This window comes from Dysidea avara, chromosome 10, assembly GCF_963678975.1.
Source record: "Dysidea avara chromosome 10, odDysAvar1.4, whole genome shotgun sequence".
NCBI classification, from domain to species: domain Eukaryota; kingdom Metazoa; phylum Porifera; class Demospongiae; order Dictyoceratida; family Dysideidae; genus Dysidea; species Dysidea avara.
In genome coordinates, this window is record NC_089281.1 from 6,190,592 (window position 1) to 6,478,949 (window position 288,358).

At 37.3% G+C, this 288,358-nt stretch overlaps 12 protein-coding genes and 1 long non-coding RNA gene across 31 annotated transcripts; 5 read left to right on the plus strand and 8 right to left on the minus strand.

The window, feature by feature from the left end:
* Positions 1-3,174: 3,174 nt before the first annotated feature.
* LOC136269110 (uncharacterized) lies at positions 3,175-64,123 on the minus strand. Of its 4 annotated transcripts, XM_066064585.1 has the most exons (17): positions 63,472-63,593; positions 62,463-62,671; positions 62,282-62,410; positions 54,612-55,316; positions 53,321-53,590; positions 50,460-50,539; positions 35,837-36,568; positions 34,754-34,846; positions 34,408-34,539; positions 28,223-28,642; positions 27,892-27,996; positions 9,155-9,184; positions 7,944-8,012; positions 7,722-7,877; positions 5,788-6,013; positions 5,408-5,502; positions 3,175-3,481 (listed from the first exon to the last, which is right to left on the minus strand). In XM_066064585.1, exons 3-17 carry the CDS (start codon positions 62,340-62,342, stop codon positions 3,350-3,352), a joined length of 3,306 nt encoding a protein of 1,101 aa, XP_065920657.1. In that variant the 5' UTR covers positions 62,343-62,410; positions 62,463-62,671; positions 63,472-63,593; the 3' UTR covers positions 3,175-3,349. The 4 variants fall into 4 exon arrangements, with proteins under 4 accessions (XP_065920657.1, XP_065920656.1, XP_065920655.1 ...); XM_066064584.1 differs by lacking the exons at positions 62,282-62,410; positions 62,463-62,671 and adding an exon at positions 63,975-64,123 and having other exon boundaries at positions 28,223-28,639; positions 63,472-63,915; XM_066064583.1 differs by lacking the exons at positions 62,282-62,410; positions 62,463-62,671 and adding an exon at positions 63,975-64,123 and having other exon boundaries at positions 63,472-63,915.
* Positions 64,124-65,730: 1,607 nt separating this feature from the next.
* Positions 65,731-75,676, minus strand: LOC136268938 (CST complex subunit STN1-like). Its single transcript, XM_066064413.1, has 9 exons — positions 75,004-75,676; positions 74,804-74,899; positions 74,482-74,628; positions 71,958-72,066; positions 71,878-71,905; positions 69,987-70,112; positions 69,796-69,936; positions 68,683-68,749; positions 65,731-65,942 (listed from the first exon to the last, which is right to left on the minus strand). The coding sequence occupies exons 1-9, from the start codon at positions 75,110-75,112 to the stop codon at positions 65,782-65,784; spliced, it is 984 nt and encodes a 327-aa protein (XP_065920485.1). The 5' UTR covers positions 75,113-75,676; the 3' UTR covers positions 65,731-65,781.
* Positions 75,677-80,708: 5,032 nt separating this feature from the next.
* Positions 80,709-112,953, plus strand: LOC136237293 (uncharacterized). 3 transcript variants are annotated; one of them, XM_066027640.1, is made up of 22 exons: positions 80,872-80,890; positions 81,399-81,524; positions 84,174-84,440; positions 87,964-88,102; positions 88,155-88,290; positions 88,694-88,768; positions 88,822-88,929; positions 88,985-89,075; positions 91,960-92,087; positions 93,405-93,440; positions 94,397-94,467; positions 97,168-97,232; positions 97,293-97,391; positions 97,440-97,589; positions 101,095-101,216; positions 101,268-101,390; positions 101,438-101,545; positions 101,793-101,906; positions 108,586-108,681; positions 108,735-108,804; positions 110,731-110,819; positions 112,679-112,953. In XM_066027640.1, exons 2-22 carry the CDS (start codon positions 81,452-81,454, stop codon positions 112,802-112,804), a joined length of 2,286 nt encoding a protein of 761 aa, XP_065883712.1. In that variant the 5' UTR covers positions 80,872-80,890; positions 81,399-81,451; the 3' UTR covers positions 112,805-112,953. The 3 variants fall into 3 exon arrangements, with proteins under 3 accessions (XP_065883714.1, XP_065883713.1, XP_065883712.1); XM_066027642.1 differs by having other exon boundaries at positions 80,709-81,524; positions 97,443-97,589; XM_066027641.1 differs by having other exon boundaries at positions 80,709-81,524; positions 91,963-92,087.
* A 6,898-nt stretch (positions 112,954-119,851) lies between these two features.
* On the plus strand, positions 119,852-150,798 carry LOC136237294 (uncharacterized). Of its 3 annotated transcripts, none has more exons than XM_066027643.1 (22): positions 119,852-119,958; positions 122,514-122,637; positions 124,277-124,543; positions 129,618-129,756; positions 129,809-129,944; positions 130,546-130,620; positions 130,674-130,781; positions 130,835-130,925; positions 133,260-133,387; positions 134,984-135,019; positions 135,935-136,005; positions 138,236-138,300; positions 138,365-138,463; positions 138,512-138,661; positions 142,822-142,943; positions 142,994-143,125; positions 143,177-143,284; positions 143,515-143,628; positions 147,380-147,475; positions 147,529-147,598; positions 149,488-149,573; positions 150,524-150,798. In XM_066027643.1, the coding sequence occupies exons 2-22, from the start codon at positions 122,583-122,585 to the stop codon at positions 150,647-150,649; spliced, it is 2,274 nt and encodes a 757-aa protein (XP_065883715.1). In that variant the 5' UTR covers positions 119,852-119,958; positions 122,514-122,582; the 3' UTR covers positions 150,650-150,798. The 3 variants fall into 3 exon arrangements, with proteins under 3 accessions (XP_065883715.1, XP_065883717.1, XP_065883716.1); XM_066027645.1 differs by having other exon boundaries at positions 133,263-133,387; XM_066027644.1 differs by having other exon boundaries at positions 119,868-119,958; positions 122,519-122,637.
* Positions 150,799-164,425: 13,627 nt separating this feature from the next.
* Positions 164,426-174,657, plus strand: LOC136237296 (holothin acyltransferase-like). The gene is made up of 2 exons (XM_066027647.1): positions 164,426-166,095; positions 174,532-174,657. Exon 1 carries the CDS (start codon positions 164,432-164,434, stop codon positions 165,449-165,451), a length of 1,020 nt encoding a protein of 339 aa, XP_065883719.1. The 5' UTR covers positions 164,426-164,431; the 3' UTR covers positions 165,452-166,095; positions 174,532-174,657.
* LOC136237297 (uncharacterized) lies at positions 167,902-169,043 on the minus strand. The gene is made up of 3 exons (XR_010692373.1): positions 168,912-169,043; positions 168,676-168,842; positions 167,902-168,044 (listed from the first exon to the last, which is right to left on the minus strand). It is a non-coding gene; the product is annotated as an uncharacterized lncRNA (long non-coding RNA).
* On the minus strand, positions 173,649-176,578 carry LOC136237295 (uncharacterized). Its single transcript, XM_066027646.1, has 11 exons — positions 176,560-176,578; positions 176,373-176,447; positions 175,935-176,093; positions 175,770-175,882; positions 175,588-175,716; positions 175,430-175,537; positions 175,254-175,367; positions 174,659-174,754; positions 174,511-174,580; positions 173,939-174,027; positions 173,649-173,890 (listed from the first exon to the last, which is right to left on the minus strand). The coding sequence occupies exons 2-11, from the start codon at positions 176,440-176,442 to the stop codon at positions 173,771-173,773; spliced, it is 1,068 nt and encodes a 355-aa protein (XP_065883718.1). The 5' UTR covers positions 176,443-176,447; positions 176,560-176,578; the 3' UTR covers positions 173,649-173,770.
* Positions 176,579-206,973: 30,395 nt separating this feature from the next.
* On the minus strand, positions 206,974-207,909 carry LOC136268821 (holothin acyltransferase-like). The gene has a single exon (XM_066064283.1). The coding sequence runs from the start codon at positions 207,907-207,909 to the stop codon at positions 206,974-206,976; it is 936 nt and encodes a 311-aa protein (XP_065920355.1).
* A 1,871-nt stretch (positions 207,910-209,780) lies between these two features.
* LOC136269243 (uncharacterized) lies at positions 209,781-212,273 on the minus strand. 12 transcript variants are annotated; one of them, XM_066064757.1, is made up of 9 exons: positions 211,769-212,265; positions 211,508-211,714; positions 211,367-211,459; positions 211,076-211,180; positions 210,733-210,797; positions 210,641-210,669; positions 210,458-210,550; positions 209,993-210,057; positions 209,781-209,933 (listed from the first exon to the last, which is right to left on the minus strand). In XM_066064757.1, the coding sequence occupies exons 4-9, from the start codon at positions 211,084-211,086 to the stop codon at positions 209,858-209,860; spliced, it is 339 nt and encodes a 112-aa protein (XP_065920829.1). In that variant the 5' UTR covers positions 211,087-211,180; positions 211,367-211,459; positions 211,508-211,714; positions 211,769-212,265; the 3' UTR covers positions 209,781-209,857. The 12 variants fall into 12 exon arrangements, 11 of the variants coding, with proteins under 11 accessions (XP_065920829.1, XP_065920828.1, XP_065920836.1 ...); XM_066064756.1 differs by having other exon boundaries at positions 211,303-211,459; XM_066064764.1 differs by having other exon boundaries at positions 210,458-210,590; positions 210,733-211,025; positions 211,769-212,263.
* A 10,134-nt stretch (positions 212,274-222,407) lies between these two features.
* Positions 222,408-223,346, plus strand: LOC136268823 (holothin acyltransferase-like). The gene has a single exon (XM_066064286.1). The coding sequence runs from the start codon at positions 222,408-222,410 to the stop codon at positions 223,344-223,346; it is 939 nt and encodes a 312-aa protein (XP_065920358.1).
* A 7,260-nt stretch (positions 223,347-230,606) lies between these two features.
* LOC136268417 (holothin acyltransferase-like) lies at positions 230,607-231,805 on the plus strand. The gene has a single exon (XM_066063754.1). The coding sequence runs from the start codon at positions 230,763-230,765 to the stop codon at positions 231,702-231,704; it is 942 nt and encodes a 313-aa protein (XP_065919826.1). The 5' UTR covers positions 230,607-230,762; the 3' UTR covers positions 231,705-231,805.
* A 12,877-nt stretch (positions 231,806-244,682) lies between these two features.
* LOC136236215 (uncharacterized) lies at positions 244,683-252,049 on the minus strand. The gene is made up of 17 exons (XM_066026338.1): positions 251,968-252,049; positions 251,378-251,830; positions 250,894-251,325; positions 250,410-250,841; positions 249,944-250,357; positions 249,457-249,891; positions 249,220-249,404; positions 248,995-249,164; positions 248,775-248,931; positions 248,631-248,722; positions 248,471-248,577; positions 248,326-248,419; positions 248,105-248,223; positions 247,792-247,900; positions 247,678-247,733; positions 245,127-245,245; positions 244,683-245,068 (listed from the first exon to the last, which is right to left on the minus strand). The coding sequence occupies exons 1-17, from the start codon at positions 252,011-252,013 to the stop codon at positions 244,808-244,810; spliced, it is 3,681 nt and encodes a 1,226-aa protein (XP_065882410.1). The 5' UTR covers positions 252,014-252,049; the 3' UTR covers positions 244,683-244,807.
* An 11,512-nt stretch (positions 252,050-263,561) lies between these two features.
* On the minus strand, positions 263,562-286,403 carry LOC136269239 (uncharacterized). Its single transcript, XM_066064740.1, has 20 exons — positions 286,216-286,403; positions 285,455-285,609; positions 283,851-283,986; positions 278,355-278,429; positions 278,121-278,228; positions 277,973-278,060; positions 277,795-277,922; positions 271,107-271,142; positions 270,983-271,056; positions 270,803-270,867; positions 270,649-270,747; positions 270,453-270,602; positions 270,278-270,399; positions 270,104-270,232; positions 269,948-270,049; positions 269,279-269,392; positions 268,355-268,450; positions 268,227-268,296; positions 263,850-263,932; positions 263,562-263,796 (listed from the first exon to the last, which is right to left on the minus strand). Exons 1-20 carry the CDS (start codon positions 286,291-286,293, stop codon positions 263,671-263,673), a joined length of 2,034 nt encoding a protein of 677 aa, XP_065920812.1. The 5' UTR covers positions 286,294-286,403; the 3' UTR covers positions 263,562-263,670.
* Between the last annotated feature and the right edge of the window lie 1,955 nt (positions 286,404-288,358).

A 288,358-nucleotide genomic window follows, 5' to 3' on the forward strand; every position in this document is an offset into this window, starting at 1 on the left:
AGCAAAATCAGCCTACAGCTATCATGCTACTTTTCAAGATTTTACATTTCCTATTATTCCGCAGCTTTTAAGCTAAAGCACATCACCCAAATACAATTGTTATGTAAAATGCTTATTTTAAGCAATTGTACAAGTACTAAATAAATGAATACACCACCATTCAATAATTCAAACCCGTAATTGAAACTTTAGCAATCATAATAATTGTACATGTTGCACTGTAATTCTTGCCACTCCTTCTTGTTCAGTGATCCAAATTGCAATGTACTGGATATATATGATGACTATATAATGATGACTATAATTTCTGCTTATATATCATGCCAGCATTATAATGCTTTCACCCTCCTATTATATCAGAAATCATAAATCCTCAAGCCTAACTGAGGTTTCAATGTTGAACATATTTTGAGATCATGTGACCAAGCCTCCTTGAAGAGTTTTGTAATCTAGCTGTACAAAGGGCAGATCCAAGGGGTTTATTGAGGTTTCCAGAAACTGGTCAACTACTAATATATTCGAGCAATCAACATTGATTTTGCATCAATTTGTAAGGGTATTAGAGGTTCGAATACTCTAAAAGAGCAGTAAACTTCCCAAATAGAAAAGTCATGTTTTGTAGTTTTTAAAAGTTAGTTAACACACACTAAAATCATGTCTTGGAGTGTTTAGAACCTGAAAATCCCCCCCAGAATGTCAGTTGTATGCTTCAAACTTCACATAGCTCCACTGTTTTACTCTAGGCCTTCTCCTACAGCAGAAAGCAAGTGACTAGCTATACCAATAAATTCCATTACCTTATTAATATTAAGGTATTGAATTTATAATTATACCTCATTTAATGAAGCTTTTTATGACACATTATAATTATTTGTAATGACATCAGCCTGATTCAGGCAGGTCATTTACTTCATATTAGTTTAGCTCTTTAAAAGTTTAGAACAAACTTTATTAATTATTAATTTTACTATGGCATAAACTTTTTATTCTTTACAATATCTGCTATTTCATATGACCCTGGCTGATGTATTATTTTCTTGAAACTCTTTTTGAAGTGAGCATATAGAATAATAGCAGCAGATAACCAAACACAAAACTTTGTTGTTTTAATCAGTGAAATCTGCCATATTTTTCTGTTTAAGTGTCAGGACTTTAAGAGTTGAAATTCCTTTCAAAGCTTGTAAAATTAAAACTGCAGAAAACTGGGATTTCTAATAAAATCGATTAAGTCTAGATCTCTTACAGCTTGGCTTGACATACAAAGAATAGCATTAATTAACAGTTTTAAGCCTAGTATAAGCACAGGTGAAAATGGCCATTTACCAAACACAGGCTTTCCAAATGAGTACTTCTACTAATTACATTTGCTAACTCATCTACTACTCTTTCAGACATATACAGTCCTGAGTTATCTTTACTTCACTTATCTGGATTCTCAGTTAACCAAACTACAGAAATGACTGCTCTATTAGAGCAGTGACTGTTCTATTAAGGTAGTTGATAATCACTAAAACTTTTTAAAAATTCATGTTCTTTATGCTATTTTAAGGTTATTTATACAGTTTCAGAAATACGTATACAGACTTATGGACTACCCCTGGTCCCAAGGGGTTCGGATAACTGAGGTTCCACTGTAGTTAATTGTTGCTCAAGTGTAGAGATTCAAGATTTTTAAGTTCTTGTAAGAGAAGTATCAAACTATCACTATACAGATGTATAAAATTACTCCTTATACATATAGCTCAGAATTAAGGAAAGAATACAGTGGACTGGACTACTAATTAGTTTAGACTATTGAACTATATAGTTTTTGCTTCCTTTACATTTTAATATGTGATTCTTGTCATCCTATTTTACTTTTATGCTACTAGCCATATTAAAACTGTATTAATTGATGAACAATTTACCTTCAGAATATTAATTTCCCAATATTATGGTACCTTCACCACCAACATATTGCTGGGACACATTTGCATTATAATTTCTAAGCATTCAAAAATGCTATCAGCAAACTAGTCCAGTAATCCATTCCACTCCATGCAGTGGCTTAGTCAACATAGTAGAGCTCCTTAAGTCGCAGTTTTCCTAGCCTTCTTAATTCCTACACTAGCACCTTTTTCATTGAATAACACAGAAAATCAGTTTCAGAATATATCTTTAATTTGGCTTGTATTCTTGTATTTTTTGCCAACTTGTGCATGATAATTTTCTCACTATAAAAAGAAACTTCACCTCCTAGGTGTGCATAGATGCACAGGTATCCCTACTCCCTGGATGCAGACACAGTTCTGTCAAACATTTTTGTGGGCTTGATGAATTGGCTTGATCTACCACCCCCAGCACAAACAATTTGTCTGCTGGCAAGTTAATTACCCTAACAATCAAACACTAGCATCATCTTCAATGCTGTACTGGAGAATCCATGCAGTTATGATCACAAATACATGTGGGTGACTATGTGTATATATAAGCACTGCTGCAAGTTCTATACATCAAATATACAACTATAGCACAAAAAGAGTGGGTGAGAGGCAAATATACCATGAGGCAAAGCTGAGTGCTTTATTTCATCTCAAGACCACTCTTTGAGTGCCATAGCACGATAATAAAGAGTGGACAAGGGACAAAGATAGCATGAGGCAAAGCCAAGTGCTAGTATTTCATTTTGAGACCACTATAATTCAGTGGTCTAGTGGTAGTACTTTAACTGTTATAGAGAACCAACAACTTGAGAGTATTCACAAGATACACAAAACAATTAGAAACTCACAGAGTTAATGGCTATCTAAAAGTTTTCCATTGTGGTGATTAATAAGCATATTTCTGTGATACATTCCTAGGACTCGTCCATTTACATATGTGAATCTAATGTAATAAGATTGTTCACTGCTTCTAACCACAAGCAAACATCAATTTTCAAGTATGTCTATGAATTGAATCCACTGGTTCTAGTCTTACTGGTTGGGTTATCAGCCACTGGTTATTAGCCTAGACTGGCTTGGCTGATTGGTTGTACTGACCAGAATAGGTGATTGTTCACTCAAAGCAGGCTATTAGCCTGCAGATAGGCCTTGGCACACACTAGTGTGTCATGTGCAGTTCTATAGCTACCTGATTGTAGAACTGTTGTCTATAAAAGTGTTCTATAACTGCCCAATATAGAACAGTTGTGTACAACATGCATGTATGATACTTTATCAAGTCTCATTACACACTTCACATCACAATTTGTTACATCATAAATAAGGACTGCCTTTCATTTCTGACATAAACATGATTTATTTCCTTGGCTTGGAAACACTAAGGAATAAAAATGCAGCTATTATTATGTACGTATGTTAACAATCTTTCATGACATGCTCCAGCGTAGCTTGAGGATGCAAATCAGACGGTGCAGTTTCAGAGCATCTCCCACTCTCATTTTAAGATTATTTACCATGTATCCAAGCTCCATCAGCAGTAGTGCTTGGCCATCTATCTCCTAATAATTTGGGGGAAGATATATATATATAAATATAAATGCATATACACAATAGTGATCCAGGATCCAGTCCCAAATGCCCCTCTTTCCGGAGGAGCCTGTTTATTTTGAATGAAATACTAAACCTTATATCAGGCCAAAACCAATTCATAACTCATAAAAATATGCATAATTAAGTAATTAGTAGTAAGTAAGTATTGTGAACTATTATCGTAAATAGTGGCTTCAGCATTGTAAAATGGCAGTATAGCTCAGCCCTAATGGAGGTTTGGGTTTTTTGCCCAAAAATACCAGCCTCACTTTTCATAGCTTCGCAGGCATATACAAGCCAAAAATGTCTCCAGACTGACCCCAAACCCTCCCAACAAGTTTCTATTAAACTTGAATTTTATGTTGATTAACTAACTGATGCCTCCACAGCTAAGCATACGTAACTTGACAGTGGATAAGGCTACAGGCTTGATGTCTTCCATTTGTACATGCATGCATCATGAACTTATCTTTGTCCTCTGTTTCTTTTGTAAGGTATCAATTTGCAGTAGAGTTATACAGCTTCTCTCTGGCTGTGTGACTTGGTATGGTGGTTATTGTACATATTTTCTGTTGCGAAACCGCAATTGATTGCAGAGATGCTTCTTGTACTGCTCTTTGTGTGTAATGGGTGGAGCATAGCTGATAATGGCCAATTTACTTTTTGGTAATTGAATGTTGGAGAGTACGTTAAAGTGCAAAATTAATCTTAAGACATGCCTGGAACCATTCTTTTGTTTAATGCAGTATATGTGGGTTCATTATATTTTATGAAAGATAAAGTAAACAAACAAGTAAAAGTAAAACTTAGAATTTAAATTTAATTAGTGTAAAAAGGGAATAGTTAAAAAGAATTGAAAAAAAGATAGGTTGCAGATATACTTAATGGACATTAAGTCCATAATCCAGACATGGTTATAGACTGAAGTAGGGATTAAATGTCCATTAGTATGTCTGCAGGTATAGACAACCTCAACTATTTAGCTATTCCTTCGTTTCATTACTTTTTTTATTCCTAATCCAACTTAAAATTCCTAATTTTTCTTTCATTTGTACATATAAAACAATGCTGAAATGAATACCATTTTCTGTACAAAATCACCAAATATTTGTTTATTCTTTACAATACAATTGTATGAATCATGAATGGAAAAACTATGATCGTGGTTAAGAAACAAGGGCCTTCTCTAGATAAGGAATCAACTACAGTGGAACCTCGATTATCTGAACACCGATAAACTGAATTCTCGATTATCTGAATACCAAATTGACTGCTCAGTTGTGATAATTTGTCAACAAGTGTATGCTTTATTAGAGCAGATGAGCAAAGCTCTGTATATAAATGTATGGATATGTTCGACTTTACATACCATCCAATTATATGAACATCAATTAGTTTGGATAATTGAGGTTTCACTGTACTTACAAATATATATCTTTGGGGTATGTCCATGCAGTACTAACTAATATCGTTGATGAGCAGTCGATGTGCAACTTTCTGGTAGTTATTTGTACAGCCAACATAGTACTATCCATTAGATACTAATTTGTGAATCAAAAATTTGGCAGTGAGAGGTACCGGTTATGTTCTAGACAAAAAAATCATCTTAGCCATAAGGTAGTGTATACCGTATAGCCTAAATATTCAAGGGGCAAATATTTCGAGGTTGAGCAATGTTGCTAAAAGTAAAATTTTAGCGGATTTGCACAAACACTCCCAAAATGTATTAGACTATGGAGGTCTAAATATTTCAAGGCTAAAATTTTCGCTGATAACCCCCAAAACTACAAAATCAGCAAAAATTTCTCCCTCCAAATATTTAGGCTATACAGTACTTCTCCCCAAAAAGTACTGCCTGTTACATTTGTTAGTCTTCTAAAATGCACAAAACAAACCTGTTCTTGAAATTGAGTGATGTACTGTTGATATTTGACATCAATAAGAAACTTCTCCACATCATTGATAGACCACTGCTTCACATCACTGCCACCTGAACATGTATGGGTTGTACATAAATGAAGACACCATGTTACGCACATGCACACACACACGCGCGCACACACGCAGAGGCACACACACACGCACACACACACATGCGCACACACACATGCACACACACAGAGGCACACACACACACACACACACACACACACACACGCACACGCACACGCACGCACACACGCACGCGCACACGCACGCGCACACGCACGCACATACACACAAACACACGCACACAACATGTACATATATCCAACCAGTATGTGCAGGTACATACCAGCCAGGCAAGGCACTGTAATAACAGCAGTGACATTATCATTAATGTTATGTGGGAACAGCTCAGACATTTTAATCACAGGTACATTGGTTGAAGACTGTACGATAGTACTAGTTTCAATGGTATGTGCAGAGGTGGGTTCTTTTTGCTTGGTAGTCAAAGACAGTGTGCTTTTATTTGCAGTTGCAGTTGGAGTAGTAGATACAGTTGGAGGCTTCTGAATTCTCTACAGAACAACATATAATTATAGCTAAGTACACACACTCTAGAAGATACAAATAGCTAGAATACAGCATTATCTACATGCAGGTTTCAGATTTGTACAAGGTGCATTAACCAAACGACAGTGTGTTATTGCCTTATTATTTCTTGCAACACAGCACTTTAGAATACTAAATTCACTTTTGACCACAATTTCTCCCAAGTCACAACAGCTGTGGCCCATTACACAGTGCAACAAAATAATGAAGAAATGCTTCTGCAATTAACTTGTGATTGTTAGCAACACAAACCACTACACACAACCCACAAATAACACCTACACAGTAGTGGATACAGAAATGGGACACAAAGAAGAACGAAGGTAGGTCCATGATGTTTCCAATGCAGCTGCTGCAGCTGGCAAAAAGGATGTTTTGGGCCTAAGCAGCAATGAATTTTGAAGAAGTCAAGCTCATAGCATCAAACAGTACAGTCATACTGTTTAGACTCCCCCCCCCCCCCCCTCCTAAAGTGACACACGCTGCTAAAAAAGTTGCATTTAAAAGCCATCATGAAAATATCATACGTGGCGAAAATCACCTTTACAGAATAATCTTACTCTATTCAGCATCAATTACAGCATTAAAACAAGAAGACACTTTCAGGTGTCCAGATATTGAATTTTAAAACCTGCTGCCTGCCTGCCTGCCTACCTGCCTGCCTGCCTGCCTGCCTGCCTGCCTGCCTGCCTGCCTGCCTGCCTGCCTGCCTGCCTGCCTGCCTGCCTGCCTGCCTGCCTGCCTGCCTGCCTGCCTGCCTGCCTGCCTGCCTGCCTGCCTGCCTGACCACAGTCACAATGCTAGAAGCCAAACGAAAAAGCGCACGGCCACCATTTTACACCACAGCGAAAAACTCACTATAGATGTGCCTTTTGGAGCCCCAATGAATGTCTGCCTTCTGCGCTTTGCCATTCCTTTTATCTTCAATTAACTGGTTGTCTTCTTCATGCCAGGTAACCATGCCAAGGCATTAATTTTCCACACCGACACCTTCCTTGAAGGAGCATATTTAGATGCCATGAAACTATTTGAGGCACTTAATGGACTGTAATATCGGGTAGCAGCTAAGCTGCTCTTTAAAACATTGCCATGCTCCCTTAAATGATCAGAATGTGCCACAACAATCTAGCTCCGTACAAAAACAAGGCATTATGCTGTGCCTACTAACTTAATTTACCGTGTAACAGAGTAGTGAGATATTCTAATACAGCAGTCACAGCCACACATGTATTTAATAGCTCTGCTCTAACAAAATTAACAAACTAGCAGCCAAAGTAGGGATTTCCCATTTGCTACAATGCCAAGTAACTAGGAATTTTCCCTCATAGTTACCGTAATCTCTTGTTGCACTACTTTTTATCGCTGGAACCCTACTTCATTTTTAAATTGATATTTTTTTGCAGTAGTTATACATAGTTGAGTTATGCTTGGTGCAGACATTAGTCAGATAGTTGAAAATTCTCCATATAAACTTGTTAGTGTTTGGGGTCATCCTGAAGGCATTTTTGGGTTTAACCAATACTGCCAAGCTGTCATGAAAGAAATTGAGGTTAGTTTTTGGGCAAATTGTTTTGGGTAAAGAACTCCAAATCTTAATCTCCCTTACTATACAGTATCACTGTATACTGTATGATTATGCATGTAATAATACACATACAAATTCATATGTTTTACCTTATTAGGACCTTGATGGCTAGATGCTCTCATAGAATATTCTTTCTTCTCGGAGTTTGTTATGGTCAGCTTTGAATTACTAGAGGACACCACACTTTTACTAGCTGAAAATTTGTTTACTCCAGTAGATCTTTGTTCTAGAGTTGTTTCCTTGGACTATATGCACATACATATGGTACAGTAAATCATGTCTATTTAAAGGTTTAACTTAAATATGACTACCTTAGAAGACAACGTTTTGGCTACTTTAGCTGGCCTGTTCTCTGGAGTAGATTCACCAACACTAGAAGACTGAACAAGTATATACATATAAATCCATTTGAAATCATTTTGTGAACTGGTTACATGTAGTGACTTGGGGTTGGTTATTTTCCTAATAAAAGCCAGACAGGTTAGCTGCAGTACATCATTTTCTATCACATTTTATATAGGGCTAGACAGCTAGCTACACAGGGAGATAGTTTGTGAGCACTGACTGCTGGAAATTGACTGTCTCAATCTATATGGGTAGGTAAAAGCAGTGGACACAGGGACCAAGGACCTGGGACCAGGGGATCCAGGCACAAGTGGGGATCCAACTCTCCTTAGAATTTTATATGCTTCACAATATTCTATACTTGTACTAGGTACCTCTGCAAGTAGTCTTGCATGGCCAATCCACTTTTTCCTCATCAAGGTGTCTCAATCAATGTTTAAACCAAATAGAAATTATAAGCACCTCTGAAAAAGTGTCTGAAGTTTGCTGCATTTATATATACCCCCAGTACACTCACCTGCTGCGCAATGAGCATACTAGTCTATTATGTTGCCTAGCTACAGTACTAAAGTTTAGAACCATTGGAGCAAATGCATCATGATGTACAAAGTCAGTTGTCAAGACTGAAACTTGCTTAGCCAGTGATTGCTACTTCCCCAAAATATTTGTTTGCATAATGTCTACTAAACTTCAGTAGTTAGGTGACCTAATAGCAAGTGGACTGGAGGTATAAATGCAGTCAGCTTCTGATACTTTTTCAGAGGCACTTATAATTTCTAATTGGTTTAAACATCGTGTGAGACACCATTATGGGAAGAAAGTAGATATTGGCCATGCAACACTATACTTGCAGAGGTACCTAGTACAAGTATAGAATATTGTGAAGTGCATAAAATTCCAAGAAGACCCCATGGGTCCCTGGCCTTCTGTTTTTACTTGCCCAATCTGTGCAACATACAATATAATATACAAGTTAAGGCCCCACACTACCTTTCTGGACTCAGTCTTGTCTCTTGTAGCCACCACTATTCTAAACCTGAGCACACCACTGTATTAGTTGTGTAACATGGGGACTTGTGATATATGCATGTGCCTAACAGCCCTCATGCATGTACATAAATACGTCAATAAGCAGATACTCCGTCTATGTGTAATACATAATTATAAAATATATTACCTGGTTAAGCTGACTAAGGCTCCTTTTTCGCTGCAAAATTAAAAACACAATTGAAAAATGCATACACATGTACGTATAAACAATTATGACAAAAATTTAAGGATAATTGCAACATAACAAAGAATTTTATTATGAGTAAATATATGTAACTATAGTCGGTACGCGTTCACCTGAGCCCCTGCCAAATATAATAATATCAAAGAGGTGAACATGTGTTCACTCCCAATGGTTTTGTACTGGAACAAACATGTTTTCATGTTGTAAACATGTTTGCGTTCCTGAATCGTCCATACTAAATGTATGGGATATTCTTAAAGCCTCATAACTCACTTGTTCTTGCCCATATCAAAGCAATTTTTTGATATAACAGTTCTGGTATTTGAAGGGCTTCATAGCGCTACTAAATGTTTGAGCAGCTGGCCCTTGTAACAAGAATTATTAACAAGAATCGAGGGCTCAGGTGAACACGAACAGACTATAGTACAATTGATTTTAAAATGAAGTAGGGTTCTAGCGACAAAAAGTAGTGAAAAATAGATGATGGTAAGGTAACTATAAGGGAAAATCCCTATTTGGCATCATAACAATGTGTCTAAATTTGCATGTTTTTGCCATGTTTTCATTGCAAAAGTAGGAATTTTTCACATTGCTACAATGCCGAGTAGGGAACTACCATCATCTCTTGTTTCAATACTTTTTATCGCTGGCTTCATTTTTAAATTAATAAATTTAATTTTTTTGTTAGAACATATGTAGCTACAAAATGCATGTGTGGCTGTGACTACTGTATCAAGACACACAATAATGTGTCATGCGGCCATGCACAGCCACTGCAGGCACACGACAGACAAGTGTGTATTTTACAGGAACCAAGAAAATGGTGTCTTCGTGCAACTATAGCTCGACAGTGCCTGAACAGAAATCTTGCTGTGGAAACTTCCTCGGGGTGGGGCACTTTCTGCTTCAAATTTGAACTGAACCCACCCATCCATCACTAAGGTATGCGCCTTCAAAGTTTGACTTAGTTTCTTCGTATTTGGAGAAAACATCCTGACCACCTGGTAGACTCCTGTAAGCGTTCGAGCATAAATCGGATGGCTGCAGGTTCGAGGCTACCTAGGTCCAGTCATGGATTTTTTCTCCTTTCTCCAACTTTTCAAAACACACCTTATGTAGCTAAAGTCTTTGAGCAGGCTGTAGGACCAGGTGTCCTACAGACCTTCAGCACTTGTGCTGTAAAGTATTAATAAAAAAATAAAAAATATAAAAATAAATAAAAATTTTTTCATCATCATCCTTTTCTTTTAGAAAAATTGCTATAACTCACATGTACTTTTAGTCAATTTATTTCAAATTTGGAGGGCAGTAAGAGCATAGTGCAACACATTTACAGTCAAAGTTTCGTACACATATAGGATAAAGAACAAGGGAGTTGTGCGCGATCTTAAAAAATGTAAAAGTAATTTTGTCTTGGCCCACTTGAAGGAATGACATCACAATTGGTCTGTACATGGAGTAACCATCGTAGTGCACAACCTTTTGTGTTTAAGTTGATACTCGTTACAAACTCATAGCTTACTCCATTTCAAAGTTATGGCCATTTATATGAGTCACAAACATATATTTGACCACCCATGCAATTAATTTAATTTAATTTGTTACCTACACTCTTTGGTTTGTAATTCAAGATTTAGCTAACCAGTTAGGTATTGCAGGGAACAAATGCAACCAGAGAGTGAAAGAAATCTAGGGGTAAGGCCTATAGGGAGTACATATCCTCCTCTGTTGAGGTAATTCAAAAAGGTCATTATTGTTCTGTCATCAGTTTGAACTCAAAATCCTGGGTGGTTTACAGTTATAAATTTGTTTCTATAATAGCACTGTTTGTAAAATCTCTGCTATTGTGAAGACTACATGCTACTTTTAATCGAAATTGCTGTAAAGCTCTGGAAAATACTTGTTTGAGGTTGTAAGGTTAATAGCAAAATGAAATACATTTGCTATATACAGACTGTACACAATTGAAAAAACATAAAATTGTCCAATTGGCTATGATTTCACGCTCTCCCATATTCTTGCACCCCCTTGGATGCTCTCCAGTGCCAATGTCTTTTTGTTAAATCTTAAATCCGATAGCAAGGGGGTACAAGATGTAGGAGTTTGGGATCATGCATGCTCTAATTGTGCACAACAGTTCAGACACCAAACTCATTGTTGCTGCCAAAACCTTTTCCATGCCTTAGGTTTTACAGCAAACTTGACTGAATGTAGCATGTGGCCTGTACTCTCCATACATCAGATATTATGATTGAAGCAAATATAGCTATACAGACTGACAATAATGACCTTTGAGTTCAAACTGACAATAATGACCTTTGTTGAAATACCTAAATGGTCAGCTAAATAAATATAAAATTGAATTACAAACCAAAGAATGTAGATAATGAATTTAATCTAACTGATTGCGTGGGAAGCTAAACTTACCGTATAGCCTAAATATTTCGAGGGACAAATATTTCGAGGTTGAGCAATGTTGCTAAAAATAAAATTTTCGTGGATTTACAAACACTCCCAAAATGTATTAGACTATATGGAGGTCTAAATGTTTCAAGGCTAAAATTTTCGCTGATAACCCCCAAAACCGCGAAATCAGCAAAAATTTCCCCCCACGAAATATTTAGGCTATACGGTATAAGATTTTTCATATAAACATAGATATACTAAACTATACAATGGGATTGGAAATGGAAGTCGCACACTATAACACCCGTGTTTTGGCTACGTCACAAAGTTGTTTCTAAGGGTGAGACTTAACTATAGCTACCATGGCTAGCAGATTTGTTCGAAGTTTCATTAGCGAGTATTGTTACAAAACAGAAGGTGGTGCTGGGGGTGGTGGCAAGGGGTGCTGGTCACCCCGGGAAAACAATACAAAATATATATATATATAAATTGTTACAAAACAGAAGGCAGTTCATTTAACAGGCTACAAAGCAGAAGAGAATTTACAACACGATGAAACATCATTAGAAGCATTTGACACTTGTAGTGAAGAGCTTGTGCTTGCACTTAGAAACATTTTCACTACTTTGAAAGATTACAAATTAGTCACCACCAAACAAGAAAAGTTATGGAGAGAATTTTATCACACGAGAAGTCATACCCTCCCTAAAACATTTTGCCAACGCATTGGGTTGAATTATGACCGACAACCAACTAGTAGCTCAAACAGTCAACCTAAAGATATTTGAGAACTTTATGAAGACCCATTTTTCTACAACAGAGCCAAGCAGTACAGTGACAAGCCACCCAAGATGACTTACAGTGATGATGAACTCAATGCACTAAGATATGTATCTGGATGTGTGCCACATGTGCTGCTGAAGAAGTATGAAAAGAAAATGGAAGAGAGAGTTGCACCATATTTGGCTTGCTTAGGTAGCATGGCAGTGGCTGGAGATGAGAGTAGCATCCATAACTACACAAGTAAGTGGATTGAGAAAGTCAATCGAGGAGGCTTATTTTCTGTAAATGATGGTTTATTTTGTTTTTTCCGGCTCTTGAGTCCACAGTTCGCCAGTTGCTTCGTACCACATATAACACCAGCAATTCACAAGAAGACACTATCAAAAGAAATATGATAGAACTATGTTTGAAGAACAAGCAAGTACTACTTAAATGGAGTATCATATCAAAAGACATTGATGACCATGTGACATCCAATGGTTTGTTAAAAGAGATCGATAACAATTAAAGGATATTCTCTAGCAGCTTCATGGTTGTAATCACATAAGAAGAGCAAAAAAAGAGACACAAAAAAGAGCAACAGCTTGAGGAAAACACTAACTTTAAAAATCTATGTAATTTTGATATTAACATATTATACATAGTCACTCTTGTATATCAAGAGCATGATACAAGAATAGTATACTGCAAAAGTATTACTCATTTGCAGTGTGTAGCATGTCCTGGCCTTTTAGGCAGTGGTATGTTCAAAGCCACGTCTACTGCATCCACTGGATCATTGTAAAGACGTCTTTTCTGTGAACAATTACCTCTCATAGGATCTAGTGGTTGGGAATTTTGGAGCTGGAGTGCTCCATCATTCACTAAGCACTGCTTATTTGTAGGATTATCATTCCTTCCACTCCTGGCTCCCTGCTTTCCAAAGCAATTCTCTACTGTGTCTTGCGATACTCGTTCACTTAAAAGAAAAAGCTCATATCTCTTGAACTTCTTGAGCAGGTATCTGGTCATATCCACAAATCATTTTGCTACATGTTATATAACAAAATACACATTGAACACATATGTTTGCCATCACTTACCCATAATACTCAGTCCTTCCAGAGTTTCCCTGCTAATTTGCATTCACTCTTTGTCTGTTGGTGCAATCTTTGGAAATATCTGTGTAATGCTGTCTTCCCAGTCTCTCCAGTATTGCAAAAATCCTCTTCTAACTACTATTCATGAAAACATATATAGCTAAAGTTTGATTTCATACAGTATGCATCCATTACCTTTAATCTTTTATCATCTGGACCAATGTACAGTTTCAAGTCATTTTTTTTCTTTTTTCTTCCAAGCATCCAGACAGCGCACATTCAAGCAGTCAAAGAAATGATCCATAACATGACAAAACTTCTCTGTAGCTTTTGTGTCTGGGTCACCATAATATTATAGTCCATCAGCTACAGATTTGCTTAACTCCTAGAGTTGAAATATTATGTATTTACAGTTCTGTATACATGTGTCACTTTACCTGTGCAGCCAACCCAACTCTCATCCTGGAAAATGATGTCAACTCAACATGCTCCCTCTTTAGGTCTGGCAAAAATGTAACACTACTAGACTGAGCAGCCATGGTGGACATCTTATTATACAGATTGACGATAAGTTGCCAGGATAAATCATGACCATTGTGCTAAAAGCAGTTGTCAATAACTATATAACATGCAATTTCAAGTAGTAGATCCTTGGTTATCCAAACCCCAATATGTCTCAGGTAATGGGTAAGTTGTTCAGATAAGTAAATTGTTTGGATAAATGAAGCTCATACGTTTACAGTGGAACCTCTATTAACAGACACTCCGAATAGCGGACACCTCTGTGTTACGGACAGTAAACTATGGTCCCAGCCGTTTGCTAATTGTTTTCAATGTATTAATAACCTCCGCACAACGGACACCTCCTTGTAATGGACAACGGACAGTCAACAAGTACCCTCTGGTACCATACGCGTATGTTCTTACCTCTAAAGTAACGGACGCCACTGAAGCGCTTTAGGTGCTCGAGAGGAATCACTATAGTATAATGATAGTTACATATTCTACACAATTTACAATAGCTTTTTTTCTTTCAAAGGTGCAATTAATTCCTTCAGTTTGTTAATGTAAGGTGCAGGTCCATACAAGCGGTATTTGCAGGGTAACTCGACGCCATAGCCAGCTCCTCGGTTAACTCTCTCACCGGTTACTTCCACGAAGCCTACGTTCACATCTCTTTGAAGAAATTGTGATATTAATCTAGTTAAATTAAATGGGACATGTCCAACTATTTCTTCGTCTTTCATGATAGCGACAGAGTTAACATCGACTTCGTTGTCAGGCTCCCTTCTTAACGGTAAAACTTCGCCAACTTCATATTCCCACCTATCCATGTATGCATGGTACCCTCGAATATATGAATCAATCTCGTAGACAACAACACGCTCAGGATGAGCAACAATGTGAGCCATGATGACGCTTTTCTACACTTTCTACACGCAATAAACACGTGTTATAACTAATTGTACTTGTCAGTAACTAATTGGCGACAATGACTGCACCTGTCTATAACTAATTAGTATAATCAGTGACAATGGCGGATTCTTGTTCAACACGCCGAAAGCACCTGACGCTCAAGCAGAAGATAGAAGTTATACAAGAGGCAAAGAAAAATCCTAAGCTAGGGGTCAGAGGTCTATGTCAATGTTTTAACTGTGGGAAGACTCAGATTGCAACTGTTTTAAAAGAGAAAGAGCAGCTATTGGCTTTGTATGAAAGTAATGCCTCTGATAAATCTTGCAAAGCAAGCCTCCGCACGCAGAAGTCTGACTTCAGTGAAGTAAATGAAGTATTGTATAAGTGGTACCTGTTGGCTTGTTCTAAAAACATTTACCCAGCAGGCCCACAGCTTGTAGTGAAGGCAAAAGAAATTGCAGAGCGTCTAGGGAGAGGTGAATTCAAAGGCTCCAATGGATGGCTGGAGAAATGGAAAAGAAAATACAATATTAAACAACTGACAGTAAGTGGAGAAAGCGGTGATGTTTCTGGTGCAACTGTGGACTCGTGGAAAGAGCGACTCCCTGAGGTTTTACAAGGCTATGCAAAAAGGGACATATGGAACCTAGATGAAACTGGTGTGTTTTGGAAAGTATTACCTGAACGTGGTTTTGTTCAAAAAGGTCGGTCTTGCAAAGGTGGAAAGAAAAGCAAACAAAGGTTTACCATAGCATTCATCGCAAATGCAGATGGCGGTAAAGAAAAGCCTGTTGTTATCTGGAAGTATGAGAACCCGAGATGTTTTAAAAATCTTAATAAGAGTCTTCTTCCTGTCTCTTATTTCAGCCAGTCCAAGGCATGGATGACTGGGGATATCTTGGATAGGATTCTTAAAAAGATAAATCAAAGTTTGAGGGCTCAGTCTCGGTTTGTTACTTTACTGATGGATAATGCTGGATGCCATCCCCCCTGAAATAAAAGATAAGTACAGCAATGTTAAGGTTGTATTCCTTCCAGCAAATACCACTTCTCGATTGCAGCCGCTAGATCTAGGGATAATTAAGAATTTCAAATTTCACTATCGCCAGTTGTTTTTGCAATATGTTCTTACCAAAATTGAAGAATGTGATACAGCATCACAGGTAGCAGAGTCGCTGAATGTTTTGAAGGCCATCCACTTTGTCAGTGAAGCTTGGGAAAAGGTGAAACCAGAGACTATATGCAAATGTTTTCGGTAAGCTGGTGTTCTTGACAAAGATCTCAATGTCACTACTTGTAATGTGGGTCAAGATGATGCTGATCCATTCCTAGCAGTAGATAGTGAATTTCACCTCCACAATTTGATCCCTCAAGTTGTAAGTGATGGCGCCTGTTCTGTTGATGAGTACCTTGATGGTGATGGATCTTTACCAGTGTGCCGCGAGCTATCTGAGGAGCACTGGGAAGAAGAGTTCCTTACTGCAGCCTGCTCCTCTGAGCCAGATCCAATAGATGATGAGGAGGAGGATTGTGTGACAGGTGACGTAAAAATGGAAGTGGTTGAAGCTGTACCAAAGATTGACACATTCAAAGATGCAATGAAAAATCTAGAAGATGTCCAACTATTTCTACAAAACAAAGGTTTTACAGAAGAAGCTTCGAAAGTTGGTTCAATGGTTACTACTGTAGCTCGCCTGTATTGTTCATCTCTTGTATTTAGTAAGCAAACAACTTTAGATAGTTATTTTTCAAAGCAGAGTGAAGAACAGCTTAGTGATGGACTATGTGCATAGGTGTGAACTGTTGTTATAGTGTAATCAATCTTCAAACATCATATTATGCATAAAATATTTCAATCTCCTTACAAAGGACACCTCCATATAAAGGACACTTAAGCTTGGTCCGTGGGTGTCCGCTATATAGAGGTTCCACTGTATATGCAGAGCCCTGTTTAAATTCTCTAATAGAACATACACCTTACTCAAAATGCCCTAATAGAACAGCCACTTTCAATTTCGGATAAAAGAGGGTCAGATAACTGAGGGTCTACTGAACATGCATATATTATAATGGTATAGATGTATACACGCATGTATCACATAGCTATATAGCGAGAAGGCATTTGAAAACTCACAACAACATTATGATAATCTTAGCAGGAAATTTTACAGATTTAGGCCTGTGGTAGACTAAATAGATTTAATATTTGCTAAATCTGCCTACAGTCAAACAGCATGCATGCTTATAGGTAGTAAATTACCCCAAAGTTTCCTGGTATATCCATTCCCGTATGAATGGCTTAAGCAATTGCGGGAAGTCTCATGATCAACTACATTGTCTTTCTGTAAAATAATCTTGAATAGCATTATTGATATCACTGAGGTTAGTAAATCCAATCATTTCACCAGTATTCTAGTCAAATACAATGTCTCCCTTGATCTTCATTTCATCCAGAGCTAGTATTACATACCGTTTTGCTTCAGGAAGGTTGTCAATATCTGATTCTTTCTGAAGCATTTCCAACACTTGTGGTTGAAACCCAAGCTTTTCTTTGTTGTAATTAGTATAATCTCTTAAGGTGCGTTCTGATGGTAGTGTGACAAAACCAGATTACCTCATTGCATGGTATGCATGGTATGATATCATCATTGCTGGATGCCACCTTATTTGTTTTAAATCTCCCACCTTTGCAACCTGCAGTTGTTGGTCCCAAAAACTCTCTGAAAAGTTCCCTCAGGAAACTGTTGATGAATGTTGGTATGATTGTTTCTCATAATATTCAGTAGATCTCTTTGTGATGTCTCATCTAGATCAACCCCTTGAACTACTGTGATCTCCTCTATTCTCTTTTTCAGCCTATCGAGTATCGACTTCTTTTCTTGTAGCATGTATTTCATCTTTAAGGTGACTGATTTTCTTCTTTATCTCCTCTTTTTTCTGAGGCCCGCTCATGCATCTATGCACAGCATAGCTACAGATAACCATTGGAATTGGAAAATATATACCGCTATAGTGTATCACAAGTACAGAGGCTATAGTGTATCACTATATTTATATGCTAAAAACATTAACGTTGGATTCACCAATTACAGTCTGAGTTAGAATATATACTCACAACTTATTAACATACCTGTCATTAGTATGACTACTAAAAGTTGCACTTGATCTTAATGATGAACGATTGCATAATGTGTGAAGAGTGGCTCGATACTCCATACAATGCTTGCACTTTGTTACACTTGTAAGAATCTCACAGTTAGAAGTCCGCACACCAATTACAGTCTGAGTTAGAATATATACTCACAACTTATTAACATACCTGTCATTAGTATGGCTACTAAAAGTTGCACTTGATCTTAATGATGAACGATTGCATAATGTGTGAAGAGTGGCTCGATACTCCATACAATGCTTGCACTTTGTTACACTTGTAAGAATCTCACAGTTAGAAGTCCGCACAGTTGCAGAATAACATGGTGGTATGGTAGCACTTGTACTGGAGGGCAGTGGTGGTATGGTAGCACTTGGCAGTGGTGGTATGGTGGCACTTGTACTGGATGGCAGGCATGGTGGAGTACTTGGTGGCATCACTAGTAAGTTGGGTGGCTTCTGTTTTGGTGGACGACCTACAGCTTTTTTTGAGTGCGTCCTCTCATAATTCTTATGAATTCTCCCAATTCTTTTCATATCCTGTGCGGCATTAATTTAGCACAGTTATAATGTGCTCATTACACCAAGCAGTTACACCACTAGCTGGTTATATGGTTTTTACAACTACAACACTAATTAGATTTCAATGAAAACTCTACAAGTGAAAACTGCAAATTAGTGAATTTGTGAAGCATGGCAATAGGTACAATAAATATAAGTAGCTAGTTACACAGTATGCTGGGTATAATAGTTAAAATACAATACGCTAAACTACTTCCTAACACAGAAAATTTGCGAAAACTCTACAAACACAAGAAGGTGTGGGTCATTCCATACCAAATCAACAAAAAAATCCGGACCCCTTTCGATTTTCATGAAATTTGGCACAAACGCTGACCCTATCAAGAAATTTTCTCACACCAAAATTTGGTTCATTTCATTGGTCTCCCTTTAAGTTATGACCACTCAAAGTTTCTGCTCAAAATTTTATTTTGCTCACACATCTTCAATAATATGGCCATAACTTTGCTTGTAATTCACGTAGAAACTTTTGGGTTAGATTTTTGAAATCCTTATTAAATTCTCTTTCAGGTGATATATAATGTTTTATAATTGTTCAAAGGGTAAGGTCAAACCACAAAAATGTAGCTTTTTCCTTTGATCTTAATTTTCAAAAATATATATTCTTTAATTAAATTTATTTTTGGTTTACATGTTGCTCTAATACCTATCATTCATCACTGTGAGTTCAAAGTTGGAATCAGTAGTAGATCATGAGTTATAAGTGTTAATGTGTAGCTTTGTAATTACTGCTGTTTGTATGGTGTAATTTCCAATACCAATTGCAAGTAACCTTACTATTAGTATGTCACAAATCATTTTATGCATTAAAACAGTTAGGGTTTGTATTGACAAGGGCTCACTACAGTGAAACCATACTAACAGAGCCACTTTTAAAGCTAAGAAAGTTGGAGCAACAATAAGGCTGCCTATTAAAGGAATCACTGCTTATGTTTTTGCTGTAAGTTCAGTGTCCTATAAAATAGAGGTGGCCACTATAACAAGGTGGTCTTATTATAGAGGTAGCTATATTTATAAGGGGTTTACTGTACAACTAATGATATTCCAATCTATTCTTTCAATTTTACTTACTGTATAATAATAATAATATTCGGCCACAGATTATGATGATAGTTTCCAATCTTATACATGTGTATAATGGATGCAAACGACACAGTTATTCATACATATGTACATGTAAAGTGGAATCGAAATGCCATGTCTTAGTGATGTCCAAAGCTTCTTGGTCTTAATACCTAGATAGCTGCTTCATATAGTTGCATTAGAGTAGAAATATCCTATTTTAAGTTGGCCCTTATAAAAAAGTGGCGTTTAAGGTAGCCGCTAAGATATGTTACACTGTATATCACTTTTGAATCATACTTTGAAAGGGCATGCCTACTACTGACCACTTAAAGGCCACCTTTATATGTTTGTACCTATAAACAATGCCTTTGCTGGAAAAGTGTACACTTCTAAAACCACTATGCATTGTCTTACTCGTCAAAAATTTGATGGAATAGAGTGGGAAGTGGCCACCTGTATAGAAAGGCCACCATGCACTCCATAAGGGCCAATTTTAAATTGTTGCTATACACTTATGCAAATGTATTAAGCAGCTATCTGCACATTAAGGCCCAGAAATTTTGGCCCTAGATAACTGGCTTAAACTCCATACATCAACTGTATCATCATAAAACTACTTAGATATAGCAAGGTAGCTCATAATTTGATTCTATAATTGAGAATCGTAGAATCATAGAAATGTTCCATAGAAATTACATTGTACAATGGTTCACTACAGCAATTGCACACTGATACATATTTATAGCTTTAAGTGAAATCAAGAGTTCATAATATATATATATTTAGACTCTATTTAGGCTGTTTTGGGTGGGTAATAAATCTCATATACTCCACCTTGTTTTCTAATATACTCCACGCCTTCAGGCACAATATAACATATAATCAAAATCTACATTTGTCCAATTGCTATGCGTTGTTCACGTGCAGTAATTTAACGAGTGCGATTATGCACAGCCAGTTGCCATGGCGCTAGTATTATCGCAAGAAAAACCAGCCACTATTGCCGAGCCTACAGCAGAAACAGCCGTGGATGAGGTAAGCAATCTGAGTGTAATGTGAAATAGAGTCTAAAGCAGTTATACGGGCACAATGTGGAGTCTATGAAATTTATAAACCTGAAGGCCCGGGCTGTAGCGCACGAGCGAAGTGAGGACACTACTAAGGGCATGAGGGTTTATAAATTTCATAGACTTCACATTGTGCCCGTATAACTATTATATATATATATATATATATATTATGAACTCTTGGTGAAATACATCAATAATCAATTTAAAAAAGGGTCAAGGCGATTAACTTCAAAGTTAAATCAGTGTTATAGTAAAAGTTGAGACTGAAAGTGGTGCATATTGCATGTCAGTCTCTAAAATCATTATGCTAACTTTGACATGCAATGAAATCTGATGCATTGATATCAGTACACAATTGAATTTTGAAGGTGTAAGTTGAAAAGACTGTTAATACTGCATCAGTCAATCATTACTACTTGTTAGAAAAGCTCTAGTAGATTACAACATTGAAACATTCATGCCTGTGTTAAGAACAAAGAATGTAGCTACATAACATTATGTTTTATTTGTAAGTGTTTCAAATTACAGTGGAACTTGTCTTAGTGGCCATCTGTTGCAAAAGACCACCTTTCTATTAAGGGCCAACTTTAAATTGTTCTAGTAAGACATGTATACACATCAAACTATATAAATAGCCACCTGCATATTAAGGCCAAAAAATTGGCCCTGACTGGCTTAGACAGTTTCCACTATAGCTACATTAATTGTGTGTATCAAAATACATATTTGCATATCAACAATCAGCATTAAATGCTAACAGTAGCAGTAGCAGTTACTGTAGCTAGTCAAAATGTCATCAGGTTCAATATTTCACTACTGTATAATAGATTTGGCGTCATAATCAGAAACAATATATACAAGCTTGATAAGGGGTAAATTACTTGAGTATACGTATGTATTTAAGTATAAGCTTTTAGCATAAGTGACCGATTATCAAACAAAGTTTATACTTTACTTCATAAATATCTCCGGGAAAGTAGTATCAACCTCGACTTTTAACCAGGAGGTAGCGCCTTTCTTGTAGAATACCTCACGTAAGTTTGAGTGATAGTATCCGATTAGTGTCCGTGTTATGAGTGGATTTCTGCATTCCGTAAAATATGAATTATCGAACACCGATACCTATTATCGAACGCCCATTAATTTGCGTTAATCAATTATCGAACGTTTTCCACCTTTTCTACTGTGGTAACTTCAGTGCACCCTACACACTCTTAACTATTGTATCAACGTGTTATCTGAAGTACCATGATACTGTAACTGAAGTATAGTTTTGATACAAGCATGCACTTGTGAGTTACAACAGCGAATCGTTTAGTGTAAAATGCGTACAGTGAAAAATCAGCACATTACGACCAATAACACAGTCTTATTATTCTTGTTTACAACAACCCCTTCTGTACAGTCTTCGTGGATACATCTTTTACTCAGGTAAATGACAAACAGTAAGCCCAATTCCGCCGCCAAAGTCACGCTCGAGTTGTACTTCTTTCACGGCGATTCCTGTGTTCTTTTTCTTCATTTCTTCGTCAGTGGTGATGAGTATCAAGACTGCTGTGATGTCCACACATAAACTCTAAAGGACGGAAAGCTCATTAAGAATAGGCTACACTATTGGAATTCTCCATATAAACACCTTACGAGTATGCGGAATAAAATTGTAAACTTCCGAATACGTTACGTGATTTTTATGTTCGATAATAGGTACCGTTCGATAATAGGTCACTTACGCTACCGGGTTTTCTTACAAAACATGAACAAATTAACTTTACTTACAAACTAACAATGTATAAAATTATTGTGACATAGTATTATATAAAGTTACTTGCGATTGGTATTGCATCTTTGCATACTTGAACCATACAAACAACAGTAATTACAAGGCTACACATACACATTAACACTTATAACTCATGATCTACTATTGGTTCCAACTTTGAACTCACAATGATGAATAAGTATTAGAGCAACATGTAAACCGAAAATAAATTTAATTAAAGAATATATTTTTGAAAATTAAGATCAAAGGAAAAGGCTACATTTTTGTGGTTTGACCTTTTCCTTTGAGCAACTATAAAACATTATATATCACCTGAAAGAGAATTTAATAAGGATTTCAAAAGTCTAACCCAAAAGTTTCTACATGAATTGCAAGCAACGTTATGGCCATTTTATTGAAGATGTGTAAGCAAAATAAAATTTTGAGTAGAAACTTTGAGTGGTCATAACTTAAAGGGAGACCAATGAAATGAGCCAAATTTTGGTGTGAAAAAAGTTTCTTGAAAGGGTCCATGTTTGTGCCAAATTTCATGAAAATCAAAAGGGGTCTGGATTTTTTTTTGTTGATTTGGTATGGAATGACCCGTGTGACCATATTGTAATTTACTTACCTCAAGCCATACTAGCTGCTTGTTAATTAACAACAGCAGTGCTGCCCCTGTAGTACATGGTTTCATGTCACCATGTACGATACTAATTAACTAATTTGTCACATTACAAGCTGACAAATTATGAACAGCTGACAAAGAAAGCCATTAAAAATGAGCTCGCGCTCATAACTACGCATGTATCTATACGCATGTATCTATAGCGACTATCACTCGCGCAAGCAAAACACGGATGGTTTTTCAAACTTGTTACGTCACATTGGGAGTTTGTACAGAGATATCACGTGAGTTGCTTCCATTTCCAATCCCGTTGTAAAATTTAGTATATATATATATGATATAAATGGCCATAACTTTGGAATGTATGAACTTGCAACAAGTATCAGCTTGCTTCTTGGATAAAGATCTTAACTTGACACACAGTTTGAAAAAATTGAGTGTTGCATGAGTGATATATAGACAACGCTCACTATTTTTGGACATAAAACAAGCTGTAAAGGACACCAAAGGTCAAATTAGCAATGGCTCCACCTTTCAAATTTCATGTCATCAGGTGTACTAACTATGTGGAAAGTTTCATGCCTTTATCACAAAGTGCACTAAGTACGCTGCTCTACTAATAATGCAGTCACTCTATTAGAATATTCAGCTATGCAATAAGACACTTTATTAGCATTCAAGTCACCATGTAGAGAGTTCAGCAATGAACAAAACACCCTGTAGATAGTTCAGCTATGTAACAAGTGAGTTCAGCTACATTAAAAGTCACCCTGTAGAGATATAATAAAGTCCTGCTACAAACAAGTCACCTTATAGAGAGCTCAGCTATGTTATGAGTCAACCTGAAGAGAGATCAGTTGTAATTAAGTCACCATGTAGAGAGTTCAACTACATAACAGGTCACCCTTGAAAGTTCAGCCTATAACAAGTCGCCTAGTAAAGAGTTCAGCCACAAACAAGTCACCTTGTAGAGAGTTCAGCTACAAAATGTCATCCTCTAGAGTTCAACTATGATAGAAGTCATGCTGTAGAGAGATCAGCGACAATCAAGTCACCATGTAGTGAGTTCAGCTACAAACAAGTCACTATATAGAGAGTTTGGCTCTAAACAAGCCATCGTGTAGAGTGATCAGCAATGTTAGAAGTCGCCCTGAGAGAGATCAGTTACAATCAAGTCACCATATAATGAGTTCAGCTACAAACAAGTCACCCTGTAGAGAGTTCAGTCACAAACAAGCCACCCTGTAAAAAATTCAGCTACGAACAAGTCACCTTGTAGGGAGGTCAGCTGCAATCAAGTCACCCTGGAGAGAGTGCAGCTACAAACAAGTCACCTTGTAAAGAGATGCAAGTTATGATCAAGTCACCATGTAGAGAAGAGAGTTCAACCACAAAAAAAACCTTGTAGAAATTTCAGCTATGAAGAAGTCACCTTGTAGAGAGATTGGCTACAATCAAATCACCACATAGAGAGTTCAGCTCCAAACAAGTCACCCTATTGAGTGATCAGCAATGTTACAAGTAACCCTGGAGAGTTAAGCCACAAACAAATCATCCTGTAGAGAGTTCAGCTACAAAAAGTCATCTTGTAGAGTTCAGCTATGTTACAAGTCACCCTGTAGAGAGATCAGCGTAGTGACCACGAAGAGAGTTCAGCTCCAGCAAACAAGTCACCCAATAGAGAGTTCAGCTACAATCAAGTCATCCTGTAGAGAGTTTAGCTACAATCAGGTCATCCTGTACAGAGTTCCAGCGAGAGAAAAGTCATACTGTAGCATTCAGTTATGTTAGAAATCACCCCGTAGAAAGATCAACTACAATCTAGTCTCCATGCATGTAGTGAGAAACAAGTTACCTCATTGTTATGCTGCTTGTGAAGTCAAATGCTTCAAAGTGTGAGAAAAAAAAAGGCTTGTCATAACATGTAGAAAGATATCAAATCATTATTAATACTTCAGTTTCAACCTTTTCATGTTGGCACCAAGTGTTTTTAAAAGGGCATCTGGATTCCATGTAATCCCTATATTGCCCTTCCCTTTACTGTCAATGAACATGCTATTATCTGTCAGTCAATCAAAACAAATTTTTAAAAATTGGTAATCCCATAGACCCTTTACACCCCCTGGCTATGGCCCTGAAGAGATATGAATGATTGTAGCTATTACAACAAAGCCCTGTGAAAAAATTCCTACATCAGCATGTTAACAATTAACATTGACGTGCTATAACAATCCACACAAGCTGTGAAAAAATGGTGTGGCCTTAAAAAGCCTGGGTGAAAAAAGTTGTGAAATCAAAGGTGGCAGCCAAGAAATGGCTGCAATGATTTTAATGCTAATAAATGTTAACAATGCACACAGCCATTATTAAATTTTTTTAGCATTAACATCATTGCAGCCATTTCTTGGCTGCCACCTTTGATTTCACAACTTTTTTCACCCAGGCTTTTTAAGGCCACACCATTTTTTCACAGCTTGGCTGTTTTTGTGTGGATTTCACTTCTTTTTGTACTTTATAAGGCCCCAAAACCAGCCTATGGCTGACTTTGAGGTTTGTTTTTACTCACATTTTTTCTTTTCTATGTAGATACAATGATGATTATTGAAGACAGACTTATAAATGTATTTCGTTGCATGATTTAATTCAATATTAATAATATTATTGCAATACTCTAATAGACTGCACATTTTTTTGAGGACTTCTAATAGAACATACATAGAACAATCTAGTACTTCTATTGGTAGATCTATGAAATTACAAATGTTTGATTATAAGCAGATTTCAACTAGAAATTTCATTTATAAAGCAGAAATTAAATGAGGTGATCAGCCAAGGTAGCAGTGGTTCAGTGGTTAAGGATGCAGGTGTTAGGTATGGAGGTTTCTGGTTCGAACTCTGGTAAGTTGTTTTTTTTGTTGACATTTTTGCACACTTTTTTTACCCCGTGGTGACTGCTCTATTAGAGTATCTTGATCCCGCAATTTTACACTTGCTTAGTTTTTGCTTTATAACTTGTCGCTGTACCTCTATTGCCATTCAAACTATCAAAAGGCACTGCTACGATGATCAGCCTATCGACACACCAATTTTCAAGGTATTTCTATACTTGGTTTACCCTGTAGCCGTTAGATCTTTTTTTACATGAATAAACGCTCATAACTCCTTGAATATTACTCAGATTCACAACAAACTTGGTACATGAATCCACTGTTACACACTCTTCATTTGTGCCAAAGATCGAGGCAATCGAGTTACACATTTGCACTTTATAGCAATTTTTGCAAAGTCTGTGAAAATAAATCGAAGCCCCCGTATGGCATAAGAAGAAAAAATTTGAATGCCCATATCTCGCAAATGGCTATTGCGAATTTAATCAAATTTGCTGTGTGGTGTACCCTACTTGGGGGACAGCTATAATGCAAAAATGGTGAGCTTTGGAGAAGGGGCCATGGAGCTATACATGCACGAAAAAGCTCTCCCTGTAAATATACTCACGGTGTGGTCGCTGGCTTTCTTGGCCGCATGACACACTACCGTGTGTCTTGATTATTTTGTTCAATGCCAAAATAGGGATTTTTCCACCAAACTATGCTGTAATATTGTCATTCATCTTTTGTTTCATTGCTTAGATCCCTACTTTATTTTTAAATTAAATATACTGGCTTGTTTAGTTGTTGTTGTTGTTTTTTTTTGTTATAGCATACAGCTTTAGTTACATTGTGGGACTGTTCTATTTGGGTGACTGCTCTATTAGAGTATCTAGAATCAGTATCCTACTTACCAAGGGGTGTGGTCACTATTCCCTACATTTGTTATCATTAAAATGGGATGAGGTCATTGTGCTCTAGTAAGTAGAGGTATGGTCTTCATGCTCTATAAACCTAGACCATTAATGGGCGTGGTCTCAAAAGTTACAGGTATCTACCAGGTGTCCAGTACCTTTTACAGTAGCGTAGGTGCTTTAAATAATTTTTTGGCATCTATATTATGTTACTCAAGGAAGTTTTGATATGGAAATTAACACCTCAATATGGTTTCATTTTATTACATGAAGAGGACAATGAACAGCTTGATCGAAGACAATAGGAAAGACAAGGTACAGAGGGTACACACTTGTCAAAACCCCAAAAGGCACATGTCACTGGTGAGTTTGCTATTGTGACGTAAAAAGATGCTTCATTTGGCCTCCAGACTTGTGAATGTGGCAGGCAGACTGGCAGACAAAAATTTGAGTTCTGGCAATAAAAATTCTATATCCAGCCACCTGTATGTGTTTTCTTGTTTTTATTGCCATATTTGATGTTAGATGGACTAATATTATTCTGTAAAGGTGATTCTTGTTATGTAAGATGTCTCTAAAATGATTTTTAAAGCCAGAATTTTAGGCAGCACACATAATTTTAGTGGTGATCCCTACTTAAACAGTACTACTGTACTGTTTGATACAATAAATCTAGTGGTTGCACTCGTATTGGAACTGCATGGTTTGGGCGATTGATCACCTGGTGCAAATATTAGCCTGCGAAATGTGGCAAATGAAACACAGGACACCCAGGTTTTGCTTGATATGTATGCCCTCAGCCCTCAGGCTAGCCCAGCTCAGCATTTTATCACTGTATTTAATAATTTTCATGAAGTAGCTCAAAACTCTTACTGTAGCGGTACCATTAACTTTATTTTCTTTCTCCCATACATTTCCATTGAAGTTTTGAAACATGTTTTAAGAAAGTTATATAACTCACTGTAGCGTACGACAGTTGTAACTTGTCTAATGTAATCTGACTGCCAGGGATACTCCTTTCTGTTGACCTGCGTCGCATTGTCAATTTTGCATAATTACTCAGTGGCTACATTAAAAGAGATACATCAAAGTTAATATCACATTCAAGTTAATTAAGTTTGTTTGTTCTCTACATGATAATGTATTATTGGAAAAGTTGCTCAATTACATGTTTTGGCACACTTTTAGCCTTAAATTATCTTTCTATATTATAGGTGACCACACATCATAAATGTGTACAGTATATCTAATAAACTTAAAGGAATGCAAGTCCAGTAATGATTTCTTCTAACCTTATTGAGGCAAATTCGTTCAACACAGCGTTGTTTTCTTACATTATTCCCGCCAAATTTTGGCTTATCTTTACAAGACAAACATTTCCCACAATCTGATTTGCTGCAGTTTACACACTTTCCACAGTTGGGATATCTTGATCGTCGCCAATCAGCTTGTCTCCATTTTGATGAAGTCACCATCACCTTTTTGGTTCCATTGCCTTGTTTGTTGTTGCAATTAACACTTAGAGTTTCCTTATCAAGTACAGCTTGCACTTTGCTACTACTGTTATTGCTTGGAGAATTACTGTGATAATTTTTTGGTCTTCCTTTATTTTTCTTTGATTGTTCATCAGTATCATCACTGTCCTTACAGGAGGAAGGTTCCGAGGTGTTGAAGTAACTATGGTCAGACTTAAGAGTCCTGGGTTGTTGCTGCTAAAAATTTATGAATACATACTTAAACCATAATTATATAATTTTCATTTTTCTAACTACAGACCAATTGTAATTAAATAATAGAACCACAATCAGCCATTTGTCTCAAGTTGATACTGCTATAAACTTCATTCATTAGTTTAAGGCATGCATCACAGAGTTACAAGTGCCTGTGTCTTTCTTTGTGTCCAAGTTCTTTTTGCTGACAACGGAAGGTGTCAATTTGTGACAGTGTGATACAGCTTCCCTGTGGCTGTGTTGACTAGCTATCATGATAAATGCCCATATTTTCTGAACTGATTGCAGAGACACTTTCATATTGTTCTTCATATAAAATGCTGTGTAATGGGCAGAACATAGCTATAGTACGTGCACTTTGAGCTGGACCTGAACAGCTGTACAAGAAACCACACAAGATCAAAGGATTTGAACTTTATGTTCATGACACATTTATTTGTAACCTCATGTTATGGACAGTATCCAGCATCAGCAAGTGCGGAGCGAAACCCTTTTGGAAAGAGGTTAAACAGCCAAACAAAGTTTCTACTTATGAAACTATGGGACTGCTTTCGAGCAAGAAGCAAAGAAATCTAGAGTTTCCATCAACATCAAGGAGAGACTCTCGAAGGCCACTGGTAATATCTTCTTTGCTGGGTTTTGGTAATCACTATACCATGCAATCTATTGTAAGAGTTAGAATGAAGAAAGACAATTTTCCTATGCCAAGAATTGGTATAAAAGCAGTTTGAAGGAGCCAACTTTGTTGTAATCGTCAGGTCAAACGTTCATCCAGACAGTGAAGATGTACGTAAGATACACATGTTGTACGTAAAGAAGAAAAATCTATCACTCTCAAAGATTTTGGTGGGTTGATTTTGAACGCTGAAACCTTTGTCATGTACACTGTCTTATGTCAAAACTTCAGAATGATGGTGTTTTCTCAGAGGGAGAACATTGCTTTGAGTGATATGGGATTTAAGTACAAGATGATTAATGACAAGAGGTTAGCATTGCACCAGTTTGTTGTTTTAATACCACTACACATACATGCAGAGTATACTATGAGCATCTCTGCATAGCCCATCAGCGTCATAAATATTTAAGACAATTGAGGCATAACAGAACTGAAGGAAGACCAGTGGTGTACTTGGATGAGACTTGGGCCAGTGCGCATGATGGAAAGTCCAGAGCTGCTGATATACTTGGGGGACTAAGGTTAGTCAAATAATTTCAAAATTCTGCTGTTTAACTTATAAGCCATCAGGTAAAGGAGAGGAGCACCTATTTATCCTGCATGCTGTTGGCAAAGATAGATGGGTTCCAATTAATTTTCTTTGGTGAATGTAGAAAGATGGTTTTGAAAAAAGTTACTTCCAGTATTACCAGCCAATGTAATAGACAATGCCAGTTACCATAGGTACATAGGTGTAACATTTGTCAACTGTAAACATTACTATCCTAACTGCAGTTGCCACCTGGAAGAGCAACCAAAGCAGAAGTGGTAAAAGCACAGCTCAAAGATTGGTACTGTAAGGCATTTTGTGCATACATGTTACTGTTTCAGTATGTGACTGTATGATGATTCACAGGTATAGCATATCCAGACAAATCACTGAAGAGAGATCTGTGGGAGATCATTAAACAAGCAAAGACTCCAAGCAAAAGTTAAAGATCATTACTGGGAACAGGATGGACTTCATGATGAACTTCTACAGCGATTCCTCATCTGCACAGCAGTGATAGCAGTAGTGATGGTGGCGATGGTGGTATTAATGACTCTTCCACTATCACCATCAGCAGCGAGTCCACGTCTTCTTCTGAGCCTACTTCATCTAATGTAAAGGTTGTTTACTATTTACAGCACTAGTGTTACAACTTGTATGTTGTTCCCCAGGAGTCAATGTGTGGCTACAATCAGTGGCAGAGGAAGTAGTTGATGTGAAGGGGGGCTGACCAGAGTATAGAATCTCTGGCGGCAGGGGATCTGGGTAGCCATTTTAGGTTTTAATTTATAGGTTCAATTTGAAGCATATCAACTAAATAACCAACCTTTTAGTATTTTTAAATAAGGATATTTGCAATTTATAAAAGCTCTTTGGCAAAGTTGATTACAGGGTTAATAAACATGCAGCATTTATAAGCAGTACAAAATACTCTTTAGACATCTGGAAATGCTTGGTACAGCATTTTTTTTCGTTTATAGACCGTTTTTAGGAACATGTTAATAAAGCATTTTGACTGCTCTATCAGGGTATTAGAGTGTTCTAATAGAGAGTACATCAATCTTTTTAATGATTTTCAGCCCCACTCCCAGGAGGAAAAATTTGGTGAGATATCATTCCGAGGAGGGGCTAAGCCACCTCCCCCCCATCTTCCACTGCCTATGGTTATGATTAAACTCTATGAAATACATGAAAATACAGATGAAGTATAAGTGTGTGCATTTAATTATTGCTATTATGCTAGCAGAAGGTAAACAACGAGCAATACAGGATCCAGCTCAACATGTACATACTATAAAAATAAAGCATACTTTTCAGTAATTGATTGTTGGGGTACATGTTCAGACACAAAATTAATTTTATGGCATGCCTGGTGCCATTTTTTTTGGTGCGGTACGTATATGTGGGATCATTAATCATAATTGTGTTATAAAAAAGGTAACAAACAAGTAGAAGGAAAATTAGGAATTTTAAATTGGAATAGGGATCAAAGAAAAAAAAGTAGTGAAACTCTATATACCTGTAGATATACTAACAGACATTTAATCCCTAATTCAGTCATGGTTATAGACTGAAGTATAGGGTTAATATTAATGTTGAACACTAAATCTGCAGGTATAGATAACTCCTCTCTTGTTTCACTATGATAAGTTAATCACAAAAATTTTAATAATAATAATTCAAGTGAATTTGTGTTGCCTTCTCCTAGGATTTGGCACCAAAATTCACCTGAATGTCATTATTAAAACTTTTGTTAAACTGCCATCTTAGTCATTTTTGGCCACCACCTTGGATTTCTCATTTGTTTCCCCCTGGCTTCTTGGTGGCAACTAGGTTGTTTTAGTTTAGAAATCACTTCTTTTTGTATATATACCACTTTAGCGTGGGCGTTCAAAGGCACCGCTCGGTGTTTAACTCGCATATTGCCTGGGCAATATCAAGATATTGCCTGGGCAATATCATGGGAAAGTGGTTTGTCAATGACTTTGATACCCAGCCAGCTCAAAGAATCGATGCGCTTTGACTCATTATATTGAGCAACATAGAGCTTTGTATTGTGGGACTCGTTCTTGTAGTAGTTGCTAAGCTTAGCACATTTGTTAAGATAGGGTAGTTGGTTGTTACTAAAGGTTAATGAAGGCATAAAATAATCGTTTGGGCGATTGTGGATGCGTATTTCTACCCACCGTGTATCAGCCTTTGAACAGACCACAGAACAGCAAAGCTACTACTGCTACGTTGAAATAGGTTAGTAACTTACAGTCCTAAGTACTTAACTTAATATAATTACTTACTATCCCAATAGCAAAGTTAGTTGGCTTAACTTAGTACAAAAATGATAACAATATAAACTCCATCCCACAATCGCAAGTTTTCTAACATTGTGTGTTGAAGCATAGTAACGTATTAATGGCGTTTTAACATATGGACAACGTTTTAATGGCTATTAGCCCACGTTATTAAAACCACGATCGATTTTCAGATGCTACTGTATAAAACAAGCGGGATGAGTTCTCGTTAGTTCTTTCACCTATTAGGTGAGTGCGCCCCAAGTATTATATATCACTTGTACCATGGCTGCTTGGGATTTTGCTGACATATACACCCGCAGCCCTCGGGCCTGCGGCCCTCGTGCTTTGGGTGTATATATCAGCAAAATCCCTCGCAGCCATGGTATAACTATTACTTGTATACTCCAAGCTGCTTTTACTTGTCTTTTTCTTTACTGCAGAAAGGAGGGAGAGATCAAGAACAGATATTATGTTTGTGGATAATAGTTTTATACATTTATATTTTTCAATATAAAATTATCATGTAAACTCTATGGTTGACTTGTTTGTAGCTAAACACTCTATAGGGTAAATTCAAATGTAACTGATCCATCTATGGGTGACTTGTAGTAGTTGAACTCTCTTCAGGGTGAATTGATCTCTCTACTAGGACTTGCTGTAGCTGAACTCTCTACAGGTGAATTGTTTGTAGCTGAGCTCTCTACAGGGTGACTTTTAACTTAGCTGAACTGTGGTGACTGTAAGGTAGCTGAACTCTCCACTGGAGACTTGTGATATATCTGAACTCCCTACAGGGTAACTTTTTTGTAGCTGAACTTTCTACAGGGCAACTTGTAACCTAACTGAACTTTCTACAGGGCAACTTGTAACCTAACTGAACTTTCTACAGGGTAACTTGTAACCTAACTGAACTTTCTGCAGGGGATTTGCAAGGTATATAGCTGAACTCTCTACAAGATGACTTGTTTGTTGCTTAGATTCCAACTTGTTATACATGAGCATACATGATTTCTGACTTGTAACATAGCTGAATTCTGGTGACTAGTTTGTAGCTGAACTCTGTATGGGTGACTTGAAGCCTCTACAGGATAATTTCTTTGTGGCTTATAACATAGCTGAATTCTCTACAGGGAGACATATTTGTAGCTGAACTCCCTACAGGGTGACTTGTTACCTAGCTTATCTCTGTACACGGTGGCTTTTAGCATATCTGACCCCTTTAATTGAGTGACTTACTGCATAGGTGATTGCTCTAATAGGGTGACTGCACTATTAGAGTATCTCGTTTGTGCACTTGCTACAGGTATTTAATTTTTGTATTATTACTCAATTAGTTTTTCTAAACCACTGAGAGGTCTTTCTATCATGAGTAATTCACCTATATACCGGTTTTTGGCTCATTACTTTAAGCATTTCGCCTGGTAATTGTGGCAAGTGTTTTGCAACAATCATTCATAGCCATTTGTGCCAGAGCTCTGCTCACAACAATTAAAAATGTATTATTGCATACTTTTGTTATATTATTTTGTTATATGTATTACTTTTGTTGTTTTGTATGCTTCAGTACTTTGTATGTACGTAGTTGTATGTTCTCATACTACTGTATGGGGAAGATCAGTTATGCCAAATATAGGAATCTAATTTAAAACATCAAAATAAAGTGTAACAGTTGTTTTTATTAACAAACTTGATTGCATAATTGCACTGTTGGTTTCGCGCTGTATATTCATGGTCTTTAGTTTGATTTCTTCCAAAATGTTTAAGGATCAATAGTTAACCTATATCCATGTAGCAAGCTTCTTCCCATAAGCAGTTTCCCTGTAGGCGTGACAACATATTGGAGTTATTTTTTGTGAATAATCATTTATAACTCTGTAACTGATCATTGTATTCCAATTAATTTGGTACCAAGATTTGCCTTCATACACCCCTTATGTTAGCGAAGTAATCAGATAACACATTTGCATCTTTTGTAAGTGTGCAAAAGAAGCAGGAAAAAAAATGAAGAAATTAAAGCCAATTTTCGAACGCTCGTATATCTGAGCAATTAAGCTGTATGTGGACTACTGATAAAAAAGGTGGAGGGCATTTCCATGGCAAAATTCATCTTGTTTTATAAAGGCACCACGGAGCTACATGAATGAAAATAGCATTTTTTTGTTCTTTCTGTCAATATACAAACTGACGTATGCTCTGATAACAAATTATGTACCATACATATTTGAGCTAAAACACTGTGAACAAATTGAACCTTAAGATTTTGGTACATGGATGTTAATCTTTTCATATCACTTCTTAGGTTGTGTAATTCCTTCTTGATTGTATCACAATTAGAGCTCTCTTCAGTTAACTTGATTCTTAGCATACTATTCTCCTGTAATAGCTAAAACAAAACATCTCCATGTAATTCATTAGCTATAAAAGAAAGTAGTTAAACAATTATTGCTGTACTTAGTGCAAACAAAGTTTACTTAGCAAACAATGGCACGGGTTGTGACAATTATATACATGATTGACTAATTTAGCAAGGAATTGCTTGCTATTTTATTGAATACCTGGTTTTTAATAGAACAACATCAGATCAACAATAATCTTACCTTCTGTTGCAAGTTAGTACTATGCTGCAAAACAGCAGTGTAATCAACTTGTGCCAGCCCTGTATGTGTAATTGAATCATCCTGTTTGTCTTCCTGTAATGATATGTACTATAAATGTCAATCATGTAAGCACACATATATACTCACTATAAAAGCTATAACTGCTTGCATAAAATATTTAAATTCCAGTGTGTGGGAGTGCCAAAATGCCATGCTGGGTAATAACTACCACACATCTAGACAGATGAGCTCTTATATTGTGTGTTAAACCAGTTATCGCCTACTAATAACAAACTTATCACCTTGTAGCAGAGCCACTTAAAACCATGAATGGTATTGTTACCAATGGAGCAAATAGCCAAAATTAATACAGAAATGTTATTAGCACTTGCTCTTGCGTGGCATGCATAAGCACTTGCTAAATCTTACAATAAACCTTTACACAGTGACACTGTACTAGTTTAAATAAATATCAAGAAAACAATCTGTGTTGATTTTTGGTATGGCCATCAGTGTATGGAGTAGAGCTGACTTCTTCCAATGACTTCTGACTCCATTGTTATAATCCTCACCACTTGCCAGTTTTTAAGCTCTTGTATGCGACACACTGCCACTCCACTAAAGTCCATGTCATAGGCAATAAAACCAATTTTCCCAGAACCAGTCACAATTAAGCTTGCAGCTTTAGAGTTGTGTACATTTGGATGAATGCATTAAGAAAGCAAGTAGGTTAGTGAGTTAGTTAGCTAGTCAGTCAAGATATTTAAAAGTGTTTTGGGAGTACATTTCAGCTTGACTGTATTCAACCAAGATGCTGTGTGAGGCTGGTTGCATGGTTGTCAATACTTTTTTAGTGAGAAAACTCAAGCCTTGTTGATTCGTATCACATTATGTACTACCACACTTATAAACCAAAAATTGGTTATTAAACAAGAGTACTGTCAAGCATTAATCTTTTTCCATACACCCTGTAAATAGCTATTGTTAACTTTTATGGTTACTAATTTGAAATACCTGAATAATTATTCTGCAACATCCACTGTTTATTGCTATATAGACATACACATTGATGAGTAAATTCACCTGAACATTTAAGAACCAGAATGGGCTTGATTTTGTTATGTTGGTGACATCATAATCTGACATGCTTTTTGGGAAAACTACAGTCATGATAATTCCATTCCGCAATAATTCATGTTGACTAAGTGTAATGTTCTTTTCAACATGTGATACTACACATCTTGGAATCATCCAATACAACCAGCCATGTTCTATATATACTGCAGCAAGTTGAATAGCATATTCTGTCAATTCCAATTTCTCTGTTAACAAATCTCTAATATTTATTAATCTCCGTAATTCCATTTCTTCAAGAGAACGATCACATTTTGTAACCACTAAGGTATAATCGCTGTCATCAAGTGGAATCATCAGCTGAGATGGAGCTGGAATAGGATATGATTTGATTGGTTGATTGTAGTCAATCAGTGATTTAAACTTCTTGAGCTTTTCTGCAGCAAACTTATTATTACTGGCTAATATTAAATATCTTAGAATAGAGTGGTCCAGCCAAGTCAGATATGGCAACAAAAGTACTTTAAGCAAAAAATAAGAGTCACAGTTAACCACCTTACTTAAGAAACATTCTTGAAACAATGGAATTTGATGGATTTCACTAGCCATTATATCCTGACATTTACTAGCTATGTCAAACTTTATCACATCTGAAGTTGACAAAAGGAGAAGAAATGTGTCAATCAGATCAAAGAACATTAGATGAATATTTGGGACATCCAGATTTGCAGCCCACTTAATCTGCAAGGAAAGTTCACCAAACATTATAGATAAATTGCACTGGAGTACATAACGTATAAGAAGTATGTATGTAAAGCATTTTAAAAACAATAAAAGTGGATGGGTGGATAAGTGCTGTGTATAAGTAGGGCTGCACCAATTCTCAGTGTTGGGCAAGTTACTTGGTAAAAGTAACTAGTTACATATTACTTGCAACTGAACTATTTAGTTACAGTTACATATTACCCATAAAATAAAGTAACTATAATAATATTACATATTATATTACTTTGTGTCCACAGCCTTAAGCTGTCATGTGTGAAACTACCACTTTATCACGTGACATGATTGCGTTGTTTGACAATGTGCAAATCTTGGTTATAAGTAAGAAGCTGGTGAATAAGCTTCATTCAGTAGGCTTCATTACTTCGTTGTGGCTGGGAATTACTCAGTGTGTCACTAACAAGAGTAGTAACTTCATTACTTGTAGTAATAATATTACGTAGTATTAGATTCGTTACAGTAACTATATTATTTAGGTAACGCGTTTAAGTAAAGTAACTTGAGTTATATTACCTGTTTTAATAGCGTATTGTTACATTACTTAGTTACCACAAAAGTAATAATATTACGTAACGTGTTACTCCCAATACTGCCAATTCTAGTATCTGTATCAGTATTGAGCCGATACTGCTGTTTTCATACAGTATCGGAATCAGCCATTGCTGCAGATACCAATTCTTATCACGTGCAAGAATTAAACAAAATTCGTTTGTACCTGCCTATTATTACTGGCACAATGAAAGCATTAAGCATAACGTTAATAACTACTGCTAAATTATCAATCTATGGTAAAACTTCCCTGTGAAAACCCACATCCGAGAAAAAGACAGAACGGTCAATATCTCTAATAGAGCATCAAGGAGTAGTTCATCATAACTATTGTTTTATTAGAATATTTCTATTGTCAAATGCATAATGCTGTTTTGTGAGTACCATTATCTACACTTCTTCTCAAGCCAAAGCGGTATATAGTCTAGTCAAAATAGGGTTAGACCTATCACAAATTGCAACAGAATTTTTTTCATGATAAATAGCTTCTAAAAGGTGTCTTGAACATCATATTAAAAATTCACCAAAATACACCTAGGGGAAATACCAAAAAAATTGATTCTAAATAATTCAGCTGCTGCTACAGAATCTGGAATATCAGTTTTAATTGATTGTGTACAGAGGTTAAAATAAAGGTAAATTATGTTCTACTTTGTAACATATTTAGTTGTTTTACCTCTTTCCATCTGAATCTGCCTCTGGAAGGGGTTTAGTTATGAATGGCATTATTTAGAATTTCTATTAAATACAATGATTGTGTGCATATTTTTATTCCAAACAAGGCAATAAATGCATTTATTAGTTTCCTTTTATTTTAGTTGACCTTTGAAACCAGCTGCAGCTAGTTTTCATAATGAATGGCATTATATTATTTAGACTACAATGAATCTCTGTGTATTTTGTGAGTGTTCACTGGATGATGGTCAAGAAGTTGTTACACTAAGAGTAAAGGGATGCCAAGGAATTGCACAGGCTAGTGAAGCACTAGGAAGCAACATCACTACTTTGCCAGGTCAAAGAGTGCATTCGAAATGCCGTCTTAGACACTGTGATAAAAGAAGAATACAGCAGCAGATTGTGAAAAGATCACGGGATGATATGGCATCTGGGACATCGGTATCACTCCGATCAGGTGAGAAATCATTTAGCTTCAAGGAAAATTGTTTGTTTTGTGGGCACATTGATACATTCGACAGTAAACATCAAAAAGGACATCAATTGATACCTGTTCGAACATTAGAATTCCAAGAATCTATTGTGGAACATTGTAAGAATATGAATAACAGATGGTCTGAGAAAGTGATGGCTAGGATTAGCAGTGTGCATGATCTACCTGCTGCTGATGCAGTGTATCATCAGATATGTAGCAGTAACTTTCGGACTGGTAGATCTATTCCAACTATATTCAGTTCAGATGAAGATGAGCAACCAGTAAGTAAGCGTGGAAGATCAAAGGACCCATTTCAGGAGGAGGCTTTCCTGCGTGTTATGACAGATTTGCAACAAAATGATGAAGAGCAAATGACTGTGTATGAATTGATAGATAAAATGACAATATATCTAGGTGACTCTGGTAGTATGCCATTTGGGTTTACGTACATGAAAAAGAGGATTAAAGATCATTACGGTGATAACATAACAATAGCAGAGATTAATGGGAAAAGTAATGTGGTTACCTTTACTACTACAGCGTCTAAAATTCTCCATGATTTTCATGAGCAATCTGAAAAAAATGATAGCACCAGAGAGAAGATGAGAGTGATAGAAACAGCAGCAAAGCTTATCAAAAGGGACATTAAATCGATCAGTCAGTGCAAAGAGTATTACGCAACATCAGAAGAAATGAGTGCTGAAAAAGCCATGGCCTTTTTACCAGAGTCGCTATGCACACTTTTGCAGATTTTATTTCCTCTCAGCTCCAGTACAAAAGTTGCTTCACTGGGTCAGGCCATTATCCAAGCAGTGCGCCCAAGGGCTCTTTTATGTCCTTTACAGCTTGGACTTGGTGTGCAACTTCACCACCATTTTTCATCAAGATTTTTGATTGATTCTTTACATACGCATGGTTTTTGCTGTTCCTATTCAGAGGTTCAACACTTTGAACGAAGTGCTTCATTATGTCAAGGTAGCGACATTCCTAACCCTACACCAAACCAGTTTATTCAGTATGCTGCCGACAATGTTGACCACAATAAAATTACAATCGATGGCCGAAACACATTCCATGGCATGGGAATGATTGCAACAATCACACCTGCAGCCAAGGGCAGTTTTCGCGTTCCTCGAACTTCAGTACCAACAGAGGATATATGTTCAATCGGGCATGTCCCAATAAAGTATTTCATCTCTAATGCTGTTAAAATCAAATCGTTGTCCTATCAAGCTCTATCTGTACCTACTGTGGAAGATGCTACTTCAGCAATAGATGCTTTATGGAAGGCTTCACTTTTACTTCGTCCTAAAAGACCAGGATGGTCTGGTTTGATGCAGATGGTACAAAAGGGTGAACACCCAGGGCAATGTTCTGTCTTATATCTTCCTATGATTGATATGGATCCAAATGATCTCAGCTGTGTTTATTCAACCTTATGCTATGTTTCATACCATGCCCAGAAGCACAGTGTCACACCCATTGTGACCTTTGATCAACCACTGTGATGGAAAGCACTTCAAATACGAGAAAGTTTACCTGGAGATAGTGACCTCCACTCCATTATATTATGTCTTGGAGGCTTTCACACTGTTATGAGCTTCCTTGGCTGCATTGGTCACACAATGTCGGGGTGTGGCCTTCAAGATGTTCTTGAGCAAATTTATGCCACTAATGCGGTCACCTATATTATGTCAGGTAAGGCTGTTGAAAGAGCTACTCGAGGACACTTCTTGATTGATGCTGCACTGAATGCAATGCTAATGTCCAAAGCTTTCAACATAGATCTGTCTGTGTCTGATTGCTGGGAAGAATTGCCACAAAATGAGGGTAGATTACAAGCGGAAAGCAGTCAGGAGCAACAACAACAAGAACTTACCTTGGATGAGAGGGAATCAAATGAAAACAATGATCTGGAGGAACAACCAATTGAAACACGACAACTCCTAAAAAGACTTACTGAGATTTATGACAATGTCGCAGAAGGCAGCATATCAGCTACTCAATTACAAGCATCACTTGATGTGCAAAAATTCTATGATATTTTGCTGGCTCAAAAATCATCATTGATGACTTCCAAGAACTCAAAATTATGGCTTCAGTATATGGATATGCTCGACATACTCAGAAAGTTTTTAAAGGCAGAAAGAACAGGTAATTGGAAACTTCATTTACAAGCCTTGCATTACATGCTGCCATATATGGCAGCAAGTGGTCATAATCTATACACTAAGTCAGTGTACTTGTACCTTCAAGACATGACAACACTTCAGGAATCACATCCAGAAGTATATGCTCACTTTTTGCAAGGGCATCATGTGATTCGTCGAAGTGATCGTTTCTGGGCTGGGTTGTCTCTTGATCTAGCCATTGAGCAAATCTTGATGCGAGCAGTTAAGACCACAGGCGGATTGACACGAGGAAGGGGTATGTCAGAAGTTCAACGCCTTGTATGGCTCTTTTCACGTCCTACTTGCTTGGAGATCAACAACACCATGCAGAAATTCTGTGCAGTTTCGTATAGCACAAGTGATCAACACAAGGAAGCAACACAAGCACGAGTAGAGAGGGACCTGAAAGACACCAAGATACTTTTGTCTTTTTTAGCTGAAAGAGATCCTTTTAATGATGATCCTGCTTTACGTAACATTGCTACAGGTGTAACTGCTGAGAACATAATTAATGCCGAAGAGGCTAAATCAATTGGAACTACCATAATAAATGCAATGGTAGGTAAATGTGTGATTGAGCATTCCTTTAAGAAAAAGAACCAGATAGTAACAATGGCCTCGAATAACGCCATCAAGATTAGCCATGAAAATGTAAATATTGATCCTCAAGTACTCTTCCAGAGGCTTGTTACCACTGGCATGGGCAATGAACAATTGCCAGAAATATTTCAGCATGAGTTATCCAGCTACCCTCCTGCGTTATTTGATGCAAAACATGTTATGAAAGCCGCAAATAAGCCAGCATTAGCAGATGCCATATGGGCACTAATGCCAGAAGACATTCAAGGTCCTTTAGATAGTGATATCGTGTATGTTGTTGATGGTGGTTCACTACTTCACCGAATACCATGGCAGAAAGGTAGTACTTATGATAGCATTTGTATAAAGTATGCTGATTATGTGATGCAACACTACGGAAGACCTTTTGTTGTCTTTGATGGATATGAATGTGGGCCATCAACGAAGGACAATGCTCACTTAAGGAGAAACAGAGAGCAAATGACTGAAGTACATTTCACAGGATCAACTGTAATGAACGTAAAAAAAGAAATTTTTCTTTCAAACAAGAAGAACAAACAATCCTTTATTATTTTGTTGAGTGCAAGACTAGAGCAAATGGGTTGTCAAGTAAGCCATGCCAGGGGTGATGCTGATATGCTTATAGTACAAACAGCAATTCAAAGTGCATCCACTTCCAGCACAGTGCTTGTCGGTGATGATACGGACTTACTAATTTTGCTTTGCTTCCATGCTCCTCTTGACACCTCCCATGAACTATATTTAAAACCTGAAGTAAAAACAGGGACACACAAGTTGCCACGTTGCTGGAACATTAAACAAACAAAAAGAGTTCTAGGTGTGCGTGTCTGTGAGAACATACTCTTTGGCCATGCCTTGTTAGGATGTGACACGACATCAAGAGTCTTTGGAATTGGTAAAGGTGTTGCTTTAAAACAACTAAGAAACAGTGAAGATTTCAATATCCAGGCTGAAGTATTTAACAGAAGATCAGCTACAGATGAGGAAATTACTATTGCTGGTGAAAGGGCTTTGGTGAGTCTTTATACTGGAAGTAAGAAAGGAGACACCTTGGACCAGTTAAGATTGCAAAAATTCAGTCAAAAAGTAGGTTCAAGTGCTTCCTGTATACAGCCACAGCAATTGCCTCCAACATCTGCAGCAGCACGTTACTTCAGCTATAGAATATACCACCAAGTACAGGCATGGAGAGGATTTGACCTGCCAGCAACTGAATGGGGTTGGAAACTAACTGGATCAACCTTAATTCCTGTAATGACGGACAAAGATGTAGCACCACAAGCTTTACTGGAAGTCATAAGATGCTCTTGTAAAACAGGTTGCTCTACAATGAGATGTTCGTGTCGCAAGGCAGGTCTTGATTGTTCTATTGCTTGTGGAGAATGCCGAGGAGTTTGTACAAATGTGACAGTTTCATCTGATGAAACAATTGAAGATCAGACCTTTGAACAATGAAGAATTTGTCTATTGTGTTGTTTGATTTATTTTGCTTTTACACCAAGTATGCTACGATTTATGTGAAATACTGTATTATGGTCTCCTTTTTTCTGTTTAACCACTAATATGTATCTCTTTGTGCATGGTTAACACTTAATTTTGCTTCAGCATTTAGCTAGTGCCCTTGAAAGTCCAAAATAATACATACATGTGTACCTTTATCAGAAATCACTGCCAAAGGTATGCAAACAGAAATGCTACTACGTTGGCTTCACTAATTAATGGTCACATGCATATTTAACAAGTCAAATTAGGCATATTTCCCCAAGGTGAATTTTGGTGAATTTTTAGTATGTTAGTCTAAGCACTTTCTAGAAGTGAACTGTGAAGAAAAATATTCTGTTGCAATTTGTGATGGGTTAACCCTTAAAATCCTGCAGATTGACTAGACTAATAGTAGAGCACATAAGAACACTAGACTAGCTGCTGAACTAGTTCCCATTTCAGTGATTTCTCAGTTTCTTTGTACACAGGTGAATCTTGAGTGGCTTGAGCTTGTATTAAGCTACATTATTGATGTAAAACTTTGTACAAAAATACCATGAAATACACAAACAATATATATTTATGGTGTGACTAATAAATGTGTGCAGCTATGAAGTAGCTACTTCAAGGTACTTGGTATCTTGTACTTGCAGATACTTCCCAGGTGAGTGTGTGGTACTTGAAGTATCAGTAAAATATGGAATTGGGTACAGCCCTATGCATAAGGGCAGATTCAGAATTGGTTAGGAGGTACACCAGGAAGGTAGTATGTACATGGAACAAGAAATCTGACCCTCCCCCTCTCCCCCAGAAGCTGAAAAATTAATTTTTGGTAAAGTAAGAGTAGTTTTCATCTAAGGTGACAAATTTATGATTCTAAGTGATCACTACATGAGTTGTATTGCATGGTCAGTTCCAGAAGTGATTTCCATGAGTGGTTTGTGATCCGAATTGTAGCTACAACTTTAAACAGGCTGTAGGACCAGGTGTCCTACAGACCTTCAGCACTTGTGTAGTAAAGCCTTAAGAAATAAAAATAAATAAATATAATTGCAAAGAAAGGTCACAAGATATGAGCATACCTTGCTATATAGAATATTTATAAACGGAAGGATTTCACAATATTACATGCTGGTGATTGTTCTATTAGAGTATTTGATCTTTCAATTGTGGATAAAAGTCTGCAGTTTGAGGAAGGGAAGGGACAGTGTGTCCCTTCTGGTTCACCACTGATGTATTAGATATCATAACCCAATTTGAAATCTGTTAAAATGGGTCGGCATATAAATGAGTTACTATCACTGTAAGTTTGTAATCACTTAACACACATTTGATGGTCTTGCATTGGCTAAAAGAACTATTTTTCAAACCTGAGATGGGGGAGGGGGGAGGGTGGCTACATAGCTAAACCAAAAAAATGCATTTGTGTTTAAAGTACGTATTTTGTAGTTATGATTGTCCAAACAGTTAAAGTGAAGATTGAAGAGACTCAGACTTGTGTAGCAATGTGCCAGTGAAGGGGAAGATACTTGGACTTGGGGCATACTCATTCAAGAAATTTTGAAAAATAGTTGCAATGAGATTTTGGAAGCAATTTGAGAGAAATTATTGAGATCTGGAAGTAATTTTAAGGAAATAGTGAACTGAAGGGAATGAAATTTAACAGTTACAAGGTTTGACGGTATTCTTTTTTGTTGGATTTTAAACTATAATAGTGGAATGGTAAATTTTAAAAAGTTAAGTTGGATTGTAAGGCAATATTAATTCAAATTGTGGAAAAATTAATTATCTCAAAATTGGATCTTCATGTACTTTTAGCCAAATCCCTGTGAAAGAGATTAAAAACATATACATATACATAACTTTAGACTGTGCAGCTTGCTGTTTTGGTCTGGGTTTTACTAAACTTATCACAATTTACAACTATGTAGCCAAAAGTCACCTACAACTAGCCTTTTGGCCACAAGTAGACCCGTTCTAGCCCCTGTAGTCTTGTTTCCATCTGGCAATTAATCTCACATGGCCACTTTCCCCTGTAGTTTGTGTGGTGGTAAAGGTACACAGTCTCATCTGGCAGGCCACTGTATGAAGCAGGTGTAGTTTCCAGTTGGTAAGTTTGTGTGATGATGTGGCTTTTAATTATCATGATGGTGCAAGAGAACAGTCACTCTACTATAGCCAGAGCCTCCTTTCTTGGGAGTGAGACTCTTCACCATGGAGATGCAGTCCTTCAATCACAAGCATGCAATTCAGCAAAAGAAACCAGCATTTCAGGATTTCATGATGATAAAATAGCATGGGCATCCTTATGCCATATACTGAAAGTGTTTGCACATACAGTTACATGACTGACTAGTTGTGTATTAGCTACTATACCAGCTGCAACTGTACAATATTAATTGCAAGGTGTGTGCGTACTAGCTATGTTATGATTGTGGTGACTCCATATGATTACCATGACAACTATGACAGGCTCATGTGATCAGTTGTTCCAAAAAAAACTTTATACCATTTTGTATTTAGTAGGGGCTGACTACTGTGAGGGTAAATTTAAAATCAATCTATCTATCTATCTACAAAATGTCTTGCCTTTTACCTGGGTACTGCATATAATAACCACACAGGTTGTATCTGGCAAAAACAGAATAATTGTTTACCATTATTATTTTATTCATTAATTAGCATTAAGGGTGAAACGCTTACAAGCTTTACAATTTACAACCTAGAGTACAAGTTCCCTTTCAAAGTTCCATTACCACTTCAAACATTGTTCGTTGTCTATATACAACCCTTTTCTGTCACTGTCTAAAAGGAATATCAGAGTTCTGACTGCCATCTAAAATTTGAATGACCACTCAAATATTGAGCACTCTCTGGTATAGTTGTTAGTCCTGTGTAATGCATCAGGAAGCTTTGAGTGAAGCATAGTCAGTGAAAGAAAATCTTGGGAATGAGGAAAAAATTGTAGGTGTGAGATTACAAAATAAATGTTGGATGTAAGAGCAGAGCCTTTATATACTCCCTTAGAATTCATACCAAATGTAATTGCATACTACATGTTCGTACGTCCCATCTATTCTACATAATTCTATTTTGTATAATGCTATGTATCCAGACCTTGGCATCACAAAAAGTCTGGATTGAAGACCAGTCACTAAAATTTCCATGTACCGTACTATATTATAGCTTGCTGATGATAAGTCACAATTAACAGAAATATACAACATATAGTTAACAAGAAGCAGCTACTGGTAACAGCAACACTTGCATGCTCATGCTTAAAATAAATTATGCCAGCAGTAGTTACAGATTCCCATCAGCTGGCAACTGCACATGGCAACTGCACATGCAAAAAGTATCTAAAGATTGAAAAGACAGCTGATTCCAGCAAGAACAAATTCAAGTACCATCAGCAGAAGCAACAGCAGCAGAATAGGTTGACCAGTTTGAAATGGGTCAAAGCAATCGATAATCCAGTCAATCCATTTGACCCATTATAAAACAAGTCAAATTTGAAATCAGGTCATAACTATACACATAATATGTGTGAATGTAATTATCAAGACACACTGTAGTGTGTTAGAAGCTGACATGCCACACCATGAGTATATTGACAGGAAGAAAGAGAACGCAATTGTTATGTATTTGTGTATTTGTAGCTCCATGTTGCCTTTACAATTGTACAAGATGATTTTTGCTATGGAAATGCCCTCCATGCATCATCAGTAGTCCACATACCAAATTTCAGCAAAATAGTACCAAGATAATTATAAGACTTCAAAAATTGGCTTAATTTTTTCTATTATTTTCTTCGTCTTTTCACACACTTACAAAAGCTGCCATAAAGCATGAATGGGTTATTCAATTGCCTTAATTGAAATTTGGTACACCAAAGGAGGATTTAAAGACACATCTTGGTACCAAGTTTGACAATAAACAGTCAAGGAGTTATTGGCAATTATTCACAAAAATAACACCAATACGTTGTCACGTCTACAGGGTAAACTGCATATGGGAAGAAGCTGAAAATCAGTATGTGGATAGGTTAACTTATGAATTTCAAACCTTTTGTAGTTTGAAAGAAATCAAACTAAAGACCATGAAGATACAGTGCAAAAACCAATAATGTGTAACAATAGTGCAATCAAGATTTACTAGTAAAAATGATTACTTACCATGCCTACCAGACAAACCGCTAAGGTGAATAAATTGAAAATCGGTCTGTTGATGGATTAATCATCGTAGAAAGGTCCTTCAATGGTTTAGAAGAATCAGATTTAAAGCCACTGAGTTATAACATGAAAACCAACTCCGTGTAGCAAGTGTGAGATTAAGATGCACTTAATAGTGCAGCCCCCCTAATAGAACAGTCAGCTAAGAAATAATTGAAGTGTCCAGTTATTTAAAATCTGTTATAAGTCTACCTGTATAGAGCTCAGCTACAAAAACATCACCCTATAGAGAGTTGAGCTACAATCCAGTCACCATGTAGAGAGTTCAGCTACAGCAAGTCACCTTGTAGAGAGTTCAATTAAAGACAATTCACCCTGTAGAGAGTTCAGCTACATCAAGTCATCCTGTAGAGAGTTCAGCTACAAACAATTTACCCCATAGAGAGTTCGGCTTTGATCATGCCAACCTGTAGAAAAGAGTTCATGTAATGTTTCTATACAGTATTACTTTTTTTAAATGCACAATGTGGATATAACAATTCAGCTCTTGATCTCTTCCTCCTTTCTGCAGCAAAGAAAAAAGACAAGTAAAAGAAGCTCCAAAGCTGGCCATTTGGAGTATACAAATGCAAAATTAAGTGATATCTAAACAAAAACAGCTAAGCTGTGAAAAAGGGTGTGGCCCTTCCAAAAATACCAGGGTGAAATAGATGTGAAATCCAAGGTGGCGGCCAAGAAAATGTCTGTGATGGTAGAAGGTTTATGGCAAAAAGTTTCAATAATGACAATTCAGGTAAATTTGGTGTCTTGGCACCAAATTCACCTGAATTGTTGTTATTAAATTTTGCCATTAACCTACCATTACAGACATTTTCTTGGCTGCTACCTTGGATTTCACATCATTTTTCATCCTTGTGTTTATTTGGAAGGGTCACACCCTTTTTCAGAGCTTGGCTGTTTTTGTTTAGATATACTGCATGCATCTAATAAACATTATATGTTTATAGAACTTTGCGTGGACAAGATCAAAGGAAAAGTGTATTTTAAATTTCATAAAGTACATTCTCAGCCGGCCAACAGTGCTTCATGATCACAAAGAGTGCTTTATTGCACCGCAAAGAGTCCTTTATTCGTTCAATAAAGCACTTTTTGTGGTGCAATAAAGCGGCAATAAAGAACAGTTGCCCACGTGCCTTAGTGCGGGCTAATAGCATGCGGGGCTCACGCCAGTATGACTAATCACCCACACCGGTGAAGGCTGATACCCTCACTGCGCTGAGTGATCAATCACCCCAGTCAATACGAGTTCTACCATTGGATTGCTTTTATAGACATACCTAAATGCTTTGATGAAGGGTGGGAGAAGGTAACATTGCTGTTGTGTTTGTTAATGTAAATGGACAAGTCCTGGAGATATCATGGAAATATTTCGTCATGTGACTCACAATAGAATCGATTGTGGGTTGCGAGTAAAACCTGCCAAAATATGCGATGAACGTCTTCCATGCCAAACTATGGTGAAATGCACGTGAGTTACTTTGTTAAACTAGTTTGTGTGCATTCAGGCTGCTAATAGTTCGTGCAACGCGTGTTAATTACGAGTCCTAGTGTATGGTGAAGCTACATGACTAGAAAGTTCCATAAATCATTTAAAACATAGCTTTGCTCGTGCTATATGAAAAATAAAGTACTCGGCGCTTGGCCTTGATGCTAATAAAGCACGAGGCTTTGCCTCGTGCTTTATTAGCATCTCGGCTGCACGCCTCGTGTTTTATTTTTCATATAGCACTTATGGCTATGCTTTAACATATACATATAGAAGTCTACAAAAGCTTTATACACTACAAAGCTGTTACTTTTGCTGCCTTACAAAGTGCACACACACACACACACACACACACACACCTAAACAGTAGAAAAGACCAAGAAATTCAGAAATATACCACCAAAAATGATTATACAGTGTGGTAGTACTGTATAGTAAGGATGACAAAGGTTTGTGCTTTCCTTCCAAAATAATCACCTGAAAATCAGCCTCACATTTCTTTCACAGTGTAAGTGTTAGTCAATAGAAAGTTGTGCTAACAACATATATGACTCCAGGTCACTCTTGAAGGCATGGCTATATATGCCTAGCCAATACTGCTAAGCTGTTACTTATTGATGCCTTCAGACAAGAATACCTCAATAATGCCCTTACCTTTGTCTTTCTCCACTACTGCATAGTGGTCAATTAATTTGTGAATGGCTTCTTGTGCTGACTATTACATTTTGTCTGTAAGTAACTGGATTTATTACAGAGGTACTCCTGAATCTAAGCAATACATGGTATTATATGTTGGGGCATGAAAACAGTACGTAGCATGGACAAATTGCACATCATGCTTTCATGGCAGTGACAATTTTTATGGTTATTTCATGATTAATAGGAGTTGGTGCACAGATATGAAAATTTATTTAACAAATGGCTGCTGACTCTGACACTGACAATTTGTTAAAGTTGGCTACTTCTGAACATTTTTTTAAGCAACATAAAGTGAGCCTACATATAGATTGTGCCAAAACAGCCAGGTTGTGTAAAAAAAAAGCAAAAAAAAAACAAAAAAAAAACAGGGGGGCCTTCAAGGGTTCAAGATTAAAGGTAATGGCACCAAGTTGTACGTACATGTAGCAGAGAAAAAGACTTGAGAAAGAAATGGTGAAAATGTCACTGACGCTAACTGACTATTTTGTTAAGGTACTTTTTGCAGGTTTTTAGAGGCAGAATTTGGTGACTAAACAGTACCACTACACTGTTTGATAACTGTAGTTTTCAGTTTGGGGTGTACTGATATAAAAATATTGGTGTTGATACATCACGATTGTTGACTCTCAGCATTGACACACTTTAGTTATCTCATGGATCCATATAGTGGGATAGTATTATTATGATGATTATATTGTTGACATGGCAACCAATATTCTAATGATAAACATAGGTTATGTATGGTTTGAAGCACAAAGCTCATACCTAAAGTGTCATACACATGATGATATTGAAATGTTGCTAAAACCCAATTTTTGGTTTTCCTGCCTGCTGCATGTGCCTTTTGCAGTTGGTAGACAGTCGGTAGACACTGTACACGGCTGTACCTGCATGAAAACACCTTTTACAATCTAGCTGGACCAATAACAATTGAGGGACACACCCCTTAATGACTTAGTTGTACTTATAGAAATATACACTTCTTATTGGCAAAAAGATGGCTACAACCACGTCCCTTAAACTTCACGCCAGATTGACTGAGGCTCACTTGAGATACTCTAATAAAGCAGTCTCCCTTATTTACAACAGCCATGTTTAATATTCTAATAAAACAGTCACTTATGTATATTATACGTAGCTGTAGCTATTACAAAACAAAACAAACTAATTTTTTTTTAAATGAATAAATGAAGTAGGGATCTAAGAAAACTAGTGAAACAAGATTAAATGAATGATGGTACTACAACATAGCTGTGTGAGAAAATCCCTACTTTGGCATTGTACAAAAGTTATTATGAAATGCCAATGTAGGGATTTCCGACAGGTCTATGTTGCAACACCATCATTCATATCTGATCATGATCTCACTCAGTTAAAACATCCTTACTTCATTTTTTATATTAATATTTCTTAAAATATACTAATATGCCCTTTATATAGTATATCTTTACATGAAAAACAAATCAGCATGGAGTCTAACCTCAAAATTATATAATGTATCCTGACATACTGCACTGCCTCGATCACAAGATGTGTTATGCAATGATAAATCATCACTTACTACATATAGAAATAGGAACAGAATATGCATTGAATGATACTGTACATTTTTGCCATTACATCAAAACACATAACTAGTGTATCATTAATACAGGGAAAGGTGGTGTGAACACACAACAGACAAGAGCGCATTATGCAGGAAGCAGTATAATGTTGTGGCTTGGAATAAATTCAAACTGTTCTTGAAGGCGAACTTCCTATTGGGTGGAGCATCCTCCATACTTGACGTAAGTCAAATCAATTCAGATATCTCAGAGATGTGATCCTCCGAATTCTCATACTGACTGGATAAAGTACTTGTACACTATGCAAACAGGACTTATTGCTAGACAACCTACTGATAAAAACTGACTTTTCTGCATACCTCAGGATTCTTTAAAATGGAATTAAGGTTGCCTGTCTGTCTAAATTTTCCTTTGCCACACCAAATCTTACATGTATGTATCTACTCTTCATCTGGCAAGAGTAATGTGATTGTTGTAACTGTACATTTGTTCATTCCTTACAGTACACTGTAGACACTGGTATAAGAAAAAATTAGATTTGTAGGAATCATAGAAAAAGACATGAAACAAGGGACATCTGCAGCTATACTAGTGGATATTTAATTCTTACTTCATTCATATACAGCCTGTTGTCCACTAGTATAGCTGCAGGTATATAGGAAACCTCTCTTTTCATGGTTTTTATTTCCTATAGGTAGGCACCAGCCTATTATGCTTTTAATTTTGCCTATTATGCTATACTGCAGTGCTAAAAATTTTTGCCTATTATGCTCATAATTATGCTTAAAAATTTTACCACAGTTCCAATGTTTTGTTACTTTCTATGGATAATGATAAACTTTGGCTTATGGACAACTGGTTAAATGTAAAAAGTACTCATGTGCATTAAGAATTTGGCTGCATTGTAAACTATAATAACAATCTTGTCTGATAACTACTTAATGCCATATCGATGGTATCGACTTTTCTATTATTGTAAGTCAACCTTTTCTGTACATGTAGCATACATTTTTGCTTACAATATGACAATTATTCTGCCTATTATGCTAGCATTATGCTTGATGCTTTCAGGCACCTACTAAGCTCAAAATTATTCCAGCATAATAGGCTGGTGCCTACCTATAGGGTCAATTTTGATGAAAAAATTTCATGAATTTTGCATTATTTTTTCAAAACTGAAAATTTCCCCGTGAATGCTATTGCTAGCTACCTGCGATGAGTATCTATCCCGCTTATAAAATATTTGGATTGGCTGATGTGTTAATTTGCTTGACAATGTGGAAAGTCCTAGTGAGCCACACGCATTTCTCATGATTGTGTGCCACTGTCTGGAATGTGCCTTGTTTACACAAACAGCTAAATTTGTAGTTTAAGTGTGTACCACCATACTTTCCTCTACCATGAAAATCTAACCGCGAATATGTTTGCCTGCCCTCCACTACAAAAGCTTTGTCCATCAAAACTTTTCCCCTATATGACACTTGTTTGTTTCTTTTTTAATAGCATAACTTGTGACTGGTTAGCCAGCACAGATTGCAATTAGCTAGGGAAAGAATGACATCAGAGTTAATGGAAAACTGATGAAGTGCTTGGCTATCAATTAATTTAACTATTTCACTTCGTTTTCCACTATGTTCTGTCCATTAGCTATACAGTGTTACAAGCACACACACAAAAAAAAATATATATATATATCATAAGTGTCTCTGCAAATGATCAACTCAGTACAAACAACTCTCATGATAACTAGCACAGACACGTGGCAGAATTTTTGTACATTAGCGATGGGTAGGGGGTGCAGGGGTTAGGAACTGCATGAAGCCCCATTCAAGGAAAAATATTTGCTGAAATTATCATACAGCATGGTGGATCTCAGAGATTTGTATTTTCCTGTCATAAACTATAGAACCAGCCTCACTTTTCCTTCACAACAACTCGGCAGCATTGGTTACAAGCCCAAACATGCCTTCAAATGCCCTTGACAAGTTTCTACAGAATATTTTATATAGCCAAATCTCTACTGACTAACTGATGCATTCAGCCAAGTGTATAACTTGACTAAGGGGAATGCTACAGGGCTGATTTCTTCACTGTTTGACAATGCTTAGGTCCGGGATGTACCTTTTCACCTACCACTCTGGCTACAATACATTAAACATGGACTTACATTTGTCCTACTCCATGTCCTGTTTCTTTCTCCACTATTGATTCATGGATAGCATGGTAATGGCTTACAGTAGCTAACCTTTAAATTGGTATGGCACTTATATTAATTTATAGAAAGTGGTTATGTCCTGTGATGTACTACTGTGTGTAATTCACTCAGAATGGGTAAGTTATTGAGCCAGTAATGTAATAATCATAATCACCTATAGTAAACACTGAATATCATCTATTTATTTATCTATTTATTAAGGCTTTACAGCACAAGTGTTGAAGGTCTGTAGGACAGCTGGTGGTCCTACAGTTCAAAGTTGTTACATAAAGTGTGTTTGAAAAGGTGGAGAACATACTAAGCAGATTAACTGACAGGCTAGTTTGGATCCTGTATCTCCATCATTCTTATATGGTACCACTCAAACACAACGTCGTCTCGCAAGAGTACAAGCTATTAAAGAAAGTTTACTGAAGTGACACCCATTTTGCTCGTGAGTATCCATCCCGTTTTGTTTGGGATGGATACTCGCAAGCAAAACGGGTGCCACACACATACACATCTTTAGAATTCAAGGGACATACCCAGCCTAGGTACACAATCACAAATGTAAATACTTACCAATCTTCTTCAATTTCTCTCCTATATGTCTCTGAGTATCTATACTTTTTAGAATAGTGCAAAATTTAAGGAATTTTGTAGCATCCATGGTTCTAACATATTGTAGAATATTGGAATTTATCTTAATATCACTAGGAGCAGTAGTTATCATTCCATAATCATCACTGGTTATAAGACCTTCACACAACATCATGTGGCTTATTGAGTCTGCATCCATTTTACTTTCCAGGTAAGTATAAAAGTGACTAATGACTTGTGATACTGCCACTACTAGAAATCAAAGGTATGTCATATGTGCCACTAGGCATCGCATGGATGATCATGTAAATATGTATAATATACAGCAGTACATATGAAAAAGAATGATATATGATGTGCAAGTACAAAGTCATAGCATAAACCAAAATTTGACACCTTTGGAACATATAGCGAAGATGGCATATTAGAACAGCCACAATTATAGTGAGATGGTGCAAAGAGCAGGTGAATTATAATATATGATGTGAGCATGAGCAAGCAAGCAGCTACCCACAGCTATGCATATCTGGTAGCTTACCAAACTGTTTTAACAAGGATAAGACCCAGGATTTAGCAAAAGGAAGTGAAAAGTGGGGTAATAGGTACATAGAGCAGGGAGTCTGGGGGGCACAGTCCACACATTTTTTTAAAATTATTTTGCAACCAATGTTTCATTGTGTAGAAAAGTTTTAGTAAAAACATTTGTATTGTAGTAAAAATTATGCTTTACAAGTGGCACGAATTACAAATGTAGATTGTGGAGATCACTGCCAGTGTTAATGTCTAGATATAACTATATGTTAGTGGTTATTGCCCAACTTGCATTTGAAGGCAGCACTATACCATGATCACACTCACTAAGCTAGTTTTACAAATTGAATGTATTTCAAAGATTTTTTATAGCTTTGCAATTATCTGACTGCTCTAATAGAGCATCTCCATCATGTTTTTGAGTATACATAATAATTAGGTGCTTTTACCACACAGTAAACGATTAACTCAATTAAATGGCCTGTGGCAACCTACCTCGTAGGCAGCTATACTACAAAAATGTACAATTTGGAGAAGGAACCATGGAGCTAAGTAAGCATAAAGATCATGCTTTCTTTGGTGTGGTGTGCCAGTTTTCTTGGCCACAAAAAGTCATCCTGTGGATTCAGCAGGTACGCATTCAGTTACTTACCAATGGTACACACATGGCACACTATTACATTTTTCATGCAGTACATGTACATATGTGTATGACAAGCTTTTAATAATACAAACATGTTACCTTTAGTATTAGTTTGGGATGGACTTAAGTATCCAGCAGAATATGCCATTGCAAATACTTTGCGTATTTCAATTTGAATATATTGAAAATGAAATTGACGTAATTTAAGAAAATTCAGTTTAGCCATTTCAAGTGCATAAAGAGAATATTGCATTGGAATAACACAGCTCATCTTTAAACAACCCTTCTCACAGCTAGTTGCTGTAACAGATCCAGCACTAATGTTTGTGGCTTTTTCTAGCATCTTGCAATATTCACGTACTTGTCCCACAGTCATGTCACTGTGTGTATTGATTTTAGCACACACTTCAGATATGTGGCACTCCTTCGCTAGCTTTTTTTGAAGTTCTTCAAAGCATGACTTCACATCTTCCACTTTCTTTGGACAAAGCCATTGATCATAAGCTTCAATTACAATGGCTGCTTCTGGGATCTCTGTGTTCTTTACTATGGTTTTTAGGAGACGTATATTAAACCAGTTACAGTAAAGAGGATTATCTAAAATGTCAAAAATGTCATCTACTGTTATAGCACTTTGAACCTTTTCTTTGTATCCCAGTGGAAGGTTAACTGCACCTCTAAGCTTACAAGTCTTTTTAAAATCATCAAAATTTATTTCATCACATAAACCTTCAAGTTTCCGGAATACATATGTAAAGGCACTAATAGCATCATCATATCCTTCAAATTTCTCAATATACATATCTATGATTCGAACAAAACAGAAATTATGTAAGTTCACAGTACACAAAATGATAATATCACATATACAGTAGGTTGCAGAAAAAAGTTTACGTTTTGTAATTGTAATTACGGTGTGATTACTAAGTAATTACCATGTTTGTACTGTAGTTACATTTTGACCGTAATCCGTAATTATGCAAAAAAGTAGTTTTTCACCAGCCATATATACAATATATTCCTAGTTACCAATAGAGCATAATTCGTAATTACGCTTTGTAATTACGCTACTACAGCGTAGTTAAAATTACGAAACGTAAACTTTTTTTTGCAGCCTACTGTATGTACGTACGTAGGTACATGCAAAAGCTAAATAACCTAAACATATATTATATATATGTTGCACTGCTGCACTAATATAAATCATATCTCCTTTCATTGCAGTAGACTATAGAATTTAGGTACACACCCTGAAGGCTGACTGTAAGTGCCCATGCACTTGGTGAAATTGGTTTGGGGAAACTGTGTCCCTGTGTGTATGTGTGTCTGTCCACATGCCTATATTATACATAAACATACAAGTTTCAAGCCACAGAATAAACCTTTGTGCATCTCTATAAGTTTAAGGACTGTATTGAAATACATTCAATTTTAATATTTTGCATGCATCAAAAGGTAATTAGCTAAAATAACAAATAGTACGGTGCAAGCTATTTTTAAATTTTATACATAGTACCAAGAGTACATAATATTTATATGTACTCTTGTACTATCCCTATTTAGGTACACAAAATTGACTTGTTAAAAGTTCAGTACATGTAGTTTTGTATGTACCATTAATAACATAGAGAACTAGCAGCATAACAATGATATCTATGTGGGAAATATTTTAATAAACTGTTTTATTCAAAACTTGATTATATTTTATTGTCAAAATCAATACAGAGTTACGTGGAATTCTTTTACTGGCTGCTTTATCCAGGTCCAGTGGTGAGCCAAACTTCTGCAAAAGACTTAATTTCTTTAGAAAAAGACATGCATTGTAAATTTCCTCACAGTAAATATAGCCAGTGTTGAGCTCTTAACTGTCTAAAAGTTGGCCAGTCCATCTCGATGCATTCTTCTTCCATTTTGACGTCAATCTTTTGTCTCCATCCCTACTGCAGCTCACCTAGCTAGCTAATATGTTTAATGTCATGTAAAACTAAAATGGCATTAAACTTGACTATAGGCTACTTGTACAGTGGATGTTCTGAGAGGTTAAAAATTAATGTAAACACCTACCCTCTACTCCTCGCCTGATATGGATATGTTCATATAAATATAAATGGAGTGAAATTTGACTGCTGACTACTTGTACAGTGGATGCTCTAGTACTATTGCAAAATATGTAAAAATTTGGTACACATACCTTCAAGCATTGGTGAGCTATAACATGCAGTGCACTTGAAAGTAGCAACCATTGGCAAGCTTCATATGTATGTATAACATTCTAAAATTTCACAAAACTGGAGTTTGCAGGGCATTGATGACCTCACATATGTGACTGTCTCTGGAGCAACCAATCTTAATGCCTATAGCTATTTGCAAGTTTTGAGATAAATGGTCCCAAAGTTATCAACATTTACATATTTCAAAAATATTTCATTATTTTGATAAATATTTCTTAATTTTTTTACCAAGATGTTTTCACTTCTACTACACTGTATAGTTGATTTAATAAAATAATTATCTGTGTATGTACATCTTCTGTATCAAGTTTCAGGAGCGTGTTTATGGGGGTTTCCTGGGATTTGGAAACTCCCTTAGAAATTTACTTATGGGCTGCAGCCAAAACACCAGCTTATCTTAGTTTGGAAGCACAAATATACACAGTGAATCTAAAATGGGGGGGCAGTATAGTTACAATGTAATAGCAAACTATCAGATTTCTCAAAAGGGACAACAAGGGTAGCTATGTACTGAAAAATCTATAAAGATCAAGATACTCTAATAGAACAGTCAGATGTAGTCTAATAGAGTAGTCAAAACTACTCTATTACAACATTCACAATGGCTTTAATAGTAGAATGTAACACTATTAAAGAATGATTTAGCAGCTAAACCTTAAAATCAAACAGTACGGTAGTACTGTTTAAGTAGGGTTTGCATCAAAAGTGACGCGCACCGCCAAAAATAACACCCTTAAAAAACCAGCTTAGAAACTTCTTACACGACGAAAATCACCTTTACGGAATAATATTAGTCCATCTAACATCAAATGTAGCGTTAAAAACTTACTGGCGGCCGGATATAGAATTTTTTTTAAATCATCAAAACTCGAGATTTCGTCTCACGCACTCACTCACTCACTGACCACAGTCGCAAGCCTAGAGCCCAAACGAAGCAACGCACGGTCACCATTTTACGCCACAACAGCAAACTCAAGGGTGGGATGTGCCTTTTGGGGTTCCGACGAGTGTGCGCCCTGTGCGCCTTGTCTTTTCTTTTATCTTCAATCAGGCTCCTTGTCTTCTTCATCCAACGAAACCATACCGAGGCATTAATTTTCCATATCAACACTTTCTTTAAGCAGCATAATAGATGCCACAAAATTATTTAAGGCGCTTAGACTACGCTACTGTACGGCCCCCGACTGTACGGAGGTACCAGTACTCCACGATAAGTAACAAGGTCACGCCCATTCTTTATTCTACGTATTATCGATCTATCGATCGAGACCACGATGACCACGCCCCTTTTACACTAGCTGTATTTGTGACTACACACCCTCAACTTGGTAGGCTGATTTGAGATACTCTAGTCTAATAATCGATCGAAACCATGATGACCATACCCCTTTTTGGGGCAAGCACTTCTTCGCAGGCCGACTAGATATACTCTAATACAGCAGTCACCCTAATAAAACAGTCACATGTTTATAGCTAGCTGTATGCTTTAATAAAAAAACTAAACAAACTAGTATATTAAAAATTATAAATTTAAAAATGAAGTAGGGTTTCAAGCTATAAAAAGTAGTGAAACAAGAGATGAACAATGGTAGCTATTACAGCATAGCTCAGTGGGAAATCCCTACTTTGGCATTGAACACAAAATAATTGTTATACCATGCCAAAGAAGGGATTTAACACTGAGCTGTGCTGTAATAGCTACCATTGTTCATCTCTTGTTTCACTACTTTTTATAGCTTGAAACCCTACTTCATTTTTAAATTTATAATTTTTAATATACTAGTAATTTATTAAGACCACATAAAATTAATTATTAGTTTCTCATCCCCACCCCCATCACCATTTTGCTTCCCTAATCAAAGATTTTTTACACCACTGGTGGCTAAGGGAGTCACCTTTTATAGTTGATATTTCAAAAAACCTTTTTGAAGGATAGAAGAACCAGCCCTAATGGCGCACCCATCCACTATACTGTATTACCCTAAGCTAAGATGTTCTATTTAAAAGCGTTTTGCCTATACCCACACCTATAGACCTACATCTTATAACTCACTACCACTGAAATCTGGAAACTATCCGGAAATCTTAGAAATGCCCCTGAGTTTTACACAGTAATGGATAAATAATAATAACAGGACAGTAGAAGACAGGGGACCACAGGAGTCTCAACAGGAGTACAAGTGTCCTTAGCACAGAAACATCTGGCAGTCAATTACTCCAAAGTAGTTGTAATAGCTACCCCAGTCATCATCAAAGCCATCTTCATTGTAATTGTAGTTGCCGTAAAAGGCTGATAAATATTGTAAATCTCCACTTGCACCCGTAATGAGCAGACAGTAATGAAAATATCTGATTTTGTAAGTAATTCCAGGAATCCTAAATATTTAATGAAATTCTACTTGGATATATACCTCAGATAGATTACAAGAGTCCAAGACTGTTGGCAACCCCTTGATCTCATATGTGGGACAGCTTCTGTGGCATTCTAGCTGTGCAACATGCACATTGTTCCTAAATGTCATTGTTATCCGGGGGCGGATCTAGGATTTCAGAAGGGAGGTGTTAACATAATGGTTGGTTGGCTAAGAAAAATGACAACTGGTTAATGCAACTAGGTATAGTGTGCAAAGCACACTCAACATGCATAGCATGCTCTATTTAGAGGAGTCTGGGGGCATGTTCCCCACAGAAAAATTTTGCAAATTTTAGCCTATTCAGTATTAAAATTTGACAATATTTTTGACTGAAAAACGATGTCACTTCGTTTAAGTGATTCACAATGCTTCTAAAGCATTGTGAGTCACCTAAGTGTAATAATGATGAAATGATACCATTATTCCAGAACAGTTGTAATACTAGCTGTCATATAAGGGCACAGCCAGCGACAGTAACTAAAAATATATTCTTTACATAAAGAACGGGAAGGAGAAGGATGCAGCTATACATGATCAATGCTTGCCATTAATTTTGTGTTTGAAATATCTTAATTTAGTGGTACATTAAATTTAGCAATTTTAGAGTTTGGTTTTTTGCTAACTGATTACATCAATTCACGAATTCATAAAATTTATATGGTAAATTCATCAATATACAAGATCGCTAAATTTACTGTATTGCTTGGCTTAAGGTATAGCTAGTGTGTTTTACAGTCTCATGGCTCAAACTGTATAATGTCCAAACAGTAACAATGAAGAGAGGGTTTGAGAGGGCAAGTATACACTCACCATGCAGTGTGTAGAGTACGCATACGTAGAATTTTCCAGCTAGGGGGGTCTGGGGTGATGCTTCCTCTGGAAATGTTTGCAATATAGCTATCACAAGATTGAATCCGGAAGTTATTTTTAACCAAATACTCTATTGTACTGAAAGATTGTGGTGGTACAAGATGGACGAGTTCAGTTGTAAGCAATATTAGAAAACAGAACTACACCTTTAAATGCTATTGGGTTATAAGGCAATACATAATACACGGGACTGGATCTTAAGGTCACTGTGGAGACTTAAAATATACACAAAAATAAATTTAACTTTGTAGTGTATATATATATATATAGCCACAGACTGCTCTGTTACTATTTCAATCTGACTTTTTAAACTATATGGCCCTATAACCATATAAAATTTTACAACCAGAGTCAAATGTCACTTACATATACAACTAGTTTTGGCCACAACTAACCCCTTATAACATGACAGCATAAATGCTGTGGTATCATTTGAGCTTATAAAGTTGAGCTTCAAGGGGTTTGGGAGTGCACATTAAATTTTGTTAGCTTCAATTGATGCTAGATTCAGATAATTACAACATGGAACTTTGGTACTGATTAAGAAAAAACTAATGGTTCTCAGATACTACAGCCTTGTTAACTGTATACATGCACTGTTTTACTGAAGCATGGTAACCCAAGCATCAATGTAGCAACAACTGAAAATACCCACTATTATTTGACAGAAGTTGTTCTCAGAAAGTCATTAGTATATGGCAGGATGTTTGGAGCAATGGTAAGATAGCAGTGCACAGGTCAAGAAAACACACTGGCAACTGCAACTTTTCAAACACACCTTAAGTAGCTAATGTCTTAGTGTCTAATGTCTTTGAGCAGGCTGTAGGACCAGGTGTCCTACAGACCTTCAGCACTTGTGCTGTAAAGCTTTAATAAAAATAAAAATAAAAAACTGTTCGAAAAAAAATTATGATGGATGTTCTATTAGAGTGGTTGACTGTTCTATTAGAGTATTTCGATTTTTAGCACTTTTACTCACACCAAAAGTATAATTTGAACCCCTCTTAGTAATTCTAAGTAAAGATTAGCCATTCTTCCTTCTGTTTCTATCTTTTCATTTCCCATGCATATGTATAAGATGCAATTGCATCTATGCTGCAACTTTAGAAGCTTCCTAGCTCACACATGGTTAAAATTTGGAGGGGGGGGGGGGGGGGTGAACTTCAGCACCCCAAGCACCCCTCCTAAATCCACCCTTGCTATCTTCCTGCTCCACCCCTAGTCTGGTGCTGCCCTCCCCCTTCCTAGAGTAAGGGTCTGGTGAAATACAAATCATATATGATTTCTAGTGTCGAAATTCTGTGCTCACCAATTTATGCATGCCAATGATGTTAACATGCAAACCGCCTTGGTAACACAATGCTTATATGCTTGAACAAAAAATGACCAATATACATAAATTAGTGACTATCATGAATCCTATACAAAAGTATAGGTAGCAAATGCGGATTGGAGTATAATTTGCCACCTGGACTACAGATGGGCTCCTCCTTCCAGCTATTCTGCTGGAATCTATCACCTGGTCTACTTTCTGCACCTTGCGCTTTCTATGCTGCAATACCATTGTTCACTATGAAAACATCACGTTTTCATTAGAATGTTTTCAGTCATAATGTATGCACGTATCCTCTGACATAACCACCAGTTACATATGCTGTCTATTTGAAATGCTCGTTGAAATGATATCGGATCTGTATTTCACCAGACCTTTCAGTTAGTGCTGTGCGATAATTGTGAATAATTGATTACTGTGAAAAGTCATTGTCGTTATCGCGAATATTTTTATTATTGCATCATCGTGATAATAGGAAATTTCAGGATACTTCTGTAAACTATATGTGGGCAACCTGAAATGAGAAAATTCCGGGTATAGTATCTTAAAACTAAATTGTTAATTAAATGTTTTGCAATAAAAAGTAGTGAAACAAGAAATGAATGGTACTGCAGCATAGCTTGATGGGAAAGTCCCTACTTTGGAATTGAGCAGAATTATAGCTGATGTGCCAAAGTAGGGACTTTCCCATTGAGCTATGTTGTAATACCATCATTCAATTCTTGTTTCACTACTTTTTATTCCCTATATCATTTTTAAATTAACATTTTTTTAAATACTAGTTTGTTTAGTTTTTTGTTGCAGCACAGCTAGTTACAGTGTAACTTGTGAGCTAGCTATTAAGTTCCTGTACAGCTTATTAAAGTATGTACTGTGCTAAAATTGGAAGCACATAGGCCCAAAGTAGCGTACATAGCTTACCTTTGATTTTAGTAGCAGTGGCGCTCAGATCTATGACCTGTCTCAGTATGATGCTCCACATTCTATTCACCAGGGCTGGAACTTGTTCAAACGAACAGGCCCTTTCAGTTGTCTGGAGATTAGTCTCGACTAACAAGATAAAGTAATACAATTTCCACTCGAGTACTGTCCAATCACTCACCGATCTCGCCGTCCAGCTGAGTCAGGAACAAGCTGTCGAGTATCAGTCCGTCTATCAAGTAAGAAATCTCTTCGTCGATTGTAGTCCAGGCATTGGCAAAAGTCGAAGTGACAACTCAACAGCCTTAATGCTTCACATGCAACAGTTGAAATTATAAGCGCCCCACTCTTTCAGCAGCATAAGCTCTTTCTGAAATAATTTTGTGGTGTCTACAGAAAAGTGTTGATATGGAAATTTAATGCCTCAGTATGGTTTTGATGCTTGAAGTGTAAGACAACCAACCCGATTGAAGATAAACGGAAAGACAAGGCACACAGGGTGTACACTCGTCGGAACCCCAAAAGGCACATCCCACCAGTGAGTTTGTTGTTGTGGTATAAAATGGTGACTATGCACTGCTTCATTTGGGCTCTAGGCTTGTGACTGTGGTCAGTGAGTGAGTGAGTGAGTGAGTGAGTGAGTGAGTGAGTGAGTGAGTGAGTGAGTGAGTGGGTGGGACAAAATTTCAAGTTTCGGAGTTTTTTAAAACTCTATCTCCAGTCACCGGTAAGTGCTTTCTTGTTTTTAATGCTGTAGTTTCATGTTAGATGGACTAATGTTATTCTGTAAAGGTGATTTTCATGCGTAAGACTCTTGGATGATTTTTAAAGGTGGCATTTTAGGCGGCACATGTCATTTTCGGGAGTATCCCTACATAAACAGTACTACCGTACTTTGATAATTCTAACAAACACTTTTATTGTTTTTGTCATGATACTGGTTTCCAGATATACAGGTAGCTATAAAGCAAGCACAACTGTGTAGTAAGTTACAAAGTGAAATTTATTTATGAGACATCAAGTTTGCAGTATCTAATTAGTATTTACATGTGTAGTCAAGTATTGTAATAATCGTGATAATGAGGTACATTATCACAATAATAAAATTTTCCTTATTGCATACCCCTACTTTCTGAGTACTTTTTGCAAAGAGGCAGACTACTCTCCTATTTAATTTGGCATATACTTACTTTTCCTTAAACTCCATTGTGAGTCTGAGTACATCACTGGCTGCTGGACAATCATTGGTTGATGTGGGCCACCGTATCCAGTAAGATGCAGAGTAATTTGTTGCTCAGTAGGCTGTATGTGTTGCTGCACAGATAGTGCCAGATGGCTGGTAGTTTGTTTATCACAATCAGCTGGCAGAAGTAGTCGTTTGATTTCATCAGCCAGTGTATTGAGCTTGACTTGCACAAGCGCGTCTATCAATTTCTGCCAACTTGCAGTGGGCTTTCTAGCGAGCCAAATTTTGAACATTTCCTCGCAACATGCAGACACATCATTCATTCCTGCAGTTTTTGTTTCTAACTCATCATCTTCTCCTAACAACTCAGCTGCTACTTCTCTCCATTTAGAACCGATCTTATATTTGACGTGTCTGTTGAAATGTTTTTCTCTGGGACGATCATCAGCTACAGTGCGACAGTGCGTGAATAAACTTCGAGATGAAACTATACCAACTTTAACTTACAGTATTGGGGAATATCGTGGGACAGGTTCTTATCTTTCGCCGTCTTCATACTGATCTGTAAAGGTATTATAATAAATAAATAAATACTAGGTTAAAGAGGGCGTGAGGAGGTTGAACGCGTACGCGTGAGCTGTGGTTTAATTGCATTCTTTGATTTGGTATTTCACGTGATCGTGGGGATGTTAGAGATATTCAGATCGTCCTTCGTGTAAGCTGAGCTCAAGGCAATGTACTTTGTTTTGTAATCAGTGTTTGAATTCCGGGTGAAATTAATAAGTTGCGGTTTTGTGTTAAAATCTACGGTTAAGGCCACTCCAAATAAATTCTCTGTTTACCGTCCTGGACTCTGGCATATTTGCATGCGGGCGGGCGGTCCATTTCCATTATTTCATTATACGATTGGCTAGCTTTTCAAACCATTATTTGCCTGGCACTGCCAAAAAGGCTGCATAAAAGCATGCTTAAGCTTGTTCCTTCCTTTGTAAGTTGCAAAAATAACACAAACGTGAAGTTTGTGCTGACTTGATTGCACTGCTGACACGTGTCGAGTCTGAGCTGACACGTGTCGAGTCTGAGCTGACACTGTTTCAATATAACTTTTACTGAGCATATCAGTATGCAAGAATAACCGGAAAATAATAGAAGAATACGGAATAATGGAATATTTAGGGCTGGCAGTAACCAGATGCGGGCGGTGGACGGGAAACAGAGAATTTATTTGGAGTGGCCTAATACAACATGAAAGCCTGGAGGGCTCAGGCTACAAGCGTGAGTCACTGCAGCTAGACCCACAGAATCACTTTGTCAATTATGAATCAATCCCCTCCACATAGCTTAAAATTGTAGCTGCATCATTTGCATTGGTCTACAGAGTCCATCAAAGTGCCCAATATTCGTTTGTACACATATGGAAACAATTTTGCGACATCAGTGAATGTTCTATCACAGTCTTCATGGATTCGATTGATATACATAACACATTCAGAATGTTTGTGTGTATAGACACTTAGTAAAGTGCTACATACATCATATGGACCAATGAATTTGCTTTAATAATGAATAACGTTTAAGAAACCAAATATGTCATACCTGTCTCATTGAGTGGTATGAATATACTTAACAGTTGTAAGGATTTCATTACCTGAATAAGTAAGTAGCTGACCACTAAAGAAGGCAATACAGAGCAACTGACTTTAAGTACAATTGTTTCTGATATACGATAACAATTATTTTGAAGATCTCGTCGGCCAGGGTTGGATTTAATTTGTTTACAGTAAACAGTGATCACTTGAAGAAAAATTGAAGGGTTTGCAATTATTATGTGCACTGTATGAGCTAATGAATTCCCTTCAATAATGAATCATGTTAAAGAAAATTAATGCGACATAGAAAAGGCTTACTGTCTCATATTGCCATATGAATATAATTTGCACTTGTAGGGATTTCATTGGTTAGATAGGCAACTGATCAGCAACTAAAGATTTTTGTATACATCAATCATCTCTCAGTATGGCTATCTCTGTTATATGTCATAAAGATTTTCAAACACTCTAATAAAGCAGTCTGTCATTTTTTTTGTATTGAATTCTTCCATATGCACACAAGTAAGAAGTCATGAAGAAATTTTTACATCCGTCACATCATAAATAATTACAAACACGTAACATGCATGCAAAAATATTCAAACTCTCCATGAGCAGGGAATAGATGTGAGACCCACTCTTTATAGCATTCAAAATTTCAGTTATTTAAAGGCTATTCTCTAAAACCCACTTTATTAAAAAAAAAGTCACATATAAATTACACTTCAGCCAACAATTTTATAACAATTAGAAGCAGTTTCGTAAATGTCACTACTATCTTCTAATGAACGGACAGTACTCTTCATCACATCACGTGGTATATAACTTAAGTGTTGCTGTAATCTGAGAGTCTGTACAATATGATCAGCATGAACTCCACTGGGACCTGCAATAGACATCAATTGTACAGGGTGTGTAGCTGTATACATCCATACATAATTTGTGTGTAAATAGAAAGCAAAAAAGAAAAGAAAAGAAAAAAAGGTACTCTTGTTCTGATAATTTATGTAGCTCAACATAAAACAATGAGCCTTATCTGCAATTATGACATAAATGCAAAAATTGCAAAAAGAATGGAGGTACATTGTACAGAAAGCCATTGGAAGGATAACATTTCGAGATATTCCCCATGAAGAAAGCAGAGACTTACTAATAATCACCCCTCATGGGGGCATGCATTTTAGAAATTCTTAGGTTTTCAAAAGCAGACAACTTGGACTTTTCGAGAAGTACAAAAATGCATGCCCCTACATAGGGAAGTTTTCTTCTGCTTTCTTGACAGGAAATGTTATCCCTTCCAAAGGCTCTCTCTGTACAACCCCCCTCTTTTTGTCATTTTGGGTTATGATGTAATTGTGGATAAGTCTCATTCTGTAGTCTACAAACTGCGAGCATGGAATGTATTCTTCTATTCCATTGAAGCCTTACATCAAAGGAAACAACTGCATGGGATTATAATATATGGTATTAACCCAGGAATGGAAGTTAAACCTATAGGTAAACAGAAACTCTAAATATAAAAGAATTATTTCCTTTGATGTCTGGAAGCGCTTAATGACTACTATCAAAGATAGAAACTTGTGGTGGGGTTACTAGTAATCTTGCCTATGGCTGCACTGATCAAACCAGAATCAGCATGTATTTTTCATAGTGGTACTTCGATTGCAGAGGTACTTTTCGAACAGTTCTTGATTTGTAATGCTGTGTAACGGGCTGAACATAACTGAAAACGAAGTGTAATGGATACTTCACTTTTCAGATGATAATTGATATCTGGGGTACGCAGAGCCATTTCTTTCTTTTGATGCGGAATGCATGGGTTCACCAGTCATAACAATTTTTTTTTTTTTACAAAAAGAAGTTAACAAACTGGTACGCAAAAAAATTCAACTGACCATAGCTAATCGATAAAAGTACTGAAACAAGCTGGAGTAGTCCACGATATTAAAACAATAAGAAGTGCTATATCCCTCAATGGAAATGCACGGTAGGAATATAACACTTCTTATTGTTTTATTGTGGTTTAATATCGTGCACTACTCCATCTTGTTTCAGTGCTTTTATCAATGTGCTATGGTCACCACTCTAGTTGAAAATTTCAATTTTTTTGTGTACTGGTAAAGAAGTAGAAATTCAGTGAGGTGATCAGCCGTGATAGCAGCGGCTCAGTGGTTAAGGATTTGGGTGTCAGTATGGAGGTCCATGGTTTGAACACTAACTGGTAAGTTTTTCCAGACATTTTTCATGCACCTTTTTTACCCCGCAGTGACTGTTCTATTAGAGTATTTCAACCCCGTGGTTTACAGTTGTTTGATTTTGGGCTTGTAACTCAATAGCTGTCACTGCGATTTCATTTAAACCACAAAAGGTTTGAGATGTAATGGTTGATCTATATGCATGCCAATCTTAAAATTATTTCCATAAGCGGTTTACCCTGTAGGCGTGACAACAAGTTGGTGTTTTTAATGCAAATAATCGTCCATAGCTCCATGACTACTATACAGACTTGCACCAAACTTGGTAAATGATTGTGCCACAATACGTTCTTAATTGTACCAAAGCTCAAGAAAATCATGTTATGCATTTGCACTTTGTAATGGTCTTTGTAAAGTCTGCAAAAAGAATAACCTAAGCCCCCCCAAATGAAGGGGGGGGGGGGGGGGGAACACCAATTTTTGTATTTCACGATCGTGTTACACAATCTTGCTCAAATTTGGTAATGTGGGGTGCTGACGGTGGAGGGTGTTTGCAGTAAAAAAATGATTCCAATTCGAGAAGACAGCACAGAGCTACGTATGCATGAAAATCAAGTTTTGTTTCTTCCTATAAATATACACACGGTGTGGCATGACGGTTCTCTTGTTGGCCGTGTGTCTTGATTCATCATTCAAATATCTTGTTTCACTACTACTTATCACCTAGATCCCTACTTCATTTTAATATACACACAAAAAATTGAAATTTTCACCTTGAGTAGGGACCATAGCACATTGATAAAAAGTAGTGAAAGTAGTGCACAATATTAAATCACAGTAAAACAATAAGAAGTGTTATATCCCTACTATGCTCAAGATACCATAATGGATATGCACAGTAGGGACATAACACTTCTTATAGTTTTACTTTTTGCTGTCAGCAAAGATGAATGGGACACAAAGGAGGACACTGGTAAGTCCATGAAGAATGTATTGTACGTACTGCGGTATGCCAAAAGTATGCTCTTGGGGTCAAACAGTGAAAAAACCAAGCCCGTAGCCTTAGCCAATATTGAGTTACACTTTTCTGAGGGCATCAGTCAGTCGGTCAGTCAGTTACTTAGAAAGTCAGTCACTAGAAAAAATCTGTTTTAAAAATCCGTAGCTACTTGTTGAAAGCATTTTGGGTCGATCTGAAAGCTTGTTTGGGCTTAGTTTTGACTGCCTTATCCTTGTCTGGGAAAAGTGAGGCTGGTTTTTGGGTGATATTTTTCATGAGCCATGCCTACTCCTTTGTGGCCCCTACTATACAGTACTATTGTACTGTAAGATACACTAGTTATTCAACAGCTGTGCTTAGACTATTATAGAACAAAGCATAACCACCCATTCAAGGTCTGCAGTGTTAGCTAATTACATTAATGCACTTACATGATGGTGACTGATCATGTATGATAAGGAGAATTGCTGGTTTAAGATGACGATTGGGAGAAAACAGCTGTGACAAAAGTATAAAATATATGTACATACTTTAAATAATACACTATAGAAGCAGCAGTTTGTATTTAAGGACTATTTGAATCATGGAGGTTATAAGTGATAACCTGCACAATATGGAAAAGCAGTGCAGTGTAATTGTAAGAAGACATTGTGCTGCACAGCAGACTAACCAGACAATAGAACACTTGCATGTGAAATGTATTATGACACAACATGACAAAATTCCGATACTATTGCTTGTCAGATATTTGTGGGATCAGTGGGTGAAAGCTACGACTATTCTCAACGGTTCAGGATCCAGGGAATTTGCTAGGTTAGCTGCTTGTACACACTGAGATCAATAGCCCACAAATGGTTAAAATCCATAACTAATCTATACAAAATCAATATACATATGTAATGTAGCATTTGTCTGCCTTAAACCTAAAATTCAGTTAGTTTCTAACCTTATCCTATAGCTAGCTTTAGACACAAACACATACAATGGGTAACTTGAGGTGACCGAACAAGGGTGTTTCAAGCAAGGGTGTTTGCCCCATTCTGTACCACTGAAAATAGACATCACAAACTGGCAATGATTTTAAAAGATTTTAGGAAGGCACAAACTCTCTATGGCATTGGCTCATAGAGTGCTGATGTGTTGTAATAAGCATACTAGTTAAATTATTATACTGTACATGTATGTATATTGTAATCCAGCAGCAACATTGCTAATAAACAAAAAGCAATAACCACTTAGCCACAACGCAACCTTACTCAATGCTACCTTGAGACAAACAAGTCATTTACAGTGATGCAAGCACTAGTGGGACATGTGGGACTTAAGGAGGCAGTTATCATCTTCAAAGAGTAGTACTTATAGGAGGCAAGCAAATAAAAAAATATTGAAAGGTGGTTAGAAGATAAGAACCCTTAAAATTCTAATGCTACGCCTCACTGATACACCACCCTTCAAAAACTAGCCCTAGAGACTCAGAAAATTAAAAAATTAAAACTGGATAAACTATTCTAATAGAGCAAACACCATATCACAAGTGACAATACCTCATAAGTTGTCAGTTGGTCGCTGCTAGAAACATGATGATTAGCAATCATTTGACCTTGTTCTACCAGATGTGCTACTGATAGTCGTACTAGTTGATCAAATGGAATAACACCTCGTTCATAGCTATCACCCAACTTGTCCTGGAGTAAAAATCAATACACATCAGTAGTTAAAAACTTCACAATTGTACCTTTAGTGTGTCACTCAACACTTGAAGTAATTTTTCATCTGTCAAAACTTCTGGCAGAGTAAAAGACACAACTGACTGTTTGAAATGATCAAGCAGAACATCACAAGTGACTTCTGTTGGGTTGGCCTGTTATGAAGCATGTATGACAGATTATACTAATACTAGTACATTAAAAATTATGAATTTAAAAATGAAGTAGGGATCCAAGCGATAAAAAGCAGTGAAACAAGAGATGAACAATGGTAGCTATTACAGCATAGCTCGGTGGGAAATCCCTACTTTAGCATGGTATAGCAATTATTTTGTGTTCAATGCCAAAGTAAGGATTTCCCACTGAGCTATGCTGTAATAGCTACCATTGTTCATCTCTTGTTTCACTGCCTTTTTTAAATTCATAATTTTTAATGTACTAGTTCGTTTAGTTTCTTTTTGTTAAGACATACAGCTAGCTATAAACATGTGACCGTTCTATTAGGGTGACTACTTTATTAGAGTATCTCGAGTCAGCCTGCAAAGATGTGCACTTGCCCAAAAGGGGTGTGGTCATTGTGGTTTCGATCGATTATTAGAGTATCTCGAGTCAGCCTTCCAACTTGAAGGTGTGTGGTCACTGAAATACAGCTAGCATTAAAGGGGTGTATCTCAATCGATAGATCGATAATGCGTAGAATAAAGAATGGGCGTGATCTTGTGACCTATCGTGAAAGCTATCTAGTACCGGTACCTCCGTACAGTAGCACATAGTCTAAGCGCCTTAAATAATCTTGTGGCTTAGAGAAAGTGTTGATACGGAAAATTAATGCCTCGATATGGTTTCGTTGGATGAAGAAGAAGACAAGCAGCCTGATTGAAGATAAAAGAAAAGACAAGGCGCAGAGGACACACACTCGTCGGAACCCCAAAAGGCACATCTCACTAGAGTTGCACCGATATGCATTTTTTCACATTTGCCGATACCGATTATTTGCCTATTCCTTTAACCGATATGCCGATATTTACCGATATTCTTCATTTCTTCAGAACAGAGGAGGAGGAGCAGAAAATCACCTAAAGTTTATGCGTATAAACTGCATTTGTAATGATAATGTAATCAATGTAATTAATTACGTGGGCGGCCGACTTTTACAATGTTTTACAGTTTTGCTACTATCTCCTTTCATGGAAAAGGAAGCCAAGTAGTTATAAAACAGCTAATCAAACAGTGTTTTAGTGGGACTACAGACCCTTTGTGAAGAGTGATCAACTAATTGCGTGGGCGGCCGATAAATATACACAGCCTACTATAGCCTTGCAACCACACTTGTGCAAACAAACAAACTCAAATAGTTACAAAACAAACAACTTACTGCTACATTCACCACCTTCTTTACTTTCACCTGTTCATTGTCATCAACTTAACGATTGATTGTGGGTTTCGGTTAACCGGCAAGTTATTTCCGCTTCGTTGCCGATACCGATACTTGTAAAATTAGCTAATATCGGTTGTTACCGATAATTCAACCGATTATCGGTGCAACTCTACATCTCACTGGTGAGTTTGTTATTGTGGCGTAAAATGGTGGCCATGCACTGCTTTGTTTGGCCTCTAGGCTTGTGACTGTGGTCAGTCAGGCAGTCAGACAGTCAGTCTAAAATTCAAGTTTTGGCAATTTTTAAAAATTCTATATCCGGCCACCTGTAAGCGTTTTGTTGTATTTAATGCTGTTTTATGCACTATATGGACTAGTACTGTTCTGTAAAGGTGATTTTCGTCTCGTAAGATATCTCTAGGATGCTTTTTAAAGGCAGAATTTTTGGGCAGCGTGCGAAAATTTCACCAGGATCCCTACTTAAACGGTACGACCGCACCGTTTGATGATAGTACTCATTCACATGCACATCTGGCACTAACCTTAGTAGAAGGCTGTTCCCCACTTGACCTATAATACAAAAAGTTAGCTAGTTAGTTATTCAGATAAAATAAATGCTTACGATGGTAATAGATTGAATGGGATCACAAATGGTTGGGCGTAAAGTGTGTTCTTCAGTTGCCTCACTTCCAACCAATGAAGAACTTCTGAATTAGGATCTGACTGTTGGACTGTGTACACAATCACAAACCATGTATAAAACTGTGATTGTACAGTACAGAAGACACTGAGATTTAATTAAAACCAAAGACTGTTCTATTAGAGTATAGTTAGATGTCAAAAACCAGGGTTCTATAACTTTCTAAACACCGTAGAACCCATTAGTTCTTGAGGACTAACTTATTCTATAATTCATTATTGTACCTGTAGTTGACAGTTGCTTGTAAATGAGAAATGTCTTGTTAATTAGTAGAAACAAGCCATCAACACCTCCCTCTAAATCAGCGGGGCTTTTACTAGCTTTTACTAACCATTTAAATGCCCATGCATTGCTAATGTTACAGGCGCATATTTTCTGTGCTTCGTATTGCCTAAGAGCATGGTCTCTATTGGACATGAGCGTGGTACTACAGGATATAGAGACCACGTTTTCAACCAATCAAATTTTAGTATCAACCTTGTTGTAGTCTAAAAACCAAACACCTCCTGTACTAGTCATCCCTAACAACAATGCCAATATCACTATCCAGCCCATGATACAATGTATGTTATTGTCTCTGGTCTTATTATAAGTATTGAGGAATGAAATTGAGAGTGTTGTATCTTGGAAGTTAAGCATATCAAATTTGTACACATTTAAACATTTTGTGCATCAGCAGTATAATACATTTACTCCATAAGTAGCAAACAGTCAAATAAAATTATTTGTGTTATTTTAGGTACATAATTTTAACTTCCTCCATACGAGTTAAGACATACCAAGTCTGGGTGGAGGTGCCAGCACAAGCATAAGCAAAGGACTTTAAAGGAAAGTATAGGGATGCATCATATACCAAGCTATAGACTACCTGAGGTTAAAACAATTGAAGTTTACATGACAGATTTTTAAGAATTATTCAACCACAACCAATCAACCTCAGACCTATATCAAGGATTTAGACTGTTCATAGTGTTTGTCACATGTGTATAGGTCCTCTTTTCCAGACATTATAAGTCTTTAGTAAAAGTGAAGTTCAACAGGTACTAATTAAGTAGCTAAATATCTATGGTGAAGTTTCATTTCACAGTACGTTGGTCACATACTTAGTGAACAACATTTCAAGATAGTTGTCAGACTCATATTTCAAACCAGCTCATTTAGTTTGCAGTAACTGTATGCATGTCTTAATGCAATGCCTATCAGCCATACAAGGTTACTTTTAACGGAAAACTTACTTCCATAGGCAGACAGCTACAAAACACATGTAACTTTCCTAAGTGTATACAACATATTGCAGGCTCAAATAAATGCTGGGTCCTAAATGAATGGCAGGGAGTGCTATGGCACTGCTCAAATACAACATCGTCTTGCAAGAGTGTATACTCGCGAGTGAAACAGGTGCCACACCCTTTAATTAGCGAGTTTTTTAATTGCTTGCACTCTCATGAGAGAGAGAGAGAGAGAGGATGTGTTTGAGAGGTAAATAAACTTTAAAAGGGGAATAGGGATTGTTGAAAAAACATATGAAACAATTGAATGGGGTGGCAAATTGGGGTCATTACTCCAAAAATGCAAATCATAATGCAATGCAATGTAATACTGTTCATTACAAGCAAGTCTGCCCTTCTAAATACAGGCTCCCAGCCTACAACTACAAGACACAAGTTTAGTTTAGCCTCAAAAACATACTTTGCTATAGTACATACTTAAAGGGACAATGCGCTGTTTACATGCTGTATTATGTTTTGATGTATAGAAGCCACTCAATGCTTGTCCAAGATCAGCTGATTGCATTGTGTATCTTGTCAAGTTCATGTTGCAGGTGGTAAAGTACAAGCATCACATGATTTTGTTGGGCCCCAAAATAGTCAGATGTTGTAAACAGCGCATTGTCCCTTTAACCCTCAAGGGCACTCACATACACTATCACTCTTTGTTCTTGCCTGTAAGGCTGTAAGGTCGTCTTCAGCACTGTCATGACCCAAAATGCAACCAATCATATGCTGGATATGATGCGTATTTAAAAGGTATGACTTCATATTACTCATTACTGCAAAAGTAATATTTATTTCATAACGTGTTACGCATTACCCCCAACTCTATGGGGTGGTAATGTAAACCACAAATACCTATCTTGACTCAACTCTAAATAAGGAATGAAGCATGTAACTAAACAGAGTCAAAATAGGGATTTGTGGTTTACAGAGATCCCTTCTCGCTTCATGGCTTTGTTAGCGATCCCTATTCCCTTTTGAAATATTTATCCATCTACCTGTAGTACAAATAAATACAATATGCACACACCCTGCAATGCAAATATAAAGTATTGTTGCATTGGGAACAAATGCTATGCAAGTTTAATGACTAAAACGTTTTTCGATCAGCTACAAATATCATACCACAAGTGTAGTTACTACACAAAATGCAATGGTTAGATGGACCTTACTCATTGTGTCCACTTGTATTTGCCTCTCATCCCGGAATACAGTGATCCTACCGATCACCATCACCAGCTGACCCAGACTGAACTCCAAACTATGTTGCTCCTCATCACACCACTGGTAACACTGAATCACCCCACTACTGTCATCCACTAGAACATGTGTAGTTAGATTACGTGAATTATAGAACAGAAATACTCTTAAAATAAAAGCATGATGTTTAATGATATATCCATCTTTTATATTAGTTCAATGAAGAACAAATAAATCAATAGACTATGACATTATGCACATTTTCTATACATAAAAATACAGAATGGTAGTCACCTCCATATCCGATGAAGTTGTGTCTACGATCAATCAGCACCACATCTCCCATCACACACACTTTACTGATAGGATGGTTGTGAATGCAATAAGTACCTGAACACATACGCAGATATTACCACAATGTCTTCAAACAGAACTGTTACTACAAGAATATACTCCTATAGGGTATTTGAATACAGCCCCTGTACACATATTACCTTTGGATAGTGGGTGTTCCCTCAAATTCAGTACATCAGCAATGGTGAGCTTAACACAGGCAAAGTAAACAGGATCAAGCCCCCAATATTTTGGAGGGTAAAATTCCATACTACAGCATCAGTAGGTGAACAACCGACAACATATGATCTCCGCTTGAGTGCTCAAGCTCTCTGAACTGTATTCACAATACCACGATGATAACAGACAGTACTAAAGCCAGTCTTGCTCACTCAACCCTACAACATGTATGAGCACTACACTGGATCCATTACCACCACATTATTATTCCTGGTCCCTTCGTTCCTTAATTTCCTCAATAGCACGCTTCTTTTTTAGTCTGAAGAGTTCGTGAGTGCTCGTTATTAAGATAATAATGGGCATTATTTGGAATATTGGTGTGTCAGCAGGCCAGGGCGATGTATTAAGCTTAAAAGTAAGTTGCTCTAAAGGGTTAGCAGGGTTCTTTAGCAGGAACGAACCCGGCCAGGTGAAGGGCAAAGGTTGATGGTCCGAATGCCATTTGAACGAGGCCATGAAGACTCTGTACTTAGTACTCTGTCAGTAGGTCCCAATGATTCATCTTTTGGTACTGCATTTCGGGAGCTTAAGTTCAGAAACAAGGCGATGGAGATTTCCTGAAGTGATTTCAAAGTTGGTAGGTCAGAACCAGCTGTGTTGACTGCCCAGTAATCATAAATAGATAAATAAAACGTTGTCTAAACTCATTATGTAGTAATTGTGGATTAGTTGGGCAGTGCCCGGCTTCCTCATGCATATAATATTATATGATCGAATTTAGACACGGAAAACATCTTGGTTGTTGTTGTTTTTTTTAATCTGCTTTACCAGTTAGGCACTGGAGGCAAATTAAAGCCTGTACGAGGTGCAATTTATGTCTGTGCATAATCTGTATCCAATAATATAGCTAAGCTAGAACAATTTGGCCTGGAAAATCAGATGCCTTCCACTGCCAGACTGGAAATCCATGCTACAAGATTTGAGGCATAGAGAAGAAATAACAGGCAAGCATACAAACAACTAGTGCTTCCACTACTTGAATATTATGCTCCTATTTGGGACCCTCACCATCAAGCAGACATCAACAAACTAGACAATTGGCAACCTAGAGTCTGCAATGTAGAGCAGCGGAAAGATTTGTTCTCAACAAACAATGGAATAATAATAATATGGAGTATATGGACAGTGTAACTGTGATGCTAAATGATTTGAAATGGCCAACACTCCAAAGTCATTGCAAATACCTTAGATTGATCTTACTTGTTCATTTAATACCTGCACAATATTTACCCTTACCCGCAAGACTGACATCAACTAGATCAAATCATCCTTGTAAATTTTTACCACGTTCAAACCTTTTATGAATTGTGATACTTACAAATTCTCCTTTATACAGCAGCACAGGAAGTGGTTTTGGAAAAAATGTGCCCAGATGTGATGTGGGCGGAGGATGAGAAACTACAGTCTCATTTGGAGTGGCCTAAAGTGCTTTGGGACATAGGAGACACTGTCAGGGAAGGCAAGAAGTTTTAAGGGTAAATGGTATATCCACTAAGAGGAGAAGAGTGGAACTCTAGTACCGTACACAAGTTATATTCATTTGTATAGCTTTGTTTGGTATAGGAAAGACATACACTCTCTAAGACTGAGAAAATTTTTAAAATTAGACTACCTAGGTTTGAATTTGGAAGCATTTTTGAAAGCAATTAATTAGCAAAGTGTATGCATTGCGAAGCATATAAAATTATAGTTAGCCTATATCTGATGTGGTAAAGTGTACAAAATCAAAATAAAGTAGTATTGCTATAATTTGAAAAATTGATGACATTAGAATTGCGACTGTTCTATCTGAGTAGTGACTGCTCTTTCAGGGTATCTCGATCTTGGAACTTAAATTATTTGCCTCACTTTCTTCTTCACAGTGTACAGTTTATAACTGCATTAAACTGTATTTATAACTGTTGTCTTTTATTTGTCCATTGGCTTTCTGTACTTCTCGATACAGTGTGGATGCCATGATTCCATTTCTGGTATCAGTATAGTCCTGTAGGTCCAAGGAGAACAAGAGAAAGGCCAGGAATGGGGGAGGAAAGCCTCCTTTGCTCCCGCCTCAGATCCACCTGTGCTTTGAGACAACAATCCATGGACATGATGATGGTAGACCTCAACAATAAAAAACAAAGCTTGCTCTAACCATGTCATCAACTATACAAATGCATATCCTAACAACTTGTAAAGAGTGGTAGCAGCTAATGGACCCATGAGCTGCAAACACCAGAGGATAAACACATTCTCCATCTCACAAACTGTCTCGTCATAAGCATACCTCTTGAAAATTGCAAAGAACTTGCAAAGGATTAAATGCCCCATTGTTTGAAAATGCATTTTCAGACCCCAGGCTACCACATCAAGTCATACACCATTCTTCCAATGATCAGCGGTGACATATTATATTGAAGTGATACACTATCCACAAATAATGGGCTTGTGTAACAAAGTGCCAGTAAAGAGGGATTTTGACCAACACCTGGAACTAATTTAAGAAAATAGCAAGCTGAAAGGAAAAAAAATTGAAAAAAAATTAATAACAATTACGTAGCTATTTAATTGTGTACATGGAAGTCTTGTTCTATTGGATTATGTATTAAAGAAAAGAATAGTAAAATAAAAAAGAAATTAGTAGAATATGAAATAAGTAAGTGCAGCATTTATACTTTTTCTGGCTGCTAATTTTGTCGAAGTTTTACAATTAGCCCAATATTTACAACTAGGTTTTTGGCCACAACTAGCCCCTTTTTAGTCCCTGCTTACTTTAAACAACTAATGTGCAATAGAGTTGCCAACTCCATCCACGCATGAACTATATAATGTGACTAGAGATGATGAAAGATGCAATTGCAACAATTGTCTACATTATTTAATAATACATATGATGCATATCCATACCTAAGTAGTTTTCTGTGTTAAAGTTCCGAACCTATCTGCAGATCATTAACAATTTGCAAGCTTACAGAACTGAGAGTGAGAATGTCTTTTCTGAAAAAAGACAAACTAATACAATAGTTGAGCTAGACAAGCACAAATGGAGTGTAGTTGAACACTGGTCATTAATTTTATTATGTACTGTATATCTTTGTGACAATGCTGGCTTCACAATTTCCTTATAAAACCGATCAAGAACAGCAGCTGCACACACAAAAATTTACTGTTTTATGTTAGATAATCTCCACACTTTAATTTGCAATTTGTAATGCAAAATCAAGAATATTATGATATAAAGAGAACGCAGATTCTACAGTGGCTTTTCAGATCATTTTATTATCATTATATAGCAAGCAGCAATAAATTTAGTCTTTAATGTTAATGGCATAAGCAATTCACATATTATTATTATTTACATCCATGCATGCAGTGCTGTGGAGCAACTGAGTTGACTTTATCTCAATTGGCAGCTCCAGAACTTTTGGTGACAGGTTTCTGTTGCATGCACAGAGGGTCTGGGGGCATGCTCTCCTAGGACATACAACAGACATGGATGCTATTCTGGGGGCATGCAAAGTTTTCATACTCTAAGATATGATTCTAGACTATTTGTACTGTGTTGATACAGGTTAACTAAATAACAAAATTACAAAATGTGACTGTTTTATTAAGGTAGTTGACTGCTCTATAAGAGTATTTTGATTTGAATCTTTGATACCTTAGCAAATCAATGCATAATTGCCTAAATACTCTATTTACCAGTTTCTGGAAACCTCAGAAGCCCCCTTGATCCGCCCCTACATCTATCCTCAAAGTTCTCCTCAAACACTTCGTCATTGTTTCACGAACTTCTCCATAGAATAACCTTACAACATAAGCAATATTTGGAGTAATCACCAATTCCATGACATCTTGATAAGCTTGAGAGCCAATCAGAAATCTTCTTGGAAGATACAAGAGTGAAAAGATAAAGTTTGAAAAGCATTGCACACGAAACAACAATGAATAGGGTAATTAGCTTTTTCATGTTGCCTATAATGCTCTGTTTCTTCTTCAAGTCTCTAATCCTCTTGGACTGGCTGTAAATGATACCTGCATGCTAATCTTATTTTCTTGTCCATTTGCTTGTGAGCACTGATTCAAAGCCTACAAGGTTCACAAGCAAACTGACAAGGACCTTTGATGGCTAAGTAACATTGAGATGGTAAGAATTTGCGCCAAAAAAATGGGTGTTATGTAAATGATTATATACACCTTCAATGAAAGCAGTTCCATCTATAGTGTGATCTACCAAGCAGGTACCATATTCTGTAACTTTAATATAAGTAACCATTAATATGATGGTCTGAGCTGTGAGTATGAGAGCTAACAGCCATGCATGCACCAATAACAATTACAACATGCATATGGTTTCATCAGTCGAGTCCTTCTTAATTTTTGGGGAAACTTGATAGTAAACATCTTGTCACAACTTTATTGTATAATAGGTACATTCCCTTAATGCAATTAAGATACACAGAATTACTGGGAATTTCAAAAGAAGCTTTACAAGAAGCATGTAGATCTACTAGTGAGTATGAAATAAAATAGAAGTAAAAACTGAAATACATATGTATGTCCATCTTGCAGGTCTGATCTGAATCTGTGTCATGCCACTTAAATCCATCTTCATGTTCATGACCAATAATTTTAACATTCATTCTGAGGCAAATTTGGTATTTGAGAGGAGCCATTGTAAGCAACAAGAAAAAGTCATAAAGTTTTCTCCCTCTGTCTGCATGTAATCTATTCAAATTTTTCTTCATTTCATGTGAAACTGTATAAGTATTAGCTATAGCACTGCACGCTGAATTTCTACAGCACTGAATGTTTTTTTAAGTCGCAATATTATATATTCCACACACAAATATTAATGTGCCATACAGTGGTTAGTATATATTGCAACATTTTGACACACTTCACTTTTTACAGTGTATAGTTCCAGGATGGCTTTACTTGCCAACTTGTTTGACTCTTGTTTTTGCAGGAATTGATCTTTATATCTCTACTATTTATTTCTTTACAAAAGCTAACTATACTGATAATTATTATAACCTTACTATATATACCAGCTAGTACACGAAAAAATTTGGAATTTTCAACTAGAGTAGGGACCATAGCACACCGATAAAAAGTACTGAAACAAGTTGGAGTAGTCCATGATATTCAATCACTGTAAAACAATAAGAAGTGTTATATCCCTATGGTGCTCAGGATACCATAACGGAAATGCACAGTAGGGATATAACACTTCTTATTGTTTTACAGTGATTGAATATCATGGACTACTCCAACTTGTTTCAGTACTTTTTATCGGTGTGCTATGGTCCCTACTCTAGTTGAAAATTCCAAATTTTTTCGTGTACTTGTTTGTTAACTTTTTTTGTAAATAATTTTATTATGACTGGTAAACCCATGCATACCGCATCTAATGATCTAAAGAGGCGCCGCGCGCCCCAGCTATATCAATTATCGTCTGAAAAGTGAAGTATCCGTTACGCTTCTTTGTCAGCTATGTTCAACCCGTTACACAGCATTTCGAATCAAGAACTATTCGAAAAGCACCTCTACAATCCACGCATTCCAAAAGAAATCGTGCCGCGCGCCCCAATCATATTAATTATAGTCTGAGAAGTAAAGTATCCATTACGCTTCACTGTAGGCTTTGTTCAACCCGTTACACAGCAGTACGAATCAAGAACTGTTTGAAAAGCACCTCTGCAATCGAAATAGCCACGATGAAAAATACGGACGATTTCCGTTTCGAAGGGAAGCCATCACGTGCTCGCGCCAAATCGACACCTTTCCCTGTCAGCAAAGATAAATGGGACACAAAGGAGGACACTGGTAAGTCCATGAAGAATTCATTGCATGTACTGCGGTATGCCAAAAGGCACCTGTCGGGCCGAAGCGACGTCGAACAGTGAAAAAATCAAGCTCGTAGCCTTAGCCGTTATCGAGTTACGCTTGTCTGAAGGCATCAGTCAGTCAGTTACTCAGTCAGTAGAAAATTCCGTTGAATAATTTTTTTTTAAAATTCCGTAGCAACTTGTTGAAAGCGTTTCGGGTCGATCTGAAAGCTTGTTTGGGCTTAGTTTTACCTCACCAATACTACCTCATCGTCGTAAGGGAAAATCGAAGCTGGTTTTGGGTGATATTATTTCGTGGGCCACGCCTACTCCTTTGTGGTCCCTACTATACAGTTACTATCGTACTGTATGATAGTAGCCATAATGCTCAGTAGAGATAATATAAGGCCAATGTTAATCAATCTGGGCCGGGTAACACCCAGGATATAGTCAAGTCATTTGGTGGTGGGGAAAGGTTTTTCCCAAAATGTTTTCTCATGGCTCAGAACAGAATAAAACCAGTTGACTACCTAGCTGCAGGCTAGTATGCTTATAGGCAATGAATGATGATTTATCTATGATGGAGGCTTCAACTCCAGAGAATGGATTCAGTGAAAAACTGATTACTCAGAGTAAGGAAATCTTCTTTAGTGATTATCATAGCTGTGTGTTAATTAACTATGCTACGTGTACTGTTTCCTCTCACATCATCATGTGTTTCATTGTGCATGGACCAGGGGGGAGCCTGAGTAGTTAGATAGTAGCTAGCTAGACAGTTCAAAAAATTCGACATTTTAGTTATGTATTATAGCTTTAAAGGTTAAGCATGCAGGCAAAGTTTATGATTTAATGTGTTTCACAATACTTAATGAGTTATTATGCTGTACACCTACACAAACCTCACCTAGCTCTATATAACAGTAATTACAACACTGAAATATTTTACAGGCCATACTAAACTGACACAAGGACAAGGGGAGTCAGTTGTATCCAGCCAGACATTGTAAGCTGGAAAGAACAATAGGTGCTAAAATATAATTTACCCCAGTATAACCACTATATGTAGTAGTTGTAACATGGGCACGAGTGGTTTTCCTGAAATATACACACAAGCACGAGGGCGCAGCCCGAGTGCGAGTGTTTATTTCAGGCAAATCACAAGTGCCCATGTTACAACTAATATATTCCACTTGGGTGAATCACCTGCAAGTGTACATGGAAACTGCTGGAATGCTTTGCGAGTGTATTTATATGGGACCATGTGACTTTCGATTGTGGGTAACGTCGTAAGAGCAACGACAAGGCACTGCTGAGAGGCCGAACGTAAGTGTATCGTCACGAGCATGCAGATCGCTTCGATTGTGGGTACCCAATTAAACACAAGAAGCCCAAATACGAGCTGAACAGCTCATAATGAAGCTTAAGTGCACTACAAAGTACTTACTATACTAGCCATGAATAAACTAAAGCAGTGAACATGTTTACAGTGCTATAATGGCCTAGCCAATTAAGCGCCACACCCAGTCACTACGCGTGTGTGACATCGCACCAGGTGTCAAAACGGCAATGTAAAGACGATTCAACTATACACTAAAGTACTTACTTTACTAGCCATGAATAAACTAAAGTAGTGAATACTATTAACACTAATGGCCAAATCAATTAAGCGCTACACCCAGTGTCTGTGGGACATCCCCACGTGACTATTTAATGTAACATGTTTAATATAAACTAACCTGTGACCTTCTTCATTCAGTAAAACAATGAACTATCTTCTTCCCCAAGTCCATGACCTATGCCTTGGCTCACTTTACAAAAACTAAAACCCACTATCGATCCTGTGAAGTGTCGCTATATTAAAGGAGAGGAGATCACACAGTTTCATCAAAGAAATCAAATGATTTCTGAGAATGCTTGGAATGCGTTAATGAGAATAGGAGATAGTATATACAAGTTATATCACTCCTAGGAGGGATATAACTTGTATATACTACCTCCTATTCTCGTTACTGCATTCCTGAGCAGTGCTATTATACCACTTATACACCTTCTCTTCCCTTTGAAGTGAGGTGTGAAAGTGGTATATATATATATATATGCCATACCCTACACACAGGAAGAAACCATATGAGACCCTAGCTGTACCCACTACTGATACAACTATGATGATGCACTAGTATATTACTTCTACAGATATCCCACTAAGGATGTGTAAAAAGGCCACAGTACATAGGTAGCTATACTGGGTGTATATACTTGCTGCATGCATAAAAGAATTGAATAAATTAGTAGCTATCTCTTGTCTTAGCTACTTACTTATCTCTTGAGATATTGGTGCATGCCAACAGTGAATGATGCAAGTTGCTAAATACCATCTATTACATAATTACTCACATTGCTAATGCATGTTTTCTCTTGCTTCCTGTCCATGACTGCTTAGAGTGTATCTTAATTGTTTAGAAGTGGTAAAAGAATTTAACAATCCAGAGTAAAATTAAAGTCATAGTATAAAAGTGATTTGCTAGACTTGTAGATTCAAGAGATGATATGGTAAATACATGAAATACCATGTGGGGCAATGACAACGATAAATTAATTGTGAGCAATTAAGCCCCCAAACCATTGATGTGGTACGCAAAAAGGTGGTGCTGCCCATAGTGATGAGAAATTCTTAAATTTATGTGACATTAGCTGTAGCAGCTATGTAACCAGCCGTCTGGTCTGGTAGTTGCGTACATATGATTGTGGTTTTTAATTAGCTATGCAATGCAGAAGTCAGATTCGTTTTGCAGAAGAGAGAAATGTGTAATTATACCTAGCTCCTCAAGCTTGTAATGAGAATAATTATAGTCAGTCTGGTAACCAAATAGATAGATAGTCAAAATCTGCCCCTGTAAAATTATTTTCAGCGAGCATTCTAGTTAGCAGTATTCTAGCTAGCTTTTGTTATTATAGTACTTGTGGAAGCAGCCATGCATATTTGTAGATCAAAACTAACCAAAATGAATAAATAATTGCATGAATTTTGCTAGTTTAGAAATTTATCTAAAAACTTTTTCCACAGCCATAAAATTTAGTACCCCATATAAACATACCTTGCACATGTAGTACAGCTTTTGTTCTGCTGCTTCATTATCTTATTTGATTGTTTTAGCAGATTCATTTTCTTGAATTCTGGTAGCAAATATTCACAGTCCCAAGAAGAAATACTAATGCATATATCCCCACCTTTTTGTTGTACAAGTTCATGGTTGGTGTTATTGTAATTACTATTGCTCTAGAAAATGCTACTCCTAATGAACGTGACATTAATCGAGATGTTGTTCCACACTGTGCTGCAAAATGGAGGGAGTTAGGAACAGCATTAGGATTGACATCATCACAACTTGACATAATCAATGTTGATCACCCTATCAGTTGTGAGGAGAGATGTAGAGCAATGTTAAGGAAATGGCTAGACCTGTATCACTCAGCCACTTGGGGTCAACTGGTTGATGCAATGGGGACCGTCCATTCCTTAACTGACATTGTGTCCACCACTACAGAAGGTTTGTATGTAGCTGCAAATGTTAATAGCATATGAAATGTTAATATATTTGTATGTATAATAGTTATATTATCTGTGTGTGTGCATGTACGTGCATGCATGTGTGTGTGTGTGTCTTTGGTTTAATTTTCCATTTGCAGGATATGTGATCCTTATTTGTAAAGTGGTGTATCAATTGAGAAGACATAATATACATGAAAATTATGTCTCTAATCTGAAATGTTGTCATTCCAAGTTATGGCCAGTATGCCGTATCAAGATGTATGTGTGGTGCTGAATTTCACTAAGGTTGTAAAAAGCACACCTTGAAATGAAACCTGCTTCTATTGCAGTCACCTTAGGGTAGTAATTTCATTTTTACAATGGCAAATTTAGTGACCTTATTATACAGTGGCCTGATTCACTGTACTGAATTTTCACTCACTTTACTTGTTGATAACCTATCACACCTTAACATTACAATAAGATTTGGGGGAAGTGTTTTACTCTACCTAATATTGTTGATACAGCAATCACATGGTATTAGTTAGGGCAGGAAGATCAGGGAGATTTCAAAGCTCTCACAAAACCCCCTTTAAAATAATATAATTGTAGCCAGATGGCTGCTCAATAACAAGTTGTGAAACCATACTGAAGAGGTGAATTAGCTAATTGTGTTAGACACATATCCCTTCATGTAGAAAATTTAATTTCAGTTGGTGGTTGTGCATCCTGCTTTGGAGGTCACTACAACTATATAGTATTATCTGGTAGCAGTAAGATTTTATACTTCAAATAAACTTTAGTAACAATTTGCACAAGTGCTAGTGCAAATGTATTTCGCTGTATAATATGTACATTTAGCTATAATTTTATTGACATGGTTTCTAGATACAATCATATGGTATTTTCAAAAACATTACAGGGGATGCTCTCAGACTTGATCCCTACACATGAATGCTACACATGCTGAGTATGATTTGCTTGCTGCTATATACTGTTATTATCCTCTTAAAATTTCTTTCAGTCTAGTACCAAAAAATACATGGCATTTCTATTGTGTTCAAGTTGCTAATCACAGTATATGTAATGCATTTATGATTTCCTCTCAGTTATGGGAATTAAATGTTGCATGGTGGCAATTCAATTTCTAATACCAAGCTACATGTTCATTAATATTGCTCACAGCATCCAAAGATAACATGCTATGCAATAGGGGATGGATAATATACGAATTTTACACTAGAAAACTAAGCCACAAAAATGATGTACTTTTGAAGATACATAACAAATTTGGAATTTCAACTAGAGTAAGGATCATAGCACATCGATAAAAGTACTGAAACAAGCTGTAGTAATGCATGATATTAAATCTCTGTAAAACAATAAAAAGTGTTATACCCCTGCTGTGCATTTCCATTACGGTATCTTGCCAGAGCACAGTCAGGATGTAACACTTCTGTTTTAGTGTGATTTAATATTGTGCACTACAGCTTGTTTCAGCACTTTTTATTGATATGCTATGGTCCCTATTTTAGTTGAAAATGTCAATTTTTTTTGTAAATTTGTTAACTTTTTTTTGTAAAATAAAATTATTGCTACTGGAGAACCACACATACTTCAAAAGAATGGCACCACATGCCCCAGCTATCAAGTATCGTCTGAAAAGTGAAGTATCCATTTTGCTTTTTTGTCAGCCATGTTCAACCCATTATACAGCATTATGAATCAAGAACTGTTCGAAAAGCACCTCTGGAATCAAAGTAGCTACTATGAAAATTACAAATGATTTTCATAAACCATCACGTGCTACTGCCAAATTGACACCTGTTGTTGTCAGCAAAGACGAATGGAACACAAAGGAGGACACTGGTAAGTCCATGAAGAATGCATTGTACGTACTGTGGTATGCCAAAAGGCACATGCATGTCCGGCTGAAGCGATGTCAAACAGTGAAAAATCAAGCCCGTAGCCTTAGCCATTTTTAAGTTGTTGGGGTGAGCCTGAGCGAGCCCACAAATGGCAGTAGTCACTCATACGTCTGACCATTCCCGAGAGTTTACGTAATGAACACAGACAGCCCCACACTGGTAGTGCTCAACTGTGTGTACGGCTGTATGTCTGACCATTCCCAAAAGTTTACGTAATGAACACGGACAGCCCCACACTGATAGTGCTCAACTGTACGTACAACTGTACGTCTGACCATTCCCGAGAGTTTACGTAACGAACACGGAAGAAAGCCCCACATGGCTTAGAATTTGTCACTTGTCTCACAACTTATTCTTATATACATTGACATGGACAAAGAAGACCGTCTTGGAAGAAGCTGGGAGAAAACGAGACAGGGCGAGGAGGGAACACTGGCTGGTGAATGCCCAGGTGAATGGTACTTGCATCACGTTCACGAAAACTTCTTGTATGAGGAAGGCTGTATTTGTGCCACTTGGCTTAGAATTTGTCATGTGGGTTACAACTTCTTATCTACATAGACATGGACAAAGAAGACCGTCTTAGAAGAAGGCAGGGAGAGAATGAGACAGGGAAAGGATGGCAGCAGAAATGCCACATGAAGCACAAGCAAGTAGACACCTGATAGATGCCATGCACACACGCAGAAGAGAGCATGCAGTTGGCCAATGAAACTGCAGAAGACAGGGAGATAAGTCTTAGCTGACTATGCTTCCACGCAGTTATGTAACTATATTGTGAAGTATAGCGGTAGATTGCTCGTAGAACACAGGAGTGCTGAAAGAAGCTACAACACGTGTTCTCACTATAGTTTGTCTTAAAGTATTAGAAACACATATGCGCATATGATTTACAGCAATAAGTGATGAAATATTAAATTAACAAATGTCTGTCAATCAATACTTGACAATATACTGGCAGGCCACTGAGCCTCCCAACTTGAACTTTTTTCACCTTCCTCCAGCTACTTCTAGAGTAGCCTGAGCATTTCTGTATGTATAGCAACAAACACACACACACATTAAACGCTATTCATGGAAATACAGTTGATGCCACATCACTTTTTACACAACTCAGGCTCACCCCATCATGCTTTTAGCACCTGTCTAGTGTTGTCTGAAGGCATCAGTCAGTCAATCAGTCAGTCGGTCAATCAGTCAGTCAGTCAGTCAGTCAGTCAGTCAGTCAGTCAGTCAGTCAGTCAGTCAGTTGATCAGTCAGTCACTAGAAAATTTTGTTTAATAATTGTTTCATAGCAACTTGTTGAAAACATTTTGGATCAATCTGAAGGCTTGTTTGAGCTTAGTTTTACCTAACCAATACTACTTCATTGTCATCAGGGAAAAGCGAAGTTGATTTTTTGGGTGAGGTTTTTTCATGAGCCACACCCATACCTTTGTGGTCCCTACTATACAGTACTATTGTAATGTATGATGAACATAAGATGTTCATGAAATTTGCTCTAACAAGCATGTTTCATTTTACAGCAACACATTTAATTTAATTTTGGTGCTTTAATTATGAGTGACTACATGTATAGCTAGATCATCTACCTCATGTGTGAATTTTAATAGGCTACATTTTCATGAATATGGCTGAACCAGTCCTAACTTGTGTTCAGTGCCAGGAGGAATATCTGGAGTCACAAAATGCTGAAGATCAATGCAAGTATCATCTTTCTGTCCCTGGGTATTTAAACAGGCCTGGCCGTATGTAGGTGCTTTCCCAATACTAATTTTGCTCATTATAGAGTTACATTATGTAGATTTTTGTGCTGTGATCAGAAAGCAAAAGACACCGACTCCCTTAAACTTGTGCCTGGTTGTAAGAAGAGCAAACATTGCAGTGAACATCATGAGAATTATGTTTATTCTACATATACTACTTTCATTGAAAATGAAGTAAGTATTATACTTGCAATGAGTTTGAATTATGCACATGCATGCACTCATGGTGGTTAATGAAATATAATATGTACATGAATTGCTTCATCAACACATGATAGTGTCCCAAAAGCACAATATAATTATCACATATTATAATCATACAGTATGGTAGTACTGTATAGAAAGATTTGCTGTTTCCTGCTATAAAATGATCACCCCAAAACCATCCCGATTTTTCCTTCATGACAACTTGGCAGTATTTGGCCATACATAACCCAGCACAAGCAAGCATTCAGGGTTACTTATTTTTATTACCATGACTACAATAAAATTTAAATGTGATGAACTTGATGATCTCTATTACTACACATTTATGGCATTGTGTTCACTTCTTAAGTAAATTTGTTGTATCAAAAAGATGAAGAAGGCTCAGCAGGTCTGGTTGGAAATTGATGTAATGGATTATATTAACAAAGAATGTAAATGGGCTGAGGTAGGGATAAAGGAACACTTACATACAATGTATACCTATCGGAGTGTGTCTAGGTGGGATTATTTGAAGATAACAAGGTGTACATTGCCTGTGGTCCAGATGCACATATTTACAATGGAATCAGATTTTTGAGCTTGGAGCAACTGAAAGAGTACACAAAGGTACAGGCTAATTATGCTATTGCATAGCTACTATGTGTCTGATTGTATGCAATAGGAGGGTAGCCGCAGTGGTATCTTGGAAAAAACCAGTGACACTGGATGGTATATTACTGCCAGTATTGTTGTAACTGATGGACCAGTAAGAGGTAAGTATCAAATACTAAGCTGTATATGTAAATAGCTATACTGCATTCACTTGGCTGCAACTTGATACCAGTCTTTGTTCTTACCAGTTGTTTAACAGATTGATCATGGTAATATTCCAATCTACTTGGCCGCAACTTGATATCAGTCCTTGTTCTTACCAGTCATGTTGAATAAGCTTGTTTGATTAATCCTACTTTGCTTGGCAGCGCCCTTTTTTTTTACAGCTCAAGGTTGTTTTTGTTTGAGGATATCACACATTTTTGTCACTGAGCAAGAGAAAAAATTAATACATAAAGCTAATAGCTAGTTTCATACAAGCCACCTTTGGATATCACAACAGCTTCAACAGTTATTGTGTGTATTACATCATAGCTTTGGACATGAAGTGACAAAACCAAAGAATATAGTTTGGTACATGTAGGCAGGTACTTGTCGGTGGGTATGGCTTCTAGGCACCATAAAACCATCAGTGAACAGATTGGCTACTTCAGACCCATTATTACTGACATAACAACTGAATAACAAACACTTATATATAATTACAAGAATAGCACGTGCGATAGCAAGTCCATTGAGTTCACTACACTGATCATGTTCACCTAGCATTGATGCTTACAGCCAAATTTGCACCAAGTTCACCGACTGTAAATAAACACTGTAGTTAGAGGTGCTTTAAATTTAAGATAGGGTTCTAAAAGACTGCAAAATAAATCAGCAATTAATGTAGGCAACATTATTATCACTTATGGAAATTAACTTACCACTTCCTAGAAAAATGGCAGGTCATAGTCAAGTGGAACTACTCCATATGTTTAATTACATATCAAAGATTATGCCATGAAATGGAAGAGTGAATGAATCAAACTTTGAGAAAATCACTTATGGTAGCTCTTGCAAGAGAGGTGGAGTGATTCTAAGATTTGTACTGAAGAAACTTAACTAGCCAAAGAACTTATGATAGCAAATCCAAGGCTACACAGTGATAGATATAAGAGTAAAAAAGAGGGTGGCTTGTGCTAATGAGTATGCAAAGGAGAAGAAGGAGAAGGAGCCAGGAGAATGCAACATTTTCAGCAAAATTTCATGTTGTGTTACTAAAATATTTAAGTAGTCAGTATTAATTGTATGTATTTATGGCTGTTGGTTGCTACCAACAGACCTTTGGTGCTTTTTTTACACCATAAAACCTAAAAAAAGACAGGGATTACTTACTTAGTAATATGCTTATATAATATACCAAAGATTTTGTTGTATCGCGAGGTTTTTTTTACTAAAGGTAGGTTTTAGGTGTGTGTTCTATTAGAGTTAGTTGTCCGTCTAAATAACTCACTGTAGTCGCGTGCCCTACTTTCCTTGGCTGTGCGACTCACTACCATGAGTCTTGATTCCATGACAACAGGCAACTGAGCACACATTCAACTATTGTATGGTTTGCATGTTTTGCAAAGGAACTTTGATGACTTTGACAAAATGAGAATTTTCTGAATGCCTCCTATCTCATCCATCCAATACAAACCTTAATACCATACCTGTTTCACTGCCCATACAAAAGTCTCAATAGTAGCAGTGAAATTTATCCCGTATTTCACTGGTAGCAGTGAAAAAGTTGTAATTGCAATTTCATTGGCTAGAATTTATGTTAAAAACTTAGCACCAATTAGTGTTGACGCGTGTTTAGTACATAGTGACAAATTGCATACATGGCAATGCTAATGCACAGCATGCGTATAGCGAGTATGGTATTAACTGGGAATAGCATGGGTATAGCAGTGAAATTTGGGATAAATACCACTCTTGTTGTATTGGAAATGGTAAATTTCCAATACAACACTTGTGGTATTTATCCCAAATTTCACTGCTACCCATGCTATTACTAGTACATATAGATAGATCATACTCCAAAATTCACCCACTACTGTATATAAAGCTTCTTTAACTCTAATACCTGCCATGCAGGATTTAGCCAATATATCGATCATTCAAATCATGCAGTCAGTCAGCCAATTATAAGCATTTTTATAGTGATGCAAAGGAAGGTAGCTAAATACAACACTGCATGCAGATGTAAAAACCTTAAGGAAAAAGTCCTTTAAAATGGTAGTGTTTAATGTAGCAGCATTCATCTGGCAAGGAAGCAACAAGTTTTATAGTTTTACAACACAAAAATACAAGGATAACAATTATAATACTTCGTATTATTGACTGCAGATAATGGCTGAAACCAAAGTGAAATAGCCACTTATTTGTTTGCCAGCAATCCAACAATTAATATTATTGGGGTGCATGTTAAGTTGTGCTGTTTGTATATAGCCTGATATATCTTCCTGTAGGTAGTTCTGATATTGAAGGGAGTATTCAGTTGCTTTAGATCTCAGATGCATGGACCTGGGGTACAGCACCCAGAGGCTTTCAAAATAATTTTTACAAAAACTGAGATTTAATGTTAAAAATAATATCGTAAGCTACATGGAATGGATACTTGACAGCTACACTCCATGAACTGACAGCGTGCTTTTACACAAGAGCCTTGTATTGTAGCCTTTTGCTGAAAATGTACTAAAGCTAATGAACAGTTTATCACTGAAGACAATACAATTATAAGCTACTGTATAATGTATTCTACAAGATTCTCTATTTAATGAATATAGCTAAGCTAATAATAGTAAGGGTAGTTATACTGTAGACTCCAGTTATTAGTAATTGCTTGTTAAACATACATGGCATACTTGTACCAGACATCTGTTTGTTAAGCTGTCAAGAGACCATTCTGGCTGGCTCACAATATTGGGTTTGCAATACCAAACATTTTATTGCTGTGAGTTACCCATAGGATTTTAAATTATAAAGCCTGTAGTGTTATGTGTGTATACATAATAATGACAGCAGTTGAAGTATCCATCAAGCCAGCCAGCTCATCACAAGTTACTACAAAGAGAGCTACACTCAACTTGACTGGAACTGTTCCAGCATTGGACAGAATTGAGGACTTGTCAATTTGCAGTAAGAAAAAGGTAAAAAAAAAACACTGTGATAATTTCTTCCACATAGTACAGTATGGTAGTACTGTTTAGTAAGGATCTCATGGAGGTTTGCACTTCCTACGAATAAATTTTGACCAGAAACCAGCCTCATAATACCTTCACTGCATTTAACAGCATTATTATAATGAAGCACAAAAGTGCCTTCAGCACAACTCATAACACTTCTAATAAGTTGCTATGAAGTTTTAAAAGTTTCTATTTTGTGGAATTTTTTAGTAACTGATGCCTTAGACAAGCAAAATTAATATCAGGCTTGACTGTTTTACTCTTTAGACATCGCTTCAGCCAACAGGTGTACATACTGCAGTTTGTACAATGCATGCATCATGGACTTACCTGGTCCTCCTTTGTGATGGGACAAATCAAGTGCTGTTTAGGGACCCACCGATTATCCTTTTAATTTTACGTATTATGCTATGCTGCAGTACTCAAAATTTTGCCTATTATACTCAAATTATGCTCCCAGTGTTTATGACTCAGTCTCCATGTTTTGCTAATAAATCATTTTATGAGTAAAATAAGCATCTGAAGCACAGACTATAAATCCTTGCTTCTCAAATTGAATGTCATAGAAATATTGATATACTCTAATAAAACTGATTGTCCTATTAGAGTTACTGAGTAATATTGACTATTCTATTATTAGAGTATATCAATATTTTTCTGTGATATTTATTTGACAAGCAAGAATTTATAGTATTGCACACTATTATGCTCAAGGACTTGTTATATTCGTAATTATATGCCAGCCTAATCAGTGGATCCCTACACCCTAGTTGTGTTGATTTTAGGGTGGTACATCAATAGGTTCATATTGCTTATTGCATGTGAATCAAAAGCTGTCCATAATTTTTGGCACCATGCCTCCAACAGTTAGATTGGTTATAAGCTATTGTCACATACTATGTGCATATACTATATAGGGCTGTGTAACATACTTAGTCAAAAACTACACAAACACCTACACTACTTATTATAGTGACACACATTTCATTGTACAATAATATCCTCATATGTGGGCTAAAGTAAGAATTGAAGTTTCACTTCAGACAATGATCCCTGATTCAACCAAGTTTGTACAGTAACTTCACTAAAAATCTCAAAGTCGCATACATATAGATACACACAGACACAGACAGACAGACAGACAGACACATATAGTATTATACACACATGCATACACACAAATACACACACACATATCTACTTATATATTTATACATACGTGCACACATGTGCTGGCATTGAAGCAGAATTATAATAATAAATAAATTCTTTTTTTTGTAGATGACTGATTATACATTACCTGAGGATATCACAGATGTACGTAAATATAGTTCATTTTTTAACTACCATGTTTAAAATTCAGTGTAAATAATAGTTAGACAACAAACGTGAGAGAATATACATAATAAAGGTCCTGTATATGTTTTGTGAGCAAAGCAGAGACACCACTATATGGTCTGAAAGGTGCACTATAGTTAATGTATGAAGCATTTCACAAAGTCACTTAATTTTTTTACCTTTATTAATATTTTCATATCAAACAACATGTTTGATTGAGAACACTGTTACATTAATTAGCAAGCATGAAATGAATCAACTAATCAGCAAATAAAGAGCCTATAATTAGTCATGGAAACTTGATACTGTATAGTGGGTAATTTTCAGATATTTCGAAGAGGCTTTTCTCTTCAATAATAAATTCCCAAAAGCCTGCTGTTTTTTGAAAAAATTCCCAGCACAATTGCCTTCACATGTTTATACATATTGGCATAGACACATCGTCACTTGTGTTTTAGCTCAGTGTTAGTGATTGCATTGCATGATTACTGCATCAATAGCCAGTAAATAGCTGATCCGGATCTGTCATTGTTGGTTTTTGGTACAATACCGTCTGTTGCAATTGTAGCATAAGCATTATTGAGCCAGCAGCTGATTAGAATTTGTTCCACTCGAGACCCCCAGTCTTCTCTCCAGTGCATAGGGATGGGGAGTATTTTATCAGTAAGTCAGTTATTGTCAAGCATGCATGTGCATCTTTCATAAATTGACACAATATTTTATTTATTTGAAATCCCTCTGAATTTTGAAATATGACATTCTTTAAAATTTGAAACCTTCTAAATTCAGATTTTGCCGCTTGTGCAAAATTTTCTACTCTGAAAATAACCTGCTATATGGTACCAGCATAAAATTTCTGAATATATAGGGAATATCGTCACACTTGAGTAATTGAAAATTCAAGTTTCAGTGTTCTAAGGAATGTTTAACTGTAGGGACCAGTAATCGATTGTCAGGATTATTCTGAAGAAACAAGAAATGATTATAAAGTGGAAGCTGATGATGGGTATGTGATGTAAATATTACTGACAACCATAATTGCTCTCATGCAACCATCTGCAAACACATAATAATCTTTTCTAATGTTGAGTCTTATACCATCCTGTAAGTGTGCTGACATGATTTGAGCATACAGATACTCCCACAAAGTTGCATGCATGCTGTGGGGCACGAATAGTGCTGATGTTTAATGCTTGCATAGTTTCCATTATGAGTTAATCTGGAAATGGTCCTACTTTTATGGAACAGGTATCAATGTTAGTATACATGTTTAGTTCAAGATACACGATAGTGTGTTGTGCGGCCAAGAAAGCTGGCGTGCCATACTGTGAGTATATTTACAGGAAGGAATCAACGCAATTTTCATGCATACATAGCTCTATGTTCCGTTCTTGACTTGAAATTATTTTTAAACTGCAAATACCCCCACTTTCAGCACCCCACATACCAAATTTGAGTGAGATTGCCTAGAAATACAAACCTTCTGAAAATTTGGCTTTTTTCTAATAGACATGGGGAGATTATTCTTTTCACACACTTCACAAAAACCATCATAAAATGCAAATGCGTATCTAGATTTTCTTTAGCTTTGGTACACTTTACAAGTGTATTATGGCACAATCGCATACCAAGTTTGGTGCAAAGTGAAGTCATAGGGCTAACACTATAGACAATTATTTACATTAAAAAGGCTGACTTGTCAGAGTAATCTGCTTATGGGAATAATTTTAAAATCGGTATGTGCATAGGTTAACTATAATGGTGTGGTTTAAAGAAATCACATTGATAACTATAGAGTTACAAGACAAAAGCAAACAACTGTAATTTCTTGCTATTCTTGTGTAGTGACGTTCATTTCTTTTATAGTGACCGACACTACATGGCAGTGATGGTCACTACAAAATTAGTAGTGAACGTCACTATACAAAAATAGTGAGTATTGTGGCAGACATCAGTAGTAACCTTCACTACATTTAGTAGTGACCTTCACTAGTTTGTTTATTTTTACTACATATAGTAAGTAGAATGACATGAAAAATGTCATGGAAAAAAACGTACTAGTGTTTACACCCCAGGGACCTCCATACCGAATGCTGAAATTCTTAACCACAGAATCATTTTTATCATAGCTGTTCATCTCACTTAATTTCTACTTTATAGCTAAATCAAAATTCTATTTTATATGATAATAGCTCATAATTTCATAGATCTACCAATGGAAAAAACCTAGATTGTTCTAGACCATTCTATATGTGTTCTATTAGAAATCCTCAAAAAAATGTGTGTGCTATTAGAGTATTACAAATTTGTAATGCAATACCATTGTAACTTCTCTAGTATTCCATCCAGTCAAAGCCAATATGATAGCAATTTTGGTACAGATCGGTAGGGTAGTACATTACTATTCAGACCTATTTACACCAATCATCATTATCATATTAGTGCTATGCTTGTGACAACAGGCTAGAAATCATATTCTAGCATAAAAAGCACAAGATTTGCTTTGTTGAAAATTGAACAACTGCACCTTTATCACATTTTGCATGATACTCTAATAGAACAGTCACTGCAAAATCCTATTAGACAAATTGTACAGTTGTGTATGCTAACTAGGAAGGAATTTACTTTGTTATAAAACACTAAATATGGGCACTATAATACAACTTTATATAGCCATGAACAAGCAAGCACAAAATTATAGAGCAAATATCAGTATTAACATAGATCCTTTGGCTTTAGTATCAGATTGGTGGGTACTTATATCATCATCATTGCATCTGTAGATAAAAACAATGATTTGTGTAAAAACAAACCTCAAAGCCAGTTTATGGTTGTCTTTGGGATATATACTTAAAATACAAAAAGAAGTGAAATCCATGCAAAAGCATCCAAGCTATATAGAAAGGTGTGGCCTTCAAAATTCCTGGGTGAAAAAAGTTGTGAAATTAAAGGTGGCGATCATGAAGTGGCTGTAATGATGTGGATAATAAATTTTAATAATGACTTTGTGCATTATTAAAATTTATTATCATTAGCATCATTGCAGCAATTTCATGGCCGCCACCTTTGATTTCACAACTTGACTTTTTGAAGGCCACACCCTTTTTATACAGCTTAGCTGTTTTTGCATGGATACATGTGACCACATTTTACAAAACTGATCCAAATTGCACTTCAGGCAAAATCAAACTAACACCACCAGTGGATAGCTACACTATTGTACTACTAGTTCTGATCCTCAGTACTACTCAAACTACTTGAGACTGGTTTCAACAGACGTCTTTTCTGGGTGGTATGGACAGCTCAAATGGCGTTTTCTGGCTTAGTGAAGGGCCTGGCTTGGCAAGAATCAGTGGTTTATTGGTGGATGGCTTGATAATGCTGGCCAAATGTTATTTCTGTTGATTTTGTTGCATGTCAGCCACTACAAAGCCAGTAATCTCAGGTCTGGACTTCAGTTGTGGCCTGCCTCTATTTTGAAGTCTATCTCTATCTCTTACCACCATCCACAAGCAGCTACAAGTATTAAAGTTGTCTGAAAGTAGTAGATTTGATGCACCTCTGGTGTAAATTTCATATGAGTGCTTGCTACAGTTATGCTGACTTTAATTCTTAAGAACCGTTTTTCTCCAACCTTCTAATGTGCGATTTGGATCATTCTTCCAAACTCCAGTCACATATATAACAACTTCATTTACTATCTTAGCTGCTCACTGCTGATAAAACAATATGGTGATACTGATGCTAATTCTACCCAGCCAAGACAAAATGGTATTAGTGTTTTATTATTTTAAATAAGCTTTCAGTTTGTTATATGCTGCATTCTTACAGGGAAATGGAGCAACTTATTTACTGCTTTGTTGATGATTACTAATTGTGGTGACAGCAATCTGGCTATTGTTGATATAGAAGGATACTTTTGTAAAACAAGTAGGTTTAAGTGTTATAAGTAGATATAATTTTAAAGGCACATAATAGAAGATGGATCAGGTGATTGGGTGAAATGTGATGGTGTGAAGATTGGAGTTAAGGCTGGAGATCAGTATCACTTTGATGACACTCCAAATTTCAGCCTTGAGTCAGCAAGGACCATAACAAAGGTCATGCAACTAAGCATTAAAATTTCAGGTATCAAAATAGTGTTGAAATGTGTATTTCTCAACAGTAGCTACAATAGGAGTTAGCTGTATACACGGCAGCTGTTTCTCAATTTGAACGTAACCAACGTATTGAACGTATTGTCAAATGCATGCACCACTGTTGGATAGGAACTTTCAATGTAGTGCAATATTGTGATATTGTACTCAAGAAAAACTATAAATTGTACTAATAGACTTACAATCAGCAAAAATTATATGAAATTTTACATTTGAGCAGGGATCATAGAAGTAAAAAGCAATGAAACAAGGGAGGTCATCTACACCTAGTGGATCCACTTCAGTCTTCATTTGTGACATTGTATAACAGGTAGAACATAGCTGAAAACAAAGTGGAACGCTGAATGGCCACAGTATTTGACAGATGGAGTCACAATTTTCATGGTGACTGGATCGATTACAGAGGTGCTTCTCATACTGTTCTTTGTTTGTATAATGGGTGAACCAAAGCTGAAAACAAAATGGATGCTTTTTCAGTACCTGATAGATGGTTCACTTCCTCAATTGATTTCACTTGTGCCATTCTTTCAGTTTGTGACAGTTCACCAGCAGTAAATTATGGTACAAGAAAGTAAACCGACAAGTGTAATGAAAAATTAGAAAGTTTTCTGGGATGATAGAAACAAAAAGCAATGAAACAAGCTACACCTGTGGCGATGCTAGTTGACATGTAATCCCTACCTCAGTAATGTACTATTTACAGGCTGTATATCACTATTAAATGTCCACTATATAGTACAGCTGCAGGTGTAGATGACTTTCCTTTGTTTTGCGTTTTATTCTATGATTCCTGTAGACTTTCTAATTTTACTTTTTTTATAACATAATTCATAATTCAACACTGTAACCATTGCGTATCGCATCAAAGGAAAGGGTGGTGCAAGTCAACTCCGTTAGGTGAGTGAACCAATTATTGATTACTAAAAAAGCAACATGACCATATTGCTTTGGTTTCAGTTATGGTTCACCCATTATACAAGCAAAGAACAGTATGAGAAGCACCTCTGTAGTCACCATGAAAATTGTAACTAAATTCATACCCCAACTATCAAATATTGAAATTTGAAATGGCCATTCAGTGTTCCACTTTGTTTCAGCTATGTTCTACCTGTTATACAGTGTCACAAATGAAGAACAACACAAAAATTAAGTGCCTCTGCAATCAATTCAGTCACTACGTAAATTTACAGATGATCCTTGTGATATTAAGCCAGTACTGAATCCCAGCTTCCATTACTGTGAATCAACACCTATTCATGGTAGCAGAGAAAGAAATGGAATTAAAAGGACAAAGGTAAGTCCATGATGCATGCATTGTAGCTGCTTCTGCATTTGGTAAAAATACATGTAGCGACATCAAACAGTGAAGATAGCAAGCCTGTAATAGTTGAATTATCCTTGGCTGGAGGCATCAGTTGTATTCAGTCAGCCAGTAATAAATTCAGTCAAATATTTTTTTCAGATTGCTTGTTGGAAAGGTTTGGGATCACTCTGCAGGCATTTTTTTGGGATCTATTTTACCTAACCAAGCTTTCATGAAGGAAAAATTAGGCCAGTTTTAGAATAATATATTTTTGACCATAATTTCCCAAACTCTACTATACAGTACTACCATACTGTATGATATATGCATAGAACTGCCATGAAACAATAAGGCATCGATAAAATTGCACCTTGTGAAACAGCTGTATGTTCACCACATTGTGATGATACTTATGATCACTTATGTTATACGTAGGTGGGTTATATTAATGTGATACAATTTTCAAGACACATGATAGTGTGTGTCATGTTGCCCAGTGCCCCCACACCAGTGTGTTATTTATTTTTACTGTAGCAAAACCTCACAATACATACTGTACTTATACAATAAAAATGTTAGTTACACACAAAACGCTGAATGTCTTTTAATATTATATGTCTAATATAATATTATTAATAACTAAAATTTCATTAATTTGGTGAGCCTTTAAAATACCAATACACTGCATGTCCACCAGCCAACTTGTTTCAAGCAACAGGCTAGATGTTTCAAAGGACTGTGGTTTGTCATACATATTACAGACAATATGCATAACACTTGAGTAAATACCACCTTTAGAGGAGTTTGAAACTTGGTAAAATGCCTCCCAGTAAGTTTTGATTGCTGTATTTAGTTAGATAAGTGAGTGTTATAGTAGAGTTGCTGGCTGCTCTATTATAGTATCTCAATCTTCAACACAAAAATTTATTTGTATTTCTAAATCTTAACAATAATAATTACTGATGTGGTAGGCAAGTGGTAAGTGGGCAGGTGATGAATTAATAAATGTTGGCCTAAAACATCAATAATGACTATATAAATAAAAATATTCAGGCAGACAGATAATGTGTTTTCATTATTAAAATGTATTATGTAAAAAGAAAAAAAAAGACAAAAAAACTAAAATGAACTTTGAGATCCCATATCTCAGCAATCTACCCTCATACCTCTTTAAAATTTGGTGCACATAAATGAGATTTAAAGTCTAATATTGGAGGGCAAATATGATAAACAGTTATATGTAAAGTAAGAGTGAATTGATACTATGCATACAGGGTAACTTGCTGTTGATGACTATTTATTAAGAATAGATCTGTTATTGGTCACACACCATAGCTCAAACTTGTGGTTTGAAAGAAATCAGAATAGAGCTATGATGCAAAAATCCATCATGAGCAACAAGTATATACACACAATCAAAATTTGTAAAGAATTCTATTTTTTTTGTCATGCCTGTTTATTAGAACAAGTTGAAAATTGGCCTGTAGATAGCCTGCCTGTCACTACTTTAACTTTTTGTGGTAGTAAATGATTGGAGTCACAAACCTAAGTGTATAAAATACATACTTGACAGTAGACACTCTCATAGAACAGGCACCCTTATAGAACATTCAGCAAATAAGATTGGTAATTATTGATTTGCAACCATGATGCTATTGGTTATTCCTATAGCCAAGTGCATCATCAATTACATTTGTGAAACATACACTTCTGCTGATGATTGTATGTGTGGCTATTACTTTTTCTAAGGATAGGTTACAATTTATCTGATGCTTTGAAACAATGTGCATTTTTCTTATGCATAAGTTGTAACACACCCATGAGGTTTGCATCTGATTTCAGTGACTTGTAAACATGACACTCAAGGGCCACAGGCCTGAGGGTGGAATGTTTACACAAATCAGGAATGGGTCGTGTTATAACTGATTTGCGGTATGGGTCGTGCGTGGGTCAAAGGTGCCCATTTGTAGCATGGAAGTAGCAAGAAAGTCAGGTTGTTACAACTGATTTGTTACACTAATGGCAGGAAGCCTTTGATCTGTCCATACACCATACTAAAATTTCCAGTTAAACATGTACTCTGGACCTTTTTTAAAAAAAGCTTCTCCATAAAAACATAATCTTTTTAAACTTTGAGTATTTTACAAAGCCAAAATTTGCTTGTTTCATTTAGGTACTCAACCATCACCAGGTGAAGCATCTTGGAGAGCTCACAGATCTTTACCACAACCACTTCACCTCAAGGCTGTGTTTACTGATCACAAGGGCAGGAAAGCATCCATTAGATTTGAATTTGTTAGTCACAAAATCTATTGAAATTGATGTTACGCATACAATACATTGTAGGGAAATCCCCCAATTACTGTTGATACTGGTGGACTATCATGGCATGGGAATGATACGTTGCTTGCTTACTGCTTTGCAGATGACGTAGATGCTCTTGCAAGAAAACAAGCTGCACTCTATTACGTGAGATAATAAAGTACTTAATGGTTGCATTGGTATTTATTTTGTAGGGTGGCCGAGATGGGTATTTATGGTTTCTATCTGCCATCCAATGTTCATATGCAATTCGTGGCTATGGTATTGATTCTGCTGCAAAGAAATGTGTTCACAAGGCAAAAGTGTGTATGTGTGTACTTGCACATTTGGTTAATGTGTACATTTGTGCACATGCAGAAATACCATGTGTATAATATGGTAGTGTGTGTATAGTGTGTGTGTGTGTGTATGTGGTGTGTGAATGTGCATGTGTGTGTGTGTGTGTGTGTGTATGTGTGTGTGTGTGTGTGTGTGTGTGTGTGTGTGTGTAGTATGTGTGTTTGTGTGTGTACATTTGGGACACTATTATTTGCACACACCATGAATCAGGAAGCTGGAAAACAGGAGTGTGAACTTGAAGACTTCAGTCAAACATCAGATGGAACTGAATTAAAGGCTTATGTCTTGGTGGACTTGGATAATGAAATTGCCTATGGTTTCAAGGTAAGAACTTTTTTTGTGAGACTTGCCATAATTTGCTTTATTTTCATGAAAAAAATTTTCGTGATAAAATTTTCATATAAAAATATTTTTGTATGATTTACTTGAATAACTGTTCTATTAGAGTAGTTCGATCTTACATAAAAAATTTTTGTGTAAGAAATTTTTGTATGAGTTTTGCATACAAAAAAAAAGTAAATTGTGACCAGATTTGTGAAAAGGTGCCTTTTTTCATGCACAAAGTTTAACCCATTTTTCAAATTGTACAACTTCATAACTTTTTAATCATTACATATAATCATCTGAAATTTCCATGAGTGAAGCTACAGTATCTGGCTGTATGTTGATGCAAAGAGCAAATTAATCAGTATAAGGAGTCAACTGTTATTACATTTTGTTTGCTGGTATGTAAAATGTGTGGAAAAGGTACCTTTTCGCAAATCCAGTCACAATTATGGTAACTCTCATTTTACATTAGCTGATAAATAAATGATCATGCATGTGATATCAATTCTTGTCCAAAACATTACTGTATATTATACATTAAAATTATTAATTTAAAATATCAAGCAATAAAAAGTAGTGAAACAAAAGATGAATGATGGTATTACAGCATAGCTCGGTGGGAAAATTCCCTCATTGGCACTGAACAAATAGTTTTGCTATAACATGTGGATGTAGGCAGGATTTTCCTACCAAGCTATACTATAATACCATCATTTATCTCTACTTTTTGTCATAATGTACTAAATGTTTAGTTTTTTGTTATGGCATGCAAAAGCTATAATATAGACATGTGACTGTTCTATTAGAATATCATACGTGGCTGTTGAATTAGCTGTGTTAGAGTATCTTGAGGGAGTTTCTCACCTACATGATATGTCAAGGAGTATGGTCACTGTTCCTGTTTTGTGCCAAATGGTTTATTACAATATAAAGAGCAAAAATCATACATAGAAAACAAAAGCAGTCTGGTTTCAGCTTTGATCTAAGCTACCACTCTATATTGTTATAATTGTACTCCTTTTGTCCTGTTAATGTTTTCTTTATTTATATGCTGACCTACCAACCCTGTAATAGCTACTCCTGAAATTTTTGCCTGGCGTAAAACAATCATGTTAAAGTAGTTGTGTGTGGTTGTGCACCTATGCTGGCTATTTATTCATCTATATTCCTAATTATAAGCAGTTTACTTATAATAATTATTAGTAACTTACTTACTGTCCCAATAGCAAAGTTATTAGCCTTTGTGTAGTGCAAAAGAGTAAGAACAAAAACTCAAACCCACAATCATAAGTTCTAAAATTGTGTGCTGAAGCACAAAAATGTGCAAATAGCATTCTAAGGGCTATTAGCCCATGCTTTCACATCAGATAAAAATGAACAGGGTAAATGTTCTGTAGTTCTTTGACTTATTGGGTGTGTGTATTGATATAGCTATGTAATTGATACATTTACCATGAAGTCACCTAACTTCATCAGGGTAGATATCATACAGAAGTAATTGTATATTAGGGATCATGAAGAACTGGGCTTTTCCAGCCAAAAATATCACCATAAATACATCCCTTCATGACAGTTTGGCAGCATTGGTTAGGCATAGCCAAGCCCAAAAATGACTTCCCAAACCTTTCCAAAAAGTTTCTATACATTTTTTTAAAATCTATTTAATAGAGTTTTATGTTGACTGATTAACTAACTGATGCCTCCAGCTGAGCATAACTCAACAATGGATAAGGCTGTGAGGATGTGTAAAGGAAACAGTAGTAGGTATGGCTCAATCCACATCAAAATTATCAAAGACTCAAGGGATTCTCAACACATGTGTCCACAATCTCAATACTTTCACATGTGATCTTACATCAATATAATTATTCTAACTAATACCTAACCTACAATATTTATATTATCTATATAATGTCACAGTCCTATGTTTTTACATATTCCCGGAGGGCACAATGAGTCTCTACCCACTCTGTCATCCACTCAGTAGCTCTCCTGGCTGATTGTCTCATAGGTCAGGTTTCTGTTGACTGTCTTACAGGCCGTTCTGTTGGTGATACTTCATCTGCTATTCTTCTGTAGAGTTTTGTTATCAGACTTGTCATTGTGTACCTCAAGTGGGCGTAGTTTGGTGATCGGTCTATTGGTCTGGCTGGTGCTGGTCTGTATCTCTGCAGCATGGGTGAGTCCATCACCTCCAACTAGTAGTTTTGCCACAACAGCAAATTTCTAGTTGACTTGAGGCCCATCATCATAAACTATGACCACGTCTCCCACACTGATTGTTTGAAGGTTTTGACCTGTGGCATGATGATGTTCTCTGAGTGCTGTTAAGTATTCATGTTTCCATTTAGACTGGAAACACCACAGACGATGAGCTTAAGTCCTGGCTTGGCATTGTAGCTGAGTGTAGCCACCATAGTCAGGATCACTTAAATCATCAGCATAGTTCTCATGTGGCAAACAGACCATCTTTCTGCCATATAAAATATGTGCAGGGGTGAGGGGCTGAACATCATTAATGTCACTTGGTGTGTATGTAAGTGGGCGATCGTTTAGCACTGCTTCAATTTCAACAGTCAGAGTTTGCAGTGTAGGTAAGTTGATATGGGATCTGCCCAAGACCTTCTTGAGGCAGGCCTTAGTGAGGCCTATCAGGCACTTCCAGAAGCCCCCAAACCAAGGAATGTTCAGTGAGGAGGGGACCAGTGAGGAGGTATCCAAGCTTAGAGCTCATGGCTGTGGGTCCATTTCCCCTGATGATATGGTCTTCTACAAGATCCCAGTAGTAATCAGTACCAATTGGAAGGGAAATCTTGAGGCTGTCATCTTGTGTGATGGGGTGGGGTAGTAGTAGGTTACTGAGGTGCGGTAACTGGGTTATGTTCAACTTCACTGCATTTCATAATGGTGTGGCAATAGTTGGTACAATGAGTGCTGAGATAGGTACTAGTTCTCTTAATGTTGACACGAGCAACCTTCATCCTCTTGTTGAGTGGGTGTGTAGAGACAAATGCTGATAGACAGATGTTGGGGTGTGAGTGATAGGGCATCTGCCAAATCCTGGGTGAGAAAGGAGCATCGTGAACCCTCATCAAAAAGGATGTTTGCTTCAGCCTCCCTATCTACTGACATCAGAGTGGCAACAGCAGTCTTCAACAGATATGACTGATGAGATGACGGCGGTGACTCACTGGTTAAGGCTGTCAAGGAGGTTGTATCACTAGTGGAATTTGTAGTGGTGCTATTTGTGGCTCCTGTGATTGTGTAGCGGTCACTAAGGTAGCAAGTGGGACAGATGAATCAGTACATACGCTGGTGTGGTGGTGTCTATTGCAATTTCGGCAATGAAATTTTGATTTACACTGTGAAATCTTAAGGCGACCCAGACAATTAAAACATAGCATATCATGTTTGATTATCTCCATGTGCTTCTTTTGTCTGTGATGGAGTCACAGGTGGAAGGTGCATGTGGTCCTCTACAATAGACACAGCCAGGTGCTCCTTGGTTTTTTTGTGGGGATGTTGGTCTGTTCCAGAAGCTGTGCCAGCAATGAATGAGGCTGTGGGTGTGGGTAAGCTACCTTGTTGATTGGAGTAATCTGTCCCCATTTCTAGAATACGTACTTCTTTTTTTTTAGGATGGCTCTCTGTAATCCAGTAAAAGTCATTTGTGTTGTGCTGTGTCCTCTCGCAAGATTTTTTCTGGTCTCTGGTGAAAGTTTCTTAAGGGTAATGGGAAACCAACATGGATACATATTTGTCTGGGGTGTTCCCGGTGACTCCAAACTTTGGATATGTCCTTCAACTGAGTCATGGAAGAGTTGCAGAACTGCCAGCATGATGTTTGGGTTGCTTAGTCAAATTAACGCCTGCATGTATACATCCACCAGTTTATGCGTTTCACTGAAACTGAATGTTGGTAACCAGTATTGGTACTTGAAGGGCACTTCCTTAGAGTTGTGTTCTTAAGTAGTTGAGCTTTTGGACATTAGTGATAGAAGAGTTGTGGTCTACTGCAGCTTTAAAACAATCCCAGAAGGACTGCCACTGTAATGGGTCCCCTGAAAAAATGGGGATGCTAATTAAGCTCAGGGAAGTGTGTAACACCTTGACTGCTTGTAGCAACTGTTCTGGGATAGATAGTAGGGGGAGGCAGAGTTCCATGGTGTTCTTCTGATTGCTCAGTGGTGGAGTGTTCAGTGCATGAGTGTTCAACCTGCGCTGAGGCATCTTGTGGACTAGGCAGTGCTAAACCTGAATTAGTTACTAACTCTGGCTGGGGGGGGGGGGGGGGTTGTGTGTCAACAGGAGTTGAATGAGTTTCCAGGAGCTGAGCAATGGTAGTCAATAGAGGTTCTTTGATATCTTCTGCTTCACAGACATCACCTACTAGTTCATCTTCCTCTTGAATAAGCTTACAATCTGAGAGTCTAAGTCCAAAATAATATCATCTTTTCATTGCAATTGGTGGTGACGATCAGTAAGGGTGGGGATATTACATTCTGTTTCATTGTGCTTGTGGTGTTCAATCGCTTCATTGACCTTCAAGAGCAGACTTTTCAGGTGTATCCTAAATCCCTTTTGAGAGTTGTGAAGTCATTTGAGATCCTCCATCCATACCTATTGAGATATACAACAACAAATGAGTCTCAAAAAAACTGCCTGCCTTCGGTGGTACCGTTAAATGCCACGGTACCACGACTTCTCAGTGATGGGTTAGAAAAATGACTAGGCGAAGTCACTAATCCTGGTCACAGCACCAACATGTGTGGATGTGTGAAGGTAACGGTAGTAGGTATGGCTCGATCCACATCAGGATTGTGGAAGACTTGAAGTATTCTCAACACACACTTCCACAATCTCAATACTTTCACACGTGATCTTACAACAATATATTCTAACTAATGCCTAACCTACAATATTTATATTATCTATATAATGTCACAGTCCTAGGTTTCTACAAAGACTACGAGTTTGATTTCTTTACTGTTCGATGTTGCTTCTTCCTGAGATGTGCCTTTTTGCCAACCGCAGTATGTATGATTCACGCATCATGGTCTTGCCTTTGTCCTTCTTTGTGTTCCAGTTTTTTTGTTAACAATGCAAGGTGTTGATTTGTGATACCATGATGCAGCTTCCCTGTGGTTGTGTTGGCTATTATGTTTATTGCCTATATGTATTTATGTTGTGACCTAGTTGATTTCAGAGACACTTCTTGTACTGTTTTACATTTGTAACACTGTGTAATGGGTGAAACATAACTGTAAACAAAGCGTAATGGTTATTGATTGATTGTTAGGATGTGCATTCTTACGCAAAATTAATTTTATGGCATCCCTGGCACCATTTTTTCTTTTAATACAGTATGAGCTGGTTCATTTGTTGTAATCATGCTATTAAAAAGTAAAAAAAAAAAACAAGTAGAAGGAAAAAGAGCAATCAAAACTACTCTAATAGAACATTTGTAGGCATAAACTAGCTTGAAATTTAAAACAGTAGTAAAATCTTGAGTTTCCAATTGGAGAAAATTTGGGTATGTAGCCATTTGGATAATTATCTGTGTTACATAAATAGTTGATCAGCATATTTAACATTAGGACACTTAAAGGGAACCAAGCTTATTGAAAATAGTTTATCCATGAATCTCAAATTTTGGAGCATTTTTTAATGTCCAAAATTGGTCAGCAGCTGGGTACCCCCAGACCACTACACTAATAACTCATTACTAGACAGATGCTCATAGCATTGTGAATGCATGGGCTTTATCCCACCAGAGAAAGGAAGGGGACTATGATCACATGCCAGATGATGTTGATTTTAGTATACAGGTACTTTTAATCAGCAGTAACTGCCTTTTCAGCCAAGATATCTATACAAGATTTATGTATTATTCTGTATGATTAGCACTATTTGAAAAATAAAAATGTTGTCTAAATGTCCTTAAATTGTCAGCTAAATGTACATGGGTTTTTAGTGTTCTTTATGTTTATGTGATGGTCAAACAGTCGAACAGTTGAATGGAATACCGCCAGTGTGGGGCAAGCCTGCGCTATCAGATTTGGAAACCACCTTGGAAAAATCCTGGATACACCTAGTCTAGTGGAGATTTAATCCCTAACTCAGTCATGGTTATAGAATGAAGTTTAGGGATTTAATGTCCACTATTATATCTGCAGGTATAGGCAACCTTCCTTGTTTTACCACTTTTTAGCTATTCCCTTGTTTTACTACTCTTTTCTTCGATCCCTAATCCAACTGAAAATTCCTTGCCTTATTAACCATGGCTGGCTGGCCATACATTTAAGTTAAACTATGGTTGACTATGGTACATTTTACACATACCATGGCCTTGAGGTAGGAGCAGTACTGCCAGTTTCTTTTTATAAAAGCTCAAGTCAAAATCGATTGTGGGTGTTTAGTAATGCTCACATGCATAATAAAACCATGCATCCAATTTCACATCCTACAGCACTCAGACAGAAGCAATTTGTCACCCATGCCATCCTATGAGTTGAAAAACATTGGTTTAAGGTGAGAGCTAGTGCTAAAACATATCCACAAGCAGTTACACCCACAACCTTGGGCTTGTGACCTTGGGCTTGTGACCTTGGGCTTGGATGTACATATCAGGCAAATAATTTGGGCCCATAATATTTACGTTATACTGTGCATGTAGATGATGATAAAAACTCCAACATCACTTGCTATCACTCACTGTTTATTGCCACAATCTCCTGACCCAACTACTATGTCAATGACTGTGTCACCAGAGGTGAGTATAACACATTTGCTGAATACATTGTTCACATTTTTTTCTGTATATAGTCAGTACAGGCAGGCCATGAGATAGTTATCAAATGGCAGGTGTCCATAGCATTTGAAAGAGATCATATTGGTAAGCTACTATTCTATGCATTAGTAGAAGGAGAATTCATAAATATTGTTCTGGATTTAGGTAGGCTGATCTGCATTGCACATTAATAATTTTAAGCCATTACAATTCTTCAAAGGTATATTACCAAAAAAGAATACATCAATTTATTATTCCTCATACTAGTAGCTGACTATTCAGCTTCCCACCATTATAGACAGAATAATTTGAGGAGTACAGTAGCTTTAAGAGTGCTCACACAGGGGTGGGGGGTGATGGGCTGGGAATAAACTATATATATATATATAGTGGATGTAAATTATGACTAAAGACCTGTGACTATCAAACTGTACAGTAGCACTGTTTAGTAGGGTTCCCTTTAAAGTGATGGGAACCACTAAATCTAAAAGCCATCGTAGAAATATCATAAGCTACTCCATTCTACATCAAATGTTCATGTCATTTTATTGAACTATTAGGCTTGCCAAATAAATGATATCACCATGTGTGCTAGGACATGATTTTAATGCTTCATTCACAATGCATTGATTCATGTTAATGTGGAATGTGAAATTAATGATGCCATAGGGCAGGTACCAATGCTAGTACAGCTATAAAAAGAAGAAAACACTTGCACTTACAGGCAACCAAATATTGAATTTTTCTTTAAAAATGTCAAAACTCGAATTTTGGTCTGCCAGCATGCCAGCCTGCCTGCCTGACCATAATCACAAGGCTAGAGGCCAAATGAATCAATGCACAGCTACCATTTTATGCCACAACAACTAACTCAATGGTGGGATGTGCCTTTTGTGGTTCCAACAAATGTCTGCCTTTTGTGCTTCGTCATTCCTTTTACCTTCAATTAAATGGTTGTCTTCTTTTTCATGCCAGGAATTCATACCAAAGTGTTAATTTTCTGATTTGGGTGCTGCAAAACTACCGGAGACACTTAATGGACTGTAGTTTTATTTATTTATTTATTAAGGCTTTACAGCACAAGTGCTGAAGGTCTGTAGGACACCTGGTCCTACAGCCTGTTTAAAGTTGTTACAGAAAGTATTGCTCGGATGGCTGCAGATTCAAGGCTGCTCAGATCCAGTCATGGAATTTTTCTCCTTTCTCCACCTTTTCAAACATACTTTCTGTAACAACTTTAAACAGGCTGTAGGACCACCTGATCCTACAGACCTTATTCCTGGGTAGCAGTTAGCTGGGCTTATAAAACAACTGTAATGGGCCATACCCTCTTAAATGATTAAAATAAGTCACCACACTTCTAAGAATCAGTGCTAAGGCCATGCCCCTCAATGATCTAGCTCCATAGAAAACAAGGTATTGTACCATACTTCCTAGCTTAATCTATTGCATAGCCAAGTAGCGAAATCAAGATACTCTAATACAGCAGTCACAGCCACACGTGTATTGTAAATTTAAAAATGGAGTAGAATTTTCCAGTAATACAAAGTAGTGAAACAAGAGATGATGGTAGCTATGAGGGAAAATGATCCCTACTTGGCATTGTAGCCATGTGGGAAAATCCTTACTTTGGCACCTAGAAGATCTGCATAAGGTAGCTAAGTATTTTAACTTTTTAATGCAAGTACCCATTATCATGTAGTTGCACCCCAATAATTTTACTTATAAAAGCTGTTTAAGTGGCCATCTATTTAATAAGGCCATCTCTTTAAGACCATCTCATTTTAGTGGCCACCTCTACTAAGTCCCAAACACAACTAAGGCGTACTTCATGACCTCATTAATAAGACCATCTCATCATATAGTGACCATATCAAATAGGTCACAAACATAGCTAAGGTGTATACTTAATGACCTCATTAATGTGGCCATCTCATTATTGAGGCCATATTATTTTATTCCAGGGGTAGCCATAGTTATGAGGTTTCACTGTATAACTTACTAAAGCTCTTCATTGCATTCTTTCACCAGATGTATACAAAGAATATGGTAGGAAGGAAGTTAACCGAATGCGTTCTTATAACAAGAAAGCTGAAATGACTGGAGAAGTAATAGTGAAAGTATGTGATTTTATGAATGCTTCCCCTGTTGAAGCATATATTATGTATGCATGCTAGTACTGTATAGTAGGGACCACAAAGGTTTGGGCATGGTCCATGAAAAAGCATCACCCAAAACCAGCCTCAATTTTCCCTGATGACAATGAGGCAGTATTGGTTAGGTAAAACTAAGCCCAAACAATCTTTCAGATCAACCTGAAATGCATTCGACAAGTTGCTATGGAATTTTGAAAAAAACATTATCAAACAGTGTTTGACTGACTGCCTGACTCACTGACTGACTCACTGACTGATGCCTTCAGACAAACGCAACTCAATAATGGCTAAGGCTATGGGCTTGAATTTTTAACTGTTCAACATCGCTTCAGCCCGAGAGGTGCGTTTTGACATACTGCAGTGCGTAATGCATTCTTCATAAACTTACCAGTATCCTCCTTTGTATCCCATTGATCTTGACTGACAGCAAAAGTTGTTGATTTGGTAGTATATAGCACATGATGGCTTTCCTTTGTAATGGAAATCATCAGCATTTTTCATAGTGGCTACTCTGATTGCAGAAGTGCTTTTCGAACAGTTCTTGATTCGCAATGCCATGTAACAGGTTGAATATAGCTGACAATGAACCATAATGGATACATCACTTTTCGGACAATAATTGGTAGCTGGGGTGTGCGGCACCATTTCTTTTGATGAGGTATATATGCATGGGTTAATTTACCAGTCATAATAATTTATTTTACAAAAACGTTAACGAACAACTACACAAAAAGTTTGGAGTTTTCACTAGAGTAGGGACCATAGCACATTGATAAAAAGTACTGAAACAAGCTGTAGTGCACGATATTAAATCACAGTAAAACAATAATAAGTGTTGCTTTTGCTGTGCTCAAGATGCCATAATGGAAATGCACAGTAGAGATATAACACTTCTTATTGTTTTACTGTGATTTTAATATCGTGCACTACTCCAGCTTGTTTTTAGTACTTTTATCGATGTGCTATGGTCTCTACTGTAGTTGAAAATTCAAATTTTTTTGTGTACTTGTACAGATAAATCATACAGGAGTGCCTATCTATATATTTAATAAAATGTTGATTGTGAACAATCTTTTAAGCAGTGTTAAATTTACACCAGCAAATTGTTATCTTGGCAAAAATACATTAGCAAAACTTTGATGTGGTGGTATATCAGTATGGAAAATGCACCTGGTTCCTATATTGATTCTCACTATAGCTGAACCCTGTGATTCTAGAACTTACGTATCTAGAACTTTACAAGCAAGTAGAGGTTTCAATAAAGCCCTGGGTTATATAATCTGCTTGAATATTATAAAGCTATATAGCTAACCTTGTGGAGTTGAAACTATACTGAAAATCATCATACTATTTCAATTGGTTTCAAACACTTGGAGATGTATAACTTGGCCTAACATTTCCCTATCCCTTTTTTCTACTACTTATCAACCATGCAATGGAACGCTCCAATTAAAATTGTGGAACATTTGGCTGTTTTATATTGACTTCTTAATAGACATTGTGTAAAAACCATAGCCTATGTATATAAATTTTCAAAGGGCTTCAAAATATCTGTGATTTAAAAAGAATAAAATCAACATCAAAATCATGCATCAAAATTTACATGTGAACATTAATTGATACATGTATATGTAGTCCCAACCATGATTAGAAAGTTGACGTATGGAACTGCAGTCCTTAAGAAATGGTGATAAAACTATTGATCTTCATTAGATAAGTCACTAGTACTGTTTTGCATTGATTTAGTTTTTTAATTTTCCATAATTTAAAGATGAAATACTACATAAAATTTAATAATGCTTCTATGAATACTGAATAATTAGGTTCCTGACATTCCTGGTGTGTATGAAGCGCGTTATTGTTCTGCTACAATGGATTCAGATACAACAGGGTACTATCACGATATCTACTGGATGAAGGCCAAGTTTACTGTTACTGGATTGCAGTGATTGGCTACTATTTGTACTGCTCCTGTATGAATAGGACAGTTTTGCTATAGATTGTCATTCATATTATACCACATTTTTGCACTGTGTATAGTGTACTTTCATTGTACAAATATAATTCAACACAGTAAAACATAAATTTGCAAATTCAAGCAGCTAATATACTTTCAAAAATCTAAACAACTTTCATGCTTTGGTTGATGTATGTCAAATTTGTAGGGCAGTAAGAGCATAATACAGCACATTTACAGTAAAATATTTGTACAGATCAGATAAAGAATAAGGGAGTTACATGTATAAACATGAGGTAACTATTGTATAGTGCAAACCTTTGTGGCTTTAAAGAAATTGAGATAATGGTCAGGAAATTATGACAAGAGCACCAACTTTGTGTAACAGCTGGGCATGGTATTAGGCTGTATTTCAGCACATCAATTCTTGTAAGGTTATATAATATGGTGTCTATGCATGGAGGGTAAACATGGTTGCCAGGAATTATGTATCTCCATGTGCAGCAGTATTAAGTATGTACTGGCATTTAGTAGTATATACTTTTTTAATAGTACAGACTACAGAATAGCATGCAAAAATGTTTTAAATGTAGGTACTGTACTCCCAAGTGATAAGTACTTGGTAATGCAAAATGAAGAATAGCTCTATATAATAATTAAAAGAGTTCAGATTATACAAATGGTTTTTAATTCATTTATACATTAGCAATCAGCAGTAAATTTGACTTTTATTGTTATTGGTGGACAATGCATGCACATATTCACATCCATGCAGTCCTTGGTGGCTGTGGAGCAACTGAATTGACTTTATCTATCCTCAGAATTCTCTTCAAATATTTCATCATCAGCTCACGAACTTGTTTAAGGTATAGCCCATACACAAGTGGATGGAATAACCTCACCACATAAGCAATGTTTGGAGTAATCACCAATTCCATGAAGCTTGAGAGTCAATCAGAGATCTTCTCAGAAGATACAAGAGTGGAAAGATATAGAGTTGGCAAAAGCACTTCTCAAAACCACAACAAATAGGGTAATTAGTGGTTTTTTGTGTCGCCTAATGATACTCTGTTTCTTCTTCAGGCCTCCAATCCTCTCAGACTGGTTGTCAATGGTGCCTGCTAATTATAATCTGGTTTCCTTGCCAATTTGCTTGTGAATATTGTAGGCTTTGATAGCTAAGTGAACAATGAGAACTATGGTAAGAATTGGTGTCTAAACAATAGGTGTTATATAATGATAACACTTTCGATGAAAGCAGTTCCATTTACCAAGCAGGTACCATATTCTGTCCCTTGAATGTAGCCACTGACATCAAATATGATGGTCTGAGCTGTGAGTATGAGTGCTAACAGCCATGCATCAATAACAACGGCAGCTACAACATGAGGTTTCATCTTTCTTCTGTATACTTGTAAGGAAATTTGATGGCAAACACCTTGTCAGCTGCTATTATCACAAATGACATGTTGTTGACATGAATTGGAAGCAAACAGAACTCATAGCCGGGCAATGCAACTGATGAAGGACTCCACTCCTAGCTGAAAACTGATTATCATGGTGCAAGCAATCATACAACCTGATAGTGTTGTTATCATATCGGATATCAGTAGGTTGGCAACAAAGATATTGTGAGGCTTGTGCAAACGTCTTGTGACTTTTCTAGTATAGTGAAGACCATGCACCCAGCCAGAGAGCAGTATCAGTGTTGTAAGAACCAGTTTGTATACCAGGGACACATATCCTGGAAAACCATCATCTATCATCTGATCAGCTCCAGAGCCTAAATAATCAGCTTCGTCTATCTCTCTTGTCCTCGTTAATTTAAACATTACCAACTATTTAATACTTAAAAACGAAAGACTGCTCTATTAGAGAGTTTTAAAATTGCTTTGTCATAAATCATAAATAATTGTACTGAGAGCTAATTGATGTGTGCAGACAGCTTTATTGATCAACCAGTAGCTTATCTAACTAATGAAATCCATACAAGTGCAAATTACATTCATATGGTTATAGGTGTCATTTAGTCTGGACTATGTCGCCACTATTATCTTAAACAAGATTCATAGTTGCAATGAATTCATTAGCCCATATGGTACTGCTAATAATACTCTAAACGTCAAAGCCTACAATTATTCTTTGAAGGATTGCTGTGCGCTGTAACAAAAATAAATCTAAACATGGGTGACTGTTTTATTAGAGTAACTCAAAATAATTGTGCTCATAGCAGTAGCAGTTATACACTTACAATCACTTTTTTTGCTTTGACGTATTGAGTGGTTAGATGGCTGTTTATCTAGCTAATGAAATCCCTACAATTGTAAACTATATTCACACCGCTACTGGCGACACGTCTGACACGTTTGACTTCTATAATGTGATTCATTATTAAGGGAAGTTTATTAGTCTCTATGATGTATATAGCACTGTACTAAGTGTTTCTGCTTAAAAGTAGTCTTGAAATGCTCTGTATAGTACCAAAATCCATAATGACTGTATTCACTGACTCTAATAGAGCATTCACCAAATTCGCAAAATTGTTATGTTATGATATAACTACTGTATATCAAGACACACGGTAGTGTGTCGTGCGGCCCAAGAAGCCGGCGCGCCACACCGTGAGTATATTGACAGGAAGAACGAAAACGTCATTTTCACACCTTTGTATCTCGGTGATCACTTATCTGATTGGAACCAAATTTGCTACACAGTTGCCCGCCAGCCAAGGGAGTCTACATTCCAAATTTGAAGGAAAGCGCTCCAGCCATTTCCGAGATACGAGCTGCCAAAGTTTCGTTTTTTTTTTCTTCGTTTTTTTTTTCTTCTTCGTCTTTTCGCACACTGCAAAAATTGCTATAACAAGCAAACGCGTACTCCGATCGCCTTTACATTTGGTACACAGAAAGGGAGTCCAAAGGCGAATCCTAGCATCAAATTTGGTACAAATCTGATGAATGGTTCAGGAGTTATGACCGATTATTCGCGTAAAACAAGATCAATTTGTTGTCACGCCTACAGGGTAAACCGCTTCATGGAATGAGTTGAAAATTGCTATGTAGATGGAGTAACCATCGTAGGAGTGCCTTTTGGTGGTTTGAAAGGAATCGAGATAAAGACCACGGAGATATGACACAAAACCCAACCTGTGTCACAATTACGCGATCGATTTTTATGAATAAAAAAGTATTAGTTTTCACGCCTACTAGGCAAACCGCTTAGAGCAATGAGCTGAAAATCGGTGTATAGCTGGAATAATCTTCATAGAAAGTCCTTGCAGTAGTACAGAAGGATCGGATTACAAACCACTGAGTTATGATTCGAAAGCCAACTCCGTGTAGCAAATGCGAGATCGAGATACTCTAATAGAACAGTCACCCTAATAGAGCATTCGGCTAATTTATTTACTCCATTATAGAATTTTATTACATCACAAGTTATTCTGTAGGGAGTTCAGCTGCAAACAGTTAATCTTATAGACAGTTCAACAAGAAGACAGTCACCATGTGGAGAGTTAAACAAATATACCACTATAGAGATTCAGAACATTACAAGTCACACTGAAGAAAGTTCAGCTATAAACAAGTCATGCACTGTGTAGAGAATTCAGCTACAATTAAGTCACTCTCTAAAGAATTCAGTTACACAGAATTCAGCTACACACAAGTCACTGTGGAGAGAGTTCAGCTACAAACAAATTATCCTTAAGAGTGATCAGCTACAAACAAAACACTTTGCAGGGTGTTCAACTGCAACAAATCAATTACCTTTAGAGCGATCAGCAATGAACAAATCAACACAAATCTACCTGTAGAGAGATCAGCTAGAAACAAATCACCCTGTAGAGAGTTCAGCTACAAAAAATCACCCTGTAGAGAGATCAGCTAGAAACTAGACACAATGTAAGGAGTTCAGCTACAAGCAATCACCCTGTAGAGAGTTCAGCTAAAACAAATCAACCTGCAGAGAGATCAGCTACAAACAAATCACCTTATAGAGAGTTCAGCTACAAACAGATTACCTGTAGAGAGATCGGCTACAAACAAATCAACCTGCAGAGAGATCAGCTATATACACACAAATCAACTTGTAGAGAGATCAGCTACAAACAAATCACCCTGTAGAGAGATCAGCTAGAAACTACACACAATGTAAGGAGTTCAGCTACAAACAAATCACCCTGTAGAGAGATCAGCTACAAACTAGACACAAAGTAAGGAGTTCAGCTACAAGCAAATTACCCTGTAGAGAGTTCATCTACAAACAAATCAACCTGTAGAGCAATCAGCTAGAAACAAATCACCCTGAAGAGAGGTCAGCTACAAAAAATCACCCTGTAGAGAGATCAGTTAGAAACAAATCACCCTGAAGAGAGGTCAGCTACAAAAAATCACCCTGTAGAGAGATCAGCTAGAAACAAATCACCCTGAAGAGAGGTCAGCTACAAAAAAAATCACCCTGTAGAGAGATCGGCTACAAACAAATCAACCTGCAGAGAGATCAGCTACACACAAATCAACTTGTGGAGAGTTCAGCTACAAACAAATTACCCTGTAGAGAGATCGGCTACAAACAAATCAGCCTGTAGAGAGTTCAGCTAAAACAAATCAACCTGCAGAGAGATCAACTACAAACAAATCACCTTATAGAGAGTTCAGCTACAAACAAATTACCCTATAGAGAGATCGGCTACAAACAAATCAACCTGCAGAGAGATCAGCTACACACAAATCAACTTGTAGAGAGATCAATTACAAACAAATCACCCTGTAGAGAGATCAGCTAGAAACTACACACAATGTAAGGAGTTCAGCTACAAATAAATCACCTTATAGAGAGTTCAGCTACAAACAAATCACTCTGTAGAGAGATCAGCTAGAAACTGGACACAATGTAAGGAGTTCAGCTACAAGCAAATCACCCTTTAGTGAGTTCAGCTACAAACAAATCAACCTGCAGTGAGATCACCTACAAAAAAGCACCTTGTACAGAGTTCAGCTACAAACAAATTACCCTGTAGAGAGATCGGCTACAAACAAATCAACCAGTAGAAAGATCAGCTACACACAAATCAACTTGTAGAGAGATCAGCTACAAACAAATTACCCTGTAGAGAGATCGGCTGCAAATTAATCAACCTGCAGAGAGATCAGCTACACACAAATCAACTTGTAGAGAGATCAGCTACAAACAAATCACCCTGTAGAGAGATCAGCTAGAAACTAGATACAATGCAAGGAGTTCAGCTACAAGCAAAATCACCCTTTAGTGAGTTCAGCTACAAACAAATCAACCTGCAGTGAGATCACCCACAAAAACGCACTTGTACAGAGTTCAGTTACAAACAAATCACCCTGTAGAGAGATCAGGTAGAAGAATTCACCTTGTAGAGAGTTCATTTACAAAGAAACCATCATATAGAGAGTTCAGCTACAAAGAAATTACCCCGTAGAGAGTTCAGCTAGAAGAAGTCACCTTGTAAAGAGTTTAGCTACAAAGAAACCATCATGTACAGAGTTCAGCTACAAAGAAACCACCTGTACAGAATTCAACTACAAACAAATCACCCTGTATAGAGATCAGCTAGAAGAAGTTACCTTGTAGATAGTTCAGCTACAACAATTCACCCTGTAGAAAGATCAGCTAGAAGAAGTCACCTTGTAGAGTGTTCAGTTACAAAGAAACCATCATGTAGAGAGTTCAGCTGCAAACAAATCACTCTGTAGAGAGTTCAGCAACAAAGAAACCGCGAGTTCAGCCTCATACAAACCACCTTGTAGAGAATTCAACTACAACAAATCACCCTGTAGAGAAGAAGTTACCTTGTAGAGAGTTCAGCTACAAAGAAACCACCATGTAGAGAGTTTAGCTGCAAACAATTCACCTGTAGAGAGTTCAGCTAGAAACAAATCACCCCGTAGAGAGATCAACTGGACGAAGTCACCTTGTAGAGAGTTCAGCTACAAAGAAACCATCATGTAGAGAGTTCAGCTGCAAACAAATCACCCTGCAGAGAGTTCAGCTACAAAAAAATCACCCTGTAGAGAGTTCAGCTAGACGAAGTCACCTTATAGAGAGTTCAGCTACAAAGAAACCATCATGTAGAGAGTTCGGCTATAAAGACACCACCATGTAGAGAGTTTAGCTGCAAACAAATCACCTGTTACAGAGAGTTCAGCTACAAAAAAACCATCCTGTATATAGTTCAGCTACATTTCAAGTCACCCAGTAGAGAGATCAGCTGCAAAAAAATCCTGATGGGAATAATGAGCATGTAATAAATATATGTATATAATTTGTATAATTACTAATAAAATCAAAAATAATTGAAGTACTAAAATTCTTCTTTAAGTTCTTTTCTTCTTCCTGTGGTAAAGAAAAAAAACACATGGGTTAAAAAAGCCCCAAAGCCAGCCATAGGCCGGCTTTGCAGTATACAAATACAAAAAGAAGTGATATCTAATCAAAAACAGCCAAGCTGTAAAAAAAAAGGTGCGGCCCCCATAAAGGCCATGGTGAAAAAAGATGGAAATCCAAGGTGGCGGCCAAGAAATGGCTGTGATGGTAGGTTAATGGTTACATTTTAATAACGGCAATTCAGGTGAATTTTGTGCCGCTTGGTCTTGGCACCAAATTCACCTGAATTGTTGTTATTAAAATGTAACCATTAACCTACCATCACAGCCATTTCTTGGCCGCCACCTTGGATTTCACATGTTTTTTCACCATGGCCTTTATGGGGGCCGCACCTTTTTTTTACAGCTTGGCTGTTTTTGATTAGATATACCTATACTGCCGAAAGTAACACGTATAGAATGTGACAGCATAGATATTAGAGCCGTTCCTCTAATATCTATGGTGACAGTTACCACGACTTTATTGTAGTACATTACCAGTTATACTAATGAACCCGATGATTAGCAAATTCTCATACACTGCATAGAGCAAATATTGGTAAATGCATGGATAAGGCCACCAATTGTAGATTCCTTAATTGTTTCCTGTCATCCGCCCGCACGGTAATTTTAGAGCCGCATGCATGCATTTGATAGTCACGTGATCTGAATATTAATACTGGCAGGGAGTTCAATTGTGTGGTCGTGTTATTGGGATGAAGACTAGGTTATTGGATAGGTGGACTCTGATGTGAGTTTCTGATGTTATTTAGTGCATGGCATCCGGCCTAATACTAGCAGTGAATCCTTCAAGTAGCCATTGGTAAACTTGAACACGAGTCCCATTCTCAATCTGTTATTAGCTATACTGTAATGTGTAAAACATTCGAAAAATTCGTACTGTTGAAGTTGATGGTATAGAGTCAGGCTAGTAAGTACAGTACTATAGCTATATAGCACGTGTCACCACAAGCATGGCAAACCCAGCCGGCAGCTCTATACTTTCTGGCTGCTCAGGAAACACTGCAACACTTCAAATCTAACCTTTTAAAGGTTTGAATCTTAGTAAAATCTTTCAAATTACAGCTAACCTTGAATTTAGCTCTCCTGAATTTAAGAGAAAAAAAGCAATTTGGAGTTAACGGGCTTCCTTTAATATTGATATTAAATAATAGATTTTAACAATATAATAAATAACAGCCGCCCGCCCGCATTGAGTTTTTCGTCTAACTAGGACGGGAAACACGGCATTTACAATTGTTGGCCTAATCTGGTTTCCTTGTCAATTTGCTTGTGACCAATGATTCAAAGCCTACAATGTTCACAAGCAAATTGACAAGGACTTTTGATGGCTAAGTAAACATTGAGATGGTAAGAATTGGCACCAAAAATGATGGGTGTTATGTAGATGATTACCATCTACAGTGGGGTGTATCCATTCACTGGACTGGAATACTGGACTGGTATATTTTTGGTTTTGCACATTCTGTGGTTAAAATTTATTGAGTCTCACATGTCAAGGGTTCTGAGGGAACCTACAGCCCACTACTAAATGCTGAATATGAGCAGTAGAGTATGCAATAACTGTCTTTTAATATTTTCGCTGTGATTTATTATATCCTACAACACTTATTCCCTACCCTGGTGTACAGTAATGCTGTAGGGAATGTATATCAACAATAATTAACCAGCGATCGACTTGCCAGTTGACAATATCCTTCAAGATATCCTTAGTGTGAGCTCAGGAATTGAACTAGTATGGACGGACTTGTTTTCAGTGCCGCAGGACGTAATGATTATAATTAAGCACACGCTGAAAAACTTTATAATCGGTAAGCCTTTCTCCAGAAGTAAAGGTCTTGCCACACAAGACTATACTATTTATAGCTTGCTCCTTGAGCTCACACTAAGGATATCTTGTCAACTGGCGAGTTGATCGCTGGTTAACTATTGCTGATATACATTCCCTACAGCATTACTATACACCAGGGTAAGGAATAAGTGCTGTAGGACACAGCAAAATTATTAAGACAGTTATCACATACTCCACTGCTCATATTCAGCATTTAGTAGTGGGCTGTAGATTCTCTCAGGACCCTTGGCTTGCGAGACTCAATAAATTTTAACCACAGAATGTGCAAAAACCAAAAATATGCCAGTCCAGTAGTCCAATCCAGTATTCCAGTCCAGTAGTCCAGTCCAGTGAATGGATACACCCATCTACAGTGTGATCTACCAAGTAGGTACCATGATATTCTGTCACTTTATTGTAAGCAACCACTGAAGTCATATAATATGATGGTCTGAGCTGTGAGTATGAGAGCTAACAGCCATGCACCAATAACAACTACAACATATGGTGGCGGATCTGATGGGTTTCTGTGGTTTCGACAGAAACCCACTTTTAAATTTAGCTCAGTGGCAATCCAATTAGCTTCATTATGTTGTATTGACTGACAAACATATGGTTTCATCTTTCTTGTGTCTTGATTTTAGGGAAATTTGATAGTGATCTTCTTATCACAATTTTATTGTATAATAGGTACATTCCCTTAACACAATTAAGATACACACAATTAATCAAGTGAAGCTTTACAAGAAACATATAGATCCACTAGTGAGTATGAAGTACAATGGAACTGATGAAAGTAAAAAGGCTGAAATATATATGTATGTTCATCTTGCAGGCCTGAATCTGTACCATCTTTTTCCATGTTTATGACCAATTTTTAACATTCATTCTGAGGCAAATTTGGTATTTGAGAGAAACCATTGTAAGCAAGAAAAGTCATAAAGTTTTCTCCCTCAGTCTCTCCATGCAATCTATTAAAATTTTCCTTCATTTCATGTGAAACCGTATATTAGCTATAGCACTGCATGCTGAAGAGCAGTAGTTTTTCTACAGTATACTGATGCATGCAGTCTTTCCCTCTTTAAAAAGTCGCTATAATACATACATATATAAAGATATATATTTTTCACACGCCAATATTAATGTGCCATGCAGTGGTTAGTATATATTGCAACATTTTGGCACACTTCACTTTTTGCAGTGTACCGTATATAATTTCAGAATGGTTTCACTTGCTGACTTGTTTGACTCTTTATTTATTTCTTTACAAAAGCTAGCTACACAGATAATTATTATAACCCTACTATAGTACCCATGTTACTCAGTAGGGATAATATAAGACTAATGTTCATATTAGCTATGTAAGTTAATCTGCTAGATATAGGGTAATACCCAGGATATAGTCATGTCATTTGGTGGTGGGGAAAGGATTTTCTCAAAATGTTTTCTCATAGCTCAGAAACAGAATAAAACCAGTTGACTGCCTAGCTACAGGCCAGTAAGCTTATAGGCAACTGACATCTATGATGGAGGCCTCAACTCCAGAGACTGGTTTCAGCGAAAAACTGATTACTCAAAGTAAGGAAACCTTCAGTGATTGTCATAGCTGTAAACTATAGAAACTGAGTATATAGCTGTGTATACTGTTTCCCCTCACATGATCATGTGTTTCATTGTGCATGAGGACCATAACCAGGGGAGCCTGAGTAGTTAGATAGTAACTTGCTAGACAGTTCAAAAAAAATTTCATATAGTGCTACATATTATAGCTTTAAAAGTTGTTTGATTAGGCCATGCAAGCAAAGTTGTTTCACAGCTTATCGTCAAAGGTTCTTTTTTTAAAGCAGGAGATCAATCAGTTTTACTTTTTAATAGTTATGATTATAAGGTTAGGCCACTCCAAATAAATTCTCTGTTTCCCGTCCTGGACTCAAGCATATTTGCATGCGGGCGGGCGGTTCATTTCCATTATTCATTATAAGATTGGCAGCTTTTCAAGCCATTATTTGCCTTGCACAACCATAAAAAGCTGCATAAAAGTATGCTTAAGCTTGTTCCTTCCTTTTGAAGTTGCAAAAATAGCACAAACGTGAAGTTTGTGCAGACTTGATAGCACTGCTGACACATGAGCTGACATGGTTTCAAATGAGCCTGTCAGTATGCAACAATAACCAGAAAATAATGGAAGTATACGGAATAATGGAATATAATAGAGCTGACAGTAACTAGATGCGGGCGGTGGACGGGAAACAGAGAATTTATTTGGAGTGGCCTTAAAATGTGCTACACTTCAAATTAGCTATGCACATTGCTTAACAACTGAATAACAGTACAGCTATAACTAATTGCATGAATTTTAGCTAGTTGGTTTTAATCTAAAAACTTTTTTCCAAAGCCATAAAATTTAGTATTGCATATCAGCGTTGTAAGTGGGCCGGATCATCCGGATTATCCGGGTCATTTGGGTCACATTTTGTCTGGGTCAAGTGGGTCTTGCCCACTTCATTGAATATCTGAGTCTGACCCGGATGAGATCACGTGTGACGATAAGTTAACGAGCTCGATTGTATTGGTAGAAATGCAGTTATAAACACTCAAGAAACCTATGGGGAGCCACACCCACCATTCAGGAATGTTTTGCTGTCTGTGTGTGGTATTTAGAGCCACACCCACCTTTTGGAATTGTAGCAGCTGTGCTCTGTGGGCATGCATGGCATCACCAGATCTGTGTTGCTACTTGGCATGTAAACTTATAAGGAGCCACACCCACTTGATAATACGTACGTGGAGCCACACCCACTTGAGAACACGTAGCTACTCACTTCTTGTAGACAAAGTGTTAAAGAAATGTGGGGCTGACTAGTGGAACTTATGGACTTTTAATCTAGTCTTGGGGCACGCCTCTATTTTAATTAAACCGGGTCACATGTGGATCAGATCCGGGTCCCATCCGGATTACTATTTGGGTCAGTGGGTCAAACAGGCCAACAGTGCTGACCCACTTACAACACTGTTGCATATAAACATCCTTGCATATGCAGTATAGCTTTTGCTCTGCTGCTTCATTATCTTATTTGGTTGTTTTAGCAGATTCATTTTCTTAAACCCTGCATGGTAGCAAATATTCAGTCCCAAGGAGAAACGCTAATGTATATATTCCCACCTTTTCATTGTACAAGTTCATGGTTGGTGTTATTGTCATTTACTATTACTCTAGAAAATGCTACTCCTAATGAGCGTGACCTTAATCGAGATGTTGTTCCACACTGTGCTGCAAAATGGAGGGAGTTGGGGACAGCATTAGGATTGACATCATCACAACTTGACATAATCAATGTTGATCACCCTAACAGTTGTGAGGAGAGATGTAGAGCAATGTTAAGGAAATGGCTAGACCTGGGTCACTCAGCCACTTGGGGTCAACTGGTTGATGCGATGGGGACTGTCCATTCCTTGACTAACATTGTGTCCACCACTACAGAAGGTTTGTAATGTTAATAGCCTAATATATTAGATGCTTGTATAATAGTTATCTTTGTGTGTGTTTGTGTCTTTGATTTAATTTTCCATATGAGTGGTGTATCAATTGTGAAGACATAATATACATGAAACCTATGCCTCTAATCTGAAATGTTGTCATTCCAGGTTGTGGCCAGTATATATGCTGTGTGTATGGTGCTGAATCTCACTAAGGTTATAAAAAGTACACCTTAAAGTGAAACTTGTCTATTGCAGTCACCTTACGGAAGTAATTTCATTTTTACAATGGCCAATTTAGTGACATTGTAATACAGTGGCCTGATTAGATAGGGGTTACTGTACTGATTTTTCACTTACTTTATTGATGACCTATCACACCTTAACATTGCAGTCAGACTTGGGGAAAACGTTTTAACAAAACATGCTAATAGCTACGTAGCTAGTTTCTGCATGCCTTCCTTATTGGTATTGGCGCTTTGCTATACTTAAGGTTTCCATTAACAAATTCTCTCTGCTGCATGTGTATGCATTTACGAAGCTATATTTTTAAAGTCCCAAAATGCTATGATTTATGTTCTGTTAATGCCTTGATGCTTTCATTGGTAGAAGACATTAATAATTGTGTTTGACAAAGTCAATTTGTTCATAGGAAACTCCACCTAATATTGTTGATACAACATTAGTTAGGGCAGGGCCGGGATTTCAAAGCTTTCACTTTAATAGCAGTGTAGTGTAATTATAGCCAGATGGCTGCTCAATAACAAGATGTGAAACTATACTAAAGAGGTGGATTAGCTAATTGTATTAGATACCTTTCAGGTACAAAATTTAATTTCAGCTGGTGGCAGATACAGGGGGTTGCAACGATTTCAGCTGAAACCTCCTTTGAAAATAGCGTGCTGCAAATTTATTTACGATTTGTGTAGAAGATAAAATCACCAGGAGTTATACATATTGGGACTTTTCTACTGGCCAAACTTCATATACTTTTGCCTTTGAAATCACTCAAAATGTTATTATGACGTTTAAGGGTTAACTGTTATTGTTTTAGTGAGTACAAGTGCTGTTTTGCTTCAAAACTTTTCTGCAAGACCATTAGATTCAACTGTGAAACAATGTTGTGGTGATTTGTACTGATTCATTACTAGCTATATAGGGCATAGATAATGGGCATAGATAATATATACCTAAGGTATATATTATCTATGTATAGGGCCCATAGGCCACTGAGCTATCAAAGACTGAGCTAACTTAGTAACATTCACCCCAGCTGGACTATATTAGCTATACACTTCACAGTCTGAGATCACAGTTATTGAAAACTTTTGGGGAAACTTCCTAAACCTGAAACCCCTCTAGATCAGCCACTGTTGTGCATCCTGCTTTGCAGGTCACTACAACTATATAATATTATCAGGTAGCAGTAAGATTCAATACTTCAAATAAACTTTGGTATATATCAATGAAGTTGCTATTGTTCCGGCAGCCAGAAATATTTTGCTATTATTCCAGCAGTCCACTAGATTTCTCTCACTATCACACACATGCACGAGCTAGGGGTTGACATGCGTCTAGTAGTATGCCCCAAGTATTCAACTTTAGGGCATGTGGCCAGTAGTTTACCTCTAGTTTTGTACTTTAGGGCATGCAACCAATAGTTTGCCTCGGGTCTTGTACTTTAGGCACATGATAAGTAGTTCACAGGCAAACCTAAGGTTAGGGTTAAGGTCGGGTTCAGCTTTGGTTTCTTCTTCACCTTTGTCTTTAATATATAGAAGTTACTCCACTTGAACACATATAAGGTAGAAACTAAGAGAGGTGGGCAGCTGGAAGCCATGTAGCACAGTGGTTACAATTCTGGGCTCACACACTAGAGGTCTTGGGTTTGATTCCTGGTCAAGGATTTTGTGTCTTTTGTTTTGTTTTGTTTTGTTTTTCACTTGAGGACCCTTGTCTAAGTTTTATTTATTTTTATTCATGTGACTGCCAGAACACAATATCAACAGCCATGAAATATATAAAATCCATGCATTTTAGCTGTTGCATCCATTTAGCCAAAATTTTGTTGACCACATTTTTCTAGATACAATATGGTATTTTCAAAAAAATTACAGGGGGATGCTCTCAAACTCGATCCACATGAATGCTACACATGATTTGCTCACTGTTATATTACTGTTAGTATCCTTTTCTTAAAAACTTGAAAATCCCTTTCAGTCTAGATACATGATACATGTCATTTCATTTGTGGTTCATTATTAGTACAATTCAGGGCCGGAGCCACTTTTCAGCTACTTCAATTTGTAAAAAGATCGAGATACTCTAATAAAGCAGTCATCATAATATACTCTAATAGAACAGTCATTGCAATACTCTAATAGATCATTGGGTATAGAATATAGTCATTGCTCTACTTAGTCTTCATGCATGCATTAGCAATTACAATCCCAATGGCTTATATCTCAAATATAAGCTTTCAGAAAGTAAAACTAGACATGAAATTGAATTACTTGCCTGGTACTGTAGTAAAAATATTACCAGGATATTTCTTTGATGTTAACAAAAAAGAGAAAGAGGTTTTGCAAGTAAAATATTTTCAAAAATTTCCAGACACCACTAGCTTAATTGGCATGCTGCAATGTGTGTGCTTAGCACATGCAGTTGAGTATCACATGAAAGCAGATAATCTAAAAATCACATCAGATCAATAAAAAGGAGTGAGTATGACTATCACCTCCATTGCAGTCCATAGATGGCTGGACCACTCAAAATCTCTGGGCTCCGGCCCTGTTACAATTTCAAGTTGCTAATCACAGTGTATGCAATGAATTTCTGATTCCTCTCAATTATGGGAATTAAATGTTGCCATGGTGACAATTCCATTTCTAATACCGAGCTACAGGTTCATTAATGTTGCTCACCGCATCCAAAGATAAAATGCTATGTAATAGGGGATGAGCAATATACTAATTTAGCACTAGAAAATTAAGGAAAAACATGGTCAAAAATGCAAATCAAAAAGAAAATAGCTTTCATATTGGACTATTAAAAATCTACATTCCAGTACTATTAAAAAATCTACTTTCCAGCCATTCATACTTTTACACTGTGTGGACCAGTCTTAGATCAGGGTGGTAGGACAAGCCTACATGAATTTGTAATAGTATTGCACAAACACTGAAAGAATTTCACTTGAGCCAATAGTCTCTGTACTAAAAGTAGAGGAAGGGGTGTGATGGAGCACGATGCACTTTTCAGTGCAACGATGTGATTCTCAATTGAACCATTATGGTGAAATGGGGCTTATAGTGATGACGATGCATGGCAGTTACGGTTTTCACGCCAACAGTAACAGTAATTATAGATGATTATGATAGGATCGTTGATGTATTATCTGTACTTCAAACAGGTAGTGTCACTGCATTTAATTAACTAGTGCTTCATAGTGCACTTGGGTTTGAATGTGTCATGACCTATCCCCCTGGTCCTAGATGACCATTGGCCATTCCCCATGCCACATTTCCACAAACCAAACTAAGAAAAGCAGCAGCTGCTAAGATATACATATCCAGGAACAGATAACATATGAGCACAACTGATAATGTATGGAATTTTAGCAATTATGATAGTGATTGGTATGAATTATGTGGATTTGCTTTATGTTGCTTCCTGTTTGAGCAACCACAGCAGCAATATAAAATGCTTTTAACAATGCTCAGCAAGGAATATCCACTAGAAACAGGTAGCAGCTGTATTGGCTAATAGTCATGGAGAAGAATTAGCTAGTTTGAGCACCTGGTATAGTAAACAGTATAATTAGCACAGCAATAAGTAGTTAACACTAGGTAGTAACTACCAGCAACAGGGACCAGCAACACTGGTCAGCAGCTAGTTTGTTGCAGCTAGCAGAAGCAACCAGTAGTTATAGCAATTTACTGATATAGTTGCTGTTAGCTCCATTCATTACTAGCTGCTGCTACCTTTCATTACAATGCTAGCTGTTATATCAGCTTTTATGGTGCTAAATGATTTTTCTACTGCTATATACTGTAGCTGCTGGTAGCATTCACTGTTAGCTGCTCATTAACAACAACAAGGAGCAGTAAAAATAGCAACTGGCCAATAGCTAACAACAAGATATAATGCAGTAGCAGATTGCAATATCAGCAAGCAATTATAGCAGCAATATAAACTAGCAGCAACAGCAGCAGCAAGTAGTAGAACTATAGTAGCAGCTATATAGCAGTATTAAAGTAACTGCCCAACATGGCGCACTATCAATCAAATACACTAGGTATATGTCTTATGTCTGTAAGAAAGCTAAAAGCCTCATATAGAGGAAGTAACCTTTTATTACAAAATCTCATCAGGCCAGCCTATTCTTTTTTCTTGGTCGAGAAAAGACAGTTTGGTAACATGTCCAATAGCCACTTGTGCAGCAGTCCAAGCGTTTTGATGGACCGGTAATTCAGTTGCTTTTTGTCTGACCAAACAACAAAAGAAAAAACACAGGTTGGCCTGGTGAGACAATGAAATTTAACTGTTATGTATAATGATATGCCAGTTTGTACACCTATGTCATTTCACTATTGAGCCTCACCACTTTTTGGCTGAAATTAAAAATATATTAAACTTGATGAAACCAAAACTAAAAGTAGTTAACATGTACTTGGCATAAATTTAATGGCAACAATGGACAGAAACAACACTTATCTAACCTGTCTTTCACTCACAATAGCTCAGGAAACAGCTTCATGTCGACTTTGTCTGCCTCTAAAAATTGGCTTTATTAATAGACTCAAATGATAAGGTTAAAAGTTAACCAGTATTTTTGTGGTCAGTCTCCAGTTTTATCATTGAACACCTGTCAGATAGGTAGCTAGTTAACTAGCACCTTGCACACAGTACTACAGCCCAAAGCCTCCAAATTGAGCTCCAAATAGTGTGCAATTTTAAAATTTTCTGGGGGCATGCCCCCAGACTGAGCCTTACCACTTTCACTTTACTCTGACACCCCTGCATTTTATTTAAATTTTGGTGCTTTAAATATGACTAGATCATCAACCTCATCTGTGTAGGTTACATTTTCATGCATATGGCTGAACCCATCCTAACTTGTGTCCAGTGCCAGGAGGAATATCTAGAGTCACAAAATGCTGAAGGTCAATGCAAGTATCATCCTTCTGTCCCTGGGTATTTAGACTGGTCTAGACGCATGTAGGTGCTTTCCCAATGTTGATTTTGCTCATTATGTGCTTACATTATGTAGATTTTTGTGCTGTAATCAGGAAGCGAAAGACACCAACTCCCTTAAACTTGTGCCTGGCTGTAAGAAGAGCAAGCATTGCAGTGAACACCATGAGAATTATACTTATTCTACATATACTGCTTTCATTCGAAATGAAGTAAGTATTATACAGTTTTTGAATACATCATGTACATACACTCATGGTGGTTAATAAATATAATATGTACATGAACTGCTTCATCAAACACATGATAGAGTCCCAAAAACACAATATATACACATAAGTGACTGGATTTGACAAAACCAGGCTTTCACACACATCCAATTCTTCAACTTTAACTGCTTGTAACTTTCTCACTCAGCATGCTATTGACCTACGATTTTCACATTATTATCTCATTACATTGCACTATAACAGGTCAAAATAGCTTATTCCTACAGTGAGTTATGGTTCTTTGAAGTCACAAATATGGATGTATGTGGAAGCCTGCATGGTTTTGTCAAATCCGGTCACATAAAATCATACAGTATGCATGGTAGTACTGTATAGTAGGAATCAGAAATAAAGATTTGCTATTTCCTGCTATAAAATGATCACCCCAAAACCACCCCCACTTTTCCTTCATGACAGGCCTGGCAATATTTGGCCATGCATAACCAAGCACAAACAAGCTTTCTGTGATGAACTTGGTGATCTCTATTGCTATATTTTTACGGCATTGCATTCACTTCTTAAGTAAATTTGTTATATCAAAAAGATGAAGAAGGCTCAGCAGGTCTGGTTGGAAATTGATATAATGGATTGTATTGACAAAGGATGTAAATGGGCTGAGGTAGAGATAAAGGAACACTTACATACAATGTATACCTATCAGAGTGTGTCTAGGTGGGATTATTTGAAGATAACAAGGTGTACATTGTCTGTGGTCCAACTGCACGTATTTACAATGGAATCAGATTTTTGAGCTTGGAGCAACTGAAAGAGTACACAAAGGTACAGACTACTTATGCTATTGCATAGTTACTATGTCTGACTGTATGCAATAGGAGGGTAGCCGCAGTGGTATCTTGGAAAAGACCAGTGACACTGGATGGTATATTACTGCCAGTATTGTTGTAACTGATGGACCAGTAAGAGGTAAGTATCAAATACTAAGCTGTATATGTAAATTTTGTGACAAAAAGCAAGCACACATTCAACTATTGCATGGTTTGCATGTTTGGCAAAGGAACTTTGGTGAGTTTGGCAAAATGAGAATTTTCTGAATACCTCCTATCTCATCTATCCAATACAAACCTGTATAGATAGATCATAAATTTCGTTTCTTCAAAATTCACCCACTATAAGGTTTTTTAAACTCTAATACCTGCCCTATATGTGCAGGATTTAGCCTATGTATCAGTCATTTAAGTCATGCAGTCAGTAAGCCAATTATAAACATTTTTATAGCAATGCAAAGGAAGGCAGCCAAATAAAACACGTACTGCATGCAGATGTAAAACCTTGAGGAAAAAGTCCAGTAGTGTTTGAAGTAGTAGCATTCATCTGGCAAGGAAGCAACAAGTTTTATAGTTTTACAACTTAATTATAAATAAAAATACAACACTTAAACAAGGAAAACAATTATAATATTTCATATCATTGATTGCAGATAATGGCTGAAACCAAAGTGGAAAAGAAATAGCTACTTATTTGCTTGCCAGCAATCCAGCAATTAATATTTGGGGTGCATGTTAAGTTGTGCTGTTTGTAAAAAGCCTGATATATCTTCCTGTAGGTAGTTCTGATATTGAAGGGAGTATTCAGTTGCATTAGATCTCAGATGTATGAGTGTGGGGTGCAGCATCCAGAGGCTTTCAAAATAATTTTTGCAAAAACTGAGATTTAATGTTCAAATAATGTCATGAGCTGCATGAAATAGATTCTTGACAGCTACACTCCATTCAAAAGTGAACTGACAGTGTGTTTTTACAAAAGAGCCTTGTAGCCTTTTGCCGAAAATGCACTAAAGCTAATAAACAGTTTATCACTGAAGGCAATACAATTACATAAGCTACTGTATATATGATATATACAAGGTTCTCTATATGTGACTGAATTTGACAAAACAAGGCTTCGACGCACAAAGCTTTGTTAGGAGATATGGTGATTTTAAGGAATCATTGTGTAATAACTTCCCAGTGCCTACAGCTGTGCAAACAAAATTTGCACCAATTGTTCATCTGTTCACTAGCTATCACTGAGTGGGTGTATACATTTCTGATACCCAAAATTTGCCCTGTTTTGAGCAGCTTTTTTCGAGCGGGTAATAATATCACAGGTGGTAGTAATAGGGTGGGAGGGTGGGGGTGGACGGTGGTCTTAATATACGGGTATAAAATGAAGTAAGAAGACGATTGGAATCCAGAGGCCAAGTTTGGGCTCTCCATGGCCCTCAAATTACTCCAAATTGACTGAGAACACTATTGGCGAGCTATCTGTGAAGTCCCAGCTCACTACACACCATTATCACAAAGCCATGGCCATTTAATGGTGCCAATCTCACACTCGTGGCTTTGACAGGGTCGGAAGAAAGCTGCTACAGAAACCAGACTTGTCAGTGCTGAAGGAAGTACAGTGTGAAATATGATAGTGTATTAGACCAGCAATCCATTTCTGGTAAAATCGTAAGTTTGATTTTGTGTGTGTGGAAGCCTTGTTATGTGAAATCCAGTCACATATGTAGTATTTAATGAACACAGCTGAGCTAATAGTAAGGGTAGTTACACGTAGACTCCAGTTATCAGTTATTGCTTGTTAAGTGCTCATGGCATACTTACACTAGACATCTGTTTGTTAAGTATGTATAATTGAATTCACTGCTGGAAGTTTGTGCTTCATAGAATAGCAGCAAAGGATCATTAGAACAAACTAGAAGTGTCACAGTACACTGGATGCCTTGCCAGGCATGCGTCTAGCAGCACCTGAACAATTAATAACTGCATCCCAACTTCTCAGAATTGCCCAAGAAACAAACTGTTTAACTAAATATATACTGCATCCAAATTATTTGATAAACTTGGTGAACATGCATAAATAATTCTCTCCTAGCAGAAACTTCTTGCAGTCATTTATAAGCACATGTGTTAAACAAGCACAAAAATTTTGTGAATAATTCCTATGAAAATAAGCACATATGCCTAGTAACCATAGTCTGTTGCAAGTTAGTAACTAGCTGGACCAGACCAAGAAAGTTGCATGTGTGCAACTATTTAGTTAACAAAATTAAACTCCTGCATTGCTACTTTAAGTATCAGCAGTTGAGAAACTAAGAATAAAGTATAATGTGGTCTTGTGGATAAGTTTGTCAAGAACCCATTCTGGCTCACAACATTGGGTTTGCAATATCAAATAATTTATTGTTGTGAGTTCCCCATAGGAGTTTAAATTATAAAACCTATAGTGTTATGTATGTATACATAATAATGACAGCAGTTGAAGTATCCATCAAACCAGCCAGCTCATCACAAGTTATTACAAAGAGAGCTATACTCAACTTGACTGGAACTGTTCCAGCATTGGACAGAGTTGAGGACTTGTCAATTTGCAGTAAGAAAAAGGTAAAAAAATACACTGTGATAATTTTTCATCATACAATATGGTAATACCATTTAGTAGGGATTATGGAGGTTTGCTCTTCCTACAAATAAATTTTGACCAGACATGGTACATAATTTCTTCACTGCATTTTAACAGTATTAGTTGTGCATAATCAAGCACCAAAGTACCTTCAAGCGCAACTCAAAGGACTTCTAATAAATTGCTATCAAGTTTTTATTTTGTGGAATTTTTTACTGACTGACTAACTAACTAACTATTAACCAATGCCTTTAGACAAACAAAGTTTAATAATGGCTAAAGTTACATTTCAGTGGGCTTGACTGTTTTACAGTTAGACATCACGTCACTTCAGCCCAACAAGTGTATTGTGACATACTGTAGTTTGTACAATGCATACATCTTGGTTCTCTTTGTGACAGGACAGAGCAAGTTGTGTTTAGGGACCCACCGATTATGCTTTTTTATACCTATTATGCTATGCTGTAGTACTCATAACTTTTGTGTATTATCATGATGCTCAAATTATGCTCAGTATTTATGACTAAGTTCCCATGTTTTTGTTAATAAATCTACATTTTCTGGGTAAATAATAAGCAGCTGAAGCACAGACTATAAATCCTATCTTCTCAAAATGCATGTCACTGAAATATTGACTTACTCTAATAGAACAGTCAGTTACGTGATTGTCCTATTAGAGTTACTGATTGTTTTATTATCAATATTTTTCTGTGATATGTATTTTGACAAGCAAGAATTTATAGTATTGCACAAGTATTTTGCCAATTATGCCCAGGAACCTGTTATGCTCATAATTATACCAGCATGATCAGCAGGTCCCTACATCCTAGTTCTGTTGATTTTTGGTAGTATATCAATGGCTTCATGTTGCCTATATGAAACAAAAGCCATCCATAATTTTTTGCATCATGCCTCCAACAGTCAGATTGGTTGTAAGCTATTATCACGTATCCCTGATTCAACCAAGTTTGCACAGTAGCTTCACTACAAATCTCACAATTACATACATATAAATACACACACACACACACACACACACACACACACACACACACACACACACACACACATACACACACACACACACACGCACACACGCACACACTCACGCACGCACTACACACACACACACACACATACACACACACACACATACCCAGGGGCGGATCCAGGGGGGGTTCCAAGGGTTCTATGGAACCCCCCTTTTGAAAGAGCCTCTCTTACTCGAGATACTCTAATAGAGCAGTCAAATCAATATACTCTAATAGAACAGTCACAGTAGTCTTTTGAGGAGCAGTGTAGCAAGTTATGTATCTAGATATAAATAAGGAAATATAGTTGGTAAGGGTATCTATAGTGAGGGGTAGCTGTTGTCAGTAGGTGATGACCTTTTTTTTTGGTCTTCAACTTACAGCTAGGCCGAAGTTGCAATTCCAAAAATGGAACCCCCCTTTTTAATAGTCTGGATCCGCCTCTGATACCTACTTACAAACATATACATACATGCATACACATGCTGGCATTGAAGCAGAATTATAATATTGAATATTTATACAATATTAAATTTTTTTTTGTAGATGACTGATTATACATTACCTGAGGATATCACAGATGTACGTAAATATACTCCATTTTTAACTACCATGTTTTAAATACACTGTAAATAATAGTTAGACAACAAGGGTGAGAGAGTATACATAATAAAGGTCCTGTATTATGTTGTGTGAGCAAAGCAGAGGCACCACTAAATGGCCTGAAAAGTGCACTATAGTTAGTGTATGATACATTTCACAAAATCACTTTTTACCTTTATTTTTATATCAAACAACATGTTTGATTGAGAACATTATTACATTAATAACCAAGCATGAAATGAATCAGCTAATCTGCCAATAAATAGGGAACCAACAATTGGTCATGGAAACTTGATACTGTATAGCAGGTAATTTTCAGATATTTTGAAGAGGCTCTTCTCTTCGATAACAAATTCCCAAAACCTGCTGTTCTTTGAAACAAATTCCCAGCACAATTATCCCACCCTCACATGATTAAACAGATTGGCATAGACACGTCATCACTTGTGTTTTAGCTCAGTGTGTTAGTGATTGCAATGGTTAAACAGTATGATTACAACATCAATAGAAACAGCTGCCATTGTTGGCTTTTGACACCATCTGCTGCAATTGTAGCATAAGCATGATCAAGCCAGTGACTGATCTCAAGACCCCCTAGTCTTCTCTCAAGTGCATAGGGATGGGGATTATTCCATCAATAAGTCAGGCATGCATAATTATCTTTCATAATTTGACACAATTTTATGTTTATTTGAAATCCATCCAAACTTTGAAATATGACTTCTTCAAAATTTAAAACCCTCAAAATTCAGATTTTGCCTGTTGTGCAAAAATTTCTGCTACGAAAATAACCCACTGTATGGTACCAGCATAACAGCAGAGTATAGGGAATATCTTCACACTTGAGTAATTGAAAATTCAAATTTCAGTGTTTTAAGGAATGTTTAACTGTAGGGACCAGTAATTGATTGTCAGGATTATTCCGAAGAAACAAGAAATGATCATAAAGTGGAAGCTGATGATGGGTATATGATGTTTAATATTACTGACAACCATAATTGCTCTCGTGCAACCATCTGCAAGCACCTAATAATCTTTTGCAATAACCTAATAATCTTTTGCAATATTAAGCCTTATGCCATCCTGTAAGTATGCTGACATGATTTGAGCATGCAGATGCTCCCACAAAATTGCATGCATGCTGTGGGGCACGCATAGTTCCCATTATGAGTTAATCTGGAAATGATCCTACACTTATGGAACAGGTATCAATGTTAGTAGCAATACATGTTTAGTTCAAGACATATAGTAGAGTGTCGTGCGGCCAAGAAAGCCAGCACGCCACACTGTGAGTATATTTACATGAAGAAATAAAAATGCACATGTTCTATTTTTGAATTGAAATCATTTTTATACTGGAAACGCCCTCCACCTTCAGCACCCCACATACCAAATTTGAGTGAGATTGCCTAACACAATCATGAAATATGAGCCTTCTGAAAATTCGGATTATTTTCTTCATTTAGCAGGGACTCGGGGAGATTATTCTTTTCGCACACTTTACAAAAACCATCATAACATGCAAATGCTTAGTTCGATTTTTCTTTAGCTTTGGTAGAGCATATTACAACACAATCACGTACCAAGTTTGGTGCAAACTGAAGTCTTAGAGCTAATGCTATAGACAATTATTTGCATTAAAAAGGCTGATTTGTCATGCCTTCAGGGTAATCTGCTTATATGGGAATAACTTTAAAATCGGTATGCGTATAGGTTAACCATCATAGCTCAAACCCTTTGTGGTTTGAAAGAAATTGCATTGACAACTATAGAGTTACAAGGCAAAAACCAAACAACTGTAAATCACGTGGTCAAAATACTCTACACTGTAAAAAAATTAGCTAGTAGTGAATTTTACTACTAATTTCTGCCACAATACTCACTATTCTTAGTGTAGTAAAGTTTACTACTTTTATAGTGACCCGCACTACTCTTATCACTACGAGCATCACTACACAAAAATAGTGGGTATTGTGGCAGACATTAGTAGTGACATTTACTACATTCAGTTGTGACCTTCATTAGTTTGTTTTTACTGTGTATAATAGAACAGTCACCACGGGGTAAAAAAGACATGAAAAATGTCAGGAAAAAACTTGCCAGTGTTTGAACCAGGGACCTTCATACTGAACACCCAAATCCTTAACCACTGAGTCGCTTGTACCACAGTTGTTCATCTCACTTAATTTCTACTTTATAGCTAAATGCAAATTCTAGGTAAAAGTTCATAATTTCATAGATCTACGAATGCAAAATCTAGATTGTTCTAGACCATTCTATACATGAGTTCTACTAGAAACCCTCTAAAAAATGTGCACGCTATTAGAGTATTACAAATTGCAATACAATACCATTGTAACTTCTCTAGTATTCCATCGAGAAAGAGTGTGGCCTTCAAAAGTTTTGAGTGAAAAAGTTGTGAACCAAAGGTGGTGGCCGTGAAATGGCTGCAATGATGTTGATGATAATAAATTTTAATAATGGCTTTGTACATTATTATCATTAGCATCATTGCAGCCATTTCATGGCCGCCACCTTTGATTTCACAACTTGACTTTTTGAAGGCCGCACCCTTTTTATACAGCTTAGCTGTTTTTGCATGGATGCATGTGACCACATTTTACAAAACTGATCCAAATTGCACTTCAGACAAAATCAAACTAACACCACCAGTGGATAGCTACTTCTAGTTCTGACCCTCAGTACTACTCAAACTACAGACGTCTTTTCTAGGTGGTATGGAGAGCTCAAATGGCAGTTTCTGGCCTTGTGAAGGGCCTGACTTGGCAAGAATCAGTGGTTTATTGGTGGATGGCCTGAAGATGTTGGCCAAATGTTATTTCTGTTGATTTTGCTGCATATGTCAGCCACTAAGAAGCCAGCATAGCCCTGTAATCTCATGTCTGGACTTCAGTCGTGGTCTGCCTCCATTTTGAAGTCTATCTCTATTTCTTACCACCCCCCCCCCTCCCACCCCCCCACAAGTAGCTACAAGAACTGGAAGTTGTTTGAAGGTAGTAGCTATAGATTGATGTTTCTCTTTTGTGAATTTCATACGAGCGCTTGCTATCCTTGGCAAGTTATATGCTGACTTTTAATTCTTTAAAATCATTTATCTCGAAACTTCTAATGTGCGATTTGGATCATTCTTCCAAAATCCAGCCATATATATAATAACTTCATTTACTATCTTAGCTGCTCACTGCTGATAAAACAATATGGTGACACTGAAGCTAATTCTACCCAGCCAAGACAAAATGGTACGTATTAGTATTTTATTATTTTAAATAAGCTTTCAGTTTGTTATATGCTGCATTCTTACAGGGAAATGGAGCAACTCGTTTACTGCTTTGTTGATGATTACTAATTGTGGCGACAGTAATGTGGCTATTGTTGATATAGAAGGATACTATTGTAAAACAAGTAGGTTTAAGTGTTATAAGTGGATATAGTTTTAAAGGCACATAATAGAAGATGGATCAGGTGACTGGGTGAAATGTGATGGTGTGAAGATTGGAGTTAAGGCTGGAGATCAGTATCACTTTGATGACACTCCAAATTTCAGCCTTGAGTCAGCAAGGACCATGACAAAGGTCGTGCAACTAAGCATCAAAATTTCAGGTATCAAAATAGTGTTGAAACGTATATTTCTCAGCATTAGCTACAATAGGAGTTATAGCTGTATACACAGCTGCTGTCTCTAGACTTGAACATAACCATGTGTATTGTCAAATGCATGCACTACTGTTGGACAGGAAATTTCACTACAGTGCAAATATTGTGAGATTTTACTCAAGAAAAACTATTTACTAATAAAAATAGCTAGTGATCATTGTTTTACAATCAACAAAAATTATATGAAATTTTACATTTGAGCAGGGATCATAGCAGTAAAAAAAAGCAATGAAACAAGGAAGGCCTAGTGGACATTAAATCCCCACTTCAGTCTTCATTTGTGACACTGTATAATGAGTGGAACATAGCTGAAAACAAGTGGAATGCTGAATGGCCACTTCACTTTTCAGTATTTGATAGTTGGGGTATGCATTTAGTCACAATTTTTATTGTGACTGGATTATAACAGATTGTTTGTATAACATGTGAACCAAAGCTGAAAATAAAGCAGAATAGTCATGTTACTTTTTCAGGACTTGATAGTTAATTCACTTCCTCAATTGATTTGACTTGTGCCATCCTTTCCTTTGGTGCAGTATGCGACAGTTCACCAGTAATAAATTATGTATGTAACAAAAAAGTAGTAATGAAAAATTAGAAAGTTTACAGGGATCATAGAAACAAAAGCAGTGAAACAAGGGACGTCTGCAGCTAAGCTAGTGGACATTTAATCCCTACTTCAGTAATGAATATACTATTTACAACAATGTACTATTTACAGGCTGTACATCACTGAGGTAGGAATTAAATGTCCACTAGTATAGCTGCAGGTGTAGATGACCTCTCTTTTTATTGCTTTTTATTTCTAAGATCCCTGTAAGCTTTCTAATTTTACTTTTTTATAACATACTTCATCACTGTATCCATTGCATATCGCATCAAAGAAAAGGATGGTGCAAGCCAACTCAATTAAGTGAGAGAATCAACGATTACTAAAAAAACAACGTGACCATTCCACTTTGTTTCCAATTATGGTTCACCCATTCTACAAGCAAAGAACAGTATGAGAAGCACCTCTGTAGTCACCATGAAAATTGTGACTAAATGCATGCCCCGATTATCAAATATTGAAATTTGAAATGGCCATTCAGCATTCTGCTTTGTTTCCAGCTATGTTCTACTCATTGTACAGTGTCACAAATGAAGAACAACACAAGAAGTGCCTCTGCAATCAATTCAGTCACTACGTAAATTACAGATGATCCTTGTGATATTAAACCAGTACTGAATCCATCTTGCATTACTGCGAATCAACACCTATGCATGGTAGCAGAGAAAGAAATTGAACAAAAAGGAGGACAAAGGTAAGCCCATGATGCATGCATTGTAGCTGCTTCTGCATTTGATGAAGAGGCACGTAGCGACATCAAACAGTGAAGAAATCAAGTTTGTAGTATACGTAGTTGAATTATCCTTGGCTGTAGGCATCAGTTATAGTCAGTCAGCCAGTGAAAAATTTAGTCAAATATTTTTTTCAAATTCCTTGTAGGAAAGATTTGGGATCACGCTGCAGGCATTTTTTTGGGCTTTATTTTACCTAACCAAGCTTTCATGAAGGAAAAATGAGGCTAGTTTTAGGATAATATTTTTGACCATAATAGCCCAAACCTTAATGATCCCTACTATACAGTACTACCATACTGTATGATATATGCATAAAACTGCCATACCTTGTAAAACAGCTGTATGTTCATCACATTGTGATGATACTTATGATCACTTACGTTATACGTAGGTGGGTTATATTAATGTGGTACAATTTTTAAGACACGCGATAGTGTGTGTCATGTTGCCCAGTGCCCCCACACCATGCAGTGTGTTATTAATAGAAATAGCAAATAAAGTGATATTCACATTCCTTTTTACAATGTTCTTTATCTTCACGTGTAATAATTACATCACCTTAGACAAGGGAGTACCACTAAGGCTGGTTAATAAGGCCAACATAAAAAGATTCCTTGTTTCCCGTTACCTTGAGAGCAATCAGGTAGTGAGGGTGGACAATTAATATTATTAATAACTAAAATTTCATTATTTTGGTAACTTTCAAGATAACAATACACTGTCCACCAGTCAACTTGTTTCAAGCAACAGGCTAGATTTTTCAAATGACTGTGGCTTTTCATACATGTCACAGAGAACAACATGCAAAGCACTTTCCAAGATTTTTAGAGGAGTTTGAAACTGGTATAATGCCTCCCAGTAAGTTTTGATTACTGTAGTAAGATAACATGTTATATGTGACCCAGTCTGGGAAAACCAGTCTTATCGCCTATTTAAAAGTATCGAGAAATGCTGGTTTTAAGTATTGTAGCTCGCCAATGGTTGAAGCTATGTGTGCCAGATTTTCACATCAATTCCTTACCTTCCAGAGCATCCACTGTGCAAGTAGCCAACAACTAAGTTTCCCACCATTTTAGATAGTTTTAAAACCAAGGTTGACTGTATCAGGTGAGCTGCAAAATGGGTGGGAGGCTCGGGGGCCTGGAAGGCGGGAAAGATGGCATTCAAAAATTGAGAAGGAAAGCGTAGGGATCAATTAGGCAAAGTTTTGGACCATTCTGGTCTCAAAGTTGACTAAAATGAAAGGACATTCACAGTAGAGGCACTTATTCAACACCACAGAGCTATACAGCCACATACAGTCATCCCCAGGCTGACCAGAGCTCCACTAAAGCTCCACACCACATGTACGGATCGCCACTGGGCTTGGGAAAAGCAGCCAGCAAAACCAGACCACTCAAGTCTAGCAGATTTGATTGTGGAATTAGATCATTTAGCTTTGTGTCCTGGGTGAAAAATCAAATCTGCTGACATGGGTGATAAGACCGGTTTTCTCAGACTTGGTCACATGCTAGAGTTTCTGACTGCTCTATTAGAATATCTCAATCTCAACAACAAAAATTATTTGTATTTCTAAATCTTAAAAACAATAATAATCACCAATGTGGTAGGCAAGTGGTATGTGGGTAGGTGATGGGAAACAATGAATTAATAAGTGTTGGCCTAAAATGGTAATAATGACTATATAAAACTATTCAAGGCAGTCAGATAATGCGTTTTCATTATTAAAATGCATTATGCAAAAAGAAGAAAGGAGATAAATGAACTATGAGATCCCCTATCTCAGTAATCCACCCTCGTATCTCTTTAAAATTTGGTGAATGTAAATGGGATTTAAAGTCTAATCTTGGAATGCAAATATGATAAACAGTTACAGAGTTACTAATGGTTATATATGTAAAGTAAGAGTGAATTGTTATTGTGCATACAGGATAACTTGCTGCTGATAACTATTCATTAAGAATCGATCTGTTCACATCATAACTAACCCAAGAAATCAGACGATGCAAAATCCATGCATGAACAACAAGTATATACACGCGATCTTTTAGAAATCTTTTTTTTTGTCATGCCTACTTAACAAACTGCTTATGAGAACAAGTTGAAAATTGCCCTGTAGATAGTCTACCCATCACTGCCTTAACCTTTTATGGTAGTAAATGATTCACTCATAGAACAGTCACCCTTATAGAACATTCAGTAAATAAGATTGGTAAAATAGCATATTATTGATTTACAACCATGATCCTATTGTTATTCCTGTAGCGAAGTGCATCATTAATTACATCAGTGAAACATATACTTCTACTGCTTTGATGATTGTATGTGTGGCTATTACTTTTTCTAAGCAAGCAAATTTTGACTTAGTACACACAAAGTTTAAAAAAGATAATGTTTTCATGGGAAAGTTTACTTTAACAAGGCCCAGTAGCTACATGTTTAACTGGCAATTTTAGTACAGTGTATGGACAGATCAAAGGCTGCCACTAGTGTTACAAATCAGTTGTAACAGCCTGACTTTCTTGCTTCTTCCATGCTACAAATGGGCACCTTTGATCCATGCATGACACATACCACAAATCAGTTATAGCACACCTATTCCTGATTTGTAAACATTCCACCCTCAGGCCTGTGGCCCTTGGGTGTCATGTGATGCAAACCTCATGGGTGTGTTACATGGGTGAGTTACAACATATACATAAGAAAAGTGCACATTGTATCAAAGCATCAGGTAAATTGTAACCAACGTATCTTACATTCAGGTACTCGACCATCACCAGGTGAAGCATCTAGGAGAGCTCACAGATCTTTACCACAACCACTTCACCTCAAAGCTGTGTTTACTGATCACAAGGGCAGGAAAGCATCCATTAGATTTGAATTTGTTAGCCACAAAATTTATTGGAATTGATGTTATGCAAAAATGCATTGTAGGGAAATCCTCCAATGACTGTTAATACTGGTGGAAATATGAAGCCATCATGGTGTAGGAAAGGTACGTTGCTTGCTTACTGCTTTGCAGATGATGTAGATGCTCTTGCAAGAACAGAAGCTGGACTGTGTTATGTGAGATAATAAAGTGCTTAATTAATGATTGCATTGATATGTATTTTGTAGAATGGCCAAGATGGGTATTTATGGTTTCTATATGCCATCCAATGTTCATATGCAAGTCATGGCTATGGTATTGATTCTACTGTAAAGGAATGTGTTCACAAGGCAAAAGTGTGTGTGTACTTGCATGTCTGATTGATGTGTACATTTGTACACATGTAGAAATACCATGTGTATAATATGGTAGTGTGTGTCTGTGTGTGCGTGTGTAGTGTGTGTGTCTGTGTGTGTCTGTGTGTGTTTGTGTGTGTGTGTGTGTGTATGTGTGTGTGTGTGTGTGTGTGTGTGTGTATGGTGGTTATATATTTGGGAGACCATTATTTACACACACCATGAATCAGGAAACTGGAAAGGAGGAGTATGAAATTGAAGACTTCAATCAAACATCAAAAGGAACTGAATTAAAGGCCTATGTCTTGGTGGACTTGGATAATGAAATTGCTTATGGTTTCAAGGTTAGAAAATTTTTTGTTAGACTTACTCTCATTTTACAGTAGCTGATAAATAGATGATCATGCATGTGATGTCAACTCTTGTCCAAAACATATGCTGTGTAGCATATGTTAGAATTATTAATTTAAAATAAAGTAGGACTAAAATGATAAAAATTAGTGGAACAAGAGATGAATGATGGCATTACAGCATAGCTCGGTGGGAAAATCCCTAACTTGGCAATGAGCAAAATAATTTTGTTATACATCATTCATCTCTTGTTTCACTACTTTCTGTCACTTGATCCCTACTTTATGTTAATTTTTTTCAATATACTAAGTTTAGTTTTTTTGTTATAGCATGCAGCTATGATATACACATGTGACTGTTCTATTAGAATGTTGTACATGACTGTTGAATTAGGGTGACTGCTGTGTTAGAGTATCTCTAGGAACCTACATGATATGTCAAGCATGGTCACTATTCCTTTTTGTGCCAAATGATCATTATTTTAATATAAAGAGTACATACAAAGAATCGTACATACAAAACAAAGGCAGTCCGAGGTTGGATTAGGTCAATTGGCATTGATGTTAAAGATTGACCAACTTAAAAGATCTAGATCCCCATAACACCTGATGGAAGAATGCTGAAGGTAAAAGATAAGCAGCACCTCACCCATCCCATTACATGTATCCTACTTGTTGGAAAGGAGAGGGGCAACTGAAGTGCTAATAAAACACAGTTGCTTAATCAGCCATTCCTGCAGTAGCTAAAAAAATTAATGGAGTAAATGAACAATGTATTCGAGTCTCACAAGAGCACTTCTTAGACATTTCATGTCTCCTATAGCAGCCGTAGCACTGGTGAAATGGTTAGTTGGAGCATGGGGGTTGAAAACTTAGTCTACGCACAAGCTATTCAGTTACAGCAATATATCATCTTTGGTGTTTGCTGATTGTGTGCCCTGCCCTCTCCAAGTAGCTACCTCTACCTCAGTACTAGCTAGGTATTGATTGATATCGTGTAATGCATTTTGGGAAATCCCTTGAAAAGTCCCTTAAGTAGACACACATGACCCAAGGTTTAATTTTTTTGAATTTTTAAAATGGAATCAAAATCTTGTGTCACAGCTTCCAACCTATCCCTCTATCCCATTAAGCTGCAGGGAGCCAACTGCTGGCCAACACTTGCCTTTACTCAACATGTCATTGTGGGAATTTAAATGCATACCAAATCCCATGGTAAACCACTTAACGTTGCCAATACATACATTACATACTGTAAAACGTTAAATATCTAGTTTGTAATACTACTAAATGTCAACATTATTAGGAGCAATGGGAGGATTGAATCAAACAAAAAGTACAGAAATTATATGCTTTTAGTGTGATAACCCATATAGGGATAATGTTATGGGGGTTGGTAATGGGGTAGTTAGATACACTAGTTAGATATAGGTGGGTTGTTAGTGCATTTGATGATGTCTGTATTGAGTTTGGTAAATCTAAGGCAAGCATTAAAAGAAGATTGTTATGGTGGCCAAGAAGCAAAATGTTATGCTTGTATAGCTATAGATGTAGGCATTTGCCAAACCATTACAGTTCCTTGCCTGGCCATCATCAACTTTTTGCTATCATCATTTATTTATTTGTTTCCCTACATTAAAGGGTTGTGAGCAACTTGTACACAATACACATAGCCAGAGAGAAAATTATAAGAGTGTGGTTATCGTGCTTAAGTAAATAGATTGTTAAGAGGTGTGATCTCCCTGCTCAATCACTATTAGCCAACCAAGATCATTATGGGGTGTACATTTTATCCCTAAACTCTATGACTGAATTAGGGATTAAATGTCCACTAGTATATGTATCTGCAGGTACAGGCAACCTTCCTTGTTTCATCACTTTTTGCTATTCCCTTGTTTCATTACTTTTTTCTTTGATTCCTAGTCCAACTTGAAATTCTTAAGTTTTCCTTCTAATTGTCTTATAAACCGTGGCTGGCTGGCCATACATTTATGTTAAATTGCCATGGTTGGCTATGGTGCATCTTCCATGTACCATGGCCTTGATGTGGGAGCAGTACTGCCAGTTTCTTCTTATAAAAACTCAAGCTGGAATCGATTGTGAGTGTTTATTATTGTTCACGTGATGAAAGCCATGCATCCGATTTTGCATCCTACTGCACTCAAATGAAAGCAATTTGTCACCTGTGCTATCCTATGAGTTGAGAAAGTTACTAGTGCTATAACATATTCACAAGCAGTTACACCCATGACCTCTAGCCTGTGACCTTGGGCTTGGGTGTACATATCAGGCAAATAACTCGTGCCCATGATCAAGACACACGGTAGTGTGTCGTGCGGCCAAGAAAGCCGGCGACCACACCGTGAGTATATTTACAGGAAGAAAGAAAACAGCTTTTTCACGCATGCATAGCTCCATGGCCCCTTCTCCAAAGCACACTATTTTTGCATTATAGCTGTCCCCCAGGATAGGGTACGCCACACAGCAAATTAGATTAAATTCGCAACAGCCACTTGCGAGATATGGGCGTCCAAAATTTCGTTTTAATTTCTTCGTTTTTTTCTTCTTATGCCGTACGGGGGGGGGGGGGGGGCTACGGGGGCTTCGATTTCTTTTCGCACACTTTGCAAAAATTGCTGTAAAATGCAAACGTGTAACTCAATTGCCTCGATCTTTGGCACAAATTAAGAGCGTGTAACGGTGGATTCACGTACCAAGTTTGTTGTAAGTCTGAGTAGTATTCAAGGAGTTATGGACGTTTATTCACGTAAAAACAGATCAAACTTCTGTCACGGCTACAGGGTGAACCAAGCATAGAAATAACTTTTAAAATTGGTGTGTAGATAGGCTGGTCATCGTAGCAGTGCCTTTTGATAGTTTGAATAGCAATAGAGTTACAGCGACAAAGTTATAAAGCAAAAACTAAGCAAGTGTAAAATCGCGGATCGAGATACTCTAATAGAGCAGTCACCACGGGGTAAAAAAGGTGTGCAAAAAATGTCGGAAAAAAAACTTACCAGAGTTCGAACCAGGGACCTCCATACCTAACACCTGCATCCTTAACCACTGAACCACTGCTACCTTGACTGATCACCTCACTTAATTTCTGCTTTATAAATGAAATTTCTAGTTGAAATCTGCTTATAGCCAAACGTTTGTAATTTCATAAATCTACCAATAGAAGTTCTAGACTGTTCTAGAACATTCTATGTATGTTCTATTAGAAGTCCTCAAAAAATGTGCACTCTATTAGAGTATTACAATAATATTATCAAATATTGAATTAAATCATGCAATGAAATACATTTATAAGTCTGTCTTCAATAATCATCATTGTATCTACATAGAAAAGAAGAAATGTGAGTAAAGACAAACCTCAAAGTCAGCCATAGGCTGGTTTTGGGGCCTTGTAAAGTACAAAAAGGAGTAAAATCCACACAAAAACAGCCAAGCTGTGAAAAAATGGTGCGGCCTTAAAAAGCCTGGGTAAAAAAAATTGTGAAATCAAAGGTGGCGGCCAAGAAATGGCTGCAATGATGTTAATGCTAAAAATTTTAATAATGGCTGTGTGCATTGTTAAAATTTATTAGCATTAACATCATTGCAGCCATTTCTTGGCCGCCACCTTTGATTTCACAACTTTTTTTACCCAGGCTTTTTAAGGCCGCACCATTTTTTCACAGCTTGGCTGTTTTTGTGTGGATTTATATAACTATTACATTATACTGTAATCTAATCTATATAGATGATGATCAAAACTCCAACATCACTTGCTATCACTCACTGTTTATTGCCACAATCTCCTGACCCAACTACTATGTCAATGACTGTGTCACCAGAGGTGAGTATAACACATTTGCTGAATACATTGTTCACATTTTTTTCTGTATATAGTCAGTACAGGCAGGCCATGAGATAGTTATCAAATGGCAGGTGTCCATAGCATTTGAAAGAGATCATATTGGTAAGCTACTATTCTCTGAATTAGTAAAAGGGAATTCATATTTTACTGGATTTAGGTAGGCTTCTCTGCATTGCACATTAATACTTTTTAAGCCATTACAATTCTCCAAAGGTATAGTGAGTGCATTTAACAATGAAGAATGTATCAATTTATCATCTTTTAGAGCATTCCTCACACTGCTCAGCTTCCTTCTATTATAGAAAGAATATTTGAGGAGTATAGTAGCATTAAGAGTGCTCATGCAGGGGTGGGGGGTGATGGGGTGTGTTTAAAATAGATGGAAATTACTGTATGACTGTGAAGGCCGGTGACTATCAAACATTGCAGTATTGTTTAGTAACATTCCCCCCAAAAGTTATGGGTGCCACTAAAAGTGCAACATCTAAAAGCCATCATACACAGCAAAAGTCACCTTTACAGAATGGTCTTACACCATTCAACATCAAATACAGCGTAGAAAACACTTACAGGCAGCCGGATATTGAATTTTTAAAAATCACCAAAACTTAAATTTTGATCTGCCAGTTTGCCAGCCTGCCTGCATCACAATGCTAGAGGCCAGATGAAGCAGTGTATGGCCACCATTTTATGCCACAACAACAAACTCATGGGTGGTATGTGCTTTTTGTAGTTCTGACAAATGTCTGCCTTCTGTGCTTTGCCATTTTTTACCTGTGAAACTATTTGAAGCACTTAACAGACTGTAGTATCCCTGGTAGTGTCGGGTAGCAGCTAAGCTGGGTTTATAAAACAATTGAATGAACCAGACCCACCTTGTTTTCTATGTATGGAGCTAGACTTTTGAGGGGCATGGCCTCAGCACCGATTCTTGGAGGTGTTGTAGTATGATCTGACCATTTAAGGGGGTATTGTACCATGCTTCCTAGCTTGCGCATCCAAGTAGTGAGATCAAGACACCCTAATACAGCAGTCACAGCCCACACATGTATTTTATAGCTGTGCTCTAGCAAAAAAAAGTTTATGAATTAGTGTAATAAAATAAAATGAAGTAGGGTTCCAGTGATAAAAAGTAGTGAAACAAGAGAGGATGCTGACTGTGGGGGAAAATGATCCTTACTTGCAATGTTGAAAATCCCCTCTATTGACACTGAAAAGGTGGTGAAACATGCCAATTTACACAGCAAAAATAGTGTTCCAATACTACCTATACAAACTTCATCTTTAGTCAGTATTGAAACAACTAATTCAAAGAAGTCCTGAAAATGGACCACGAATCTATAAATAACTCCAATGCTATTAGTATTTGGGCCTGCAGTCTGATTTTGTCTGAGTGTAGGTAAAAAATAATGAGTTCCAACACTAAAACATAGATGGAATAAATACGCACAGTATTTGTATATGAACTATGCTGTGTTGTAGCTAAGTACTTACTTTTTAATGTCATACACAGTATCCATTACTGTGCATAGTTGCCCAATGATTTTACTTATAAAATCTGCTTAAGTGCTATTCTCTTTAATAAGACCACCTCTATAAGATCATAGTGGCTACCTACTAAGTTCCAAACATAGCTAAGGTGTACTTTATGACCACATTAATAATAGGCCACCTCATTATAGTGACCATGTCAAGTAGGTCCCAAACATAGCTAAAGTGTACTTTATGAATGGGCCACCTTACTATAGCGACCATGTCAAGTAGGTCCCAAACTTAACTAAGATGTACTTCATGACCTCATTAATAAGACCATCTCATCATATAGTGACCATATCAAATAGGTCACAAACATAGCTAAGGTGTATACTTAATGACCTCATTAATGTGGCCATCTCATTATTAAGGCCATATTTTTTGGTCCCAGGGGTAGCCATATTAATGAGGTTTCGCTGTATAACTTACTAAAGTTCTTCATTGCATTCTTTCACCAGATGTATACAAAGAATATGGCAAGGAGGAAATTAGTCGACGTTCTTATAACAAGAAAGCTGAAATGACTGGAGAAGTAATAATGAAAGTAGGTGATTTTATGGATGCTTCCTCTGTTGAAGCACATAATATGCATGTACGCAGATAAATCATACAGGACTGCCTATATATAAAATTTGCAATTGCCTATTCCAGCTAAGAATTTAATAAACATTGATTGTGAGCAATCTTTTAAGCAGTGTTAAATTTACACCAGCAAATTGTCACCATGGCAGAATTTAAACATATTACATTAGCAAAACTTAGATGTGGTGGTGTATCAGTGTGGAAATTTAATTACCATACACATGATAGCTGTATCGATTCTCACTAGCTGATCGATTCTCTAAAGCTGTGATTTCATAACTTACTTATCCAAGTTCCATGGTGAACTTTACAAGCAAGTGGAGGCTTCAATAAAGCCACAGATATAAAATCTGCTGTAGCTAATCTTGTGGATTTGAATTTAATCAAACTGTACTGAAAAATCATCATCTATTTCAAATAGTTTTGAACGCTTGGAGTTTTCCTATCCCTTTTTACTACTACTCATCAACCATGCAACCTGGAGCATTTTAATAATTACAAATTAAAGTTGTGGTACATTTGGCTGCTTACTATATGAATGTATACAATGTATAAAAACCATAATAAATTTTCAGATGCCATCAATTTGTGAATTTTGCAATTGATTAGCTGTTCACGGAATTTTTTAGCCTCAAAAAATCTGTGATTTAAAAAGAATAAAATCAAATTCATCCATGAAAATCACACATCAAAATTTGCATGTGAGTGTGCATCGATGATACATGTATGTATATGTAGTCCCAACCATTAGAAGGTTGACGTATGGAACTGCAGTCCTCAAGGAATGGTGATAAAACTATTGGTCTTCATTAAATAAGTCACTTGTACTGATTTGCTTTTTTGATTTTCAATAACAAAATAATTTAAGATAAAATGCTACAACTAATTATATAAAGAATACTAAATAATTAGGTTCCCGATGTTCCTGGTGTGTATGAAGTACGCTATTGTTCTGCTACAATGGATTCAAATACAACAGGGTACTATCACAATATCTACTGGGTGAAGACCAAGTTTACTGTTACTGGATTGCAGTGATTGGCTACTATTTGTACTGCTCCTTTGTAAATAGGACATTGTTGCTATAGATTGTCACTCATATTGTGTGTTTGCCATGCACATTTTTGCACTGTGTATAGTGTTCTTTCATTGTACAAATATAGTAAGACATAAATTTGCAAATTCAAGGAGCTAATATACTTTCATTAGCCAGTTAAGACTTCCTGTCCACCTCAGTCCATCACACCTCTGGAAAATCATAGAGAATATAACTTTAAGAGACATATACACAAGAAAAAAGATCAATAACAGGAGTATATGTGATGCTTACTGTTTTGAATGTAATTCCATCAAGTTCATCAGTTAGCCCAGGGAATTCTCTGTCTCATCATAATTATTGCCAATACAGTATATTTACCACAGATAATATACCATCACCAGTTGACAATTATTGTGCACCTTTTGCAGGTACATCTATATAAGATTTCATTAAGTCAGTGCTAATTTTTTGACGGTATCTTATCCCAGGATGTATAGTTGCATGCAGTGGTCACATTTTTGTAGCACAATATTTTCATGTGGTCTGTAGAAAATAATGTGTGGGGCCTGATTGAGTGTAGAATCTCTGGAAGCATTGCTGGCCTCAATCGTAAATATCACCTTGAATTAATATTGCAGGAAGCATCAAAATTGCAGCTTATTGCCTCATAGCGGCAAGTATACTATTAGATTTTTTTTGAATAGTTTTTCAAAAGAATGCTCATTTAATCAAAAACAAATAAAAACATCTATTAAATGCTATCCCACTAGGGACCTGTGAGAAGGCTAAAGCCTGTAGATTCAGGGAGTCTGAAACATGTAACTGAAACATTGAAGAATGCAGAAACTGGCGGTTTGCATGACACAATGGTGAGAAAAAAGAGGTTCAATTTCAGATCCCATGTGTACTTGTCTTTCTAAAGAATAGAGCTTTTATACAATTTTTTGATGTTTTATTAGAGTATAATTATTTCTCTATTAGAGTATTTTAATATCAATAGCTTTATTGTAAACCCAACTTCCCTGTATAAACATAATTTTGACTACTCTCATTTATTGTTAGAGTTTGGCTCTTCTGATTCTTTTTATGGTTTCATTGTCTATAGTTTACACCTGTAACTTCTACTAGTTATATAATGCACACTTTTGAGGGGTACTTTTGAGGACCCTCTAAATTCACTTCTGCTTGTGTGAATTTAGTTTTTGAATTAATAGCTGAATATGTATATGTAGATTAGTTGTACCGATAGTAAATAGCTAATAAAAGAGAGTGTCTAACTCCAGCATGGGCCATCAAAAATGACAGCCACAAGTCTTTCTGGATAAATTCAGGATTATGATATCATATAAGTACTGATTGAGTGAGTTAACATACGTAGGATGTGGTAACTTTGATTAGCCCCAGTGTATGCAAGCCAAAGCATATCAACACACTTCCTGTAAATTCAAGGGAAGCCTGCGGACTTGTGGCTGTCATTTTTGATGGCCCATACTGGAGTTAGACACTCTCTCTTTTATTATTTACTCTTGGTAGTACAATATGTTCATCTTCCTTTTACTAACAAAAATTAATGATATTTAAACTGAAGTCTGATTGTACTCATGGTCACCCCTTATCACTTTACTTTTCTCACATTACAAGCCATACTGCATACTATAGGGTTCACCATAATCTCAGCAGGAAGCAAACAACAAACATGCACCCAATCATGTAGCAAAAGAGTATGTACAACCGCTCTAGCACATTATCCACATGTGCATGTACAGTATCTCTCACATGCGTCTGTTATGCTACAGATGATCTGCTTACAATATACAATGCATTTGCCAGTCCAATACACACACGCATGCACACAAACACACACACACACGCACACACACACACACACACACACACAAAGCCTACAGCAGCTGTGCGAGGCACCGCTATTGCTGCCCAGTGAACCATATGCCTGTGCACCACTCAGGCGCTTGAGCCTTGTGCAGGCAAATCCTCCTGGGGTTTATAATTAAGCATTGCCGTATAGCCTAAATATTTCGAGAAGCAAATATTTCGAGGTTGAACAATGTTGCTAGAAATAAAATTTTTGCGGATTTGCAAGACTATAATTTATGGATGTCTAAATATTTCAAGGGTAACATTTTTGCTGATAACACCCAAATCCGAAAAATCAGTGAAAATTTTCCCCCTCAAAATATTTGGGCTATCAGTACGGTATATTAAGCGCTTACAAGCACTTTTTGATTGATTGATTGATTTATTATTTAAACTCACAGTACTCAGCAAGGCCATTCTTCCGTACTGGAGTACACCGTATTAAATTACAAAAGAACAAACAATTCAAGACAAGTCATGTAGGTACTTGAGCAGACCATCATGAAAATTAGCAAAGTCATCAAATAAATTAGGTGGCAGTGAATTCCACCACACTGTAGCCTGATGCCGAAAGAAGCGCTGACTAAAGTTCTTTTTGAATCAAAAAATGTCTGCAAACCAAAGTGAACATCTAGTTTTGTAGGAATGTTTACGACCAAAGTCTATTGGTGGCTGAAGTAAGATACCTTCCCCAAGATAGTGTTGACCAAACATAGTGAGAATAGTTCGGTACTTTACAAACTCAGACATGGGAAGCCATCCGAGGTTTGCTCTATCTGTGGCACATGGTCATACTTCCGCAAACCACAAGTCATACGCACAGCTCTATTTTGCATACGTTGCAACCAAGACATAGAGTCCTTGCTAATAGCAGGTCCCCACACAGGTAAGGCATAAGTGTATTGTGAAAAGACTAAGGATTCTATCAACATCTTCACTATGGTGGAAGGTAAATACTTAACATGAGAGTTGATTAACATCAGATAATATGACATGCTCCCACAAATCTTTGAAATATGTGAGGACCAAGTTAGCCTGCTGTCAAAAGTTACTCCCAAGTATTTCTGTTTATCAACGACAGTTAGAGGAGTGTCATCATGTAGAATTGGAGGTTGGGGAACAGAAGGTTGCTTAATACTGAACCACATCACACTAGATTTTTTAAAGGTTAAACTTCATTTTACTGATGGTAATCCATTGTGACAAGTCGCATAGATCATCCTTAAGCATCTTAGTAACAGCATCAGCAGAGTCACCAGGCAGGTGCCATCAGCAAACTGGAGCAAACAACCATGTGACACCTGCAAAGGCATATCATTCACATATATTAAAAACAGTAGGGGTACAAGAGCACTGCCCTGAGGGATAACCCCAAGTACTACCCCAATCTGAATAATGAGTCCCCTTTTTTCACACGCTGTTTGTGATTACTTAAATAATCAACAAACCAGCGAAGCTCAATGCCAGAGATTCCCAATCCAGAAAGACAGTTCAGATGGTCCAAGGAATCGAAAACTTTCCTTAAATCTAGGAAAGCAGCACAAACATGTTTACCACAGTCTATTGCTTGTATAATTGTATCCACTGCATATAATAGAATTTGGTCGGCAGACCTGCCATGCCCATAAGCACCCTGAAGACCGTTCAATAACTGATGGCTCTCCAGGTATAAACTGAGTTGAGAAGCAATAACTTTTTCCAAAATTTTTGCTACAATGGGAACAACAGAAATAGGGCGATAATTCCCAGGAACGTCAGTGCTTCCACCCTTATGGACAGGAGTGACATTAGATTTCCTCCAACCTTCTGGAAATGACCCCGTGGATAGAGATTTGTTGTAAAGATATGTTAATGGAACTGCTATTTCCTCTGCTACCTGTTTTAGAAACAAAGCCGATAGTCCATCAGGGCCAGTAGACTTCTTAACATCCAACTTCTTCAATAATGATACTACCAAGGAGGGTTCAATACAATCGAAATGAAATGAGTCACTACCACTACTACTGTCAACAGGAGTTGGAGGAACATATGTATCTGCAGTTTGATGACTGTCAGTAACAGCAACTGTCCGAAAAAAATTGCTAATACTCTCTAATGAAACAGTGGAATCCATTGAAGATGCTCTAGTTTTTTGATGACCAATAACACTGTTTACCTCTGACCACAATGTAGCACAAAATTGAGGGGCCTGATGAGCATGTTTTAACAGTGAAGACAAATAGTCCAACTTGGCAGAACGAACCAAACTCTTCAAACGGTTTTTAAGTGATTTATATTTAGAAATATCAGCAGGATCCTCAGTTCGATCTGCAAGGCGTTTAGCACTATATTTTTCCTTAATGGCATGAAGAAGATCTGAACTCAGCCAAGGTGTTGGTCGCTTTGAGTATTTATTAGAGACTAACTTTAAAGGGACATTGGAGTCCAAGCAATAGCAAGCATCCATGAAGAATAGCATAGAAGTACTCCCACATATCATTGATATCATCAAACACTTCCATAACTGACCAGGGGGCACTGGACAAGCAAGCTCTTACACTATCCCAGTCACATTTTCTAAAAGATCTTACTTAACCAGTCTCATGAACCTGACGTAAAACAAGTACATCTAAATCAACAACCTGAACCCGATGATCACTGACACCAATTGCCTGTAACACTCTACAAACAGAAAGTTTTGAGGAGCAGGCAATGTGATCAATAAGGGTGGAAGACAAGGGGCACACTCTGGATGGCTCTGTGATTAATTGTTTCAGTTGAAAATCAGTGAGACAGTCAACATAATCAGTATGATGTTTTGATTGCCGCAATAAATCAATATTCAAATCACCAGCTAAAACAATATACTGAGAATGAATCGACAACTGAGAGAGCAAAAAAAATAAGTCTTCAATACATTGCTTGATGTCAACCGAAGGAGATCGGTAAACAGAAGCAACAGCCACTTTAAAATGCCGGCACTGTATAAAACAACATGTTTTTGGGGCACATAGGGTCGGCAGTGCCAGACTAGGCACTGATGTCATAACAGGTGAGATAAAGAAAACGAATCTCATTATGTGCAGACTTTAACATGGCGCACACCCACTCATGTGAGTTGTGTGCCTCATGGTCAACCGTGTTTTTCCGCGGAACAAAATATTACAAGTGACCTTATAGTACCATGGTCAGGATCAGAGGATATACCGTATTTACACCTGGTGGTTGTTTCAAGTTGCCAGATTGGGTGCCAGTACGTACATGCATAGCCACTGAACTAGTGGATAACTTCAATACTAGCTTCAATGTGGAAGGTATAAACTAGTCTACATATGTACACCAATAAGCTTGTGTATGCATAGGGCTGAATGCCTTGTAATGAAAAGAAATTTCATCAGGTCTAACACATGTTTCCAGTGTGTTTTTACCAGAATTTTTTCTCTGTTAAAGTATTGAGTGCACCTATCAGTGTCACACCCAACCTACCAAATTACTTCAGGTCAGACCACAGTGGGAATTGCAGTAGTTATTAGACCATTCTCCACCACTGGGAACAACTTCCTGTTACAAATCCTCTATGATAAGCCTTGACGTTTACTAAAAATTGTGCTTCACCAAAATTTAGTCAATTTACGTTCTTATTGTTATTCTAAAAGTATTGATTGTGGTATACACTTTACAAACTGTGTTTGTCCTTTGACCAACTGAGAAATGCTAGCTTGGCTTTGCTTTTACTGAGGACATAGTTTGGAGTGCTAAGGCTATTACGTTCAACCTAACAGCCCCACCTGGACTACAGCCACTACAAACTTCCGGAACCTGAAATCCCCTCTGAATATTTTTAGCTGCCGCCACTGCTAATACATTTGCAGAAATGTGCTACACACACAGACACACAGACACACACACACACACACACACACACACAGACACAGACACACACACACACACACAGACACACACACACACACACACACACACACACACACACACACACACACACACACACTCACTCACTCACACAAAACACTACACAGAAAGTAAAGCCTTTGGCTACAGTACCATTCTAACATGGACATGCCTACTCATCTGTGCACTACTCAGATGCTGAATTAGTGCAAACCTCCTGGGGCAGGACTAGTAACCTGCGGGAGGCTGTACCATGACTCTCAAGGAGACCAATGTCTCACCTGTACTTTCACCCACCATGCAAGACATGGACAGTGGTGTTAACATTTGCTTCCTCGGTTTACACTTGATACTGTCATGGCATTGCATACACACATACACCCTCATGTACATGTCAAGGCACAAAACATGATATGATTTTAATGCTTTTAAAAATTGCGAATGTGATGTACTATAATGCAACTGAACTGCCTATTTTGTATGTCCATAGTCTCACTATCTCTTGGTAAAATAAGTAAACTTGTCTTCTCAAAAGCTCTGACCATATATTATGTACTTTAGGACTTTGGTATTAATTATGTTTTGTTTATAATTAAACTGTAGATATTTGCAAACAACTTTACCAATAGTGATGTATGGACTGAACTGGTTGACTCACACCTGTGCATGCACCACTAGTAGTTATATCATGCTGACACATTCTGTACTTGTATTCTAATTATATCGCACACTGCACGCATGCGCGATAGAGTCAATTAGTAATATTGAGCACATGTTACATGGTGTCAGAAGTGCCTTTCTGAAATCAGTGAAATGACTGCCTCGAGCTCTACGTACAACGTATCTCTCCAGCCTCCGCCACCATTTAACTTCAGTTCTCCGGATGAATGCCCCAAGTGGCGTCGACACTTTGAACAGTTTCGAGTAGCGTCTGGATTGTGTAAAGAAGACGAAGAAAGACAAGTTAGTACGCTTCTGTATTGTTTGGGAGATGATGCAGATGATGTCCTTACTTCCACAAATATTTCTGGTGACAATCGCAAGAAATACGCCGAGGTGCTGGAGAAATTTGACGGCCATTTTAAGGTGCAGAAAAACGTGATATTTGAGCGTGCTCGTTTCAACGCCAGAGTGCAAGCTGAGGGGGAATCCATTGAACAATACATCACTAGTCTCTATAATTTGATAGAACACTGCGAGTACGGCACCCTAAGAGATGATCAGAGACCGGTTAGTAGTCGGCATCCGTGATAGTAGTTTGTCTGAACGACTCCAGATGGATGAATCATTAACCCTAGAGAAGGCCAAGAAACTCGTTCGCCAAAGAGAGGCAGTTAAAGAGCAACAGTCCTTTCTAAAGAAGGAAGAATGCACTCTAGAGTATGTTAAACAGAAACCTATGGGTAACCCGGCCCGCACCAAGACGAAAGCGTCGCTGTGCTCCAGATGTGGTAAAAGTCACCCTAGGGACCACTGCCCTGCTAAAGATGTAACATGCTTTAAATGCAACCAACGTGGACATTTTGGCAAAATGTGCTTTTCTAAAACAGTGGCTATGGTATCCGAAGACATTCCTGATCCTGATGACGATGGCCAAACAGAGACATCCCTTTGCTACCTTGATGCCATAAATGACGAGTCTGAACAATCAGTTACAGCCTGGTACATCCGAGCAATGGTGAACAATAATGAAGTGGTGTTCAAGGTTGATACAGGAGCAGAGGTCACTGCAATTTCAAAGGAAGTCTATGATGCCATTGGTCAGCCCAGACTTCACAAGCCAACAACGGTACTTTGTGGACCAAGTCGACAGCCTCTGGATGTGTTGGGCAGAATTATGGTACAGCTAAGGTACAAAAACAACACAATAAAACATCACATGTATGTTGTAAAAACACTGAACCAGAATTTGTTAGGTCTCCCAGCTATTTTGGCTTTAAATATCCTTACAAAGGTTGATGCTGTTGGTGACACTACCAGCTGCATTCCTTCCCAGTTCCCAGAACTGTTTCAAGGGCTTGGAACAATGAAAGCTGAATATGAAATAAAAATCAAACCAGATGCTATGCCATATGCACTGTTCTCAGCCCGCCGGATACCGATTCCCCTTAGACATAAGGTAGAACGAGAGCTTAAACAGATGGAGGTCACAGGAGTTATAAGTAAAGTTGACCAACCAACAAATTGGTGTGCAGGCATGGTAGTAGTCCAGAAAAAATCTGGAGGGGTTCGTATCTGTGTTGATCTAAAACCATTAAACCAGAACGTGCTTAGAGAGGTACATCCCATTCCACATGTGGAAGACACCTTGGCTCAACTTTAAGGAGGGAAAGTGTTTTCTAAATTAGACGCCAACAGTGGCTTTTGGCAAGTGCCTTTAGCTAAGAACTGCAGACACCTTACCACCTTTATTACACCTTTCGGGCGTTATTGCTTCAATAAACTCCCGTTTGGGATATCTAGCGCCCCGGAGTTTTTTCAGAAACAAATGAGCCACATTTTAGAAGGTCTGCCAGGTGTCCTTTTGTCATTTAGACGACATATTAGTGTTTGGCAGTGACAGAACCGAACATGACACTTGACTACGAGCTGTGCTGCTTAGAATTCGTGGTGCTGGAATAACTCTGAACAGAGCCAAGTGTGAATTTGGGAAACATGAAATTACCTTCCTTGGTCACATTATCAACCAATCTGGTATCTTTGCTGATCCTGAGAAGCTTTCTGCCATTAAAGAGATGCCTCCCCCTACTAATATTACCGAACTACGTAGGTTCATGGGGGTAATCAACCAGCTTGGAAAGTTTTCTCCAAACACAGCCGAACTCTCTGCTCCATTACGTACACTGCTCAGCACCAATCAAGCTTGGTTTTGGGGTCCAGATCAAGATAGAACCTTTAATCAATTGAAAACAGAACTCACAACACCTCACATATTGACCATGTATGACCCTAAAGCACAAACTAAAATATCCGCAGATGCTTCATCTTTTGGTCTTGGTGCAGTACTCCTTCAGGCTAAGGGCTCATCCTGGCATCCAGTTGCATACGCTTCCCGTTCTATGACCAGCACTGAACGTAGATACGCCCAAATAGAAAAAGAGGCGTTGGCTATCACCTGGGCTTGTGAGAAGTTTAGTAGCTACATTATTGGCAATCAGATCCTCTTAGAAACCGACCATAAACCCCTAGTACCACTGCTGACTTACAAGCACCTAGAGAATCTTCCTCCAAGAGTACTTCGATTTCGACTCCGTCTAATGAGGTTTGCTTACAATGTTGTTCATGTTGCTGGTAAATACCTTCATACTGCTGATCTACTTTCCAGGGTACCACAACATACCTCTCCGGATGCCCAGAGTTTATCCCAGCAGGAGGATATTGAATATTTCATACAAAGTGTTACCTCCTATTTACCAGCTAGTGAGAAACGTTTACAAGTCTACCGTCAAGAGCAATCTGAGGATCCAGTCACTAAAACAGTCATATCCTATTGTCAATCAGGGTGGCCTAAGCACTCTTCACTTCAAAAGGACCTCAAACCCTTTTGGCCATTTCGTGGTGAGTTGAGCCTATACAATGGGTTGTTGCTGTATGGGAGTCGTATTGTTGTACCTGTCAAACTTCGTACTGAGACTCTAGAAAAAATCCACCAGGGCCATCAAGGGATAAACCGGTGCCTCCTTCGATCAGTGTCATCTGTATGGTGGCCTGGGGTGTCTAAAGCTATTGAAGCTTATGTAAAGAGCTGCCCCCACTGTCAGAAGACATACATTCCTTCCCGAGAGCCACTGATCATTTTGCCACTACCACAAAGGCCTTGGGAGAGAGTAGCTGCAGATCTATTTGAACTGGATGGCACCCAACACCTCCTGGTAATTGACTACTACTCAAGATACCCAGAAGTCATTCAGCTACATAGCACTACTTCAACCACTATAGTGAATGCCCTCAGATCGATTTTTGGACGACATGGTATCCCGTCAACACTAGTAACTGACAATGGACCACAGTTTAACTGCAGTACCTTTAAACAGTTTTCCTCGCTATATGGCTTCCATCATGTTACAAGTAGCCCAAGATACCCACAAAGCAACGGGTTGGTGGAGAGAGCAGTGAGGACGGTTAAAGGGTTACTGAAAGGGTCTTCAGATCCGCACATGGCATTACTCAGCTATCGAGCCACCCCACTCCCATGGTGTTCTCTCAGCCCTGCAGAGTTATTGTTTGGACGGAAAATTGTCACAGACTTACCTCAACTTTCCCCTCTGCTGACTTAAAACATTTTAAGAAAACAGACGAAGCCTACAAGTCCAAACAACAAATACAATTCAACCGCAGGCACAGAACTAGATCCCTTCCAATGCTTAACACCAATACTCCAGTTTGGGTGCGAACCGGGAGACAGCAAGTACCAGGGACAATAGTTTCAAAGTCTCACATGCCTAGATCCTATACAGTTCGGACTTCCTCAGGATTAGTTCGCAGAAACCGTCATCACCTGGCACCCAGGATAGGAGGTCCTTCACAATATTACAGAGATGTAGACCTGGAGATTGACACACCTCTTCCAGAGGAACCCATAAGTGAGGGAGCAGCTAATGCTACAGAACATCAGACATTGCCAAGATCTCCGATCCGGACTCGTTTACAAACTGGCACTACAATGAGACCCCCGAAACGTTATTCTTAAGAAAGGGAGATGATGTATGGACTGAACTGGTTGACTCACACCTGTGCATGCACCACTAGTAGTTATATCATGCTGACACATTCTGTACTTGTATTCTAATTATATCGCACACTGCACGCATGCGCGATAGAGTCAATTAGTAATATTGAGCACATGTTACAAATAGCACTCAACGTAATCCCTTCTGCAAATTGGTTGCCTTACAGGTGGTGGATATTTCCAATGACAGTGTATGTGGGGAAGAAATTCAGACACGAACAACTGACAAGCTTGCAAGATGACAGCAGCATTAGTGTTATGGATCAACCACCAATGACTCTGGTCATGTATTTATCGTAGTCCTTCAACTCCTCTCAATACCAGTGTCTCATTCTTTCACTGAAGTTACTCATTTATTCATGCCCTGCTCATTTGTAAACACTAAATCCAGCCTGATCCTTGTTGGTTTGGTAACACGTTGGAATAAGAACAAGTCATCTACTGAGTCAAGAAAAGGTGTGATGTGACAATTGGTATGGTATTGTAATTAATTCATCCACTATCCATTTTATTCAACAAGTCACATTTTTGAGTGGTACTTTACAAACAGATTGGAAGTGTGCCATTGTAACACAGATTCATAAGAAAGGTGCATGGAATCTTGCTAGTAACTACTGACTACCAATTTGGCCAGGCAGATCATGTTCCAGTTCTACCCAGTTATTACAGGTATTGGATTACCTTACTCAGCATCTGGATAATGGCTACTGTGTTGATGCAATCTACAAAAAGCATATGACACTGTCCCAGACCAACGTTTGTTGCCAACGTTAACTTCATTGGGCATTCATAGTAATCTCTTAGAAACTTCTTATCTAACAGAAAGCAGCAATTAAATTACAACTAGCAGTTTGCTTTATGTAGGAAAGACTATCATGTAATTCAGTAATTCATCTTGATCAACACTTTATATGCAACATAGTAAATAAACAACAGTGAACCAACACTGGGATGCCTATGCACCACTTGGGCACTTGAACTTTGTGCAGGAAATCCTCCTGGGGCAGAGCTAGTTAGTAACCCACAGGAGGACTGTCCATTTCTCACACACACAGAGAGGTCACAGAACTTAAATTCCACAACAACCCCAACTCTAAGCGAGACAAGGACAGTTGGGCATTTGTTTCTCCAGTTTACACCAGGTACCCATTGATGTTACAGCTGGGTGGGTTAACAGCTGGGTGGACTACATGGTGCTTACACCACACACATACACTATCCTGTACAAGGATACGAGTACAATGGAATCTGTCTATAGGACTTAGTAAAAGTACAGTATCTTAGTTCATGAAATGACACTATTGGTGATTGATTTTAAGGTGTCTCCATAAACGATACCACAATATATCTTATATCACGATAATCGTGATAGAAACATTTCATGATCAAGCGTACACTTTAACATAATACACATCCGCATTGAATAACCATTTCCATATTGTACTATACACACTACATACAGGAGCTTTAAGTGCCAAAGGCACTGAGGCTACACATATTCATTCAACTGAGACATATCCTGGCATCAGCTTTTAAATTGTTGACTTGTTCATTATATGTGTGTACAGGCTTCCTTATGAAAGCTCAGGCTGACCACTCTGTATGCGTTGGCTTGGGTGTCTTTCTGTTGGATATTTATGGCTGGTGATTCCCTTTGACTTTCACTATGCAAAGCAGTGGGTCTTACCAGAGGCAAGGCATATCCATGAACTCATGACCATGGTGAAATGTGGGTCTTTATGTATATGACACTATATATCATGACACAGCTCACACACTTCTAAATTATAAATTTTAATCCAACAGGATTCACCATACGGCAAAGGAGCTAAGCAATTGTATAATAAGTAAGGGAGCATTATGGCCCCGTATTATAAACTCTTGATGTAATCAAGAACCTTTGGACAATACACTGAAACCTCTCTAATCCAACAGCTCTGTAATCACTATAATCTGACATAGTTTTGTATACCAAACAGACTTTTTCTATGTAATACTACCTCAATAATCTGACATCCTTGCTAATCTGACACAAATTCTTATCCCAATGAGCATCGGATTATAGAGGTTTCACTGTACAGTGTAATGTGGACTAGTGATGCCACAATATGAAAATTTTAATATCATGATATCATGGGACTTATATCACGATAGTTAATGTTTTCACAGGGAAAGTTTTATTCAATCAACTTATAACAATGATTTGACGAAGTTGACAATATTATTGATTTTTATGGATCACCACATGTTGCCAGAGAAATATCCTTATATTTTGCAAATATATCAAGCAGCTTTTCACTAAATAATGTGTGTTTCTTGTATCACAATATAGCCTTTTCTCTATCATGATTATTGTGAGTGCAGAGTAAGTATGTACGTGTAGTGTAAGCAGTTTGAAAGAGGACACACAGTATCTCTTTCATAGTAATAGCTAGATAGGTGACAACAAAACTCTCACACAACAGCATTATTATAGTACTCTTTGTTTGTCATTAACCCATCAAAGTTATATACCACGTGTTCTTTAGTTTGAGCACTGGGTAGATTGTACCCAAGTTGACCTCAAAGTAAATGGCACATCAATAATATCCTGTACTCCAATCTTTGTCTAGCATTTTGCAATTGGTCAAAGGACAAGCACAGTTTGTAAAGTGTATACCACAATCAATACTTTTAGAATAACAAGAACATAAACAAGAGTCAAGTGTGTTTTTAGTAAAAGTCTCGGGCTTATCCTAGAGGATTTGTTGTTCCAGGAGAATGGTTTTCTTCTGCAATTCCCCACCACAGTCTGGCCTGGAGTATTATGGTAGGTTGGGTGTGACACTGATAGGTGCACTCAATATGACTCAATGCTTTAACAGAGAAAATTTTGTGATAAAAACACACTGGAAACATGTGTTAGATCTGATGAATTTTCTCTTTTTCATTACCAGGCATTCAGCCCTATGCATACAACGTAGACAAGTTAATATCTTCCACATTGAAGCTAGTATTGAAGCTACCCACTAGTTCAGTGGCTATACATGTATATCTGGCACTCGATCTGGCAACTTGAAACAACCCCGCTGCTGAGGCAACTTTTTAGCCGCAGCACCGGTGGTACAGTGGTTATTATGAGTACGGATTCCCAGGTTCGAGCCCCTGCTGAGGCAACCACCAGGTATAAATACGATATATCCTCTGATCTTGTCCATGGTACTACGAGTGGTACTAAAAGATCACTCGTAATAGTTGAAAAACAACGGTTGACCATGAGGCACTTAACTCACGTGATCGGGGGCGCGCCATGTTAAAGTCTGCACATAACGAGATTCAAAGAGAAGATCAGGCTGGCAGGAAATTTGGTGGTTTTGACTCGGTGGTCAAAATGGCAAATTTTGTTGTTCGAAAAAGATCTCCCCAAGAATTGACACAAGAAGATATAGACGCGTTGCTGAAATGGACAACAGACGAGGGTATGGCCCCTTACGTACGCCCTAATGATATTAGCCATATGTACAGCGGTCCACCGTACTTGGATGTTAAGGTCTTCTTTGGGTTTCTTGACGGAAAGAGGATAGGACACGTTGCATTGATTACTTTGGGAAAAGACGGCGACGTCATGCAATATATCACAATGTTCATAGTGGAGAAACCACTACGAGGGAAGGGATATGGATTGAAGATTTGGAAAGCTATGTGGGAGTGCAGAGACACTAGTGCTAATATTTGTTTAGATTCTATCACCACTATGATGTCTCAGTATGAGTCAATGGGTCTAAACATTATTGGGTGGGACAACAGAGAGTATATTATATCTCTTTCGGCAATTACAGAGAAGTATAAGATGACTGAGAGTATTGGAAATGTCTCTGCTAAGCCACTAAGTGAAGTTGAGTTTGATAAATTTGATGAGTACAATGCAAAGGTATACGGTCTTCATCGAACAGTTTTCATCAAGCGATGGGCGACACTTCCTGAAAGCTTTACTTGGGTAGCAGTAAATGAGAATGATGATACTGTCGGATGTATCACCATAAGAGAGGGTGCAGATAAACAGGATGCCATCGTTGGTCCTTGGTATTCAGACAACTTGGAGATTGCCAAGAAGTTGATTTACACAGCAGCCCAAACTATGAGTAGCCAGACATCATCAAAGAACCTAAGAATGCTAATGTGTTCCCCAGCAGGCAAGTCAAATGCCATTCAAATGATTGAAAATGATTTTGGAGTAAAGCCTGGTTTTATTGCTGTTCGCATGTGCAGTAAGAAGCCAAAAGTTGATGTAAGCAAGGTCATTGCAATACATTCAAGTGGCTATAATTAACTGTTGCAGTGAAATGTATGTGAACTTTAATTTCTTTATGCATTACTTGACATTTAGGTGTTGATTGTATACAATGATTAACCAATTTAAGATAACATGCAGGGAAGAGAATGTTAACTGGCTGTGCCTGTACTACTATGAGAGACTCTCATTGTGTTTGTGTAGCAGCATATACTGCAGAGTCTCTCATTCTATTTGGTCCCTGTGTAGTCACAGCTAGTGCATGATCCCCTCCATATAAGTACACCAAATTTTAGGCTTGATTAGGGATCATAGAAATAAAAGTAAACAAGAGAGGTTGTCTATATACCTAGCTGCAAGACATTCAATCCCTACTTTCAGTCAATTTTTCTTTGTCCTCTTTTGTATTGTAATTATGACTGGTGAAACAGCATATACTGCATCAAAAGAAAGAATGGCTCCATTTAAATTAATTTTGTGTCTGGCAACTAGCTATATACCCAGTATTGCAAATTTTTTTAATAACAAAATTCTCTGTATATTCTCCAATAGAACCATGGAATAAAATAACACGCATTTAAGTTGAGATTGCTCTGTCATACAAGTCCCAATGGGGATGGAAATCACTTTGGGGTTTGTCCACACATTGATCATTATGGTTTTATTGTGCACATTACATCTAAGTAAGTTTTGTGTTGTTTTGTAATCTTTTAATATATGCAGAATTCTTTACAATGTACTGTCAGGTAGAAGGTATTCACTGGTGCTTACTTTAAAGTGTGCAGTTACTTTGCTCAGGTTTACAATTTTCAACTACACAACAATTTTCTGATGGTTGTGTCATCAACTCAGAAGTATAAACCACTTCAAAGTCCTCATAATAATGCCATAATTGAAACCACAACTCCACCCTAGGTATTTTTGCATCATTGTGACACCTCCACTTTACCTTTATAAGTTGTTAACTTAATCGTTTTACTTACTTGAGATAGCCACTTACTATTGCATGCATATAGTCTATATGCATGCAAAAGTAGCTATAATTTCAACCCAACAAACTATATATTTCTGAGATCAGCAAAATCTATTGAGCATATAAAAGTGCATTTTCCCTAAATTTAAAAATTGGGCTGGAATTGCCTATAATATCAACTACTGAAAAATGTAATAGTCATATGCTTCATTTTCAGCTTTTGTCAGCCTGTTAAACAATGTTACAAATTAAGAACAGTACAACTGCAATCAATCCAGTTGCTATGAAAAATACAGAGTTACCATTCTAAATGTAATAGTCAGCAGAAGGAAGCCAAAGCACTACTACGAATTGACACCTAGTGAAAATAATGGGACACAAAAGCTTAACAAGGACAAAGGTAAGTCCATGATGCGTGCATTGTGGTATTCCAAAAGTAACACAGCAGTGAAAAAACCAAGCCTGCAGCCTTCTGAAGGCACCTTGGGGCTTGGTTATATCTCACCAATACTGCTAAGGTGTTATGAAGGCATTGCATGGCTTGTTTCTGGTTGATTTGTTTTGTGAGAATATCCAAACCTCCATGATCCCTATTCCCAGGGGCGTAGCCAGGATTTTTTGAAGGGGTTCAGAGTTAAGTGGAATGCCTTAAGGGGAAGGCCTGGGTGCTTCCCCTAGACCGCTATTTATGCAGCTTATAGAAACTATAAACCTATTGTAAAACTAACTATTCACTTCCAGACAGCATACTGACAGCCAGCTTCAATTTCCTAGCACACAGAAGTCCTCCACACTCGAGTGCCTTAGTTGGCACCTATACATTATTCTCGGCCGGTCCTCCTGTTGATGGTCACTTCAGACTTGGCTTGTACTCCAATATGTTCGAGACATCACGTGCCCACAATATGTAACAAATAAACAAACCATTCATCAGGTAACTATACATCAACAATTCACAGTTTGTTCTAACCTGACACATGTATAACACGACCACTCAAGTTTAGCAGCTGCTGCCTTGTAATATGTCCCAACCAACCATTGAACAGTCCTTTGCCATTTCACTCGTGCCATTCAACTATGCATCATGTGCATAGTTGATCACGTGATGTAATAGATACGATTTGCAATGGTTCAGCATTATAATGTGATGTGACCCTCAAGAGTAGTACAGAGGAGCGCAGTGAGCAAGTAGCTACCTGAGAGCTCCAGAGCTGTAAGATTTGGCATGATTTTGAATTTAAAAAAATTCTGCCTCTGAAAGGGGGGTTATTATTATCAGGAGCTTATAAGCACCGAAGATGCCATGACTGGTACTGTTCATCTCGTGTTGCACAGCACTAGTGAATTTGTTTATAATGACTAAGCAGGCGTGTAGGGTGGCCTGTGTGGTTGGTGAGGTTTCAACACTATTATGGTATAAGGTAAGTTTGGATTTCGACACTGTTACCACACAACTTCATGGAAGTTTCACGCTCCTTTGCGTCTTCGGCGCTTATAAGTTCCTGTTATTATTATTACTGTGTAAACCTCACACAGAGTATACAACACAGATAATGGTACAAATGAGTGCTATAACAGATAGTGTGCTAGTATTTTTAAATTCATCTAAGTTGTTGATCATCACCAGTGACTTGGGGAGATTATTCCACATCTTGATAGCTGAAGGTAGGTAGGAATGTGCAAAGGTCTCAGTGCAGACATACCAAGTCTCACGCATTGGGCGTGAGTCTCACTCAACTGCATGCAATCTCACGCTCACACGCATGGAACTGCTAATCTCACACATTGCAGAGTGGCTATACTCTTCTTCAACATTTGCCATTAATTACAAGCTCCAAGTCTAACTACATGCGCTTATAACTGAATACAGTAGTTATACTTATAGGCACTTGCCTCTATTTTAAACATTTAAGGCACTAAAGTAGGCATTAGATCGAGTTTGGCGGGATTACAAGGATGGACTGTGTGGCAGTACTACCATTCATTGTGTGATGGATTCTATCTAAAGCTGAGAGCTAGCCATGAAGTGACTGCAGCTGAATTTGAGGAAAAGTAGTTTAGCTATCCAACTGCACTAATATAATAGATCCATTAATTTGCTTACAGACCTCTCAACTCTCACAATTTGGTCGTGAGACACACAATTTCAGCCTTCATATCACGACCGCTTTCTGATCACATGATTTCTCACGATTTTCAATAAAATTTTCTAAGGCATGCTAAATCTCCTTGATTTAAGCCACAAAATGTCTATGTAGCAGGTATCACATGATCAGTTAGAGGAACTCACCTAGTATCGGACGGGCTCCAAAATCGGACGCAATTACTCGAGCTACAACAGGAATTTTTGAACAACTCATATGTCTTTAGATAGTTCAAGGCTGTGGGACTTTGGGCACCAAGTATCAGCTTTCTCGGCTTCTTTGTCTGGTGGCAGCAGCCCTGCAAAGTCATTTCCTATTAATACGTATAATCGGAAAAAAACAGTCTATTCACGGACACTCACCGTCTACATATCAGACTTACATTCACTCCACAGTTTTCTATCTTAAAGTAGCAGAGTAACTCATCTACTTTCTAAATATCCCTGGTTTATTTAATCAAATCCTTTTAATCACGAATTACAAATCAAATAAAATGAGACGTCACTGGAGAAATAGTTGCCACCATAAATTTAGGTATACGGAAACTTGATTAAGTATACGTTGTTTGAGATACGTTTACAGGAACTGTTCACCGTATACTTTTACAAACACCGTTTACTTACGTATACTTAAATTCATAGTGCGATTATTACTCCAGTGACGTCTCATTTTATTTGATTTGTAATTTGTGATTAAAGGAATTTGTGTACATAAACCAAGGATATTTAGAAAGTAGATGAGTTACTCTACTACTTTAAGGTAGAAAACTGTTGATTGAATGCAAGTCTGATATGTAGACGGTGAGTGTCCGTGAATCGACTGTTTTTTCCGATTATACGTATTAATAGGAAATGACTTTGCAGGGTTGCTGCCACCAGACAAAAAAGCCGAGAGAGCTGATACTTGGTGCCCAACGTCCCACAGCCTTGAACTATCAAAAGACATCTGAGTTGTCCAAAAATTCCTGTTGTAGTTTGAGTAATTGCATCCGATTTTGGAGCCCGTCCGATTTTAGGTGAGTTGCTCTAATTAGAATATTGGGGCGCCTCTGTATTTTGAGCTGGAAATTTTGGCGGTTTCCCGTATTTTTGAATGTGTCACACGAGTCACTTCGCTGTCAACTCAATGAACTGTCTGAGCCCTATTTGAAGGTGAAATCTTTTGAGAAAAGACTCAGCACACATAAAAGGTGAAGAATTAGGTGAAATCCTACCAATTGTGTTATTACAAATGTTTTTTGCTTAATTTCGGTTGTTGTGAGGTGTACTTGTGCGGAAAATCTGTGCTGAACACTAAATCTACAGCTGGATACTGATTACTCAGGAAATGAGAGGTGATTTCAACGATGAATCACTGGTGAACCAGTACATCAGCTGAGTTGAAAGACTGATATCATGTGATTCAATGATGGAGCAAAAATAGTAGGTTCTTGTCATATAGTAGGCTACACTATAGCATAGAGATATTATAAGCTGCGGTAAACAGCAGTATTGCACTCACATAGCTAGCTAGTTGTGCCTTTTAAAACATTTTTTTGTTAAAACAAATGTATAGATGGTAGGCTTTACAGCTGCATAGGGATGGGTGGTTGGCTGTCTCATGACCAGGTCTGCTTCCAGGTTGAGAGGTCTGTGTTTATGTATTATGGGAACTATCAGCTATTATCCATTACATCCTGTAAATGGCAATCACTCTATTAACTTGTATGTTGCTTTGTGCATGGTAGCTAACTTGTGCAGAGCCTTCCTAAGATAACAATGGGGGCTCTGTTGCACATTAATTGTAAATCTACATCTCGTCAGGGAAATCTCACTCCTAAGTGATTGTGAACCTTGGCATCTCTGTAGACTCAGTTCTGATGGGAGGGATGGTATAGTAACAGGTGTGACTGAATCCAATGGTGTCAAGTTTATGGTGGTTTCGACAAGAATCTTTTCAGTTTTGTAAAACAATAATAGTTTTAGGTAAGTTCACCTGTTTACTAATGTGGGCCAGGATAAATGGTCTTGTAACGCTACTGTATCAGGAGTAGTCATTCATCACAAATGGTGCCATATTGTGCTGTATCCTCTCTATTTGATAGATCTGAGCCTATTGAAAAGGACACCAAACTGGTGCGGCATATTTAAGAATTGGTCTAATAAAAGATTTATAACAGTTAGACCTGATTGTTGTGGGGCACTGGTATATATTCCAGGTTCATTCGAACCATTCAACCCCCCCTGCCTAGCTTTTAACCTTCACATCCTTTTTCAATGGTCTAGACAATAAAATTCTATACTGAGAGGGGATTATTTGCTGCTATGTGTATATATTACCTATAGATCATGCAGTATGGTAGTGTTGTATAGTAGAAGGTTTGGGCAAGAATATTATCCAAAACCAGCTTCACTTTTCCCAGCTTCATAACAGAATCTTCTGCTAACTGAATCTTCTGCTAACTGACTGGTGCCTCCAGCCAAGCATATAACTCCACTATGGATAAGACTACAGACTTGATTTCTTCACTGTTTGATGGCACTTGGATTCGGCTCAAGACATGCCTTTTTGTCAATTGCAGCAGCTACTATCATGGACCTACCTTTGTCCTCCATCTATTTCTCTGCTAGTTGATTGGCGGTAACTCATGACATGGCTTCAGTGCTTTATTTTTCATAGTGTGAGGCTGGATAATTTGCAGAGACACTTCTCATACTGATATTCACTTGTAATGCTGTATAATTGATGGAACATAGCTGGAACTGAAGTGAAATAGCCATTTTGCAATTGATAGCTGGGGCACACGTTCAACCATAATTTCCTTAGTGACTGTTTCCAGAGGCACTTCTTGTACTGTTCTTTATTTGTAAAGCTGTACAACAGCTAGGTGGAACAAAGCTGATGGAATGGTGACTTTACATTGATAATTGGGTGTGCATTTAGTCATGTGATTGGCCCCATTCTTTTTCCTGTGATGTGGTATGCAATGTTATGTTACTGCAAAAGAAGTAAACAAAGCAGTGTAAGGAAAATTAGGGGTAACAGATAGAGTGCAATGAAACAAGAGAGGTCATCTACACCTGCACACTAGTTGACATTTAATCTCTACTTCAGTATACTAGCTGCTCAGAGTAGATTCCCTTTTCTAGAACTTGTTTGTGCCCCTCCCCTTGCCAGCTCCTTGATCTGCTTCTGAGTCAAACGTATAGCTGAAGGAGTTTGTTGGATGAAGAAGGTCACAGATTAGTTCTCATAATTATTGTGTTTTGATTGATACTGTATAGCCTAAACATTTCGAGGGGGGGAACTTTTCACTGATTTCACAGTTTTGGGGGTTATCAGCGAAAATTTAATCTTTGAAATATTTAGACCTCCATATAGTCTAATACATTGTGGGAGTGTTTGCAAATCTGCTAAAATTTTATTTTTAGCAACTTTGCTCAACCTCGAAATATTTCATACGGTCGATTTAGCTAATTAGTGTTGTGCTTCAGTTTATTCATGGCCAGTAAAGTGCCTCTGATATTGACATTCATTGACCATCAAAATGCATTTTGGATCCAGTACACGGCCAATCCACCTTTTCTTCCATCATGGCGTCTCGCACAATGTTTACACCAATTAGAAATTATAAGCGCCTCTAGTGAAAAAGTGTCCAAAGCTGACTGCATTTATGGGCCACTGCCTGCTGCACAATATATAAGCATACTGTCTATTATGCCAACTAGCTACTAGAGTAGTTTAGGAACATTGTGCAAATGCACCATGATGTATGAAGAGCTGCTGGAGCTTGCTTAACTTGGCTTAGCTAGTAATTGCTCGCCTGCTGCACAATGAGCATGCTAGTCTATTATGTCACCTATCTATAAGTTTAGACTGAAACATGCATTGCGCAAACAAATATTCTTCTGTATATGTACTTGTAAGGAAATTTGATGGCAAACACCTTGTCAGCTGCTATTATCACAAATGACATGTTGTTGACATGAATTGGAAGCAAACGGAACTTGTAGGCAATGCAACTGATAAAGGACTCCACTCCTAACTGAAAACTGATTATCATGGTGCTAGCAATCATACAGGTTGATAGTATTGTTATCATACCGGATATCCGTAGGTTGGCAAAAAAAATATTTTAAGGCTTGTGCAAACTTCTCTTGGCTTTTATAGTGAATACCACCCAGTAGTAAGACCAGTGTTGTAAGAACCAGTTTGTATACCAGGGAAAGGTATGGAACATATCCTGGTGAGGTCCATTTATGTTCCAGAGCTTTCATTATCTATCATCTCCTGATCAGTTCCAGAGCTTAAATAATCAATTTCATCCATCTCTCTTGTCCTCGTTAATTTAAATACTGCATGTATATAGAACTTTGCGTGGGAGTATCAAAGCAAAAAAAAGTGTTCTATATTCGCCATAAAGCCCAAGTGTTCTATTTTGGGCAGTTGTTTTATTTAAATAGGGAATCCTTTGAAATTTTAACACGTATAGATGTGACAGTAACAACAACTTTATTGTAGTACATATTTACCATTTATACTTCACAATGAACCGGATGGTTAGCAAATTCTCATAGAACAAAATAACATTGGTAAATGCATAGATAATGATGCTATTGGGAAGTTTTGGAAACCACCTTAGGTTGTGCTGTTGAAGCCAACTTCAATGCACAAAGTAGCTTATGGCTATACACTACTAATAAATAAAGTGAGTCCAGCACACTGATATGTCACAATAGACACACCAGTTGGCATATTGGTGTGCAAGATGTACTTCATTTTTTACAGTGTACATTTGAAATTTTGAGACTCTTATGCATGCAGGTCATCTTAGATTTATTTGCAGACTTTTTCTGTACACAACATACTGTCAGTAGATGTACTATAAAGGGTCTTCAGTAGATGTACTGAAGCACATCTCAATACAATAGATACTACAATGTACAATATAGGTGGCATGAATCTTTCTTTACACTCGCTGATGACATCATCACCACGCCATGTCTATAAGGTCAAATCAGGTCATGTGTTCTAAACTTCTAAAAGTCTGTTTCAACCAATGAGCAAATTCTTAGCTCTACCTCTATAATGAAGGTACCAAGCTGCCTGTAATACACAGGTTTCACTGTAGTTGCTTTAATAGACTTCTTTGTGTGCTCAGTACACATACACATATTTACTATATGACAGAGTAACATTCTTCAGTTGACAATTTTCTTAGCACAAATTTATACGTGTAATTAATAACAGCTTTCTGGGAAATTACTGAACAACAGTAAACTTTGTCTTCAGCCAGTAGATATCATGGTAATATCCTGTTATTAAAGTACTCAGTGAGGCAGGATAGTAGCGTGCTTCATATATTCCAGGATGGTTGGGAGCCTGTATAATTTAACTGTGTACTTGAAAATATACAGCTACACTGCTTACTTTCATTATTACTTCACCACTCAGCTGGGCTTGTTCATTATACATATAAATGTTGTCAATACTCTTCTTGCCATGTTCTGTGTATACATCTGGTGAGACAGCCATATATATAACTACTAGCTAGTAGCTACTATAAAATTTGCACATAACTATTAAATTATTGTTATATGTTTATATACACTACGTTTGCTTTCATCAAGTACAAGCTGTATTCATCACTTACTATAAGCTGTAATCTTACATACATATGTTCAGATTAACATACGTACATATCTAGCGAGGTGTCTAGAAATGAATTTGGGTTGCTGAATAATGTAACCATACCAAAACAGCTAAAAGGATGTGGCCTTTAATATATCTGAGTTAAAAAGTTATGAAATCAAACATGGTAGCCTATAGAAATGTGAAATAATAGTCTATTAATTATAGTTCTTTACAAGTGTTAGGACCACACCCTCTGCACATAGACACCTCAAGTGTGCACTGAAGCACATCTTTACAATACATAACATGTACATATATGTACTACCCCTACTACAGTTTATGATAGGTGGCTGACATGTTCTACTTACAGATGTAATCTTTCTTTGCAGCTCGTGGTACTTTCCATTTGATGATAACATCACTACCAACCTTCACTGACTACAAATACAATTATGCATGCAGGTATATATGTATTATATGTTTGCATACTACATAACACATATTATGTTTACTAACTTCTGGTGACACAGTCAGTGACATAGTAGTGGGGTTAGGAGGTTTTGGGAGCAAGCAGTGAGTGATTGCAAATGACGTTGGAGTTTTAATAATCATCTATGGAAGTACAAAGTGGTTCACAAGTGGCACATGGTAATATGCATAGCATCGTTTCATGATGACTTGTATATTTCATCTCTAAGCATCAAATTTATGCAAACAGATCTACCTAAACATTATAGCATGCTCTACATGGTGAATCTAGGTGAACAATTAAAGAACGCAGAAATAGAAGAATAATCTAGTAGCATGTATAGGAAAGCATTTGAGTATACTTACTCAACCCTACAGAGATGTTCATGTCAATTATACCAGTCCAAGCCATTTGAAAACTGTGGTCCTACATTCAGATACTCTGGAATGCAGAAAAAACTATATAGAATGGAACAGCACTGAAAATTCAAGGGTATACATGTAGCTATATATCAAACTTTAGATGTAGAGTAGCTAATTCAATTTCAGAATTATGACTTGCGCATATATACAGTTGTGGCAAACTGGTCACATGAAATGTGCCTACAGACAGATACAAGCATACAATAATTGTCTGTCTAACCTTAAGACCATATGCTATTTCTTCTTTTAAATCTATTAAGGCATAAACTTTCATTTCAGTCATATCATTTCGTTTTGCATATTCTTTAATTTCTATTTCAGTCTCACCAGCTTGCTAGATAACATACACACATGAGAAAATTAAGCTATAGTACAAAGGTGCCAACTGTAACCCACCACAGCTTTGTAGGCTTGCTTTTCCATCACCGATTCAATGTAGTAGATGTTACTACTGTCTGATCCTTCTAAAACAGGATGGTAACACAACACTCCATCAGTAGGCTCCTACAGGTGAACATGCCAATTATACCATACATTATATGCTAAATCCCTACAAAGTAGACAGCTGCATCACTTCTTTGAAGTGTGTTTGCATTATCTGCAAAACAGTAAGCATACAAGCCTCCTTTTTCCCAGTTTGACTCCCATGTCTTAACGGTATTGAGATGCAAGGGAGGATTACCCTAACACCAAGGGTTTAAAAGAATACGATCACCCAATATTGATTGTGTCTTACAAACTCAAATCTTATTGATGTTGTGTGATTTTTGTGATCAGTGAAAACAGCTTTTAGATGGAGTGGCTGTGGTAAGGAATGGTGAGCTCTCCAAAGTGATGGTCTGGGTGTACCTGTACAATACAGCTACAAATTTACTGTCAGTAAAGTAGGTTTATTTACTACCTGGTAATTCTGGTATTTTGATGTTTAGCCTCACAGCCAGGGTAACAGTCTTTGCTGATTCAATGTTAAAATTTGGAATGTCAAGGAAACGATAGTCATCATAAGACTCTACCCCAATCCAAGCATCGTCACATTTCACCCAACCACCTGTTCCATCATCTATTTTTAAATAGTAACATTATTGCATAGTGTGCATGATCAGTAAGTTAACTAACTGGAGATTTCTCTCATACTGGATGACTGCTCTTTTATAGTAATATACACCTATAAGCCAAACTCTGACTGCTCTATTAGATTATAGATGCAATAAGTAAGTCCTTTTCAATTTGTTTCATATGTGATTCCTCATAGTTTTACACTACACGATTAGGATACTAGTATTCAATGCACAGCAATTTTTAAACAAGCAGTTGCAGCCATGTCACTGATATCGCTCACTTGTAGTACAATAGTATCCTTCAATATTTGTAATAGTCAGATTACCATCTCCAGTATTTGTGACTAGCATCACTGCTGTGAATGAATTATTCCACTTCTCTGTAATAAAGCATGCATAATACATGTAAAATATAGGGGTATTCCTTACTATTCTGTGCTCGTACGCTAGAGTGAGCCCTGGTATTACCTTTCTGTTGTATTTGTAAGTAGCTGCTGACACAATATTATGCAGTAACTCATGGATGGAATTACAAAATTCATTTGTATATATATATTCCTTTAGAATCTTTCTAATGATATCACTTATTTATGACCCATCAAAATTTCACTAAGGAGAAGCGCAGGGGTGGACCCAGGTTTGGTAAGGAAGGTGCACACCAAGGTAGTAGGTATATATGAAGCAGGAGGTCTGGGGGCTACATATATAAAGCAGGGAATCTGGAGGGCTGCACCCCCCAGAAGAGGTTTTATGCACAAATGTCTAAATCACACTGCTTTCTAAGTGATCAAGAATTGTTATTGGGATAAGTGACCGTCATGAGTAGTTCAGTTAGTTGTATATGAGCCTAAAGAATGGCATACACAAAACCATGTGCTCTTCATTTGCAAAATATTCTTATCAGGTTAAGTGTGTTCATGCATGGGATATATAGTGCTGCAGATGTATTCAACAACTATGGAGGATTCTCAATAGTCAATAGTGTGATGAATGCTCTATTAGAGTATCTTGATCTTGTATTATGTTGTTTATATTTTTGGGGAAGGGGGGGGGGGGGGGGGGACATGTCCCCTGTGCCCCACCTTGGATCTGCCACTGATAAATAAGCCATAAAAGTACACTGACTTTCACAAACTTATAATGGAGCTAAACCATACATTTCTACTCTGCTCTTAACATCAATGAGCATCTAGTTGGTTGAAATGTCATTTTCTCAAGAAAAAAACATAAATTTCTCTTTGGCTGGTATCTAAGATATCAACTCAACATCAACATACTATAACAGTTTATACAATACTGCACTGAATCAAAATCATGAGTTCACAACAAGAACATCAATTGCAAATTGAAAATAACTTGCTATGTGGTATATATACATTATACTTTTTGTGAACACAGTAAAGAAGAATACAAAGATACCTATCATCAGATTCCACTTTGTAATCAGTTTTTCTGTTTTTAGAGTAGTCACACCCCACATCAATCACAGGTCCCTACAGGCAGCCAAAGTTCAATGTATTCTGGCACCACTAACGTACATACCTCTGCAACATCTTCTGGTAAATCATATGCTATCTGTTTTATATTATATAGTATAGATCTGCATACATCCAAAAGATGCTTACAATTTTCTGGCTAGAAATTGATAGTTCTTCAATCTTGTCCAAGGCTGGAACAGTTCCAGTCAAGTTGAGTATAGCTCTCTTTGTGGTAACTTGTGATGAGCTGGCTGGCTTGACAGATACTTCAATTACTACAAAATTCATAATGGCTAGCTATTTTTTTGTAGTGATTCAATTTGTAATATATATATATATACATCAATTATATTGGTACTAACCTACTACTGGTCCATCACTAACAAAAATACTGGCAGTAATACTCCATCCAGTGTCACCAGTCTTTTTCAAAACAACACTAGTACTCCTACCCTCCTAATATTTAGTTACACATGCAAATGTGTATTAGCACATGAAGAATTCCATACATTTTTATATTCCTTCAGTTGCTCCAAGTTTAACATTTTCATCCCATTGTGTTTGTGCCGACTCTCACCACAAGCAATGTACACCTTGTTATCTTCAGACAACCCAACCTAGTAAGTTATATAATTATAATTATATCTAATCCAAAACAGCCAAGCTGTAAAAAAAGTGTGCGGCCCTCAGAAAGGCTATGGTGAAAAAAGATGTGAAATCCAAGGTGGCGGCCAAGAAATGGCTGTGATGGTAGGTTAATGGTAAAAATTTTAATAATGACAATTCAGGTAAATTTTGTGAAGCGGCACAAAAATTCACCTGAATTGTCGTTATTAAAATTTTTACCATTAACCTACCATCACAGCCATTTCTTGGCCGCCACCTTGGATTTCACATCTTTTTTCACCATAGCCTTTCTGAGGGCCGCACACTTTTTTTACAGCTTGGCTGTTTTGGATTAGATTTCATTTCTTTTTGTATTTGTATACCCCAAAGCCGGCCTATGGCCAGCTTTGGGACTTTTTTAACCTATGTTTTTTTTCTTTACTACAGGAAGACGAAAAGATGAAGTAGATGTACTTTAAATATTTTATCAGTAAATGTACAAATTATATATATAATACATATGTGATCGGATTTGCGAAAAGGGGTCTTCCACACACATCCAATTTGCCAACTTTGACAATTGATAACTTCAGATTGGAAAGAGCTATTGCCTTGAAATTTGGACTGTGGTGATTTCTTTGCAGCTGAACTCTCTACACGATAGTTTCTTTGTAGCTGAACTCTCTACAAGGTAATTTCTTCTAGCTAAACTCTCTACAGGGAGATTTTTTGTAGCTGAACTATCTACAAGGTAACTTCTTCTAGCTGATCTCTCTACAGGGTGATTTTTTTGTAGCTGAATTCTTTACAGGTGATTTGTTTGCAGCTGAGCTCTTTACAGAATGGTTTCTTTGTAGCTGAACTCTCTACAAAGTAACTTCTTCTAACTGATCTTTCTACAGGGTGATTTGTTTGTAGCTGAACTATCTACAAAGTAACTTCTTCTAGCTGATCTCTCTACAGGGAGATTTGTTTGTAGCTGAACTCTCTACAGGGCAATTTGTTTCTGGCAGAATTTTCTACAGGGTGATTTCTTTGCAGCTGAACTCTTTACATGATGGTTTCTTTGTAGCTGAACACTCTACAAGGTAATTTCTTCTAACTGATCTCTCTACAGGGTGATTTTTTGTAGCTGAACTATCTACAAGGTAACTTCTTCTAGCTGATCTCTCTACAGGATGATTTGTTCGTAGCTGAATTCTGTACAGGTGATTTCTTTGCAGCTGAGCTCTTTACAGAATGGTTTCTTTGTAGCTGAACTCTCTACAAGGTAACTTTTCTAGCTGATGTCTCTACAAGGTAGCTAGTTTGTAGCTGAACTCTCTACATGGTGGTTTCTTTGTAACAGAACTTTCTACAAGGTGACTTCTTCTAGCTGATCTTTCAATAGGGTGATTTGTTTGTAGCTTCACTCTCTACAAGGTAACTTCTTTTAGCTGATCTCTCTACAGGGAGATTTGTTTGTAACTGAACTTTCTAAATGATGGTTTCTTTGTAGCTGAACTCTCTACAAGTTAACTTCTTCTAGCTGATCTCTCTGCAGGGTGATTTGTTTGTAGCTGAATTCTGTACAGGTGATTTGTTTGCAGCTGAGCTCTCTACAGAATGGTTTCTTTGTAGCTGAACTCTCTACAAGGTAACTTCTTCTAACTGATCTTTCTACGGGGCAATTTGTTTCTGGCAGAATTCTCTACATGGTGTTTTCTTTGTAGCTGAACTCTCTACAAGGTAACTTCTTCTAGCTGATCTCTCTGCAGGGTGATTTGTTCGTAGCTGAACGATCTACAAGGTAACTTCTTCTAGCTGATCTCTCTACAGGGAGATTTGTTTGTAGCTGAACTCTCTACAGGTGATTTGTTTGAAGCTGAACTCTCTACAAGGTAACTTCTTCTAGCTAATCTCTCTACAGGGTGATTTGTTCGTAGCTGAACTCTCTACAAGTTAACTTCTTCTAGCTGATCTCTCTACATGGTGATTTGTTTGTAGCGGAACTATCTACAAGGTAACTTCTTCTAACTGATCTTTCTACAGGGCAATTTGTTCGTGGCAGAATTTTATACAGGGTGATTTCTTTGCAGCTGAACTCTCTACATGGTGGTTTCTTTGTTGCTGAACTCTCTACAAGGTAACTTCTTCTAGCTGATCTCTCTACAGGGTGATTTGTTTGTAGCTGAACGATCTACAGGGTGATTTTTTTGTAGCTGACCTCTCTTCAGGGTGATTTGTTTCTAGCTGATCTCTCTACAGGGTGATTTTTTGTAGCTGACCTCTCTTCAGGGTGATTTGTTTCTAGCTGATTGCTCTACAGGTTGATTTGTTTGTAGATGAACTCTCTACAGGGTAATTTGCTTGTAGCTGAACTCCTTACTTTGTGTCTAGTTTGTAGCTGATCTCTCTACAGGGTGATTTGTTTGTAGCTGAACTCCTTACATTGTGTGTAGTTTCTAGCTGATCTCTCTACAGGGTGATTTGTTTGTAGCTGATCTCTCTACAAGTTGATTTGTGTGTATATAGCTGATCTCTCTGCAGGTTGATTTGTTTGTAGCCGATCTCTCTACAGGTAATCTGTTTGTAGCTGAACTCTCTATAAGGTGATTTGTTTGTAGCTGATCTCTCTGCAGGTTGATTTGTTTTAGCTGAACTCTCTACAGGGTGATTGCTTGTAGCTGAACTCCTTACATTGTGTCTAGTTTCTAGCTGATGTCTCTACAGGGTGATTTTTTGTAGCTGAACTCTCTTCAGGGTGATTTGTTTCTAGCTGATCTCTCTACAGGTAGATTTGTATTGATTTGTTCATTGCTGATCGCTCTAAAGGTAATTGATTTGTTGCAGTTGAACACCCTGCAAAGTGTTTTGTTTGTAGCTGATCACTCTAAAGGGTAATTTGTTTGTAGCTGAACTCTCTCCACAGTGACTTGTGTGTAGCAGAATTCTGTGTAACTGAATTCTCTAGAGAGTGACTTAATTGTAGCTGAATTCTCTTAACAGTGCATGACTTGTTTATAGCTGAACTTTCTTCAGTGTGACTTGTAATGTTCTGAATCTCTATAGTGGTATATTTGCTTAACTCTCCACATGGTGACTGTCTTCTTGCTGAACTGTCTATAAGATTAACTGTTTGCAGCTGAACTCCCTACAGAATAACTTGTGATGTAATAAAATTCTATAATGGAGTAAATAAATTAGCTGAATGCTCTATTAGGATGACTGTTCTATTAGAGTATCTCGATCTCGCATTTGCTACACGGAGTTGGCTTTCGAATCATAACTCAGTGGTTTGTAATCCGATTCTTCTGTACTACTGCAAGGACTTTCTATGAAGATTATTCCAGCTATACACCGATTTTCAGCTCATTGCTCTAAGCGGTTTGCCTAGTAGGCGTGAAAACTAATACTTTTTTATTCATAAAAATCGATCGCGTAATTGTGACACAGGTTGGGTTTTGTGTCATATCTCCGTGGTCTTTATCTCGATTCCTTTCAAACTACCAAAAGGCACTCCTACGATGGTTACTCCATCTACATAGCAATTTTCAACTCATTCCATGAAGCGGTTTACCCTGTAGGCGTGACAACAAATCGATCTTGTTTTACGCGAATAATCGGTCATAACTCCTGAACCATTCATCGGATTTGTACCAAAGTTGATGCTAGGATTCGCCTTTGGACTCCCTTTCTGTGTGCCAAATTTCAAGGCGATCGGAGTACGCGTTTGCTTGTTATAGCAATTTTTGCAAGTGTGCGAAAAGACGAAGAAGAAGAAAAAAAAAAACGAAGAAAAAAAAACGAAACTTTGGCAGCTCGTATCTCGGAAATGGCTGGAGCGATTTCCTTCAAATTTGGAATGTAGACTCCCTTGGCTGGCGGGCAACTGTGTAGCAAATTTGGTTCCAATCAGATAAGTGATCACCGAGATACAAAGGTGTGAAAATGACGTTTTCGTTCTTCCTGTCAATATACTCACGGTGTGGCGCGCCGGCTTCTTGGGCCGCACGACACACTACCGTGTGTCTTGATATACACAAGAATTTTAATTTCAATTAGGGATGATCTCTATTCAAACTTAAAATTCCTTATACTTGTTTGTTTACTTTTTTGTAACATTATTATGCCTGGTGAATCCACATATATGTATTAGCATGGAAAGGATGGTGCCAAATGTAGGCTCATTGTTTTTGCCTGCCCCAAAATCAATTACTGAAATAGTGAAGTGGCCAATACGCTTCATTATTAGCTATGTCCAACCTGTTATGCAGCATGAAAAATACTAGGAGAAGAACCTCTGCAGTCAATCAGTCACAATGGAAAATTTGGACGATTCCCGTCAAATGTAAGGAAACCATCACGTGGTGCTACTGCGAATCGACACCTTGTGCTGTCAACAAAGATAAATGGGACACAAAGGAGGACACAGGTAAATCTATGAAGCACGCATTGTACATATTGTGGTATGCCAAAAGGCGCCAGTTGGGATAAATTGACATTGAACAGTGAAAAAATCTAGCCAGTAGCCTTATGTTATTGGGATATGCTTGTCTGAAGGTATCAGTCAATCAGTCAGGCAGGAAATTCCACTAAATAAAAGAAATAAAATTTTTGTAACAACTTTATGGAAGTGTTTACTGTTTCAGGTTGTACTGAAGGCATACACTGTAGTTGGTCAGAGAAGCCCAAACCTTCATGACCACTAATATACAGTACTATCGTACTGTATATACTTAAGTCTATATCATCATGTGTGTGTATACCTCAGCCCACTTGCATCCTATGGAAACAAAGTCTTTCACATCAACCTCCAGCCAAACTTGATGAGCTTTCTTTATCTGTGACATATGATAGAGTCTGTAATTAATATTTTGCAATATATATATATATATTACAGTAAAAATACATATAGTATTTACAGGGTACACCGCAATTTTTTTATAAATTAGATTTTTTTTAAACCTACAAGTGGTTTGTTTACCTTTAATGTAATAAAAGTTTCTAATATATGTAAACGGCTTAATTGTTTAAATGACAAGTGAGTTGAACTAGAGATGGTAATCCATGCATTGCTTAATACTTGTTGGTAACTGATATTCACATGCAGGATCTTATCTACTGTCAAGGGCTAGTGACAGTAGATAATTATAATTGATGCACAAGTATATGCAGCAGCATATCTAGGGGTAAACCCTACCAACGGTCTTAGCAATTTAGAGGCTTTTGTATGCACAACCAAATACTCTAATAGAGCAGTCACTGCATTAGGACCTGTATGTACATTATTTTGCAAAATACTGACTATAGGCACTTCTATAGTTCTTGCCCAAATGTGACACTCCACTTTGGGTAAGATTTCAGGAATTAATGCAAGAATCAAAACTGAAATTACACTTTATCAATGAGAGTTGGGTTGACGTAGCCTTACTTTGCCTTTGTAAAATATTGTGCATAAAATCTATAAGGGACATGCTTTTGCCAACCTTATGATAAACCTATACCAAACTACTTACTGTATTCATGACAAATGTATTGTATGCAGCATAGGGGTAATCCTCATGATGTTCACTGTAGTGTTTGCCTTTAGTACAGCCTGAAATGAGCTTGACAGCATTGTAATTGTCACTTCTTTGGTTGCAGCAGTTATAACTGTTATTATATCACCATTAACTACACATATGTACTGTATATATATATACAATCTTACACATAATTCCTGTCTGCAGGAGAAGGATGAAACTTACAAAGACCTTCAGCATTCTCTGACTCCTTGTATTCTTCCTGACACTGGACACAGGTCAGGATTGGTTCTGGAACACCATTAATTGCTGTAATAATAAAATGCACTATTATAACACACTTAAAGATCCCATGGCCAACTGCAAGAGTTGTGGTTACTCTTCATTTTAACAGTGAGTATGGTTTATCAGTGGCGGATCTAGATGGGTTTCTGGGGTTTCGACAGAAACCCCCTTTTAAATTTAGTTCAGTGGTAGTATAAATACATAAACATTGTTGCACTGACAATTTGTCATAGCAAACAACTATATACCACTGTATTTCAGTAGCATGCATGCAGTTGCACTTAACTAACACCATTTATAGCTTTAAACCCTCAGTAACACTTCACTTTTCATCTCCCACTGCATTAAAAACGATCGAGATACTCTAATAGAGCAGTCATGTAACTACTCTAATAGAGCAATCAAAGCTACAGCTTGTAGTCACCATATTTGCCCTATATTTAGCTATAGTATTTATAATTTAAAGCATTGGATTTATTGTAATTGGTAACTAAAAATAGCCTAAATCCGATCTCAGAGTTTCTAAAATCTTAAAATTTTTCAGAGAAATGTCATCAGATGTCTTATTCAGCTATACCAACTTTCAGAAACCCCCTTTTAAAAATCCTAGATCCGCCACTGTTTATACAGTAACATAGTGTAGTACACCACAAAAGCTGTACTATGTCAGGTGTTGCCACTCATGATCAAAGTACCACCTGAACTTTAGATAGTTACAAACAAGTGACTACATATATATATATAAATATAATATGACCACATTACATAAAAAAGGAACCTTACGATAAATCTGCTTCAAGCAAAAACCCTGAAATTATCTCCTGCCTGACCACAGCAACTGTTTACGTGATCATGCATGTCATTCATTGCTGTGGTCAGTTGGTAGCTGCAGGTCACTGGGTAGCAGCTATATGTACATACCTGTGCACAGTTTCTGAGATATCAGGTAGGCTCATAGGTATGAACATTTAAGATTAAAGCCATATAGTTAGCTAATATCAGATTTGCAGCCACAGAGTGCTATATATTGTTAAGGTTTTGAAGCCTTTGGCAGTAAATGATAGGTGTTAAATATTAAAACTGCACTATCAATTTTCACTGCCACTTTAATAATAAAATTCTGAACCAGCTGAGTTGAGCGACATGCTTTCCCTGACAGCTTTTAGGCCCAATCTGATGGATTACTGATTTTATACTGAGCTGCTATATAGGCTTTCCATATTGCATGATCGACATTAAAAGCAATTTTCTCAAACCTGCCAACTCCTTTTCAGCTATATACTGTATGCGTGGTCTTGTACATGCATGGAGCTGACCATAATAATTATGTAGTCTCACTATTTAACAGCTCACGTGATGTTCCATCTCCTGTTTCACTTGTCATTTCAGCAATGATATCCGCTGCTAGTTGTGTGCCAGCGAGGTGTTGTGAGGACTGCATGATGCGGAGCAGTATCCAAAAAGGATCAGTGATGTCTGCAAACAAGGCCTTACGAATAGGCATCAAGAGAGCACGAACTTTTAGCCAGGACGTCGCCTGAGCCATAATTTCTTCTTCGTCTTCAAAGCTGATCACACCTTTAGTCACGAGGTATGGTAGTATTTGTTCTACCGGCAATATTTCACACAGTTTAGCATAGTAACGTTGAAATATTTCTTGATTACTTCCTCCCGGTTGCTCACGCAGTTTTGAGTTAGACGAGTTGAGGCTTTTCTGGTCAGATTCATTCATTTTGATCATGGAACAGTTCTTTATAAAAATTATACGTTTGAAGATACACTTGTAACTATATGTGTACATCATAATGTTCATACACTACTGGCTATATAAAGCAACCTGACAACTTCACTGAGACCATGCACATTCGTTTACAGACTTCTATTTAGGCCCCTATTCGGTGATTATTAGTTTCTCATCCAGCCTTTCTAATTATCATGATGCGGGCAGGAGGGTATTACCATTAGGCCATTATTTTAAAATATTAACACACTGATGTACAGACCTTGTCCAAGTTGTCTTTCTTTCTTACTACAAACATTTCCTTCACCACTTTTCGTGATTGCCAACTGTTTTTCGACAGTCAACTGAAAGCCTGCTTTGATGAAGTCGATAGAGCACGATTGCAACTGGCACTGCAGCAATTTGCTAAGGAAAACAACAGTTCTCCTGGTGATATATAGCGCATTGTAGCGTTCATCTACAAAAATTATAACAGTTTGGTATCATGTGTTCTTCTGAGCATGCTCAGAGTAAATAATGGCTTACCATGCGGTAGCTTAAGAAGGATGCGGGCGGTGGATGAGAAACTAATAATCACCAAATAGAGGCCTTAGCTATCACAATGAAGTCGCTCTAGTGATTAATTTAAAACTTTTTTTTACTGTAGGTGTTTTTTTTTTGTACAGCTAGGTGATTGTTGTACTATACAACTTGTAGTTATTTGCTTTTATATTACAACATTTTATACCGTTCTGATAAATCTTCTATCAAGCCGCTATAATTAGCACCCAGCTGCCCTACCTAAGATTTGCTATTCACCAATGCAGACTCCTGTACATATATTAATTGCACATTGTCTTAATCAATATGACATCTTTCATCTGCATGCTCTATAGGGGTATACCTTCACAGGAATTTTTTTGTAAATTTAGAGATCGAATTTGGCAAAAGTATTGACTGCCACTTTAACTGTGTAAGTGAAACCATTACTTTTTAGCAGTGGTAACTAAATAAAGGGCAAACATAGATGCTACTCACAGTACGGTTTGAGTAAGTTGAAGTTCAAGGGGTTGGTCTTTGTTTTTTATAGTTTAAGAATTTAAGTGATGGATGTTCTATTAGAGTAATTGACTGTTCTATTAGAGTATTTTTATGTTTAGCCTATAAGTATGCTTTAGATACAACTGTACTTGTATTGTAGCTTCTACTATCTTTCTAGCTAGTGTATAGTAAAATTTTGGAGGGAGGGTGCTTCAGCTCCCATGCACCCCCTAAATCTGCTCTTGAGCTACCACTCAATTTCTAGTAGCTTGCACTGATGTAATACTCCTTAATGTATGTTTGGGTTTTCTTTATCAACAAATTAAGTAATTGATTTCAAAGTTTTGTTTCATAATTATGAGTTGTAATGATCGATCTACTGATTGATTGATTATTATTATTATCCTCTTGGTAATCAGCATGAGCCGGTCTTCCTTACCAGAGCTAAAACACATACGTACAGCACAAACAGATCAAAAACAAAACTATACACATATGCACTAATTACTAACACACATCATTACTGGCAACAACACATTCCAAAACATTTCCCTGGTCTCAATGGAGTATCACCAATGACTATATAGTGTACAGAACTAACTCGATCATCCAACTTTACCCTGTATCAAGATTGGTTCCCCTAATTGTTTCACAATCAATTGTCAAGTATAAACTCTAAAAGGATTGGTTTTTTTGTCATTATTCATCCAGGTCTAATTTTTTTGGCTGCAAATCATGCATGGCTATTCCTAATGTTCACAATGCTGAAATTTACCCACCTGACTATATAACATTTACTGAAATGACAAAGGTATACCAGTAATGGTTATGGAGGTATATTTATTGCTTGCTATTATGTTAGTATATCATATGAAACTCCCTTGAGTAGTATACACCACCTGTAAAGTGCAATTACCAAATAATCGGCAATATTACATTGCTTGAATTTACGGGCCTCCAAAGAGGTCTTTTGACTAGAACTAGTTTTATTCTCCCCAAATGACATCATCTGGATTGCTGGTGACCTGTACCTCCCAGATATCAGATAGAAACAACTAGCTATCCACTTCCTTTAAACAATGTGTTTCTTAATTTTGTTAAGAGTGTCTCAAATAGTTGACTCCCAACTGGACAAAGTAACATGCTGGTCATTTTTTTTCTGGAATAACTGGTCCTCCTTTATTGTTCCAATACCTGGTGTCTGATCATGAAGCTACATGACTGAACATTGCCATCATGCATCATGCACAAATCTCCTAAAGGAAAAAAATCTGTGGAACAGAACATCTCAACTTGTGTAAGTCCTATTTCTACAACTTTACAGTGTAGAATTCCACCAACTGCTCTGCCACACCTGTCAAACAATTATGAATGATTTGCATGCTTGTCATCTTTGTAAATTTTAATTTGTTCCCAGCAAGTTTTCTTCAACAACTATAACCTTCAGATTAATAGATGTATTTCAACTTTAGATGTATACACAAAGCCCCAGGACCTGATAAGATACCTTGTACAAAAGGAGGCATTCAAATGCATAGGTTAATGTATGTGTATAGTACGGAAAATGTCACATTGACTCACTGTACTACATTATGTTAGTGGAATCAGACGAGAGACACTGCAATAACTGAATAAACCATTACATTTGATCAACCACTCCCAGGTAATTAATGCAGTATATGCATGGTATCTCTAACAATTAAAGTTTATACATATACAGCATCATGATGTATTTGTGTGGTATTAATGTCAATCATGCACACATTCCTGTGGTACAAGACACATAGTCATGCATAACAATTCTGTTACATGATTTAGGCTAATTGCTAATGCTATACAAAGTGTTGCATGTGCTTGTGTGTTAATGGATTGAAATTATGTCCATAGGTCATGTAGATCAGAATCTCCATCAAAAATATTTATGGGTGATAAATTTCAAAAGGTGGTATAGCTCCAGAGATAATCGGTTCTAGCAAAGCAGGTTGGAATATGGTGGAGAGGTTGAGTATGCTGGTAATAGTATGGCTCAAGGTTGTATACACATGCACTACTCTTCTTGACACAAGCCTAGGATCTTCTTTCTTGTAGATTTTCCCATCTGAGGTGTATAATTGTGGTGACACTGGCATAGTGGTTTTACATATTGGCAACAAATTGTGTAGCTCCTGTTACTGGACAGATATCTCTGGTGGTAGGGACTCCATACTGTAGGGCAAGCCTGCATGTGTACTGAACCAAAATTGTTGTCCACAACTATACTCTATCTGCTAGCCATACCAGGAACTTTAATTTGTGAATGAGTTTTTTGCTATGATGAGACCACATTCCTACTGGCCATGCCAGGGCCACTTGTAAGGCCTTTGACTGATGCCTAGTAACAGCACTAACCTGTAGGAAGTTGAAGGGACTCTAGTCCCTTCCGAGAGAGGTATTGAGTTAGCTCGGAGTGTTTATTATAAGCCTGCAACCCTAGCAGCCATTTTCTGAAGAACCAATTGAAGGGATGTAGCTTCTGAAGTACTGCTGTCCATAGTATCTGCACTTGGTGCTGCAGGAGAAGCAGTCCTATCTTATCTTACTGGCTGCTCATCAGTGATAATCTTAACAGCAGAACAAAACCTTGGGGAACCAGAAAATCAACTATATGCTACAAGTTAGCACTGTGACACTGCTACTGCAGCACTATTTAGCTATAGCACAGCTGAGGACTTGTCCAGCTAACCAGAGACGGATAGGTAACCCATGCATGGGCAACTATACCTATCTAAAGTACTATGATATTTAAGTGGATCAGTAACCAGAAGAAGTCTACATGAAATCACTGTACCCTCAACCTGAGCAAGGAAGGACTGCACCAAAGGCTTAACAGAGGTTATATTTTACTATACAGAGATTAGCATAAGCTGTTGCCTTTCTTCCACTGAAGTATTTCATGTGCATTAGACACACACTAAAACTCAGGGGTACACAACACCATAGCACAGTGCTCAAATAGCTACCTCTCAAGTAATAATAAACTTTTCAAACCTACGGTTAAAATAAAATTAATTTGAGCAAATGTGCTATGAATTATTGGAACTACTGTAGCTAATACATGTAGCTATCAGAACAACTAGCAGTGTAGGAAGGGGGTTCCAAAAGTTTCAAGAAACTCATTATAAGGTTACAACAGGAGCCGAATACATGTACATCATTTAGTTTGGCGAGGACATGAGGCCACTCAATAAAGACACCAATAAAGCAGTCAGGTATACTCTAATAGAGCATTAATTCATATTAATATCCATGTATTAATTAAATGAGATAGAAGAACTTTGATATATTAATTGTTGGAAATGATGTGGAGTATTGAATTTCGTCAGTTTTTTTCATTTCCATTGGAGACTGGACAGTTATAGACCAGACATTGCAACATTATATAAATGAAGGTAATACCAGTAAACTGACTAAAGTGAGTGTGAGCTTATATACTGTATAGCCTAAATATTTCAAGGGGCAAATCTTTCAAGGTTTAGTAATGTTGCTAAAAATAAAATTTTTGCTGATACCCCCAAAACCGCAAAATCAGCAAAAAAATCCCCCCCCTCAAAATATTTAGGCTATACGGTACTATGGTATGTAGTTAGCAGATTTTAGTCACAGGGACAGATAATCCTGCAGATATCGATGGTATTTATATCACTAAGGTTTACAAGATGAACACTTAGTACACTTAATTGTAATTTAAATTGTTTATACAAGTCATTCCATGTTTTGTCAGTGGATTCTTGTCTGTATGCATAGCACCACTGTATAACCAGGACAGTATAACTGATTTACTACGCATGAAATATATATAGCATTCAGCATGAAATGTAGCAATCTGTTGAGCATTAAAATACGTACCTCTCAGCAGAGACTCCAGCATTGATAACTCAATGCTGCAGGTGTTTATTAAACCCTTTTTTAAAAATCCTAAATTTCATCATCCTGCATTCAGCCTTTTCCTGTACATAGTGACTGTGTCAATATCCTCTTGTATAGGGTTTTACTATATGAATCTTTATTAATTTCTGTAGAGAAGAGCATCATCTGCACACAACTTTAAAATAATTTTATCAGGCATTTCATTCACATAACGGATTAATAACAAAGGTCCCAACATGTAGCTTTGCGAGACTCCTGAAAATAACCTGGGTTGTGGTGCTCAGCTGACTATTTACCATAACCTCATAAGGAAGGACTCAAACAATTGCAACAATTGCCATAATATGTACTTAATTTGTGAACCAATCTAGTGTGTGGTACTGTAATAGTGTCAAATGCTTTAGCATGCAAGAGTATTACATCAACCTGAGTTCCTTATTTAGGGCCGCTTCTAGTAGCCTTCTAATCACAGTTACAACTAGATGAGTCTCACATGACCTGTGCCCATGTTGTTCACTACATAATAATTTGTGTTTGTTAAAGAGATCATAAATAGATGATGGTACAGTGTGTGTATTATAATTATGTTCTAGAGTACAAGTAAGCGATATAGGCTTGTAGTTAGATACTCAGCAGGGGCGGATTTAGGGAAGAGGCTAAGGGGGCTGCCGGGTAGCCCCCTTTCCTTTTTTAAGTTAGGCCACTCCAAGTCATACCTTAATTAGTTTCTGGTCACTGCCTAACCCAAAAAAGGATGCAGGCGGGCGGATGATCAGGACTTCAGGACTATGGACGTACATATACACCAGTATGTATACTGTGATGACACACTGTATAGTATTATTATTTGCTCATTCTTGCTGGTTTAGTTTATTAACCAATATTCTTACGGCATAAGTAATTATGCTTCTGCAAAAATGCACTAAGAAAATTGTTGATAGCTATAGCTACACAGGGGTGGATCCAACTTCAGCCTAGCTGTAAGTTGAAGACAAAAAAAAAGGTCATCACCTATACTGAAAATAGCTACCCCTCACCATAGATGCCCTCACCAACTATATTTCCTTATTTATAACTAGATACATAGCTTCCTACACTGCTCATCAAAAGACTACTGTGACTGCTCTATTAGAGTATCTCGATTTGACTGCTCTATTAGAGTATCTCGAGTAAGAGAGGCTCTTTCAAAAGGGGGGTTCCATGGAACCCTTTGGACCCCCCTGGATCCGCCCCTGCTACGCTGCTACAACTGAGCACAACAATGTAGCTATAGTTCAACACAACAAAACTAAGCACAGCAGTCTCCTCATTTATAGTTACTTTTGCTTTCCAAGTGAAACGTCTCATTAGCTATGTCAGCAAAGTAATCTGATCCACATTGAAATAATTATAGCTATGCACATCAGAAACTCTTCATTCAAATCTGAAGTCTTAGCCCACTATGCATGTTTCTAGCTATTTATAATCAAGTACAAAACTAGTCAGAAACGTTTTAGTAGTGCGGTAGAGTTAAGGGTATTATAGTGTGAGTGCTGCATTAGCTAGACTCCTTGACTGTTTTATTAGAGTATCTCGCGTGATCGATCTTTTGCAATATTTAAAAAATCAGTGTCCTTGGTTTCTACTGGCACTTAAGCGCCTGTAATATTAATAATAGTCCTCATAAATTGGGGTTCCAGGTTTTCCATGCGGGCGGGTGACCAGAAACTAAGGTGTGGCCTTAGTACTTGGCCAATAAAACCCTAAATCCCCTATGTGTATCAAAAGCAGACTTATTTCAGGAACTATACATTACTATCATGTCTATGTAATTATACCTATTGTTCAACTCTGTTCCAGGAGAGCATAGCTTCTTTTTCCTCAAGAGTTTTTCAAGAAAAGGTTTCGATTGTGGGTTGCATCTCCATAGTTACAAAAGTTTTAATTGTGGGTTTTCAGTGTTTTCCACTATGGCTATGGCTATAAGAGGTGATTCTTGATCAAAGTGTGGTTTGATTCAAAGTGTTAGTTGGTTTATCTGGTTACAGTCAGTGACTCAGTGTATAGCTACCAACTCAGCCATTTAGCAAAACTGTAGTCTTTGTAATTAACAGTCTGATAAGGCAGCTAATATTCACCCACGAATGTTAAATCTGTTTTAGTTATAATTACCTTCTGATATGACCCCATGCTGTGGATTATGGTGCTGGCATTTGTAGCTAGCTAGATCAGTCTTCATAATCTGGCAGACCTAGAAATAAGTTGACTAGCTATCACAAAAGCAAATTAATTCAGAAATCTCATCATCATAAATGCTAGTATAGCTGCATGCACCTTGCTAAGGATTACTGTAGTGCATAGGCGGTGGAAAGGGGGTTGAAGCCCCCCTCAGAATGATATCATGCCGAAATTATCCTTCTTGGAGTGGGGCTGAAAACTGTGATAAAGATCGAGATACTCTAATAGGGCAGTCACTCTAATAAAGCAGTCACAGTATTAGAGTAGTGTGTAGTGAGTTATGTAAGGATTTTTATGTATTTTATCAGCTATAAATGTGTAGCTGGTGAGGTGAGCAGCCATTATCAGCTGGCTATGACCTTTTTTTTTTTTTTTTGGTGTCACCTTACCAAACCAGAGACAATGTAGTGCCTCAGTTCATTTATCCACCCCTGGTCAGCCCCCCCACCCCATACCAACTACTTCCTCCACCACTGCTATAGTGGACTAATAGCTACTAGCTAACTGACTGCCTTCTTCTGCTTTTGCACTTTATTTGGTGCTTAAGGGTGTTCTGTATAGTTTGTGTAAGGCTTCCCAAGTCACATGGTAAAACAGGTTATCTTTTACATTGATGAAAATATTATGCTGGGTTGTTAATTAGTCTGTGGCTTATTACTGGACTTTTAGCACCTGTGTGTTAGGAAACAGGCACGCCCCTTGCTATTCTACACCTTTATGTTTAAAATAGAAGTATAGTCTGTCATTTTTTCACCCAAAAGGCATGAAAAGTTTGGATGAGTCACTAGTAATTTTGCTTTAAAAAGAGTGCTTGCAGTTTTTTATAGCAATTCAGGTGACAAATAGCTTGGAAGTGAAAAGAAAGATTGGTGACAGTGTCAAACCAGAAGTTGAGTATCTGATGATTGAAAAGCTAAAAGACAATGATAAAAATTTGTACTGTTTTGTATAGTGTATTATGAAAGTATCAAGTAAACTGTAAGACTTTAAAGGGAAAAATTATAACTTGCATTCTACAGCAAAGTAGCAGTTGGGTTTGGACTAAAGTGTGCTCTAGTGTTAGCTTATATCTAGTAAGAAAGTACAGTATATTTGCCCAAACCATTAAGTGAGTTATGGTATAATTCATGGGAGCTGTATACATATACTGAGCACCCTTAAGGCTAACAAAGCGGTCACACACATACACACACGTGCACACACACACACACACACACACACACACACACACACACACACACACACACACACACACACACACACACACACACACGTGCACACACACACACACACACACACACACACACCAGTGGCGGATCTAGGAATTTATAAAGGGGGTTTCCTGTTTAGAAGGTGGACATATACACTGACATGACGCACGCAAAAATCTGTACTACATTGTCTGGTTTGGTAAGGTGAGACCAAAAAAAAGGTCACAGTCTATTGATAATAAAGTATATAAAATCCTTAAATAACTCGCTACACACTGCTCTAATAGCTACTGTGACTGCTCTATTAGAGTATCTTGATCAAGGCGCACGCCGCAATAATTACAACAGTTAATTGTTATGTAATCATTTTTTCCAAAGGGGGTTTCCGTGGAAACCTTGAAACCCCCCTAAATCCGCCACTGCACACGCACACACACACACGTGCACACTCACACATACACACACACACACACACTCACACGTGCACACACACACACACACACACACACACGCACGCACGCACGCACGCACGCACGCGCACGCACGCACGCACGCACACACACACACACGTGCACACACACACACACACGTGCACACACACACACACGTGCACACACACACACACACACACATGCACAGAGAGGAGAGAGACAGAGACTCACAGGAGAGATGCTAGTACTGTGGTAAGCAATGTTGTACATGCTATGTCAAATAAAATTTCCTGTCTTGATAATAATAATTATTAAATTATCAGGGTGACGTCACAGCACGAATTTGAGGTCACTGATGTCATAACAGGCGAGATAAAGAAAAGAAAGATCAGGCCGAAAATACGACCAAAATTGACGCCAAACATTAGCAGGAAGTTCGGTGGTTTTGGTCGAAATGGCAAATTTTGTCGTTCAAAAAAGATCTCCCCAAGAATTGACACAAGAAGATATAGACGCTTTGGTGAAATGGACAACAGACGAGGGATGGGCACCTTACGTACGCCCTAATGATATCAGCCATATGTACAGTGGTCCACCGTACTTGGATGCTAAGGTCTTCTTTGGGTTTCTTGATGGTAAGAGGATAGGACACGTTGCATTGTTTACTTTGGGAAAAAATGGCGACGTCATGCAATACATCACCATGTTCATAGTGGAGAAACCACTACGAGGGAAGGGATATGGATTGAAAATTTGGAAAGCTATGTGGGAGTGCAGAGACGCTAGTGTTAACACTTGTTTAGATTCTGTCACCGATATGATGTCTCAGTATGAGTCAATGGGCCTAAACATTGTTGGGTGGGACAACAGAGAGTACATTATACCTCTTTCGGAAATTGCAGAGAAATACAAAACGACTGAAAGTATTGGAAATGTTTCTGCTAAGCCACTAAGTGAAGTTGAGTTTGATAAATTTGATGAGTACAATGCAAAGGTATATGGTCTTCGTCGAACAGTTTTCATCAAGCGATGGGCGACACTTCCTGAAAGCTTTACTTGGGTAGCAGTAAATAATGATGATGATGTTGTCGGATGTATCACCATAAGAGAGGGTGCAGATAAACAGGATGCCATCGTTGGTCCTTGGTATTCAGACAACTTGGAGATTGCCAAGAAGTTGATTTATGCAGCAGCCCAAACTATGAGCAGCCAGACATCATCAAAGAACCTAAGAATGCTAATGTGTGCCCCAGCAGGCGAGTCAAATGCCATTCAAACGATCGAAAATGATTTTGGAGTGAAATGTGGTATTATTTTTGTTCGCATGTGCAGTAAGAAGCCAAAAGTTGATGTAAGCAAAGTCATTGCAATACATTCAGCGGGCTATAATTAACTGTTGCAGTGAAATATATGTGAACTTTAATTTCTTTATGAATTACTTGACATTTAGGTGTTGATTGTATACAAAGTTTTAGATGACATGCAGGAAAGAGAATGTTAACTGGCTGTACCTGTACTAGTATGAGAGTCTCTCGTTATTTTTGTAGAAATGGTCCCTGTATAGTCACAGTACATGAACCCTTCCATATAAATATAAGTACTCCAAATTTTAAGCTTGATTAGGGATCATAGAAATAAAAGTAAACAAGAGAGGTTGTCTATATACCTGCAGGACATTCAATCCCTACTTCAGTCAATTTTTCTTTGTCCTCTTTTTTTTGTAATTATGACTGGTGAAAGAGCATATACCGCATCGAAAGAAAAGAATGAGTCCATTTAAATTAATTTTGTGTCTGACAACTAACTATATATCCAGTATTCCAGATTTTTTAATAACAAAATTCTCTGTATATTCTCCCTGGCATAATATAACATGCATTTAATTTGAGATTGCTCTGTCATCCAAGTTCCAATGGGGATGAAAATTGCTATGGGGTTTGTCCAATCACACTGATCATCATGGTTTTATCGTGCGCATTACATCTAAGTAAGTTTTGCGTCGTTTTGTAATCTTAACGTATGCAGAATTCTTTAAAATGTATTGTAGGGTGGAAGATATTCACTGGTGTGGTTACTTTGCTCAGGTTTGCAATTTTCAGCTACACAACAATTTTTTGATGGTTGTGTCATCAACTCAGAAGTATAAACCACTTCAAAGTCCTCCTAACAATGCCATAATTGAAACCACAACTCCACCTTAGGTATTTTTGCATCATTGTGACACCTCCACTTTACCTTTATAAGCTAGTAACTTAATCGTTTTACTTACTTGAGATAGCCACTTACCTATACATTGTACAAGTGTGCAGTAGGTGAAACATTTGCTCACCACAAAACAAAGATGGTTGAGATCTGAAGTTATTACCATTAGCTACATGTATAAACCTGCAGCTAGAAGCAACTGCAGTTTTTCAAGGCAGTCCAGGTTGATAGATGCCTCCTAATTTGATTGTGCATGCTATTAATTTTTTTTTCCCTTTAAGATGTATGGGGAGCCCCGGTGAAAAAATGTACCTTTTTTAGTTTTAAAGTACTGTGTATGTAAAAGTAGCTAATTCCAACCCAATAAACTATATATTTTTGAGATCGGCAATCAATACTCTATCTATTGAGCATATAAAAAGTACATTTTGTTTTTCCCAAAATTTAAAAATCAGGCTGGAATGCATCAACTACTGAAAAGTGTAATGGCCATATGCTTCATTTTCAGCTTTTTCAGTCTGTTAAACAATGTTACAAACGAAGAACAGTACAAGAAGCGTCTGCAATCAATCCAGCCACTATGGAAAATATAGTCAGTTACCATTCTAAACGTAACAGTCAGCAGAAGGAAGCCAAAGTGCACTACTACGAATTTACACCTAGTGAAAATAATGGGACACAAAAGGAACTTAACAAGGACAAAGGTAAGCATGCATTGTACATACTGTGATATGCCAAAAGTGACATAGCAGTGAAAAAGTCAAGCCTGTAGCCTTCTAGCATTCTGAAGGCACTTTGGGGCTTGGTTATACCTCACCAATACTGCCAAGGTGTTATGAAGGCATTGTATGGCTCGTTTCTGGTTAATTTTTTTTGTGAGAATATGCAACCTCCATGATCTCTATTCCATGTAAAAGTGGCAAATATTCATGTAATGTACACCACCTTCACATGTACACCTTACTTCAAAGGAAAGAGACTGAGGGTGTATGAATGCCATATATCAGTACTCAGTAACAAGAAACTAATATATCCGTCCTAGCAAGACTTCATAATTTTGATGGCATGTGAACTCTTGATTATACGACAATTAAATTGCTACTTGAATTAGTAGTAGTCATACATAAAGAGGGAGTATACTATACCTCCTTTCTCTTTAATGCATACTATACATTCCCAGAAATTATCAGTTTTTGATAAAACTTTGTTATCTCATATAGTTACACTTTATGGGGTCAATTGTGGTTTTAGCTTTGTAATGTAAAGTCACATAGATGGATCCAGGATGCCCTTCTCCTCTGCTTAGGAAGCATTGTAGTAATTACTTTGAAATGCTGGTAAGGCCAAAATCAGTTAACTATTTGGGAAATCAAGACACACGGTAGTGTGTCGTGCGGCCCAAGAAGCCGGCGCGCAACACCCGTGAATATATTGACAGGAAGAACGAAAACGCAATTTTTGCACTTCCATAGCTCTGTGCTGCCTGGATGAAACAAGACGATTTTTGCTGTGGAGGACATGTCCTCCAACTTCAGTACCCCACATACCAAATTTGAGCGAAATCGCTTCAGGCGTTCCCGAGATATGCGACTTCAAAAATTGGCTTAGTTTCTTAGTTGTTTTTTTTCTTATTTTTCTTCCTCTCTTTGCACACTTACAAAAACTGCCATAAAACGCGAACGCTATATCCGATTACCTTGACATATGGCACACAGAAGGGGGGTATAAAGGCGCATCTTGGTACCAACTTTGGCTAGAATACAATAAACAGGCTAAAAGTTATTAGCGATTATTCACGAAACATAACACCAATATGTTGTCACGCCTACAGGGTAAACCGCTTACGGGAAGAAGCTGAAAATCGGTGGGTGAATAGGTTAACTATTGAACCTCAAACCTTTTGTGGTTTGAAAGAAATCGAGCTAAAAACCAGGAAGATACAACGAAAAAACCAACAGTGAGTAACAATTAGGTGGGGACTATTCTACGGAACGGAACGGAATGATGGACTAAACTACGGAACGGAACGCTTTCTCAAATTGAAGCTTGCAACTTACCATTGCTGAAACTGCCCTTACGAGTTATCAGTGGCACCTCCAGTGGGTGATTAAACATAAGATAAAAAGAATTAAAGGATCGATTGTGGGTTCTTGTTGGTTGTCATTAGTAACGAAGTATTAATTGTGGGATGAGCTGTATCAGTGATGTTCATCCTTGGTTCATCTACGGATATACCAAGAAGGGCACTTTATGTGAGCTGGTTTGCTCATTTTGACTTTAGAAAACAGTCTGAGCTGGCTTTGCAAGTCATATGTCAGTGTACAAATAAAGCAAGCAGGAAGATACTGGTAACAGGAAAGAGCCAGCTGAATTAAAACTTGAAGAATTTTGTGCAGTGTGAGAGGAGCAAATATTTTGGCAGATCGCAAAGGGGCTATATTCTGCGAACATCACTGAATTGTATGCATGAAGTTATTAACAGCCGGTGCAGTGGGCTAATGCTGTATTCAATAGTGAACTGATTTTTTTCTGTTGCACAAATTCAAGGATGTGTCTGACTGCTAGCCTTGAATCAGGCCAAATGCCAAAACTCCAAGATCAACCAAATCTCAATTATAAGCCTAGCTATGCATGTGAAACCATGCCCATAGCCACCAGGCAAATGTGATTTGGACCAAGATGTGTGTAATTTCAATGTATCTAGTCAGACCGGAAATGGAACACTCACATTAATTACATACCACCTAAGAATCCGATTTCTTAAGTGTAACATTTCACATGCTTCACTTCAAACAAAACGGGTTAAATTTGTTCATCTATTTTCAAGTGATTCCCAATCCAGCTGCATGGTCCATGAAATTACAGTGGGATCACATGTATTTGTTACAGTGTGGGCTGCTCTGTGTTGGATCTACTCTAGAGTTGAGATTTTAAGGTAGACTGCCAATGTACCGACACTGTTGTAGCATATTTAAGTGGAGGACAAATGAATACAGTAATGCTAGATTATTTAAGTATACAAATTTTTCATAATGAAATTGATATCCCATTTTGATTTGTACCTCCACTGTGCAACATATTCAAGAACAAGAAGTTACTACCCTTTTAATCTCCAACCGCTGTCATTAAATAACCAAGATCTCACCAGTGCTTGTTTTTTTCCATCTACAATTTTGCTTTGGAACAATAATTATCTAAAGGCTCTAATTCATATTTAGTATTTAAATCTGTAATTCACCTTGTTGTGGTTTTACTAATTGTATTCTTCATGTCCTTTGAAGTTGTACAGTATACGTAAACAATGATAAATTTTCTCTCCCATCTTATTCTAGGACTGAGAAAAATTTAATTATTTGTATACAGGCTCAAAATTGAGAAAATATAAAGCAAGTGAATTAATATTATACATGTACAGTCAGTTTGCTTTTGGATATTTAATGTCTCCAACTGTAACAAAAATTCAATGAATCCATGCATGCATCTCATCGCTGGTTGTCTGAACATTCTGCAAGTGATACCTCACTCAATCAACCATATATGTGACCCTATTTTGGAAAACCATACATCTGGGCACATGAAAAATTTGTGGGAGTTCTCAATTGAAAATTTCAGTGATTTTTTTAAAATTAATTTTTTGCATATTCTGATAAAGCAACTATTAAGTCTTCTTGCTGTGAAATTTCACACCCATAGCTTCTTTTATCTAGGAGATATGCTGAATTATATCAGACCATGTAGTAGTTTCACAATGCGTGGGACAACAATTAACTTACAAATTGGGTGATTTGTTCATTCCCAAAACCAAACATTTTCTTGTCTTTACACAACATTACAAGTGATTTAATTGCAAAAAAGCACAAAGAACACAATCTCTTTTCATTAATTTTAGATTGTAAGAACGGTGATCTTTGTCAACAAAGTGATTTGTCATCAATTTGTCACATCTGATCACTATTCAGTTCTATAAACTGATAATGAAAAGTTAGTTTGTAATGTGTTAGACAGTAAATTGGCCATATCTTTGGAATGCTTCAACGTATCGTCACAAAATTTTCACACAAGGTAGATAACCACTCAGTGCTTCATTGTAGATATAAAAAACAAAATTGGCTAATGTGCCCAGATGTATGGTTTTCCAAAATAGGGTCACATATTCTGTTTATTAGACTGAATAAAGTCATGATCACCTAGACTTTTCCTGTCACCAGTAACTTTCTGGTTAATTTCTCTGTGGATATTATGCTCTGAAACTGAAGAAATTGAGTGGTCTTCTAAACTATTTATCTTGTCAAGATCACCAGAAGCAACTGACATCCAATCAGCTACTGTATTGTAGTAACAAAACTTGCCTTGGTCATGCAATAAATGAATTGAAGAGACCTGCTTGATATATCAGGTAATAGAACAATGCACTGCATGAAACAGCTATTAATATTTTATTATTATCCTATTCCATTTCCTGGAAGTTCCACTGATGAATGCAACTTCAGCAATGATAGCGGCTAGACAAGCTGTAAGTTTTGATTCAGAAAACATTCCATTCTGTAAAATAGACCCCATCCTGGATTCAACTCACTACTCAGGGTAAGATATCTGACATTATGTAGTCCACTATTCTGTTAATGAATCATTGATGTTCACACAATATAGCCTCCTTGAGGTATCTGAATGTTTGCTCCTCACACACTGCACAAAATTCCTTTAGATTCTGTTTAGCCTGACAGAGTTGATTCAGCTTGTCACCATACTTGTTTCCTTTGTAGTGTAGCTACATACTGCCGGATTTATGCCTATTAGAAAGGCTGAGCCCCAGATTGTACATTCTAAAGTCAAAGTAAGTAAAAGCAACTCACATATTAGCAAAAACAAGTCATGCATTAAGTTCCCTACTTGATACATCCGAAGATAAACAGCAAGAACCCACAATCGATCCTTAAGTTCGTTTTATCTTTCTTGGGGTACGTTTGTTTACCAGCTGGAAGTGTCACCGATAACTTGTACAGCAATGGTAAGCTGCAAGCTTCAATTTGAGAAAGCATTTCCATTCCGTAGTTTAGTCCATCATTCCGTTCCGTTCCGTTCCGTTCCGTTCTGTAGAATAGACCCCACCTAACAATTACGCAATCGAGATTAGCTAATAAAAACGACTACTTGTCACGCCTACCAGAAAAACGCTTGGGGTAATGCTTTGAAAATCGTTGTACAGATGGAGTAATCATCTTAGAATGGTGTAGAAGAATCAGGCTTAAAGCCACGGAGTTATAACACGAAATCCAACTTGGTGTAGCAAGTGCGAGATCGAGATACTCTAATAGAGCAGTCACCCTGAAGAGAATTCAAAAGATCAGCTAGAAACAAGTATCCTGTATAGAGATCAGCTACAAATAAATCACCCTGTAGAGAGTTCAGTAACAAAAAATTCACTCTGTAAATAGATCAGCTAGAAGAAGTTACCTTGTAGGGGGAAAGAGATAGTTCAGCTAGAAGAAGTCACCTTGTAGAGAGTTCAGCCACAAAGAAACCACCATGTAGAGAGTTCAGCTACAAACAAGTCACCCTGTAGAGAGATCAGCTAGAAGAAGTTACCTTGTAGAGAGTTCAGCTACAAACAAATCACCCTGTAGAAAGATCATCTAGAAGAAGTCACCTTGTAGAGAGTTCAGTTACAAAGAAACCACCATGTAGAGAGTTCAGCTACAAACTAGTGACCCTGTAGAGACATCAGCTAGAAGAAATTGCCTTGAAGAGAGTTTAGCTACAAAGAATCCATCATGCAGAGCGTTCAACTACAAACAAGTGACCCTGTAGAGACATCAGCTAGAAGAAGTCACCTTGTAGAGTGTTCAGTTACAAAGAAACAACCATGTAGATAATTCTGTAATAAATATATGAATTATATATATATATATATATATATATATAAATTGTACATTTACTGATAAAATCAGAAATATTTAAAGTATTTAACATCTGCTTCATCTTTTTTTTCTTCCTGTGGTAAAGAAAAAAAATAGGTTTAAAAAGTCCCAAAGCTGGCCATATATAGGCTGGCTTTGGGGTATACAAATGCAAAAGAAGTGAAATCTAATCCAAAACAGCCAAGCTGTAAAAAAAGAGTGCAGCCCTCAAAAAGGCTATGGTGAAAAAAGATGTGAAATCCAAGGTGGTGGGCTGTGATGGTAGGTTAATGGTAAAAATTTTAATAACGACAATTCAGGTGAATTTTGTGCCAAGACCAAGCGGCACCAAAATTCACCTGAATTATCATTATTAAAATTTTTACCATTAACCTACCATCACAGCCATTTCTTGGCTGCCACCTTGGATTTCACATTTTTTTTTCACCATAGCCTTTTTGAGGGCCGCACTCTTTTTTTACAGCTTGGCTGTTTTTGGATTAGATACTGATTTTTTGAATACGTTTAGTTAAAAGGTAGACATATCACCTCCCTTTACAGCAAGTTCACTTGAAACCAAACACAAACTGTCAACCATGCATACCAAACACGTGCACCTCCAAAATAATGTTGCAGGTGTTAATGCCACTAATAGCTTTTGTAACAGCATTTTAAACTTCACATCGCAATGGTCTACTGAAATGATAAAATCCTATACTGAGAGGTGATCATTTGCTGCTATGTGTATATATTAACTAGATCATGCAGTATGGTAGTATTGCATAGAAGGTTTGGGCAAGAATATCATCCAAAAACCAGCTTCACTTTTCCCAGTTTCATAACAGAATCTTCTGCTAACTGACTGATGCCTCTAGCCAAGCATAACTCCACTATGGATAAGACTACAGGCTTGATTTCTTCACTGTTCGATGGCACTTCGATTTAGACCAAGATGTGCCTTTATGTCAACTGCAGCAACTACAATCATGGACCTACCTTTGTCCTCATTTGTGCCCCATTTATTTCTCTGCTATATAGTTGATTGGTAGTAACTCATGACATGGCTTCAGTGCTTTATTTTTCATAGTGTGAGGCTGGATAGTTTGCAGAGACACTTCTCATACTGATATTCACTTGTAATGCTGTGTATCTGATGGAACATACGTAGCTGGAACTGAAGTTAAAATAGCCACTTCACATTTGATAGTTGGGGCACACGTTCAACCATAATTTCCTTAGTGGCTGGATTGTTTGCAGAGGCACTTCTTGTACTGTTCTTTATTTGTAAATCTGTACAACAGCTAGGTGGAACAAAGCTGAAAAAGAAATGGAATGGTGACTTGGCATATCAGTCATTGATAATTGGGTGTGCATTCAGTCATGTGATTAATGTGTCTGGCCCCATTCTTTCCTGTGATGTGGTAATGAATTATGTTACTGCAAAAGTAGTAAACAAACCAGTGTAAGGAAAATTAGGAATCACAGATAACATTTAAAAAATGAAACAGGAGAGGACATGCATCTACACCTGCACACTAGTTGACATTTAATCCCTACTTCAGTATACTAGTTGCTCAGAGTGGATTCCCTTCTTTGTGCCCCTCCCCCTGGATCTACTTCTGAGTCAAACGTATAGTTGAAGGAGTTTGAAGAAGGTCACAAGTTAGTTCTCATAGTAATTGGTACCCAATTAGCGTTGTGCTTTTATTCATGGCCAGTAAAGTGCCTCTGATATTGACATTCATTGACCATCAAAATGCATTTTGGATCCTTCCCACACCAGTACATATTTGGTATATGTGCTAGAGAGAGTATACATTCAAGTTCCTTCCTATTTTGTTTCTTACATAGCAAAGGCTTAATTTCTATAATTTTGCTGGTGAAATTGAATAATATGTATGCATTATTGGTTGCTTGCTTAATTCTGTACCTCTTAATATCACAAATAAGAGATAAGGTTTTCCACTAGCATGAATGTTAACAATACAATAACATAGATCTGACAATAAAGATATTTTATATACACTCTTCAAGTTTCTGCATACTGAGCTGTTATCTTTGAAAATTTGATGCAAAAGGCCAAATATAATGCAGCCTCCAAGACAGGTTGTCAGAAAAACAGAGGAGGTTGGACATGCTTTAAACGCTGCTAAAATAATTTTATATGAAGTGGAGTAAACAGTAGTCTTGATATAAAACGGTGAAACATCGTCATTTTTGTTTATGATTATGTACATTATCAGTGCAGATGAAGTTATATGTACAAAAATGGTTTGGTATTTTCACCCAAAACCCTAAACGCTTTTAGCAGTACAGAATGAGATTTATCAATGGAATACTCCAAACTGAATTATTTATTGTGGTGTGTGGAATATTTAGGTGTATTAATTAACATACATGCACTCCAGTGTGACAATGTGATGACAGATGCTTCTGGAACCCCAGTTCAGTCAACTATGGTTAATTTGTTACCATAGCAACTTAATCACAGTACTAAAAAACACTATATTGGTGCTTTGTTGATTAATAACCATATAGCACACTCATGATAAACTTGGTGGCAACATATTTTAATTACTTATATAGGTAGATCACTATCACAAGGTGAAAACACCATCATAAAACCTTCATGCTATGTATGTCCAGTTAGCTCTGAACTCTGATGTAATGCATTAATGAGACCCTATCCATTTTATGGCATTGCAGAAGGAATATGTATCAGAACAAAATACACATGTCAAGTATACGTTTTTAATTTGCATGTCAAGAGTACTTTTGTATAAATTGTACCACTTTTGAAGACCTGCAGAAGCCTTCATGTTGCCTGTCTTTGGTACCACAATTTTCAAGGCACTACTAGCTATTATCAATCCCATCTAATGCAACTTAGCCACAGATAAAATAAAATAATGTAAAGCCTTTGTAATAATGCAGAAAATGCGCTGGCATGCAAGCGATTGACTGTAGGTTGTTTTGGACTAGCAGTATAGCTTAGTTTTGTGTATGCAATGGATGTTTTCACGTATGTAGCTACATCAGTTAAAACATAAACACAATGCTAATAAATTTCTGGATTCAAAACCAGCTGGACATATTAATTATCTACTTCCTAAGTTTAGTAGGATGGCTTATGTATGCAAGTAATGATGTATGTTTTTCAAGTGTGAAAGGATTTCACTGCATATCCAGCATTTCTATTCAATTATCCTGTGGTTTGGTGATATATAGGTTTATGGTAATATCCTTGAAGGATTCTATGCCTACAAAATCAAGAGTAAATAATAAAAAAAGAGAGAATGTCTAATTCCAGTATGGGTCATCAAAAATGACAACCACAAGTCCACAGGCTTCCCTTGAATTTACAGGAAGTGTGTTAATATGCATTGGCTTGCATACACTATAAACTTTCAAGGGGCTATTCAAAGTCACCACCTCCTAAAGTGTTAACTCACTCAATCAGCACTTATATCATAAGCGTGAATTTACTATAATATCCAGAAAGACTTTTGGCTGTCATTTTTGATGGCCCATACTGGAGTTAGATACTCTCTGTGTTTTATCATTTATACTCTTGCTACAATAGCCATAGCATTTCAAATTCAATATACATTAGCTATATAACTACTTAGTCTCGCGTGGCCAGACCACTTTTCTCTTAGTGACTAGGTAAGGGGAAAAAAGGGTATAGTAAAACAGAATAATTATATTGATCAAATGTGTGGCAGATTAAAAAAACAGCATTTTGTGGATGTAAAAAATGGCTGTATAACTTTACTTGAAACAAAATCAGACTGCATATGGTTCTTAGCATGAGACCTATTATTTCACATCGAATTTTAACAGTTCAAATTATTCCTAATTTTTGGTCATGTCACCAAAGGCCAAATCTGAGATGCCCAAAATCTTTCTAAGGACGTGTCCTAATACTGTACTGAATTTCACGCTACTCTCTATTCATCAAAACAGTCACAAATCTAAACTGTAGATATGGATAGCTGAAAATACCCAGGGAATTGTTGGATTATATATTGACAAGGATTATGGTTACATCAATATAAACCCACAAATCTGGCCTTATTTTGACTCATTCACTCACAAAACAAGAAGGCATTGCTATCATGGTTACATCACAAATCTCCATTTTTATTCACTTGCTAGTGTTAAGAGAAGTTTATTTGCAACTCGTCAATTTGCACAGCATTGTCCCTGCAAAACAGGCTTACGTATACATGGGAACCAACTCATGCTTTGGTTCAAGCTATTAATATATTTTTTTCTTTGTATAGTAATTAACAAAAATATTAAACAATCTACAAAACCTAATATAAATTGAGTGTCTTATCACGAAAATTCACACACACTTCCTGCAAGAGACAGCAGTATATTAGCCATAGCCTGGTGAGTGTATTGCAATGACTTTGCTTATGTCAACTTTAGGCTTCTTACTGCACATGCGTGGAAAATTATGATCGCACTTGACTCCAAAATCACTTTCGATCATTTGAATAGCATTTGACCCGCCTGTTGGGATACACATTCTTAGGTTCTTTGATGATGTCTGGCTGCTCATAGTTTGGGCTGCTGTGTAAATCAACTTCTTAGCAATTTCCAAGTTATCTGAATACAACGGACCAACGATAGCATCCTGTTTATCTACACCCTCTCTTATGGTGATACATCCAACAACATCATTCTCATTTACTGCTACCCAAGTAAAGCTTTCAGGAAGTGCCACCCATTTCTTTAAGAAGACCGACCGACTAAGACCGTACACCTTTGCACTATATTCGGCATATTTCTCAAACTTAATTTCACTTAGTGGCTTAGTGGAGACATTCTCAATGTTTTCGGTCACCTTGTACTTCTCTGCAATTGCCAACAGAGGTATAATATACTCTCTGTTGTCCCACTCAATATTTAGACCCAACGACCCATATTGAGAAATCAGACTAACAACAGAATCTAAACAAGTGTTAGCACTAGTGTCCCTGCATTCCCACATAGCATTCCAAATCTTCAATCCATATCCCTTTCCTCGAAGCGATTTCTCCACAATGAAAAATGTGATAAAATCCATCAAGTCAGTACTGCCGCCATCTTTTCCGTACGTAAACAACACAACGTGTCCTATCCTCTTGCCGTCAAGAAATCCAAAGAAGACCTTAGCATCCAGGTACGGTGGGCCGCCGTACAGGTGTTTGATATCACTAGGGCGTGTGTAAGGATCCCATCCCTCATCCGTTGTCCATTGCACTAACGAGTCTAAGTCTTCTTGTGTCAATTCTTGCGGAGATTTTCTCTGGACAACAAAATTCGCCATGTCGATCAATCAGTAGCTAGCACGGAATTCGCTGCGAATTTTCAATCGTCTGCTTGACACTTTGAAGTAACTCGCTCCACAATCGGTTTTTATTTTATTTTTATGTACTTGACCGCAGGACTTGCATTACGTATCCAGGTCAAAAGTTCAAAGGACTGAGGTCAATGAACTGATAGAGTTCATTTCACCATAATATGCATGGTTTAGAGTTCATGGGGCGGCAGTGGCTAAAAAAAACTATTTTTTACAACTACCCCAAATCTGAGATGGGGGGGATATCTATGATATGAACATAGAGTCGCGCGGCCAAGAAACTACAAAGCGCACGCCCAATTAAAAGACGCGCGGCCACTACTGTGAGTTAGGGCCGGTTTCGCAATATTAGTCCTAGATTACGCAACATCTCTCAATAGATTTTTTTTCACCATTTGTCATCAGTTTTTTTGTATTGCGTTACGTGATAAAAAAATCTTTAGGAGTCGTCATCATAGTTTTCTTGCGACCTCGCTTAAAATAAAAAAAAACTAACCATCGCAAAATAAAAAATAAGCGTATTTCACTTTATTTCTCTACCTTATGTTACATGAGAGATAACCATCATTAACAATTGTGATGAAAAGATGTACAACAAAACAAATAGGCATGTGAAACCTCGGACAGCATGCGAACACAAAAAGTAGAGGACTACACTGTGGGCGTGGCAAGGCAAAAACAACAACAAAAAAGACTAATTACTGTAATTACAAAAATAAAACTGTCTAATTTGTGCACCACTCTGTACAGTTTCGTGCTAGAAAAATTCTCTGAGAGGCAGAGATACTGGCAGAGGCAGCAGCATCTAACCATTCCTTAATAATGTGCTTCGAAATCCTTATATCAGCTTGAACAAAGTTTAACAAACTAGATAAATTCTTGATGGAAGACACTTGAATTCTTTCGTAACCTGTTCTTCGTCACTGAAAGGGACTGTAGAGTAGACTCGATGCGGCGAGGACGGTGACGGCCGTTGCCGCGGCAGTAGGGCGATTTAGTGAGTCCATATTCCAATAGGAGATCACCCACGATATTGGAAAATTGTTCCACCGCTTCAGTAGGGAGTAAACCATCGCTGCCAAGGGAGTGGTGAAGCCAAGCCAATCTATCACGTAGAATTCCGTCGAGTTGTGACCAGCAAAGCGAGGTGGCATGTTGCCAATGGCGAGAGAATTCAGCCGCCATGCTCGTCACATCACGTGAACTCAAAAAAAAAAAAAAAAACTACTGTCACGTTATACCAGTCAACATAGCCGTGTTTGTATAGTCCATCTAGCACTGACATTATCCAATCCTGGTTTGCCTATACGCGTATTTTCTTCAATCAAACCTCTATTCCTACAATAACTTTTAAAGACACGACGTGGACACAAACTCTAATGCCTGATAAACAAGTAGTGACAGCGTGCTGAACCGTAAGTTCCCTAGGGATGGCGTTTTAAGCAGAAATCTTTTAAATTCGATTTAGTGCCACACCCCATGCGAGCGTTTATAAATCGCCAGTTGTCTTATGGTGTGAAGAACAAAATCACTAGCGAAGGTGCTTTAAGCATACTCTTCAATTCTCTATTTACATGTAATTTTTAATAGATTAACTACAAAGGCCAATAAGGTGAATACAAAAGGTAACAAGCCTTTAGGGGTTACCACCTCTATGTAGTGTGTACCATGTAGCTTGTGTTGTGGCTTTCATTAAGTATTATGCACACACAAATAGTGCAACAAAATTTTGTAATGGATTGCTCGGATGTGGTTCGTGGTGTTGTGGCTCGAATGTGGTTCGTGGTTTGCCAGTGACCATGTATGAGTTGGGGTTGTTCCACACAACTTACACAATATTCAAATTTCATGATGGCCATGAAAATTTCTTGCCATATGGTAAACATACAACAATGTGTAACAACGTTAATCAACATCACATCAAGACTTGACTAAAAATAGTTCCAACAATAGTGATGATTTCTTGTATGTCAGCATGACGATACTGAGACCTGTAAAAGAATAAGTAGGCACTGAAGTTAACCTTAAATTAAACACTCATGCAACTGACCTGGAACATCGGTCGCAACACCAAAAACACTTGTTTCGATATCTGATGACACAATCCAGCAGGCACTGAATTAAAAGAGAATGTACAAAAAATCAATATGCCGGGCTGTATTCAAAATGAACAAAAATTATATCCCAGGCTAAGTGAATGAATAACATAACTGTTGGGTAAGCATGTCAAACCTGAACATTAGGACATTAGTCAAACAAAAGTACGCTATCACAACTTGGTCATAATACAATGTTTGTACCAATGGACTTCACACTGGTTGCCCAAAAATTGTGCCATTCCGGGACAACAGCATAATTATGAAACAAATAGTTACTACAACACAGAAGGCTTACTGTTGCACTGTCTACACTGATATACCATAATTTAAAAACATAACAGGTGGGTATTAAATACAATACACTTAACATCTGGGTACTAGGAAAAAATCACTAACATCACAACATGTAAACTGACCTGGAAATTAACACCCTTGATGCCACTACAGTCTACACTGGATATTTGTTTGAACCCATCAACACTATACCCGATACATCTGAGTAGACTGACCTGCAAATTCACATCACTAGTATACAGTGATAATTGATAACTACAAAAACAACAATTGCAATAATACAATTCTTCTGTACGTCAACTGACCTGAAATTCATGACACTCAATACCGAGACCTGTAAAAGAATAAGCAGGCACTGAAGTCAATCTTATTAAATTAAACACACATGCAAACTGACCTGGAACATCGGTCGCAACACCAAAGACACCTGTTTCGATATCTGATGAAACAATCCAGCAGGCACTGAATTAAAAAGAGAATGTGCAAAAAATCAATATGCCAGGCTGTACCAATAAAGGATGGATAATCAAAATGAACTAAAAATATATATATCCCATATGCAGGTTAAGTGAGTAACATAACTGTTGGGTAAGCATGTAAACCAGAACATTTGGTCATTAGTCAAACAAAAGTACGCTATCACAAACTGGTCAGTGATGCTATCACAAACTGGTCAGTGATAATTGATAACTACAAAAAGAACAATTGCAATAATACAATTCCTCTGAATGGTAACTGACCTGAAATTCATGACACCTGTATCTTTGTTCTTGCATGGTCTCAACTTGCATATGTACCATGATCACATTCAACTGCTAGTGGATAAACCAGTATGACCAGATGGCCTGCAAAAACCAACAAGCAGGTGTTAAATACAATACACCTAAAGCCTGGAATATGAAAAATATTATATAAGCATTATTCCACACTGATATAGTAATAGATTATAGGATGTTGTGGAACTTGCCTAAACATGTAAACTTGAACATGAGGACAACTGCATAATCTGGACACTTGGAATTGTCCAATACCTGATGAACAAGTTGGTACTAATGACATTCACTTCAACTTGACATTTTATCCCAGCTGGGTGAATCTCTAGTAAAAAGGTGTTTATTTTCCATCTGCAACCAAAGTTATACATTTCCGTGGTTGAGTGTACATAAACTGACCTGGAAAATCAGTATGCCATAGGGGTATGGAAATGGTTCCTTTCCTTCTGTAGTTACATTACTTACAGCTGACTGGTAAATGATCATCAATGTCCCTGTGGACCCCAACAATGAGTATATCAATAACTTCACAAGTTGGAATGAATTTCCTTTCAACATGTGGTGGAATGAATTTCCTTTCAACATCTGGCGGACAGGTCAAAAACCCTATCGCACAAACACGGTGAATCAGTATGTGGCGATATGACACGTTGCACAAACTTCACTCCTCGTTTCGTTAGCATGCATTCAAGACCGGCATATGTCATAGAGTACCGGCTCAGTATTCTTGACTCTTCTTCAAGCGTTGCTCAAGCGATGTAGTTTCTCACGAGGGGCTCGAGTTTCTCATTAAAGTCGAGCCGATTAAAGTACGCCTCACCATCCAGTTACATTCTTAAACCATTCAATTTAAAACCACGTATCACGAGTGTCCGTTTAAGGTAATTAGGGACTTTCCACGAGATTTCCCCTAAATAGATCACGTGTTAGTTGTCAATCCGGTGGATTCTGGTGGTATACATGGTTCAACAATGCGGTAAGTATACTTTAATACAGTATAAGCTGTCAATAATTGTTTGTGCACTGCTAAACTAAGTTATTTTTGTGTGATAAGCATGCTTGAGGAAGGGTCTGGGGGACGAGACTAATGTTTTGACAGCAGTTGATGATGGCCAGGCAAAGAACTGCGAGAAGAACTACTGTGATAGTGTGATAGTTGGGAAAAATTCCCACCCCTATAGCTCTGGGGCATTAACTAGCATTATCTACAACTACTGTATTATCCAGGCCAAGAATAAAGGTGAAAGTGGTAGTAAGGCTCAATCCTATTATTCTGCTGAACAGGCAAGGGAGTCTGGGACTCTGGGGACATGCTCCCTCAGGAAAGTATAAGTACTACAACTTTTTTGTTTTAATTGCTTCAAGTATAAAAATTTCAGTCAAAAGGTGATGATCAAGGCTCTGGTCTTATGCACTGGTTGGAGTGGTTGTATGGATACTGCACTGTGACATCCTTGAGGGGTTAGTGCTGGCATTGTCCATGGCAATACTATTCCATCTCCCAGAGTCTTGATGATTGAGTCCTCCATTCCTTTCTCTGCTGCTCCAATCCTGAAGTTATGACCACAGTCAAAAGGTGACGATCGAGGCTCTGGTTTTGCATCTATACTGTACTGCAACACCCTTGAGGCGTTAGTACTGATATTGTCCATCGCAATACTGTTCCATCTCCCATATACAAGTCTTGATGGTTGAGTCCTCTATTCCTTTTTCTGCTGCTCTAATCCTGAAGTTGTGACCAAAATATTAAAAAATGGTTATAGCATGATAAATGATTATGATGATAACAATTACAAATGTATTTATAGCTGTGTGGCAACTGTGAACTAATTAGGCACTTGCAAGTTTAATTAGGTGTCTGAAGCATTTAACATGCACAAATATGAGATATATTCGTCACATGCAGGCAGTAAAGATAGATTTACTCTAATAGAACAGTCATACTGTACCGTAAATTCATACTTCCGAATTTACGGTCTTATGAAACAATCATTATTATGTTTGGATTTTACTGACTCCAAGATAATATTCTGCATTAATGTTAATTGCTCATTTCCAAAAAAATTACCTTTTAAACCAAATGTAGAGTCTATCACTGACAAAAATGAGTGATATCCACCCCAAAAACACCTTCGCTGTAAAAAAGGCGCGCCCAAGAAACTACAAGTACCTGGAACCCAATGTAAAAAAACAAAAAGAAAAAACAGCTCAGCTGAAGTGAAAAGTAACTGGTAACTTAAAGAGCTGATATCTGAAGCGGCCAAGAATACAATTACTAAAGTTTAATCCATGCAAGAACACCTTGGCTATAATAGTATAAAAAGGCGGCCAAATTACCAGCCAATTAGAGTTAAAAGAAATTACTTTATGATGCAGCAAGAGTGAATATAGAACACAGCTGAATTATAAAGGTTCAGTGTTAAATTTTTGAATTAGTTGTATATGACCATTCATTCTTGGCCACTTCAGATATCAGCCATTTCAGTTGCCAGTTACTTTCACGTACACGCCTGTATTATAGCCAAGGTGTTCTTGCATGGATTAAACTTTAGTAATTGTATTCTTGGCCGCTTCAGATATCAGCTCTTTAAGTTACCAGTTACTTTTCACTTCAGCTGAGCTGTTTTTTCTTTTTGTTTTTTTACATTGGGTTCCAGGTACTTGTAGTTTCTTGGGCGCGCCTTTTTTTACAGTGAAGGTGTTTTTGGGGTGGATAGTATATACTACATACGTAGTATATAATATCTATGATATGAACAAAAATTTCTTTGTGTTTGAATTGCATATTTTGTATTCTATATTGTCACAATTGTTGTGTAGAAAAATGTCAGTGAAGGGAATGATTGAAGGGATTTCAGGGGAGTGTGGGAACATATTTAGCTACCTAGTTGAAACATAATTGTGGCAAGATTGAATCTGGAAGCAATTTGAGATAAGTGACTGAGACCTGGAACTAGGAAATAGCAAACAAACTTACAGTGATGTACAAGCCAATTCTTCAGATCAAACTATTGTTTTATAGGAATTATTTTATATCAATAGTGTACTGTGAAAATGACCATAACTATATTAACTAGTTGCAATTTTAGTGGACAAGTGGAAAATTTTTGAAAATGGCAATCTCAAGACTGGATCTTGAGGTACTTTTAGTCAAATCCCTGTAAACATGTACAGCACATGTATGTAATTTTTGACTTTATTCTTTTCTGTGGTGCAGCTTGCTATTTAGTCTGACTTTTACAACTAGCCAAATCACTATTTACAACTAGCCAAAAGTCATTTACAACTAGCTTTTTGGCCACAACTAGCCCCTTTTTTAACCCCTGAGGGGCGGTCTCATTGTATATAGTTGATTTGAACCCAACTCAACAGCACATCTAAGCTAAATCAGCAACTCTTAAACATGGGGTGATCTTTTTTTCCAGTGAAATGAATTCTTCATCTTTATAAATACTGACCTCTTCACTTTGCTCTGACCTCTTCACTGAACTCAGTCATAAGTCTTTGAACTTTGACCCAGAAATACATAGCGGGAAAACTTGATTAATTGTTTCTCATCCCCACCTGCATCCCTTTTTACCCCACTTCCTCTAATTTCATTATTGCTGTTAGCTATCAATCACGTGCACACGTATTTTAATGCTAAGAAGGCTAGCTATCATTTTACAGCACAACAAATGTCACTTGCACCTCAGAAACGGTGGTAAAATATAAGTACTAGTTAGGCTTTAGCTAACCTTTAAAGCTAGTAAGAGTACATAATAAAAATGTTAAGGGTGTACTCTTGTTTATAGTAACAGATAACTTGAGATAACTTGATTTTGGAAGTATTTTCTTTAATAATGCATGGATAATGAAAAATAACCTCCTGCCCACATAGAAATCCAATTTTTGTGGATGAGAAACAAGTGATCAAGTTTGCCTGGCCTAAATACATGCACGATTCCAATTACCGCCAGTGCATAGTACCTATACTGATCGAATACCTGCAGTTAGGCCAGATGCAAAAACTTAATCATTAGTTTCTCAACCTCCTGTATTCAAAATGTTAGTGCGGGAGGGCAGACCTTATTTTATTTTTTCCAACTAGATAGTTGAATTAGCTTATATATATATTATTAAATGACTAAGAATCAGTGGCTATAAAAACTATTTTTTACAACTAGCCCAAACCTGAGAACAGGGGGAGGGAGTAGTACATATAAACAAAATTTTCTTTGTGTTTGAATTACATATTTTGTGTTCTACAGGGGTATATTGTCACGATGGTTGTGTAGCAAAATGTCAGTGAAGGGAATGAGTGAAGGCATTTCAGGGGAGTGTGGGAGCATAAGGGGAGTGTGGGGGCAGTTGAAACATAATTGTGGCAAGATTGAATCTGGAAGCAATTTGAGATACCTGGACCTGGGGAATAGCAAACAAACTTACAGTGACGCACAAGCCAACTCTTTAGATCAAACTTGTTTTATAAGATTTTAAGGCACTTATTGTATATATTGCAATAGTGGACTGAAAAAATGACCATAACTAGCTATAAATTGCAATTTTAGTGGACCCGCCACAAGTGGAAAATTTTTGAAAATGGCAATCTCAAGACCAGATCTTGAGGTATACTTTTAGTCAAATCCCTGTAAACATGCACAGCACATGTATGTAATTTTTGACTTTATTCTTTTGTGTAGTGCAGCTTGCTATTTAGTCTGATTTTTACAACTAGCCAAATCACCATTTACAACTAGCTTTTTGGCCACAAATAGCCCCCCTCCCCCCCTTTTTTTAGCCCCTGCTCAGAATGCAGTTTTCTAGGATGGCTGCACTCAGTCACCAGTGGTGCAAAAATCCTTGATGAGGTAAGAAAAACAGTGATGCGGGCAGGGATAAGAAACTAAGTTTATGAGGCCTTAGGTTTGAAAAAAAGAAAACACCCAAGACATGAAAGCACTTGTGAAGTGCAGATGCTAGCTCTCGCAAGTTGGCCTAAAGTGTAAAATAGAGATGTGTGAATTTACCAATGCTATAGTGTAGCTACTTATGTATAAAAGTGATGAGTATAACACTGAAATAGAATAGAGACTAGATGCAAATAATGCAGCATTACAAATTTTCATGAATCAGTGTTTGAAGCACTCCATTCAGTGAGTCTAAGTTTTAATGTCAGAGTTGTGACTCCCTCCATCTCCAGCTTCTTAATTGTGGGAGATGGATAGTTACTATCATGTGAACAACTTGTTACTCTGAGTGTGAACCATGTCTACAAAACAAACTGCCATCCACTTGTCAATTAACTCCCTGCCATGATTCCAGCTGTCATTATATACATACATAAGTGGTGGTACTCTGCATGACTGCATGCATGTATGGACAGCTACTCTGGGTCAACTTGAGGAGACATACACTTAAACAAGTTTCATGCAGCAGTGCAATGGGCTACCAGTAACAGTGAACTTATACACCAACAACATTAAACTTTTGTGCATTTGCATGACAAGAATAATTTTGTGTCATGATTGCACTTGTTGTCATCACACACTACCAACACACAGACACACTGCATCCACCTATACACATCATGTATGTATGTCATGCAGTCATGATACAGTGTATTATTTAAATATCAAGCTACAAATCGAGGCTTTCCACTACATGTTTACAACATCTTATTAATTTTGATGATGATAATGAAAACAATCATACATAGTTTGTATAATTATGGTTTCAGTATACAATTGTGAGGTAATTTATTCATTATTAACACATAATTTACATGCACACCACTCAAACTGACACACACCTGCTCAGCCTATCATAAGACAATGACAGGTCCCGGATCTGAAGAACTGGCACTAATTTAGGTTAAACAATACTTTCATTGCTGAGATCATCTGTGATAGATCATGGTTGAAGGTAAAAGCCATAAACACACACAGATTATTGTTGTCTAACAACCTTTAGGTAGTAGGGTTTAAAGTAGTGTCCTTTAAACTGTCAGGGCAAAAGTTAACATTCGGCTGCAGCTGTGATTGCTCTATTAGAGTAGTTACTTGACTGCTGTGTTAGAGCATTTCAATGCAGAGGGGGTAAAGTATTGCTGATGGTAATTTTTGTACATTACTGTAATTCCCTTTATTTTCGTGCAAAAAACTTTCGTGATAAAAATTTTCATGTAAAAATATTTTGTATGATTTACATGAATGACTGCTCTAATGAGTAGTTCGATCCTATACAAAAATTTTGTGCAAGAAATTTTCGTACAAGCTTTGCATATGAAATCTATTTTACAATGAAAAAAAAGCAAATTATGGTAATAGTTTTGTGATATGATTGTACTTGCTGACATTACATACTATATACCCCATGCATTTGCATTCCAAGTGTAGCTACCAATGCTGGTTCACTGACCTTACAGATATGGTAGACAAAGGCTTTACTTTGCTTTTGTATGTGTTAATGTACATGTGAATAATAACTATAAATTACCTCACCAATTGTATGCTGAAACCACATGCAGATTGCGTGTCTACTATGGCAAACACCCCCTAATGGTGCCCAGTATACAAAATGGCAGGCACTGTGAGACTAGCAACACTTCTGGTTGTTTAAAGACTATAAGGACTGCAATCAACACCTTTATTAATTTGTGAGAATAATTATAATGTAGTCGTACAGGCTGTACAGCTATTGTCAGTTAAATATATGTAGCTACTCTAGCTCATTATACTTGAGCAAATCATCCAACCTATAGCATTTGATGATATGTGGATTTTGTTATAATCTGTTTTTGCTGTTTTTGTTTTTGTTTTTTCTTTGTATAAACTGAATTGTGTACTTTGTTGTCCTTGTAACTAACTGTATGTGTTTTACATGTGTTTTGTTACTCTAACAAGGAAGAATGGCTTTGGGTTAAAATATTAATCAACCAATATTCAATTAGTGTAGTAGTTAATCTCTAACTCAAAACAACTACAAACTTTCTGGAAACAGCTATCGTAGTTGGTATAATATTATTCTAGTGATATTGATTTAAGGATGTGTTGTCACTGTTGTACAGAATAGATCTACTATACATATAGGCCAGGGGTTCCAGAAAACCTGGCCTGTTGTAACTTGTAGACTTGCAGCAGGAACACCAGACTATCAGCACAAATGTACACACCTATAAATGGTAACAGGGCAGGGCAGTATAGCTACAGTGCAACAGGAACCTTACAGAGAGAACAAGGTTTAATATTGTAATGCCATTACTGATTGAAATACTATAATAGAGCAGTTAGGTGCAGCACTAAACTACTCTAATAGAACATTCATAATGGAATACAATTTTTGAATGTAAGTCTAACTTGAAATTTGAAGAAATCATATAGCTTATGATAGCTATAACTAAATCTTGAGTTTTAATTTCAATTGGAGAAACTGAATATGTGACCATTTGGATTGCTACAATATCTGCATGACCACATTGCAATTTACCAGTCATAAATCATCTAACATTAAACATATTTTTTATATTGAAAACAGTTTATACTATCCATGAAATCATGATTTTAATGTTTCAAAATCTGTTCTGCACACTACACTTGATTAATTAACCAATACACACATAAAAAAGAATTACATTATAAATTACTCCAATTCCAAATTGTTGGAGCAGGCCAAGTTGATAGCTGGATCACACCTGTGATGGCTTGATCTGGATCCTCTTGTGCACATCACTGCAGAACGAAGTAATGAATAGGCATCTGATCCAAAACAGTGTCTGACAACAGTTGCAGCTGGACCAATCCCATTAGAGCAATAAAACACCAATGGAGAGAAAGTGCCCCTCTCTACCTCACATACTCATACCTTATCCAGTTCAGCTCAACGATAGCATTGGGCCAAAGGGAGGAGGAGGCATAAGAGGTGGCCAAAGGGTTAAATACTTTTGCATCAAAAAAAGGCCATGTTCTCTTGTTCCCAAAAACTCTCAGCACTCACATCAATCCAGGAACCATCCTCAACATTAGCAAATCTGTAGTGGAAATCTGTTAGTGGCTGGGGGCTGTTCCCCACACCTAGGTGATGATAACACCATATTTAATTTTGACAAATACATACACAATATAATAAATAACAAGAGGAGTCTCAGAGTTACCAAGCTACTAAAAAAGTAATAATAATTGGAGCCCTGGCAAGACAAAAAATTAACTACCATATCCTCCTACTTTTTTACTTTTATGTAGGGCTTCAAATAATTATATCAACAGTTCAACAGGTCGACCACATCTCATGATGTTGAAGCCCTAGAGTTGAATATCCTGTACAAACAGCATGAGCTGCCTGAGTATACAATGTATTGTACTCTTCAGTAAATGGCATGCAGATGGTACATGATACATTAATTGCTAAGTTTTGTAACGGTCACTGGAATGAAATGGCTTAGACAGCCAACTTCACAAGATCAATTGAAAATCCAGCATGTTGAAGGTCCAGCAGTAATGAACCATAGCAATCTTCTTTACAGTTTATTGCAGCCAAAAAGTGATTTTGAGTATTAGTAACCACAGAGGGTTCTGATAGCATGATGGAACCCGTGGAAACTAGCACAAGATCATGATCAGGTCTGCTTAGAGCAGTGGTGTAGCCAGGAAAAATTTTTACCGAGGCAAAGTTTATACATTGACCTAGCTAATTGAGAGGGTCTGCTTCTGACTCAACTGATTCACAAATACTTTCAAGTATGGGTGATACAACATTTGCAGGTTGACTACTTGTTATAACACTTTACAGTGACCAGCACTGAAGGTCTGCTTGGTTAGATGGAAGAAACTGTTTCAGAAGACTCTGAGTGTTTTACTACATGTCATAAGTAATGCTCCAGCTTAGTTAATGTACATGCAGACCCTGCTTCAATTATTAGACTAGTTTAATTGTATACTCAATTAACACAAAAATTAATAGTGACTTATTCAGAATCCAGTATTCTGGAGATATTATGAGTAGTCAAGCCACCCCATGGACTGCAACGGAGATCATTGTCATGCACACTATATAGTTTATTGATCTGTTGTGATATTTAAGTCAGCTTTCATGTGATACTCAACTGCATGTGCTAAGCATGTCAAGCTAGGGAAACTGGGAGCATGCTCTCTCAAGGGAAATTTTGAAAATGTATGCTTCGAAATAGCATGTGCATGTAGGCTATTTTTTTATTGTAACTGCTAATGCATGATCAATTAGTTCAATGCAATTGACTCATTGGAACTTTTGAAAAGTAGCTAATGCAAAGACAATTAACAAGTGTAATCAAAACAGTGGCTATAATCTGTACTGAATGCTCTATTAGAGTATATTACAAATCCTGGGGCTGGAGGGATTTTTTTCCTTACTTTGGCCCCTTTTCTGTTACACCTTTTCAGTCAGTCAGTAAGTCAAGTCATTAGGTCTAAGTCCCTGAAATTAGGTTAGGTAATCCTAAGGCTGCAGCACATGTTGCTGTCAGACCTTCAGTGCTGGTCACTGTAAAGTGCTAATAATAATAATAATAATAATTACGATTACTGCTCTATTAGAGTATCTCGATCTTTTTACAAGTAGCTGAAAAGTGGTCCAGCACCGTGTCACCATGGGCCCCAACCCTGCTTAGTACTACAGCCATAGATTCTATAATGTGTAGTACAGTAATCAGTGCTGTCTAGTAACGTTTGAGTAGAAAATCTGTGGTGCCAAAACTCAAGCCTGCTCAGCCTGTCGTTGAGCATTTTTACCGAGGCAGCTGCCCCAATGGTAGCTACGCCACTGTAGAGTAGATGTGATATGAGTTGGAATAGTACTTGGGGGACTAACACTCACCTGGTAGCCAGGAAGATTAGCATAAAACCTATAACAAGATTGCAAATCCTTTTATTTTTGAAGTTGTGAACAAAACCCTGCAAAATGGAGTCATGATGCCAAGTGTATCTTCCTTGATAAAATGCAATGAAACAACCAGTAAAACATACATGGTTGGTTGTAGGGTGAGTAGAGTAACAAAGGGGTATGTATACTGTACCAACGATTATATCCCATGCAGTGAGCCAGATTCACTGGTGTTGGTAAGGTGTCACAACCGGCTAGCAATAAGAATTGCTTTTGAGTTGTTTTTTCCACAGGGGACATTCTTATTCTAGAGTAACTATCTAGCTATATCCAGAAATTTATTGTGTACATGCAGTCAACAATTCAAGAGTAGAACTCCAATAATCAACATGAGAGGAATGTAAACTGCTTGGTAGCTAGATGACTGGATGTTAGAAACTGATGCCTTGTTTAGAAGCAAAAAGTGCATCGAAAACAACAACTGAAAGTCAGTAGCTAGATAAAAGAGAGTGACAATCATCAGGTCAACGGAGCATTCACTAGCCAGGATATAAGACAGCTTAGCAGTTCCCTTGAGATGAGGCAAAATGGAAGGTCTAAAACATCAGGATGAAAAACAGTTTCTGGAGTGCAGTTAGCTACAAGGCAAATTTATAACCTCTGTTTACAAACTTCAGCACAGATGATTGGGTCGATTGAATGGATGCCACTGCTGTAATCCTTTCCACAGCAATGTGAAAGCAGAGATGCCAAGCTCTGAACAATTTTAGGAGTGAGACCTCGAATGCTACCACGGCAATGTGGACTATATCCAAGTGCAGCTCCATGATTTTTGGTAGTGAAGACCAAAAAAAAAAAAAGAAAAGGTCGCTGCATGCTCAAAGTACATAAATAAGCACCAATTTTAAGCACAGGGCTAATGATGAAGCAGATAAGGTGTGAGAAATGCGTGAGCTCCGACTAAGCTAAAAGAGTGAGAAACAGAGGGTTAGGCGTGAGAGCGTGAGATTACTAGCCAAAGAGTGGGACTCACGCCGAATGCGTGAGAGTTGGCATGTCTGGTGAAAGTGAAGTACAGATGTCGCTAAGGGTCCACACTTTGTATTCCCTTAAGAACAGTTGTCAATATGTGAAATGAGAAGACTAAAGCAAGTAGCAGTGAAAGAATATCAATAGTCTTGCCTAGAAATTTCGTAGAGTTAATACTACAGATGTTGAAACTGGTTAATTCGGCGAATGGGTAATAATCATATTGGTGGAATCTTATTTTCACAATCAGAGCCAAACCTTAATTCGCCAAATTAAAATCCTCGCCAATTAAACCACGCATGAGGGCGGGTCATTTTACTGTCATGATCATCACTGATGATCGAGCTAAAGTCGAGGCTAAAGTCGAGGCTAAAGTCGAAGCCCTATTAGGAGTCAGATCCGGACGAATTTGGCCTGAACTGGAACTTCATTCAACATGGCAAATTTTGTTGTTGAAAGAAAATCTCCACAAGAGTTGACACAAGAAGATATAGAGACGTTGGTGAAGTGGACAACGGACGCAGGATGGGATCCTCACGTGCGCCCAAGCGATATCAGCCATATGTACGGCGGTCCACCGTATTTGAATGCTAAGATCTTCTTTGGTTTTCTTGACGGCAAGAGGATAGGGCATGTTGCATTGATTACAGTTGGTAACAGCACTGACGTCATGGAATATATCACAATGTTCATTATGGATAAGCCACTACGGGGTAAGGGATATGGATTAAAGATTTGGAATGCTATGTGGGAGTGCAGAGACACTAGCGCTAACACTTATTTAGATGCTGTCACAAAGATGTCGTCCAATTATGAGTCAATGGGTCTAAACATTGTTGAGTGGGACAACAGAGAGTACATAATACCTCTGTCAGCAATTGCAGTGAAGTACAAGATGACTGAAAGAATTGGGAATGTCTTAACTAAACCATTAAGTGAAGTTGAACTTGACAAAATTGTTGAGTACGATGCAATGGTATATGGTATTCGTCGGCCAGTCCTCATCAAGAAATGGACAGCAGTTCCTGAAAGTTTTACATGGGTGGGAGTAAATGAGAAAGGTGATGTTGTCGGGTGTATCACCATAAGAGAGGGTGCAGATAAACAGGATGCCATTGTTGGTCCATTGTTTTCAGACAACTTGGAGATTGCTAAGAAGTTGATGTACATAGCAGCCCAAACTATGAGCAGCCAGACATCATCAAAGAACCTAAGAATATTAATGTGTGTCCAGACACGTGAGTCAAATGCCATTCAAATGATTGAAAGTGATTTTGGAGTTAAGTGTTGTGCTAATTTTCTTCGCATGTGTAGCAAGAAGTCCAAAGTTGATATAAGCAAAATTATTTCAATACATTCACTTGGATATGGCTAAATTTATCTTTGCAATGAAGTGTATGTTACAGTATGTGTGTGGTATGCATAGCGTGTGAACTTTTGTAGTAACCTTTTTAAACATGCTTTATGTAACAACTTTAAACAGGCTGTAGGACCAGGTATCCTACAGACCTTCACCACTTGTGCTGCAAAGCCTTAATAAAATCTACTTAATCATAGATAGATTTATGGTTGCATAATGGGACTGCTGCATGCATGTAAGTAGAATATTTTCATTTATCAAATACACAAGAGCTGAGACTATAACATAAGAGATTGGAGCTGAGTCGATTTTGCTATACAGACATCAATCTTCATTGAGTCGCTGCGAGTACTCATTGCATTGATGATCCCAGCTGTGTGGCGCTTTCAGAATAAATTAAGTCATACTTGTCCATCTAGCTATACTTATATAATGGTTCAGTACCATATTCATGTACACGGTGCAGGGTTATAGGAGGAATCTAAGGTGTTGATATGGAGAAGTCTGCATATGCAAGTGCGTGTGCTACACAGAGACTGACTCATATGTAATAGTTATACCATGGTACCACTGGCAGCTGCAAGGGATTTTACTGAAATATACATTCAAAATCTGAGGGCTGCTGGTGTATGTCCCAAGCAGCCATAGTATAAGTAATACATATCATGCATGCACTCACCTATAATAGGTCTGTTAATTTGTTTTATAAACTGGTATCTGATGATTGATTGTAGTTTTAAAAGCATGGGCTAATATAATAACCCTCAGAACATTATTTACCATGCATAAACACACAATGTTAGAAACTTACAGTATGTTATGTGGGTAAGCGGTTTGAAGTATTATTTTACTCTATTGCAGTACATTAAGACTACGTATATAGGACCAGGTATCTTAAAGACCTTCAGCACTTGCACTATAATACCTAATTTTAAAAAAGATAGACTGCAGTTAGCTGTATGTGCCTCTTTTCTATGCAAGACAAGGAGAGCCCTAGCTTCAAGTGTGGTGTACTATATGAAATCACTTTTAGTGATTGAAAAAAGTGTTTGTGGTTGAAAAAATGTGTTTGAGCAAATTTTATGTGAGTCCAGTAATCCAGTCCAGTAGTCCAGTCCAGCGAATGGATACACCCGATATTAGCCCGGCACATTTATGTGGAACAGTGTAGTGTTGTTTTAGTATGGAGTTTTAGTTTTAGTTATAGTTGTAACCAGTTTCATCAATAATTTTAGTTTTAGTTTTAGTTATAGTAATTTTTCTTAATTCTTTTTAGTTATTGATTTAGTTATGGTTATTCACTCTTTGTTGTTTTAGTTTTAGTTATAGTTACAGTTAAAAACATGAAAACCTTTTAGTTTTAGTTACAGTTTTAGTTATGTACATGAAAATGTTTTAGTTCTAGTTCTAGTTCTAGTTAAAAAGTTGAAAACCTTTTAGTTTTAGACACAGTTTTAGTTATATACATGAAAATGTTTTAGTTCTAGTTCTAGTTCTAGTTAAAAAGTTGAAAACCTTTTAGTTTTAGACACAGTTTTAGTTATGTATCTGAAAACCTTTTAGTTATAGTTTTAGTTGTGCATAAGAAAACCTTGTTTAGCTTTAATAGTAAGCACCAAGTGACTACATTTTATGTGAATGAAACTCTTGTTATAATTTCAGTACCATTTTTCCAGCTTAGTAATACAAAATCTTTGAATTACAAGACCTGTCAATTTTTTTATAATATAGATTAATACAACACTTAATACAGTGCATTTGACGCAATCTCTGTCACAGGTATTCCTTATTCTTTCTTAGTAGAACTTCCCTTTCCAAGCTACTATCTGTTGCGTTTGCCAGATGTCGATTCCCCACTTGTAGAAAATACTCTTCCAATAGGGGCTGTTGAAGCACACTGTTAAAAATAAAGAGTAACCACCACTCTGAGAGTTCCCAGTGTAGGAAGGATTTAACACCCCATGGAGAGTAACCAACACTCTGAAGAGAATAACCATTACTCTGAAGAGTAAGCGACACCATCTTCAGAGCATGTGTTACTCCCCAGTTACTCCTTTAGAGTAACGGTTACTCTCCAGGGGTGTTAAATCCTCCCTACACTGGGAACTCCTTGAGAGTTGTGGTTACTCTTCATTTTAACAGTGCAGGTATGCATAAATGTAGCCATTAGCTAAAAGCATTAAATTACAGTGACCATTAACAAAAACGGTTAGCATACTATAGGCCATCACTGCTACCTAGTACCTACATTACTGAGTTCGTGAATTTTGATCAAACAGTTTTTATTAGTTATAGATTTAATAGTATGTACGTAACTATATGATATAGATATTTTAGTTGCATTTAGTTTTAGAAGTAGTATCAAATACATTTAGCGAGCAGTTACAGTTTTAATAATAAGATCAACTTGGCAGTTTTAGTTTTAGTAATAATATAGATTTGATTTTAGTTATAGTTATAGTTTTAGTAATTATATACATTTGTTTTAGTTATAGTTTTAGTTTCAGTGATTAAATACATTTATTTTTAGTTATATTTATAGTTTTAGTGATTATATACATTCGTTTTAGTTACAGTTTTAGTTTTAGTTAACTTAAATATATTCACCTTACTAAAGTACTTTTAGTTTTAGTTACAGTTAACTGAAACAACACTAGAACAGTGTTAAAATAGAACTTGAATCTTTGTACAGAGGAGGTCATGCAAAAAATCTTGAAGTGTGGACTACATGGAAACTGACTTGTACAAATGGCAGACTCTGTGTGATCAGCGAGTCTTTAGTCCATCTCGTTCTCATCATGATTTTGTGCATATGCAACCTGTTATAAATATAGCAATCTAGAGGTTGGAACTGTGATGGTGGTTGAAAGGTTTCCGTTGTGGTGTTTATTTGTTGTTTGGCTACAAGTTCAGTGGATTGACATGCCCGATACATGTGGGAGTATATTATTGAAGATTATGGAAGGTTAGAACACAGTTGGTATTCCGTTGCAAACGATGCGATTCAAATAAGATTTAAATGTTTTGAAGTAGAACATTGCACTCGCTTGATAATCAGTCCCGTGTCTTCGTCATAGATGTATTTTGTATTATTTTCTACTTCTATTATCCGGTAATGTTCAACTGAATCAAGTCCAGGGCCTAGCTATCATTTTCCGTTCCATCTGCAAAAAGCCAGTCCGAAGCTGTCAAGCAGCCTTGCAGCGTGACAATTGTTTATTATGGTCTCATACTGCTTGCATTGGTGTGAATAATCAGCTATATAAGGAATTTCAAACAAAGACCGAATTTTCCTGGAAAGTGTCCTTCCTGTTTATTTGCAATTTTGCCCAATTTAGCCAGAAGTTCATGACATAAACACTGAGATAGAGGTGCCACATAACACATTACCTCGTCTTTTAATGGAATCAGAATTGTACACCATAACATACAGGGAATTCATTCCGGCAAAGATGACTGAGATTTCTCAATGGCAAATGAGAGTATTAATAAAAATGTCAGAGTTTTGTTTTAGCGAAATATGGATCTCTCCACAAAGCCCTCCTATTAACGTGAAAGGTTTTCATACTTTTTTCTCCACTACATCATCGTACCGTTATGTCATCAGCTAAATCTATGAGATCTAAATATTATCCTGGGTCATGCTAATTTCAGAATCTTTATCAATCGAAAGACATTCACTATGTATTGATATTGAAAATAATTGTCAATTATTAGATGTATCTTGCTGCCTTATATACTATGCAAACATTCCAGATTAGCTATCGTTAGTGTTTATAGATCTCCATCTACCGATGTAAAAGTCTGTTTAACTGAACTTAGTATTGTTTTTGCACAATCATTGTCTTTAACTAAATATGTAGTTGTTGGAGATCTCAACATAGATTTACACAAAAATACAGAAATACAATTAAAAGAACTATGTGGAATTATTATCTGATTTTCAGTTTATTCAGCATAATGGTGAAGCATCACGTGTTACCAAAACATCTGCAACTTTAATTGATCATGTATTAGGTACACCGGTGCTATAAGTTGTCTTGATTTTTATGCTCCTCTTCAATTATCATCTAAGAAGAAGTCAAGATATCCTACCCTATGGATGACACCTTCTCTACTATCAGCTATTAAGAGTAAGAAGCTATAGCTATGGAAATTTCAGACCAATCTCTGTAGTTCCCATAATTGCAAAGCTTCTTGAAAAGATTGTGGCTTATCAACTTAATTCATATTTTGAAAAGAATGGTTTACTGTTTGATTATCAAGGAGCTTATAGAAGAGCTGGGCCAGGAGATCTACAGAGCAACTATTACTAACTGCAATTGACACTATTGTACATGTAATTGATATATAACAAGGCTATTGCTTGTGTTGCTTTCCTTGATGTAAGGAAAGCCTTTGACTCTCTTGACCATGTTATTCTGCTTCAGAGGCTTAACTCTCTTGGTGTATGTGATGTCAAACTAGCATGGTTCACTGATTATTTAAGTGAACGTTTTCAACGTGTCAAGTTTAATGGAAAATATTCTGATTGGGGATTAGTTAAAGGTGGTATACCTCAAGGAAGTGCCTTAGGACCTCTTTTGTTTTTAGTGTACATGGACGAAATGTCCTCAGGGGTGGTTTTATGAGGGTTTCTGGGGTTTCCAGAAACCCCCTCTGAAATAGTGCGCGCCCCTACCATTTGTCTGGGTGATAAAAATTACAAAGAGTTATACATACTGTATTATATTATGGCTTTTCTATTGGCAAAACTTCATAGTTTTGCCTTTGAAATCACCTTCAGAGCATTCAAAACTACGTAGTGACCTTTTTTTTGGTCTTCAACTTACAGCTATAGGCTGAAGTTGCAACTCCAGAGAACCTGAAACCCCCTCTGAAAGCTAGATCCACCCCTGGTCCTTATATGTTAAACATGGTAAACTCCAGTAATTTGCTGATGATACAGCTATATTTGTTCTGGTATCAATTATTCAGATGTTCAAAGGCAAATGTGTGAGAATTTGCAGTTTCTATCATACTGGATTTCAGAAAGTAGGATGAAGCTGAGTTAAATGTGAAGAAATGTAATGCAAGCCAAAGTCTGTTCATGATGAATCACCTCCAGTGTTTTCTGTTGAAGATGATGTTTTAAAAGAAGTTATAGCAATCAGAAAGGAATTGTGTTTGATAACAAGCTTAATACCATACCTGTTTCAGTGCCCATACAAAAGTCTCAATAGTAGCAGTACAATTTATCCTGTATTTCATTGGTAGCAGTGAAAAAGTTGTAATTGCAATTTCATTGGCTAGAATTTATGTTAACAATGTAGTGCCAATTAGTGTTGACGCATGTTTAGTACATAGTGACAAATTGCGTACATCAACGCTAATGCACAGCATACGTATATGCAGCGAGTATGGTATTAATTGGGAATAGCATGGGTATAGCAGTGAAATTTGGGATAAATACCACGAGTGTTGTATTGGAAATGGTATTTATCCCAAATTTCACTGCTACCCATGCTATTACTAGTACAAATTGGAGAGATCAGATATCTCAAGTATGCAAAAAATGTCTTATTACCTATTCTGGATTAACTCTAATAGAAAATCACTTTCAACTACCATCATTAAAATGCTTATTAACTCTCTTGTGATATCACATCTAGATTAAGCACTCCCCGTGTGGGGACCACCACTCACACAGAACCTAGTAGATAGATTACAACATCTGCAGAACTAGGGCATACATACAGTTTACTCTTTATGTAAGTATGATCGTGTATCTAAGTATCATAACAATCTATCATGGCTACCAATTAAAAATCATATTCGCTATCATTGTCTCTGTGCTATGCACCATTATCACTATTCTCAGGACAATGTTATTCCTCTAGATCCTCCTATCTTATTTGGTTCATAATCACAACACACGGCACCCCACAACTTATGCAAACACCGAAAGATGTCATTTAACAACTACACAACGATATTTTAGAATCCAAGCAATTAAATGGTAGGATCAATTACCTAACAATTTATATATCAATAACTATCAAGAATTTACTTCTACTTTACATCACCATGCATTTACTTACTGATTAAGTTTACGTCACGGTCCTTTTGTAACATATACTACATGTATGTATGCATGTAATGTATGCATGTAATGTATGTATGTATGTATGTATGTATGTATGTATGTATGTATGTATGTATGTATGTATGTATGTATGTATGTATGTATGTATGTATGTATGTATGTATGTATGTATGTATGTATGTATGTATGTATGTATGTATGTATGTATGTATGTATGTATGTATGTATGTATGTATGTATGTATGTATGTATGTATGTATGTATGTATGTATGTATGTATGTATGTATGTATGTATGTATGTATGTATGTATGTATGTATGTATGTATGTATGTATGTATGTATGTATGTATGTATGTATGTATGTATGTATGTATGTATGTATGTATGTATGTATGTATGTATGTATGTATGTATGTATGTATGTATGTATGTATGTATGTATGTATGTATGTATGTATGTATGTATGTATGTATGTATGTATGTATGTATGTATGTATGTATGTATGTATGTATGTATGTATGTATGTATGTATGTATGTATGTATGTATGTATGTATGTATGTATGTATGTATGTATGTATGTATGTATGTATGTATGTATGTATGTATGTATGTATGTATGTATGTATGTATGTATGTATGTATGTATGTATGCATGTATGTATGTAAGTGCTGCGTATGTATATTATGTATATGTATGAATGTATGTACGTATGAACTGTGTATACTCCTCCTATATGGAAGAATGGCTATGCCGAATATTGGAGTTTAAAATCAAATTCAAAGTTCAATTCAAAATTCAAATTGCATAGCCTGAGTTCCACTACAGGTCACGATTAATGCTTATCAGTACTTATTTAGAATTCTATACCACACCGCATATTGTCTCTCACCAAGGTGGAGTCCCTTCAGAAAGCTCTGAGAACTTATCTTTTCTTGTTTCTGTGCTTGTTTTTTAGTTATCTGTATAATGTAAACTGTGTAGTCAGTGTTATGTATCATGTTGTTTGTACCTTGGGGAAGCACCCTTGTAGCTAGCTACAGGCTGGCCTTTTGGTGTAACCCTGTCTTTTGAGATCATCAAAAGTGTATATTATCTACGGTATAATTGTCAAGTCCTTTAGTGATATCGAACCATCGATAGATTTGTCGCGAAATTAAAGTCTAATATGTCACGTGCAGTAGCTCTAAAAATTTCGCACGTAGGAATCATTTCTTGTCACGCGAGTTTCCAATCGATACATTCACCTTCACTTGGGCTCGAACATTCGCTCATCTGGACAGCCTGACATTAATATCACGCGCCGGACTCAGTAAACCCCCAAGTTGCACGGATCCGCGGCATGGCGAAATTTGTTATCCAGCAAAAATCTCCGCAAGAATTGACTCAAGAAAACGTATCCACATTGACGGAATGGACCACAGACGAGGGATGGGGTCCCCATCAACGCCCTTTTGACATCAGCCATATGTACAGCGGTCCACCATACATGGATGCCAAGGCTTTCTTGGGGTTTCTTGACTACAAGATGATCGGACACGCTGCATTCTTTACTTCGGGGAAAGGCGGCATCAGCACCGACGTCATGGAATACATTACAATGTTCATTGTGGAGAAGCCATTTCGAGGGAAGGGGTATGGTTTAAAGATTTGGAATACTATGTGGGAGACCATGGACAAAAATGCTAACATTTGTTTAGATGCTGCCCCCAATATGGTGACTAAATACGAGTCAATGGGTCTTAAACCTGAGTGGGACAACAGAGAGTATATTATACCTCTGTCGGCAATTGCAGAGAAGTATAAGATGACTGAAAATATTAGAGATGTTTCCACTAAACTGCTTAGTGAAGTTGAGTTCGAAAAATTTGCAGAATACGATGCAAAAATATATGGTCTTTGCCAGCTAGTCTTCATCAAGAGATGGTCGACACTTCCCAACAGCTTTACTTGGGTGGCAGTAAATGGAAATGGTGATGTTGTCGGATATATTACCATAAGAGAGAGTATAAATAAACAAGATACCACAGTTGGTCCTTTGTATGCAGATAACTTGGAGATTGCCAAGAAGTTGATTTACACAGCGTCCCAAACTATGAGTAGCCAGACATCATCTGTGAAGAATTTAAGAATGTTCATCCCAACAGGTGGATCAAATGCCATTCAAATGATTGAAAGTGATTTTGGAATTAAATGTGGTCCTAATTTTGTACGCATGTACAGTAAAAAGCACAAAGTTGACCTAAACAAAGTCATTGCAATAAATTCACCAGGCTATGGATAAACTGTGGTCTCTTGCGGTGAACTATCTGAATATTTCTAACTGAACACTTGCCAATAACTTAACCAGTGTTTTCATGCTGTACAAATAGTCCCATTGTGCTACATTTTGGCATTGCATGTAAAACACTATAGAGAGGGTTTCACAGCTATTATTACAATTATTAGCACCACCATCATTGAGGAGATCTCTTTGATTTGACAACTTTATAATCACCCTAGCAGACTTTTAAAGGCCACACACTTATGCTAGGCTGGTTTTGCATACATGGATTTCACTTCTTTTTTGTACTTAAATACCCTGGCAAAGCCAGTCAAAAACTGTGTTACCCATTCTTATCTACAGATACTAATTTTTTTACCTACACACATTGATGACAGCATCTCTGGCAAGGATTTCTTGTAGACAATTTGCTCCAAGAAGCCGTTTAAGTGCAACACACAGTTAGGCGCCACCTTCGATAAGTGACAGTGTTTGTACCAGCTTACTAAGCCTAATTAGCTCAGTAGTAGCCCTTTGTCATTCAAATTAAAACTACATGGCATCTCCCTCCTGGGAGGTACAATTGTACAGATGGTCCAACTAAATTTTTAGGCAAGCTAATTGATGTATCAGTGCATTCCACTAAAGTTGCAACTGGTAAGGCTATGGTTGATAGACTCACCTACCCTCCTTGACCAAGTTGACAGAATGTGCATGTTTACCAGGATACTAAGTGTGGATTTATTCGAATTACATTCATTCTAGTGTTCATTTTCATCTTGCAGTAGAGAGAATTTGGCAACCAAATATCTTAAACAGTTGCTTCATTTACCTTGAAGTGCTTCCAGAGTCATCCTTACTGTGATCACATAACTGCACAAGTATGCATGCCTATGATAAATCTTAAGCCATGCTATTGTTGATCACAGCATGCTGTACACTGACTATATAGTTGGATATGTCAGAGCTATACGGTACAAAGTACATTCAATAGTAAGGAAACAATACATTGGTGTTTGCTAACTCTGATAATGTGCTAACTGACTATATACTTATAACAGCTATATTGTACATGACTGACTTTGTAAACAGGCCTGTGAAAACCACAAAGTCACTCCATCACTTAACAGGTCATATGTGAATATAGACTTGCAAAAAGGTACCTATTGACTTTTCCAGTTTCCACACATCTTACTTACCAGCAAACAAAATGATGTAACACTTGACTCCTTTTGCTGATTACCTTGCTTTAGTATCAAAATGCAGCCAGATACTGTAGCTATATATACAGTTATGCAAAACTTCCAGCAATTTTATGGCATGAAAAGTTATGAAGCTTCATGGTTCAAAAAAGGGTCTGTGAAAAAGGTACCTTTTTTACAAATCCAGTCACATATACTAAAAGGTTAATCTGTCTATAGCATAATTGCATGAATTGTTATCTGCCCACGTTTACACAGACCCAGTCACAATTATTAAATCACTAAGGTGTTAACACCATTCCCCCTTTGTCATATGACATAAATACACTACAATGCTGGATTCCCATAACCCAATTACTGTGAGTTCCAACCATGCACTGTTGGTGCAGTCACCAATCTGGCATCAAATGTATACGAGAACTAACAGTGCACCTGTTGCACATGCAGCTAATGACCATTTTGTCCTTAGATTTTGCTAAATATACATTAATGTTGTGTAGTCACTAGGAAACTATCTTGTTATACATTAAATAGATAACTTAAAACTATCACTATGGACAAAAATCAAAGCATGAAAATCATTCATTGCATGGCCTCGATCTGCACACAAAAAAATAATGGTTGTATGAATTTCATCATTCATTGCATTCTTATCAATGATCAGTTGGTTACAATAACTCTAAACCAGTTTGAGTAAGCCTAATTTTATTAGTTGAATGATGTAACTGTAAACTATAGTCACTGTAAAAAATTAGTAGTGGCTTTCACTACTAATTTTTGCCACAATACTAAACATTTTTGTGTAGTGACATTCACTACTTTAACCCACACTACTCTTTTGTAGTGACCCTAGTGAACCACTACAAAATTAGTAGCGAGCATAAAAGTAGTGAGTTTTGTGGAAGACGGAATTATAGTAGTGACTTCACTACTATAATACTAGGGGGTTGAGGCCCCCCTAGCTCTGCTGAGGGGGGCTTAGCCCCCTCAGAATGATATCACGCCAAAATTATCCTTCTTGGAGCCGTGGGGCTGAAAACCGATCGATATAGTAATAGAACACTCAAATACCCTAATAGAGCAGTCAAGGCCTTCATAAAAACATGTTCCTAAAAGTACTTTTAAAAAACAAATATTAAAGTTTCCTATACAGCAGGAATCGAACCATGAGGTACCTCTTACTAGCTTTGGGGGTTGGTGTCTTACCACTGTATCAAGTGTTTCCAGGTGGCTATAGGTTGTTTTGTAGCTACTGCTTATAAATGCTATATGTTCATTAACCCTGTATATAGTCAACAGCTAAAAGCTTTGCCATGAGGTTTTTAACTGGCTGTTTTACATAAATAGTTTTGACTAAAAGGTGGTGTTTTAGTTAAAATGCTTTAAATTGTACGGCCTATAAAATTAATTTTGGTGAACTTTCAGACATTGTGAAAGCTAAAATGGCTACAGTTTCTGGAGGGCACCGCGGCAGCCCCCCAGACCCCCTGCTGCCAGAGACTCTATACTCCAGTCAGCCCCCCCCCCCCCCCCCCCTTATATCAACTACTTCCTCTGCCACTGCTTCACTACATTTAGTAGTGACATTCACTAGTTTGTTTTTACTGTACATGTGTTGTGCAATTACAAATACTGATTATATTAAGGCAGTCATAACACGGAGTGCAATGGGAGGAGTCAAATGAAACTTGGCATATGATTTTGTCTCATGATAGGTTGCTTCTGTGCCAAATTTGAGGACGTTTTGGAAAATTTTCAATTTTTTAATTGAATGACTGAAATATTAGAATTTCCTGAGTCAATATCCTAAATTGCTCAATGCTGACAGACGTCCAGCTGGTGATTTTGAGTAGTCCATGATAAGGAGAAACATTTTGTAGCATAAGGTAAACTATATAGGCCATACTGCAAGCTAGGTTCACCCAAATAAGCCCTTTCTTCTGCTGGACTATAAACAAGCAACCAACCAAAAAGGAAAAACTAGGATTGGATTAGGGATCAAAGAAAGAAAAAGTAATGAAACCGCAAAGGAATAGCTAATACAGTAATAGTTGTGAAACAAGGAAGGTTGCCTATACCTGAAAAATAATATACTATAGTGGACATTTAATCCCTAATTGAGATAGATTGAAGTTTAGGGATATATATGTCTACTAGAACATTGCAGATAGCTATATAGGCAACCTTCCCTGTTTCACTATACTTTTAGCTATTCCCTTGTTTCACGACTTTTTCTTTCTTTGATCCCTAATCCAACTTAAAATTCTTAATTTTCCTTCTATGCTTGTAAGAATAAACATTCATACACAGCACCATAGGCGGCGGAAAGGGGGGGGTCTAGGGGGCCGAAGCCCTCCCTCAGAATGATATCACGCCCGAAATTATCCTTCTTGGAGTGGGGCTGAAAACCGCGATAAGATCGAGATACTCTAATAGAGCAGTCACTCTAATAAAGCAGTCACATGCAGTCTTAGAGCAGTGTGTAGCGAGCTATATGTAAGGTAGTTTATCAGCTATAAATGCGTAGCTAGTGAGGTGGGCAACTATTGTCAGCTGGCTGTGACCTTTTTTTTTGGTCTCACCTTACCAAACCAGAGACAAAGTAGATCATTTCCATAAGTCTGGGTCAGCCCAGCCCCCCCCCCCCCCCCCCCCCCTCATATCAATTACTTCCTCCACCCCTGCACAGCACTAATGTAATGCCTTTCAGTATAGCAGCATTAGTTCTTCACTGTAAAAATGAAATGTGCTTTGCACACAAATGTGCATGTGCCCTGTGACACCAAAAAAGCACATGCAGTCATGCATTTTTTTGGTGTCACAGAGCACACTTTTTATACAAAGCACACTTCATTTTTTACAGTGTTGTGAACTACATTTCTAGCTGAGATTAATCCTAAAGGAAATTTTCCTACTCACTCTGCATGCTATAACTGACTGTTAATTCTGTCCCAATCATCTTGTAACAACTACTAATGTGACCAAATTTTGGAAAATCATCCTTTTGAGCACATGCAATAGTTGCAGGAAAGTCAATTGAAAGTTGCAGCAATTTTTTTAAATTAATATTTTTGCATATTTGGATAAAGCAACTTTAATTTAAACCTTCTTGCTGTGAAGTTTCACACCCAAAGCTTCTTTCTGCTAGGATAATTATATGGATGACTTTATCAGAACATGTAGTGATTCACATTTCATAATATGTAGGACACTAATTAACTTATAATTACAAATGGGATGATTGTTCATGGTTAAAACTAATTTATAAGTGTTTGGATGGTGATTAATTGAAGGAATGGACCAAGAACACTTGATTTAACAATCAGAAGTCTCTTTATATTTTGAGATGTAGGAATGAAATTATTTGTAAACAAAGTGATTTGTCACTACCTGTACATGTCATTCTCAATCACTCACAGAACTCAATACATTGCTGTAAGAAGTTAGTTTGTAATGTAGCTATTAGATAGTAAATAGCATGGCCATATCTCTGGAACTGTTCAAGATATCAAGCTGAAAATTTAACACAAAATAAACACCCATTGCCTCTTAAGTTGACCAATGTGCTGATGGTTTTCCAAAATTGGGTATTGGATTGTAATATCAATAAATTTCCACTGTGTTTAAGCACTATACCCATTCAAAATCTGGGTTAATTATCTATCAGTTTTCTACGTCACAAACTATACAACACCTTTCCTTGATTATAGTATTTTGTTTAGCAGTTATTTCAAATTCAATATAATTAGTTTTAGAGTATACTAAATTTAAAATGCTGAACTAAAAGTATTTTAGTTTTAGTTATAGTAATACATACACATACCATGTCTTAAAAATGTATAGAATCGATCAACATGGGCATGCAACATTTGATTTGATTTATATTTAACCTCCAGGCAATCGGCTACAGCCATTCTTCCTTGCCCAGAGGAACACATCACATACACATAAGTAAACACCAAAACAATACAAAAACAACCAAATATTAATTCCAACACAATTACAAAAAGACTACACAGTTACAAAACCAAAACAAAAACAAAAAGACCACACACATAAAATCAATAAAGTGAGTCACAATACTGTCTAAGAGCATCCATATATTCATTAAGAGGAGAATTAATGTGGTGTGTCACCAGTGGTGGCAGTGCATTCCACCCTTTAATAGCTTAATAGCGAAAAAAAATGCTGAGTAAAACTTTAGCAGAATTAAGGGATATTTGCCTGTTGCAAAATATATAAGTGTTCTTGTACAATAAGAGGTAGTTCCGCCAAAAGTAATGGGTGGCTCAAGTGGTATAATTATGTTTTTACTGATGGTATTGATGGTACACTGAACATAGTGATACCGAATGAAGTAAGATAATAGTGGCAACCATTGCAATTTTTGATTGAATAGATACACATGATCATATTTCCGCAGATCACAACACAGCCTTTTCAGCACGATTCTGCATGCATTCTCTGAAGTCTCTGTAATAAATTGCCGCCAATTGATGGTCCTCAAACTGTAACAAGTATGACAATTGTGACAGCACTAGAGATTCCAAAAGCATTTTCATCAAGCTGCTGTAGATAATAAGTCGATGGGAGGCAAGCAGATATAGATAATATGACATTTTACAACACACATTAGCAACATGAGACCATGACAGCTAGGCTAGTCAAAGATAAGCCCCAAATACTTCTGTTTCTCAGTCACCTGTAACACAACACTATCAATAGAAATAGGGGATATGTAAACTTCATAGAGTGATTTGAGGCCTTAAACCACATTACAGAAGACTTTTAAAATTGATTTTCAGTTTTCATTATTTTTGATTTTCAACAGTATTTTGTGGATGCAAAAATAGCCGTAACTTCACAATGAAATATACTATTGACTTGAAACAAAACCAAACTGCATGGTTCGTAGCACGAGTTTATTTTATAACAGTTCAGATTATTCCTAATAGCGAAATATTAAAGAAAATAAAGACAAAAATCACAAAGTTTTGACCATGCACAAGTCACCAAAGGCCAAATCTGAGATGCCCTTATTGCCCAAAATGTTTCTAAGGACTTGTCTTAATACAGTGCCAAATTTCATGCTTTATATATACTAGTGTTGTTTTAGGTATTAACTAAAACTAAAACAAAAAGTATAGTTTTAGTTAGGGCTTTTACTTTTAGTTATCTGAAACTAAAACTTTAGTTTTTCTGATTTGTCAAAAGACTAAACTAAAACTAAAAGTGCCTCGATTTTTATGCTGAAACTTATACTAAAACTAAAAATATCATTTAATGTTTAGTAATTAGAAATAACTGCTAAAACCAAAAGTACTTGCCAAGTATACAAATATTTAAACTAAAAGTACATATTTACCACCTACAATTATAAGAGTTGTTGATTGTTTAAAACTAAAACTAAAAGTACTTTGCTATATTGTAGTAACACACATTATAGCACTATACACATACTATCTGCCAGTGTATATAAAAGTAACTATAAAGTGTTTCGCTATAGATATTTAATAATTATCACAAGGGTTTAATGCCAAAAATGTTACTTCTGTGACGTTGTCAAGCAGGATGTATGTAGCTAATATGTACCACTCTGCGTGGGCAGTTCAAAGGCACCGCTAGTGCCATAATTTGTATATTGCACTGCTGCAGACCGCAGCGAGTGCATTATAACGCACTGGTTGCGGTTTTGTAGACCACAACGAGTGCATCATAAGTTATAACGCACCGACTTATCACGATAGCTACTGCAATCGCGCTACTGCAATCGCGCTACTGCAATCGCGAATTTTTTCCCACGCGTAACTTTCCCCGCCTACGGTATATGTAAATTTCACGCATGCTCCTAACTCCGGACACTTTTTATCACGCCTGATACAGCACTTCCAAAGTTGATTTCGAATTTTAAACACTACCACATTAAACTTGCATCTATTACCCACCTCATACTCGATTTTGAGAGTCATAGTAACTTTTGTTGCCGAGTTATGGGTATTTCAAATCTAGGTGTATTTACGCAAATATTTATGCAGCTTCAATGAGACTGGTTCTTATAAAATCGTCCATAGTAAGTGTTTGGCTGTTTGTTTGCAAACGAAACTTGGTACAGTGGTAAGTCATAGTTGTCCCTCTGTATTGTATTAAAATCAGCCGGATAGCTCTTTGAGTTTGGGAATAAGCAGCGATTATCGAAGAATTTTTGATAATTTTGCCACACATGGCAATAAATAATCACCTCGTTTAGAAAAACTAACAGGACTTTTAAGCTGATTTTAGGATCACAGCATCATCGTATATGAAGCATTAATCACCTAAATTTTCAAGTAAATTTTTTTTTTCGTATTTCGTAATTCAGCACTGCCAAAGTTACAATTACAAACAACTATTACAACTACATAAACTACAGCTAGCTACAGGGGGAAAACTATTACTAGGGGAAAAGGGGATTTGTCCTAGTAATAGGACAAATCCCCTATTACTAGGGGAATATGGGTTTTGTCCATATCTCCAAAACTATATACAGCATTTAATTTTCAAGTAAATGCTGTATATAGTTTTGGAGATATGATGAAAACCATTGGAAGTGAATCACTCATGAAGTAACTCTAACTGACACAAATTGTGAATTAACAGTATGCCAAATCAACCTTAACAACCACTGTACTCTTCTTGCCTGTTCAGTCTATCGTCCACCATCAAGTGATGAACTTTACCTGGAAAATCTTTGTCAGCAGCTCACGAACATCAGAAGCAGCTTCCCTAATGCTGCTCTTTGGATTGGTGGTGATATCAATCTTCCAGATATCAAGTGGTGCGATGGTAGCATTGCAGGTCACTCTAACTCATTAAATTTGAATAATATTTTTTTGGATTTCTTAGATAATAATGCTCTTTCCCAAATGGTAGATTTTCCCACACGAGGCTCAAACACTTTAGACATTTTTATAACTGATAGACCAGGTTTATTAGAAAGCTGCAATGTAGTTGATGGAATCAGTGATCATGAAGTAGTACGTGTCACCTCATCCATAACAGCAGACCTGCCACCACCTACCAGAAGAACTATCTATCTTTGGTCCCATACAGATTTTAATCTTATTAGGCAAACTGCTCAGTCACTCTGTCAACATTTTGTCAGTACACATTCAACATCAACATCAGTTGATATTCTCTGGAATGATTTTATGTCCATTTGTAATACTTGCATGGATCTGGTTCCGACCAAACTGTCTTCAACTAAGCACCACCAGCCTTGGATTAACAGCCACATCAAGCGTCTAACCCGTAAAAAGCAACGTGCCTACAATCATGCCCGTGCCACTAATACAGAATATGACCGGGCTAAATATAAGGATATTAAAAGACAGTGTCAGTATGAATGCCGCAAATGCTTTAACCAGTATGTAGCCAATCTCATTGATCCTAACAGTAATGTTGTCACCAAACGTTTATGGTCATATATTATATAGTTATACAACGGCGACGAGTGCTCTGCCTGATATAAACGCACGAGCCTGAGGGCCGTCAGGCCCGAAGGCAAGTGCGTTTATACAGGCAGAGCACGAGTGCACGTTGTATAACTGTTATGTACCATTCACCTAATAGGTGGGGAGAGTCTCACAAGACAGCTGTAACACTTATAAAGGCCAGGTTTCTAACATCGATTGTGGGTAACCAAGCCTGACGTTGCGATGACGTCCCCCCTGCAGTACTGCAGCCACCTGAGATATTGGAAGCTAGTACGCTATGGGATAATTGTATCACTAACCTGCATTCGCTGTTCCACTCTATCATGTAGTGCTCAGCATGCCAGCGTGCCATATAGACTAAGCACCAGACTAATCGCCATAGTGATTCTCTCTAGCGAAAAAATCAGCTAAATAGACGGTTTAAGTAAACAAAACCTAGCTACTAAACGATACTAGTCTAATTCTTACTATTCACACTGGCTAAACTCGAATCTGGTGGCATGACAAAACTGGTTACCACAATCGAACGTAAAGGTTAGTATTATTTAGAATATATTTGTTTTATTGAGTCATTGTCGAAGTGGACTACAGTTTAATCTGGGCTAAGATGGCACCAGACTAGTAAGGTGTATAAGTACGTTTATATATATGTAGACTAGAGTTGTGGCCACCCGCCTTGGCTTTTTCGATCGCCATTGGCTGCTTGTAAACATTATACGTATTGGTGACGTTATGGCCCACAATCGACCTTTACATGTCAGGCTATAAAAGAATTCGAGTGATCTGTGTAGTGTCTTTCCACCTATTAGGTGAGGTGTCGTAGTGGTCTTCGCCACCGGCACTTGTGCTATGCTGCACAAAACCGCAGCCAGTGCAATATCTGTATATTGCACTGCGGTCGGTGCATTATAACTTATAATGCACTCGCTGTGGTCTACAAAACCGCAACCAGTGCGTTATAAGTTATAATGCACTCGCTGCAGTCTGCAGCAGTGCAATATACAAATTATGGCACTGGCGGTGCCTTTGAACTGCCCACGCAGAGTGGTACATTAAAAGCAAAAAACTAGATCACACAGGAGTCAGTACGCTGAAACATCAGGGATCTACCTTTACTGACTCACGGGAAAAGGCAGATTTACTTGCAGACTACTTTTCATCCGTGTTTACCCACGAAGATACATCTCATATCCCAGACCTAAGTGGTGAAACATTATCTAGTAGCTATTCCACAGATTGTAGTGCATTCAGATGGTGTAGCCCAGCTGTTATCTAACATCAAAGTGAACAAAGCACCTGGACCTGATAACCTTCAAACACGTTTCCTACAAGAAGTTGCATATGAGATTGCACCAATCCTTACTGTTATCTTTCAAGCATCATTAGACCAAGGTGTTTTACCAAGCATTTGGAAAACAGCAGCAGTTGTCCCAATTTTTAAAAAAGGTGCCAGATCCGATCCAGGAAATTATAGGCCAGTATCCTTAACTTGTATTTGCTGTAAAATCTTAGAACATATTGTATATTCCAGCATTACCAAACACTTACAGTACCATGAAGTTTTATGTGATGGGCAACATGGATTTCGACAGAAACGAAGCTGTGAATCACAACTGATCACCACCATTAATGATTTTGCCAAGTGCCTTAATGAGAAGAGTCAATGTGATGTCCTCCTGTTAGACTTTCGTAAGGCCTTTGACAAGGTACCTCATGCACGCCTTTTCCAAAAACTTCACCATTATGGAATTCATGGAGCACTACTACTTTGGCTTAAATCTTTCTTAACCGATAGATCACAATATGTCATACTAGATAACCAAAAGAGCCATCCTACCCCAGTATCATCGGGAGTTCCTCAAGGCACAGTGCTAGCCCCACTTCTCTTTCTATTGTATATAAATGATTTACCTTCTCGAGTACGCTCTAAAGTAAAATTGTATGCCGATGATGTATTACTCTACTCCTACATTAAATCTGAATCTGATTGTCATGCATTACAAGAAGACCTAGATGCTCTCGCACAATGGGCACGTATTTGGCAGATGGAGTTTAACCCCAGCAAATGTGAATTCTTGAGAGTTACCAATAAGAAAAACCCCATTGTCTTTAATTACTGCATTGAAGCTGTACCTATTGCCCAAGTTGCTCATACCAAATACCTTGGCGTAACAATTTCAAGCAACTTTTCATGGAATGAACATGTCCAAAGGATTACCAACAAGGCCAAACAAGTAAACAACTTTTTGTATCGTAACTTACGCGAATGTCCTACTCACATTAAATGTAATTGTTTCAAGATTATGGTTCGTCCAATCATTGAATATGCTGCGTCTGCTTGGGATCCCCACACCTTGTTGAATATAAACAAGCTAGAATCAATCCAGAGAACTGCTGCTAGATTTTGCTTTAATGACTTTTCAAGATATTCAAGTGTTACTAACATGTTGTCTTCTCTTAATCTACCATTGTTACAGGCAAGAAGAACCCAAGCTAAATTAAGTACTTTTTACAAAATAATTAACGGATATTTGATTGTGCCTACAGATGATTTTACCCCTAAACTTTCAAGTTTAAGGAGTGGCTACTATCACCAACCAATGACTCTAATTGATGCATACAAATTTTCCTTTTTCCCATCAACCATCAAATTATGGAACCAACTCCCTGCTGATGTAATTAATTCCTCTACCCCTAATGAGTTTTGTAATAACTTAAGTAACTTTTATGATCACACCTGTGCGTTATAATCTTTTGATTGCTGCACAGTAATATTCTATTCTATCTATTTATTTAAGTGTCCGGAGTTAGGAACTGTCCGGAATTAGGTGCACTTACCTTAATTATTTGCTGCTCTGTGTATACATCGCTATAACAGAAATATACTAGCTGCTCAGAGTGGCTCCCCCCTTTTAATGGTATGGATATGAATTTGATTGTGCGGCGGCTGCCCCTCCCCTTGTCAGCTCCTGGATCCGCCCCTGGTGTGTTTATTTGTTTATAATGCTTTTTGAAGCAGGAGAACCTGCATCAAAGCTAGGTCTGTTGGCAACCTGTGCCCACAGCCAGAAATGTACAGCTATACATTAATTATAATCAATTACATTACAATTACTTAACTATGTAAAGTAACTATGTACTTATTACTAATTTGTAGTTCAGTGTCATTAAAGAGGGAGAATATTGGTGGAGATTGGTTGTCTTGAGCATTGGTGGCATGGACATAAGAAATGAAATGAACAGGATTGATCAGAGTTGAAGTTAACTGTAAAATGGTCCCATAGATGTTTTGTTAGCTTTTGTTTGATGACATAAGGCGGTAGTCTTGACTCACGGTGTGGTGCGCCGGCTTTCTTGGCCGCGCACGACAAACTACCGTGTGTCTTGATATATCTACCAATGGAAGTTCTGTATGTTCTATTAGGAGTCTTAAAAATGTGCGCTCTATTAGAGTAATATCGAACTAAAACATACAATACAATACATTTATAAATCTGTCTTCAATAATCATCATTGTGTCTGAAAAACAAACTCAAAGTTATGGCTGACTTTGGGGCCTTAATAAAGTGTGAAATCCACACAAAAACAGCCAAGCTGTGAAAAATGGTGTGGCCTTAAAAAATCTGGGTGAAAAAAAGTTGTGAAATCAAAGGTGGTAGCCAAGAAATGGCTGCAGTGATGTTAATTAATAATTGCATGCGTTGTTGAAATTTATTCATCACAGCCAATTTCTTGGCCACCACCTTTGATTTCACAGCTTTTTTCACCCAGGCTTTTTAAGACCAAACCATTTTTTCACAGCTTGGCTGTTTTTGTGTGGTCTATATATGTGACCGGATTTGTGAAAAGATACATTTGCAGAGTATAGAGGTACATAGTTACTAACCGCTGAAATTCACTAATAATCATATTAAACTTTCATGGACATAATACATTAACGTAGGTGATCACAATTAAGCTGCAGCATGCATATGCTTGTGTACCATGCATTGTGAACTCAATAGGGTGAAGACTTTATTTAGGAATGCTTATAGATGTCTGCTGAAGTTTCTGAATGCAAACTCAAAATAATGTCTCTAGTTGTGAAATGTTTCCCCCCATCCAGGAATTATGGCATACTAATGCTACCAGCTGTATGCATACAGTGGTGTAGAAGAATTCTTCCAGCAAATTATAGCTGTCATTGTTAAGATGTCAGCATGCTCTTTCAATAATTAACATCCTCAGAAAAACAGACATGATATGATTATGCAGCTGAATATTCATACAACAATGAATATACACAATAGCAGTTCAGTTTATTGTATACATGAGATCAGTAACCAGAAAGGAGTTTTTTTTATTATTCTTTTATTCAGTTTTAAATTTTTTTTGTTGCTATATAAGCATTTATTATTTTAAATTTTTTTTGGGGCTTACACTCAAGCCTAATGTTTTACATTACAAAATATTAAGGAAAGGGGAAAAATGAAAACTGCTGCTGCATAATGGACGGTTCTTTTCTTCCTGGAAACCAGTTGAGTTTATTAAACTCGGCCCAACAAGCATCACAATAGTTGAACATTCTCTTTGCTCCAGTAATGGAGTTCAGAAGCATATCTTGTGCTTTGTTGTACTTCTTTTCACCCAACAATTGATATGATCTCAGCATCATATATCTTGGACCAAATACTCGACATGTTTTTATCTTCTTCTTCAACTTTTTCATTGTCTAATGACACAACAAATTCAACTGTACTACACAAATCTCATCAGAAATGTATAAGTACCTTAGTGGCTTGTTTGTTGATAGTTTTATCATCAAGTGAGTTGTTAAGGAGTAGCAAACACTCAGCTTGTCGACACAATGCCTTGGTCATCGCAAAATTGTATGAGGTAGGTATCTTACCTAAATGCGGTAAACACAATAAAAGATAACAGTGGCTATGCAGGTTATATTAGGGTCATTCTATGTCAAATCATCCACGAACTCAGTGCCGCCTCTCAGATCTTGTTGAAGCCTGGTGTGTTTGTAGTACCTGTGGTGCTCATCACTCATACAATTATTTATCTCCACCCATACACCACATAGTTTCTGATTTATGACCACAAATATTTTGGACATTTCATGTTACAAAATTGACTGTAACTTTCTACAGCATTATATTTTAAAACAGAGTTTTCACTGATTTGAACACTGTTACAGGGAATTTAACACTTATTGCAATTTCGTACGAAATGCATAGCGTAAATGCATACATATGCACATTTTTATAAGCGATTTATCTGGAAACACAGTAGTGGTGTATCATGCCTCAGGCTGCTGTAAACGTGACAAATTTCTTCAACAGGGCACGTGGTAGCATGGATTCAAAAATAGCAAAATATCACAGACATGCATGCGCAACCATACTACGCATTTCACACGAAATTGCAAGTGTTAAATTTATTGACCTTCAAGTGGTGCATGAATTATGGAATATCACATAATTAAGGTTCAAAGGTGCTTGGTTGAAAATTTAATTTATTTATATTTCAAAAATGCTATTTAAAATTCTTTGTGAATAATAATTGGGTCATGGTATATGTTTGACAAGTACATAACAAATTGGAATTTTCAACTAGAGTAGGGACCATAGCACATCAATAAAAAGTACTGAGGAGTCCATGATATTGAATCACAGTAAAACAATAAGAAGTGTTACATCCCTACTGTGCTCAAGATACCATAATGGAAATGCACAATAGGGATATAACACTTCTTAGTGTTGTACTGTGATTTAATAATATCGTCAGCTAATTTCAATACTTTTATCAATGTGCTATAGTCCCTACTCTAGTTGAAATTCCACTTTCTGTGTACTTGTTCGTTAACTTTTTTGTAAGATAAACTTATTATGACTGGTGAACCCACGCATACCACATCAAAAGACTTCATTTCAGCTATGTTCACAGCATTATGAATCAAGCAAGAATAGTTCAAAAAGTACCTCTGTGATCAAAGTATCTAGTACTGTAGCCACTATGAAAAATATGGACGATTTCCATTATGAATTGAGAGAAGCCATTATGTGCTACTGCCAAATCAAATGGAATGCAAAGGAGGACACTGGTAAGTCCATGAAGAATGCACTGTATGCACTAAAAGGCACGTGTCCAGCTGAAGCAACATCAAACAGTGAAAAATCAAGCCCGTAGCCTTAGTCATTATCAATTTACGCTTGTCTGAAGGCATCAGTCAGTCAGTCAGTCAGTCAGTCAGTCACTAGAAAATTCTGTTTAATAATTTTTAAAAATTTATAGCAACTTGTTGAAGATCTGAAGGCTTGTTTGGGTTTAGTTTTACCTAACCAATACTCATAAGGGAAAAGTGAGACTGGTTTTTGGATGATGTTTTTTCATGGGCCATGCCCAAATCTTTGTGGTCCCTACTATATAGTACTATCATACTGTATGATAAATATTTGTGGTGGGAGCACAATGGGTTCAAGAGATATAATTAGCACAATAAAAAATTATTCATTTAGTAATGAAGTTCCAGCGATAAAAAGCAGTGAAACAAGTAATGATGGTAGGTATGAGGAAAGTCCCTAGCTACTTGGATTATAACAATGTGGGAAAATTCCTACTTGGCATTATAGGAGTACTACTAAAGTATGGATTTTCCTCATAGCTACCATCATCTCTTGTTTCACTACATTTTACAACTGGAACCCTATTTCACGTTTAAATCAATCATTTTTTTATTGCACTAGTTTGTTAACTTTTTGTTATAACATAGATATGAAATACAAGTGTGGCTGTGACTACTGTATTAGAGTATCTTGATCTCACCACCCAGCTATGCAGTAGGTAAAGCTAATGGGCGTGGCATAATACCTTGTTTTCCTATGGAGCTATATCATTCCATGATGCATTCTGATCATTAAAGGGGGCATGGAAATTGTTTTAAAAGTGTACTATGGGCAGGCAGACGAAATTTCAAGTTTTGACGATTTTCAATATCTGGACAGTAAGTGTTTTCTTGTTTTTACAGCATTAAGTGCAGTATAAAGTTACAATTGATTTAGTAACTTAAGACAGACCAATTTTTCATGAAATTTAATATTATAAAAACATGGTCATAAATCAGAAACTATGTGGTTAATGGGGATAAAAATTTGTATGAGTGATGAGCACCACAGGTACTACAAATACACCAAGCTTCATCAAAATCTGAGATGTGACACTAAATTCCTTGTTGATTTGACATGGAATGACCCATTATACAACAGAGAAATGTTTGGATGCCAAACAGTATATTCCACCACAACCATACTGTGGTTTACACACTACACTTACTATTGGCTATAGTAATGTATTTCATTGCCAGTCGCCACTGTCTTATTCTTGCATACCTACAATGATCACATATTAATAGCAATATACACTGACTGGGTTACTACTACTACTTACCATGTTGCCAAACAAGTGGCCAGGTAGAAGTCTTCACCAGTTGGGAACTTTTGAATACTGTACCGTTTGGCTGCTTCTACCATGTCTTCAAAATCATCTGGCTTCATACCTGTATGTATATAATAATAATAATAAAAATGAAGTCCCAAAACCTCACACAACAAAAAACCAATGGTTTTACATCATGCAGAAAGCAGGCATGTTGCAGAAAACCATTAAATACTCAAGGGTACAATTAGGAACAAATGAAACACATCATCGTGTTGAATATTGTGATATGTATGTTAAGCTTTACGTATCCATAGTAACATACCAATTTCCAAGAAGACATCAAAATTGCCACAAGTGATGAGTGCTGTAATTCTATCATGATCTTCAAGATCTTTTGGAATGTCACACATCTGATTTAGACATTCTTTGATAGCTGGAGTACTAAAAAGAGTGAAAAATCATCTGACATTCTTTTGCACTCGTTTTTAAAAGTCTACCACATATAACATGCACTTGTACAAGCATTACCATGTATTAACTCACTTCAACATTAACAGTTCTGTGGAAAGATATTCTATTGTGGTAGTCAATAGTAGAGAAGTGTTGTGTTTTCCAACTATAGACATGGCAGTTTTTCCTGTATACAAATAAGCAATAGTTAACATGGTTCGTCCAATATATGTATTACCCTTCTGGCCTGCCACCACAATTTCACCATGGCACAATTCAAACGTCATGGTTGATCTAAGCAAGTGTAGAGTGGCAGTACTGTCATCCAAGTTCATCTCTGATGACCTATGACCATATATCAATCACTACAACATCTTATGGTTAAGTATTACTCTTACTTCTTGTTGGCTTTCTTCACATAATGTTCACTCAAATTGTCAAGACTGTATGATTGGCAGCAGTCAATTACAGAAGCATATGCCTCCATCAGCTGTAATACATTCTCATTGTCTGTCATATACACAAACCAACAAAGTAGCTACCTCATAAATGTCTCCACACTTCTCAGCAGCATTGAGCTGTTGGTATGAAGACATCAATGCTAGCAAGTTTTGTTGTTGATGGTGATAGGCTTTGGTTAGTTGACCCATACAGTGAGCTCTCTCACACTGAACTCCATCAAGATGTCGATATTGTTTCCTACAAAAAGGATGACAGAGCAACAACACATTACGTATCCTCATACACATATCCAGCACTTACTTATTCTGGAACAATTTTGATGTTTTTGCATGCAAAAAATGTTTGACAGCTTGGTATGCTAAGTTAAAAGCTGATCCAACTTTGGTTGATGGCACATTAATGCCAAGATAACTAACTCCCTTTTTAAAGTGAATTATGCTTTCTTCTGTCTTGCCAGCTTTAAACAATGCCTATAAAAATAGTTACATCCAATATCATGTAACCATACAATATTGATTAACTCACTTGGCCATAGAAGGTCTCAAACTCAGCCATGCTCTCATATTGTGTGATGTTCTCATCAAACACATTACCACTGAATTGATTGCAGTATCCTAACAACTCAGTGTTATCTCCATTAGCTTCCACATCAAATGTTGCATCCATGCCAAAGTCAACCAAACCAACCATTGCTACTTCAGGAACATCTCCTTTAACAATAAGCACAGTGAATGTCTTAAATCTCCCAAACTCCAAACTCACCAATAACATCATCCTGAACATCTGATATCACTTCATCAAAAACTGATGATGGAACATCAATTTGGACGACATCTTCAGTGATACGGGCAGCTTCTGTTGTAGTCACAACATCACTGGAATATGTTGGTTCTTCCTTATCATCCATCATGGTTGATTGTTCTTGTAAACTGGAAGCTTCGTTAAAAGTAGACAATGTGTAGTTAACACTAATCATGTGTTGAGATTCCTGTGTAAATGAATTGCCAGTGGTAGGGCAGCTTAATTCAGACTCCTGGAAATGGTTACTGCTGATAAGCGTCATGTCAACATTGCTCAGGTTCTTGACAACAGCTGAGCCTTTATCATCAGGATTAGCTTCATTAGCTTCCACATCAAATGTTCCATGCACTCCAGAGTCAACCAAACTAATAACCATTGCCACTTCAGGCATATCCCCTTTGACAACAATTACAGTGAAAGTCTTAAATCTCCCAAACTCCAAACTCACCAGTAACATCATTCTCTTCATCTTGAACATCTGATATCACTTCATCAAAAACTTGGACAATATCTTCAGTGATATGGGCAGCTTCTGTTGTAGTCACAACATCAATGGAACATGCTGGTTCTTCCTTATAATCCATCATGGTTGATTGTTCTTGTAAATCGGAAGCTTTGTTAGAAGTAGACAATATGCTATCAACACTTATCATGTGTTGAGACTCCTGTGTAAATGAATTGCCAGTGGTAGGACAGCTTAATTCAGATTCCTGGAAATGGTTACTACTGATAAATGTCATGTCAACATTGCTCAGGTTCTTGGCAACAGCTGAGCCTTGATCATCAGGAATAGCTCCATTAGCTTCTACATCAAATGTTCTTGATTCAACCAAAATAACCATTGCCACTTTAGGTACATCTCCTTTGGAAACAATTACAGTGAATGTCTTAAATCTCTTAAACTCCAAACTCACCAGTAACATTATCCTGAACATCTGATATCACTTCATCAAAAACTGATGGTGGAACATCAACTTTGACGATATCTTCAGTGATACGGGTAGTCTCTTCATCTTCTGTAGTAATCACAACATCACTGGAACATGTTGCTTCTTCCATATAATCCATGATGGTTGATTGTTCTTGTAAACTGGAAACTTTGTTAGAAGTAGACAATGTGTAGTTAACACTAATCATGTGTTGAGACTCCTGTGTAAAAGAATTGCCAGTGGTAGGGCAGCTTAATTCAGACTCCTGGCTGCTGAGAAATGTCATGTCAACATTGTTCAGGATCTTGGTAACAGCTGAGCCTTGATCATAAGGAATAGCTCCATTAGCTTCCACATCAAATGTTCCACCCACTCCAGAGTCAACCAAACTAACCATTGCCACTTCAGTCACATCTCCTTTAACAACAATTACAGTGAATGTCTTAAATCTCCCAAACTCCAAACTCACCAGTATCATCATCCTCTTCATCTTGAACATCTGATATCATTTCATCAAAAACTGATGATAGAACATAAACTTCTTTAGTGATACGGGCAGTCTCTTCATCTTCTGTAGTAATCACAGCATCACTGGAACATGATGGTTCTTCCTTATAATCCATCATGGTTGATTGTTCTTGTAAACTGGAAACTTCGTTAGAAGTAGACAATGTACTTATCATGTGTTGAGACTCCTGTGTAAATAAATCGTCAGTGGTAAGACAGTTTAATTCAGACTCCTGGAAGTGGTTACTGCTGATAAGTGTCATGTCAACATTGCTCAGGTTCTTGATAACAGCTGAGCCTTGATCATAAGGAATAGCTTCATTAGCTTCCACATCAAATGTTCCACTCACTCCAGAGTCAACCAAACTAACCATTGCCACTTCAGGCATATCCCCTTTGACAACAATTACAATGAATGTCTTAAATATCCCAAACTCCAAACTCACCAGTAACATCATCCTCTTCGACTTGAACAATTGATTTCACTTCTTCAAAGACTGACGATGGAACATCAACTTTGACGATATCTTCAGTGATACAGGTAGTCTCTTCATCTTCTGTAGTAATCAAAACATCACTGGAACATGTTGGTTCTTCCTTATAATCCATCATGGTTGATTGGTCTTGTAAACTGGAAGCTTTGTTTGAAGTAGACAAGTGTTGAGACTCCTGTGTAAATGAATTGTCAATGGCAGGACAGCTTAATCCAGACTCCCGGTAATGGTTACTGCTGAGAAGTGTCATGTCAGTATCGCTCAGGTTCCTGGTAACAGTTGAGCCTTGATCATCAGGATAAGCTGTCCATGGTATTTTATAATTGAGTGAATTATCTTCATCTTCCTCAACATCATTTTTATTAAGAAGATGGTCGGTTCTTCCACCAAAGAAGATGGCAATGACTGTTGTGAATGAAAAGACAGTGTAAATTGTTAAATGATACACTGATTCCTAAAATTGTAATTTCCACGAAGTACCAATCATGTCATGAAAGCAATAAACAGTAATGGCCTCCAATGTGTAAAAATATTTAACTTACCACGTAGGAAGCAATGAATTACAAAGCAGATTATAAGCCAGATCATGGTAGTTAGTAGACTGAAATCATCTTTTGATGATTGCCGTCCTATTGAGTAACAAACAATGATAAGCATCAGTGCATGCATGGTATAGGCTGTGTACATGCAGCCTGTATATTTGGCAGTGGCACGGAACAGCATGATTTTGCCTACCCATTAATGCAGGTGCAAGGGGGAAGAGGGGGGGGGCTGTATGTAGCCCCTGTCAAAGTTATTATGGAGGGGCTAAGCCTATCTAAAATTAATTCTCAGCTATCATTGGACAATTCTGTTGATTGTACTACACCATCATACAGTACTATTAGGGACCACAAAGGAGTAGGCATGGCCCATGAAATAACACCACCCAAAACCAGCCTCTATTTTCCCAGATGACGATGAGGCAGCGTCGGTTAGGTAAAACTAAGCCCAAACAAACTTTCAGATTGACCCGAAATGCTTTCAACAAGTTGCTACAGAATTTTAAAATTTATTTAATAGAATTTTCTACTGACTGACTGACTAACTAACAGACTGATGCCTTCGGACAAGCGTAACTCGATAATGGCTAACGACTGCAGGCTTGATTTTTTCACTGTTCAATGTTGCTTCAGCCCGACAGGTGCCTTTTGGCATACCACAGTACGTACAATGCATTCTTCATGGACTTACCAGTGTCCCATTCATCTTTACTGACAGCAAAAAGTGTCGATTTGGTGATAGCACATGATGGCTTCCCTTCGTAATGGAAGTCGTCTGTATTTTTCATAGTGGCTACTTTGATTGCAGAGGTGCTTTTCGAACAGTTCTTGATTCGTACTGCTGTGTAATGGGTTGAACTACTGTAGCCAACAACGAAGCGTAATAGATACTTCATTTTTCAGACGATAATGTAAAAATATTTTCATATGATTTACGTGAATGACTGCTCTATAGTTACTGTACAATTTTTTTTTAGTTACAGGAGATTACATATAACACAAAGACTAATTACAAGCTACCAAACTAAGTACAAGTAACTAAACTACATACAAGCTACACTTACTTAGCTATGTTATTAAGGACTATATAAACACAATGTCTGTGAAGTATTGTGGCTGAAGCTGCTTAACTGCTGGTGGGGGCAAATTTCGCTTTTGGCCAAAAACATCTTGGTAACAAAAGCACACATATTCTTTTCTTCTCTTCATTTACCATACTGACAAACATCCATCCTTCACTGCTTCTTTAATAAACCATTACTAAGATCAAGTTATAATAATTCATATGTCCAGAGTCTCAAAGCACACTATTATTTTCACACATTTTCTGATATTTCTCGTAGATTATTGTGGCTATTACATGACGCATATACATGTTTTTGGGTTCTTTTTAAGTCCATAGAGCAGTCTGCATTATAGCAGTGAACAAAATTAGTGTCTCCTGAAATCACTCTCAGATTCAAAGTCTCATTCTCAAATTTTGGATGGGCATGCTCCCAGACCCCCTTGGTTGGGATACTTTGCATGTTAGTATTCTTCATACACCCCTTAAAAATACACCCCTTAAAAGGTATCTCCTCTGCCCCTGCATTGATGTGATGAATGTTATGTATATTTTGTTGATTCCATTAGTTACCAGTGACCTGAGATGGCTTAAGAGTATAGTCTCCCCATGCAGACCTGTCGACACATGACAGTACACTAGCAAACTGTGGACTGATGACCTGTTTACAACTATAGCAATACAAAGCCTTCACCTAAGCTAGAGCAAAAATCAACATTATATGCCAGGATACATGCAGTGTATCCCAATATCATGCTCACACATATAATATTATAATTTCGTACCATCCAGGCTATTATTTAGCTTTACGAAGTGGATATTTAGCTGGTCACCGGTCACAGTACTCATATTTATTTAGCTTGTCATTTGTAGTTTTTACATTAGGAGTCAGCCCTATGGTTAAGAAACATGCTTGTAGGATTAGCAACAGCGCCCTTAGGATTAGGAACAGCACTTCTAGGATTAGGAACAGCACTCCTAGAATTAGGAAAAGTGCCCCTGGTCCTACAGTCTGTTTAAAGATGTTATATAAGTATTTTTAAAAAGGTTGTAGAAAGTAAAAAAAATCTATGACTGGGCCTTGATCCTGTAGCCATCCCAGGGGCATAGGTAGGGGGTTTGGATGGTTCTGGAGAAGCCCATTTTTAGTTGCATTAAATTTAATGTGCATTAAGCCTTGGAACTCTCCAGTAGGTATACGCACACCGTCTGACAGCGGCCCCCTAATAATTAAAGGTGAATCATTAATGATGAAATGTAGGGTGTATCACGTGAGTAATTGTGCACATGATACCTGGTGAAAACAGTGGAGATCTGATTGTGGAGATTAGTTGAAGGGCAGTAGCTGCAGTTATTTATTTATCATGATATACACATGTCAAGTTAGTATAAAGTATTGAATATGATATATTTACACTGTGAATGTTTGTTTAGTGCAATGTTTAGTGCCACGAAGGGTGCACATGATGTCTTGAATGTATTGGAGTACAAGCCAGTCTAGCGATGAGTGGAGAGAAGAGCCAAGAATGATATATATGTCAAAGTTTGTACTTGGAATAATGCTTTGCCAACAAAAAAGGAGCTCAGGAGTGGATCCCGGAGTAAAGTATTCATAAACTGCATAAACAGCAGTGTAGGTTTCAGCTAGATAGATGCACACACAGCTAATTTTAATGTTACTGCCTAAGGGAAGATTTTGTATGTGCATAATTTTCGTCTAGAAACTGGCTGTAGGGGAATACCCTGGGATTTCCCAGATATTCCACTTCCAAATTTGAACCCCCCCCTCCAAAATTTCCTTGCTACACCCCTACATCCAATTTATGCTTGAATGCTTACAGGAGTCTGCCAGGTGGTCAGGACATTTTCTCATTGTTAATTTAATTAGGGTTAGAATTGGTAGCAAGCAACAGTGGTAGGTCATGATACTCCAAACCTAGAGGTTGGTGAATTGAGCCCAGGTTCCATCAACTTTTTAAAATCATTTTCTTATACCATACCGTGTATTTTTTTTTTTAAATTGTAATGACCGGCTAAATATCCACAGCCTTAGCTTTAACAGAGTATCTCAGTTATATTTACCATTAAATATATCAAGAGTTAATAATAGTAGGGATTAACTCTTGAATATATTATATCCTGTTTTTCAATAAATTTCTCAAGGTTACGGTATATGTGACCTGCTGAACAAAACCCAGCCATTTTTTTTTTGCAAAATTCTATTTTGGTGTATTGAAATACACTGGGTAAAGATATGTTACATGAGAAATTTACGCACGTTTTAATCGCATTCATACGCACTGAAATTAAGCTCAAATCAATAAATCCTATATACCATGGATTTACCTGTTCATGGAGAGTAAGAAAATCTTTTAATTCATGTTTGCACAGCAAAGGATACATGAGTAATGGGCACTTATTTACGATGTAGTAAAAAAGTGTCCACCATTGTTATTTCAATGGCCTTCTTCTTTGTCAACATGGAGGAGTACAGGAAAAGCACTATACCTCAATTGATTTGCCAGTTCATGGTGCACAGATTGAGTACAGTTTCATCTTTGGAGCTTGTTTCAGTCGTTAGTTATCAGCGATTATCTAAGCGCCTGTAATTCATTTCCCGCATTGTTGCTGTACAAATCAAATTTATAACTACCAAGTGCTATAACTCCAAGACCATTCGTCACAAAAGGTTGAAACTTTGGCTGTACACTCTTTTGTTACTATAGATGCAATAAAATGGAATTTGAGGAATGTGCGAAAATGGCCGGTTTTTGCTCAGCTAGTCTTATAATGTAAGGACGAAACAAATTAACAAAACTCACTTTTAAACCAAACAGGGATAAATAATTTCAACAAGTGTGTTGTGTTAACAATACAACTATTGTTTTTTTTTTACTTCAGAATAACAACTGTTCTTGGGTATGTGGTCCACAATAGAGCAATGTTTTATAAAAATGTTCCGCCAAAAATTAGACTAACACATCATTAAATCCTAGTTATAATTTCAACACAAGTATAACTAAAATGACTAGGTCCTGTGGAAGCGATTTTTTAAGTTACTGGTTGTACAGACATTTTATTGAACTTTTAGTAGTTTCTTCAAGTGAAACAAGCTCACAGGGAAGAAACACTCCAAAAATGCTTCACGGGACCTACTAAATTTAATATACAGTGTCACTATGTCCCAGAATGCCAATAGAGCCTACAACTTTTGCTGTACATGTTAAAAAGTCTAAATATATTTCCAATACAAAGTCCTTCAAAGACCATACCCACCGCAAAAATTTTAAAAATTACGTAAAATGTATCACTCCTATTGGGCAAACCATAAAAAATTATTGCACTTTGGTAAAATACGTTCGGTAAACTGTCTTATATCACTCAGAAACTAAAAGTACATCATATAGCAAACCATTTTATTGACAACAGTCTGACTAGCCTTCCAATAACCACCTTTTGGCAACAAAGTGCGGGTTCCAGTAGAAGCGCCCAATACGCAATGTATTGTGGCATTCTCCCAGAGGGAAAAAGGGTCTTCTGTAGCATAACTGAAACCCAATTTACGTAAATATCGGGCAGATATACATTCTACCTTCTTGCCTCATTATATTGCCTCTACAAAAGGGCTCAAATAAGCAGCCTAATACACCACCATACTAATGGTGATTTACCTTTCTTTGCTTGCATCAACAGTTGGTGTCAATGGCTACAGCAAGCGCTAAACATGAAGCCTGTTCACTAGACGTTACCAAGTAACAACATGCATGCATAGGTTAGTTGTGTACAAATTTGTGGTTTGCGGTACTCTACAAAAATAAATGTAATTGTATTGATACAATATTAGCTTGTAATATAACATTGTTTAGTTACTGCCTGTAGAACATCAGTCACCCCAACAAGTATGGTGTGCCACAAATAGACCTATCATCTGATGAAATAGACACACTACAAAAGGGCTTACTGACCAACAATCAGTTGCTAATAGAGAGGGTGATATGCAAAACCTTTTCTCACTACCACTTCAACATTGTTATCACAGATTGTCTTTATTATTCATGAATAAACTATCTGGAATGGGGAAGGCAATACACAAACAGGGCTGGAGAGGACGACTAAACATGCATGCAGGCATGACAAGATCAGAGACAAAGTGGACAATAAGCTTGTATCCCAGTGAAATAGTCCCTATAATGGAAAACAGAAAATGTGTTTGTTCAGAGCCAAGCAACAAAATCTTCAACTAAGGGAGGACGTAGAAACAGTAGCCAACAAACATTAAAAGCTACCAACATGGAACTATAGGGGAGACAAACAACTAGTACCATCTCGGACGATACAAGCCCAAACACCACAAGTCATGGAGTGGGTACACACACTTGAATATCAAAGGCAACAGAAATTAGCCACCAACATGTAAGATTTATGACAGATACTTTTTTCAAGCCAGTGAGGGTTGATATGGTCAATAAAGAATTGATTTCAATTGATCACAATGGCTGCTGTACAATATCAAAGTATGGTCCCCCTGAAAATATTATGGAAACACTTTATGTGAAAGAGTAATTCGATGTTTCTTACAAAGCATGCCATGAATTATCCATGATTTACTCATCTCCCGTGCTGGTGTACTATTAACAAAGAAGCCAAAAAACAATTATGTGATGTTTATACTACACCAGGACCATTCTAGGGGTATAGCAGTTACTTCAAAATGACTTAGTGTAAGAGTTGTGTATAACTGGTGACGATACCTAGTTGAACTGTTATAGACCAGCAATACTTCAGAGGGCACAAACACATTTGTTCTACTTGTAACACAGTGGGCCACAAAAAGAGAAAGTCACTAATAAACATTTAGGCAACATAAATGTGTATGTGTAACAATAAACCCTTATAATACCCTTGCAACTTAAATAAGACTCTACATCTCAACTGTTGCATAAGCAACAACACTACTCCACTCAGTGATGGTACCACCACTCTTAAACACCAACTGGTGTCTTGCACCAAAATACTTCATTATGATGGTACCATCTTCTTGTAGCTGGTAATCAGGCTCTGCTGTGAGGTTTTTAAATTGAACCTTACAGTTTCCAGTTCAACACAGCAGAAATCTTCAGCTCCGCTTGGTCCTCTGACATACCATCTTTCAAAATGAAACTTCCTCGTAACGAGTGATAGCTGCTTCCTTCTAATGATGGCACACCATCATCAGAACAACCATCGTCATCATCCAAATATGTGATAACATCATCGGTTCTTCACTCATCGTATTTCAAGCTGTAACCAATGTATATACTTCATCTCCATCTCCTTCAACTGGTACAACACATGACGAGTTATACTAACTATTTTAGCGGCCGTGTTGCTATAGATTTAGCGACTTCTGTTGGGCAGTTAAATGAGTGCCAGCTCTTGATAATTCTGCTTGCTCATTGAACATTTTGGTCTTGTCGTCATTTTCTTACAAACAATCACACAGAATAAATTCATAACAATATACGGAAATATATATTTTTTTGATATGATTTGACGGCAGAGAAAACATGGTAGTGACAGCAGAGAAAACATGGTAGTGACAGCTGGAGCTGAGCAATGTATGGGCTCACCCTACTAGACTGGTTTTATGGCCTTCTCAAAAAGTATCGATTGGCATTCAAAACTTAGAATGATTGCCCGTGACTATACCGGGGGCCCATGCACTGAACAATAATAAAATCTTGAATAAAATACCGGCTATACAATATCATTGCCAGCCAGTGCTATATACAGTATGTACAAGTTTGGCTGGATCCTGAAAAACAGCTTAAAATGAAGTGGATTTTTTTCTCAAGAGAATTAACATTGCCAGATGATTTAATGGTGTCAGTAAAGGTGGCAACAACAGACACGCGGTGTTAGTGCGAAACAAATCTAACCTTCACCCTCGCCTTCACCAGACAATTGATCCCGCTTCGGCTTCGCCATGATCAGCAAGCTAAACAAATAAAATAACGTTAAACAAGTAAAATAGCAGAACATTATTATAGAACAGAACAATTATTACTCTGCTATTATAAGGCCGAATCTTGGTAGCCGGCCGTATCTGTAGCATCATAAATATAGATAATCTAATAGACACCCCTACCGGGTCAACTATCACAAATTAGCTACATTGAGATTATTGCGTGTCTACAATTAACATACCTACTAAAACTGAGTTTCACTTTTTTTTATTGTGAACGCAGTTAATCGCACAAAACGCACTACAACTTGAAAGAAACAGTTCTAACGCGGACGCGCGTCTTTAGAAACGCTTGTAGCACGTGATTCGTTACCAAGGTAATTAAACTCAGAACTGAGAACCGAACGGAACAGTGCGGAAGCATTTCAATGTGTAATATTATATCTACCGCGGAAGTGAGAAATTCAGCGAGTATTGCAATGATAGAGATGTTAGAATCTACAGCTTTGCAATGAAGACGCAAAAACTGTGGCAAAAAAAATTTACTTCACCTGATGACGTCATTGAGATGCTTGTTCGATTCTGATTGGAGTCTTAACTCTTCTCTTGGTTCAGTACGATAAACCTATAGGACGAGTATTGGATTATAAAGTGTCAGTGAACCAAGTATAGCTATGTGTATAATTATGTATTCAGTATGCATTTGTCATTAACACCCCACTGTACATATACTACTGTTTTGTATTTCAATCTGATGTGTCAATGTTACCAGAACCACTCTTTATATATAATATGTGACTGGATCTACGAAAACCGTTCTTATCGCCCAAGACAGGAAGTTTGATTTTTTTCACACAAACACAAAGCTTAATGAATGCACTATCAAGTTTCACTGCCACAGTGGACCAGAGTAAAGTGGTCTGCTTTTGCTGGCTGCTTTTTTAGAGCACAGTGGCGAGCCGTACAAGTGGTCTGGGGTCTTGATGGAGCCCTGGCCAACCAGGAGATGGCTGTGTGTGGCTGTACAGCTCCTTGGTGTTGGACAATGACCTGTGCTGTAAATTTCCTTTCATTTTAGCCAGTTCTGAGCCCTGAATGGCCTATAACTTGGCCTAATTCATCCCAGCACGTTTCTTTTCAATTTTTGAACACTATCTTGCCCACCTTCCAGGGCCCCCGCCTCCCACCCTTCTGGAGCTTGCCTGATACAGACAACCTCGGTTTAAAAAACTATCTAAAATGGCGGGAAACTTAGCTGTTGACTACTTCTTCAGTGGATGATCAGGAAGGTAAGAAATTGTTGTGAAACGTGTGAAAATTTGGTATGCGTAGCTACCACCATTGGCCAGTTACAACACACTGAATATTTAAAACCGACGTTTCTTGATACTTTTAAATGGGCGGTAAGACCGGTTTTCCCAGAGACAGTCACATATAAAGTTGTACTGCATGCAACCAACATGACTGAACGCTAAGTGCAATGCTTTACAGAAGGAAGCTGACCATATTTAATGATGCAGTGTGAAGAGTTTACTGTAGTGCCCAACCTATCGCATAAACATAAAATCTGGGGGACGTAACATACACAATTTGTGCAGCTAATTATATTTGGAAAAAGACTGGTTGATCAAAATGGACAGTCCATTTAATTGTTTATTTATTCATGTCATACGATCAGTACAAGCATATTCACATTTATCCTTCAGGATAAGGGTGATTCTCTCAAGGGGCCTGCAACAGGGTAAAAATCGCCTATGAGATTATAGGGATTTTTAAGATTTACATGAAAATCTTGTCAAAAAAGTTAATCAAACTGTTAGTATACGTAGACAAGTGGAAATTTACGGAAACCTGGACCAATTTTGAGATTTACGATTTACAGATTTTCTTCAATGGCCCACGAGATTTACACTTCATTGCTGACCCCCCGGATTCTCTAAAACATGATGCAGTCAATCAATTCTACAATGATATTGTAAATGCAACTACATCAGATTTGGGGAAACTATTAGTATAATTGTGTTTTAAGCAGACAGTGCAAGGGAAATGGTTAAACTCTTCTAAGAATCAACAAGAGGTGGTTGAAATAATATTATGTTAAATTAAAGATTGAAGCACTCAGATAGTCAACCAATATAATAGAACATCCAAAAGATGTAAGGGGGTAGAAAGGATCAGCTGCAGTGAGCTGAAATTGTATTTTTTCTTCTTCACCTTGAACTCTACACTGTTACGTATCTCACCATTGTACCAAGCATCCTACCATGTTAACATTGAAATTTCAACAAGTCTTTCTTGGTGCTTTTATTTAGCTATATCATACACTTCCAGGGGCGTAGCCAGAAATTTTAAATAGGTGAGGCAGACTTTGCAATGCTTATCTGAATAATGCATGTAAGCACACTCAGCGCTCCAGCTATGAAGATCTTGGGGGATTTCCCCCAGGAAAATTAAGATGTTGCAAGATTGAATCTGGAGGTTATTTTAGTCGTACTATTATGGTAATTGCAAAGAATGTGCATGTGGTATTCTATATGCATGTAGCTCAGACCTTGACTCTGGCTGAGAACTATAAGCATAATAGCATGTGAAACATGTCAATCCATGGGGTCAGGGGTATGCATGCTACCCTGAGAAAGTTAGACCATCAAGTAATTTATCAAATAAAAAAACTTGCTTGACTGTTGTATTAGGGTAAGTGGTCTATTAGGGTGACTGTTCTATTAAGATATCTTGATCTCTCTTGACACCTGGAGTTGCCCCTTCATGGACTCTTAAATGTATACAGTAAGTTGAAATTAATATAATAACATATAAACTTTGTTAATGCAAGCTTTTAATGCATCTAAAAGGAACAATGTAGCTCTTGGTTCAGTCACCAATATTTGGTGAGGCAATAACTGCCTCATCTGCCTACACTGTAGCTATACACCTCTGACTTCTGATGCTTGGCACTGTTGGCATCACTGTACATGTATAGTTGTATACTACAAAGCTGGTATAGCCAACTTTTTTACAAGTAATGTACTAGTTATAATGTACTTCAGCAGCAATTAAATAGGGAAAACTGTAGGTAATGATGTGCAATGTTGTGGTCATGAATAATCTTAGCTTTGGTAGTGTTTCTCTTTACCAGGGACTAACTATATCTACAAGTAGACTCTAAACAAAATACAGTGCCAAACACCTTATATAAGGTGTTGAAGGGATTTAATCTCAGCTTTCCCAATATTAGCTAATATGCTAATTGCTTAGTGTTTCAGACATTAGGTCAGGCAAACTTGATTAAATGTTTTTCATCCCTGCCTGCATCCCTTTTTTATCCCATGCATCACCTCTAATTTCATTATTGCTGTTATCAATCACATGCACTTGTATTTTGGTGTTAAGAAGTCTAGCTATCATTTTACAGAGCAGTAATGCTACTCGCACCTCAGAAATGGTGGTAAAACATAAGTACTTGCTCTTAAAAGGCTTTAAGCTAACCTTTATAGTAAACAGCTTAATTCGGAGTGGTTTCTTTAAAAATGAATAATGAAAAATGACCTCCTGCCTGCATGGAAATCCAAATTTTTGTGGATGAGAAACAAGTAATCAAGTTTACCAGGCCTTAGAAAACTAAGCACTTACTAATGTTTAAAACACTTATTCAAGCACTTGGTAAAGGGTTTGCACTATGCTAATATACACATGCAAGTACTTCTCAAAGTGCTCCTTAAAGGCACAAGTGTTTCCCTTAGGTAGTCCTGACAATGTCGTTAAATAGAATCATAGTGGGCTAGAACATGATAACTGTATTATAGCAAGAGTTCATATTATGAACTCTTGATTATAGCAATAGCCATAATTCTCTAAACATTATGGTTGGCTATATTCACTATGAAAATTTCAAACTCCATAGCTTTTGTCCTTCCCAAACTATATACTGGATTGAAATGTTTAAAATTGCGTATCTATTGATGTGCGTAGATTGACGCTTTTCCCAAATTAGGTCACATATATTAAATTTATATTATGCTATGGCCTATGAGTATTATTCTGTAGAACCTGGTTTAGAAGTTTAAAGATTTAGAAGTTTATAGGGGAAGGGATGACATGCATGCTCTCTAATGACTTTTTGACAAACTTGTTTCTGTGCCCCTCGTGCACCTGACTGTTCAAACAGTTTTTCCAGTTCACCTCTGACACTATATCAATGCATTACAATCAATGCTACTTTATTCTGTTCGCATACTATCATGCATGCATTGTGTAAGCTAAGAATACTACACACCAAGTGTGCAAAAACAAACTTGCCCATGCACATGTATGATAATTGTTTTGGGCATCATGAGACATTCACTTAGTTCTAACACATGGTCAAGTAAAATAACTTCTGCCAGCGTAACTGAGGAGGCTACATGTGTAGTTACATTTTAAGAAAAAAACTGGAAAGGACAAAGGAAAGGGTAAAAGAATCAACGACTGGTGGTCAAGATTAAGAGTTTAGGAGCAAGGCTTACAACAAAAGCTGTTAAAAATGAAACACTCCAGTACTCTAATAGAAATATTAAATAATATAGATTTATTCTATAGCAGTCACATGCATTTCATGGACAACTATTTTAATTAATTAAAAGCACAAAATTAATGTTATTAAGAAATTAAACTATCTCCAAAAGTTTCTACACACAATAATACCATGCAGTGACACACATCACCATGACTGAACAACAGTGAACTTGGTATTCAGCCAGTAGACATCATGATAGTACCCTGTTACATTGGTACTCAGTGAAGATGGGTAATATCGTACCTCATATACTCCAGCAGTGCTAGGAGCCTAATAACAAGTCAGATAGTAACGATGGCTATACTAATTTAATAAGCACATACTTTCATGGTCACTTCTCCAGTTAATTCTGCTTGTTTGTTATACATTTTGTCAACATTCTTCTTACCATATTGTGGGTACACATCTATAGGGATATATCATTAAGTAAATTTCAACAATATAGATTGCCTGTGGGTGAAGAGGAACAAAATTATTCAGTGTAATGAGTTCATTGGCACAAATCCAGTGTCCCTGAAATGCAAATGTTTCACAATATTCAATTTGGTTACTATAGTTTTCTTGTGGTCTTAACATGGATCGCTGGTTTACCAATGTCAGTAAAGCACCCTGCTGAGTTGGTAAAGATAAGAAGTACATTGCCCTGTATAGCATGTCATTGCATAACTGTATGATCAGATGAAATACCTTATAGTACTCTATAGTTGGTTGGCATTCACCTGAGCCCTTGTTTCTGTTAATGGGCCAGCTGCCCAAATATTTAGTAGTCCATTAAATGCCAGAACAACTGGATATAAAAGTGAACAAATGAGTTATAAGGCTTAAAAATATTCCTAGTATGGACTATTCAGGTGCACAAATATGTTTACAACACAAGCATACTTGTTCCAGCACGAAATCGGGGATGAACATCTCTTTGACACTAGAGTTTTGGTGAGGGCTCATGTGAATGGGAACAGACTATAATAAGCAATCAGATGTTGACACTACAAAAGTGTCATTTGCTATGTGTTATCCTTGTTGTACACTGAAAAACCAATTAATGCATAATGTAAAGATACATAGCTCCAAGATTCCCATGTTATTGTGTTAAAACAAAGAGATATTTCCTTGGATCCTCAAAGAATGGTCAGTCAACAGCTGCATATGTGCACTAACAGATTATTTTAAATATTTTACAAAAAGGGCAGAACCTACTTTTATATTTCATAGTCTTCAGTTTCTCATGGAAGGGTACAATCATAAATATTTAATAGGGACTGATCCTTTAAACTGCAATGTAAGAAGGGGAACCAGAAAAGGCAAGTATTTATCAATGACAAGCTTCTTGCAAATTATTTATTTATTAGTTTATTAGTTTTACAACCATGCACACCGTACATGTACTAATATAGTTGATTACAAGACTGACAATAATGATTAGTGATTAGAGTAGGGTGGCTGATAGCTAAAAGCACGAACTGCCAATAGCTAATCACAAATACTAACTATCTAATTAAAATATACTACTTAGTTTCATATAGAGTAAAAAGGGGTGGTGTGTGTGTTGTTGGTACAGAAAGAACAGGGACAGCAAAAATGAAACGTACAAGTATTATTGGAGTTAAATTGTTTAAAAAGTGATGCCATAAAAATTGGGTGAGTTTTTTTTTTATTGTCACATAAGGTAGATTTAGGTCAATCGAGGGTATAGAGTTCCATAATCTTGGTAGTCAGCAAAAATATAAATGACGGTTCGAATTGGTTGTGGAAATACGATGGACTAACTTGCCTGATGATGATGATCTTGTGGATAATGATGCTTTCATTGATACGTAGTTGTTAATGTCGAAGTGGGGATAGGGAGTTTTGTAGGATTTTATGAAAAAAGTAAATCACTCAATTCGTATTGGTACGGAGTAAATCAAGTTTGTATAGTCTAGTTTTGTAGGGTGAGTGATAGTCATTTAATATATACTTCATTGCCCTCCTTTGAACTCTTTCCAGAATAGAGATGTCTTTTACTAAGTAAGGTCTTCATAATTGGCTACAGTATGTCAATCGTGATTGTACTAGTGTGAGATATAGTAGTTTTTTGGCTAAGGTGGAATGCATTGAGAAGGTCCTTCGGATTAATCTTAAAATTTTGTAGGCATTGAAAGCAATGATTTCACAATGGGTCGAGGATTTTAAAGATGATGATATGTGAACTCCTATAGATCTTTTACATAGTTGCAATTAAACCATAATCAGTATAAACAGCTAGTACTTAACATGTCAACTTATACCACACTATTCATTCAGCCTTTATTCCAGTGAATATGGGTATAGGTAGAACAATGGAAAAGCAGGCTGGTTGATACAGATACAGTAGGAATGAATATTCAGTACTTGTGCTGTAAAGCATTATTAAATTTTTTTTAAATTAAATAGTATATAAATACAGTGGAACCTCTCTATTACAGACATTTTGGGGCCCAGAACTTTTGGCCACTTTTGCTGTAACATAAACGTTTTCCTCTTCAGAGGTAAGAAATGTATTAACTAGACCTGTTGGGACCAAATTTTTTTGTCCTTATTATGGAGGTTTTTTCTATTGTGTTCTTAATTTGGGTAGTTTGTTAAGAGAGGTTCCACTGTAGTCATTCGTGTCACATTAGCTACCTCAAGTGGTGATGAAGATAATATATACAAGTACAAGGAAAAATTAAGAATTATAAATTCAATTAGGGATCATAGAAAAAAAGTAGGGAAACAAGGGAGGTTGTCTACACCGGCAGATATACTAATGGACATTTAATCCCTAATTCAGTCATGGTATGGGTAGACTGAATTAGGGATTAAATGTCCACTAGTATATCTGCAGGAGTAGGCAACTTACCTAGTTCCCTACTTTTTTTTCTATGATATCAAACTTAAAATTCTTAATATTTCCTTATACTTGTTTGTTTACTTCTTTGTAACATTATTATGACTGATGAACCTGACATCAATACAAAGGATGGCACCAGAGGTAATGTTTTCGACTGAAAGTGTGCCTAAAATATCAATCACTGAGTCGAAAGTTAAGTGGCTATTACACTTTGCTTTCAGCTATGTTCAGCCTGTTTCACAGTGCTATAAATAAAGAACAGTAGGAGAAGCGCCTCTGCAATCAATCCAGTCACCACAGAAATTATACAGACGATTCCCATATAGGGAAGCCATTGTGCTACTGCAAATGGACACCCTTGGCTGTCAGCAAAAAGAAATGGGACACAAAGGAGGACAAAGGTAAGTCCATGATGCATGCATTGTAAGTACTATGGTATGCCGAAAGACATCTTGGGATGAAGTGATGTCAAACAGTGAATAAAATCAAGCCTGTAGCCTTGGTTATTATCTTGTTATGTTTGTCTGAAGGCATCAGGCAGGCAGGCAGGTAGTCAGTCAGCAGAAAATTCCATTGAACAATTTTTTTTAAATTGTAGTCATCTATTGGAAGCATTTAAGGTTGTACTAAAGTTAGGGTTGTACTGAAGGCACTTTTGGGCTTGGTTACACCTAGCCAATACTGCCAAGGTGCCAGGATAGTATTGTGAAGCTCCCTTTAAATGTGAAGAAAATCGACTAAAGCATGCACGAGTTATATCATTTTTTCAGAAGAAGATAAAGGAAAATACGAAGAAATATTAAGACAAACTTAGAAGGTGTATATCTCAATGATGGCTGGAAGGATTCAGCTCAAATTCGAAACAGGAGGTGCCCCACCCTGAAGGAGTTTCTACAGCTAAAATGGCTAATTTCCCATCAGGCACTATCGAGCTACAGATGCATGAAAAGGGCATTTTCTTGGTACCTGTGAAATACACACTTGTCTGTCATGCACCTGCACTGGCTGTACTTGGCTGCACAACACACTATTATGTGTCCTGACATTAGTTATATGATGGCCACGAAGGATTTGCCTACTATATATGTCCAGGCTGGAGGGCCACAGGCCTGAGGGCATGGACATATATATCAGGCAAACCCCAAGTGGCCATGGTACAAGTATACCACTTGGGCATGCTCACCTAGTAGGTGAACAGAATAGATGGAGACAAACCTACATTCACCATATTACTTAAAGGTATCTAGATATCGATTGTGAGTTTAAATTTGGGCTGTGGCATTCACAAAAAACAAATGATTGTGGGTTTTGCTGGTTTTAGTGGTACCATTTCTAGCCTAGTAGCCCAGTTAAGGATGTCTAAAATAGTCTAAGGTGCTAAAGTAAGTGCTGAAGAGTATAGGTTAAGAATGTCTAAACCACCTTGTCACATGTGTTACATAGAAAACCATCCCCAACGCTGCACAAACAATTATTTAGTGGTGATGACGACTCATTCAATTATTTTGCCTTGAAGAGAACGTTTGGCCAGCTAAGCCTATATGCTAAACTCAAACCCACAATGCAAAACTTTAAGCAGCTTAATATAAGAGAACTGATGCTTTGTAGTTGCCTCAGCATCAAAGGCATTTGTGGTCAGGACTATATCATGATATCACCCTAACGATATCTAGATATCACCCTGTGGTCAGGGCAATATGTGAAATATAACCCTGTAGTTTCCTTTGATCCGAGGTGTCAAAATGATGTATAAACAAATAGGACAATTTACTCAAATATTATCATAGTTGTGCCCTTGTACTAATATACATGTGGGCCAAGGTGAAATACACATGGTCCATGCACTTACAAATGCGATCTCCTTTAAAAGCTCTTGCAACCTGCCACTTGATGGTGATCTCATTACCAGCCTTCACTGACTGTAAATGAAAGCATAAACATATCAGGGATACTATTGCGTGCCCATACTATACCCACCTCTGGTGACACAGTCAGTGACATAGTGCTGGGGTCAGGAGGTTGTGGCAACAAACAGTGAGTGCTAGCAAATGATGTTGGAGTTTTAATTGTCATCTGTGGATTGACAGAGATGAATACACAAACACCGTGTTATGTATGTTGAATTTAACAACACAACAATACATCATAACATAATGGGGTTTAAGTCATGCACACTACAATCACACAGTTTCTATTTCTATACAGTATGTTACACACCATACAAAATGTGTAAATTTACACATGCTGGTCACTGTCTTCTAACCTTGTTCGATAGGTGGTCATAAACCTAATAGGCTAAGATAATTGCATGGCTTTAGGCAGGAACTTATAAGCGATTAAGGTTTATAAGCTCTTACTTAAGGTGCTCTGCTATGTCATGAACTAAGTGCCATTATCAATAGCCACTCAGCTGGATAACTTTAAACCAACTTTCAGAAATTGCTTCTGTGTAGCTATCATGTCCCTACATGAAATTCAGTAGTTTTAAACGTAAGGGAAAGTAGCAAAATTCTTCTATATGGATTGAAGTACCACATAAACACTCTATGTGTATCAAGTCTAAATTACATCACTATTCATACAATCACACTATGAGTAGCAATGCAAAAGGTGCACGACTTATGATCCCTAGTACTACAGAAAACCTAGTGGAATTGTGAATTCATAGTTAACTCAAAGCTTATGTGATCGATAACACATACCAAATTGCTATGTGTGAGCAATTGTGGAGTTAAAAAATGTCTATAAAAAGTGTGGGTGGGTACTCAGGTTATAATCAACACAGTACAGCATGAAAGAAGGTAAATAATCTTTGAACACATACAGTAGTTTTACTGTTATAATCTTTAGCAGGAAACTATATATATAAATCTAATTACATTACATGTAAATATACCTCACCTTGAAGCCATATGCTATTTCATTTTCTAGATCTACTAAAGCATATGCCCTCAACTCAGTTCCTTCTTTCATTTTAGCATAGTTTTCAATTTCGACTTCAGCCTTTCCAGCTTTCTATATCATTAACAGATACACTTGTCACATGACCTGGTTCTTGTTTCTCTTTTAACACACACAAACACACGCAGCATACATACACAAACATGCATGCACATATGCACACGCACACGCACATACACACACATGTTTACATACAAAAGCAAAAAGGCTAAGCCTTTGGTTGCTGTGTACATGGTCTTTTTTACCTAGTGGAACACTGGGCCACCTATAAGGGCAGGAAAGCTATCCTGAAGTACTCCACAAGAGGCTGTGATATGTCTCAGGAGGTCAGCTGTGGGCCTTAAAGTTCACTTGGACCTTACCCACTTTATGAGTCATAGATAATTGGAATCCATCCCATTAATACAGCTAGGTAGGCTAGGCTGCTTCCCAAGTTAACAAAAGTCCCCATTTACAGCTGGGTAGACTATAGCAATTTTCTTACTCAAGACAACAATAGCAAACTAGTCATCACTGAGAATTGAGCCTGCAATTACCAGGCTGATACTCCTGGCTATGTTGCCTCATGCAACACTAACACACACACACACACACACACACTATCCATACCTTAGCTCGGTATACAAATTCTCCCATTTTTGATCCAATGTAGTGTGTACTAACACCTACTCCTTCTATAGCAGGTTGATAACATAGGATTCCATCACTTTGCTGCAGACACAACACAAAAGGCCAATCATGTAACAATCAACCATTCCTCCTTACAAAGAAGATTGCAGCATCACTTCTTTGAAAGTTCTCCACATTGTCTGCAAAACAATAAGAATACAGGCCACCCTTAGCCCAACTTGACTCCCTCTTCTCACGAGTACTGACATCAATGGGAGGGTTACCCTATATACAATATATTAGGTAGAGATCTACATGGATGTGACTTACAAACTCAAATCTAATAGATGCTTTTCTGTCCTTCTGATCAGTGAACACAGCTTTGAGGTGAAGTGGTTGTGGTAAAGACTTGTGAGCCCTCCAGCCTGGTTTTCCTTCTGAAGGAGGGGTACCTGTACTGCAGATTGTAGTGATATAGTACATACATAGATACTTAAGACATCACCTGGTATCTTGATGTTCAGCCTCACAGCCAGTGTACCAGTCTTTGCAGACTCAATGTTAAAATTTGGTGTGTCAAGGAAGCGATAGTTACGATAAGACTCCACTCCAATCCAAGCATCATCACATTTTGCCCAATCACCTGTTCCATCATCTATAGAGTGTGCAATGAGGCACGCCCACTATACAGCCACACATACCTCCAGTGCAATAGTACCCTTCTACATCAGTGATAGCGAGATTATCATTGTCAGAGTTTGTGACTATCAGTGTAGCAGTAAATAGGTTGTTCCACTTTCCTAAATAGAAAGAATACACATACATTGATGTATATAGTAGAATATCAGTCCATACCATCTCGTGTTTCCAAACTGGAGTTAGCTTTGGTGTCACCTTTTTGTTGTAGTTGTAATGTACAACTATAGCAATGCAATCAATAAACATGAAATGTAATAACAAATTGCAGAGAGCTCAGCCTCACATATGGACCCACAACAATTATCTGCATATGTACATAATATACTGTATGTATACCCTTCATCTGCTTCTGTTTTATAATCAGTCTTTCTGTTCTTAGAATAATCCTCCCCCACATCAATCACAGGTCCCTACACACAATTAATTACCACAAGTTCACTACCAATACAGCATCGTGTACCTCAGTTACATCCTCTGGTAAAGTGTAACTAGTTGTCTATAGAACAGAACACAAAAGTAAGCTTTTGTGAAACCAAAATTCCTATGATTCAACCAGCACACAGTTTAAGTAATCAGGAGGGTATGAAATTAGGAAAGCATGGAGCCAAAACATAGTTATTTAAGACGTTAAAGGTAGAACAGAATGCATTGAGCTAGGTTCCTACAACAGTAGCTCCTTATCATTGAATGGGAGATGGAGGCATAGGCTGTATAAGTACAGTACCGCCCAGAGGTAATGTTACACTCGCAAGCAGTTGACACTCGTGTAGCCAATTTTCAACCCGCAATTTCTTTGGCATGTGTGCTAACTAACTCACTACGTGTAGCCATGACACATGAGCTCCCTCGGGCAGCTGCTCCAGTAACCACGTGCCTTTGCACGTGATTTATTCCAGTTGTGCGTCGTGTCGAGTGGTGGCCTGGATTTGAGCACTCGTGAGGGATTGTAACGTTACCTCTGAGTGTTATATATTATACTTACTTACATAACATGTTAGCTTGCCGGATTACCATTTAATGTTCAGCATTTCTTTGTTGCTGGTATAGTGTTCACAACTCTTTTTACCCAAGCCCATCCTTTTTATACAGCTTGACTGTTTTGTGTGGTATGTGCACAGTCCCCCTTCAATTAAAGGTGGCATGCAATGTAGGGGTGTGCGATAATGAAAACTTTACCGTACCTCATTATCACGATTATCATGATACTTGACTACAATGTAATCACTAATTAGATACTGTAAATGTCTCTATTAAATTATCACTGTGTCACTCATTATGCAGTTGTGCGTGTTTTATAGGAAATAGTATCATGACAAAAAAATTAAAGCATTAGTTAGAATTATACCTGGAATTGTAAATTTTCTCATTTCAGGTTGGCCACATGTAGTTTACAGAAGTATCCGGAAATTTCTTATTATCACAATAATGAAAATTTTCGATCAATAACAATAATGATTTTTCATGATAATCGATTATTCACAATTATCGCACGGCACTACTGCAATGATGTTAAATTGTAATATTGGCTTTCGTGCATTATTAAAACTATTATCATTAACATCATTGCAGCCATTTCATGGCCGCCACCTTTGATTTCACAACTTTTTCACCCAGGCTTTTAGAAGCCCTTTTATACGGCTTGGCTGTTTTTGTGTGAATTTCACTTCTTTTTGTATACCCAGAGCCAACCATAAACTGGATTTGAGGTTTGACATAAAATCATTCTTCTTATCTACAGATGCAATGAAGATGATATAAAACAAACTACTGCTCTACCAAAACAGAAAAATACTTACCAATCCGATACCAAAGCCAATTTATATACTGATATAATTTTGTGCTTGCTTGTTCATGGCTATATAAAGTTGCATTGTAGTGCCTGTATTTGTTTGCAATAGTGTATTCATAACAAAATAAATTCCTTCCAAGTTAGGTATACATGGTCGTACTATTTGTCTATTAGGATTTTGTAGTGACTGTTTCATTAGAGTATCTCGATTTTTCATGCAAAACATGATTAGTTGCAGTTGCTCAATTTTTACAAAGCAAATCCTGTGCTAGAATATGATTTTCAGCCTGTTGCCACAAGTTAGCACTTATTATGATAATTATGATGATGACAATTGGTGTGAGTAGGTCTTAGTAGTAGTGTACTACCCCACTGATCTGTGCTATAATACCAGCTTTGATTAGATGGAATATTTGAAAAGTTGTAGTAGTATTGTATTACAGAGTTTATTTGATTACTTTTGTAATGCTCTAATAGAGTGCACATTGTTTTGGACTTCTAATAGAACACACATAGAATGTTCTAGATTTTCCATTGGTAGATCTATGAAATTATGAATTTTTACTATTGAGTAGATTTTAGCTAGAATTTCAAGTAGAAATTAAGTGAGATGAACAACTGTGATGGCAGCAGCTCAGTTGTTAATGATTTGGGTGTTCAGTATGTAAGTCCCTGGTTCAAATGCTGGTAGCTAAGTTTCTTTTTGTTGACATTTTGCATGCAACTTTTTACTAGGCTTGAGCCAATTATGCTTTGAAAATAGCCTATTATGCTTTTGAGCAGTGCTCAAAACTTCAGCCTATTATGCTCAAAGTTATGCCTTCAAATCAAGATTATGCTCTAGAGTTGGCTGTTTTATCAGAGTATATCAGTCTTTCCTGACTGTTGTATTAGAGTAAGTGACTGCTCTATTAGAGTATCTTGATCTTTTTTCCGTGAAGTGTAAATAATCAGCAAAAAAAACAATAAAAAATAATAACATTGCACATATTAATTAAAAATCTTGAAAATTGTCATATTATGCTGGCATAATGCTTGATGTTTTTGCTAGCCTATTATGCTCAAAATTATGCCGGCATAATTGGCGCAAGCCTACTTTTTACCCCGCGGTGACTGTTAGAGTATTGCAACCCCAAAATTTACAATTGTTTGGTTTTTGTCTTTAACTTTATAGCTGTCAATGTGACTTCTTTTTAATCACAAAAGGTTTGAGCTATGATGGTTAACCTATACGCATACCAATTTTTAAGTTATTTCCATAAGCAGTTTAACCTGTAGGCATGACAACAAGTCAGCCTTTTTATGCAAGTAATCGTCCATAGCTCTATATATGACCATTACTCAGATTTGCACCAAACTTGGTAGGTGGTTGTGCCACAATATGCTACAATACGTTCTTAATTGCACCAAAGCTCAACAAAATTTAGCAACACATTTGCATTTTATTATGGTTTTTGTAAAGTGTACAAAAAATTATATACCCCTCAAGTCCCCTATAAATTAAGCCAAAGTTTGAAGGATCATGTTTCACGATTGCATCAGACAATCTTGCTTATGTGGGGTGCTGAAGGTGGAGGGAATTTGCAGTATAAAATGATTCCAATTCAAGAAGGGAGCATGGAGCTACATATACATGAACATTTCTTCCTGTAAATATACTCACAGTGTGGCAAGCCAGCTTTCTTGGCCGCACGACACACTACCATGTGTCTTGATTAACTATCACTTCAAAAAAAAAACAAACACAGGTTTCCAATTGTATCTATACTAAGACTCAGCTAATACCTTCCCTGTAACTTTGCAGAATAAAATCAACCATACAGCCGTAAATTACAATATGCCATATAGACAAGCAGGCTAGTTGTTTCAACTGCAAAATTAAATGAGATGATTACTTACCACCAGTGTAATTGACCACAGTAGAGCATGGCATTCTATTGAGTAAAACTATTAGCCAACTTGTTTACCGGATCTGCAAGAATCCCACATGTTAGTACAAACTTAATTTTACAGTAGAATGCAATAAACTTTAGAGATTATTTCATCCTGATTATCAACATGGCTGTCCTGCCTATTTCAATGTCTCTATCTGCAGTACTGCTCAGCCTGCTCATATTTCCTCTGTGCAGGGGTGGCTGCTGCTGGCTAAGGGTGCTAAGCACCTGGCTGCTGTGGAAAAGGTAGGAGATGCATTCCACTAGTTGTGGAATCTTTTGGGGGTCTGGACACCTTTTGCACTGACAATTCTTAGATCCATTGCTGATAGTACCACTACTCATAGTGGTGTTCCAAACCCAAAGTGGCTAGGAAAACTTAATTTTCAGAGTGTTTATAGACAAACAATGCCAGGATGATTTTACAATATTGGGCTCTACAAAGTTTAGATGATGACCTTCCCTTTTCCCCATAATTGTACTTTCTTTGCTGTAGTTATCATACAGTACGGTAGAACTGTATGTTAGGAATCATGGAGGTTTGGGTTTTTCTGGCCAAAAAAACCAGTTTCACAATACCATCCTGGTGCCTTGACAGTACTGGTTAGGTATAAGCCCAAACGTGCCTTCAGTATGACCCTAAATGCTTCCAACAGGTAGCTAAAAATTGTATTTTCTACTGACTGACTAACTCCCTGATGCCTACTGCCTGATGCCTTCAGACAAGCATAACTCAATAACAAGGCTACATGACGTCGCTTTTTCCCTAGATGTGCTTTTTGGCATACTGCAGTACGTAAAATGCATGCATCATGGACTTACCTTTGTCTTCCTTTGTGCCCTATTTCGTTTCGCTGACAGTCCAAGGTGTCGATTCGCAGTAGCACGATGCGTTTCCCATTTGTAAACGGGAATCATCCGTATTTTCTGTGGTGAATGGATTGATTGCAGAGGCATCTTTGTTCGTAACGCTGTGTAATGGGCTTAAAATAGGTGAAAGCAAAGTGTAATGGCCACTTCACTTTCAAGTCAGTAATTGATAGTTGGGGTACGCAAATTGTCTGTATTTTGTGGTGGCTGGATTGATTTCAGAGGTGCTTCTCTTGCTGTTCTTCATTTGTAGTGTTGTGTAACGGGCTGAACATAGCTGAAAGTGAAGCGTAATAGCCACTTCCTTTTCAAGTCAATAATTGATAGCTGGGGCACGCGTTCATATGAAAATATTAACTCTGGTACCATCCTTTCTTTTGATGCAGTATGCATGGGTTTGGATAACCAAGTGAAGGTTCGGATAATTGAGGGAGCACTCGTGTATCAATATTATTTCCCTCCTCTCCCCTCCTGGAAATAATAGAGGGTGAATATAGCCAGCCATGGCTTCTGAGCATATATATTACTGCTTTAGTGAGCATATCATTATCGTTGCTCTACTGCATTCAAACAATGTCCCTACAGTAGCCCAAATACATAGGTGGGGATATTATGACAAATGACGCAGATATAAGTACACAGTGGAACCTGGTTTTTTCCTAAGACTGCCCACCCACAGCACAAGATGGTATGTGCTGGACAACTGAACAAAGGGTATCAAGGAGACAATTCCCAAACATTACTAAGACAAGTGGGACTCCACTTTTACTAAATCCATTAGCAGTGGAGCCCTAGTGTAGACACCAATGGAAGAACTACAAATACAGTGGATAGCTGATCAAAGCAACGAAAAACCTAGACAACAATGAAGCCAACCTAAAACTACTGAATACTTATTTCCCACTTAGTGGACAAAAGAAAAGGTAGAGGCTTATAGAAGATAGTACCTTCGTGAGCTAATAATGGATGTAAAAGTGGTATGTGAACGTGCTGGCCATTTGTGCAACATTTGATATTGTCATGATTCTTAAAGACAGAAGATAAGAGGCAGAAGGAGCAAGGAGGTTGAAATTTTATTGTTATTCCATTTTTTAGAGGTAAAATTGTATTGGTAGAGGTTGAGAGGACAGTGGCATAGCCAAGGGGGGGGATTTTCCCCTCCCCCCTCACTAAGTGGTGTTTTTTTTTTACTTCCATCACAAGCTTACCAGTAACTGACATGCATCCTAAATTACTGTTTGTGCACTACTACGCGAGTGTACACAACATTCAACTCATTTGTGAATCATGATAATAATATAATGATTTCTTGTGCGTTACAAGCAATGAATAAAACGATGCGCTAAATATAGGGTATGCTGGAATCCCCAGGAGTTTCCCCTGTATAGACACTATGCCTTCACCGAATGGAAATATTAGATACACAATTTAGCCTACACTACTCACGTGATAGTGCATTTTTCAAACCTAAAAAGACAAATGACCCACTCAAAGTGATCTTGCAAGAGTCACAATTCAGAAATGTCAGGTGATATGTGATGACGCTACAACCTACTGTCTACGAGGTGATAAAGTGTTCCAACTTTGTTTTCCCGAGTTAATCACACTGGATCTCCGTACAGTGCAGTGGCATGCCAGTTTAATTTTTGTTTACTTTGTCAGTCAGTCAGACGATCCGTCACAAACAGGAGAGGTGTAGAGCTGGGATTTCGTGCCAATACATGGAATTTGAATTTTGCCGGCTGAAGTGAGTGAGCTTGTCATACTGTGTCATTGTGCTAGGACTGCAGTACAGACTGTGGCTGATGTAAGTAACTGTGATACATTGTATTTGTACTAAAATATTCACAATATAATTCTATTGGATTGTGGGCGAATTTGTTGGAGTACAAATGTGGCACACGTGATGATGCTCGACAAAAATACTTCCACTGATAAGTGATAACTGGTAGCAATCAGTAATGAAGTAGTTATGTAGCTAGTTACATAAGCTATAATAATATAACACCGTATGTTGGCTAGCTCATCATTGGGTCATTAGCCTTTTGTGCAATTATGAACAGTGTCAAGTGTTTTTTGGGGATACCTGCCCCCCCCCCCCCCCCCCACCACCTTCTGGCTAGCTACACCCCTGCCACAGGAACCTCAGAAACTGTAGGTTAAATGTAGAGTGTACGTCCATTACATAAGGAGGGTCCTTTAGGAGAAGTTCTACTGCACGTACATGTACACCAAACTTAGTTCACCAGTTACCACTGGCACTCTCCAAATGCAAACTAATGTATATGCAAAAATATAGTACTCTGCTGTGTGTTACTCAAATATAAACTCAACAAATAAGCTGCAGCTGGCAATTACTTTTCTATTAGACACAAGCTGTCCACTGTTTGTTACAGAAATTACATGCAAACATTTAAATAGTAAAAAAAATTTTTTTGGGATTTTGGATAAGTTATTCTCCATTGAATTTCAGATAGAATGATACCAAAACTGCACCCTTTTTTTCTGGGTACATAGCTTTTTTTGCATTTGACTACTGGATTATATAACTTTACCACTTTCTGACTAGAGGTTGACAGGTCTTCAATCCTGTCCAATGCTGGAACAGTGCCAGTCAAGTTGAGTATAGCTCTCTTTGTAGTAACTTGTGATGAGCTGGCTGGTTTAACTGACACTTCAATTGCTGGACAATAACAGTGGATATTACATAGTCTACATGTAGCACTAACTTACCAACAGCTGGTCCCTCAGCCACAGTTACACTGCCTTTAATGCTCCACCCAGTATCACTGGTCTTCTTAAGAACAACACTACTCCCTTCCTAGTATGTATCCAACCAATACATGGCTGGTTACAATAAAAGTGACCCATACATACATACATCAGTGTACTCTTTTAGTTGCTCCACGCTAAACAGTTTGATTCCATTGTACCTGTTCTTGTGCTCACCACAAGCAATGTACACCTTATTTTCCTCAGATAATCCCACCTAAACGTTAAAACAACATACTTCCTCAAAGCTGTGCATGTTTGGTGTGTGTGTGTCTGTGTGCGTGCGTGCGTGCGTGCGTGCGTGCGTGCGTGCGTGATCTAATATCTAGCTATAGTGCTATACCTCTGCCCACTTGCAGCCTGGAGACACAAAGTCAGTTACATCAACTTCAAGCCACACCTGAAGAGACTTCCTGACCTGTTAATGTGCACCGAATAAGTCATAGTAAAACTTTTGAATTGTATATACCATCAAGTACTAGGAATTTTAGTTCGCTTAGGGATCATAAAAATAGAAAGCATTGAAACAGCAGAAGTTTTCTACACTTGCAAATATACCAGTCTATAGGGTTAAATGTCCACTAGTATATCTGCAGGCACTGATTACCTACCTTGTTTCACTATTTATCATTTCTATGATCCCTAATAAAATTTAAAATTCCTATTTTTTCCTTTAGCTTATTTATTTAAATATTTATTTTGGTTCCAGCAGTACAAATTTCTTGAGATGTTCTCCAGCCAAAAATATTCAACGTGTATCAACAGGTAAACCCACGCATACCATATCAAAAGAAAGAATGGCACTACGTATGCAATAAAATTGTGTACCTGAATGCGCACCCCAACTATCAATTACTGAAAGAAGCGAAGTGACCATTATGCTTTGTTTTCAACTATGTTCAGCCCTTACACAGCATTACAAATGTAGAACAGTATGAGAAAAGTGCCTCTGCAATCAATCCAGTCACTATGGAAAGCACAGGGAAGCCATTATGTGCTATCGTGAATTAACATCTTAAGGAGGACAAAGGTAGGCCCTTGATACATACATTTATGCATTGTGGCATGCCAAAAGGCACCTGTCAGGAGGATGAAGTGACATCTAGCAATAAATAAAAATCAAGCCCCTTAGCCATTATCAAGTTACATTTGTCTGAAGGCATTAGTAAGTCGGTTACTCAGTCAGCAGAACTAAACTGCAGCTGGGTGATATTTACTTTGGGTTGGGAAATATTATTGAGTTGAGCGATATTTGGTTATTGTATGAGCTTTTAATGCAATTATTCATTATTGCAATATTGCACGTGAACTTGAAACACATTACTACAGTTTGGAAAGTCTGTAATGTCAATATGAGTGCTTGTTTTCACTCAGAATTACTTTACAAACAAAGCTTTCTTGCTAATAAGTTAACCAATTGACATAGTTAGCAATAGTATACACGAACTGTATCAAATAACAGGCCCCGAATAGACACAAATTAGATGATAGATGCGATAATTATTGCAATATGATAAATATTGCCTATGCAATAATATTGTGAAGGCTAATACGTGTATTGCAGGCACTTGATTAGGTGGTATTGATGATTTATTGAAATATTGCCCAACCCTATTGCATTGAAGGTACCTTTGGGCTTGGTTGTACCTCACCAGTCACCAATACTGCCAAGGTACCGTTAAGGTAATGTGAGGCTGATCTCTGGTCAATACTATTTTTGAGAACATGCAAACCTCCATGATCCCTACTATTATACAATGTTGGCAGTGTATAATATTATTAATAGTACATAGTAATAAGACAGCTACATCAGGATTGAAGCCAAGTCAGATCATTTGGATCACATTAAGTCAGGCAGGTCTCATCTGCTTTAGGGATCACATGTGATGATGAAGTAATTGTGTTCAATTGCTCTTGGCAATATACTACAGTGTGAGTATTCAAGAAATTTCAAAACAGGTCATTGCTAGTAATTTTATTACAGTGGGTTCTCCATTATCCGAACACCAGTGTGCCAATGTGTTCAGATAAGTGAATCCCATTCATTTGTATAAAGTTTTGTTCAAATACTCTCGGAACATACAGTAAGTGTTAAAATACTCTAATAAAAGTACTGTTCAGATTATTGAGTCTGGATAATCAAGTATCCAGACAATCGAGTACCTACTGTACTGGTAGAAAACAACAAACTATAGTCTAATCCTCCAACCCTTAGGTATTTGGTTAACATTTACATTACCATGAATGGCCAACATCATGCGCATGAGCTCTGTTCACGCCTGTGTTATATTCTGGATTATTATCTATGTCAATACGTCATATGGTCAGTACAACTGACCTGGCTTCAACCCTGAATTATATTATGGTAGGCCACTTGTTTCAAAATGATTATTTGATATGTTCAATGAATTATTTGGTATGTGCAATCAGTGTTGGGGGTAACGCATTACTTATGTAACACGTTATGTAATAATTATTACTTTTGTGGTAACTAAGTAATATAACGAAATACTATAAAAACAGGTAATATAACTGAAGTTGCTTTACTTACAAATGTAATGCGTTACCTAAGTAATATAGTTACTGTAATGAGTCTAATATTATTACTACAGGTAACGGAGTTACTAATTTCGTTAGTGTTCCACTGAGTAATGTGTAACTAATTACTTTAAAAAGTAACTGCCTCAACACTGGTGCAATGAATTATTTAGTATGTGCAATGAATTATTTGGTATGTGCGATGAATTATTTGGTATATTCAATGATTTTAGTGCTCTATTTTGTGAACTATATTTTTGTGAATTATATATTTTGCGCTGGTAAATAATTTGTGTTAGGTATTGTTATCATAATCGGGTTGGTGTTAGTATCGCTATAGAGCTTATGCAGGGGGCGTGGTAATTATTTCTAAGCACCTAGCTCTCACAAATTTAAGATGCGCATTGCCATTTGTAGGGGGTACTGTATCAGTTTAGCTAACAGCAACAAGGGGTAGTCACTTCCATACCACCAACTGATGCACTTGCGACCGGGATCAAGAAGTTTAGCACCTCAATACCTCGATAAATCGAAGCTGATTTGTTGCAAGGAAGATCCTTACTGAAACACTGGCTATTGAGTGGGCATGAATGTCCAGATGTACTGTATGAAATTTATATAACTACCTCAAACTGACACCCAGTCTTTATACACATGAGCAACTAAAATCTTATAAAAAGTCAAGAGGATTTCAATCAAGTTGTAAACGGATGGGTGAGTGATAGTGTTTTCACTGTCAGTAGATCCATAGTTCTTGTTTTCAGTACTTGTAAAACATTCTCAAAACCTTTCCTTACCCTGAAGGTATAGGGTTTCAGTTAAGGCCATCATTATTACATTTCTTGTTTCCCATCACCGCCCGCATAAATTTTTAGATAGCCGCACCAAATTTTAATTATTTGATTACAGATCACGTGAATGCACTACGTATTTCATGATAGAAGGAGGCACAGAGTGACCAAGCTTTAAGGTAAATGCATTAGTTGCACCTATAAACATAGCAGAAGGGTGCAAGACCCTCCACTCTTGTTCAGCTAGGTGCATGGGTGTACAGTCCTGCATGCAGCATGGCAGCCTTCAAGATCGAGATACTCTAGAAGAATTGTTTTTGGGAACATTTTATTGATAATTTTTGCAATTACCACTACCTCTGTTCCTGCTTCAAGTGCTCCAAGATACAGTGGCGGATCCAGGATGGGGGATTTGGGGCAAATGCCCCCCCCCCCCCCCCCTTCAAGAAATTGCATACAAGATCAAGATACTCTAATAGAGCAGTCAATTACTCTAATAAAGCAGTCACAATGTTCATGAAGCAGTGTAGCTTACCTATGAAGCTACAAATAGGATTTTATTTTGCATAACAGACGTGATATAGTTGGTAAGGATAACTAGCTATTATTGCTGTGACCTTTTTTTTTTTTTTTGGTCTTCAACTGGTTTTCAGCAAGTTTTTTTGGTCTTCAACTGTTTTTCAGAAAGGTGCCCCCCCCTCTTTCGAAACTCTGGATCCGCCCCTGAGATACCTGAACTATCTCATGCATTCTTTAACTTGTATCCTTTCCACCCCTTATGATTTTACTTGTAGTTAGATAATTTTATAAATAACTATCTTACGGCTACTAGTGGTAAAACTCTGCACCCTCAGGACTGTAATAATATTGTAATTATTATTATTTTACTGTATTGCATATGGCATATGTACAGTTCTGTAAATTGTTAAAATAAAGTATATAAATAAATAGAATACTTAATGTTGGTTAAACAATGTATGGTTTCTCAAATGACATTTATTAGCAATATCTGATTACATTGTAAGTATAAAGACAAGATATACTATAAAGCAGTCAGGCAAAATGAACTACTCTAATAGAACAGTCACTTAGATATAGTAAAAATCTCTTAATTCTTGCATGCTGTATCATTTCTCATGTGAGAAGATTCACAATAAAGGTTTTACAGCTTGTTATGGCTATGCAGCAGGTGTTTGTGGCTCTCTGTGCATAGCTAGTTTTGTCAGCTGAGCAGTTGCAGACTGTCACAAGATATATGAGCTCTCAAATAACAATCAGTTGTGATTTGTTTGCTCTTTATAGTGTGTAAAAGCTGAAATCATCTGAATTTGCTCAAAAATTTAATCAGCAGTTGTAGTTTTTCGCGAAAATATATGTCCGATGTTTGATACGCCTACATGCGCTTACAGATTTAATAATTACTGAGGCGTACAATCGATTTATAAGCTGAAACTTGGTGGGCTGAACCTTGAGTGATTACCCTAGCTGCATGCCAAATTTCATTCAAATCCGTGCATTTATTGTGCTTTGCGAGCTACAGTCCGAAAATCCATACTTTTGGCCAAAATGTCATGCAATTTGGACACATGCTTATTGGCTCACCAAACACACAGTCCTTGAAGAAATCCTACGAAACTTGGTGGACTAAATGGTGAGGGTCTAAGGTAATAGCAATGCAAAATGCAAGGGAATACATTAGATAGTTTCTGCGTACGAGTGTCTGAAAATTCCTGGTGGCCAAACATCGGTGGCTTACGTCTAGTCCACAAAATAAAACACTAAAATCATTGAATATATCAATTGATTTATTGAATATACCAAATAATTTATTGAACATATCAAATAATTCATTGAATATACCAAATAATTCATTGCACATATCAATGGCAGATCCAGGATGGGGCATTTGGGGCAAAAGCCCCCCCTTGTGGAGGAGCCATAAAGTACTAAACTTAGTCAGGCCAAGATCAGCTTATAAAACTCACGCAATATGCACATTTTACTAGCATTTATTACAAATTCCAGGCTCAACAAATTCACCTGAAACCAAAGCAAACCAAAGCTATGAAATTGTCACCCAGCACCTTCATGCGCACTAAGCGCCTCTAAAAACAATTATCGTGCTGCTGTTGTTTAACACATTCAGAGCCTTTTAAACAGCTTTTAAGACTTCACAACTATCTGCAAAGGCCAAAATAGTAAAAATCAACAGTGAGATACTACTAAACGGTGTACTATTTGCTGCTTCAAAAATACAGCAACTAACAATAGAATCTGGCTCTCCCCAACCACCTACAACTTGGCCTGTTTGTGCCCTCCCCTTGCCAACTCCTAGATCCGCCCCTACATACCAAATAATTCATTGCACATACCAAATAATTCATTGCACATACCAAATAATTAATTGCACATACCAAATAATTCATAGCACATACCAAATAATTAATTGCACATACCAAATAATCATTTTGAAAACAAATGGCCTACCATAATATATAACACTGTCTTACCATGTCCGCCATAAAGGTGGTATATGCAGCATATGTGTAGTTCTCATGATGTTCACTGCAGTGCTTGCCTTTCTTGCAACCAGGAATGAGTTTTGCTGCATCAAAATCTTTGCTCTTCTGATTGCAACACCTGAATCTGTGTATAAGAGTCAAGGGGTATCACCTAGGAATGCACCGTAAGTAGATCTGCAACTGCAGTCAAATCTTTACTGGGCAAAATTTCTCCTTGAACTGTGACTTCAACCACCCATCAGTGCTTGAGCGTTTATTCTCAGAGTTCTGACTGTTGCTTTATTCCCTATGCATGCTTGTGCTTGTAACTTAGCACAATAATTTTTTGGTGTATGCTACCTTCAAGTAGACAAGACGAAAACAGAAAGTTAGGTTTTAATACAATCCTTTTATCATTGAATGAAGGTTTGTTTTCTGTAGCTGAACGTTCAATTTCTGTAGCTCAAAACCTGTTTACTCATGTGGGTGTTGGACACATGTACCAATAGCTGTGGAAGAATGACTACTGAAGCTTTGTAACATGTTGTTGGAGATTCTTACATCTTGCAAGTTGTGTATTTTGTAAACTTGGCTTCACATATGTATAGTTTTCAATTGTGGGTTTTAACTCTTATCTCGTCTTGACCATTGACCTACTGTGGAGCGATTTTGTGGCCTTCACCATTGCCTTTGTATTTGACTGTCGTTGTAGATCTACCTACAGCAAGAGCCTGTGTGACACCCCTTTGAAGGTAATCAGTGGCGTAGCTAGCCCAGAAGGATTGGTTGGGCACCACTGTATGTATACAGGCTGCAGCAACCATGATATGTGAAGCACATTTGCATGCTGCAGCTAGGAGGTCTGGGGGCATGCACACACACACCCCAAGGAGAATTTTTGAAAATTACAAGCTGAGATTCAATTTGGTGGCATTTTACAGCTAAAATTTGTCATCTCTAGTAAGACACTAGCTGTACATACATTTTGTTCACATAATAATAGTTTAGTTACGTAGCATGTAGGCGGCTTCATATTGCACCTCGTATCGCACAATTTAGCTATAGCTAGTTACGTACAGTGAGTACCTGAGTTGGTAGGGTACTGCAACTGATTAGTTGGGCTTGTGCCCTACCAGTACCCACCTTAGCTATGCCACTGAAGGTAATACCCAACATGTGGCACACACTATCCAACTTACATGTAGTCTCGCGGCGCCCGACCCTAAAAAGAGGGTCTGGTGAAACTGTGTACAAAAAGTTTGGCGCTGCTGGAATGTTGGAAGCTCCAATCAGATCGCTCCATTTCAAATTGATTATGTAATGTGTACATTTCAAAAGATTCGCGGCTTACGGTTAATTACATCCGGTGACTCTGCTGCTTAAACTCATTGAGAAAACAGCCATACAATTCTGTTGTGTTCATTTTAATGTTGAGTAGCGCTATTGGTTTGGTGATGCTGTAAGCGGATCTGGTTGAATGGATGTTGTGACGTAAACAGTGCACTTACGTAACACGTAAAACGTCATCCAATAAACATTCCAGAGCTCAAACTTTTTGTACACAGTTTCACCAGACCCTCTTTTTAGGGTCGGGCGCCGCGAGACTAACTTACATGTAGTCCCAACCTGCACTTTGTAGAGGTGAAGGATGATACTTACAATAACTTTCGGTACTCTGTGATTCCTTGTACTCCTTCTGGCACTGGACACAGGTCAGAATTGGTTCTGGAACACTTGGAGCACCACCTCCAAGCTTGTCTTCAATAGTCTAGAACAAAAATTATAACTGCACCATACTGAGATCTAGTCTCGCGTGCCAGACGGTTTGTGTGGGGGCGGTAAATAAACCGTCTGGTCACTGTTGCACACATTCCGGGACCACTGCCGGAATGTTGGCAGAGCCAATCAGATCGCTTCGCGCACTCTGTGACGAAACAACCACTAATAATTCAAATTCTTAGTGTAATAAAGAACTGAATCTCGGCTACAGATCACTTTTTCGAAAGTTTAACAACGCCATGGGGTTAGGATCTTTGTTTCCCTAGTACAGGGCTCTTAAAAGCATTCGTATAAGAACGATCGTGGTTCGCTACGGATTTGTGAAACGACAGAATTGTCGAGGAAGACGTTCAGCAATGTTTCGAATACGTCACCAGGACATTACCAGTACAATTATTGTCTTAGTCTGCTCAAAGAGGTGATTGGAACGATTATTGCATCATCCTTGGCGCAAAACAATGCCGTGATGTAATCTAATTGCATTCCAGTGAGTTCACGGAAAGTGTGCAACAGTGACCAGACGGTTTATTTGCCGCCCCCACACAAACCGTCTGGCACGCGAGACTAACTGAGATCGACGAGCATTCATACGTACCTCCAAGCGCAGAATAATGTCCAACTGGTTTCGCCTGATATCTTGCAGGATTTTCTTTATCTCTCCGAGCTCAGCCATAATTATTGTTCAATAGCTAGTCCCTCGCTATACTGAAAGGAACAGCAGAACGGCAACTTCCTTTCGAGTTCCGGCAACTTCCTTTCGAGTTCTAAACAAAACGCACCTCCAATGACATCATGTTTATTAATTCTCACGTGCATGTTGTAGATTACTGGCAGATGCACCCAGGGGCGATTACTGAACGCCCCAAGGAAAATTACATACATACACGTGCACATGATTACAGCTAGTACAGTATTAAGTTATATGTCCAGTAATTGGTTAGTAAATATGTCAATGTTTTCTGACTCAACTTGATCGCGACTAAATGAGTGTTACGGGGCTACACGTGGTTCTGTCAAAGGAGGTGTTTCAAGCAATTAGGCAAGTGGTTCCAAGGGGCATGCTTAGAGTATGGGGTTTTCCACTAGAGGTAGGGGACTGTCATGCTACAACTAGTCCCCCCAAAATCAGTTACCCTGGACCACGAGTTGCAGCAACCATACTTGGTCCCCCAGATGCTGATGAAGACATTGCAGATTGTCAAATTCCAGTAGTCTGAGTGCTACATAACAAAATAAATATATATGGTCAACTTTTAGATGTTGAACTGACCTATACAATTAGGCCTGATCACACACACATAGCTACTCATTTGTATCATTAAAAGAATAAGTAAATTATAGCTGATTGCATTGCCTTCATCAGTATCACGCAGTATCGTACATGTAATATACCCAGCTAGTCAGTAGCAATAAAACACCAATACTTTACCCAGTAGCTATATGCAACCGGCTAAATCAAGAGGTTATTATGAGTACTCATGTAGTTCTGCAGTTGTGAGTCTTACATACAGAATTACATACAAAGGAGTCTGGACCATGTACAATTCATTTGTAAATATTCCTAGCAGTGCCCATGGGATAGTGCAAGTTTTCACACTAAGCAGCCGTAGGATAGTATTACATGTGGTGACTGTTCAATTATTAAAGTTCAGGGCAGAGGAGGCACCTTCATTTAGGGGAGGAGGTGGGTGTAACCAGGGGATGGCATGTAAGCACACTGACATGCCAAGCATTAGTCTGGCGCGGCCACCCTTTGCTAGTAGTTAGGGTCTGGTGACTCTAGCGTTATGCATCTGTCAGAGTGGAAATGCAAGTAATGGTGAGATGTGGTTGTGCATAATTAGATTGCATCATTATCGTTGATATTCATACCAGAAGAGTGAGACAGAAGCCATAGTATCAAAAGGCTTTTTAAAAATATGATGCAATGAATAAATTCTATATACACCACATGTACAAGTGGTGCATGCTAGCTATGTCCCTGGCGTACATTCACACAAAGGGTCATGGGAAGGACAGAAAATTATACATTTTTGGCCTAAATAAGTGGAAGGTGGAAGGACTTTTGTAAATGTATTTAATGTATTTATTATCAATCTTACCAGTTAAACACTGGAGGGTGAACACAGAAGGCAGAACCTGTATGTTGTTTACCACTATAACCTAGGAGCCTAAGCGAAAATCTTTGAGTAAAGTATCCAAAATCAAACTCACATAATATGTGCAACTACATCAGTCAACAGCAGATTTGGAGGGAAATTTTTGTGCACTATTTTGGAAGATATAATAGTAGAAGTTATGCTATAATTGGAAAGATGATGGAAAGGGGAAGGGCTAAGTTCTTCTAAGGATAAGTGGTTGAAAGAAATAGTGGAAAGCTGTTATAATTGAAGTGCTCTAATAGAACAGTCAACTACTCTAGCAGTACATAGGGCTCACTAGTCAGGAGAAAACTACCAGTGTGTGAGCTGAAATTTAATCCATTCTCCTTGACCTCTACACTAGCTCCATTGTACCAAATATCCCACCATACCAATGTTGAAATTCCAATACCTTTTCTGGTGAAATATTACAACTCTTGTTTGGTGCTTTGTTAGCTACTGTATAGTGGAAAAGTTTAATGTGGGAAAATTTTGATGATTTATATTGCAACATTGAAGTATTCATCAAAGTTTCACTCAAATGCTTGATTGTCTGATTTGTCAAAATATTCCCTTATCAAATATTTGTGTTCAATA

Excerpts from the sequence above, each read along its gene's own strand:
- LOC136269110 (XM_066064583.1), bottom strand. The coding sequence starts at position 64,023 with ATGAAGACGGCGAAAGATAAGAACCTGTCCCACGATATTCCCCAATAC. Across the intron at positions 8,013-9,154 it reads GCCTTAGTCAGCTTAACCAG|TCTTCTAGTGTTGGTGAATC; the intron begins GTAATATATTTT and ends ATACTTGTTCAG. Across the intron at positions 3,482-5,407 it reads TCACTCAATTTCAAGAACAG|GAGATAGATGGCCAAGCACT; the intron begins GTTTGTTTTGTG and ends CCAAATTATTAG.
- LOC136268938 (XM_066064413.1), bottom strand. The coding sequence starts at position 75,112 with ATGGAATTTTACCCTCCAAAATATTGGGGGCTTGATCCTGTTTACTTT. Across the intron at positions 72,067-74,481 it reads AATACAAGTGGACACAATGA|TCCAACAGTCAGATCCTAAT; the intron begins GTAAGGTCCATC and ends TTGTGTACACAG. Across the intron at positions 70,113-71,877 it reads GGGAACAGCCTTCTACTAAG|GCCAACCCAACAGAAGTCAC; the intron begins GTTAGTGCCAGA and ends GCTTCATAACAG.
- LOC136237293 (XM_066027640.1), top strand. The coding sequence starts at position 81,452 with ATGAATGATGATTTATCTATGATGGAGGCTTCAACTCCAGAGAATGGA. Across the intron at positions 93,441-94,396 it reads TACCTGAGGATATCACAGAT|GGACCAGTAATCGATTGTCA; the intron begins GTACGTAAATAT and ends GTTTAACTGTAG. Across the intron at positions 101,391-101,437 it reads AACAAGCTGCACTCTATTAC|GGTGGCCGAGATGGGTATTT; the intron begins GTGAGATAATAA and ends TTTATTTTGTAG.
- LOC136237294 (XM_066027643.1), top strand. The coding sequence starts at position 122,583 with ATGATGGAGGCCTCAACTCCAGAGACTGGTTTCAGCGAAAAACTGATT. Across the intron at positions 138,662-142,821 it reads ACTAAGCATCAAAATTTCAG|GTACTCGACCATCACCAGGT; the intron begins GTATCAAAATAG and ends TCTTACATTCAG. Across the intron at positions 143,285-143,514 it reads AATGTGTTCACAAGGCAAAA|GAAACTGGAAAGGAGGAGTA; the intron begins GTGTGTGTGTAC and ends ACCATGAATCAG.
- LOC136237296 (XM_066027647.1), top strand. The coding sequence starts at position 164,432 with ATGTTAAAGTCTGCACATAACGAGATTCAAAGAGAAGATCAGGCTGGC.
- LOC136237295 (XM_066027646.1), bottom strand. The coding sequence starts at position 176,442 with ATGCTAGTCACAAATACTGGAGATGGTAATCTGACTATTACAAATATT. Across the intron at positions 176,094-176,372 it reads AGGATACTATTGTACTACAA|ATGATGGAACAGGTGGTTGG; the intron begins GTGAGCGATATC and ends ATTTAAAAATAG. Across the intron at positions 175,538-175,587 it reads GTGATGCAGCTGTCTACTTT|GAGCCTACTGATGGAGTGTT; the intron begins GTAGGGATTTAG and ends GTTCACCTGTAG.
- LOC136268821 (XM_066064283.1), bottom strand. The coding sequence starts at position 207,909 with ATGGCGAATTTTGTTGTCCAGAGAAAATCTCCGCAAGAATTGACACAA.
- LOC136269243 (XM_066064758.1), bottom strand. Across the intron at positions 210,670-210,732 it reads TGTTGCGACCGATGTTCCAG|GTCTCGGTATTGAGTGTCAT; the intron begins GTCAGTTTGCAT and ends ATTCTTTTACAG. Across the intron at positions 209,934-209,992 it reads TGTTGCGACCGATGTTCCAG|GTCTCAGTATCGTCATGCTG; the intron begins GTCAGTTGCATG and ends ATTCTTTTACAG.
- LOC136268823 (XM_066064286.1), top strand. The coding sequence starts at position 222,408 with ATGGCAAATTTTGTTGTTGAAAGAAAATCTCCACAAGAGTTGACACAA.
- LOC136268417 (XM_066063754.1), top strand. The coding sequence starts at position 230,763 with ATGGCGAAATTTGTTATCCAGCAAAAATCTCCGCAAGAATTGACTCAA.
- LOC136236215 (XM_066026338.1), bottom strand. The coding sequence starts at position 252,013 with ATGATCTGGCTTATAATCTGCTTTGTAATTCATTGCTTCCTACGTG. Across the intron at positions 250,842-250,893 it reads TGAAGAGGATGATGATACTG|GAGATGTGACTGAAGTGGCA; the intron begins GTGAGTTTGGAG and ends TTGTTGTTAAAG. Across the intron at positions 249,405-249,456 it reads TGTTCAGGATGATGTTATTG|GAGATGTTCCTGAAGTAGCA; the intron begins GTGAGTTTGGAG and ends TTATTGTTAAAG.
- LOC136269239 (XM_066064740.1), bottom strand. The coding sequence starts at position 286,293 with ATGGCTGAGCTCGGAGAGATAAAGAAAATCCTGCAAGATATCAGGCGA. Across the intron at positions 278,430-283,850 it reads CCACCTTTATGGCGGACATG|GTCAGGAAGTCTCTTCAGGT; the intron begins GTAAGACAGTGT and ends GCACATTAACAG. Across the intron at positions 263,797-263,849 it reads CTGGAGAAGTGACCATGAAA|GCTCCTAGCACTGCTGGAGT; the intron begins GTATGTGCTTAT and ends ACTTGTTATTAG.